The sequence below is a fragment of the Giraffa tippelskirchi genome, chromosome 13, assembly GCF_054371585.1.
Source record: "Giraffa tippelskirchi isolate mGirTip1 chromosome 13, T2T-mGirTip1v1.2.pri, whole genome shotgun sequence".
Classification (NCBI taxonomy): Eukaryota; Metazoa; Chordata; class Mammalia; order Artiodactyla; family Giraffidae; genus Giraffa; species Giraffa tippelskirchi.
This window is the reverse complement of record NC_137287.1, coordinates 117,866,974-118,110,766: the sequence shown is the minus strand read 5'-3', so window position 1 is coordinate 118,110,766 and position 243,793 is coordinate 117,866,974. Positions and strand designations below refer to the sequence as shown.

The window sequence follows — 243,793 nt, the reverse complement described above, 5'->3', positions numbered from 1 at the left end:
ACCACAGTTCGAAAGCATCGATTCTTCAGTGTTCAGCCTTCTTTATGGTCCAGCTCTCACATCTGTACATGACTACTGGAAAAACCACAACTTTGACTATATGGACCTTTGTCAGGAAAGGGATGAATCTGCTTTTTAATATGCTATCTAGTTTTGTCATAGCTTTCCTTCCAAGGAGCAAGTGTCTTTTAATTTCCATGCCTTTACTCTCTTATTTTTCTTCATGACATCTCTTGACACTTGGCATTAGATGATCTCTTTACTTGTTTATTGTCTGTCTCCTCTTCCAAAAGGCCAGCTCCATGAGATGGGGATTTTTCATGCCATCTCCCTAGTCCCCAGCAGGCGCCTGGAACAGCCCAAATACTTACTAAATAATTGTTGAATTAGTCTCCAAGTGTTCATAGAAATGGAAGTGATCTTGAAAAAATTTCATCTGTCCCCCAGCCACCAGGCTGGACTTGCCCTCCCATATCAGTTTCTCTTCTGTGACAATCTCTTGGCAGAAATCAAGATTCTTGACGTCTTTTAAAAAAAGTGGGTTAGACCCAGATTTGCAAACTTTCTCTTGCTAACGCTATCTTGCTTTCATACAGGGGTTGACAGGAACAGGAAAAGAGGCAAGATATTTAGGTTACTTGTAGATGAATGATATGAACAAATTGCTAAAAAGAGAGATTTGATTCCTTCTTGCACAGGACTGGGTTGTTTTTTTGTTTTTTTTTAATACCCCATTCAATTGTACTGGATAAGATTAGGCATGATAATCTTATTAACAATGATGATTTTTCAGAAGAGTTGATATCAGGTGAAAGGTCTTGCCTGCAGGACTTTCGATATCTTATCGCTGAACCTGAAAACACCCTGAAAGGTGGGTATTGCTACGATGATCCTCATTTACAGGTGAGGAAAATGACACTGTGTAACACAAAGCACAGTGTTAATTTGCCCACGGTTACACTGCCAGATGCCCACATAAGGGACACCTGAGAAACCCCTTCTAAGAATGAAATTGCCTGTGGCTGAGAGATTCAGAGTTGGGGCTCTGGGGTAAGCTGTCTTGGGCCTCAGTCTCCTCATCTGGAAAGTGGGGATGATGACAATGATGTTGCCAGTATCACCAAAGATTCACTGAGTTAATTCATTTAAAAAATTTATTTATTTGGCTATGCTGGGTCTTAGTAGCAGCACGTGAGATCTTTAATTGTAGCACATGAACTCTTAGTTGTGGCAGGTGAGATCTAATTTCCTGACCAGGGATCAAAACCAGGCCCCATGAGTTGGGAGCGTGGAGTCTTAGCCACTGGACCACCAGGGAAGTCCCAATAGGACAGAAATTGGCACACAGCAAGTGGTCAATATTTCTTAGCTGCATGTGCGTGCATGCACGCTTGCACGCACGCGCGCACACACACACACACACACACACACACACACACGGTGGGCTTCCTGGAGGAGGAGTTCTGCCAGACAGCCAGACGACCAGTTGAGTTCAGGACCTAAGGTCAAGCTTAGATCTCCTCGGGTAGGAAATTTCCCACTGAGAGGGGAGTGGCAGCCTCATGCTGCTTTTGCCGTCCTCCCCCAGCCACTGCTCTCAGAAGAGTCCCACACACAGGTCATGTGCTGTCCCTTGCCCCGAGTGAGTCAGCCTGGCAGCTGGACCAGAGGGTGGGCGGAGAGTTGGAGATTACACCACCAGGGCTTGCTCAGAGCAGCTGTGGCCTGACTGCAAAGGTCGTGGTGTTGGGTTTCCACCTTGCACGGTGCCCCCGGGAGGTTAAGCATGAGACCCCATGAGGCCCGGCTGGGGCTGCCCCAGCCCCGGCCCACCATCAGGGTTCTTGGTATAATAAGTCTTTTCATGTGGACACTTGACAGCTTTTGAAGCATTTTCCCACCATCCCAGGTCTGTAGGGCAGCCAGTGTTATTTTGATTGTCCCCATGAAATGGGGCTCATTGAGGCGGCATGTCTTGCCCTATACCACTCAGCTGGTGGAACTGAGATCCAACGGAGGTTTGCCGTGTTTAATCCCAGTCTCCTTGCCAACACCCTGCACAGACTGTCCTCAGAGCTGTATGCAAATATGTGTGTGTGCACGTACATAGTATGTGATGTACCAAGGGAGGGGATGACCCACCCTGGAACTGCCTTTCTAATGGTCCAAATTCATGTGTGAGCATTAGAAACACATAGTGATTCTTTTTTATTTGGGCATCATTATGATTTAAATTTTATTTTTTTGAAAAGGTATTATATTCACATAGTTCAAAATTCAAATGGTACAGAAAAATGTCACCCTCTCTCCCCCGTCATCTATCCATTCAGTCCCTCTCTCCAGAGGCACTTAGTTATCAGTTTCTTCTGACAGGCTGTTCTGAGCTTCTACAAGTCAATATGAATAAGAATATTCCAACCCAACACTTTATACACAAAATGTACACATTCTACTTACTGTTATGCTCCTTAATTTGTTTGTTTAGTAATCCTTCCTGGAGAGAATTGCATGCCAGTTCATAAAGAGCTGCCTTGATATTTTTCAAGGCCATGTAATATTCTTTTGTAGGGATGCGCCTCTTTGATTGATCCCCTGTTGATGCACGGGCTTCCTTGGAGGCTCAGATGGTAAAGAATCTGCCTGGAGTGCAGGAGACTTTGGTTTGATCCCTGGGTCGGGAAGATCCCCTGGAGAAAGGAATGGCTACCCACTCCAGTATTCTTGCCTGGAAAATTCCATGGACAGAGGAGCTTGGCGGGCTACAGTCCATGGGATCAAAAAGAGGCGGACATGACTGAGCAACTAACAGTTCACACTTCACTGTGGATGGAGATTCAGAATATTTCCAATACTTTCAATGACAGACTAGGGAACAAGGAGAGCCTTTGCATCTACATCACTGGGTATATATGTAGGGAGATGCAGACCCTTGCTTCTTAAACTGTTCCAGGGCTAGCAGCTATGCATCAGCTGAGAGCTTGGTTAGAACTGCAGCATCACAGGCCCCACCCTGGACCTGCTGGATCAGGATCCGAGTCTTAAAAAGATGCCCAGGGGATTTGTATGCGTATTAAAGTTTAAGAAGCACTGGTTGGAAAGACAGATTCCCAAAAGTGAAGTTGCTGGGTCAAGACATAGGTAAATTTGTAAGACAGGTATAGACAAATTGACATCTGCAGAGTTTGATTTGATACATAATTCCTCTCACCTGCAATGCATAAGCATCTGGGGAGAATAAAAATAATCCATATCCAGCTGTGCAAAATATGGGGAGTAGGATTCAGTGGGTCTGGTGTGAGCCTGGAATCTGCACTGTGTACACTGTCTGGGTGCTTGACATCTTTCCCGGCTTGGGGAAAACTGGCCTGATTACATGCCCAACTTTGACTCTAGAGGCTTCTTTAGGGTTCTTGGACTTTCTAACCAGAAGGATCTTTTAACTCTCCATCCAGTGACAGCAAACTCAAATGCCCACAAGAGCTGGATGGATAGTGCTCATGACTAAAATGTGCCAGTTGACAGTAGGTCTGGTTTTTACTGACATTGAAGTAACAAAAAAATTAGAAAGCATGCACACCAAGCCAAACAAATTTGGGCTGAAGTCAGGTCCACAGTCCATGAGTCTGTGACCTTTGGCATTCTCGCAATGCACTTTTTCACAAAAATAAAAATAAAAAGAATCTGTTTTGGACTTCCATGGCGGTCCAGTGGATAAGAATCTGCCTGCCAACATGGGGGACAAAGGTTCGATCCCTGGTCCAGGAAGATTCCATGTGCTGTTGAGCAACTAAGCCCCTGCGCCACAACTACTGCGCCTGCGCTCTAGAGCCTGAGAACTGCACCTACTGAAACTCGCGCTGCTAGAGCCTGTGCTCTGAAACATGAAAACCCACCCCAAGGAGAAACTGCAAACTTCAACTGCTGAAGAGTAGCCCCTGCTTGCCACAACTAGAGAAAGACTCCAGACAACCACTAAGACCCAGTGCAACGCACCCCCGTCAAAAGTCTTTAAAAATGGTGCACATTAAAAAAAATCTTTAGACAAAAAGAATCTGGGGACTTCCCTGGTGGTTCAGTGGCTAAGGGTTTGCACTCCCAATGCAGGGGGCCCGGGTTCAATCCCTGGTCAGGGAACTAGGTCCCACATGCCTCAACAAAGACACAGTGCAGCAAAATACATAAAAATAAGTATTAAAAAAAAATCTGTTTTCGCAAATAGTCTCATATAACCTGGCAAGGACTCAGACAGGCTCTCTCCAAGTGTTGAAAATCTTAGGAATCAAGGCTCCCGCTATACAGATGACAAAACTAAGCCCAGAGTATGGAAGGGGTGGCCCTGAGTCCTCAGAAAAGCTTAACCAGCATTTACTGACTACCAGGCAACGTGTTCTGTGCTGGGGGATTTCAGCCTGCAGGTCCCAGTACTCAAGGAGGGAGGGGATAAACACAGAGTAAACAAGTGGTGGCCAGTGAGTGTGGGCTGTCCAGTGAGGTGACTTGATTCCTGGGGCCATAGGGAGTCCCCAGGAACAAAGGAGGTTTTCAGAGAGGAGGTAAGCCTGAGAAAGACGTTGGTGGTTTTTGATTTTTGTTCATCTCAAGAAGGGATTTAGAACAGGGTTGGCAAACATTTCCTGTAAAGGACCAGATAAAATATTTTAGGCTTTGCAGGCCACACCGTCTCTGCCGTTCTGTTGCTCTGTCCGTTGCAGCGCAAAAGCAGGCCCAGATGACAGGTAAACGGCTGGGTGCTGCCGGGCGCCAATACAAGTTTATTTAGGGACTGTGAAATGTGAATTTCATGTAATTTTCACATGTCAGGAAGTAGTCTTCTTCTTTCTTCGCTCCAGCCGTTTCAAAATGCAAAAACCATTCTTAGCTCACAAGTGGCAGAAAACAGGCAGGGGGCTGGAATCGGCTGGTGTCTGGATTTTGTTGACCCCTGATTTAGTAGATGGAGAGCAGCTTTGCCAGGCCAATGGGAGAAGGGTGTTCCAGGCAGTGAGGGTGGCAGGTGCAGGGACAGGGAGGAAAAGACTGAGTAGAAAAGTGGGGCTCAAAATGCCGTCTCTTGGGAATTCCCTGGTGGTCCAGGGATTACAACTCTGCACGTCCCCTGCAGCGGGCGTGGGTTGGATCCCTGGTTGGGGAACTAAGGTCCTTCGTGCCTTGGAGCAGTACGACGAAAAATAAATAAATAAATATATATATAAAAAAAGAAAAAGTAGTGTAGATAGCACCTCCCTATCTAATCCATTGTTGCCAAATTCTTCTGCTTGTTGAGAGAAGTTGGGAATGCACATATTGCACACATGTTACTATGTCCTGGGATGGTTCTGGGCGCTGGAGAATCCATGGAGGGCGAGACAGCCAGAAGACACTGCTTGCAAACGCACGGAGGCCTGATGTGAGCAAAATAGCAGGTTTGATGGTGGGAAGTGCTATAGAGAAACATATCACAGGGAAGGGGGCAGAAGTGTTGGGGAGATGTGGACTTTTAGGCAGGGTATCAGGGAGACCTCTGAAATTTGAGTAAAGGCTGGAAAGATTCCCAGAAGGAGCTGAACGGTATCCTCCCCTCCCAGGAGAAGAGCTGCCCAGGTAGAGAGAGAAGCAAATACAAAGTCCTAAAGAGGGAGCCAGGCTGGAATGTTATAGAAACAGTGAGAGGTAAGCTGTGTAGCTGGAGCAGAGGGAGTGAGGGGGAGAGTCAAAGTCGTTGAGGGCAGAGAGGTCACGGGACAGACCATGAGGGACTTTACAGCCACTGTGAGGACTTCAGCTTTAGCTCTGAGTAGGTGGGAGCCATGGAAGACTCTAAGCAGAGGAGAGAGAGGACCAGACTTAGGTCTTCACTGTATCCCTCGGGATTCCTGTAGAGAATGGACAGGATGTGGTGGGAATGGAGGTGGAGAGAAGTCACTGGACTCTGGAGATTTGCATTTTGAAGGTGAAACTGTAGAATTTGCTAGTGTTCAGGATGCAGGGTGTGAGAAATTTAGATCTTCCTGTGAAAACTTTCTAGATGTAATTGATGGCAACCAAGTCAAAACTGAAAATATCTCCCGCTTGGCCACTAAACCCTTGTGTAGGCTGCTAACTTGCCGTCTTTCTTCTGCACCAGGTCTGCCTCCCATGTTTTGAATCTTTCATTATGATTTTACGTTTTTCATGTTCCTGTGTCCTTTTCCAAACTAGATCAGGATCCACCCTTAATCAGGGGTGGGGACTGTACTTTTTCTTTTTATGTTTCATGATGAGATTAGCGAATGTGGGGGTGGGGCACCTGTTCCCTCCCCCTGTTTATCCGTTCAGCAGACATTGGTGGAACATCTAACCACAGCAGGAACTTTCTGAGAGGGTCAGACCCTGAGCATGGCAGCCCTGACTCTGTTCCTTTCAGACTCTGCAGTCAGGACTCCTGAAATAATTTTTTCCCCTTAAATCTGCTCAGATCTTCTACCCTGAAAGATCAAAACACGTTTCTCCCCTTCTAGATACAGCCCTGTCTGGCCGGATTTCTCCGAAGGGCACTGCTGCTCCGGACCAGCTCCTTCCGCCCGAGCACAGGCCCTGGCCGTCTGATGCTGGCTTCTACTTTAACGTCCCCCACCCCCAGAGGTCACTGCCAAGTTTCCCTGGTTGCCTGGCTGCGACGGCTGCTTCTACGTCTTCCCTGAACTCACCTCTGTTCAGGGGCTTTTGTTGCCACTGAACAAACAGCCCTTGCTTCTGGAAACTCCACCGGTTCCTCTAAAGCTTCTCCTCCCTGGGTCCCCTCCCCCTTGGACCGCCCCTCCCCTGCCTCTTCTTCTTCCTCTGGAATAAATGTCCTGAGTCAGTGGATGGAATAACCGAGGCCTACAGCCCAGGAAGGGCTCATAGCTCATAGCTCAGTCGGTAAAGGATCTGCCTGCAATGCAGGAGGCCTGGGTTTGATCCCTGGGTTGGGAAGATCCCCTGGAGAAGGAAATGGCCACCCACTTCAGTATTCTTGCCTGGAGAATCCCATGGACAGAGGAGCCTGGTGGGCTACAGTCTGTGGGGTCGCAAGAGTCGGACATGGTTAGCGACTAAACCACCACCACTCCCACAGGCCAGGAAGGTGAAAGCACTGACTGAAGTGAACTGCAGGTGTTCTTTTAAGTATAAACTTGAGTTGGTTATTAAATACTAACAGTGGAGCACACTTACTGAATATTTAACAAGTGTCCATCCCTCCTCTAAGCACTTTAGATATGTGTTGATTCTCATAACAACTCTTGGAGGTGGCTATGATTGTTATTCCCATTTTTCACACTGGAAACTGAGGCACAGAGAGGTTGAGTAACTTGCTTGAGGCCATACAACTTGTTGGTGCCAGAGCTATAATTTGAACCCAGGGCGTCTGACTCCAGGGCATAGAAACATAATCACCCTCTACTACAACTCTGCTGCTATCAATACCTTCTCTCTACCACCCCTAAATTGCCAAATAAAAGAAATTCTATCTATTTACTGTTAATTCACCCATCCCATTTCTCAAGTGGACAATTTATTGATCTCAGAATACCTGGTGGTAGAGATCCTGCCCCTTTGGCCGATTTCACTAAAATTTACATTCCATAGATTCTGAAGAGACACTTGCTCCTTGGAAGGAAAGCTGTGACAAACCTAGACAGCTTATTGAAAAGCAGAGACATCGCTTTGCCAAGAAAGGTCCATATAGTCAAAGTTATGGTTTTTCCAGTAGTCGTGTATGGATGTGAGAGTTGGACCATAAAGAAGGCTGAGCACTGAAGAATTGATGCTTTCAAATTGTGGTGCTGCTTTCAAATTGTGGTGCTGGAGAAGATTCTTGAGTCCCTTGGACAGCAAGGAGATCAAACAAGTCAGTCCTAAAGGAAATTAACTCTGAATATTCATTGGAAGGACTGATGCTGAAGCTGAAGCTCTAATACTTTTTCTACCTGATGCGATGAACCAACTCATTGAAAAAGACCCCGATGCTTGGAAAGGTTGAAGGCAAAAGGAAAAGGGGGTAGCAGAGGATAGATGGTTAGATAGCATCACTGACTCAATGGACATGAATTTGAGCAAACTCTGGGAGACAGCAGAGGACAGAGGAACCTGGCGTGCTATAGTCCACGGGGGTTGCAAAAAGTCGGATACAACTTAGCAACTGAACAACAAGGCACTCACTCGGACCCCGCTATTTCCTCTGAGCTACTGTTCTAGAGAAATACTATGGCAGGTGGGGCAAGCCCAGGATGTTGAAGGCAGCAATGTTCCTAATAATGAAAACTCAGAAGCAACCTAAGAGTCCATCCATAGGGGAATGATAAAGAAAATTTGCATATTCCTATCACAGCATATATGCAGCCGGTTAAGGAAGGAAATAGAATGTAAGTGTTGACTTAGAAAACTCTATGACTTACAGAGGGGGAAAAAAGGGAGTTCCAGAACAATGCTGACACGATCCTGGCATTCCATAGATGTTTATGGAGCATCAGCTCTCTGTCTGACACTCTTCAAGGCACTGAGAATACAGCAGGGGACAAAACAAACAGCTTACGGTAGCTGAGCTAACATTCTACCTAGGTGGAGGAGAGAGGCTGGGAATAAGTTTGTGTTGGGTGTGGTAAACTCAATGAACAAATGTAATAGGAGAAGGTGTCCCATTTTTGTAGAAAGACTCACCACAAAATAATCCTTGTGTTTTCTAGGGGTATTTACTTATGTATGTAAATGCCCAGGAAAAAGTCTGCAAGGAAACACCCCAAACTGCCGACAGTGCGATTCTGGGGGAAACGGCAGACGCCTGGTGGTCCTCCGAAGGTGCTCTAGCTTTGTGGAAGAATGTACCCATGTATCTCATCTGTGTAACGAAAAATGAGTAATAGTTAGCAACTGGAACCCACATGCCATGCTGGTGGAAATATAAAATGGTACAACCACTTTGGAAAGCCATTGGCAATTTCTAATAAAAGTAAAGCGTGTGACTCAGCAATTCCCCTCCTAAATGTTAGCTTAAAAGAAGTGAAAACCTATGTCCACACAGAGGTGTGTGCACCAGCGTTTAGAGTGGCTTTATACGTAACAGCCTCAAAGCGGAGACAACACAAAAGACCATCACAGGGTGGCTAGACCAACACACTGTACGTCCACACACTGGAACATTACTCCGAAATCAAAAGGAGCAAGCTACTGATATGTGAACAGATTTAAAAGCATTATACTGAGTGAAAGAAGCCAGGCAAAAAAGGCACATACCATGTGATAACAATTATATGACAGGCAAAACTAGTCTATGGTGATAGGAATCAAAAGGATGGTTGCCTGTGGGGTTTGTGGGTTGACAGGAAGAGGACCCGAGGGAACTTTCTGGAATGACAGGAATGTTCTAGATCTTGACTGGGAGGTGTACCTGGTGTAGGGATTTGTCAAAATTCATTGAATCATTCACTTTAATCTGTACACTTCACTGTAACAAATTTCACATTAATATTAGTAATAGAATAACCACCAAAGCCTGGAGAGGAATATTCTGACGTGTTGAGTGTTTATTTCTAAATGGTAAAAATGTAGGTGATTTTCATTGCCATCATATGCACATCTGGGGTTTTCCAAAGTTCCAGCAATACACATATAATCCTTTAGTGATCAGAAAAAAGAGTAAAGAAAAGGACATGGCCTACACACTTACATAAAAAAAAGAACATATGCCTCTTTTGTGCATATTTTATTTGTTTAGTCATTTTGAGGGGGTATGTTTTTTAAGAAGAAGGAAGGGAAGAGAGAGGAGGGTGAGAACAGGAAACCTTTCTGTCCTTTTATTTTCAACAAAGATTAACTGGAAAGAAGCAATATTCAGTGTAAGAGTGTTGTGAATAAATGAAAATAATTCAGAGTCATAGATCTGTTAGTCAAGAAACTTGTAATTGTACTGAGCATGTGGGGGATCCTATCTGCCTCTAAAAGAGCGGTTGAAAAAGGCCCCCTCATCCACGAAGCCTTCCTTGATTTTTCCTTCAAACCTCTGCCTCTGCACAACTCATCTTTCCACTGTGCCCCAGGAAGACAGAGTGCTTTCCTATTTTCTAAATCCCCAGAGCCTAGTGCTGTGCTTTGCACCAAGTGGGTCCTCTGCCTAGGCTCTGCATTTCATTTTTAAGAAAGCCCCAGAGCAGGTCCCAGGCGTGGGTAGGTCCCTAGCTTTTCACACTTTCACCCTACACTGAACCCATCCCCGGCTGAGGAGGAACCGAGAGGTTGACCTTCTATTCCCTTGGGGCTGGGAACAGATACTTAGGGGTTTCCCAGACACGCTGTAGAAACTCCTGCCTTGCCTTGAAAGGTCACACTGGTCACCTCTGGCCTGCTTTCTCCCTCCCCCATTCTGGTTTCCTTGAGATGTATAGGTGGGTAGAGGCCGAGACAGCAGTGCCAACCTCATGTCTTGCTCCCCTTCTGCTCCTCTGGTCTCCGGGAGCGGGACTGGGACCAAGTTTGTTTGCCGTCTTTGGCCAACAAGCCATTGGGCCACTGGCATTGTTTTCTGCTTCCCACAACACAATAAAAACTTTGCTGAGGCCCAGGGAGCGTCTACAAAGTGCTCCTCTAGCTTTTTGGCGGCATTTTATCTTTGGATCCAGGCAAAGCTGTGGAGGGGCAGGGCAAGACCGAGGCCTGAGTCAGTTGCAGCAGCGGGCTGCGCTGCGGGATAACGGGGTTTGGGATGGAATGGAGGCTTCCATCCATAAAGTCGGCAGGGAGGACTCGAAGAGCCCGTGACCTGTCTTGCTGCGGCAGCTGCTGAAAAGTCCTGCTGGAGAAGGGAATCAGAAGGTACAGACAGGATACTGCGTACACCACCAGAAAGTTCTTTCCTTTTAATCTTGACATTATAGTCTTGATCCATCCTCTTCCAAGCCAGGCAACCCCCTCTCACCATACACACCATAGCCTCTAGCTAGGCTCCCTGTTTCATGTAAAACAGGCTCCTCTAATTTGCTCACTGTGTGATCCTGGGCAAGTCACCTTACCTCTCTTTGCCTCAGTTTCTTCATCTGTAAAATGGCATCATAATCATTCCCATTGTTATGAAGAGGTAATGAATTAATATATGGAAATTGCTTAGAACAGTACTTGGCATGCAGTAGGTATTATAAAAGGATTGGTTATGATCTCTTATTATTATTTTTTATTATTGCAAGCTATTCTCCATCCAACAGTGTGACCATTTAAAAACCTGAATCAGAATCAGGTCATGGATTTAAACACCCTTGTTTAAATCCCTCCCAGGGCTGCCCACTGTGCTTAGCATTAAATCCACACATGGACCATCTCCACATCACTAATCTGACTTCATCACCTACTACTCTTCTCATTATCATTGTTCCCACCTCACCAGCCTCCTTGCTGTCCCGGAATGTTCCAAGTGTGGTTCAACCTCAGGGACTTTGCACTTGCATTTTTTCTGCCTAGGAAACTATTCTCACACTTTATAGAGTTGGTTCTGGCTCAGCATTCAGATCTCAGCCTAACCATTACTTCCTTCAGAGATTCTTCCCAAATCACCCTATCTGGCTACATGCCTTCCTGTATTTCTCTATGAAAATACCTTGTTTATTTCTTAGCTATTATGGGCTATGTGTTTATTTGTTTACTATTTCTCTCCCCAGACTAGAATATAAACGTCAAGAGGTGAAACTTTGTCTTATTCACTGTTTTCCCCCCTACATTTAGCATAATGATTAGTACACAGTAGGTGCTCAATACATATGATTTGGTTAAAGGAATGGCTGCAGAAATGAGAAGAGGGCTCTAGGATTTAGAGTCTCCTGGGAGAGACTATTGATGGAGATGCCATCCATCTAGGAGAGAATGGATAAGGTTTTTGGGGACTATGGCAGATAATTGGTTCAAGTGGGACATATTTTTGAGGTGCCTGTAGGATTGCTTGGAAAGATGTTCCCTAAACACCTCACACATGGGTCTGGAGTGACCTAGACTTTTTTCTACAACTGAATGAAGACCCAACTCAAGGTGGTTTAAACAACGTTTCCTTATGTAGGGCAGTCTCAAGGTTGGTTAATTCAGTGGCTTAACAGCAGTATTAAGGGTCCCGGTCGTTTCCATCCACTGTGATGGCACAGTCTCTTCTCACGGGCCCAGTATGGCTGCCAGAGCTCCAGACATGGAGTCTTCATGCAACATCCACAAGTCAGAAGGACAGAGAGATCCTTTTTCTTTTCCTGAGTCCTGTTTTAAGAGAGAAGAAAACGTGAAGCCCTCAGTCTTGTTGCATCAAGTCTTATTGGCTGATGTGTCATATGTCTGTTCCTCATGATTGATTAAGACTCCTTAAGATTTACCTGTTGTAGGTGAGAAGGGGTTCATTGTCTCCAGAGGTGGCCAAACTTGGAGTTTTGATAGGGAGAAAGGGAGACAGTTGTTATTCTCTACAAAAATGGTATCGTCCGTCTTCAGAAGGTGAGGTTTGAACATATAGTCTTGTTACCAAAGAAAGCCAGTAGGAAGCGGCAGTGCAAGAGAATGAGGGAGGCGAGGGGAAGGTGGGCAGGGCACCCCTTGCATTTACCGTAAAGAAAATGTTTTAAAAAGGAGGGAGATGTCACTGTGCTGAGTGCTACTGAGTCATCGAGTGAAATAAGGATGGAGAAATAGCCACTAGGGTTGGACTTGGAGGTCCAAATTGCGGCTCTGATGAGAGCAGTGGAATGATGGATGTTTCTGGAATTTACGCCTGCATTCCCCCCTGCTGCTACCCAACTCCATGCTTTACCACTGCTTTTCTGGATTCTTAAAATAGCTTCCTTACTGATTCCTCAGACTGGTATCATATTACAGAGGTCTTTCCACGTCAAGCTGAGCAAGTCATAATTACATCAGTCAGCAGTAGGGAGCCACTGGAGGTGCTTGAGCCAGGGAATAACTGGGTCATGGCTGCCCTTTATGGAGGTTAACCTGAAAGAGTGGTAGAGGGTGGAATGGAGGCTGGTGAGACTGGAGGCAGGAGAAGTCTCCCTAGACCTTTGTTTTTGCCTTTGTTCTTTCTAGTGCTAGGGCCCTGTTTGACCTTTGGAAACATTCCCTCCCCGCTTTCAGTCCATAAGGTTCAAGTAGGACCCGCTCTCCTATCCTCTCTAGTGGAAGAAGACATGAGACCCAGACCTGGCTGTTGAGAGTCAGTGATTGGCCATAGGACCCAATTCTAATCAGACAGCCTTTCAAGCTGGACTTTAGGGAAACAGTCTTTTTCTTTTAGCCCCTAGATCCACCTGTACCTGAAGTTACTGCAGACTTTTTAACTTACATGAGCCAATATGTTCCCTGTTTTGCTTGAACTGTTTTTTGAGTTGGATTTCTGCCCCTTGCATCTTAAGAAACCTTAAATAATACAGTAACTAGGGGATCTAGGAGATGAGAGTTCTGGATATGGAAGGAGAGAGTCAAGGTTGACATGGATCTTCCTGGGAGGATAGTACAGGCAAGTATGGGAAACCATTTATTAATTTATTCCATACATCTTTGGTGAGAACCTATGTAGTTCCTGGCTCTGTTACAGACACTGGAGATACAGCAGTGAGCAAACCAGATAAAAAACTTATTTGTATTGAACACATAGTGTAGTGGCTCAGGAAATAGCAATATTTATTCTGGAGAAGGAAATGGCAACCCACTCCAGTATTCTTGCCTGGAGAATCCCAGGGACGGTGGATCCTGGTGGGCTGCCGTCTATGGGGTCGCACAGAGTCAGACATGACTGAAGCGACTTAGCAGCAGCAGCAGCAGCATTCTGCTATCATGATTATCAACATCATCCCTGTTCATAGTTGTGGAAAATGAGGCTTCAAGAGGTGAAGTCACACAGCCAGTGAGGAGCTGAGTGGAAATCTGACTTCATCTCTCTATGATTTCCAAATCAGCTGTGTCCACCCCACCAGCCTGGAGAGAGAGAGTACACCCACATGGAAGTGACTTCACACTTCAGAAAGAATGCTACACATTGGTTGAAAGGAGTAGAACAGGAATTTTCTACACTGAAGGCTGGAGGAATCTACTGCAGGACAGAAATGTGATCAGAAGATGGGGAGATTTGTCACAAATCATACTGGTTTTAGAGCTGGGAAAAGGTCATTGAGATAAGATTAATCAAGCAGTCTTTCTGAAAGGAATGGGTGCTGTGGCCAGGTGTTGTTTTTTTAAAGCTTTTTATTTTATATTGGAGTATAGCCGATTAACAATGTTGTGAGAGCCGCAGGTGGACAGCAAAGGGCCTTAGCCATACATATACATGTATCCATTCTCCCCCAAACTCCCCTCCCATCCAGGCTGCCACATAACATTGAGCAGTGTTCCCTGTGCTGTACAGCAGGACCGTGTTGGTTATCTATTTTAAATATAGCAATGTGTATTAATACCTGTCAATCCCAAACTCAGCAGGGTCTTAAAAGAAGGGAAAGGTATTGGTAAGAGAATGTGTAAGTCTGCAGCTGCCTCAGTACTCCATGGGTCACATCTTCAATTGGATGCTGAATCAATTATTTTTTTTCTTTCTTTTTTTTTTTAATTTGTTGGATGCTGATGACAGTGGGGAGAAGGAGTCCTGGTTACTGTGACTTGACAGCTTTTGTTGTTGCTGCAGAAATCATTAGTCCCCTGCCAACAGGACCCAGATCTTGCAGGTCTGCAGGCTGGAGATACACATACAATAATGCATTAAAAAAAAAAATCTCCAACAGGAACTGTGACTCATACACATTTCTGCAGGGATGAATAAAAATATCGAGAATGAAAGATGGATTAGCCACTGGAACACAGTTTGCTTTGGAGAACTGAGCCCCCCATAGTTGCCCCTGTTCCTTATTAGCTTCTGAAATTTGGAAACTGGACCCCTAACCTGGTGCCTACCAGGGACGTGGGGTGAAGTCTGGCTGGGTGGGTGTGGGTTTTGGGGGGCAGAGGGTGGGCTCAAAGCAGCAGGATTGGATGCTGCTGGTGCAGTACTTTGGTCCTACAGGTGGTCTTCACTTGGCTGCTGTTCTGATGGGCCTTTGCCTGGGTTGTTCAGTAGGACCACCTTGAAACCAACGTTGTCTGTTTTTCATACATTCACATTCAAAACTATTCATGAATATTTTTCATATATTCATTCCATCAGTCCATTGTAAGCAAGGCGATGTGTTAGACTCCATGTGGGACCCCAAAATGGATTGAAGAGAGGAGCTTACCAAGGAGCCAAGGCCATTTCAAGAAAAAAAAAATAAAGACTTCCCAGATGGTCCAGTGGTTAAGACTCCACGCTCCCAATGCAGGGGTGGGGGTTTGGTCCCGGGTGCTGCAGTGAGATCCCACATGCTGCACCGAGAAGATGCTGCATGCTGCAGGTAAAGATCCCGTGTCCCAACTAAGACCTGGCACAGCTAAATAAATAAATATTAAACAAACAAACAAAACCCCAAAGAGCCAAGGCCAGGAAACATGATATAAATGTCTACATTTGGGAGAGAATGTGTAAGTCTGCAGCTTACACAGAGAAAGAGAAAGAGAAAGTTGAGAAAGTTGAGATCTTGTTTTTTTTCAGTCTAGCCCAAGGATTGGCAAACTGCAGCCTGCAGGTTACTGTTTGTATAAATAAAGTTTTATTGGAACACAGCCACACTCATTCATTTACATAGTGTCTCTTGCTGCTGTTAGCACTCCAATGGCAGAATCGTGTATTTGTGACACAGACTGTACAACCCTGAAAGCCTAAGAAATTTACTAACTGGCCTTTTACCAAAAAAGTTTGCTAGCTCCTAATTTAGTGTCGGTCACAGTTGTAAACAATAGACACTGCGTTAGAATTTTATGAATGGTTATAAGGAGCTCACAGAATCTCAAGGGTGCCCAGGATGTCAGTCTTGGCAATCAGACCCTAAAGAATGGTGTCCAAACCACTCTGTGGGGTGGCTCCAGGAATGGCCCTGCTGAGCTTAGATACCCCAAGTGGCAATGCTGACTCTGGGTGACTGAAAACCAAAACTTCTGCTGTCACTGTGCCCCAAAGCCAGATGCTTCTGCCATCGCTTTGGTCAAGGGTAAACAAAAGACATACAGAACTGATGGCGCAGCAATTCCATTTCTGATTGACAACCTCAAAAATACTTGCTCACAGATACAAACGGAAATACATATGAAGATGTTTGTGACACGTTGCTTCAAAGAGTTTGCATTGGTTTCTAGGACTAGGAAATGGAGAAGTAGAACATGGTTTTATTGGTTAGGGTTAATATTAGCTGTAATAAACAGACCATAAAGTATGTGAAGTATCAGACCCCATGGACATTTCATTATTTGCTCAGTAAGGTGTTCCGAGATGAATGTTACCAATGGGTGGTCTGTCTCCTCTCCATGCAGGCATTCAGATTCAGGCTGAGGGGTCACTCTGGGGTCATCATCCCAGTCAATTTAGAAGGGAAAAAAGCATGGAGGAGAGGGCATTAGAGGTTCTAAGGGCCAGGACTGGAGGCAATATGCATGGCATGTCCTGGCATCTATGGGCTAAAGCTTTTATGTGACTCTGGCTCCCTGCAAGGGAAACTGGGAAATGTAGTCCTTCCGTGTGTCCTGGACAAGGAGAAAACCATATTTGGGGAACAGCCAGCAATCTACCACCGTGATACATTCACATAATGGAATCCTAAGCAATTTAGGATTTCCAGTCGGAAGTAATGAGTTATATTTACAAAGAGCAACTAGGGATGATCTCAAAAAAAAAATAAGGTTGAGTGAAAAAAGTAACATAGCTTGGGATGCATAACCCTGTACCATTTATGCAAAAATTTATTAACAACCATTGGGCTTCCTTGGTGACTTAGATGGTAAAGAGTCTGCCTGCAAGGCTTCAGAGACCTGGGTTCAATGCCTGGGTCAGGGAGATCCCCTGGAGAAGGAAATGGCAATCCACGCTGGTATTCTTGCCTGGAAAACTCCATGGATGGAGGAGCCTGGCGGGCTACACAATCCATGGGGTCACAAAGAGTCAAATACGACTGATCAACTAACTTTAACTTTAAACAAGCAACCACAAAACAACATTTTATCTCTTTATATATATTTTTACTATGTCTATCTGGATATACTTATATCCAAATAAATGTATGGCAGATGGGCAGAAAAAACACACTTTAAATATACCCAAGTGGGTGTCCATGGGAGGGCGGGGAGGGGGGAAGGAGGAGGAAAAATGGGTGATGAAGGGAAAAATGAATGAAAATAAAACAAAATAGAGGCCATACTCTGATGTCATTGATGGTGCGCCATGGCCTAAAGAGTGTTATTAACTAACTGTGTGCATCGGAGGTCCAAATTAAAAAAGAAACAAAAACAGAAAGGGGATCAATGTATTAAAGAATAAAAGTAATATATTCAATATACCCATTGTAGAACATTTGGGAAATGTAAGTGTAAAGAAGAAAACAAATATCCATAATCCCACTGCCCACATGTAACTACTCTTGTTATTTTTGTACATTTCCTTTCTGTCTTTTATTGGTATGAATATGTAAGACATATTGACAATATTGGGATCACAGTCTATATGTAATTTACACCACTCTTTTCTTCCCCGTTTATCCATGTATCTTGACCATGCTTCTATTTCATTAAATATACTTTGACAGCAGACTTCTAAATGGCTAAATAATTTTCCACATTGTGGATATACTATAAAGTATTTAAGTATTTACCTATAAGTGAGAATTTGTTGTTGTTGCTGTTGTTGAGTCACTAGGTTGTGTCTGACTCTTTGCAACTCCATGGACTGGAGGACGCCAGGCTTCCCTGTCCTCCACTATCTCCCGGAGTTTGGTCAAGTTCATGCCCATCGAGTCGGTGATGCTATCTAACCAAGTGGGAATTTAGGTCTTTTCAAATATGAGTTATTATAAGTAACACTTCAGTGAACATCTTTGTGAATCAACGTTTGTGTGAGTGTGTGATTATTTCTGTGGTTCAGATTCCTTGAATGAGAATAACTAGGTCAAAGGGTATGAACATAGATGTGTATCCAACTTTTAAGGTGTTTGGTGCATTTTTAAGTGGTGAAATGGAGAACACAGAGAGAAAAGTATAGAAGACACACATGTAAATCATAATAACTTATTAAAAAGTGAACCTTTGTAAAATCATCACCAAGGGTAAGAAATACAACACTGCCAGATCCCTCATGCCTCAGTATGGCTCATCTGAATCCCAGACCCCTATTCCCTGGTCTGGGAGGAAACCACTGACTTGATATGTACAGCAAATGTTACACTCTTTTCTTTATAGCTTTGTCATCCAAATGTGCACCTCTCAGTACTGTGGTTTAATATGCTTTTGAGCACTATGTAAACGGAATCAGACGTCATGTGCTTTTGTATATCTGGCCTTGCTGGCTCCATATTACACTTTAAAACTTCATCCATACGTTACATGGGGCTGTATGTAGTTCTTTCTCTGCCACAATTTCTCTTTTCTTTTCTCTGGGTCTGTGTACATTTCACATTGCTGAGGACCTACAATTGCGTGGTAGGGGAAGAAAGTCCTTTCTTTTGTAGAGGGATATTTTTTCTTTTTTTCAAGATTTCTGGGGGCTGTAAGATCTCACTGTGCCCTCATATTCCCTTGTAGAGCTGGCAGAGCAGGATTCTTAATGTCCACATTTAACAGATGAGGAAACTGAGGCTCAGAAAAAGGAACAAAGTTCCAGTTCCCAGTCTCTGCTGCCATACATTTATTTGGATATATGTGTATCCAGATAGACATAGCAAAAAACAGTGCCTGATATATAGTGAGGGCTCAAAAAATAAATGGCAACAGTTGGTATCAGAACTTTCTCCCTTTCAACAGAGGTTCCAGGAATGGAATTTGCCCAGGATATCTGGAAGGCAGGCTAGAGTATAAATGGCACTTGGAGAGGGTGTGGCTGTTTGTGTTTCTGCTGGCTAAAGAGGAAACCATCAGTTTTCAGTAAAAGTTACCACTGAGATTGCCAGGTGTCTGGATTTGGACTGTGAAGCCCTATTTTTTGAGCATTGAGTCCAGGAAACAAACCAAAAAACCCCAAAAAACCCAGACGTATAAATGTGTGTCCAGTATGTCTGTTGAAACCATCTGGCATCCCTTGCTACAGAATTTCAAGATACACCATCCAGGTCAGTCTCCGGGCTTGACTAAGTTGCAGAATTTACCTTTTATGCACCAGTCTATTTCTGAATCTTTTTCTTCACTGTTACCTCCAATCTCGGCTTCATGTTAGGAACCTTAGATATCTGCTTCATTGGAAAAGCATTATGGCAGGGTATCTGCCTTTTGAGAGAGAAGCAGGAAGTGGGAAATACTTATTTTAAAGAATTAGGTGACCATAATACAAGAAGTACAGATGTCAGATGGCTCTACAGTTGGTTAATTTAGGAGTTCAGTGACATCAAATATCTAGGTTCTTTCGATCTATCATTTCCACCATCTTCAAATGCTCAACAATGTCCTCCTTCATGGTGTCAAGATGGCTGCCACACCTCCTAGCATCATGGCTTCACTCAGTTATAATAACTAACAATCAATCGAGTATCAGCAGCATCCCATGCACTTTCAAGTTATTAAGTATTTTCATCTGCAAAACAACCCTGTGAGGTAGGAACTCTTATTGGTCCCATTTTACAGATAGATACATCAAAGCTGGAAGAGATAGTCACTGCACGGAGTTACACAATAGGAGGTTGTGGGGCTGGAATTTGAACCCAGGCAGCTGGTCTCTAGGGCTACAATGTCCAAAGTCTAGAGAAAAAGGAAGGGACCAGGTCAGCAGCCAAGCTAGGATCGGAACTGGAGGTCCTGAGCATTTCCTTCTCACTTTCCTCCAGGCTATATTTCCAAAGCTTTCTGGAAGGAATATGACTTGGCAAAGTGCTGGAACCGTGAATCAATCTGATATCTACTATGTTCAGATCAGACCTTAAGCCAGAGCCTTCTGGAAATATCTGCTTCTAAAAGCAAGGGTTTCTTTGGAGAAGTTTTGACTTGGGGAGTTGTGGGTGGCTCCACTAAGAGTAGCGGGAAGAGAATTGTGTTTTGGTCTGAAGAACTGAACCCTGGCCTGCACGTGCAGCCTTGGCGCGGGGTGTCCAGCTGTTCTGTCCAGTGCCGAGGGTGGAGACATCTCTCTCCTCGTCTCAGAAGGCTGCTCTTGGTGCTTAGAATGGGAAAAGCCTCTCTGGGCAGCTGGCCTGACTTACTGAGACCTCATTTGAATCTGGGAAATGATTGGCAAGCTGGGACAGTCCGATAGAGCGATTCTCACCTGGCTTGTTCCACTTGGGATGGGAAAAAAACCACCCCTTGGGGCTTCCCTGGTGACTCAGTGGTAAAGAGTCCGCCTGCCAAGGCAGGAGACACGGGTTCAATCCCTGAGCTGGGAAGATCCCACACACCGAGGAGCAACTAAGGCCATGCGCCACAACCACTGAGTCAGTGCTCCAGAGCCCAGGAGCCGCAACTGCTGAAGTCCACGTGCTCTAGAGAGAGCCCGCGCTCCGCAACAAGAGAAGCCACTGCAGCGAGAAGTCCGTGCACCACAAGGAAGAGAGGGCCCTGCCCGCCACAGCTAGAGGAAAGCCCGTGCAGTGACCAAGACCCAGCACAGCCAGAAAGAAAGCAATGAATAAATAAAACTAAAATAACCACCCCTCGCTTTCTCTTAATTATTATCATTTTAAAAAGCAGAGCTTGGGAAGTGGGTGGGGGCGCCTTCAAATCCTGTTGTTGTTTAGTCACTCAGTCGTGTCCGACCCTTGGACCCCATGGACTGTATCCCGCCAGCTTCCTCTGTCCATGGGATTCTCCAGGCAAGAATACAGGAGTGGGTTGCCATTTCCTTCTCCAGGGGATCTTCCTGACCCAGGAATTGTACCGGGTCTCCTGCATTGAAGGCACATTCTTTACCAACTGAGCTACAAGGGAAGCCCAAATCCTGAGCCCACAGAATCTGAAAGCGTCTCATTAGGGAATAAGGAACTCTCTGTGTAATATTTCCAAGCAGCATTCACTTCTTCCGCACAACCGTGAAACTTATGCAACAGGAACAAAATGGTATTTCCCACTATTTGCGAAGTACATGGTGACAGAAATTCTAGAGTTGTCCCTGCAGGAGAGAATTTCCCTATTATTACCGTCGCTTTTTTTTTCTTGCTAAACTGCAAGTTTTTCTTCTTCCTCCTTTCTCTCCGTTCTTCTGGTGAATGTTTCCCAGCTAGAGCTGATGTCAGGCCCTGCCCTGGAGACAGACAGGGATCTAAGGGGCTTCCAGCTGAACATCCTGGATGGGAGGGGTGAAGTGATGAGGAAGAAGGGAGGAGAGATCAGGCTGAAACAGGGAGAGAAAAAGGAAGCCTCCCCTCGCTAGTGATTCCTTAGTCACCTTCGGTTCAGCAAGCTGCTCCGTGCCAGGATTAGCTGGGAGGCGGCCAGCCCTGGACTAAGGGAGTCCCCATTGATCACACGAGCGCCACACGAGCGCCGAGCTCTCTATCTGAGTAAGGAGACCTGGGCAGGCAGTGACCTGAGGCAGAGGCCTGGAGGTGCCACCAAACAACTCTGGAAAAGTTGAAAGGATTCTGTTGATTTGTTTCCTTGTTTATTGATGGATTGCTAATCTGGTTATTGCTTTTCTCCTCTTGCTCTGATCTGGAAACACCAGGAGGGCGGGAACCTTATCCATTGTGGTCACTGCTGTAGCCCAGCCTGGTACATAGTAGGTCTTCAATAAACACTTGAACGAATGACAGAGGGAACTTGCTGTCTTTCTTTGTTGAATGCGTTACTGTCTGCCCCCCTTGCTGGAGCAAGGTCAGCTTCAGGAGGGCCTGAATGGTGCTGTCTTGCTGACTTCTGTGGTCCCAGTACCTCCTTCTATGTGTGGAACTTCATAGGTGCTTGTGGCGGACACATCACTTCCTCTTTTTTTTTTGGGTGCACCATGCGGGATCTTAGTTCCCCAAACAGGGATCGAACCCGTGCCCCCTGAACGGGGAGCGTGGAGTCTTAACCACTAGACTGCCAGGGAAGTCCCAGATGCTTCTCTCTTAATAACAGAACCCCAAGCTGTTCAGGCAGCCATGTCCCAGGAGATGGAGCAGGACTGTTTTAAGTTGATGGTTACAACCTCACTGTTGGCCAAGGACTATTTAAAGGTGGCCACGTGTCCCAGTCTGGCCTGTGAGGTATAAGGGAGAGCCTGCTTGCTGCGGGCTTTGGAGAAACTTTTCTCTGATAAGAGAGAGGCCCTTTATCCTCTTCTTTCCTTTCCTGCTTTGGAGTGGTGTTAGCAGGTGATGTGGTGGATACAGCAGCCATGTTGTAACTGTGAGGCTCCAAATGCTGGAAGAAAAGCCACTATGATGAGGACTGCAGGGTTGCAGGTGCCTTGGTCCTTGATGACGTCACCAAGTCCTGAACCAGCCTGAGGAGCCAATCTCTCCTTGGGACCTCTCATTAAATATTAACAACGTCTTATGGGTCGCAAAGAGTTGGACACGACTGAGCGACTAACACTGTAACACTATGATTTAACCCATTAGTAGCCCATTTCCTCCTCTGTGAGCTGAATGCATCCGAATGGATTCAGTACTCAATGCAAGGATTGAATAAATAAAAGCCTTCACTTCTGGAGTGCTTCCCTGGTAGCTCAGATAGTAAAGAACCCGCCTGCGATGCAGGAGACCCTGGTTCGATTCCTGGGTCAGGAAGATCCTCTGGGGAAGGGATAGGCTACCGACTCCAGTATTCTTGGGCTTCCCTTGTGGCTCAGCTGGTAAAGAATCCGCCTGCAATGTGGGAGACCTGGGCTTGATCCCTAGGTTGGAAAGATCCCCTGGAGAAGGGAAAGGCTACCTACTCCAGTTTTCTGGCCTGGAGGACTTCATGGACTGTATAGTCCATGGGATCACAGAGTTGGAGATGACTGAGCAACTTTCACTTCACTTCACTGGAGTGCTTACTATCTGCTCTTAGCACTTTCCATGTATTAACTCAGGAAATCTTTGTAACAACCTCACAATGTTGGTACAATTATGATCCTCTGCACAGATGATGAAAACAGGGCACAGAGAGCTTAATTAATCTATTGAGTTGTAGTATCTCACTAGGGGATGGGATGGTGGAGGAGAAACATCCCAGAGGAACCTGAGGGAGTAAAAGATTATAATGAGCTGGGCCCCATGCACAAATGCAGAAACGTTTGGATGGTCTTTTGGGCAGTACGGGCTAATTCTTGGGTGAAGCATGGGATCCATGTATATGCGCGCACGTGTGAAACTATCTCTGAAGCTGAAGCCGATCTTCCTTGGTCAAAGCTGGGACGGGGACTAACATATGTTGAACACCTACTATGTGCCAGCTATCTGTATCAGGTACTTTGAATTAGTGGTTCTCAATGGGGAGCAACTTCGTCCCTGCTGGTTAGGGACATGTGGCAATGTCTGGAGACATTTCTGGTTGTCACTGGGGAGGGAGTGCTGCTGGCAAGCGGTGGGTACATCATGCCTCTGCATGCCCTACAGTGTATGGGACAGTCCCCCACAACCAAGAATTATCTGGCCCCAAATGTCACTTTTCTGAGGTTGAGAAAACATGGCTTTCCATGTGTGTTTTTTTTTCTTTTTCTTACAATGACTCCCGTTTTATAGAACAGGCAACTGAGGTTCAGAGAGGTGAAACGTCTTGACCGAGGTCACCTAGTCAATTAGATCTGGAGCTGGGAAGCCAATGCAAGTCAGTTTCATTCCAAAGCCAGGGTGTTCCCACTATGCTCTCTCCTTGGGGCTTGAAGGATTAAAGGCAAGGCAACTGAGGATCAGAGAGGTGCTGTGACCAGCTGAAGGTCACACAGCAGTTACTCCTGAGACCTCTTTCCAAGGGAGCTAGTCACCTTTTGGACACAACTGACTCCACTCCCCAAACCTGGCAGGCTCATCTACCTCATACCCTTGACTCTGTGTCCAGGGGAACTTAACTCACTCAAGGCCCAGATAGAATGTCACCTTGTCCAAGATCAAAAAGAAACGCTCAGAGAGGGCAGAAGCCACCCTACTTTCTCCCTGTGTCCTTAGGCACCTGCAGTACTTACCCAGAGGCCACTGGGAGAATAATCCTGGGTGTTTGGAATAGCCTAAAGGACGATTACAGCCTACAGGGGGATATTATTGACACCTGAATCAGCCAATCTACCACACAGACAATACAATCTCTGGGTCCAGAAGAGGGGCAGGTCAGGAACTGTGAGGACAGTTCAGAGAGTGGGGCCGGGCTAAGAGGGCTGTTCATACCTACAATATTAATTAAGAAACATTAATAGACAACTTTGATGTGCGGGTCATTGTTTCAAGTAGCCCCTATGGATTAACACATAACCTTGTGTAGAACCCCATGAGCTACGTACCACAGTCAATCCCATTGTCCAGATGAGAATATTGAGGCTCTTGAGGCAAGTAAACCAGGGCAAGGTCACCCAAGGAAACTAGCAAGGGTGGGAGCTGGGATTTTAACGTGAACAGGCCCCAGGGGGATCGTCCCTTTGCATCTTCCTGTGAGGAAGGTGAGGACATTTGTCGAGCACTTCGCTGATGATCAAGGTCACCGAGAGCAGCCTAGGCTGGCAGCAGGGTTTCCCAAGGCATTATCGGGGCGTGGGGGGCGCGAGGGAATTGGGGGGGGCAGAGAACTGGAGGGGGCGGGGACAGAATCGGGCAGAGCAGCTGTCACTTGATTGGTGTCTCGAGAGCAGATAATAATTTCCTCTGGGAAAGGTTGGAAAGGGAAAGGTTGGAAAGGGTAGGCTCATCTCTGGGGGTCGGGGAGGGGCACAGAAGTTATAAAGAAAGAGAAAAAGAAAAGGCAGGAAAAAGAAAAAGGAAGGGGAAAGAGAGAAGAGGGGATAAGAGAGAGGAGAGAGCCGAGCCGTGCGTCTTCCTCCCCAAGGTCGTGGGAGCGCCCGAGGGCACCCAGCTGGGCGCCCCAAAGGCAGGAGGCAAGGTTGGCCGCCTTCTTCGGGGGCCGCTAGGGGTGCGCGCGGCAAGGCGAGGCGAGGCGAGGCGGGATTGCTCCCGAGCGGCCCCGCCGCCAGCTTCCCCGGTCGGTTGTTGACTCAGCCCGAGCGGCGGCCGGCCCTGCGCGCGCGTGCTGCGCGCGGCGGGGGTCGCGTGTGTCGGGGTGGGAGTGGCGTAGCCCGCGGCGGGCGGGGAGCCGGGCGCCACGCGTCCGGGCGCGGAGCTGGTGAGCCGGCCGCGTTGCTTCGGCGCCTCAAGGCTCCGCGGGGCCCCGAGCGGAAGCCGCTTGCCCGAGAAGCCCGGTCGTCCGGCTCGGGCCGAGCCGAGCTTCCGACGTAGCCGCGCCCGCGTCTCCAGGGGGCCCGGGGCGCGCGCGGAGCGCCTGTACGGCCGCGGCGCGGCGTGGCACTTGGCCGACGCTCCCTGGGCGGCGGGGCCAGCCGTCCCGGAGCCCCGAGGGCCGGCCCCCTCCCGCCCCTCGTCCGGCCTCCGCGCGCTGCCTCCGCCCCCAGGCCCGCCCGCCGCGCCATGCGCCGGGCCCGCCGCTGAGCCCGGCCAGCCGGCGCGCCCCGTCCGGGATGGGGCGCCTGGACGCCTGAGTCGCCTCTCTGCGCGATCTCCGCGCCGGGGGAAGGAGCTGGTGCCGCGCGGCCGCGCTAGGATGGAGGTGTCCGGGGGCCGCGATCCCGGCGGCGACGGGGCTGGGGACAGTGCCCCGCCGGACCCCCTGGCTCACGGCGCCGCTGCGCCCAACTCCGGCCCCTGTGCAGCCGCCCGGGAGTCGGAGCGCCAGCTGCGCCTCCGCCTCTGTGTCCTCAACGAGATCTTGGGCACCGAGAGGGACTACGTGGGCACCTTGCGCTTCTTGCAGTCGGTGAGTGTCGCCCCCGGGGGGAGCGCGGGGACAGTCTCCGCTCCGGCCGCCAGCCCCGCTGCGGAGCTCGGGGTGGGGGGGGGCCTCCGGCGTGGGTCCCCACAACCTGTGGCCGCGGTCCCTGGGGGCGTCGCGAGGATCGCCTCAGAGGCATCCCGCGGGGCGCGCAGAGCCATGGGGGCGATCGGGCTGCTCCAGAGCTGGGCTGTCGCCTCTCTTGCCGGCCCGCGGTCCAGCCCCAACCCGGGATCGCCTGCACTCCACCCCCCCCCCCACTCTGCCCTTTTGTCCTTTTCAACCCCCCCTGCTTTCAAATAGTTTTAAAATTAGTTACATTCGTGAGGCAGGGTCTCTGGGACCCAGGCGCTGAGAGCTCGGGCTCCTGCATTCCCCACCCCCCACACCCGGGGATTTCTTTGCCACCTAGTGCACCACGGACTACTCCTCTAGGACGGACCCTGGAAATCCTCGAGCCCAGCATCCCTACGCGCCCCGCAGAGTAGAATAAAACCCAAAGACCGGTGTAGAAACACAGGTCGACAAAGCCCCCCGGGTAGGACCCCTCTTTCCCACGCACACGCAGTTGCTGGGGCTTGGGGACAGTGGGTTTCGAACTCGCCACTCGCCGGTTCCATCCCATCCCCCTCCACCCCCAGCTCCAAGTTGCCAAACCACTGGCATCAGATTCTGTAAAATAACTGAGCGCTTATTATGTGCCAGGCGCCTACGTGTGTCGTGAGAAGGTAGGACCTTCCCAAGTGGCCCACGAAGTAAGGACGAATACCTCCCTCATTTTTCAAATGAGAGAATTTAGCTCCAGAGGGTCTGATTAACTTGCCCGGAATCAAACAGCTGTTTAACTGGGGATACTGGATTTTGAACCGGGGCAGTCTCCGTCAGTGCTCCAACCCCCTGCTCTGTACTGCATTTCTTTTTTTTTGTTTGTTTGTTTCTTCTCTTTCTTCTTCTTCTTCTTTTTTTTTTTGTCTGTGAGAGGGAGGAAGGGGCCACTTCCCTACCGTCCTAGGAAGTGAGAAAAGTGGCTAGGGGGTGGAGGGGGTGGGTCTGGGGTAGCCTGGCTGAAAGTTAGGAGACTGGCAGGGCTTTAATCTCCTAACCTCCTGCTGGGACCTCATTTACTCCCTTCTCTGCTCTAGGAAGTCTTTTAATCCTGGTGCAGGAAGGGCTGGGGGGCAGCGGGCAGCGGGGGCAGTGGTGGTTCCTTCAGAAACCCCAGAGCCAGGCCCTGCAGTTCCCAGTCTCCCCGGGAAAGAGGGAGGCTCTGGCATCCTCTGGGATCCCCTGTGGCTTAGGGGTGCAGCCGAGGCTGTGTGAGGTCTGAGTTTTAACTCCAGGAGGATGGAGCCCTTCTCTCTGTGAAAGGAGGTGTGTGTGTGTGTGTGTGTGTGTGTGAGTGTGTGTGTTGAGGGGGTGGTGGTGGAGAGTTGTGCGGAGGCATTGAAAACCTTTTGGCTAAAGGACCCTTCTAGAAAGGCCTGTGAGAATGAAGCAGGATTGGCATTTCTTTCCCATCCCTCCCTCTCTCCCAGAAAAAAGAAAAAAAAAAAAAGAATCTGCTCAGTTTGAAGCTGGCAGTTTCTGAATTAAAGATGTAGGCAGCCCTGGTGTCTCTGAGCAATGTCAGCTTCCAGGGAACTCCTCACTTCTCCTTCTGAGCCACTCCCTGCTTCTTAGTCTGGAAGGGAAACAGCAAAGACAAGCCAGTTTTTACATTAATGGGGAAGAAAAGATACCTCGTACTCCCATATCCTTGCCCTGGATGGTGTGGTGCCTTTCAGAACAGATAGGAGATGGTGTTTGGGTTCACTGTGGTTTTAAATTATCCACGTGTAGAGTCCGAGGAAGCTGAAATGATGGAAATTGATTAGAATCAACCATTCTTCTTATTAAAAAAGAACAGGGAAAAGATAAAAGACTTCTACACTTCCATATCCTCCCCTTGACACTTTGAATCTGTGAATTCATCCTTTTTCTTTCTTTTGGACTGCCCCGTCCGTTCTGAGATGAGCTGGTTCTGATTCTGACATCTTGGATCACTCTTGCACCTGTCCTGGCCTCAGTTTCTCCACTTGTCAAAGGTGGGGAGGGGAAGCCAGGCTTTCTTTCTGCCTTGTCCTTTTGGGTGTCCCCAAGCTTGTGCCAGCAACGGACTGATTGTGTAACTTAACCAGCCGTACCTCAGTTGTGAGCTGCAGGAGACCTCTCTTGTTTTGCCTTATCAGAAATGTTCCCTAAACAACCCAAGGTCTTTCAGTTTTGAAAACCCAGGGCTTGGAGCTTCAAGAACTGCTAATTACCAAGGCTTTCCATGGCAGCCAGGCTGGCAGCCTGCAGGTTGTGAATCTCGCTTGTCTTCCTACTCCCTCCTTCCAGCCTTTATGTTATACTTACTGAGGGACTGTTCCTGCTTGGAAGAAATGTTGGGTAATCCCTCCTTGCTTTTAATTCCATGTGGCAGAGCCAGGTCTCTAAGTGCTGCCCCGGTCTCCTTGTGTCCCTCGTTTTAAGGTCCCCTTGCCAGTAGAAATGAAGCCTCTGTGGTAGACTGAGCATTGTGGAAAATGCAGAAAAACCAGGTCTAAGTTCCTGTGCTAGAGGAGGGCATGTTCTAGCCAAGGGTGGCAATATGAGTGTTTCCAGAAATCCCAAGTATGAGGCTGAGCTCTGGAGCCAGACTGCTGGGGGTCAGGTCCTTGGGCTGTGTGACCTTAGGCAAGTGGCTTGACCTTTCTGAACCTCACTTTCCTCATTTGTAAATGGAGATAGGGTTTTGAAGAGGATAAGTGAATTATATTAATATATATAAAGCACTTAGAACAGTGCCTAACAGCTTGTAAGGCAATTCCAAATATGAGTTATTATAATTAACTGTTATATGATACTTAAAGATTACAGGTGATTAGGATTGTAGGATTCTAGTAGCCAGCAAGCAGGAGTAGTCAGGGAGGGCTGCCTGGAAGAAGTGAGATCTGAGTCATTACTGAAAGGAGGACAGGAACTCTGGGTGAATTTCCTTTTGACCGTCTACATTCCAGAGCTAGTGGTTTTGGGTTTGGGGGCTCTCAGTTTCCTCCAGAATTTCCCCATCTTTCCTTACCTCCTGGATTGCACTTCCTCCCCTATCTTCAGTGGGGCCTGGTGACTTTGGTGCTATATTCCATGTGTGTTTGTTGAAGAGTCATGGGAAGCGAAGGACAGCCTTCTCGTATTGATGCTGGATCTCTCTTGGAGGACCCCCTAGAGGTGGCAGGAGATGCCTTGGGTTTTGAGAACCTTGGATCTCAACCTTTAGAAGCCCTGGCTGTGCTAGGTGCACCGTGTATACTCTTGGGCTGTGTTAATAATGATAATGACAATGATATTACTGCCTGTCATTACTGTAGGGGCTGACACTGATTCATTGCTTACCCTTCTATCCATTCATTTGATCTTTCCAGCACCCCTGTGAAGGAAGTGCTGTCTTATCCCCATTGGCAGATGAGGAAGCCGAGGCAAAGATCGTTTAAGTGAGCTGTCTGGTTCATGTGGACAGCTGCCTACTCTGGAACTCATGTCTGCAGCCACTTCACAGACTGCCTCTGGCTTATAAAGGGCTTGACTCATGACTTATGGAGGTGGCAGAACTGGGATTTGAACCCAGGTCTGTGTGACCCTTACCCTCTGCCTGGGCTTCCTCTGGTTACTTCCCCCCTGTGACTCCTGTCTCTTCCGCAGAACGGGCACAGCTTAGAAGACTGGAAATGTCAGGCTGCTGGGTTCCTCCTCTGTACTCCATGTCTCTTCATGGCGTGAGGGTTGAGGGTGGGGCTCTGGAGCCAGGCTGCTGGTGTTCAAACCTTGGCTTTACTCCACACTGACTGTAGGTGGCCCTGGGCAGGTCACCAGCCTGCTCTGTGTCTCAGTTTCCCCATCTGCATAATGGGCACAGTATAGCAGCTGCTGCATCATAGAGGAAAGGTTGCATTTCCAGTGAGCCTGAGGTTATTGCTGTTACCACTGTACCAGGCACACAGTAGGTGCCTAGAATACTCTGGTAGCTTTTTGAGGGGATGTGCAGCATTGGGGAGCAGAAGAGTTGGTCTTTTTGGGGCTCAAAGTCTTCCCCCTTAAAGAAAGGCCGGGTGATCCTTGAACCCACTTGCCTCATGTTTAGATTGGTTTGGGGTCTCCACCTACAAGTCAAGGAGTCTGCCTTTGGGGACAGCTGCCAATGGGTTCCCTGAATGGATGTGCCATCCAGCCTGGGTGGATGGGCAAAGAGACTCCTTGTTGGGGGGTGGTCAGCAGACCCCTGAAGGGCTCCCCTTGGCTCTCTGATGAGAGAAAGGGCTCCCCATTCCTCTATGATGCAGCAGCTACTATACTGTGCCCATTATACAGAGGGGGAAACTGAGGCACAGAGCAGACTGGTGACCTGCCCAGGGCCACCTACAGTCAGTGTGGAGTAAAGCCAGGATTTGAACACCAGGACAGGACAAAGACCAGTCACTCTCAGACACCCACAGGGTCTGCCTGAACTGGCTGGGCTGGGGTCCTTGAGGAACGATAGGCAGGGAGCTGGTTCTGCTTTTTGGGGGTAGGAGACGAAAGCTTTTCTTCTCATTTGAGCTCTGCTTGCCAAAACAAGAAACTGTGGTTTTGTGTTGTCACTATTTTTTTTTTAAGATTTTTGTGCTCTTAGTCTGACACTAGGGAGCGATGCTGGCGAGTGGGGGCGGGGGGTGCATTTTAAATTCTACAGTCACAGAATGACCTGCCCGGTGACGTGGGGGAATGGTTTCACAAGGTTGTGTTGTGCAAAGGAGGATGCTCAGAAGTTCCGCCTTGGGAATATAAGCAATAACCATAATATGATATACATTGTATGTATGACATGACAGGAATTTGGAGAAAAGGATGGATAGATGTGTATCTTGTGAAGAAAGGCAAGCAGAAAGATAAAAAGAGGAAAAAACGTTCTAAGAAATGCTATTTGAAATGCCCTTTCCATGTAAAATTATGCATATGTTTGAGAATATATTTTTTACAACTTGCCCTCAGAAAGAATTATTGTATTTTCAGCCTGATTATTAGTTGAACGCACAGCAATAGTAAGAATAATTTTGCTAAGACTTACATAGTGCTAGATGTTTGTAAGCCCCAGGTAAAGCATTCTCTGTGTATCAGCTCCAAAGTTCCAGGTGTTATTGTGCTTCCTGTTCCACAAATGAAACAAAGGCACAGAGAGGTCAAGTCGGTTTCCCAGGGTCACACAGTTTGATGGAACTGGGATTCAAACCCAGGTAGTCTGACTGCACAGCCCACGTTCTTTAACACTACCCTGAACTGCCCCAACAGGGTGCTGTGCTCACGACCCACATTCCTGCCTTTGTGAGACCTCTGGGCTGCCCAAGTGGGCAAGAATTAAGCCCAGCGATCCGAATGATCTGAGCTTTAGGATGCGAGGGAGCCACTACCAGCCCACTTTGTATTGGGCTGAACGTCATCAGGAAGGTGGTGAAAATTTTGTGATGATAAAAACCTTAGCATCAGCAGGAGTTAGATGGGGCCCCTCTTTTGTGTATGGCAGACACAGCTACGTACAGGTAAAGCCATAAAGAAATTAGACTGTTTTTTTCAGATGTAGACGGAGCATCTGCTGTGTATTCCAGTCCGTGTTCCAGGCCACGAGGATGCCGCCGCCAACGGGGCAAACGTGGTCCTTGTCCTTATGAGAAAGATGAGTCAACAGGGATGCTCGAGCTCATGCATTTGAATGAGTGTGTTCTTCAAATAAACATCCCAGACGCCCACTCACTATTATTCTGATGTTTGCTCTTGTAACTGTTGCTCTGTCACTTTAAGAAGAGATGGATGGGTTTGGTGTCCCTGGCTTTTGGAGGCTTCAAGGGCACTACTTTCTTCGAGAGTGTCCCTTTTATCAGGCCAGTGAGCAGAAGAGCTGTTGGACTCAGGGCCACACCCTCAGATTAAGAAACCCACATCCTCTCTGCTTTACAGCCAGCCCTCTCTTAAAGCTTTTGTAAAAGTTGAGTCTTTGAAGTATACCATGCCTCACTGCAGAACTTTACCTCCCAGAGTTTTGTGCTTTCTCTTCTCTAGATGCAGGTTTTCTGGCTGGAACCCAGAAAGTGGGAAGTGGGTAACCAGAGTTTGCTGTCCCACTGGCTTTGTTTCGAGAGCACCAGGTGAGGTCAGAGCTGGTTCTTGCCCCAGAATTTAGGAGACATAGAACTTGTGAGCAAGCTAGGGGTGGAGGGAGGGTCTGAATCTCCTTGTTTTGCAGGTGAGGCCCCCAGAGGGACCCCCTGCAGAAGTTGCGACCCCCAGAGGGAGGTGAGCCCCGGTCAAGGGTGGTGACTGTGGCTGGTCGGGGTTCCATCCTGAGATTTCTGGGGAGAGAAGGCTTGGGAGCCTTCTCTGGGGACTTGTGTTTTAGCCCGGATCCAGTGTCCCCCTTAAACAGGTTCTACAAGGGGCATTTCCAGCCCTAGCAACTGGTTTGGGGTTAATCCCTTCATCTTTCAACCTTTGGCATTATTGACACATTGGGCAGGATCAGTCTTTGTGGGCTGTCCTGTGTGTTGCAGGATTTCAGAAGCATCCTTGGCCGCCATCTGCTAGACTCCAGTAGCGTCTCCTTCCCCCAGTTGGGACAATCAGAAGTGTCTCCAGACATTGTCATGTGTCCCCTGGGGGCAAAAATAGCCCCTGGCTGGGAATCACTGGTTGAAACCTCCTTTGATCACCAGCTCTGCTTTTGGACCATTTGAAGGCAATTACACGCGTATAGCGTTGATATGTGTGTGTGTGTAAATGTGTGTGTATTTACATAAATGGCATGGTACGGTTTGTCTTTTTCACTCTGCAACGTGTCTTGGGTTCATGGTTAAGGGCCCAGACTGGAGACAAACAGCCTGGGTTTGAAACACAGCTCTGCCCCCGTGTGACCTTGGATGAGTCGTTTTGCTTCTGTGAGCCCTGGTTTCCTCATCTGTAAGATGATTGTAGCCCTCTGAGGGTGGCTGCAAGGATCGAGTGTAGTCACTTACCTGCTGCAGCTGGGTCCTGGGGCAAGATCAGTCTCCCTGAAGTACCTGCCACAGAAGGGAGCCCTGAGGAAGGAGGGAAGCCCTCCAGACTCCCAGACGAGTCTGCATTTTTAGTTTTTTTTTAATTTTCTCGACTCTTTGAGGGCCAGCAGGGGATCTGCCTGTCGGCCCCTCTTCTGTCCTGTGGTCAGACACACAATCTGTGTTTACCCGCCTGGTTCCTTCCCCAGGGTGGAGCTGGCAACTGATCCCTTGATTCTGGGCCAGGAGAGGTGAGGCTATTTCAGGCTGGCTGGCCTAGGGCCACTGAAGTTTGGTAGAGGCAGGTGGCCAGTTGCCACCAGGATCTGAAGTCTTTCATCCCCTTGCTGGGGAGGGTGGGTAGCTTCTTCAAGGAGCTGCTCAGGCCAGGGTCACCGTGGGGTATAGGCAGTCAATGCTTTCATTCACAAATTCACTTCTTAAACAAACAGATGTTAAGCACCTACTAAGTGTCAGACATATGGGCTAGATGTTGGCACATGGCCAGTACAAGATGGACAAGGTTCTTGCCCTTGTGGAATCTTCACACAGTACAAAAAGAGATCGCTTGAGAAAGTGACGAGAGGTGTAATGATAATAAGATAATCCATTGAGGCCCTGCTGGGTGCCAGGTACTGTATGAATTCTCTCTTTGAGCCCTTGCAGCAACCCTTTGGAGTAGAGACTGTCATTATATCTATTTTGCTCCTGGGGAAACCACGGCCCGGAGAGGCTGAGGAAATTGCTCAAGTCCACACGGTTTGGAGTGGGTGCACGAGGAGAAAGGAACATGGAGATACACTGGTGACAGAGGTGGTGGCATCTGTCGAGATGAGGTGGTCAAGGGAGGCCTTTCTGAAGAGGCGGCCGAGAAGGAGCCTGCCGAGGAAAGAGCTGCGAGAAGCGTGCTCCAGGTGGCGGGAACAGCGTGTGCAAAGGCCCTGAGGCAGGGCCCGGTTCAGCTTGCTGAAGAGGAGGTGAGGTTGGCATGCACAGCAGGGATTCTGGAGGTGTGAACCTCACGTGCACGGTGAGCAGTTTGGGCTTGAGTCTTAGTGGGATGAGGAGGCCCTGGGGTGTGGCATGGTCTGACTGATGACCTGAAACTCAGGACCGCACGGTGCCCTTCCTAAGGTCCAGCAAACACCTCCTGCTTCCTGCCTGGGCACCCACCTAGGAGGGACGACCACATCTTCCCTTCCCACAGACTGTGCCCCGGCTGTCTAGTGACCTGGGCCATTTCTGCCCTCTGTCTGGGTGGGTACTGTGAGCCGACCACACGTGGAGAGGAGTTTGGGCTCCTCTTTGTGGCCTGGGTGTGGACAGGCTGCACCGGGAGGGCTGTGGAGGTGAGACGGGTCTCTGCTTCTGGTGAGGGAGGGGCCACCTCATGTTTTCTGTTCAGGAAACTGATTTGCATGATTAAAAACTGTTTGGTGGCACCTCTGACTCCACCCTCCACTCACAGCCATCACGACAGCACTTAACCTGGTGTCAGCTCACCTGTCTTTTTCATACCCACTTCACAGATGAGGAAAATGGAGGCCCTGAGGGTAGCTCGCCTGGGGACCCACCCTGGGGAACTGGCCATTGCCTCCGCTGCTCTCATCCTTGTCTCCCGTGGTCTGCTCTCCATGCACAGCCTGGGGAACCTAGTTAGACTTGTTAGGTCGTGCTGCCGCCCTGTTCAAAGCCCTGCTATGGCTGCCAGCGCCCTCAGTCAAAGCCAGGTCCTCAGGGTGGCCTAGCAGGTCCCGCACCACTTACCCAGTCACTTCTCCCCTCCGTCTCCTAGTCATCTTTTTTCTTCATACGGTTTTTTTAACACCGAGCTATGATTCAGACACCGTGCATTCTACCCCCTCAAGAGTACGACTCCGTGGTTTGGGGTATATTCACAAAGTTGTGCAGTCGTCACCGCCGCCTAATTCCAGAGTGTCCCGTTGCCTTCCCTTGCTCCGCTGCAGCCACAGGGGCCCTTTCCCAGGGCCGCAGGCGTGCTCCTGCATCAGGGTCTTCTCGTGCTCTGTCTGGACTGCACTTCCTCCAGTATCCCCGTGGCTCACTCCTTCAGGCCTCTGCTGGAACCTCGTGGTCTTCGGAAGGTCTTCCCTGACTACCCCACCACCACTTCGCCTTTGAAGTTGTACTCTGCACCCACTTACTGCTTCCTGTCTCCTTTTCTCTGGGTGGTCTTTTATTTACTCTCTCTCCAGCACCATAAACAGCACCTGGCACATAGTAGGTGCTCATGAAATATTTGTTGAGCGAAGAAAAAAAAATCTCCTCTGTACACACACACACACACACACACACACACACACACATTTATTTGTTTATTTTTTGACTGCACTACACAGACTGTGGGATCTTCGTTCCCCCACCAGGGATTGAACCCACATCCTTGGCAGTGGAAGCATGTAGTCCTAATCACTGGACTACCAGGGAATTCCCATATTTTTAAAATAATGTGATGGTCTTGATTTATATAAATGCTCAGTGTTTTTGTGTGGATTTTTGGGCCCCTGGGTCTGGCCCAGACTGTCTGGGTCTGAACTGTGTCTCTGTCCCTCAGTGGCTCTGAGATCCTTGGCAAGGAGTTTCCCCTTTCTGGGCCTCAGTTTCCTCATCTGTAAAATGGGTTGGGACACTTTGTTCAGTGTTGGCATATGGCCAGGCTCCAGTCAATGGTAGCTGTTCTTTTAGTAAAATTATTATTAGGTTTTAGAATCTCAGTATTTCCCTTCTTTTTTTTTTTTTTTTTTTTCAAGAACAGTTATGGGGTCTTGTCTTGAAAAATGTGCCTCAGATCATTCTTGGGGCTTGAAATAAGCAACTGAATTCATTTTGGCCAGGTGGCCCCTTGCCCTGAACTCCTGGTCTCTGTACTCCTGTCTCTGAAGGCAGTTGGGAGCAAAGACATCTCTGGGATGAATGGCATTTGGGACTAGACGAGATTATTCATCTCCTTCCCCGAGGAACCCACCCAAAGATAGAAAAAAAAAAATGGTCATCTTCTCAGAAATACATGAAGGCCCCTCCCATTCTCCCACTCTGAAATCTTTCCACAGACTTGAGTGGACACAGAATAAGCCATTTTCCACTTCCCGGGCGAGGCTGTTGTACATTCTCCTTCCTTTGCATCCTCACAGTTGTGCAGATGAGGAAACTGAGGCCCAGAAATGTGAGGCCATTTGCCCAAGATCACAAGAGAGGGTGTATCCGTTGTCTACTGCTGTGTAACAAACGACCCCGCATTTAGTGTTTTGAAGCAGCCCTATTGATAACCACCCTGCAGTTTCTGTGGTTAGAATTCTGGGCGCTACGTAATTGAGTTTTCGTCTCTGGGTCTCACACTGCTGCTGTTGTGGTATTGGCTGGACTACCGTCTCGTCTGAATCTTGGGGACCTCTATTTAGCTTCTTGGTTGAATTTAGTTCTTGCGACCGCAGGACTGAGGTCCCCATGCTCTTTCTGGTTGTTTGCTGTGATGACTCTCACCTCCTCAGATCCTTGTCATGTGCTTTTTAAAAAATCCGTTCTGACAGTCTCTGCCTTTTAATTAGACTATTTAGCTCATATACATTAATGCAATTATTGACAGCGTTGGGTTTAGGTCTAACATTCTGCCATTTCATTGCATCTCCTTCCTCTCCTGTCCCCATTGTGCTGGAGGAAAGGGGAGCAGGAAATGCAGGTTGATCGAATCCAGACTCCTTGCTTACGTGGCTTACATGGCCTCTGAGGTCTGGACTCGGCTCACCACACCAGCTTCATCTCCCCCTGCATTCATTATTTCCTGGGCCCGTCCGCTGGCTTTCTGTTCTTGAACTTGCTAGGCTGGTTCCCCCTTCTCAACCTTTTCATTTGCTGTTCCTCTTGCCTGTAGCACCTCTAACTGTGCCATGCATGGGGCCCTTCCCTCTCATTTAGCTGCATAATTCCAGTGTCACTTCCTCGGGGAGCCTTCGAGTCCTGGTCTCTGTACCACCACACCCATTTTCTTCTTGGTACCTGTCACTCCCTGAAATAGTCTTGTCTGTTTACTTGATTAGCGTCTGTCTCTCCCACTAGGATGTAAGTCATACGAGGTCAGCGCCCCCGTCTGCTGTGTTCACTGACAGCCCCACAGCACCTAGCACATAATGGGCACTCTGTTAATGTGGGTCTAGGGAGTGAGTGTGTGAGCGAAAGGGATTGGATGCCGTGCACTGTGTGGTGGAGGCTCCCCCGGTTCCTGCCACCAGGCCTTCTGATTCCTTGACTTTGGCGAGCTTGGACCTCAGCATGGGGAGTGCCTGCAGGCTGGCGTCCTTGGCCTCTTGCCCTTACCGCACTGGGAGGGCCGAGGGAGCTCTGTGTGGTCCCAGCCACTAGCTGATGGCAGGCTAGGCTGATGATTAGGTGTTTTTGTTTTTTTTTAATTTTTAAAGTTTATTAATTAAAAAAAAATTAAAAAAACTTTTTTTGTCTGTGCTGGGTCTTTGTTGCTGCATGCGGGCTTTCTTTAGTGGCGGTGAGCGGGGGAGGCTTCTCATTTCAGTGGCTTCTCTTGTTGCGGAGCATGGGCCCTAGACACAGGGGCTCTGGGCGCGTGGGCGTCCGTCCTTGCAGCACGAGGCTTCAGTGGTCGTGGCGTGCAGGCTCAGGAGTTGCGGTTCGAGGGCTTAGGTGCCCCGGGGCATGTGGCGTCTTCCTGGAGGAGGGATCGAACCCGTGTCCCCTGCATTGTCAGGCAGACTCTTATCCACTGTACCACCAGGGAAGTCCAGTTGGGTGGTTTTTTAAGATTTATTTCCCCTTGATCAAAAAGGTCATAAATATAGTGGGCGTGTATGTGTCAAAAACACATTCTCTTATGTCTTATGTATTCTCTTATTACAGACTCTCTCATATGGAACCAAGTATTGTAAAATGATGTTTTATGTATGTACCTGGCTGTACATTTTATGTATGCACCTGGCTACACGTTTCTGCACATGTTCAGAGGTTTAGATGTAAAACCCCAGTGTGCTGTATTTGTGGACATTTTAATTCATTTTTTCAAAGTTAATTTTTTGGTAACTTTTTATGTTGACATTTCAAGAATAGAGAGCACCCCATAGATCTTTCACCTAGGTTCACCAGTTTGTTTTATAATTCTCCCCTCTTCTTTCCCCTCCCCATCTCCCCCACCTCCTACACACACATGCATGTACACACACACACACAGGAGTTTTTATTACTTTGATCCATTTGAGAACAATGGCAGACATGATGCCCCTAAGAACACAGACATTCTCTGCTATAACCACAGTACACTGAACAAAATCAGGAAATGTAACATTGATAGTGAATTATACAATCCACAATCTATATTCAAATTTCACCTATTTTCCCAAAAATGTTCTTTATACTTCCCCTCCCCTCTTTCCTCATCTCCAGGATCCAGTCCTGAATCATGCATCATGTTGAGTTGACTTCACTGGCGATTTTGACTGTGTGAGACTTTTACCCCTTGTGTGGGTGGTAGGAACTCTCTGCTGAGATGTAGTTCTTTCACTGCTTGTCCCCAGGCAACCACTTACCAGCTCTGTGACCTTGGGCAGATGGCTCTTGGGCCTCAGTTTCTTTGGCTGTGAAATGGGGAGATCTCTTTTTCTCCCTTGCACACATTTTATTGAGTGTCTGCTGTGTTCCTGGGTGTGTTGACACTGGGGATTCAGCAGTCACAGGGTAGGCAGGCATCTGGGTCCTTGGGCTGGCAGCTGAGAGGAGAGGATTTGGAGTGAAATACAATAGTAGGTGCTGGGCACAGAGCTGGCTCCCAGGGACACCCTCTACGCATGGGCCATTTTTGCTGTCACTTTGCTCGTTGTAGAACATTTGGAAAATAAAGACAAGCAAAAAGATCTCACCCTTCCAAATAGTTGTTTCACCTCTCAGTACATTTCCTGCTTGTTCTTTGTGTGTTGTTTCAGCCGAGGTGTGATCACACCACACACGCGATGTTATGTCTTCTCTTGCCTCTTCTGTGCAGCTCCTGTGTCACTACTAAGCACACTTCATCGCTAAGCTTTTGATGGCTTCGTAATGAAACATGGGGCTCTGGGTCCGCACTGTCCAGGTTGAGTTGTTAGGAAACCGTTGACCGAAACCACCCACCTTGGCCAGGCCCACTTGCCCCAGTTGTCTCACAACAGGAGGTCCTGATAAGGAACATGATGCTGCTGCTGAAAACTGACTGGGAACATTCGGGAGGGATTGGAAGAGGGAGGAGGGAGATGGCCAACCTCCCAGAATCCTTTGTGTTGGCCTCCATCTTGGCTGAGTGATGCACGTGCCACCAGGAAGGACCCTGAATCAGACTATGGGCCGAACAAGATGATTGGCCAGAGACAAGCCAGAAAATAACCTTGTTCCCCTAAAACCCGATACTGTGAGCCATGTGGCAGAGCAGTTCTCCTGGGCTCCCTTACCCTGCTGCTCTCTGCCTGGGCACCCCCTTCCAATAAAGTCTCTTGCTTTATCAGCGCGTGTGTCTCCTCCGACAGTTCATTTCTGAGTGATAGACAAGAGCCTACGCTCAGGCCCTGGAAGGGGCTTCCCCTTCCTGCATCAGCGTCCTGGTTACTTACCAGCTGTGTAATGGTGGGCAAATTGCTTTACCTGGGCAGGCTTCATTCTGGAACTAGCCCTTAGACTGATGGGGAATTAGATGAGTTAAGACCTGTCATGCTTTCAGAGCAATGCCTGGCACATGGTAAATGCTTGGTATATATTAGCTATAGTTATAATAATTATTACAATAACATAATGTAATAATATAGTATATTATAATAACATAATGTAATAATATACTAATAAAATTATTATTATCATTTAACCATCCCTGTTATATTGGGTATTTACATAGATTTCAGCTTTTCACAATTACAGACCATATGTGTCTTTGTTCAAGCTGCCAGTTCAGTAACTGGGGGCTGAAGAAACTTTGGTTTAGGGCTTTGTGGTCTTTACCAACCCAAAGAAATCACCAACACCTAGAATCATAGAATTGAGTTGTCAGAGCTAGGAGAGACCATGACAGTATCTCAGTGTCATTTTTCCAGATGGGGAAACAGGCCCCAAACCGTTCAGTGAGTTAGTTGGTTCAGGCTTACCAAGTGAGTTTGTGGCTGAGATGGAACTTGCTCTGCTTTTGTCCAACAGCTCAGATGCTTGGAAGACAGAGAGGGAGGGTTTAAGTTGTGTCCAGATGAGCTGGAGGAATCCTGTGTGCCCAGAGGTTTCCTGTGTCTTTGGGAAACTTCATTTTCAAATCCTTTAACTTTAGTGGCCATAAATGATGTGTGTGTGTGTGTGTGTGTCTGTCTGTCTGTCTTTCTGTCTTTCATTGGTCATGGGTCCATAGCACCACAAGTTCCAAACTGGGGGTTCTCAGGCCAGTGCAGGCCTGTGCAGTGTTTTAAAATTTTTTTTAATGGTTGCCAACATTTCTTGAAAAGTTAAGAAATTTCATATAAAAATGTTTATTTCTGAGTTCTTAAATAATTGGAAGATCTGTCCACATTAAGCTTGTGGGCCTATAGGCAAACACTTGCCTGGAGCTGAACGGCAGCTGCCTTCTTTAGACAGGACAATCTTCCGTTTGCCACAGTCCCTACCCTTCCCTAATGTCCCCAACATCGAAACCCAGCGTTGGCTGCCATTTACCATTGTGCTTGCTCTGCTGGACTTAAAAAAAAAAAAAAATAGACTCGAGGACATTGTAATAATTCTTCTAACCCTTGTTTCAATCAGAGAGAAAACAGACCAGGAGAGTTTCATGTTCTTTTCTGCTTGTTGTTTTGAGATTTTACTGGCTTCTTGGTTTTCGGTTGTGTTGGGTTTTCGGCACTGCATGTGCTTTCTCTCATTGTGGTGAGTGGGGCTGCTCTCTAGTTGCAGTGAGCAGACTTCCCATGTGGTGGCTTCTCTTGTTGTGGAGCCCAGGCTCTAGAGCACAGGCTTCAGTAGTTGCGGTGCACCGGCTTAGTTGCCTCACCGCACATGGGATCTTCCGGGACCAGGGATCGAACCCGTGTCTCCTGCATTGGCAGGCAGATTCTTAACCCCTGAGCCGCCGGGGAGGTGTGAGAGTTACATGTTTTAAGAAACAAAGGCGGCCAGCTTTCCCTTTGGAAGGAGGATGGATTCCCTTTGGAAGGATTACTGACACATTTAGTAAGCAAAAAAAGTGCTTTTTTGTTCAAAGGTTGTGACTCTCATCTCATCACGGAGGACACCCATCCAGCCCCAGGCCCATCCCCTTTCATTCAGGCAGCTGAGTTTGAGATGCATCTTGCAGTTTGTGGGTGGTCCCTCTATCCTCTGAGGTGAGAGGAGGGGGAGAAGGTGGTTGTCTCTTGGAGAGGGTGATTCTCCTACCCGAGCTTCCACTTCCTGTGGCCTGTGGGCAGTCACTCTCCTTTCTTTTTTGCAACCTCAGCTGTTGAACTGGAGGTTCCCACATTCATCTGTCCTGCTTCCTGAATCTTGTTCTGTACTTGGGCTCCTTTGGCAGATTCCGGGTTGCAGATCCCAGAGAGGATGCAGTGGGCTCCTCTGTGGGTGTTTGGGGGTCCCTCAGTTGCCATCGGGGGCCCCCGCTTGGACTTGAGGACCCTGATACCTTCCCAGTCAGGCTTGGCGTCCCCTCTTCTTGTACGGCCCCGTGGAGTTTCTCTCCCCTGCTTTGTTTCTCCAAAATCTAGAAGGTTTTGAAACAGCAACAATAAGAGAGCAGCAACTGCTGGTTCTCAGGCTTCTTTGGTCACAAGAGACAGAAAACCCAGCTTAAACTGCCTTCAGCACAGACTGGACTTGCTTGGTTTGTGTTAGGGGAGGGTCTGTCTGCTCTCGTGGGGTGAGTGGCTCTGATTGGCTGTCTTGAGTCGCGGGCCCAGCCCTGACCCCGTCACTGAGGCTGACTGGCCAGGTCTGGGTGAGGGGCCCTCCTGCACCCCTTGCCCGTGGAGGAGCCGTGGTTCCCGGAAGGCAGACTCCAGGGCCCTGGGACCGGGAGAAGGGGAGGGATGCCAGCTGAGAGCATCTCTTCTCCTCTGTGCTGGTACCATCATCCCAGATTGGAAGCCTTTGCCTTCCCCCAAGTCTTGGGTCCCAGGGAAGCTCTGTTGTCACTGGGGCTGCCCACACTGCCCAGTGGCTTTTCCACATCCTACCTTCAAAGCCTTGCTCATATCCTGCTTCCTCAAAAGACCTTCCCTGACCGTTCTGGCTCTTTCCATGGGTCTAATAATAGCACCAGCATCCACATGGTGTGAGATATCCTCAGTGGACAAATCTCAAGCAACATAGCCTCCCAGGAATCTCATGGAGAAGCCGTTTTGGTGTTACCTATTTTATCCATGAGGAAACAGAGGCTCAGAGAGGTTCAGCACCCGGAAAGACTTCAGGGTCATACAGCATCTGTCTCTCTCGTTGGGGGTTCCCACGAGTGTGTTTTGTTTTCTCTGAGGCCACACAACCTGGATTTGAATCCCTGGTGGCTCAGTGGTAAAGAATCTGCCTGCAATGCAGGAGTCCCAGGTTCGATCCCTGGGTTGGGAAGATCCCCTGGAGGAGGGCATGACAACCCACTTTAGTATTCTTGCCTGGAGAATCCCATGGACAGAGGAGGCTGGCGGGCTACAGTCCATGGGATCGCAAAGAGTCGGACACGACTGAATGGCTAACACTTTCACACTTTTCTGCCTGTTTAGGAAAATGGCTTAACCTCTGTATCTGGGGAAGAACATTCTAGGCACAGGGAATAGCAAGTGCAAAGGCCCTGTGACAGGAGTGTGTTTCAGGAACAGAAAGGAGGCAGTGAGCCAGGTGAAAAATGAATCGGAGGTGAAGTCAGGGAGGTAACAGTATGAGTGGAGAGGCTGGTGGGCAGATTGTGGGCTATTGTAAGGACTTTGCATTTGACTTGGAGAGAGGGGAAAGCCCTTGGAGCTTTTGAACAAAGGAGGGACAGAATCTCGCGTAGTTGTCCCAGGATCCCTTTGGTTGCCAGGGGAGAATGGACTGTAGGGGGGCAGCAGGGAGGCAGAGGGGGGAGGCTGCATGGTAGTAGCCCAGGGGGAACAACACGACAGCCGGGGTCTGGGGTGTTCTGTGGGTGGTTAGAAGTTAGTTATTTGCTGCTCCTTTGTATTCCTGTGTTGTTCATTAGCTGTGTGACCTTGGGTCCTGGCTTTAATCTCATTGAGCCTCAGTTTTCTCATCTGTAAAATGGGATTGATGGTGTTACTTCTCTCATCAGGCTGTGGGTATGAATTGCATGCAATGATAAATGTAAAGGGCTTTCTGGAATGCCTGACAAACACTCAGCAAATATTTGTGGAATAAACCAGTGAGTGAACGACATGGAGTTTGGGGCTGCTCCAGCTCTGCCCAAGGCAGCATCTACTCCTGAGGTTAGCCCCAGAGCGGGAAGCATCCCACCTCACCACTCTCAACTCTACCCTCCTCCTCCCGACACATGGAGATTTGAATGAACAAAACCCAGAATGTTCTGGCAACAGTCGTTCCCTCTTTCCTAGTGACAAAAAACATCTTGTGAAGTCCATCTCAGAAATGAGGATGGTGCAGGCAGGCTCAGGGGGCAGCTTGCAAGGATGGGGAGGGACTTGGGAGGAAGACATCTCAGGGCCCCATAGAGGGACAGCCTGCTCCCCCACAATCGTGTAGCCTCATGCGGGTCAGAATCCTCTTGAATTGGTAGTGTTTTGTGGAATGAGAACTATGTGGAGCCACGTTTTTGCTCAGTAACCACATCAATCAACATTACCTTCTGTAGCATTACCATTATCTGTCTCCCACACACAGAAAAAGTGATAATACCCAGTGCCGGTGTGCTTGTTTGGACATGACAGTTCCATGATTCCTGTCAAGAGTATTAATGCTGCTGTCTTTTGGGAAGAATAGTCTGGCCATGTTTTCTAATTTGTTCATTTATTTTCCTTTTCAACTTCATTGAGATATAATTCAATGAAATTGAAAGGAAAATAAATCAGAAGACGAGATGGTTGGATGGCATCACCAGCTCAATGAACATGAGTTTGAGTAGGCTCTGGGAGATGGTAAAGGACAGGGAAGCCTAGCGTGCTGCAGCCCGTGGGTTTGCAAAGGGTCGGACACGACTGAGCGACTGAACAACAACAAAATAATTCACATACAGTGCTGTATAAGTTTACGGCATACGGCATAATGATTTGACATACATTGTGCAATGATGATCCCAGTAAGTTTAGTTGACTATCCATCAGCTCGTATAGCTACAACATAAAAGAAAAAGATTTTTTTCTCTGTGATGTGAACTCTTAGGATTTAATCTCTTAACCATTTTCACATATAACATACAGCAATTTAATGATATTATCATGTCATAAGTCTGGCAATGTTTTTAAAAGTCAAAAACCATGATAACCTTTGACTCAGTTTCTTTGGGACTCTCTCCTATAGAATCGAGAAGAAGCAGTATGTAGAGATGTAAGTTAGAAAGTTGTTTGTTCCCGTTTTATGACAGCCCTCTCCCGCAGAACGGAAACCACTTGGATATTTGTTCACAGAGAGAAGGCAAAGGTTATCGCTTATCCATGGTTGGGGTGTCAGGCAGCTGTTTAAAGGAATGAAATTGATCTCTTCACTTGACGTGAAGGGCTGAACATGCTATACTGTTAAGCAAGAAAGGTTAAGGTCAAGCGTAGAGAGTGATCCCAGTTTTGTAGGAAAAAAACCCAACAGCCAAAAAAGACCCTCTGGATGGGTATTTACGAATGTTGAGAAGGGCACTGTAGGATGCAGCCCAGGTGGCCTTGGGCTGAGAATGGGGAGGGTTTTAGGGAAAGATATTTCATCTTTGTATTTTTTGCATTGTTTCACTAGTTATAATTAATGCATTATTTTTCAAATTAAGATAAACCAATGATTAAAAAAAGACAGTTGCTGGCTTCTCACCCGTGGGTGGTAGACCTGTATATAATATTGGTTCATATAAAGCCTCTCATAGTCCTTTGAGAATCAGAATAATGGGATGGGGGAATAAGATTCTGAATCCAGACCCATTAAGTTAAATCTGGGCCCCAGACTTGACCAGTGGACAAAGATCTTTGGCCTTGAGGAGCTGACATCCTGGTCAGCATAGAACTGTGCCTAGAACAGCGGTTCCCAAACGAGGGCACTTTTTGCCCTCCCCGCCCCCCCCACCCCAGCCCGGGACATTTGGCAAAGCTGCAGATGTTTTTAGTTGTCATAAGAAGTGCAGAGGAAGGATGCTGCTGGCATGTGGTGGGTGGAAGCCAAGGATGTTGCTAAATATCCTATAATGCCTTAGAACCGCCCCCATGACATGAATGATCTGGTCCCAAATATCAGTAGTGCCGAGGCTGAGAACTGGGGGCTAGATCAGTGACACACAGTAAGAGCTCAACAAATATTAGCTGCTGTGATGAAAAGATGGCATGAACATGTCTTTGCTTGCCGCCCATCTTAGAGACAAGGAAGTCAGGGCTTGGAGAGGTGTCGAGGTGGGAGCGGGATGCCCCGTCCCTGGGAGGAGGCTGTGGGCTCAGGACTGGCCTGTATGTCCGAGCAGTGGGGAGACCCTGACGCTGGGGAGACTCTGGAGACCCTGGCCTGAATTTGGTGCTGGCCACCCCTCCTGGCTCCCCAGCTCGGTGCCAGCCCTGTCGTCTGCCAGTCACCACGATGCCTCTGGCCAAGATATGTTCTCAGCCCCCTCCCATGTGTCACGTCCTCTGTGCCGGCAGCCCCGGAAGGCAGGGTGAGGGGGGCGTCCTCTTTATTTCTGCTCATGAAAAGCTGTGTTTGGCAGCAGCACGTGGTGGTGTCAACAGCCAGGGGCCCACTTCGGGTGGCTCCGCCAGCTGACAGCCTTTGGATTCCCTGGCGAGCCTTGTCCCTCTCCGAGCCTCATTGTCACCTGGGTGATGGAGTGGGCATGGGGGTGGATGCAGGTGAGATGCTGTATGTGCAGCTCCTTTGTCCACTCCAGGTCTTTCCAGAAGGAGGAGCTGACGTCACTATTCCTCTTTATTACGGCTTTCGCCCAGCATGAAGTTGAGAAGACTGCGGGGGATGGGAGCCCAGAGGCAAGCGGGTGGAGGTGGCTCCTTCCGTCTCTCCCTCTGTCATTTCTTCATCATTCTGTGATTGAGTTTGTCTTTTCAGTCACCTTCCTGCCATCCCTTTGCTGACATTTCCCAAATTTTTCCTAGTCTGCCCTCTGCCCTGACCTCCCAGCATCTGTATCCAATGACGATGGCAACTCTCCTTGGGCATCTAGTGGGCATTGCCAACTCCCCGTCTGTACCAGCTCACTCTGCTCATGACCCCTCTTGTCTAAGTAATGGTGTCTCCATCCTTCCGCCTGCTCAGACACATCCCTGTGACCATCTTGATTCTGCTCTTCCTCTTATATCCTGCATCTAAACGATCAGAAAATCCTGTAGACTTCACTTTTAATGAGCATCCAGAATGTGGCCACTCGTTACCCCTCTGTGGCTGCCAGCATGTTGTTAGTCACCATCGTTTCTCCCTGGGACTGTTGTGGTCACCTCCTCCCTGCTCCCTTGCTTCTGCCCTTGCCCCTGACAGGTGGGTCTCCACACACACCCTCTAAGTCAGGTCACCTTCCTCCTCTGCCTAAAGCCCGCCTTTACTTGTCAGTGTCAAGACCCTGATGATGACCTAGGAGGCCCTTCAGCGTCTGGTTTGCCTGTTCCTTGTGTCCGTCTCTCTGACTTCATCTCCAAACATAGCTGACATATTCCTGCCTCAGGGCCTTTGTACTTACTGTCTGCTTGTTCTAGAACACTCCCCAGGTATCCATGTGGCCTGGTACCTCTTCAGATCTCTGCTCCAATACTGTGCTTCCTCAGTGCATCCTTCCCAGACCTTCCCATCTGGAAGCACTCCTCCTCTCCAGGCTCCCTCTCCCCCTTCTCCATTGCAGTTAGATCTTACTCACTTGTTTAATACTTGTCTGCCCTCCCCTCACTAGAGTTTAAACTCCTGGAGGGCAGGGATTTTTGTCTCTCCTGTTCCCTACTGCTTCCAGACCTAGAACAATTTCTGGCACCCATTGGGTGCTCAGTGAATATTTGTAGAGTGAAGAAAGAGCCATCCATTCATTGTCCTGTATCTCTTGAGAGTATATTGTATGTTAGGCTTTCTTCTAGGCATCAGGGACAGAATTAAATCAAACAATGGTTTGTGTCCTCAAGGAGTTCCAGTCCAGGCAAGAGAATGGGCACACAAGTAATGACGCTACTGGGTGTTAAGTGCTTTAGCAGATATGTTAGTCAGGACTCTTTGGGTTGTGAATGACAGAGACTTCAAGTAGTGTCTTAAGGATAAAAAAGGCTATTATGGGCTCAGTTGACTCAGGATTAATGGCTTCGGGCATAGCTGGATCCAGGTGTTCCCCAGCCTGACCCCTGGGACATGTTCCCCTCTGTAAACGAAGTATTGTCTATCTAGGAGCCCAGAACTCTGATTGCTTGGCTTGGGTCACATGTTCTTCCTTATCAATGGAGATGAAGGATCAACTCTTCCACAGGTGCATGCACCCAAAGGTTCAGGGTTGACTTTCAGGAGGTCACATCTCCGGGAGCTACTGAAAGAGTGGATTTCATGTAGATTCTAAGTGGTTTTGGGGGTGTGTGGCCCTGTCTGTTGCAGGCGGCTGGGAGACAGAGATGGGGTGCTGGGAGACAGAGATGGGGTGCCATCCCGGTGGCGGGGCCCCTGCCTCTCCCGCACTCAGCTCCTTTGCCTGCTTGGCCTGTGCATTATAAATCCTCCCAGCTCTCCGCCTCTCTGTTGTCCTCCCCTCCCTATATCACAAAGGGGCTCCAGATGGTGCGACTCTCGGGGAGTCTGCCACACAAATCTGTTGGGTTCGTATCCCCCTTCTCCCTCCCCACCTACATATGCCGATCTGGGCGTCTTGGATCCTGTTTCAGGCCCGAGGGAGGAAGGATGCTCAGGGACCCTGGATGAGCCAGTGGCTCTTTCTGGCCAGTGGCACCAGGAGGCTACTTTTTGTGTTTGAGTGGCTTCACAGGCCTGCCCTGGGCCTTTCAGTTTCCAGGGCCACCCTGAACCAGACATGCCTACTATTGCCTGCTTATCCTGGGGTCTAAACCAGGATGTGTCAAGGTTTACTATACATAGGAACTGCCTGGGGTGGATCTAATTAGAATGCAGAAACAGCAGGCCCTGGGGGTGGGGCCTGCGATGCTGCATTTGTAACAGGCTCCTAGGAGATGAGATGCTCATGCTGCTGGTCGGGGACCACCACTCTGAGGGGCAAGGTTCTAACGCACTTTCTTGTCCTTGGGTCATCCCTCCTTCTACCCCAGCAGGGTCGCTTCCTCCATTGCTCTCTGCACCATATGTCTTCTCATGGAGCCCTTGTCGCATAGGGAATGGGTGATCTGCTGTGACAGATGCACTTTAAGCTCCAGGACTCTTGTTCTCTGATGTCTTTATACTGTCAGCAAATATTGGTTAAGGTCCTGCTAGGTTCTAGACATTGGAGAAGCAGCAGTGAACAAAACAAACAAAAACCCTACTCTAAGATCTGATATTTGAATAAGAGGACTTGGAAAATAAATAAACAAAAAATCCTGCAAGTGACAAGTGCTGTGAATACCATTAAGTCAGGGATATGAGTTAGATAATGTTGGGGGCTGTTTTGGATCTGATGATCAGAGAAAGGCTGTCTGATGAGATGAGTTTTGAACTGGGACCTGTATGCCAAGAAAGCCAGCCATGAGAAGAAGGGCAGGAGGAGTTGTGTTTCAGGTAGAGGAAACAGCCTGTGCAAAGGCCCTGAGGCAGGGATGAGCTTGGCCAGTTTCTGTATCAGCAGGGAGGCCGTGTGGCTGGGGTGGAGTGAGTGAGGGGACAGCAGGTGGGGAGAGGAGGTCTGAGTACTGTTGTGGGGCCCAGGTGAGGTGCTGGGCTTTTATTCTAAGAGCAGTGGAGGTTTTCAGCCAGAGAGTCACAGTGAATGACTTATCTTAGAAGAATCTCTCTGGCTGCTGTGAAGAAAGTAGATAGATGGGGAGAAGGGAAAGGAGTGTCTGGGTTCAGGATTTGGGCTGATTTCTGAGCAAAAAGTCAGTTTCCATGTGGTGGAAGCTATTGCCTTGACGGTCACCTACTGAAGGATCATGCTTTGGCCAAAACAGAGCCTATTAAAGGAAGGTTCTAGGAGCCTTCTGGGTTCTGCTGTGTGGTTGGTTGGTCTGGATTTGCTTTTTGCAGAGATGGCTAGCGCTGGGTGTGTGGCTGGGGAGGGTCTCATCTCAATGCTTGTCTGCAAGGGGGAGGGCCTGGCTGATCCTAGCCTCTCACAGTGTGACGTCTTTTATCTGCATGGACATGGAGAGTTGCTGAAAGAGGGGATGTGCCATATCTTGCTTATATGGTTTTCATGAAACTAGGCTGCTTGCGTGATAGCAATAGACATTGATACCAATACTACTACAACCATTAATAGTAATAGCTGATTTTTACAGTGTTTCCTTTGTAGATCATGTTCTAAGTGTGAGCTCATGGGATGCTCACTGTGATCTATGAGAGGACTTACTATCCCTGTTTTACAGATGAGAAAACTGAGGCCCAGAGAAGAGCAGGAACTTATCCAAAGGTCACCCCATTCATAAGTGGCACATGCTAATAATTTTAGAAATCCCATGACTGTTTGCAGCCCCAACAGTTTGGTTGCATGTCTTGTATGTTAAACTATTTCTGAGTTGGTGCAGTGGTAAGGAATCTGCCTGCCAATGCAGGAGATGCAAGAGATGAGGGTTCAATCCCTGGGTTGGGAAGATCCTCTGGAGTAGGGAAATGGCAACCCGCTCCAGTATTCTTGCCTGGAAAACTCCATTGACAGAGAAGCCTGGTGGGCTACAGTCCATAGGGTTGCGAAGAGTCAGATACCACCGAGCACACATGTGCACGCGTGTGCACACACACACATGTATGTTAAAGGCATCCATCTCATAAAGGTTGATATTGAAAGCAGGCCATGACTCCTGGCTTCTGAGAACCTCAGGACACGGCATGAGGGGCGCTCCTGCCATCTGGGAGGCCGTGTGCCCTCTACTTGGTGCTGACCATGGACAAGTTCTGCAGCCTCCCTGGTCCTCCGTTTCCTCATCTATGAAGTGGGGGAAGAGGGGAGGCGAACAAAAGCCCCATCTCCAGGCCTGTGTGGTGAGGAGTCAAGGGAAAACCTGCCCTAGGGGTTTGGACAGAGCCCGACACATGTAAGTCCTCAGTGGTTGTCAGCTGCTGATACTTTTAATGTTATTGTTATCTTTATTTTTATTGATAACTAGAGTGGTAAATACCCACTCCAGTGTTCTTGCCTGGAGAATCCCAGGGATGGGGGAGCCTGGTGGGCTGCCGTCTATGGGGTCGCACAGAGTTGGACACGACTGAAGCGACTTAGCAGCAGCAACAGCAGCAGAGTGGTAAATGGGACTTCCCTGGTGGCTCAGTGGTAAAGATGCAGGAGATGCGGGTTTGATCCCTGGGTCAGGAAGATCCCCTGGAGGACGAAATGGCAACCCACTCCAGTATTGCCTGGAAAATCCCATGGATAGAGGAGCCTGGCGGACTGCAGCCCATGGGGTCGCAAAGAGTCAGACACGACTTAGGGACGAAACACACACACACACACACACACACACACACACACATACACACTCATACACATACACAGTGGTAAATAGAGTGACCAGCTGCCTTGGTTTGCTTGAGACTGTCCTGGTTTTAAAACTAAAGTCCTGCATCCTGGGAAAGCCCCTCAGTCCTAGATAAACCAGGATGACTGCTCATCCTCTGCCTAAAGTGCTTATCAATAAGTTTGGGCCCTGCTGTCAGCTGAGCCTAGATGTGAATCCAGCTTGGACGCTGAAGCAGGTCACTTAGCCTCTCTGTGCCTCAGTTTCTCCACCTCCACAATGGGAGGCGATTGTCGTACCTACTTCAAAGGGTTTTTGTGAGGTTTAATTGGAGATTAGGAGTACAGGGGGTTTGGTGAAATAGTTGCATTCAGATTGTCTAGGGGAGAGCTTCCCTGATGGCTCAGTGGTAAAGAATCCGCCTACCAGTGCAGGAGACGCGGGCTCCATCCCTGGTCCAGGAAGCCTGTGCTCTAGAGCCTGGGGACCGCATCTACGGAGCCTACGCTCTGCAACTCCCGAAGCCCGTGCGCCATAGAGCCGGTGTTCCGAAACGAGGGAAGGCACCGCGATGAGAAGCCCACGTACCGCTATGAAGAATAGCCCCCGCTCGCTGCAACTAGAGAAACACCCGTGCAGCAGCGAAGACCCATGGCAGACAAAATTAAATACATGCATAAATAAAATACTTGGTTTCAAAAAAAAAAATTGGCTGGGGAGGGGGGCTCAAGTGGACTGGAGAGGGGCTGAGACCGTGGGGCTCCATGGGTCTTTCCCGCCCCCGCGGCTGGCCCCGGCTCCGGAGTCAGGCTGGCTCCGTCCTCCACCACATCAAAGTTCTCTTGGGGCCCCTTTATGGTGGGGGCTGCTGGGCCCCTGGTCCAGAGGCTGATTAGAGCGAGATCCTATCTGCGTGGTCAGAGGTGCCCGGCGGAGGGGAGGTCCTGCACCAGCAGTCCCTGCCCCTCCCACACAGCTGGTCCTCCCGGGGTGGACAGATGCCTGCAGGCCCGTGGGACCCCGCACAAGCTGGTCAGCCCTCTGCGCCTCCTTCTCCTCTTCTCTAAATGAGGCTGCAGGTGTCTCCTCGTGGGGTGCACGGGAGCACCCCTCCAGTCTTGGGCCTTTGTTCACAAAATGCATGCTGGACCAAGCTGGGTCCCTGGGGGTGGTATTTGAAATATTTTACTGTGAACCAACCACCACTGCTTTGAACACACACCAGCTCCAGGGCGGTGGTAGGACTGTGCAGCTCACAGAAGGGTTGCGGGGTTTTTGGACTTCCCCAGGGGCTCAGTGGTAAAGAATCTGCCCGCAGTGCAGGAGCCGCAAGAAATAAGAGTTTGATCCCTGGGTCCGGAAGGTCCCCTGGAGGAGGAAATGGCAACCCACTCCAGTATTCTTGCCTGGAGAATCCCATGGACAGAGGAGGCTGAGGGGCTACAGCCCATAGCGTGGCAAAGAACTGGACATGATTGAAGCGACTTAAATGCCCAGGGCTTATAGAAGTTGCTCTTTATTCTCTTTATTCTTAGGATGCTCCAGACAGGATGATTCCCTAGCTGCCATTTGAGAGGAGTCCCTGTGGCTGTTATTTCCTCCTTCAGTCCCTACGACTACCCTGTGAGGTAGAGCTCCTTAAAAAGGGGGAAACTGAGGCACAGAGAGGCTCAGTAACCTGCCCAGCTTACGCCAGCAGAGTCCCTAAGAGTCTATGACAAGAGGCAGACCTAGGATTCACAAAGTCAGGCTGCCGCACCCCAGAACCCTGCTCCTTACCGTCATGTGGTACCACTCAGCGGTGCACCAGCTGAGGACGTCGGAAGGGAGTGGGGGATTGTCTCGGGGGCAGGATTGGCCTCTGGGGCACCCTGATGGAATTGGACTTTCAGAGAGGGGGAGGCCTCGGCCAGCAGAGCGGGGGACTTGGTTGGTCCCCAGAGGGAGCCTTCATTGGCCGCCCCTGCCCAGCACCTGGTGGGAGGGCCCGCGTCTCTTTTCTTTGCTCCAGCTTCGGAGCTATATGGGAACCCCGAAACGCCAACCCTCCTCTTACTGCAGGGAGGTCCCAGTTGGTCCAGTTAAATAGCCCAAGAGCTGGTCAATAGCAATTGGTTAGTAGCTCCTGCTTATTGTAACAGTATGCACCAGCTCTTGAATTAGATGCAGTTGAAGAAAAATAGGAACCATCTTTTATTAATGAATCAAATCCCCTATCTTTACTGAGCACCTCCTGTGTGCCAGGTGCTGTACTGGAGGACACAGGAATGACCATAACAGAGTCCCTGCCCTGGAGAAGCTGATGTTCGAATGGGGGTGACAGAGAAATACCAAGTGCGAAGGAGTAGGACCATTCCAAGTGTGAACACCCTCACACTGGGATGGGAACGAGGCAGGGAGGGTGGCGGGGGTGATGAAGAGTGACCGGGAGGAGGGTCTGCCTTTATCTGGGTGCTTGGGAAAGGCCTGACCTAAAAGCGAAGCCAGAAGCCATGAATGATAACCCGTGAGACAGGTATGTGACCCTTTGGAGGGAAGAGGGTCCCGGGAGGAAATGGCAAAGTGCAGAGGCTTGGAGGTGGGAAGGAATGTGGTGAGTCTGCAGTGTGGCAGGTGCTGGAGTGCAGGGAGGGGGGACGATGAGAGGAGGGAGGTAGCAGGCACCTACGCAGAGCCAGGAGGTAAAGGTGAGCCCGGGGCTGCTTCTTCGTGCAGCAGGTAGACCTGGAGGGCTGGAAGTAGGGCAGGAATATGTTTTCAGAGGGGCTGCTCATGTCAGAGTGTGGAGGCTGGGCTGTAGGAGCAGCAGGACCGGTTGGGTGTAACTTCCCTGGTGGTCCAGTGGTTAAGACTCCACATTTGCAATGCCGGGGACCTAGGTTCGAACCCTGATTGGGGAACTAGATCCCACACACTGCAACTAAGAGCCTGCATGCCGCAACGAAGACATAGAACAGCAAAAAAAAAAAAAGTTGGGTGGCAAACGATGGTGGCCGCTTGGACCAGGAGGTGACACGGAGAGAGGGCGACAGATTTAGAATGGTGCTAGAGCTGGCTCAGACGTGAAATGATGGCAGAGGAATGTGGAGGTGAGACTCTTCATCAGAGGGAAAGGGAGACCTTGATTGGTGTAACCTGGAAGGCTTCCTGGAGGAGGTGTAAGCAGTCAGGATGGGCATGATAGGCTGGGGGTTACTCCTGCAGTGGGAATCCCATGAGCACGGGCCAATGTGGGTTCATGTGAAGGGCAGGGGATTGGCTTATGTGACCTCCTTCCAATGCTTAAAGGTCATCAATGAGCTCAGAGTTGTCCCTGGGGTTTTGAAGCTAAAGAAGGGATTAAAGGTCAAAGGTTTGGGTCACCCCCTTGAGTGGGGGCAAGAAGACAGCTAACGGAAAGTCAAGACACACAGGTGGGGGAGTCTCAAGGCTCTTAGCCCTGGCCCTGGACCACCCGCCCTGGGCTTCTGCTTCCTCAAATATCAGGTGGGGTTCCAGGGAGGTGCAAAGCCAGCGTGCCGGTAGCCTGGCAGGTTGGAACAGAGGGTGTCGATCCAGGGCCCGCCGCCCCCATGCTGGAGTCCAGAGCAGCTTGGTTTGCAAGGCGGCACTTTCTGGGTGAGAACAGAGTTGTTTGAGGAAGGGGTGGAGGGGGGAGGAGGGGGGCTCTCTCTTTTGTCTCTCTGGGCAGATCACCGAGGAGGCGCGGGCACACAGAGGGGCAGGGAACAGAGACAGCGCTGTGGGCCTCTCTTTTGGGGGGTGAGGAGGGGAGGGGGAGCTAGGTCAGCTGTATGGGCCACTTAATACCCATGAACTTGCAATTAAATGCGGAAGTGGGAGACAAGGGGGTGGAAAAAGGGGACATTGTTCCCGCTCCGGAGAGGAGGACGGCTGGAGCCCTGGGGAGATGGCCAGCCTCCAACATGAATGGGCTTCAGTGTCCCCCGGGGCGGGGGGCGCTGGGGGGGCAGGGGGCTGTCATTTGGCCTTTATCCCGCTCTGCTGGACCCAGCCACAAAGGCCAGTTTGATTCCCGTTCGGCTTCTTTTGGGGGGTGAAGCGGCAGGGGGTGGGGGGGTGAGGGGGCTCAACCCCATTGAGGCCCCCTCCCAGGGCCCTAAGCAAAGAGCTCCCTTTGGTCGCGGGGGCCGTCTAGAAATCCCCCTCACCATGCTAGAGCTTTGTTTTATCCTGAAAGTTTTTTCATTTTAATTTTTAAGTCATGTCTTCCATGCAAAATGTATAATAGTAAGCGCATGGCTTGATGAATTTTTACATGTAACTTAGCTATAATCTTCACCCACATCAGCTAGTAAATATTGCCAGCACCCCAGAGGGGGTTCCCTCTCAAGTCAGTGTCCCCTAAAGTAACTATTGTTCTGATTTCTCTCATCACAGATTACTTTTGCCTGCTTTTGAAATTTTATATAAAATGGAATCATGTAGTATATGTTCCTTTGTGCCTTTAAATTTTTAAGATATTGTAACATACATGTATATATAACTGTATATGTATATATGTGTGTACCTAATAAATTGTGTGTATGTATCTGTTGAATATGTATTATTTTTTGTATATATTGTGTGTAATCATTTCCGTGGTTCTTATTAAAAAGGCATAAATAATGCATATTAAGTCAGCCTCCCGTGGGACTTCCCTGGTGGTCTTGGTGCAAGGGGCCCTAGTTCAGTCCCTGGTCAGGGAACTAGATCCCACATGCCGCCATTAAGATCCCGAATGCCACAGCTAAAAAGATCCTGTATGCCTCAATGAGGATGGATGATCCCGTGTGCCTCAACTTAGACCTGGCACAACTAAATAAATAAGTAAAGAATTACATTCTTGGGGGGAAAAAACCCTCAGACTGAGAGGCCTTGGAGCAAGTGTGTAAAGCTGTGGGCTCTGGACCCAGGCTCTTGGTTTAAATTCTAGGTCCTTCCCTTTACCTGCTCCCCCAGGGTCACCTGTTGTGATCACCCCACATCCCACAGCCTTGTTCACAGACTGTGTTTGTCTGGGCAGTCTCTTTTTGTTGTTGTTGTACACATTCCCAGCTCATTCCTTCTAACTTCTGCCTACTGTTTCACAGAACAGTTGTACTGGAGCTTATATATCCCCTCCCCTCTTAATAGGTGTCTAGGTGGTTCTTTTTCTTCTGCATCAGAAGTTCTCAACCTTTGCACAGCTGACAGTGTGGGCTGTGTAACTGTTTGGTGTGGGGGCCTGTCCTGCATTGTAGGATGTTCTCCCTCGCCCCCAGTTGTGACAACCAAAAATGTTGCCAGATGTTGCCGAACGTGGTGCTGAGAAGTGCTCTAGGGAGCATCCTTCTCCCAGCCTCCCGTACGCACTGGCAAGGGCATCTTTATTGTGTTCTTCTTCCATAGGTAGGGCTTCCCTGGTGGCTCGGTGGTAAAGAATCTGCCTGTCCATGCAGGAGACTCTGGTTGGATCCCTAGGTCAGGAAGATCCTCTGGAGGAGGAAATGGCAACCCACTCCAGTATTCTTGCCTGGGAAATCCCATGGATAAAGGGACCTGGCGTGTTACAGTCCAGGGGACCGAAAATGACAACCTTCCGTAGATAAGGAAATGGAGGCCCAGAGACATCAAGTCATTTGCCCAAGGTCACACAGTGAATACATGGCAGAACCAGGATTTGCGCTTACACTTCTTCCCATTTGGGGGCCCCCACCAAGTGCCAGGCACGGGTCTAGGATGAGCTGGATGTTTCATGGGTAAGAGGACTGACCCAAGCCCCTGCCATCACAGAGCTAGCATTCTTGTGGGAATGGCAAACAGTAAGCCAGTCATCTAGTAGATACCTGACTCATCCAGTGGTGGTTGGTGGGTGAGGGAAAGGAGATAGTCAGTCACAATAATAATGTCACCTGACGTTTGATGACAGTAATAACTAATGTGTAGTGAGGGTTTCAATATGTCAGTTACTGTTCTAAGGAGTTTCACAAGATGAACTCATTGAATCCCCACCAAAACCCCCTATGAGATACCATTAGTCTTATTCCCATATTGCAGATGGGGAAACTGAGGCATGGGGGTGTTGAAGTCCTTTGCCAGGAGGTGGCAGGGCTGATCCAAAAACCTGGGCTGCTGGAACTCTTAACCAGTGTGCAATCCCCACCCCGCCCCCCTGTCATGCCCACACTAGGACCTAGTTCCTGGGTGGTCCTGGGAGTCACCTAAAAGTGCAACTCAGTGTGGTTTGTATGGAGATAGGACAGAAACTGAGAGTGAATGTTTAAAGCTTTATAGCAATTTGGCAGAGTGATTTTATGCCAGTATAGTCCAGTACTAGAAAAATTATGCTTGTAATTTGCCTTTTTACTTTGTTTTTCTAATAATTCACTTTCATTGAAGTTTACAAAAATATTAGTCTCAAACAAATGAGAAATTAAAGACAAAAATGTTTCTTCCCAGGGATAGCCTGGTGGTCCAGTGGCTAAGACTCTGTGTTCCCAGTGCAGGGGACGCAGGTTCTATATCTGGTCAGGGAACTAGATGCCACATGCCATAGCTAAGAGTTCGCATGCTCAACCAAAGACCTTATATTGCCGCAGTGAAGATCATCGATTCCACATGTTGCAGCTAAGACCTGGCGCAGCCAAATAAACTAAATAATAATAAAAATAAATATAAAAAATAGTTCTTCCCAACAGATAGTTGGAAGAATGCTGTGTTAGGATGGGGAAAGGGCTGAGAGTAGGCCCTGGCTTATTGTGTGACCTCGGTAAACGTGAGGTTTATCATTAATCTGTTATTCTGACATTTGGTTCCCTCCATATAACCTCTTAGAAGAACTAGAAGAAGCTGAGAGATCTTCCTCCTCTTTAATGTTTAATGCATGAGGAAATAGAGACCCAGGCAGGTTAGGTATTTAGGATTGGCTGGCAGGGTCTAGATGCTTGGGGGCCTTTTCTCTGCTGACCTTGCCTGGGCTATGATTTTTCATGCCTCCTCCAACTTCCCAGGTGCCTCAGTGGTAATCGAATCTGCCTACCAATGCAGGAGATGCAGGAGATTTGGGTTTGACCCCTGGGTCAGGAAGATGCCCTGGAGGAGGAGACGGCAACCCATGCCAGTACTCTTGCCTGGAGAATCCCATGGACGGAGGAGCCTGGCATCACAGAGGCGGACACGACTGAGTGACCACGCACAGCTACAGCACACCAACTCAGGCAGCTGGATAGGCCCCTACCTGCAGGCCTCCCCACGGAGCTGCGGTTGGTCAGCCGCCTAGCGCCCTGGTTAAGCAGGCCCCAGGAGAGACTGGGCTTCCCTTGGGACTGGAGGCGGCTGGGGCCCCTCTTGGGGAACCATCCCAGGCCTCTCCTCAGCCCCTCTCTTTGTCTCCGTGGCCATGGCAACCTGACTAGATGCTTGGCACATCCAAGCCCAGCCCCCAGCCTGACCCGCCGGCTTCCTCCTTGGCTGAGGCCTCCCTGGCAGGCTCCTGCCTGACTGGGGAAGCCACCCGCCCCCCACCTCCTTTCCCATCTCCCGCTGATGGGTTCTCCTGAACAGGGTTGATGCTGTCCCTCCACGTGGGAAGGACCCCCAAATGCAGGCCTCAGAGGGGTCTTTCGTCTGCATCCAGGCCTCTTTGCTGCTGGCTCTGATCACACTTGTGTTCATTCTGCCCATTTGGTCTCTGTCTCCAGCCCTACCTCTGACTTCCTCCTGGCTTCTCTGCCAACCCGGGTCTGTCCCTTCCCTTCCCCCTGCTTTTCCATCTTGGTCATATTCTCTGCTTCTTTTCCGATGTCTCTCCCTCTCTCTGTCTGGCTTCTAACACATCATTGTTTGCAGGTTGGTCCCTGCGTCCGAGAATGGTCTCAGAATCGCCCAATGCAGGGCACCCTTGCAGACCCTTCTGTGCTCAGAGAGGGGACCGCACTTGACAGTGGCTTATTTGCAGAAAAACTGCAACCCCAGGTCCCACCAGGCCTGTGAGATCCTGCTGCCCCAATGGGGTGAGGATAGTCCTCCCATCTCTCGAGGGAAGAGTTTCTGTTGTCCCATGAGGTGAGGACGAGGGAGGGGTGGTCCTCCCACCCTGTGAGCCAGAGGCTCCCCTTGTCTCGTGGGGTTTCCTCTTGCTGAGGGAGGGGGTCCTCCAGCCCCATGAGGTGGTCTTCCTTCCTGGTGAGTAAGGCATCGTCCTCTCCTAGGACGGTCCTCCTGGTCAGACCCTCTTGGGAGGAGGTGAGCCTCCTTGCTGTGACCTTTGAGCCAGCCATATGAAGGGCCTGGACTCGGAAAACCCAGAATGTTTTCTTCCCTTGCGCCTGGGAGAAGGCCATATCCCACCATGGGTCATTAAACTCATCATTTATTAATGGCCACAGCTGTCCCTATAGATATGAATAAATAATGCTCCACTATGGTCCCCTAGTCTTGTAGGATCCTTGAGCACCTTAGAGGGATCTAGCTAAGAGTCATCTCAGTCTGGAGCTCAGAGAGAGGAGGTGATTTGCTGGGGTGGGGTTTCAAACCCAGACGCCCATGGGTTGACAGGTGAAGGAGCCAGGCGTAAGAAGCGTTACATCACCCTCACCATCTGTCTTTGTTTTTCCACTTTTAACATCAGCCTGGATATCTTTAATCTCTTTGTGCCTTGGTTTTTTCATGTATAAAACAGAGATAAGACTATTTGTCTCGTAGATGTTTCTTTAAAAATGAAAAACAAATTGAGATATATTCACACACTGCAAAATTGACCCTGTTACCAGTGTCCACACTACTGCCTTTCATATAGTTGCAAGGTTATGCACTGTCATTGCTTTGTAATTCTAGAGCATTCCATCACTCTGTAAAGAAACCCCAAACCCATTAGCAGTCCCTCTCCATTCTTTCCCTCCCCCAGCCCTGGCAACCACCAGTCTACTTTCTGTCCCTGCTGTTGTTTAGTCGCTAAGTCATGTTCGACTCTTTGTGACCCCATGGACTGCAGCATGCCAGGCTCCTTTGAGTTGGTGATACTCTCTAACCATCTCATCCTCTGCCACCCGCTTCTCCTTTTGCCCTCAGCCTTTCCCAGCGTCAGGGTCTTTTCCAGTGAGTCAGCTCTTCGCATCAAGTGGCCAAAGTATTGGCGCTTCATAACATTGTATGGAAAAAAAACTGAATGAACTTCTTGGCCAACCCAATAGAATGTGTGGCCTTTTGTATCTTTCACATCGGGTGACTTTGTAAAGGTTCATCCTTGTTGTAGTTATGTTGGGATTTCCTTTTTTATGGCTGAATAATTTTCCATTACCTGGATATAGCACCTTAGTTTATTCATTCATCTGTCAATGGACATTTGGGTTGTTTCCACTGTGTGGCTATTATGAATAATACTGCTGTGAACATTCAGGTACAAGTATTTGTGCAGAGAGAGGTTTTTTATTTCTCTTGGGTATATACCTTGGAGCGGCCTCTAGGTTTCTGGGGAAGATGAAATGAGTCCTTAAGAGTTCAAGTCTTAGGACAGGTCCAGGCAATAGCAGACACTACATGTGTGCTAGCTCTTACTATTACAAAGCAATACCTCAAGCCTTTGGCCTTGACATGGGAGAGACAGCGATGCTATTTAACACTCACTGAGTGTTTCCTGGGTACCAGGCACCGCATCCTATGGGGTGGCTGCTCTTTTACAGATGAGGAAACTGAGGCCTGGGAGCAGTAATTGGCCCAAGATCACACCGTGAGGATGTGGCACAGCTCAGATAGTAGCGAGCCTGGTGGGCCGGCTCCGGAACCCACGCTGTGACCCCACGCCTCCTGGAGAACCGGAGGTCACATGTCCTGTGTCCCGTGTAAGGGGGGGCAGCTGCTCCTCACCCCCGCGCAGCGGTCCCTGTGCGGGAACACGAGCCCAGCGTTGCCAAATCTCCTGCCTTTTTAAAGATGTTTTCCAACAGCCGGAAATGGTGGAGTTTGGGGTATGAAATCACTCGATTTTTAAAAGTTGGCAACTCAATCATATTTTTAACAAACATTTCGTTGGCCAAACAAAACAAATCTGCGGGCCAAGGCCGTGGGTTGCCAGTTTGCACACTCTGCCCCTGGGGCGACTTGTTGGTGGGGGAGGAGCGTCGCTGAGCACCGACCTTGACTGCGGGCATTTCCGGACTGTGGGCTCCCGCCTTCCCTGGGGTTTTTGGGCTCATGTCTGTGCCATTTGTGATTAAATCTGGCCCCTCACTGGTATGGTGGGCTTGGTGAGGGCCCCAGTGCCGTTTGATTGCTTGGGATCCTTGCTTCTCACCACCAGGGTCACGAAACTGGCCTGCTCATAATGGGTGCTCACTGTACAGCACCTGCCTTTTTAAAAAATTTGTAATTTTATATTGGAGTATAACCGATGAACAATGATTTGATAGTTTCAAGTGGGTGGCCAAGGGACTCAGCCATACATATACATGTATCCATTCTCCCCCAAACTCCTCTCCCATCTAGGGGGCCACATAACATTGAGCAGAGTTCCCTGCACTTTGAAGTAGGTTCTTGTTGGTTATCCGTTTGAAATATAGCAATGTTTACATGTCGATCCCAAATTCCCCAACCGTCCCTTCCCCCTAGGAACCATAAGTTCGTTCTCTAAGTCTTGTTAGTCTGTCTCTGTTTGGTCAATAAGTTCATTTGCAAGTGTCCATCAATGGTGGTGGTGGTGTTTAGTTGCTAAGTTGTGTCCCTTTCTTTGTGACCTCATCGACTGTAGTCCTTCAGGCTCCTCTGTCCATGAGATTTCCCAGGCAAGGATACTGGAGTGTATTGGCATTTTCTTCTCCAGGGGAATTTCCCGACCCAGGGATCGAACCTGTGTCTCCTCTGTTGGCAGGAGGATTAGGAGGATTCTTTACTTCTGAGCCACCAGGGAAGCTGATTCATCGACAGAGAAATGGATAAAGAAGTTATGGTACATGTACATACATACATATACAGTGGAATATTACTCAGTCATTAAAAAGAATGAAATAATGCCATCTGCCGCAACATGGATGGAATTAGAGATTGTCATACTGAGTAAAGTAAATCAGACAGAGAAGGAGAAATAGCGTATGACTTCCCTAATATTCAGAATCTACAGCTCCTGTCTTGGACTTTAGGCATTAACTGTCTTCCTATAGCTGGAAGCTGCTTGGCACATCAGGGTCTGAGATCTAGAGGCCATCCCTGGTTCAAACTCCAGCCCTGCCCCTTCCCAGCTGTGACCGTGGGCAAGTTGTTTAACCTCTTGGTGCTTTCATTTTCTCAACTATACATCTGCAAAATGGAGCTCATCCATTATTTCTGGACCGGATATGTAAATGGTGATCAGCGTGCACCTGGAGCCTAGCTGGTTGCAGCAGCATACAGTGGTGACGTGAGGGCAGGCTGGGGAACCGGACTCCCCGGGTTCGAATCCCAGCTCTGCCACTCACTAGCAGTGTGACCCTGGGGCAAGTGACCTGACATTTGTGTTTGAGTTTCCTCATCTGTCAAGTAGGGGTAACATTACAATAGTACCTCCGTCCTGGGGGGGATGTAGCAAGTAGAGCAGCACCTGACTCATGGTAGGAACCCATAACAGCAGCTATTGTTACTATTACACACAAACAAACACAGGCAGATGTGCAGACAGACGTGGTAACCACCAGGGCTCTGCCATCTGGCAGAAGTAGCACGAGGGTGACTGTTTCCTCATGCCTGTCTCTGTATGTTTGCTGCGGGAGTGACGTTAGCGTGCGTGTGTGTGTGTGCGCGCGCGCGTGAATCTGCGTGGGTCTGAGCCAGCTAGCGGGGATGCTATTTTCTGCACACGCACCCCCATGCATTAATAGAGCGTGTACCTTATGTGTGTGTGTGCTTACACTCTCCCCGGCATGTTCCCAGAAATAAACTCACGCTCGGGTTCTCAGTGAACGCAGCCCCCTGAGCAGCCAGTGGTGTTTGAACTGATGGGGGGTGGTGGGAGCTGATTGGGCCGGTGGGGCAGGGTCGGGTGGACGGAGGACGGGTTCGCTGCTCCCGAGGTCAGGGTGTGGCAGGGAGCGGGGTGGGGTGCTGAGCGCCGAGCTGTGGGCCGTGGGTCTGAGCCTGCTGGCCGTGGCCTGGAGAAAAGGCCCCGGGGTCTGACGTTCATTCTCCTGATGTTCAGCGCAGGTGTGGCACGTCCCGCCGTCCCTGCGCCTTTTTCTGCCTCTGCTCACCTTCCCTTTCTTCTCCGCGGCATATTGCAGGCACTAATTTAGGCAAAAGCTCCTTGGAGGCTAAGAAGAGCTGAAGCACACAGAATTAACACAACAGAATTTAACTATCAGGAGAGGCCGAGTGGGCTACTGAAGCTAGCCTCCCTCCCCCAGCTCATGTTTTTTTTTTTTTCCCCTCTTCAACTTCTCAGATTACCTTGCTGCCTACTGCCCTCCTTTTCCCTTCAAGCCTGTGGGGTGTGGAGCCCTTTGTTCCCATCTTTTCTCTTTCTTTCCTGGAAAAATTTCTGGGGAGCCCAGTGGGACGTCAGGCTGTGTCTGAAAGGGTGAAGTGGTGAGATTTTGGGTTCTTTTCCTGTCCTGATTCTAGGATGGATTCACTATCCATCCTAATAGTTAGAGTCCCTTTCTTACTGTTGTTGCTGGTGTTTAGTTGCTAACTCGTGTCTGAGTCTCTGCTATTCCATGGACTGTAGCCCACCAGGCTCCTCTGTCCATGGGATTCTCCAGGCAAGAATACTGGAGTGGGTTGCTATGCCCTCCTTCAGGGGATCTTCCTGACTCAGGGATTGAACCCCGCCTCTTGCATCTCCTGCAGGTGGGTTCTTTACCACTGAGCCACCTAGGAAGCCCAGCGGACACCTGTCAAGCACTTAAGATCTGTTACACTGTGTCCTTGGCATCCTCCACCCACGGCACGCATGCTTTCATTCTTTCACTCACAGCCCTGCCCCTCACCTTAGGTACTATGGTCTCTAGGTGCTATGGTAGTGGACAAGGCTGAGAGTCCTTACCCTCATGAAGCTTGCGTTTGGGTGGGGGTATAGACAGTGAACAAATAAACAAATGAATACAGAGAGTATCAGCTGGTGATAAATGCTAGTGAGAAAAGGAAGACAGAGATGGAGATGGGGTGCAGGGGTGGGAGTGAAGTAGGTTGAGTCGGAATGGCTTCACAGAGGTGGTGATGTTTGAAGAGAGGGCTCTAAGTGTTAGCCGTGGTAGCATCTGGGAGGAACAGTAAGTGCAAAGGCCCTGGGGCAGGGGGCGGTCATGCTGGCATGGTGAAGGTTGGGATGGCTGGAGAAGGAGAGTGGTAGGAAGTGAGGTCTGGGGTCGTTTGGTGAGAATGTTGGGCTTGATTCTCAGCGGGGTGGAAGCCACCCTGGGAACGGAAGAGGGATGTGATCTGATTCAAGGCTCCGAGAGGCTGAGGCTGCTTGACTGGACAGCAGAGAAGAAACTGCTAAGGACAGAGTGAAAGTGCAGAGGAGCCCTGAGTTGTTGAGGGCTGGAGTCTGGGAAAGGGGAGAGGTGGGCAGTTCCTGGCAGTAGACAGGTCAGCGTTGTGGGTGACCGGGTGGGGACTGACTGGAGCCTGGGCCTGCCACGGACAGGCTGTGTGACCCTGGCAAGTGACTTAGCCCTCTGCGGCTTGGTTTCCTTATCTGGTGCACGAGGGTGATACCGGTGCGGACCTCTGAGGGTTTGGTGAGGATTAAATGAGATCCTGCATCAAAGTGCTTATGCCTTGTGCGCTGCCTGCTCAGCTCATCCTGGACTCTCAGGAAGAGCTTCCTGTTGATACTCCCCTCTTCACCACTCCCCTCCTCCCTTACTTCACCTTCCCTCTGCCTCCTCCCCCGGCTTCCTTCCCCATCCCCCTCCTCTTCCAGAGAAGCACTATGATGAGGACCAGGGTCAGGGCCTGAGGCTCAGCATGATGTCCTGGCAATGAAGGTGGATGAAGATGTTGAGGAAGTTGTTGCCAGATTTCACTGTGAGGTGACACCTGAAGGAATTTTTTCAGTCTGAATTTGTGGTTGTTTGGAAGGAGTGCCCATAGCTGGACTTCTAAGTTCCTAGCTAGGGTCAGGGTTTTATTTAATCCTTAGTGGTGGACTTTCTGTGTAAGTGACTGAAAACTCAAACCAAACTGATTTAAATAAGAGATTAAATGTAATAGTCTGTGCAGCTGGGAGATCAGCTTCAGGTATGGTTTGATCTAGGTGCTCAACGTGTGTCTCTGCCCCACTGCCCTTTCAATTACCTTCATTCTTGTGTCCTGTGTGGCTCAGGTGGAGGTTATGTATGACACCCTTCAGCTGCATTAGGGTGCTTTGCTACAAAAAGGGGAAACAAAAGCTGATGGCAAAAGGTGAGGTGCCCGCAGAGCTTATTTGAAAGAGGGGAGAATCCTGTGTGAGGTGGCAGTGGGTGGGTCTTTGGGTCTGAGCCCAGTGTTCCGCAACTGAGATTTCTGAAGGACATTTGAGGGCTGCTTTCGTGACTCATTCTTGGATGAATTCACTTTACCCAGGTTACATCATATCCTCAAACATCTGCCCTCCGTCCTGCAAAAGGCTCTAGGACACTGCCTGCCTGGTCCTTGGGTGGTGGAGGGCAGGGTTCTATGGTGGATGTGGACTTAACAGTAAAATTCTCTCCACTTATGAAACACTTCCCATGGGCCCTTTAAACACGTCAAGTGAATTGCATGTTACATTTGGGTTTGCGCATGACCTCTCTGTGGTCCCCTCTTAGCGTTAGAGGTTTGGGTCTGGGTGCGTTCACTGTGAAGCCTCTGGCAGTCCTCACATTGGGTTTAGTCACCACATCGGCAGTTTTCCGAGTTTTTCCTTTTTCCTGGGAATTTGTGACTTCCCTAATTTTTAGGTTTCTTAAAAACAAAGAAAATAAAACAAACCACAGTCATATTTCCAGACCCCAGCATCTGGTGGCCACTTGTAATTTGGGATGTTTGGGGAAAAAAAGTGTTTTGATCATTTTTCAAAATTAGACTTTGAAAATGTTTCATTGGGTATTTCTATGTTAAAAGTTTTTTTTTTTTTCTTTTTAAAAACATTTTGCAACCAGGCTTCTATCGAGTTTTTCTTAGTCTTTCTCTTACCCTCCAGTTCTGCTAATAGAATTCCTTATAAAAATGAGTTTTTCTTTTTTCCAAGAGGGTTTTTAAAAAACATTTATATAAATCTACAATATTGTGAGGAGCGTGAAGGGGAAATGAGCTAGAAAAATGCTCTGGTCTTTGAAAGAGTCTCTCGTGGACCCTGGTTGACCAGAGACTCTACTGCCAATGGGCATTCAGGCATCTGTTGCCCCTTCAAACATTTATCATCAATACATGTGATGTTTTGAAATCAGCCTTTTTTTTTTTTTTTTAATAAAGGACCTTTTTGATGCCTTTTAATAGAACTCACTGGACAGTTGGAATCAATTTCCACCTGATCGTGAGAATGGTGTTTCCAGAGGTGATGTGCAGTCCTTTGGCCGGGGCAAATCGACTCAGGTGTCAGTCTGCAGGGTGAAAGCAATTCCCTCTGTCCTTCTTGAGGCACTGCCCACCCACCAGGTGGGGAAGGGAGGGGTCCCGAATGGCTTTCCACCCAGCTTTGCTAGACTTGCCCGCCACTAGGGAGGCCCAAGGAGTGAGTCCCCAGAGGGTCATCAGCTTGTGGTGCTCAGGCGGGCTTCTGAGAGGTTCTCCGAGTGTGGGGTGGGAAGGGGAGCTGGGAGGGTCATGGGTCATTGGCCAGAGGTGCTCTGACCCATCCCAGCGACCTTGGGCCTTTCCTACCCCTCCCCCACCCCTTTCCCTCTCTTTCTTCTCCACTTTTCCTCCCCACCCCCATCTCCCCCGCACTCTGCCTTCAGAATCGGAGCTCTTCACCACTTAGCTCTCTGCCTCCTTTGCACGGAATGGTCACAGGTGCTGGTGTCTCTGCAGGATTGATTCCAGAAGGGGCTTGGTTTGCTTCTTCTGAGGACACACGTGCACTTTTGATTTTGGTAGTTGCTGCTCATTTGTCCTGCAAGGGGTTCTCCCCACCCGCCCTCCCCTCTTCCACCGAGGCACCGGGGCCCTTTCCCAGGAAACTTGGTACAAACCTAGATTCCTGGGTGTACCGAGTGGTGTTTCGCTCCCCCACCCTCCCCACCTTCCCTGGTGCTTGGTCTGACACGCGCCGCTCCCCCCCACCCCCCCCATATCTGTGCTCCGGATCACTCTGGCGCAGCCCTCTCTTCCTGCTGCAGGACACCCTCCCCCAGGATCCACTGAACCCGCCCCCCCAACCCCAATAGGCCTCTCTCCCCTCTAATACCCTTCACAGAGACCCTCCCTGCCCACCTGTCTGAGAAGTCCCACCTTCCCCAGCTTTCTCCTTTCTCTTAACACCGCTCCTCTGGGTCCCTGGGGATGTTTGTCTGCTGGTTGATCACGTGTCTCCTTTTACTAGAAGTCAGGCTCTGGGTTTCTCTCGATCCTGCACCTCCATTGCCTGACCCTGTGGTAGGGGGCTGATAAATATTTGTGGACCAAATTTGGGGAAATGAGCTCAGTTTTCTTTCTCCTGCTGGGGCCTTGGGGGATCTAAAACCTCAGAGGTGAACAGGCTTAAAGGGGGAAAGAAGAGGGGCCACTGGCTAGGGCCTGATTATCGGGGGGAGGTAAAGTCTTGAAAGCTGACCTTAAAAGCCCAGAGAGGCTGGCCAGTGGCAGTGAGTCCTTGCTGCTGCCCAGGGCCCGGGGGTCACCTCCATGGGGTGAGAGGAGGGGCCCCAGAATTTGCATCTCAGCAGTGATACCTGAGCTGCAAACTGGCTGGGTGGTGCTCTGGTGCTGGGCCTACTGGAAGGGGTTTGGGGAGCCCTGGGAGGCCCAGTGCCTGCAGCTAAGCCCGAGCACCACCAGGGGCGGTGCCCCAAAGCCAGCTTCTTGGGACAGAGTGGACAGCGGTGGGGCACCAGTGGCTCTTAGCATCCTTTGCAGTTTTGATGAATGAGTCCTTTTTAAACATTTTATTTCCTTTTAATTGAAGGGTAATTGTTTTGCAGTATTGTGTTGGTTTCTGCCATCCATCAGCGTAAATCAGCCATAGGTATACATATGTCCCCTCCCTCCTGAACCTCCCTCCCACCCCATCCCACCCCCTGGGTTGTTACAGAGCCCCCGGTTTGAGTTCCCTGAGTCACACAGCAAGTTCCCATTAGCTCTCAGTTTTACGCATGGTCGAGTATATGTGTCCATGTCACTCTCTCCATTCGTCCCACCCTCTCCTTCCTCCCCCAGCCCCCGTGTCCGTAAGTCTGTTCTCTTTGTCTGCACCTCCATTGCTGCCTTGCAGACAGGCTGATGACTGAGCCTGAAGGGTGCTCCCTAGCACTGCTAGCCCTCACCTGTATGTGGCGGGGGCTGGGCAGCCTGCTGCCGGCTGCCCTCCAGCTGGCCTGTTACAGGAGACCCCAGACATGGTACCCTGCACAGGCAAACCAACTCTTATTAAATATCTAAACCTTACTGAGGTAAAATTTACATAAAATGAGAGGTACCCATTTAAAGGCATGCCTTATCGAATTTCACCGGGCTGGGCCCACTGGCTAAAGGTAGGGGAGCCGGCAGGGCAGGAAGGGACTGCTGTGGGGTCAGGTGGGTTCAGGAGAGGTGCTGGATACTTGTCACCCGAGGCCTCACACCCAGAGGTCCACTGGACTTTCTCTTCTGGTGGGTTTTCGGTTCCTGTGGGCCAGTTTCTTGCCCCCAGTGATGAGGTTTCTCCAGGAAGGCGGGGAGGCCTTTAAGTTCTGGGGGGCTCAGCAATCTGCAGATCTGACGACCTCACTGCCACAGATTGGTACCAGAAAGCGGACCGTGAATCCATTGGAAATGCACCCTAACAGGACAATATTGAGAGTGGACGGAGGGACTGGATGAGGACTTTACCTTGTGGAACAGAAAACCATATATCCTAAAAATAAGTTGAATTGTATCTTTTCATTAATTAGGATATGGGATTTAGGACGCAGGAGCAACTTGGCATGCATTCTTCAATCAGTAAAGAGTGAATCTAGTGTTGATTTTTTTTCCACTGGGGGATGCATAATTTTTCTGATAAAATTAAATGATTACATGATGTGATGTCATTTCACATAAAGATGCCCTTTACAGCGTGATGATAAAGAGTATGATGATAGAGTCATTTTGCGAAAACCTTAGAGCTGGTTTTCAGTGCTCACGCCTACCTCCCTTGGATGGTCCCGTCATCTCCTGGAACTCTGTTGTCTTGTCTTCTTTCTGTGTGAAGCGGTCTACCCACCAGGTCCTTATGTGTTTATAGCTTTGTCCCGCATTAGCTGCTTGCTGTTTGCCAGCATCACTTTCGTCAATGTCGTGAAATCCAGCATCTTTTGCAAAGCTAGCAGTATCACTTTGCAACTGATTTGCTTTCACTTTGCCCCGTATTTTGACTGTGGTATATCCAGGAGAACAGGAGCTGGAAAGATACAGAAAGGAGGTTAAGTAGAGTATTTGGGGGATAATTTTAGAAGTGGTCAGCTTGTTTGGAATATTTTGAAGACAGGATGGCCTTTCTCCCTGGAAGGACTGGGATAATGAGTGGACCCTGGAGGAGTGTCTTTGTTCTGGAGAAGCTGCAGAGTGGTCCAGGGGACTGTGTGATTTTCCAGCCTCATCTTGTCTTTCCTCTGTCTTAGCCCTGGAAATAACTACTATCCAAGGAGCTCTGGTTCTTTTTATTGGAAGGTAGTATTTAGAAACCTAGGTCTGGGGGTGAGGTGTACTTGTTGCTGCTGTGACTGCTTGTCACTACTTCTGGGCCCTCTTGGTGGATAGAGCTGGGAAATACATGTGTATGTACTATTCACACCTGCACACACATCTATATTTCTATAGCATTCTACCTGTATATGGTCATTCCTTGTATCCATGGGGCAGTGACTCCAGGATGCCCACAGATACCAAAATCTGAGGATGCTCGAGTCCCTTATATGAAATGTCATAGTATTTGTGTGTAACCTGTGCAAATCCTCCTATATACTTTAAATCATTTCTAGGTTACTTATGGGCTTCCCTTGTGGCTCAGCTGGTAAAGAATCCACCTGCAATGTGGGAGACCTGGGTTCAATCCCTGGGTTGGGACGATCCCCTGGAGAAGGGAAAGGGTACCCCACTCCAGTATTCTGGCCTGGAGAATTCTATGGACTGTATAGTCAGTCCATGGGGTCTCGAAGAGTTGGACACGACTGAATGACTTTCACTCACTCACTCACTCAGGTTACTTATAATGCCTAATACAATGTAATGCCATGTAAATAGTTTTTAGTACGTGGCAAATTCAAGTTTTGCTCTTTAGAATTTTCTGGAATTTGGGGGGAATATTTTTGATCCATAGTTGGTTGAATCCCCAGATACAGAACCTGTAGATATGGAGGGGCAACTGTACATTAAAGAAAATAACTCCAAGTTCATATTGATACCCAAAGCAAGAGTTTTAAAGGTTTAATTTTTAAAATGTTTTCATCCCCCCCCCCAGAGGTCTTATCTTCCCTGGGTCACGCCCTTCCCAACCGGTAGCCCTTGAAAAACAGTCTGTTTTAGTCCCTATAGTTTTGGTTTCTGTCCCTATCAGTTCAGTTCAGTCGCTCAGTCGTGTCCGACTCTTTGCGACCCCATGAATTGCAGCACGCCAGGCTTCTCTGTCCATCACCAACTTCCGGAGTCTACCCAAACCCATGTCCATCGAGTCGGTGATGCCATCCAACCATCTCATCCTCTGTCGTCCCCTTCTCCTCCTGCCCCCAATCCTACCCAGCATTAGGGTCTTTTCCAATGAGTCAACTCTTCGCATGAGGTGGCCAAAGTATTGGAGTTTCAGCTTCAACATCAGTCCTTCCAGTGAACACCCAGGACTGATCTCCTTTAGGATGGATTGATTGGATCTCCTTGCAGTCCAAGGGACTCTCAAGAGTCTTCTCCAACACCACAGTTCAAAAGCATCAATTCTGCAGCGCTCAGCTTTCTTCACCATCCAACTCTCTGTCCCTATAGTTTTGCTGTTTCCAGAATGTATAGATTCCAGGAATCACACTGCGCGCAGAGTTTTGAGACTGCCTTCTTTCATTTAACATAAGGCCTTTGAGCTCCATCCACGGGGCTGTGTGTATCCACAGTTTGTTCCTTTTCATTGCCGCGTCATCGCTGCGTCTTCTTCCATATGTTCCACAGTTTGCTTATCCATTCACCTGTTGAAGAGCATATTGTTTCCAGTTTTTGGCGTTTATAAATAGAGCTGTTATAAACATTTGTGTACAGGTTTTAGTGTGAACGTGTGTCTTCATTTCTCTAGAATGAGTGCCCAGGAGTGGGACCATATGGTAAGTGGGTGTTTAACTTTAGGAGAAATTGCCGAGCTGTTTCCCAAAGTTGCTGTGCTGTTTGACATTCCCACCAGCAGTGTCTGAGAGACCCTGTGGTTTTACGTCCTTGTCAGCACTTGGTATTGTCAGGTTTTTTAAAAAGCCATTCCGATAGAAAATAGTAGGATCTCATTGCAGTTTTCGTCTGCATGTCCTTAACGGCTAATGATGTGGAGCATCTTTTCATGTGCTTATTTACCATCCATATATCCTCTTTGGGGGACGTGTATGTTCAAGTCTTATATCTGCTTTTTTTGATTGGGTTGTTTGTTTTCTTACTGTAGAATTTAGAGTTATATTCTGGATACAGATCTTTTGCCAGCCATGTCATTTGCAAATATTTTCTGCTAGTCTGTAGCTTGTTTTTTCATTCTCTTAACAGTATCTTTGGCATAGCAAATGTTTTAAATTTTAATGTATCCCTTATTTTCTTTTGTGGATCGGCCTTTAATGTCATGTCTGAGAACTTTTTGCTTGACCTTGGGGCACGAAGATTCTCTCCCATGTCTTCTGAGTTGTGTAGTTTTACATTTTGATGCCCATGATCCATTTTGAGATAACTTCCATACAAAGTGTGTAGTTTAGGTTGAGATTAATTAATTTGCATATGATGTCAATTATCCCAGCACCATCTGTTAAAAAGACCATCCCTTATGCATTGAATTGCCTTTGCACATTTGTCAAAAATCAAATGGCTTTATTTGTGTGGGTCTGTTTTTGGACTCTATTCTGTTCCTTTGATCTATGTGTCTGACCTTTTACCAGTACCGTACAGTCTTGAGGACTGTAACTTTATCGTAATTCTTAAAATTAGATAGTGCAGGGACTTTCCTGGCGGTCTAGTGGTTAAGACTCCGTGCTGCCGATGCAGGGGGCCTGGGTTCAATCCCTGGTTGGGGAACTGGGGTTCCACGACTAAATTCCCCTTCATGCGGCAAAAAGATGAAAAAAAATTGGATAGTGTGAACCCTCCAATACTGTTCTTTTCTAAAATTGTTTTGATATGCTAGTTTCTTTGCCTTTCCACGTCCATTTTAGATTTAGCTAGCACAGGGTTTTAAAAGTTGGAAAAATCGTGATAAATGTCTAGATTTCTAATTTCTCTTGGAAAACAGAGAGCTCTGGCTCTATTTCTGCCTGGTGACAGCTGATTGGAGCAGAGTAGCGGCCACCCCTTGAGATGAACATCTGCTGTCCAGTTTGCCACAGTCTACACTGTCTCCCTTTTGTCCTGCACCTCGCCAGCTTCACTATGCATGCGCCCGGCATGGCTTCTGTAGGCACTGGTATTTGTCGTCTCTGGTGTAGACTTCTTGGGCACCTCTGACTGTGGGATCTGACTTACTGATCATCCTGATGATGATAATGATGACGGAGCAGTAGAAATTCCACTTGGAGCTTTGTCTTTGGCACTGTTCTGAGGCCTTGGTCTGTGGTCTCTTTTCAGTTCTTTGCCACTATAGGGCACTGCTCTCATGATGCCCATTTTACAGATGTGGAAACTGAATCTCAGAGAGGTAGGTGAGGCTACTGGCCCCAGGCTATCACAGCTTGGCTTTGCTGTGACCTAAAGCCTATGCTATGTCAGAGTCACTGTAGGTGCTTCTGGCTGCCTGGAGGCTGAGGGCGGAGGCCTCGTGAGCATCTCAGGCTCTCAGCTCCTCTCCGGCTCTGCCTCTGGTGTCAGAGTTTGCACTCAGATGTTTGTAACGTGACCTTATGAGGCCATTCATTTCCTTCTAGGATCTATCTGTAGATAATTCTGGGTGGCAGGAGGGGGATGAATATCCAGCCTAGTGGCCAGCCCCGAGGGACACTGGGGTTAGCAGCCTTCTGCGTGGGTGCCTGAGGTTGAGGTCCGCTGCAAATATAATGGTGGGCTGTGGCCAGGGCCCTGGGGCCTCAGGCTGCAGTTTGGAGAGTCCGAGAACTGGGGACTTGGAGGCTCTTCCAGAGTCAGACCCAGGTCATGATCATCAAACGCCTGTGAAGTGCCTAGGGTCATGCAGTGGGTTTTGGTGCCAGAAAACCTGCATTTTTGCTGCAGTTTCACTGCTTCCTAGTGAACCTTCTTAGGCACGTTCTTTGCCTCCCTCGGCCTCCCTCTGTAAAAAGGGCTCTTCCTAGACAGCTGCCTTGCAAGGTTGTGAGGATGAAGCCAGTGCAGTTGGGTGTTTAAAAGAGTGCGTGTCTTGTACAGCACGCTCCATAAGCATTAGCAACTGTTATTATGTCCTTATTAATGCTATAGAAGTTGCTGACCGGACCAGCGGGTGAGAGAAGAACCCTGGGCCCTTACACACCGGAGACGGGATGGTGGCATGGGTGAGAGGCCTGGCGTGGAGGTCAGCCTCTCTGATGCTGCCCCTTGCTGTCTGAGGGTGGTGTTCTCACTCTCAGCACCTCAGTTTTCTCACCTGTGAAATGGGATTAATTGGAATACCACCTGCATTAGGAGAATTACATGAGATAGCAGCATATAAAATACATAGCCAGGGGACTTCCCTGCTAGTCCAGTGGCTAAAGTTCCACGCTTCCAATGCAGAGGGCCTGGGTTCCATCCCTTGTCGGGAAATTAGATCCCACATGCTGCAACTAAAGATCCTACATACTACAATGAAGATCAAAGATCCCATGCAACTAAGACCCGACGCAGCCAAATAAATAAATAAACGATAAAAAAAAAACACAGGCTGGAGCCTGGCACATAGGCAATGCTCCATATAAATGCTTGCTGTTCTTATTTGTATTTATTAATGCTGAATTCTCACATTGGTCTTCCTTCTGGAGAGAAGCAGAGTGAACCACTCAAGAGACCCAGTCCTAGGCAGAGGAGGGAAACCTGGGCCTCCAGTCCTGCAAGTGGTGCCTGCTGGCTTTTCTGAGGGCCCGTGAGTCACGCTGCTTTAGAGGGAAGCCTGGGAACCCTCCATTCCCCATTGACTCTCCCTCCAAAGCAGTGCCCAGCCTCAGGCCCCAGCTGCTGGTTGCCATGGAGTCCGGCTGCCATCCCAGCCCTCCGTTGCTAGGCAGGCGTTTGGTTGCCAGGCACCACCTCCTTGGACACCTTAGCTCTCAGAGAGCCTGTTTCAGGCTGTCTGAGGGGGGTCAGGTCCCTGGGAGCCCAGCGTTTGTGTTACGCTGGAACCTGGGAGGTTCGTTCTCGGGGGCAAAGGGGTCTGAAGAAACGTGAGGCTGGGACACCCCAGCCTCCAGCTTCAGTGTGTCAGCATGTTCCTCGTTGGACCCCCAGAGGCAGCTGGGCAGGGCTCATATCTGTTTTGCAGACGGGGACAAATGCAGCTTGTGGAGGGGAGGGGAACCCCAAGGGGGCCCTGGAGTCCTGTCCTGACCCTGCAGCACTGAGAACTAGGGTCCTTCCCCGGCTTGTCCAAGGTGCTAAGTGACCTTCTTCCTCAGGGCCTTGCCCTTCATGCTTAGCACACGGTCCGTCTCCTCAGGCTGTGTGGTCAGGCACCCGCGTACCTTGCTGCCTGAGGTGGTGACCCATCCCTGCCTGGGTCACCTTGCCTGGTCCTTCTGCTTAGCTGTTGGCTCTGCTCTGGCCACAGTGGTCGCCCTGCCATTCCTCAGACACACCAAGCAGGCCCCGGCCCCAGGGCCTTTGCACTTGCTCTCAGGTGCCATGCTCTCCCCTGCTATCCCCCGGCTCATTCCCTCATCTCCTCAGGGTGTCACCTGAACGTCCTCTGATCAGGGAGGCCTTCCTTGGTCACGGCATTTACAATCCCAGCCCCCTGGCCCCCAGCTTCATATCTCCCTTTCCACCGGAGTTTTCTTCAGAACCTTAGCGTTGGGTTGGCCACAAAGTTCATTCGGATTTTGCCGTGCACTCTTGTGGGGACGTCAGCGCGAACTTTTTGGCCCAGCCGGCGTCTTGTTTGTTTATTGCCTGTGCCTCCCGGCTCAGCTCTCTGGGGGCAGGCGCATCCCCTCGTTTGTTCATTATTCTGCGCCCAGGGCCTCGAACCGGGCCTGGCCCTTAGTAGTGTGTTCTTTGCTGAGTGAGCGCGTGAGTGACGTGGTGGAGCCGTCAAGGAGGCAGAAGCTCTGTGTTCCGGGTCGGGCGGTGGGTGTGAGCGAGAGCGTGGCGACGGACACAGGCCGCCCGTGTCCCCAGAGCTGAGGCGATGTCGGGTGCTTGTTGCCCGCTGACCAGGGTCCTCTCCCTCCCTTTCAGAGGCAGGTGACCCCTGCCGCCCTGCATGGCACTTGAAGACTAAATTCAGCTTCAATGGAAAAACACCCCTGCCCCAAGAAAGCCCTAGCATTTATCAGAGAGTCCCATTTTGAAGAGGTGGAAAATCCCAGCAGGACTGGCCAGGGCCGGGGGAAGTGGGAGGCTCTCCTGGAGCCGCTGCTCTGGGCAGTGGTTTTAGCCCTGCGGGTCCCGCCACTCCCCGTCCTCCCAGTCGGTCTTGGTCCAGCCTCCCCGACAAAGCAGCTTTCTCTGAGGTCTGGGGAGTGCCCGTCAGGTCTGGGGAGGGCCCGTCAGTGGCGGGGGATGGCATTCCTCGCTGGGTCTCCGGAGCTTCACACCGTGCCGCCGAAGTTGGCACTGTCATTCCTTTTTAGAGATGAGGAAACTGAACCGTCGAGGGGTGGAGTTGCCAGCCCAAGGCCACACAGCAAGACAGAGGTCAGTCTGGGATCGGAACCCACTCTGACCCCGCAGCTCGACCGTACGAGCCGTGCTGCCTTCATTCTTGGACCCTGTTGGCACCGGCTGTGAAGTGGGAGGTGAAGTGAAGGGGAAAGGGGTAGCAGAGGAAGCAGCTTTCACCGCCTCCCTTGAATCCTTGGCTCCTTGACCTTCTTGTCTGTCTGCTCCCTTGTGCTTCCTCCAGGCAGCCTTCCCTGAACGCCCCTGCCTGTGTCACCTTGCCCAGTCCGGCTTTCTGGCACTCAGCATGGCTGAGTCCACGTTGTGCAATGATTGGCCCATGATCTGACTCTCTTGCCACACAGGCTTGCATGACAGAGACCTAAAATGTCCCCAATTGAACTCTCGCTCTACATGCTCCCCCTACCCCCAAACCACAGTATTTCCTGTCTCAGTAAAAGTGACCTCCATCCTGCCAATGTCTTGGGCCAAATACCAAAGAGTCGACCTCCACTCCCTTCTCTAACCCCCAACATCCCATCCACCCGCAAATCCTGTGGGCTGTGCCTTCAAAGTCCATTTAGAATCTGACCGTTTCTCCCACCCCCACATCACCACCCTGATTGAGTCCACCATCATCTCCCACCTGGACTCATTCAGGCAACCCCTCCCTGGGCTCTCTTCATCCCTCCCCAGTTCAGTCGCTCAGTTGTGTCCAAATCTTTGTGACCCCATGGACTGTAGCATGCCAGGCCTCCCTGTCCGTCACCAACTCCCGAAGTTTACCCAAACTCATGTCCATTGAGTCGGTGATGCCATCCAACCTCTGTCGTCCCCTTCTCCTCCCGCCTTCAATCTTTCCCAACATCAGGGTCTTTTCCAATGAGTCAGCTCTTCACATCAGGTGCCCAAAGTATTGGAGTTTCAGCTTCAGCATCAGTCTTTTCAATGAACACTCAGGCCTGATCTCCTTTAGGATGGACTGGTTGTATCTCCTTGCAGTCCAAGGGACTCTCAAGAGTCTTCTCCAACACCACAGTTCAAAAGCATCAATTCTTCGGCGCTCAGCTTTCTTTATAGTCCAACTCTCACATCCATACGTGACTACTGGAAAAACCATAGCCTTGACTAGATGGAACAACTCCAGTCCGCCCAGATGGAAAGCCTGAACTTAGTCATTGTTAGGGGCATTTATGGAGTACATACTGTATGCTGGGCCCTGGGCCAGTAAGGCCTTTACAGGTATTCTCTTGTTTAAATCATTCTAGTAGCTCTTCGGTAGGCACCATTTGACCCGTTTTACAGATGAGTAAAACTGAGGTCACTGCAGGTAGTGGGTGATTTGCCTGTGGACACAGTTTCTGAGTAGACTTGTTCGATTTCTCCAGACAGCTTCTCCATCTGCCCTGGCACGCAGCCGGGAGGCCAGCCCTGGCTGGTTGGCAGTGGGCGGATGAGCCCTAGGCCTGTCGGAGCAGCCTCTTCCTCTTTCCTCAGCAGACATGAAATGATTTGTGTGGCTGTCACCATTCCTCCCGCTGGGATGCTGACTTCCTTTTTAGCCTGATGTGGTGGGAAGTTCTGCAAAGAGAAAAGGGGAACTGGGGCATTTGTGTGGAGCTGAGTACAGGATTCTAGGTCTGCATCGCGTGTCTTGTGGCTGGTGGCCTGGGGCGAGAATCGGGGCAACGGGGCACTGCCTCGCCTGCTGGTGTCTTAGCAGACTCCTGCCTTCCTTCAGTCATTCATTCTCTGACATCTGTATTCCCGAGGACTTGGCCCCAGGCCCTGGCCCATGGGTTGGGGCATCGCTTCAGCAGGCAGAATCCAGCCCTGCCCATGGATGCCTGGCATCCAGTGTCGCAGGGACCAGGGCTGGCTCATCACCGGGAATGGTTCTGCCACAGAGTGTAGATGACCTCTCGTCCCTTCCTGGGAGTGTGGGTGCCCTGCCGGGCTATCCCTCGTGCTACCTGAGAAACCCAGGCCTTCTGGAACTCTGACTTTGCTCAGTGATGTGGTTGGAGAAGTCATTTTTTAAGATTTTCATTTTTAATTGGAGGATAATGGCTTTACGGCATTGTGTTGGTTTCTCCTGTACAAACGTGAATCAGCTCTAAGTATACATACATCCCCTCCCTCTTGAGCCTCCTTCCTGCACTGCATCCTAGTCCTCTAGGTCATCACAGAGCTCTGAGTAGAGCTCCCCACAGTATACAGCAGGTTCCGCCAGCAATCTGTTTTACACATGGTAGTTAGTGCTGCTCTCTCAATTTGTCCCACCCTCTCCTTCCCCAGCTGTGTCCACAAATCATTTTTCATAGGAAAATTGAACACAGGTGATGGTGATGATGATCGAACATGCACTCGCTGCATGGTCATCTCCCAGCACACAGGGTCGTGGTGAGGGTCAGAGGAATTCATGTTGGTGAATCACTCAGGACAGCATCTAGCAACGAAGTCAGTTTCCAGTGAGCGTCCGCCACAGATGCTTTGCTGTCCGGGCTTCTACTTCTCCTCTGTCATGCGATGGGACTTCACCTCTGATAAGACTCTACCTCGTGGCTGTTGACATCATTTGGGGGCAATCGGTTGGTGCAGATGCTTTGGTGGAACATTTAGCAGAGTGTTCATGAGGCTCCCGAACACGATATCCTGGGACCCCTGGATCCCACACTGATAATGGAGACTGAGAAAAAAGTCCTAAACATGGGGGGGGAAGCCCCAGATACTTAAGTACCATGATGTTCATCAAAGCACTGTGGGTAAGAACTCAATGCTGGAAACAACCTAAAGGTCCCCAAATGGGGAAATGGTAAGGTGATCAGGCACACCCCCTTCTCCAACTGCTGCAGACAAAGAAGGTGACATGCCTGATTATGTACAGCTTGTGATGGCATTTGTGCCTTCAAAAGGACGCAGAGAAAAACCATTGAAGGTGACATACCAAAGTATTAATGGAATGTGCAGTTAGAATGTGTGATTTCCAATTTTCTTATCATGCTTTTATCAAGTTTTGCCTTGAAAGGCCACTGTACACATTCAAACCATAAGATTAGATTCAACTAGCACTTCTAGGGCTTCCCTGGTGGCTCAGACAATAAAGAATCTTCCTGCAATGTGGGAGACCTGGGTTCCATCCCTGGGTTGGAAGATCCCCTGGAGAATTCCATGCACAGAGGAGCCTGGTGGGCTCCAGTCTGTGGGGTCGCAAAGAGTGAGACACGATTGAACGACTTCCACTTCGCTTGTGCTTTCTAAACTTCAGAGCCTGCCTCAGGCACCTGGGAAAGTGTATGACAAAGGCAGATAGATGCCCAGGCTCCACCCATCCCACTACACTGGAGACTCTGAGGAGCAGCGCCCAGGAATTGGCTTAGTCCGATCTTGGCTGTTTGTTAGGATTCTCTCTGTCCTCCTCTTCCGAGCAGCCCTCCTTGTCTACCTGCCTGCTCCTGAGTTCCCATGCCCTGGAGAGTATCTGGGAGCTTCTACAAAGGCACAAGTTCCCTGACTTTCCCATACCTCTTGAATCAGATTAGCACTTCCTGGTGCACCTCTTGGGCACATGTGTCTTTTGAAAAGCTCCATGGGTCATTTTTATGCCACCCTTTGGACATCAGACCCCCTAAACTAGGGATTGCCCCCACTTGGCTTTAAAAATCAGACTTCTAGTTGTACCTTAATACTCTTTTCTTTTCTTTTTTTTCCTTTTTAGCTGCATTGGGTCTTCATTGCAGTGTGCAGACTTTTTCTAGTTGTGGTGTGCGCGGGCTTCCCTAGCTGTGGCTTGTGGGCTTAGTTGCCCCTCAGCATGTGGGATCTTAGTTCCCTGAGCAGGGATCGGACTCATGACCCCTGCATTGGAAGGTGGATTCTTAACCACTCGGACCCCGCCAGGGAAGTCCCATGTGCCTTAGTTTTAAATTGTAAAGACCACATGTGCTCATAACATTGAAAAGGACTGAAATAATGCAGAAAATTATAAGAAAGTCAGTCCTGTGATCAGCGTATGGTTTGTACCCGCAAGCAATTTATTGAGCACCTGCTGTGTACCAGGTGCTGGGGTGCAGCAGTGCACGAGACAGACGAGACCCTCATCCTCACTGGGTTTACAGTGAGGCTAGTCAACAAAGACATTACTTCAGAAAGTTTGACAGGGCTGGTAGGTGATAGTGAAAGTGAAGTTGCCGCGTCCGACTCTTCGTGACCCCATGGACTGCAGCCTACCAGGCACCTCCGTCCATGGGGTTTTCCAGTAGGTGATAAATGCTATGCAAAAAAAAAAGAGTGAAGCAAAGTAAGGGGGTGGGGTACTGGGCAGCTATGGCAGTTTTACGTAGCGTGGTCAGGGTGGGCCTCCCTCAGAGGAGCTGTGTGGGCAGAGACCTGAAGGAGGGGAGGGCATGATTTGTGCGGCTCCCTGGGGACAGATGTTCCAGGCAGAGGGGATGGTCTGTGCAAAGGCCCTGTGGCGAGAGCCTGTGCACGGGAGGAGGGGAGGGAGAAGGGAGGCAGAGGGGTTGGGGAGCAGAGTTGTGTCAGGCCCCCGAGGAGTTTGGTTTTATTCTGAGAGCGGTAGGCGCCACGGGAGGGTTTTAAACAGGGACAAACACCAGGCAGCGGCCCGTGAACACGTGGGGTGTGCCCAGTGCTGGGGCTCCTGGAGGTGCCCCCTCAGCAACGACAGAGCAAGTGTTTGAGGATGTCTCGGTGCCCGTGGTGGGGGGTGGGGGGCGCCTGTCAAACACCAGGGGAAGATCCCCCTCTAGTGTCGGAGGCGCTTCTCCATTCAGTGGGGCGCCCCCCTGCCTCCCTCCCCAGCACTGCCACTCTGACCTTTTCGCTTCAGAACCTCCGAGAAGTCTTCCTGTTCTTGCATCTTCTCCGAAGCGGGGCCGTGGGGGCAGTGAGGGTGTGTGAGTGTGTGCGTGTGTGTGTGTGTGTGTGGCGGCTTGTCTCTTTGGTAACAGGCCTCACCGAAGCAAGGGCCGCGTGGGAGGGGGGACTCGGTCTGCCTGAAGTGAGGCGGATGTGTTGGCTGCCGGCACCTGGGAGACCCATGTGTGGGCAGGTGGATGAACCTGGGTGGAAGGGAACCATCTTCTTTCCGTCACTTTGCTGAAAAAAAAAAGTTTGGAATAATTTTTAGAGCAGTATAACTACACCCATTTAAGTACACAGGTCTTACGTGCACATCTCCATGACTGTTGACTTGTTCATCACCACCAGGCCAAGATCTAGAACTAGCTGACCCCAGAGGTCACTTCACGCCCCTTGCCAGTCAGCACCTGGAGAGAAAAAGGAACCTGTTTGGTGTTCTGCTAAGAAAAGTAACCATCTTGGTAATCTCTGTCATCAAAGATGCACTTTGCCAGTTTGCTAGCTTTTGTAGAAGGGCAGTCCCATGGGATCCAGCCTTTTGTGTCTGGCTTCTTTGGCTCAGTTGGTGTTTTTAGGACACACCCGTGTTGTCCTGTGTGCCAGCGGTTTTTCTTTTGATTGCGGAGTTGCATTCCATCTTGTGAATACGCTACAATTTGTGCATCCACTCGCCTGTTGGCGGACATCTGTGCTTTTTTAAAATATGAGTTTTTATTGTGTTCCTTTCCCAGTGCTAAGCACTTTCTATGTAATGTTTCCTTTAATCTTCCAAAGAACCCTAAGAGATAGAAGCTCTAATTTACCCTGTATTACAGATGTAGAAACAGAGGCTCAGAGGCTTATGTAACTTCCCTTCCTTTCTTCTCTTAATAATTATTTTTTGAGCATCGTATATCTGCCTTGCACCAGTCTAAGTTCTGTGGAGACAGCAGTGAACCAGATACACGGAAATCCATTCCACTGATGAGAAAGGACCACTCATCCATGTATAAAATAATATGTAGACTGTGATAACTGCTTCATAAAGAATGAAAACAAGGTGTGGAAGGGGAGAGTGTCTTGTTCTGTGATAACCTGGGGGAAGAGCCTTCCAGGCTGAGGGAACAGCACGTGCAAAGGCCCTGAGGTGGGAACAAGCCTGGAGTGTCACAGGAAAAGGCAGATTAGCTGGTATGGTTGAAGTGTAGTGAGACACCCAGTTTTGGGGGAAGTATGAGGAAAATACATTGTAGTCTGTGTGTTGGGGGTGGGGGCTTTCTTCTCTCATCAGAGATTGACAGATAAAAATAGTATCAGTGATGGGAATGTATGCGCTGGCATTTCATGAGGCCTCACCCTTGTGTGATGCTGAAGCTGAGGTTCATTATCTGTGTCATCTTCTAGAGGTAGGTGTTTGAATCTCTGGTTACAGAAGAGGAAGCCGAGGTTAACACGTAGGTACCTTCTCCTGCTGGTAGGCGGGATCTTGAACCAGAGAACCAGAGCCTCCCCTTGCCCTCCTCTCTCCTCCCTCACGGGGTCCCTGGGCGGTGGGTGAGTCCCTCAGAGAAGGACCTGTCAGAAGGCTTCCTTGGGGAAATCTTGGTGACCTGTCAGTCTGTGGGCCCAGGGAGGACCAGTTAGTCTCCCCAGATCACCTCGCTAGCGTGCATCATTTCTTATAATCCTCATAGTGATCCTTGAGGCCCTCTGACTGACCCTCTTTTTTTTTGGCCATTGTTGTGCAGTATGCAGAATCTTAGTTCCCTGACCAGGGATCAAACCTGTGCCCCTTGCAGTGGGAAGGGTGGAGTCCTAACCACTGGACTGCCAGAGAATTCCCATGCTGTTGCTGTTTTCTAGACGAGGAAACAGCCCCAGAGAAAGGACCATCTCTCTCTCTCTCTCATCCATTCATTTACTTATTTTCACTTATTTATTCACCAGAAATACATTAAATGCCAGGTGCTAAGTGCTGGGGCGGTGACCATGAATAAAACGGAGTGAATGAAACAGGAATAAAGCTGTGATTCAGCAAGACTTCTTGGAGCTCTGGTGAGGGAGACAGGCATTATCTGAATCATCTCACAGGTTACATGGTAGTTGTGGTGGCTCTGAGAAGGGTTTGTGGAGCTGCTGGAGCCTGTACGTGGGCTCTGACCTGGTTGGGAAGGCAGGCAAGGTGAATCGATATTACCTGGGTTAAGGGAGGGCCATGAGCATTGTGGTTGGCGGGAACAGCATGTGCAAAGGCCCAGGGGCAGGAGCAAGCTTGATGTCTTTTCGGACATCCTGAAGAGCCTGAAGGCTTGGTGGCAGTGGTGAGGAGGGGTCCTGCATGGCCGTTTTGGTTGTCGTCCTCAGCATGGTGGGTAGCCATTGGTAGGCCTGGCAGGACCTTGGGTGACCACATTTGCATTTTGTAAAGATCTCCCTTGTGACTTGCCTGTGGTCACTCCAGCCAGAGTGCCTCACTGACCTCTGCCTCCCGACTCCTGGTCATCCCACCGGGCCACACCACTCCCCGACCTCCAGCTAAATTCTCCCACCTTTTGAACCCAAGCGGCAATCTAGTTCCATGGGAAAGAGTCTGGACTCTGGAGCTCCAGGGGCCTGGGCTCAGTCCTGGCTCTGTCCTTTCTTCCCTGCATGACCTTGACAAATGCCCTGACTTCTCCCAGGTTCCATTTCCTTGTCTGTGAACAGGGCTACCGCAGTCACCTCCTCATAGACTCTCGGCGTTGGCATACAGCAAGCACTTTAATTCATGTTGCAGCTGGTTCTGGTGTTCTTACTCCATTGGAAGCACAAACATGGTATAGTTCAGATAACTCGGTGTCTGAGGTTTCCAGCATCTGATCTCACTAAATGGCTTCTTGCTTTCTAAACTTGGAAACTGAATAGAGCCTGGCAGTTAAGGAGAGTTGATATTATTATAATTACTTTGATAACTTTTGTTATCAGACCACCTTGTCCTCAATGAATTTGTTAATAGAGACCATCGGTTGTGGGGAAAGAGGACATATCACAGCTTACTAATTAGAAGACTAAATAGAAATGTGTGAAATGTGTAGCTATGCTATATAATAGTATCTATTAATATTATATATTCATAGGGCTGGGCTCCCCAGGTGGCGCTAGTGGTAAAGAACCTGCCTGCCAGGGCAGGAGATGTAATAGACTCGGGTTTGATTCCTGGATTGGGACAATCCCCTGGAGGAGGGCATGGCAACCCACTCCAGTATTCTTGCCTGGATAATCCCACGGACAGAGGAGGCTGATGGGCTACAGGCCATAGGGTCGCAGAGAGTGAGACACAACTAAAGTGACTTATCATGCATGCACACATTCATAGGGCTTCCCAGGTGGCTCAGCAGTAAAGAAGCGCTTGCCAATGCAGGAGACTTGGGTTCGATCCTTAGGTGGGAAAGATCCCCTGGAGGAGAAGATGGCAACCTAATCCAGTATTCTTGCTTGTAAAATTCCATGGACAGAGGAGTCTGGTGGGGCTTCAGTGGGGTTGCAAAAGAGGTTGGACACGAGTTAATGCAGCTGAGCACACGCACACATTATGTATTCATAATAATTAACAGTAGAGTATTAGGATTGTGCTAGGCTATTGATGGAGATACCTGTGTCTCCAGGTAGGTGGTTGTATCAGTTTCCCTTTGCTGCTGTAACAAATTGCTATAAAATTGGTGACGTAAAACAACCCAGATTTATTATCTTAGGTTTCTGGAGGTCAGATGTCTGAAATGGGATTTACAGGGCTAAAATCAAGTTGTTGCCAGGGCTGTTTTCCCTCTGGCAGTTCTAGGGGATCATGCCCTGACTTGCTTTTCCAGTTTCTAGGGGTTGCCTGCTCTCCTTGGCTCCTGGCCCCATCCATCTTCACAGCCAGGGGTGGCTGGTCTTTCTCACACTGCATCATCCTGCCACTCACTCTCCTGCCTCCTTCTTTCTCTTTAAGGACCGTGTGTCCTCAAAGAGTCCAGCTGGATAATCTGGGATAATTTCCCCATCTCAAGATCCTTAGCCAGATCACATCTGCAGAGTCCTTTTTTGCCATGTAAGATCACATATTCACAGGTTTGGGAATTAGGATGTGGACATCTCTGGGGAGTCCTGATTCAGCTGACCTCAGTGGTCGGGGGCAGCAGGGGCCTGTCTGTCTCCCAGTGTCAGCAGGCTCCCCTTGCAACATCTCCCTCCCTTCGTCTCTTGGACCTGGAAGGCCAGAGGCAGTGCTGGACCACGGGGACCTAGGCGAAACTAAAGGGGAGAGGACTTCAATGAAGTGGCCCCATTGCGAGTTGAATGTGGGTGGGTCATTGGTCAGGGAAGCTGAGAGCACAAGACTAGGTCCGAGGAAACACAGCAGAAGGCCAGTGTCCAGACCGATGGCCAGTGGTCAGATTCCAGCTCTGTCTGCTTAGCGTGCGCTCTGGAACTGGCCCTTCATCCATTGAGAACCTCAGTCTCCTTTTCTTTTCTTAAAAATTTTTTCTTTTTAAAAAAATAATATATATTTTATTTAATTATTTTTTAAAGATTTTTTTTTTTTTTTGGTGTGGACTATTATTAAAGTCTTTATTGGACTTGTTACAGTGTTGTTTCTATTTTATGTTTTGGTTTTTTGGCCAAGAAGCATATGGGGTCTTAGCTCCCCAACCAGGGATCGAACCCATACCCTCTGCATTGGCAGTGAGGAGTCTTAGCCACTGCACTGCCAGGGAAGTTCCTATTTTTTTCTTTCTTTTTTTTTTTTGCCGCACCATGTAGCTTGCAGAATCCTAGGTCCCTGATCAGAGATTGAATCCACATACCCTGTAATGGAAGTGAGGGGTCTTAACCACTGGACCGCCAGGGAAGTCCCATCTGTCTCCTTTTCCAAAAGACAGGGCTGAGGTTGTCTGGGATAAGGCAGTGTGTGGGAAGCAGTGGGAACCTTGCTGACACGCCCTAAATTTAAAACCCCAGACTCCCGTCTGAGCAGTAAAGGTCTGTGCTCTGGAGTCTGCACTGCTGTCAGCAGCCTCTTTGAGCCCCTGGATTCCTTCCCCGGGGCCTGAGCAGGCTCTGGGAAAAACAAACCGGAGGAAAACTCCACGCTGAGACCCCCGCCCTGGCCGGTCCCGAGTGCCACTATTTTTACATTCTCTCACTTTTGTGTATTGTTTCCTGACTTTCCAAAGACAATTCTTCACAAGCCAAGGAGTGGTGGGGGGAAACTGCTCCCCCCACCAGCCCAAGTCACAATTGTTTGGGGAGATGGAAAAAAAAGCTGGGCGGAGGAAAAAACAAAACCTCTTGAAAGTCATTGTCCTCAGATGTCAAGTGTCAGCCCCGTGGAGAGGAGAGCGCATTCCACCCATTGTCCTTCCACAGACAGGCACAGGGACCCCAGGACGTCCAGCCACCCCGCCCTGCATCCTGGGGCCCCCGAGTGACTTGGTTTGCTTTGTCTGGGACATTCCGGCGGGAAATACCACCCAGAGTGGAGCCCGTTCCCAGCCACCGCTGTCTCGGTCACTGCGGGCTTTTCCTCGAAGCCGCCCGCCCATCTGTGTCTCCAGATGAGTGTGGGCTGATGCTGATAATACGGGCTAGGGCTCATTTTCTGCTTTCCAAAGGCACTTTATCCTAACTCGTCAAGGTCTCACCATGCTCCTGTGAGCCAGGCACCGTGTGTGTACATGAGCAACAGCTTGTTGAAATATAATTCACATACCATACAGTTTACCCACTTAAAGTATATGTTTCAGTGGTTTTTAGTATATTCACAGAATTGTGCTGCCACCAGCTACCTAAGAACATTTTCATTACCCCCCGCCAAAGAAACTCCATACCCCTTAGCAGTCAGGTACCATTTTTGTATCTGCATTTTGCAGAGAAAGAAACTGAGAGAGGCTGCCCAGTGTCACGTGGTCAGTAAATGCCAGGATTTGTACCCAGAATACTTGGCTCTGGACACATGTTATTAACGATGATGTAATCGGTGGTTCTTGACGGGGCTGCATGGGGCAAGGGGGTAGGTTTTGCCTCCTCCCCTCTGCAGGAGGTATTGGGCAATATTTGGAAACATTTCTGGTTGTCACAATGGAGGGTGGGGTTTGCTACTGGTGTCTGGAGGACAGAGGCCAGGGATGCCGCTAAACGTCCTGTAATACAGAAGACAGCCCCCTGCACCGAAGGATTATCTGCTCAAATGTCAGTGGTTCAGAGGTTGAGATGCCCTGCTCTTAATCCCATTCTGATGAGCCCATTCCTTAGGAAAAAAGACGGGGCTCATAGAAGTGGGGAAGAAGTTGGCGTTGGAATAGAAAGGATCTCAGATCATGTTATGGGTGGGGGTGATAACAGCAAGACATTCTCCACAGTGTGGAGAGTACTCAGCAGGAAAGAAGTCTGTGCTCCATTAGTGATGTCTGCCCCGGTTGCTGGTACGGGGAGCATCCGTAGGCTGCACCTTTGCCAGGTCTAGGACTCTGGTCTCACACTTAAATGCCCATACGGCCAGGTAGGAGGAAGATGAGTGTAGCAGCAGGCTGGGTAGTGGAAAAGAGAGCAGCACCTGCCCGGAGTAAATTTGGCAGCTGCCGCTCTCTTACAGCTGGCTGTGGCCCTTAGGACTTTGGAGACCTGTGGTCAGCTTTTTCAAGAGAAGCTCAGACCTAAGATTTTAATGGGAAATCTGATATTCAAACCCAAACCTGGATTTCCTCAAAGCCCATTGCTGGTCAAACTAGGCATGCCTGTGGGCCACCAGTTTGAGACCCTTGAGAGGGAATTGTATCTCGGTAGCGTGTTGCAGGCACTGCGTGAATCATGGTTGAAAGAATGACATGTTGAGGGTGAGTTCAGGGAGATTGCAGGCTAGGCTCCAGCCCCGGAGGTGGAGTCTGTGTGGGGAAGAGTGTTGGTTTCTCCTCTGTGGCCCCCACTGCCCCCCCTTCCCCAACTATTGCATCAGCCCTGTTCACAACAGGTTGTAGCAACTCAGTTTTTGCTTGAACTTCCTTCATGGTGGGGGATGTGATGGGGCTGGGTGAAAACTGGGCACCTTTTCTTGGGGCCTGGAAGCTGGGTAGTGGGTTGTTGTTGTTTGGTTGGTAAGTCGTGTTTGACTCTTTTGTGACCTTGGGATTTCCCAGCTAAAAGTACTGGAGTGGGTTGGCATTTCCTTCTCCAGGGGATCTTCCTGACCCAGGGATCAAACCCAAGTCTCCTGTATTGGCAAGTGGGTTCTTTACCACTGAACCACCAGGGAAGCCCCTGGGTGGTGAGTATCGGGGGTCTTTTCCAGATGACTAATTGATTTGTCAATGCAACTTTTATTTGTCAAGGATCTTCTGTGCTGGGTCAAGTCCCAGTCTCTCTGAGGGTACAACAGTGATCTAGATGGATCATCAGAGTGTTTCTGGAACTCATATTCCAGTGGACTAAAGAGACAGTAGACATAATGTGCAGTGACAGGTGCTGTGAAGAAAACAGGCCAGGAGGAGGGTCAGGTATTGTTTTTAGAATGGTCTCAGACAGACTGAATGTGCCTCAAGGCCTTTGCACTGACTGTTCCCACTACTCAGAATGCCCTTCCCTGGGATACCTGCAAAGCTGCTTCTTCACCTGTCTCCAGGTATCTGCTCAGATGCCATCTCCTCAAAGAGGCTTTCCCTGAGCATCTGTCAAATATTCCCTCATTCCATCTCTCTCTGGTCCCTTATCTTGCTTTATTTTTCTTCATAATGCTCGTCCCCACTTGCCATGTTATTTAAAAATCTGAGAGCTGAAGAATTGATGCTTTTGAATTGTGGTGTTGGAGAAGACTTTTGAGAGTCCCTTGGACTGCAAGGACATCAAACCAGTCCATCCTAAAGGAGATCAGTCCTGAATATTCATTGGAAGGACTGATGCTGAAGCTGAAACTCTAATACTTTGGCCACCTGATGCGAAGAACTGACTCATTGGAAAAGACCCTGATGCTGGGAATGATTGAAGGCTGCAGGAGAAGGGGAGGACAGAGGATGAGATGGTTGGTTGGCATCACTGACTCAATGGACATGAGTTTGAGCAAGCTCTGGGAGTTGCTGACAGACAGGGAAGCCTGGTGTACTGCAGTCCATGGGGTCGCAAACAGTCGGACACGACTGAACAACTGTGCTAATAGTCAGTCTTGTCACTGCTCCATGAGGGCAGATTCGGTCTGGTTTGTTCGTTTACTGATGTTTCATTGGCTCCTAGCACAGTGCCTGGCACTTGGTAGGTGGGCAGTGAGGGTTGAGTAAATAGGTGAGGGCGGGAGTGACTCGATCCCCCCACGGAGAGGTCGTGTCTGCGTCTCCAGCACCCAGTTCCATGTTGGGTGCACAGTAGGTCTGGGGTCACGCTTGTTGGCGAGGGTGGCATGACAGCCTTCCTCCGAGAATGCAATCATAAGCAAGTTCCTGTTTCCTCGCACAGTCCAGCGCACTTCTTTCCGCCAGCCTCTGTGCCACTTCTTCCAGGAAGTCTTCATAGTTAGTTTTTACCTGCATCATCTTGCTTATGCCTCAGCAACTGCCTCTTTTTTTTTTTTTTTCGGATGAAGAAATAGACTCCGAGGAAGCAGTTCAGTGACTCTGAGGTCACGCGGTTGGCAGGCGGATGGAGCAGGGTGGCGAGTGCGGGGGAAGGCAGTGGCTGGCTTTGCATGGCAGTGAGAAGGATGTGGTGACACCATACACTCTGTAAAGTGCCCCCCCCATTTCACTGCACTCTGGAGATGGAGACGCAATTGATAGAAAGACTGTTTTTAGGATGAAAAGACAAAAAACAAATCAACAAAACATAGGATAAATACAAGGAGATCTGTAAGTCGGATTGATCCAATTCCAGAAGTTTCCTTAGGAAACACAGTGGGTTCATGTCTATCTCCCTATCAGCTCAAGGTGGGGCTGGGGAGGTTATACCAGCAGATGCTCGACTGAGCCCTCGCTGTGTACCAGGCACCACTCAAAGTGCCTGATGTCTGTGTTAGCACCCATAATCCTCGCTGGATTCCTGTGTACCCATTTTACAGAGGACGAAACTGAGGCAGAGAGAGGTGAAGTCAGTTGTTCAAGGTCACATAGTTTGTCGGTGGCTCTGTGCTCCTGGAACAGGCCTGATGAAAGAGGGTGCTTTCAGAGAAGAGAGTACAGAGGTTTTCGATTTCAGCCTGAGTGGTGGTGGTGGCTGTGGGTGGAGGATGCTCTCATGTTCCGCCCTAGGCTATGGAAGTACCAGGCTGGCTCCTGAGGGGCCTGGCCAGGAGGAGCACCTTCCTGGGGGCCCTGGTGGTTTCCAGAGTCAACACAGAGAAGGAGGGGTGGGCAGCTCAGAGGCCCCGCTGCAGAAGGACAGCCTGGTTTTGTCTCTGCCAGTGGGAACTACTTGCTCTGCATGGGGATATCTGCCCTCTAGGAGGAGAATGCAGACTAGCCTCCTTGGTGCCGCAGAAGTGATAATCGGGGTGGGCAGGGGAGAGCCTGGAATGTGGAATAACCTCTCCTATCCAATTTTTTTTTTAAAGCATGTATTTATGTTACAAAATAACTTTTGATTTCAAAGTCGAAATTTGGGAAAAAACAGAAATGAAGGAGAAAATTGAAATTACTTATCATTCCACTCTCAGTTAGCTTCCATGGCTAGTGATAAAACCCACACATTAGTGCCTTAAATGATATGGAATTTTCCTTCTTACTGAATTATAGGCTTCCCAGGATAGATGTGTTGGCTCCACTGTAATTAGGGACATAAGCTCTTTCTGTATTGCTGCTCCATTTTCTTTAATCCCTGGCTTTTACCTCATGGTATAAGAGGGTTGCTTGACCTCCAGGCATCACATTTGCTATCCAGTCAGCAGGAAAGAGGAATAACAAGAGAATCCCGGCCCGTTCCTCCCCTCATCCCCAAGGATACTGCTGCTTCTAGTGTATGTAATCCACTCCTGCCTCGCTAGCCCATACTTAGTCGTGGGACCACATCTAGTTGCAAAGGAAACTGCAAAATATAGTCTTTATTCTAAGATCTGGAAAAGGAGAGACCAGACATTAGGGAACAGTTAGTAATCTTGGCCTTATTCTCACACAGTTTAGGGTATTTCGTTCCACACTTTTTCTTTTCTGTGCCTATGTAGAAATTATTTAACCAAAAAGGAGATTATATTTTATGCACTCTTCTTAGCGTTTTTTTCCTAAGATACATTCACACTCTTTTTTCTGTATCACTCTGCAAACCATTTTTAGTATGATGATCCTTTTGCCAAGATGGACAGTTTATTTAACTAAACCCCAAGTGTTAGAATTTAAAATCAGGTACTAAAGTTAAATCTTGATGCCACATGTGAGATTTAGCTATTCCTATAGGATAAATGCTAGAGTGGATTTGTTTGGGCTTTGCTGGAGTCACTGTGCTTTTGGGGGTCTTCCCAAACTCTGGCCTTTGTGGGGCTGCTTAGTGCAGGCTGTACAAAGGCTCTTTCTGTTGTTGTTATTATTATTATTTTTTAAAAATTATTTTCATTTGCAGGATAATTGCTTTACAGTGTTATGTTGGTTTCTGCCATACAACAGTGTGGATCAGCCCTAAGTATGCTGTTGCTGTTACTCAGTCGTGTCCGACTCGGCGACCCCATGGACTGCAGCGTGCCAGGCTTCTTCGTCCATCACCAAGTCCCGGAGCTTGTTCAAACTCATGTCCGTCGAGTCAGTGATGCCATTCAGTCATCTCATTCTGTCGTCCCCTTCTCCTCCTGCCCTCAATCTTTCCCAGCATCAGGGTCTTTTCTAATGAATTGGCTGTTCTCATCAGGTGACCAAAGTATTGGAGCTTCAGCTTCAGCATCAGTCCTTGTAATGAATATTCAGGGCTGATTTCCTTTAGGATTGACTGGTTTGGTCTCCTTGCTGTCCAAGGGACTCTCAAGAGTCTTCTCCAACACCACAGTTCAAAAGCATCAATTCTTTGGCGCTCAGCCTCCTTTAGGATCCAGCTCTCACATCTGTACACAACTACTGGAAAAACCATAGCTTTGACTAGATGAATGTGTGTTGGCAAAGTGATATCTCTGGTTTTTAATATGCTATCTAGTTTTGTCATAGCTTTTCTTCCAAGGAGCAAGCGTCTTTTAATAAAGTAAAATGCTGTTGTTAGTATTACTTTATTATTGTTACTTGGATTCATGGCTGTTCTGTGACACTCTGCTTCCCTGGACCCTGGGTACCCAGATCACCTAGGGATTTGGGGTCCTCAGAGCACCCCCTTTCCTATGTCTTTGTTATGGTCTGGGGGCTACCCCACCCCACCTCCCCTACTTCTTGCCATTCCCCTGGGCCTCTCAGGTTTCGCCATGTGTCTGGTGAGGTCACCCCCGTCAAGGCAGGGATGTCCTTGGGGGCAGGCGGGCCGCCTCCCCTTAGTGATCAGGTTGCTGGTGGCTGTCTCAGAGAGCAACTTTGAGGCCTCCTTCTCTCCGTTTTCATCTCCAGGGAGAGAATTTTCTTCCCAAGGCTGCGGCCACAGGTTCCGGACAGATGGCGGCTCCCCAGTAGCACCCCAGAGGGCAGCTGCTACCTGTCTGCTGCTTGTGTGGTTTGTCCTGTTCAGTTACTGAGTGCTGTTGTGTGTTGGAAATGGGTTGGAGACTCATTACAGGGCCAGACTGCCTGGGTTTGAGGCCTAGCTTTGCCACCTCCTAGCTGCACGGCTTTGGGTAAGCTGTTTACTACACTGGGCCTCAGTGTTCTCCTCTGTAAAATGGGCACAGTCATAGTAGGAGTGAACTCCTAGCATTGTTTGAGGACGAAAAACACTTAGAGTAACACCTGTCATGTAATAAGGCCCAAAGGTGTAAGGTAGGATAATAATTGCAAAAGAATAGTAGATCTATCATTGTTATTATTATACTTTTCAATGCTGCACCTGCTACTTCTGGAACCTGTTCTGGGCCCCTTCCCAAGAACAGTGTGTCATCAAGCAGGTGCCTGGTGTGGGGTCCACGTGCCTCAGTTTCCTTGTTTGTCTTTGCGGCCTGCTCTGCCTGTGAGAGAGGGGCCTCAGACCCAGCGATGTGGGTGCTGGTGGCTGAGGTGGTGTAGGGGTGCACCCCAGGGATCAGAACCAAGGGGTGTGGGTGGAGTTTGGATGGCAGGTGTTGCCAAGAGCACGTGTCGATGTGGGCCAAAGGTGGAAGGTGTGATGTGGAGTGAGGAAAGCAAGTTGCTGAAAGCACATCACTTGTAGAAGTGTTGTAAACTTGCCAAACAGTGTTCTTTATTGCTTCTCAGTATGCATGTGCCCAGTGAGCGGGCACAGGCGTGTGTGGGGGCGAGGAGCACGCATCCAGGGCAGTCGGTGCCTTGCAGGATGGGCGGGCACCCAGGTAGCTCACCTCTCTCTGTAATGATTCCTTTCTTTCTGCGTCTGCATTGAGGGCTTGATATTCACGGGGCTCGTGGATAAAGTGCCCTGATCTCAGGTGCCCGCGGATAAGGCTTTGAATATGCATTCACCTCTGTAACTGCCACTCAGATCAAGAAGTAGAATATTTCCAGCTCCTCCCAGCCCAGTCCCACCCACAGCTCTCCCTTGTGTCCCTTCCCAGTCTGCATCTCCTCTGGACTTGATGAATTTCTTTTAAAAAATGGTTTAAAGCAAATTTGTTGTTGTTCAGTCGCTCAGTCATGTCCGACTCTGTGCGACCCCATGGACTGCAGCACCCCAGGCCTCCCTGTCCATCACCAAGTCCCGGAGTTTACTCAAACACATGTCCATTGAGTCGGTGATGCCATCCAACCATCTCATCCTCTGTTGTCTCCTTCACCTCCTGCCTTCAATCTTTCCCACCATTGACATGGTTTGACACAATGCTGATAAGATTTTCCAAAACTGGGTAGTGATGTGTTTGTGGGTGTTAAATTTTTCTCTAACCGTTCTGGGATCCTTGACGTATTTCATCATAATCATCATCATCATCATCATAAAAGAGAAGAGGAGGACTTGCCAAGAGGCAGGGAAGCGACCCAGGCAGGGGTGCCGCATGGACATGGCATGGACAAAGATGCCCAGGCCAGAGGGAAGTTGCAAGCGGCCCTGGGACTCCTGAGAGCGGGCCCGTCTCTAAGGGAGGTTTCCAAGATGAGAGATGCTTTTGGCCAAGTGTTCTAAACTGTCAAGATTTGGACATGGAGTCGCCCTGGAGGGTGCCTTTCACCACCCCGCCCGCACAGAGGGCATCGGCGCCCGCCTGGAAAAGCCAGTCGTGACTTGGGCAGCACGCAGGCTGGACTCAGAGCCCCTGCCTGCGCATTCTTTCTGGGCCATGAGCCATGATTGTGCCCAGCACATCAGCCTGTTTGTGGCTCCTCTGTGGGTGGCCCGAGCCTCGCGTTGTCCCAGCACAATCGCGGTGGCCGTGCGCTTGTGGGGAAAGTGGGGCAGGAAGCCCCAATCTAGGCCAGCCGTGCCGCGCTCCCAGCTTCCTGCTCTGCCCGATGTGCTGGGTGAGGCTGCCTTGTTCTCCCTCCTGTCTGGGGAGGCTGGAGGCTGGACTTCCCGGCAACATCACAGGCCCTGGGAAAACATACTCTGGGAACTCCTGTGTGCTGACCCCCTCTACCCATTGTCTTTTAAAAAGAAGGATTATCAGTCTTCCATGTGGCCCGAGCTGAGGTTCCTGCCATGTGTCAGGTACTGTGCCAGGCAGATTTTAGCCCTTCCTTTGATTCCTGAGGGCTTATTGTGTGCCAGGCGCAGGTCTAGGCCCTGAGGGTCCAGCTGGGAAGAAGACTGTCAAGGGCCCTGCCCTCATGGAGCTCCCATTCACGTTATCTTAATGCATTCTGAAAGCCGGGATGATATGACTATGATCTACGTGTGTGGGAAGAGTAAACTGAGACTCGGGGCTTCCCAGGTGGCGCTAGTGGTAAAGAACCCCCCTGCCAATGCAGGAGACGTAAGAGACGCACGTTCTATCCCTGGATCAGGAAGGTCCCCTGGAGGAGGAAATGGCCACTCACTCCAGTATTCATGCCTGGAGAATCCTGTTGACAGAGGAGACTGGTGGGCTATGGTCCATAAGTTTGCAAAGAGTCAGACACAACTGAAGCGAATTAGCACGCACACATGCACACATGCACGCACGCAAACTGAGACACAGAGAGACGGATGCACTTTCCCGAGGTCACACAGCAGGAAGGAGGAGGAATGCAGTTTAAAGCCACATCATCGGTTTCCAAGAATGACCTTTGCTCTTGGATTGGGGTAAAGGTTTCATTCCAACCATGCTGCCTTATTTTTGCCTTTCCTCTAGGAGCTGGTGTAGATTGCTTAATCTCAGTCTTTTTGTCTGACAAATGGGCTCTTAATGCAAGATGAGAAGGTGATAAGTGCATGAAGACAAGGAGGGCATCCTGGAGGAGGTGACATTTGAGCTAAGGTGTGATGAACGATAAGGAGCTGGCCCAGAACAGATGGGAGAACATATCCTGCCAGTAGGAGCAGCATGTGCAAAGATCCTGAGGCAGGGGTGTGCCTGGCAGGTGGAAGGAATAGAGAGATTGAAGATGTGGCTGAAGATTATTGAGGTGTGAGGTGGGAATGGAGGGCTGGAAGGTGAGTTCAGAGAGATTAACTGGTGCATGGGGACCTTATGGACTGTGGGAAAATGTGTTTTGTTTTTTTTTAAGTGTATTGAGTAGCCATGGAAAGTTTTAAGCCATGGATTGGTAGGATCTGATTCACATACTTAAAATGATCCCTCAGGCTGTGTGTGGAAAAAGGAATAGGGAGGAGGGGATTGCAGTCCAGGCAGAAGGTGATGGTGACTTGGACCAGGCAGGTGACTGAGGAAGTAGGGAGAAGTGGTCCAATTTAAAAAACACATTGAAAGTGAAGCTGTGATAGCATTTGCTGATGGATGGAAATGAAGTGTCAGAGAAAGAGGAGGTGGAAGATGACTGGGGGGTTTTGGTTGGACATCCTGAATGGCAGAGGTGCCATTTGTCAGGCTGGGAAGGGCTTGGTGGTGTGTGGGTTTGGAGGGAAGTTCAGGAACTAGGTTTGGGATGCGTTAAGTTTGAGATGGCCCTTGGACATCTGGCCTTCCCTGGTGGCTCAGATGGTAAAGAATCCATCTGCCAGTGCAGGAAAACCTGAGTTCTATCCCTGGGTTGGGAAGGTCCCCTGGAGGAGGGCATGGCAACCCAGTCCAGTATTCTGGCCTGGAGAATCCCCATGGACAGAGGAGCCTGATGGGCTACAGTCCATGGGGGTCGCACAGAGTCGGACACGACTGAGCGACTGACACTGACCCGGACATCTAGGTGGAGTTGTCCAGTTGTCAGGAATCCAGCCGAGTCCAGGTGGGGGATGTACACTTGGGCTGCAGGGACTGGTCGTGAATGCATTGCAGTGAGTGTGGACAGAGAGGCAAGGGCACTTTGCTGTTCCCAACCTTCCTCTCCGAGACCTGCCCAGTGGAGCGCCAGTGTGCGTCTTCCTGGGAGAGCAGAGTCGGCAGGTGCCCAGGCTCCCGTGACATCCGTGGATGTCCTTTTGGGTGACGGGAAAGGATCCGACAGCTGCTTCTCTGCCCGCCTGCCCCTGCTTCGCTCCGTCCTGGGCCGTCCCCTCCAGCTTCCCCACTCAGAGGTTTCCCCTGTGTTCCAGCCACCCGCAGTGGCGAGGGTGACCGGCAGGCCACCATGCCACCTGCTGATCTGTGGACCGTGACATTGTCTTCACAGGGGGCTCCTTGTGGCTGTTACCAGGTCAGCCTGGGGCAAGTCCTGGAGTCGGGGCAAACCTCAGTCTCCCTCAGGGGCTGGGTTTCACCGCCCCCCCACCACCCCCACGTCCATTCCCCTGGCCCCAAGGGACTTCTCAGAGGCACGTCCGTCCCACCCAACCAGGGCCAGGCCACTGTCATTGCTCATCAGCGTAGCTGCACCCCTCCACTCTGGTCCCCAGCTTTCGTGCTCAACCCCTGTAATCTAGTTCCTTGCAAAAACAGATGGCTTTTCTGCCACCATTTAAAAGCTGGGAGGGACTTCTCTGGTGGTCTAGCAATTAGGACTCTGTGCTTCCTCTGCAGGGGCATGAGTTTGACCCCTGGTCAGGGAACTAATACCCTATATGCTGTGCAGCATGGCCAAAAAGTAAAACAACAACAAAAACCCCAAACGCTATAAAAATAATAATAATAATAAAAGCTGGGAGACTTTGCTTTAAAAAAAAAAATCTTAATTTCTGGCTTCTCTTGGGAAAAAAAAAAAAACCTCCCCCAGAACATCTAGCGATCCTGGGTCTGCTGCCCTCCCACGTGGCTGCGCTTCGAGGGGTGAATGGCCGCCCCCCTCCAATGGTCGTGTGTTCACCTGTTCCCCACAACGACCCCTGCTAGGCCCCGCCTTTATTATCTGTCACATCACAGAAGGGGGAAATGATTTCTCTGTTCCAAGCCCTTGAAAAAAGTGGCAGAATGACTGAGGTTCATGCCCACAGTAGCATCCTGGGCAGCCATAAAAGGAGAATGAGGATGTTGCCTGGGTTATGCTATGGAGGGATCTTTAAGCTACATTAAGTGGAAAAAGTAGGTCCAGGGCAACCTGTGTATGCTGCTATCTTTTGGTACGTATAAAGAGGAAAATAGAAATATATGTATGTGTGTGTTTGCATAAATTTATATGTGTGTTTATTGTTTCCTAGCTTTATCGGGGTATAATTGACATATAACATTGTGTAAATTTAAGATGTACCGCTTGCTTCAGTACATTTATATATTGCAAAATGATTGCCATCATAGTGCAGCTTTAAGTATATAATACAGTTTTATTGCCCATAATTGCTCATCTGTACAGTAGAGTCCCAGAATTAATTTTTCTAGTAATGGAAACTTGGTATTTTTTGACCAACATGTGTGTGTTTATTTGGAAGGATTCACAAGGCACAAGGAGCTGTGGTTCCTGTGGGGGAGGGAGGGACTAGATGGATGGGGGCTGGGGTGTAGGAAACCCACTTTTCATATTTTTGACTTGATATATACATATTTTTCTAATATTAACAAATTTAAAAAATTGGGGGATTTGGTATCTTAGTTCCTCAACCAGGGATTGAACCCACGTCCCCTGCAGTGGAGGCTTGGAATCCTAATCACCAGGCTACCAGGGACGTTCCTATAGTTTTGACTTTTGAGCCCTGCGAATGGTTGTTATTTAGAAGTTAAGTTTTTAAACAAGAAAAATAACGGGAAGACGAATTGCAGTCCACGAAGGACCCCTGGGCGATGAAGCAGGTGTGAGCACAGGTCCTTGGCTCAGGGTTTGTGTTGGTCTCTGCAGAGCCTGGCCAGGTAGGTGCTCCATAAACACATGTTGTCTGAACGGCCTGCTGAGTAGGTTTTTGCTTCTTTCCCGCCTGGGTCCAGGGCCGCGCTGGCGCTTGACCTTCCTTTTGTGCCGCCTCCAGGGGACTGGCAGCGTGGATGCTCACCTCTCCCTGCTTCTTTCTTCCAGGCATTCCTGCATCGCATCCGGCAGAACGCGGCGGACTCGGTGGAGAAGGGCCTGACGGAGGAGAATGTCAAGGTGGGGGCCCGGGGCCCCTGCTGTCCCTGCTGCTGTGCACAGAGCTGCCTTCCTCCCCCTGGGTGACGCTCAGAGTGGGCGCGGGGGTGGGGGTGGGTGTGTCCACCTCGCGGGCAGCTGGCTCTGCCCTCCCTGCTGCTTGCTCCCTGTGGCCCCTGGAGGCCTCTGGGTCCCATGAGCAGGCCGTGCTGGGGGTCTGTGAGGAGGACTCGGCCTCAGGCCCCCACTTCCCAGCTTAGGAGTTTTCTCCCCTTGCTCAGTACAACCATCCTGTCTCCCAGCCTCCTTGCACGGGGGCCCCTGGCTTGGTGCCAGTGGAAAATCCCTTCCCAAGCGCCCCTGGGAGCCTGGCACCTCCAGCTGCCCTCCTGGCAGCCCAGGCCCCTGCCCTGCACTGGGCGTTGAGTGCGAGGCAGAGCAGATGAGTAACGGTCCAGGCTTCGTCTTGGCTGTGGCTCTGGGGAGTTTTGGGAGGAATTCAATAGGCCTCTGTGTGCTCAGTATGGGCCCCAGAGGTCCCCAGTCCTGGCTTTCCAGTGTGATCTCACTCTCTGAGAAGCCGCCTCCATTCCTCTGGGGCTCTGGGGTCCTGGTGCCTTGAGAGAGGGGGAGTTGGGGCAGGGTGGGAGTCAGCTGTGCCCAGCACGTACAGCTCATAAAGGGCTTGGTCACGCCAGACATCCCCCTGCATACGTCCTGGTTGATAAGAATAGCCACCTTGTACATTGTACATTGATAATTCTGAGTCCAGTATTTTGCATAAGAAAGCTGAGACTCAGAGATGCAAAGAGACCTACGCAGGGTCAGTGCATGGCTGGTTCCTGGTAGGGCTGGCATTGAACCTTTTATGCATTTATTCAGAAAACAAATATTTACTGAGTCCCTACTGTTCATTAGTCTATTTATTACAGTCTATTTATTTATTGGCTTCCCTGGTGGCTCAGCGGGTAAAGAATCCACCTGCAATGCAGGAGATGCAGGAGACTCAGGTTCAATCCGTGGGTCCCTGGAGGAGGGCATGGCTACCCACTCCCGTATTCTTGCCTGGAGAGTCCTATGGACTGAGGAACCTGGCAGGCTACAGTCCACAGCATCACATCACATCAGTCATGTGAAATGACTGAGCACATTTATTTATTGCATCTTAACACTATGCATTATAATTAAGAATTGTAATTTATTGCAGTTTGAAAAAATTACCTTTTGTATGAGGTGTAATTCATATAAAGTAAAGGGTCCAATCCTAAGTGCAGCTCCTCAGTACATGCCTCCTCCCCAAAGATAAGCACTGACTTCTAGCGGTGTTGATTGGCTTTGCCTCTTCCTGACCTGTGTGTAAAAATGACCCCTTTGTCGTGTCTGGCATCTTTTGTTCACTGTTATGTCTGTGAGACTTGCCCTTTTGTTTGGTGTAGCTGGGAGTCATTCCCGTTCATTGCTGTGTAGTAATCCATAGTACGAATGTACCACTGTTGACTCATCCATTCTCCTTTCGGTGGATATGTGTGCAATTTACAGTTTTTGACTGTGATGACTGTTCTCATCTGTCTTTGGGGGGACATAGGCTCTCATTTCTTTGGGGTGTATGCTCAGGAGACAGATACTTTTTTTGAAATTCTGCAGCCATTCCTTGACGTGAGTGTAAGAATGGGATGTATCCTATGGGTCTTCAAGCACATTCAACCATGTGAGCTGGACAGAACAAGAAAGAGAAAAATAACCCAACAGTGCGGGTGATTCTTCCAGCCACTTCATGTGGCTATTTTCCCCCAGGATAAGGCCGAGGAGGAAGAGGGTCTCTGGCCCTCTGGGACTTCGGCGTGTGGTCTCCTGCCCCTCGGCCTCCCTGCCCACCCTCAGGCCTCTACAGACTGGTGCCTTTGCAGGGTCTGTGGGGTTGGTCTTCATTCCTCAGGGCCTTGACTCCAGTGTCACCTTTTCAGAGCGGCTGTCCTCGGCCCTCTGTGTTTAAACGTGCAAACTCCTCCTCCTGCCCCACCCTGGGATTCCCTTCCTGATTTACGTTGGTCTTGAGTGCCTGGCTCCCAGGCATTTGTTGCCTGGTTGTCCCCTTCCATTTGAACGTCAGCTGCAGGGAGGCAGGTATGTGGCTGCTCTCTTCTGTCTGCCAAGGGCCCGGCACACAGTAGGGGCTCAGTTAGTACTCGCTGGATGAATGGCTGTGTGAGAAACCGGAGAAGGAGCTGAAACCGCAGTGACTCTGGTGACCCGGGCTGCGAGCTGCTGTGGGTGGGAAGTGGGGGGTTGGGTGAGAGAGGGACTCCACATTGTATTTACTGAGTTGCTCAGAAGGAGCTTTTTGTTCCTATGATGTTTTGATTTTTGAACCCTGTGAATGCCTTCTTCAAAATTAAGTGAAAAATGCACCTGTTTTAAAAAAAAAGGCAGAAAAAGGAATTTCACAGTTCAAATGGCCTAGAGTCAATGGAAATTCTCCCTTAGTTGTTCTTAGAGGCCTTGATGGTTACCAGTTGGTGTTATTGTCCAGGATCTCTGCTTCTTCCAGTGCAGAGAAGAGTGGCCTTTGCGTGTGTGTTACTTTACACAGATGGATCCATATTGGAATTCCAAGTGGTGCCATTATTCCCCCCAGCCCCGGCCCCCACTTATCAAGGATCATTCCAGGGCTCCAGATCCATATATACAAACCTGCAGATTCTTTTCACAGGCTCAGAGTATTTCAGAATATGGGATGTATTTAAATATAACTAGTCCAATTTGTTTAACTATTTGACAGGTCCCCATCAATGCATGTTTAACTTTCCTCTGGTCTTCTGCTACTGCAAATAAAACTGCAGTATATGGTCTCGGCCATCCACCCAGTTGTCAACCTTGGTGCAATGAACATGTTGGGCTGGACAGTTCTTTGCCATTGAGGGGGCTGTCCTGTGTCTTATAGAAGGTTCAGCAGTGTCTCTGATCTCTACCTATCAGAACACCAGGAGCGTCCTGATTTGTTACAGCTGAGTTTGTTACAATCGAAAATGCCCCCATACATTGGCAAAGGTCCCCTGGGAAACAAACCTGTCCCTGCTTGGAAATGACCGATCAAAAGTTTCATTTCTAAAGTACAGATTTGCTGGGCCAGACTGTGCATTTCAAACTTTATGGGTTCTTCTGGGGGAAACAAACACTCTTGTATGGTTTGTGAGGGTTTAAACGGCATTTTGATCTTCCTTCCCTATAGTATTTTCTTTTATCACATCATTTTAATTGGTGTCTGGAACTACCTTCACCATTTAACAAGTCAGTCCTATGGTTGGACATACCAGGTGCGTGTCTTAGACTGTGATGAATGTCACAGTATATGATCTTCCGCATGCCGAGTGTGAAGTTCACGTCTGTCGGCTGCTTCACTGGACTGCGTGACCTTGGGAAAGTTAATAATTTTCTCTGAGCCTCCGTTCTTCATCTGTGAACTGGGGATGAGAACAGTTCCTGCCTCATGGAGTTATACTGAGGATTAGATGCCATAAATGCACATAAAGTTCTTAGCGCAGGATTAGGCGTTAATCCTGTTTGGTGAATGTTGGCAGTATTTTTGTTATTATCGTGATTTCTGTGAGCCCGTTTCCCTGTGCCCTCCTTGCCTGCACCGGGGGGTTATGTATTTTTTAAAGCTTCATTTTGCTCTCCCTCTGAGCCTGGATTGATGCTGTCCTTGGGCCTCGTGTTCCCCTCGCAGATCCTGTTCTCGAACATCGAAGACATCCTGGAGGTTCATAAGGATTTCCTGGAGGCCTTGGAGTTTTGCTTACATCCGGAGCCTCAGTCTCAGCACGAACTTGGGAATGTGTTCTTAAAATTCGTGAGTACAGTGCCCCAGCCCCTGTCGGAGCCTGTAACTTTTAGGGAATGGGCTTCTCCCTGGGTGCCCTTGACCAGTTTCACCTGCAGGCCTGTCTGGGTGATGGAGAGGCCCGTGGGCAGGCGGGCCCAACCTCTATCCCCGCAACAACGGGCAGAGTGTCGAACCCAGCGGACCAAGGGTCTTTTTATTAGCTGGCTCCCCCCCTTCAGTGTCATCTGGAGTGTGGTCCCCCTTCCCTCGGAGCTCTTGGCTGAATGACTGCATTCGGGGGTTCCTGTGGCCTTCTGGCTTGGCGGGGCCCCGGGGTGGACTTGGGTCAGACACACCGGCGTTTGAGTCCCAGCTGGTCCACCCGCTGGCCGGTGAGGCTGTCTGACCCCTGGGCGCCCACTGGGACTGCCGGACAGGGAGGCTGAGTCTGGTTGTCATGGCCGCTGTCTTCCCAAGTCACTTAGAATTGTGTGTGTGTGTGTGGGTGGGGGGGGGGGTGGCGGCTGGAGGAAGGGGACGGAGCTTAGCCTTCAGGAGGCACTTGCTTTTCCACACCTGCTCGTCCTGTGCCACCCGGGACCCTCCCCGCTGGGAGGAAACCCACCCTGGACTCGTGGGCAGGAGGTCTGGGCCAAACTCTTCTGCTCCCCTAGTCTCAGCTTCCCCCTCTGATTGAGAAGTAGGGATAATGATGCCTCCTCCTTGGGTTGATGGAAGGACTCAAAGAGGTAAAGCAATCAAACGTGTAGCCTAGGGCAGCGGTTCTCAACCAGGGAGTGATTTTGCCCCCACGGGGATGTTTGGTCACATCTGGGGACACTTCTGGTTGTCCCAGCTCTGGGAGGGGGCCCATGCTACTGGCTTCTAGTGCGGGGAGGCCAGCCATGCCACTGATTAGCCCATAACCCACAGGACGGCCCCCACAACAGAGGCTTATCCCACCTTGAGTGTCAACAGAAATGAGATGAGAGACCTTGGCCTGGAGCAGTGGCTTGGTCCATGCTGGTGCTTACTTCCATTGCCACTGTCATCGTCACTAACTCCCTTCTCCAGGGTGTCACATCCAGATGGCCTGAGACAGGAGGGCGGAGCTGGGCTGCTCAGGGGCGACGTTAGCCTCTGCAGGTTGTTTTAACTTGTCTGTGCCTCAGTGTCCTCACCTGTAGAATGGGTATAAAACTAGACCTGACCCATGTTGTTGCTGAGGATCAGGTTTGTTAATATAAGGAAGGAGAGGGCTCAGAACAGCACACAGGAAGTGCTCACTAAATGTTGGATGTTAGCTGTCCACATGGCCACCATTCTTCACTGTTTGAAATAGGATGAACATGAGAGAGAGACGGGGCACAGGTGAGCTGGGCACTCATGGAGGGCGAGGAACAGGGCAGGGACGTGATCTGCTCTTGGGGCTGCTGCAAGGGAGAGGCCTGGAGGGGCAGGGGAGGCGGGGAGACCGGGAGAAGGTCACTGCACGTGTGAGATGCTGGTGTCTTTGCGTGGAGTGGCATCCGTACGGGTGGTGAGAGGGGCAAGCGGCAGTACTGGTCAGGACACATATCTTTTACTTGTTTATTTATTTTTTTATCTTATTTTATTTTTGGCTGCTCCTTGTGGCTTGTAGGATCTTAGTTCCTTGACCAGGGATCAAACCCCGGCCCCAACAGTGAAAGCATAGAATCCTAAACATTGAACTGCCAGGGAACTCCCCAGGACATGTATCTTGAATAGGAAAATAAAAAGGATGGGAGGGGCAGCCTTCCAGGTGGATTCAGAGGAAGGAGTGAACCCCCATTTCTCCGGAGCCAGACTGCTTCGGTTTGATTCCCTGTTCTACCACTGAAAAGCTGAGTGGCTTTGGGCAAGTCACTTCACCTCTCTGGGCCTCAGTCTCTGACTCTGTAAAATGGGGGTGATGATAGTACTTGCCGTGGGGTACCGTCATGAGGGTGAAGTGAGTTAATTCGAGTGAAGCACTGAAATCTGGCCTGGTGTGAGTGTCAGCTGTGGGTGTTACTCCAGCTGAGGGACCAGGGAAGGCTTCTGGGAGGCAGTGGCATTGTTGGAACGGCCTGTGAAGGATGGCATCTGAGCTGGAAGTGGAACAGTCCGTACTTGAACTGAGGGCAGGGGTAGGGGTCCTCAAGGTGCATTATCCAGCTTGCCGCTAACCCCAGGCTCCCTGGGTCCCCCAACTTCTCTGCCTGAGCTGCAGAGGTGTGGTAAGCAGGTTTAATGGACCAGCCAGCGAGGTCTCTGGATCATCTGTCCCCACCGGGGCTAATTTGCTCAGAGATGCAGGGGATGGCTGAAGGAAGGAAGGTGGGGAGTTTAGAGACCAGGAGGCAGCCCTCTTCTCTGTACCCTCCCGTGTGCAGCCTGGAACCCTCCTCACGTGGCCTCAGCAAACTGGACAATCGTGATGGCAGTGTTTATCCTCAGATTCTTGATGTGTTGACAGTGGAGGTTCAGGCCTTTGTGGGGAGCCAAACAAACTTATTTGAGAGGGAAATTAGCATCATTACTGGGTTTGGAAAGTGAGTGTCTCTTGCTATTAAAAATAAATGCAGTAGAAGCCAAGCTGTGTTATGGCATTCCTTCCAGAAACTTCTGCCCACCTGCGTCTCTGAGCTGACGCCTGCTCAGGTGCACGGCATCAGACTGGCTTTGGTGTCACAGCACAGCTTGCTGAGACCCTCCCTTGAGGTTACTGAAACAGCTGAAAGCAGAGTCCGCTTTCTCAGTGGGTGACTCGTCTTTTACACTCATCTTTTTCATTAAAAAATTGCCGTCATCACCCCCCGCCCCCCACGCTCACGGAGCATGCCGCTGAATTCTTTTCAAAAGGGGCCACTGCTGTAGGTTGAGTTTCCAGAAGCCCGAGGCCTGGGTGCAAATGGCCTTGTTGGAAGCAGTTCCAGAAGAAGGTTACAGTCTCCACTCGATCTGACCCCCACTCGGAGTTGGGGGAAAGCTGGAGCTGGGGGTGCCTCTTCCTTCAGGTTACCCCAAATTGCCATGAGGGAATGGGGCTTCTGCACCCCTCTTGGATGGGGGCTGTCCTGGGGAGTGGGTGGATAGCCTCAGGAAGGCCAGGTGGCTGTCTCAGACTGAGGGTGGTCCCTGGGGAGGGATGCATGGATGGGACACGTTCATCACCACATCCCTGAGGGCCCAAAGGGAGGGAGCGCCCAGGCCAGCAAGACCGCACCAGGGTGGTGTGGGGTGGCGATTGGGAACAGAGCTCTGTGGTCAAGGAAGGGGCATCTCAGACCCTGTAAGGGGCCCTGGCTTACAGGCCAGCCCACCTCTGCTGCCCAGTCAGTGGATGGTGGGAAACTCCCTCACCCCCTCACCCATAAGCCCAACCCCCAACTACTGAGATGATCACAAACTAGCATTCAGTCAATTTTCTCTTTGTCCCAGGTGTTGTTCTGAGTACTTTATGTATATTAATGCATTACAACATCACAACAACCTTTAACTGTGGGTGCTATTATTATACCCACTTTACAGACGCAGAAACTGAGGCCCAGAAAGGATAAGTCCGTGTACAAGCTTACCCAGCCAGTGAATGTTGGAGCTGGGATTTGAGCCAAGATCGTCTGATTCTGGGTCTTGTGTTTTTCACCGTTCTACATGATAAAGTCTCTTAATAGTATCATTAAGCACCTACTATGTGCCAGTCACTGTTCTTGGCCCTGAAGTTGGTGCCCTAAATAAGACAGACTTGCCTTTTGCTGCCATGAGGCTCTTAGGCCGAAGACATGGAGGGTCCATCAGTTGAGAGAGGATGTCGTTGTAGATGGGGACGTGGATTTGTGAGGAATACATGATGCGTGTGTAAGGAGTAACTCTCCTTGAGGTTGTATGAAACTTGGAAGTCAGGAATAGGGTTGCTAAATTGGGCAAATAAAAACACCTAGGATGGGTGAGATAAATTTGGATTTCAGGTAAACAGCAGATTATATTTTAATGTAAGTATGTTTCATATGGGCTTCCCAGGTAGCTCAGTGGTGAAGAATCTGCCTGCTAATGCAGGAGACGTGGCTTTGATCCCTGGGTTGGGAAGATCCCCTGGAGAAGAAAATGGCAACCCAATCCAGTATCCTTGCCTGGAAAATCCCATGGACAGAGGAGCCTGGTGGGCTACAGTCCGTGGGGTTGTAAAGAGTTGCACACGACTGAGCAGCTAAGCACCCACGCAGCACGAGTTTCATACAATGTTTGGGACATACTTATCCTGGAACATGATTCATGGTTTATCTGAGGGCACTCAGCTCAGTGTCTTGTGTTTTATCTGGCCATCTCGGTCAGGGAAGGCCTCCGTGAGGTGGTGAAGTGGGGGATCTTGGGGGAGGATATTTCACATGGAGAGGAAGCTGGGACTGGGGGCCTTGGCTGGAGTGGGTTTGGTCCACAGGGAGCAGGCAGAGAGGCCAGCGTGTCTGGAGCAGAGTGAGTGATGGAGGCAGACCAAGGATGTCATGGAGGGGGCGGGCGATCCTGCAGGGACTGCATTCCAAGAGTTGGAGGGTTTAGCAGGAGGTGGTGTGGTCAGCTCTGTGGACAGGTGGATGATCGGCTGGGGAAAGTGACCTGAATCTCACACTCCTCTTCCCACCAGAGGTGTCTGCACGGCCAGCTCCTTCCCTTCTCCGAGTCTCAGTCTTTGCGGGTGTGAAGTGTGGTTGGGAGCAGATTGTCTCCGTGGAGCTAGTGACACCCCTCCCCCCCCCGGTACTGTGGACAGCGGCCACTGCTGCTGATGACCCTTGAGCCCTCCCTGGGGGCTCGACTCTCTCCCCCAGCTGTCCCCAGCTGGCAGCCGTCCCCTTCTCTTCCTTCACAGCCCAAACCCACAGCCACATGCTCCCCACCTCCCACATCTGTGTGTGCACAACTGTGTGTCCATTTCCTCCTGGCCAAACAATCAGAGCCCCATGTGGGGCCCCTAGGAGGAAACGGAACACTTGGCCTCTTCATTGTCAAAGACGGCATTTTCACATTTGCTGCATCTTGGGCCTGAGATGCAGCTGGGATTGGGCTCTGTGAATGGAGATGGGAGTGATGAAACTCGGCATGGTTATGAAGAGGGGATGTTGTCAGTTGCTAAATTTAACTTCTCCGAGCCTCAGACCTTGGTCCCCTGCCCTTTTCACTACGGAAGGAGAGGATGAGAGTGTGTCAGAGAAGGGGCTCAGGAAATGACGAACGACAAACCCGTGGAGATCTTCCCACTTAGTCCCCTTTCATGCATCCGTGGCAGACATCACTAATCAACTACAGCATTCTCCATGGGGCTCCAGAGTTCTTCTCATTAGGGTTTCAGCCAGCATTACTTACTGATTGGGGTTGGCATGTGAAAATGAACAGATTTGGGCTGTGCTTTTTGCCCCAGGCCCTTCATGGTGCAGATAGAGATGAACAGGAAGACTGTGTCATCTCACCAGGCTTGGATCCATTTTTTTCATTTTCTTCCCCTTTTAGAATGTGCGTATATTAGGACTGTCTTCACTGCAAGTGACAAAAACAACTCAAATAGGCTTAAACAACAACAACAACAACAAAAGGACTTAATTGGCTCATACAAATGAATCAGTGTCGGTTGACATCAGGTATAGCTGGATTCAGGATCCCATGTGATGGTTTCAGAACGTGGTCTTTATCTTTAGGCTCCGCTTGCCTCTGCTTTGGTTTTATTTCTTGGAGTGGTGGCAGAGATGGTCCTCAGCAGTTTCGGGGGTGACAGTCTGCTCACTTAGAAACAAAAGTTCAAAGAGAGCTTCTCTTCGCAATAATTCCAGCGTGAGTCCTTGAGGGCTCTCCGGGACTTGGGTCACATGACCACTGCTGCCAGGACTGGGAGCTCTTTGACTGGTTTGGCCTGGGCCCCATGCTCACCCCTGGAGCCTGGGGGTGGAGTCGAGTCCGTGGGGTCAGAGTGTAGGAGGCAGGAGCCTGGGGGAAACAGTGGGGGCTGAGACCAGAGCCAGGGGCCGTGGGTGCTGGGCGGGTGAACCGTGAGGCTGCGTGTGGTGGACGAGAAGCAGAGTGAGGCTGGGGTGAGGGTCTCGGGCACACACAGCTCCCCCGGCTGCTCCCTCGCTTCATTCGTCAGGTAGCTGCCTCTTCTCCGTCTGGGACTTCCGTCCTCCCTGGCATCGCAGCCGTGACCTCAGCAGGTGCAAAAGCTGCCTCCAAGGAGATCCTAGTCCAGGACGTGGTTGTGGGGAGATGGACAGTGCAAAAATGAGACATCAAACATGCTGGGGGGCGAGAGTCACCCTATTTCACAAAATCCGCCTGGTGCCTTCCTTGGCGCCCTTCCCCAGACCTACGAGTCCACTTCGCTCTCTTCCTCCTGACTCTGCCCGTCTCTTTTTTGCCACAAAAACCTACCCATCCACTGCTCCGTCTGTCATATTATAGATGGATTCACCAGTGGGATAGTGAATTTGTGGAAATAATAGCGATAGTCATCATAGCAACGTCAACAATAGCAACGATAGTAGTGGTTGATAGTCAAGGAGCCCTTACTGGGCCCTCTTTTACCCATTTACTATAAATTCACCTGACGACCCTCACAACAACCTTATGACTGGGAAGTCATCACTGTCGATAATTTATAGGCATGAATGCAGAGGCTCTGAAATTTTACTAGGTCACAGGGCTGGGAAGCTGGGCTATGAACCTGGGTGGTCTGGTTGTAGAACCTGGGCTTGCACATAGGAGGCTGATGCTGATGGTGGTCACTGGGGCTTTGCTGTCTTACCTTGGAGCTGTACTAATAGCAGAACCTGTAGTCTCTTGGCTGTAGAGCCCGACATCAGTATGGGGGTTTAGAGAGGTTGAATCCTGTTCTGCCGCTTCGCCAGGGGTGAGGCCCTGGAAACCAGCCTTTCCTTGGTTTCCCACATGTGAGGGGTCGAATACAGTCGTCTGCGTGTCAGGGGATTGTGAGATGTGAGTGAGTCTGCCCGCATTCCAGGAGAGTGCAGGGTGGCCGGTCCTGAGCCCTCAGCGCACATTCCGTGTTGGCTGTGGGCTCCATCTGTAGGCTTTCTGCAGCTCAGACGGTGCACACGGAGCCCCAAAGGGAGCTTACTGATTCCGAAACCTCCGCCCACCGGCAGGATGACTGGGGGCTTATTTAGAAACAAGACGAGCTGCTTACCTTGCAGACCCACCTCTTCCTTCCTAAGCTTCTTGGGGTCTCCTGGCCACCCCCCCAGCCCGAGGTCAAGACCTGTCAGCCCTTCCTGTCCTGTGGCCTTCCCCAGGACATCCTTGTTTGGGGTTTGGCGGGATGGGAGGAGGTATCCTTTAAGCCTTTGGGAACTGAGACTACTCGGTGGGGAGCTTCCTGCGAAGACGGCTCCTGGCCCCTCCAGTCCCGGAAACCTGACTGATGGTTACAAACCTGGTGACCCACAGGTGACCTCTAGCCTGTAAAGAATCTAGCTTTGGGCTCAGGGATTTCTGGAGGTCAAGAGAGCTATCCCCCGTTTCAGCAATGCTGCTGCTACATGGCAGTGACCAGAGATCTACGTGTTCGCCCAAATTCCTGCGTCTTATTTAGACTCTTGTGGTTCATATACCTAGGGCATTGTGCATAGCAAGTGTGTGAGTTCATTCATTAAGTGTTCACTGCAGGCCTACTGTGTGCCAGACACTGTGCTGGGACCTGGGGACCCCTCTGAACTAGAGGACGTGGTCACTGCCTTCAGGGAGCCGATTGCCAAGAGGGAAAGGACAGATGATGAACAGATAATCTAGATAATTCCAGATGGTGGGAATGCTATAAAGAAAAGGAAGATGGCGGTGGGAGAGTGATAGAGAACACTTGGGTGGCCACTTTAGCTAGGATGGTCCAGGTGTCATTTGAGTTGAGACCCCAATGGCGCAGAGTAGCCAGGCTTTGGGCAAGAGTGTTCCAGGCAGAAAAAAGACAAGAGCAAAGGCCGAGAGGTAGGAACAGCCTTGGCAAATCTAAGGAGCAGGTAGCAGGCCAGTGAGAAAGGCAGGGTCACATTGGCTGACCCTTGAAGGCTATAATGAAGTGTTGGATTTCATTCCTAGTGTAGCAGGACACCACTGCAGGGTTTTAAGCCGTGGTGTGACACAATCTTATTTGCGTTTTGACTGCAAAGACAGTTATTGAGCACTTACTGTATGGTGAAACTGTACCTATTAAATCATTTAATTAAGAACTCCATGAGCTACGGACTGTAATTAATTCCACCTTAACAAATGAGGAAACCAAGGCACAGAGAGGTCAGCTAGCTTGCCCCAGTTCACAACTGGAAATGCAGAGCCAGGGTTCAAGTCCAGCCTGCCTGGCTTGAGCCCCTATCCTTGACCCTGAGCCATGCTGCTCCCTGGGAGGTGGCTGGGTGCAGAACTGGGGCGAGAGTGGAGGTGGGAGGTCAGTGGGAGCTCCTTCAGCTGAAATCCCACCTGCTGAGTATCTCTCAGGGTCTGGGGTCGTTCTTTCCTCCTGGGCCCCGCTGGCCCAGCCGTCCAGCACATCTCAGCACGTCTCACATCTGCCTTCCTGCTGTGAGCTGTCTCCCACAGACTCTGTCCTTGTCTTGCAGAAGGACAAGTTCTGCGTGTACGAGGAATACTGCAGCAACCATGAGAAGGCCCTGCGGCTGCTTGTGGAGCTGAACAAGATCCCCACCGCGCGCGCTTTCCTTTTGGTAAGTCAGCCTTCGCCCCAGCCCTCCCGTCCTCTCTGCCTCAGCCTTGCAGGTCCACACAGACCCATGCCGCCTGACCCCTCCTCGGCCAGGGCGGTCTGTGTGCAGCAGGGACGTTCTCTGTGAAGGCCTAATGGAGAATCACTTTTGCCTTTGTGCATCATACAGCCGCTGTTGCAACAACTCTACCCTGCTGCTATAGGGTGAAAGCAGCCATTAGTAATATGTAAGAAATGAGCTGTGTTCCAACCAAACTTTATTTATAGAGAGAGATACAGAGGGCTGGATTGGCTGTAGGGCCAAATTGACCAAGACGTAATGATCCTGATAAAACCGATAACAATAGTAGTAGTAATTATATTACTGTGTGTGTGTGTGTGTGTGTGTGTGTGTGTGTGTGTGTGTGTGTGTGTGTGTGTGTGTGTGTGTGTTTGTGTGTGTGTGTGAGTTGCTCAGTCGTGTCCGACTCTTCGCCACCCTATGGACTGTAGCCCACCTGTCTCCTCTGTCCCTGGGATTCCCCAGGCGAGAATACTGGAGGAGGCTGCTATTTCCTTCTTCAGGGGATCTTCCCAACCCAGAGATCGAACCCAGGTCTCCTGCGTTGCAGGCAGATTCTTTACCATCTGAGCTATCAGGAAAGCCCCAATTGTATTATTAGGATTATTAATTGTAAGTGGAAGAAAATCTGGTTAAAATTGGCTTAAGGAAAAAAAATTACTAGTTCACTCCTCTAGGAAGTTTAAGACCTGAGAGAGCTTCAGGTACAGCAGACCTGACACCACTGGGAGTGTCTCTTGGTTCTGCTTTTCTCACCTTGGCTCCATTGTCAGGCAGGCTCTCCTCATCAGGTGGCAATGAGGCCTCCAGCAGCTCCATGCCTGTACCTCTCATAGCTGAGCAACTCCAGGATGAAGAGGGCTCGGTTGTGTCCAACTCTTTGCGACCCTGTGGACTTTAGCCCGCCAGGCTCTTCAGTCCATGGGGATTCTCCAAGCAAGAATACGGGAATGGGTTGCCACCAGGGAAGCCCAGGAATACTGGAATGGGTAGCCTAGCCCTTCTTCAGGAGATCTTCCCAACCCAGGAACTGAACCGGGGTCTCCTGCATTGCAGGTGGATTCTTTACCAACTGAGCTACCATGGAGGCCCCAAAGAGGGGTTCTCTCTTCTAATAGTAACTACAAAAATCCTGGGTCTGTTTCTCATTGGCTCAGCTTGGCTCCAGACCAAATCTCTGAACCAATTGCTGTAGACGGGGATTGGCTGGTGCTCATATTGGTCACATCTGGACCCGGAGGGTGGGAACAACTCCACTCACACTGCAGGCCCTAAGGATGGGGTGCATCCCTAAAGGACAGTTGGTTTGCACTTGTGGAGGTAAGTTGGGAATAGATATTGGTCAGCAAAACTATAGACACCCATGATGGTCTTCCTGATAATTGGACAATTCACTTGTGTATAAAACAAGTTCTCATTTATCTCCTTGGAGCTTTGTGAAAAGTGAAAGTGTTAGTCGCTTAGTTGTGTTGGACTCTTTGTGACCCAGTGAACTGTAGCCTGCCAGACTCCTATCCATGGGATTCTCCAGGCAAGACTACTGGAGTGGGTAGCCATTCCCTTCTTCAGGGGATCTTTCCGACCCAGGGATCGAACCCTGGTCTCCTGCATTAGGCAGATTCTTTACCATCTGAGCCACCAGGGAAGCCCCCTTGGAACTTTATCAGCTGCTCTCTGTTGTGTATGAGTTGAGATATAGATTTGTTTGCCTTGCATACATCCCAAATTGTACTTTAAACAAGGTGGTGGTGGTGGTGGTTTAGTCGCTAAGTCGTGTCCGACTCTTGCGACCCCACAGACTTTAGCCCACCAGGCTCCTCTGTCCATGGGATTCTCCAGGCAAGAATACTGGAGTGGGTTGCCATTTCCTTCTCCAGGGGATCTTCCCAACCCAGGGATCGAACCTGTGTCTCCTGCATTGCAGGCAGATTCTTTACCAACTGAGCTACAAGGGAAGCCCCTTTAAACAAGGTAGACATTGTATTTCTCTCCTAGTGTGGAAATAGACAATCTAGGGCTATTATAGGGGCCCCAGTGTCAGGGGTCAGTGTCCTAGTGTATGCTCTCATCATCGACATGGTCTAAGATGACATCACACCACTTCTACACTGCAGGTAGTAAGATGCAGGAAGGATGGGAAGAAGGGCCTGCTCCTCTCCTTCTATGGGCACCGTAGGAAGCTGCACATAGCTCTTCTTCTCACATCCCATTGGCCAGAACTTAGTCACATGGCCACACCTAGCTGCCAGGGAGGCTGGGAAATCTAAGCTTTGTTCTGGGCACCCCGGTGCCTAGCTGAAAATTCCTTTGCTATGGAAGAAGAATACATTCAGGGACACCACCTAGACTTTGCCACAAGTCTTGATGACTCCAAAATACTCAATGACTTTCTGAGAGTACATACTTGAAAAGTGATTGTGCTTCTCATGGGTTCGGCTCTTTATTTTTTGACTCTGAATTCCCTGCTCATTCAATCACAGACCACCCCAGCCCCCACCAAGCCCCCATACTATTTTATTGCCTGAAAGCACACACAGGATTCAGCACTAAAGTAGCACAGTCAACTGACCTGGCATAAAGCGTCTTAACCACGTGCCCAGAGAGCTAAACTATGTAATACAATTCTTAATTGCACTTTGCCCTAGTGCACAGTCTCCAACAATGTATTTCCAGGATTTGAGTCACGGCGTATGTTTCCTTCACTAGTGAGTTGGTGTTGCTTGGCCCAGTTCCAGTGAGCATCTGAGGCAGGACAGATTGATCGACTGATTTCCGCTTTTGTCCCAAGCATCTTAAGCATTCAGGACTGATGATGCTTTTTGTTGCTGGTATCTGCATCTTTCCGTTTCCAGTTTTCCACTCATATTCAGAAGCAACTGGGCACAAAGCAAAATCAAGTCAGGCTGTGTAAGATCATACACGTGGCTATGTTTCTTTGATTGGCCCAAGACTCAGTAGTGGTCCAGTTGCCCAGGCTCTGGACTCCCCGAGTCCCACCTTCTGGGCTCAGCTCTGTCTTGGGAAGCAGGAAGATACCAGGAAGTTGTTTGCAGGGGCTTGGGATAAAAGGGCCTCCCTTCTTTTCCCCTTCCTCTCTCTCTTGCAGTCTTCCTGGTGGCCGGGCTGCCCTTTTCCTAGCAGCAGCCGGGCGGGCTGGGTTCGGCAGGGGGAGGAGGTGTGGGGTGCCAGCACACACACCATCTGTCTCCCTCCTTGCTGGCATCTCCCAGCTTCTGGCCACCTGCAGAAGAGCCGTCTCGAGCCTATTATGGGATGTTAAGGCACTGGGAACAGACACCATCTGCTTTCCATTCATGATGTGCTGTGCACTGGTGGAGAGATGGGGCAGGGAGTTCATCTTTCTGTGCCTCAGTTTCTTGTCTGTAATATGGGGATGATGGATTCACTTATTGATTCACCAGTTTCATTTTGAGTTGCCTGACATGTGGTTGGGGATCATTCTAAGTCCTGGGGATACAACAGTGACCAAGGGAAGAAGAGTCCCTGCTCTCATGGAATGGCCATTCTCATAGGGGAGCGTTCCATGGTATGTCACGTGGCATTAAGTCCTCTGCAGGAAATAAAGTAAGTTAAGGACAACAGGATGTTTTTGGGTGGCGGCTGCTATTTTAGATGGTTCTTTGGATAAACAGCATCTTAGGTGACATTTAAGCAGAGACCTGGATAAAGTTAACAGTGAGAGACAAGTAGTATCTGGAGGGAAAGTATTCTAGGTAGAGGATTGCAAGTGCAAAGGTCCTGAGGCCCACGTGTGTTTGAGGAGTAGCGAGAAGGGCACAGTGGCTGCATTGGAGAGTTTGAGAGGAAAAGTAGAAGGACGCGGGGTAGGAGAAAGATTGAAAGAGACCAAATAACGAAGGAGCATCTAGACAATGGAATGAATCTGAGATTTTTAGAAAGCTTTTTTTATTGCCATGTAGCATACGTGCAGTGAATGTACTCACAGCATAATGAATTCTCCCATATGTGTGCACCCATGGAGCCACCCCCGAGATCAAGATTTAGAACACTTCCGTTACTCCAGAAAGTGCCCTCCACCGTCCCCTTTCCCAGTCGTGCCCCTCTCTGCAGCCAGAGGTAACCTCTGTGCCAGATTCTTTCACTAAAGGTTAGTCTTGCCTGTTCTAGAATGTTCCACGAATGGAGTTACAAGGAGGCTTTTGTGTCTGCCTTCTTTCGCTCCACAGAACGTCTGTGAGATTCATCCAGGTTGGAGCATGTGGCAGTACTTTCAATAGAATATTCAATTTTAGTCTGAGTGGGATGCAAACCATGGGATGGTTTTGAGCCGAGGAATGACGTGCACTCATCTGCATTTTGAATGGCTCTCCTTGGCCCTGTGACGGTGGAAGCTAGGAGGAGACCAGGCTGGGGGCTTGTGTGGGTTTCCCAGGGCTGCTGTTACAATGATCACAAGCTGGGTGGCTTAAAACAAAATGATTCTCTCATACTTCTGCAGCCCGAAGCCTCAAATGAAGGCAGGGCTTTGCTCCCTTCGAAGGCCCCCGAGCAGGACCTTGCCTTTGCCCTTTAGCTTCTGCTGGCCTCACGTGTTTCTGCCGTGTGAACCAGACCTTCAGTCTCTGGCTCCCTCTTCACTTGGCTGCCTTCTCTGTGTCCTGTCCTCTTCTTTTAAGGGCATGGAGCTTGTTGACTTCCGGCCCATCCTAATCCAGAATGAGGATGACCTCATCTTAATTTAACTAATTATATCTGTGAAGACCTTATTTCAAAAGAAGGTCATATTTTGAGCTTCCAGGTGCGCGGGGCACTGGGGGGACATGATTCAATCCCCTTCGAGGGCTGCTGCAACCATCCAGGCAAGAGATGACGGTGGTGAAGATGGGGGGATAGTGGTTTGAGAGCTCCGTCATTCAGTCATGTCCGACTTTGTGACCCTATGGCCTGTAGCCCGCCAGGCTCCTCTCTCTGCGGAATATTCCAGGGAAGAATACTGGAGTAGGTTGCCATTTCCTTCTCCAGGGAATCTTCCCCACCCAGGGATTGAACCCATATCTCCTGCGTCTACAGCATTGGCAGGCAGATTCTTTACTACTAAGCCACCTGGGAAGCCCATATTATACATTAACATACTATATATCACCAAGATATATAAGTAATATTGGCTATCAAAAAGTTTTACCACTCTTTAAAAAAAACCCTGAGTTTGAGAGGTAGTTGGATTCATATAGAGTCCGACAGTCCAGCTGACAGCATTTGCTGTGTGCTTGGCTTTGGTGTATTAATGAACGAGAGGAATCAAAGATGACTGCAGGGTTTGGAGCCCAAACAGCTGGAAGAGTGGAGGTACGATTTCCTGAAATGGTGAAGGCTGGGTAGGAGCCAGGATGAGAGGTAAATAGAAAAAAATTTCCTTTTGGATATATATGAGGTTTATGATGCCTGTTGGATTTCCAGCTGGGAATTTGGGCCAGAATCCGAGATTTGAGTCTGGGGTGTAGGGAACCGAGGGGCCAGGCTGGAGATAGAAAGCTGAGTGTTTCTTCATAAAGGATGGGTAAAGAGGTGAGAGTGATGGGTCTGGATGAGGTAAGGTGGGGATAAGTGTGGGTGGAAAGGGGGACCCGGGACCATGCTGGGCACGGCTGCCACTAGAAGGCTGGGAAGAGGGTGAGGGTGACACGTCACCTGGATCAGTTCTGTGGATTAGGACGGTTTAAAGAGAGGATTCTCAAAAGTTCTATCCCATACTGCCCGGGGCATCATCTTATTAGAATAGTGAATAGCTCTCTGTGTGCTTGCTTTTTTTTTTTTTAAATGAAAATAAAGTGAAACAATAATCTAGGATGTTTGGGGTGAAGAGGAGGTGGTGGCCGTGACAGTGCTGTGAAAACTTCTTGGTCCTGAACAAAGAGCCAGGCCTTTCTCCCGCCAAGCCCTGGGGGCGTCTGGAAAGCAGCCCCCACTCCCGGTCCCCCTCTCTCTGCCCAGAGCTGACATCACCAGGGCGGCCTGTGGGGAACGCTGGCTCGGAGGACAAAGGCCCGAGTGTGAACGGCGTGGGGCCTGGCGTATCCCAGCTGCTGCAGCCCCGATCCCCCGTCTGTGCCAGGCGTAGATGTGGGGCCGGGAGCCATGCAGCTCATGCCAGAGCAGGGCCCCAGGGTCCCTGGGACTCTGCTTCTCCAAGGAGTGTGTCCGCAAAGGTCCCCGGGAAGCAGTGGATGCAGGTCTGAGACTTGGGCCAGTGCTTCTGGCTCTTGAGTGCCAGTTTGCCCATCTGGAATGGGGATCTGGTTCATTCTAGGGCTGTGAGCATAAACTTTACTTGTGGGTGAAGCCAAGGCACAGAACCTTAAGCATGGTAACCGCATGGTAAACGTTCTCTAGTCTTATTTGCCCTTGACTGTAAGCAGGGAATTTGTCTGCTTTCTGAGCAGTACGCCAGTACTTGGAACCGTGTCCAGCACATAGTAAGCATGCATTGTGTATCTGTAGAATGAATGAGTGATTGATAGGATGGGAATCCCTTTTCCCAAGAGTCCTGTTCCATTTTCACTCTGCTAGCATTCTGTTGAGGAGGAAGGCTGAGACCCTTTCATTGCTGGATGTGCTGGCAGTTTGTTCATTCACTCATTTGTTCATTCATTCATTCACTGGGCCATGGTGAGCCTTAGCAACTGGACTAGGAACTGTGACTTGGCTAGGGACAGCCCCTCATTAGGGATGGTGAGGGTTGTGGTGAGAGATCGTGGGCATGTAACTTGGTACATTTCTTTCCCATGCATGACTTTCTGCTTTTGTACCCATACTGTCTCTGTACAGAATGCCTAGTTTTGTTTTGTGTGTCATTCAAAGCTTTATATAAATGAATTCACACCATACGTACTCTTTTGTTTCCTTTTTTTGCTCAAGAGCATGTTTTTGAGGCTCACCCACATTGCTATGGAGAGCTTTAGTTCTCCCATTTTCACGAGTGTGTAGTGTACCATTGTAGACATCTGCAAACATTTTTCAGATTGCTTTCCGTTGTTTGCTGTTACAAACAAGGCAGTTTTGAGTGTCCATGTTCCTGTGTCCTGGTGTGTGTGTGTGAAGTTTCTGTAGATCAGGGGTTGGCGGACTTTTCTCTAAAAGGCCAGAGAGTGAATATTTTAGGTTTTGTAATTACAAGGTCTCTATTACAGTTACTCAGCTCTGCCATTATAGCTTGGATGCAGTCATGGACAGTATGTAAACAAATGAATATAGCTGTGTTCCAATAAAAAATTTAATTGCCAAACAGGATTTGGCCCCTGGGCTATCGTCTGTCAACTTCTGATCTAGGGTTTGTGCTGGATTGTAGACCTTACAAATTTCTTCCTGCGCTCGGTGTTGTTAAGTTGCTTCCAAAGTGTTTGCATATAGCTCCGTTTTGCAAGTGCTTCCCACGATTATTTGAGGGTGACCAGACTCCTTGGCTGTCCTTGGTGAGTTCTGATGAAGGTCTCCTATCCCTTTGCAGAGCTGCATGCTTCTCGGAGGCCGGAAGACCACGGACATCCCTCTGGAGGGCTACCTGTTGTCTCCCATTCAGAGGATCTGCAAGTACCCCCTCCTCCTCAAGGTGAGTCGTTCCCCCTATTCCTTTGGCTAATTTTTTTTTTTTTTTAATTCTACTGGAGTATAGTTGCTTTACAGTGTAGTGTCTTTCCCTGATTTTGAACCGACAGAAAATTCAGGTCTGTCTGGCTTAAGCAAAAAATAAAACTTGCTGGTTTAGGTAGCTGAGAAGCTTAGGGGCAGCATTGGTTTTGGGCGGGGCTGCATCCAAGCCAGGGCCCTGCCACTTTCTTTCTGGCTCAGTTCTGCTTCCCACCTTTCAGCTTTCTTTTCAGCGTGGTAGCAAGTGGGTGTATTTGCTGCGGCCTTGCACCCTATCAAGTTCAAAGACAATGGGAAAGAGAGAGCCTCATTTCCAGCAGCTCTGACAAAAGTCCTGAGAGTCATTCAGGTTTTAGCCATCTGTGGCCAGCAGAATGCGACATTAGGAATGCCTTGGGCCTGAGTCACAGTGCTTGAATTTGAACCAATTACAGTAAGTCTTTGCTTGTGCTATTTATCCACCTCTTATTTGCCTGGATTTGGGGCTATACCCGTGACCCAATCATGATGAGCCCTGATTGGCTGAGATATGGTCCAATGACAGTGAGCAGGGCAGTGTCATGTTCTGATTGGCTGAGACCAGAGTCAGGCGCTCCACCCCTGAACCGTTCACCCAGAGCAAGTGAGCTCTGATTGGCACAGACTTGTGTCATGTGCTCCAACCAATCCCTGGATTGCACGGGCTGCAAGTCCATCTGATGGAGAGAGAGGGAGCCTCTCACCAAAGTCTGAGTTCTCTGTGGATGAGGGGTTGGGGCCGGGAGTTCTCTGTGGATGAGGGGTTGGGGCCGGGAGATGCTGGGTGGGCAAACCAGAGCCATCCACGCGTCGGCTGTCTCCTTCCCTGCCCACCCACATTTGACTTAGTCTTGGAGGGGCAGGCCAGGGGAAGATATGCTGCTTGCGTGGGGGCCCGAGAAGCCTTGACTGTCAGCTTCGGAGTTGGCTTCTGGGCAGATCCCCGGCTTGGGTGGATGGCTCTGCCACCATCCACTGCTTTCAGCCCAGGGTTTTCAGCCCTTAGACATGGTGGCTGTTGGCCCGGGCCCACCCTGGCTCCATCCTAAAGGCCTTGCATCTGACAGCTGTTCTCTGGGGTCCCTGCTGGTGGCTTAAGTTGGCTGGTGGTGCCTCATTCACACACCTGCTCACTGGGGCTGCACGCGTCTTGGCTCCATGAGCTGAAAGGGCAAGGGGAGGGGGAATGTACTGAGATGGCCAAAGAGTTTGTTCAGGTTTTCCCATGATATGTGATGGAAAAATCCAAATGAATTTTTGCCCAGCCCGACACTAGGGTATTCTTGAACATACCCTATACGCCTCCTTTCTGCTGGAGGCGATGCGTGACCCTTGAGCCTCTGAGTTGGACCAGACCCTTTCGAGGGCCGTCCACTCTGCCTGTGAACACAGACCTTTACCATGTATAGCTGTGGGTGGTGGGACTCTGCTCTCCCCGTGCTTCCTCTTGCCTGCTGCTGTTTGCCTGTCCCAGGGATCTGAAAGAACCGTTTGCAGTTGTTGCAGCTGCTTTGCTCCCCAAACAGATGTTGGAAATGCCATACGAGGCCCACCTCTTCACCTTGGTGCTGAAGAAGCTCCAGGTGGAACTTGTAAACTGGTAACCTGTAGACTGCAGTGAACCGGCAGATGGACTTCGTTTGATGTCTTTGGTGTGTTTGACAAACTTGAATCAGTTGCCGGTGTCCAAGAGTTAGCGTTCCGCAGTGGTTTAGGCCAGGGGCCTGCAAAACTGTGGCCTGTGAGCCAAAATCCCGCTCATGGTCTGTTTTTGTACAATCCGTGGGCTAAGAATGGTGTTTGCATTTTTTTTAAAGGTTGTTAAAAAAGCCCCGAAGACAAACAAAGAAGAATATGTGACAGAGACCGGATGTGGCCAGAAAAGCCTAAAATATTTACAATCTGGCCCTTTATAGAGAAAATTTGCTGACCCCTGGATGAGAGCCAGCAACTGCAGTCGCAGGCTGTCTGGGTTTGAATCCTGGCTCTGCCATTTACTGGCTGCGTATCCTTGGGGCTTCCCCGTGCCTCAGTTTCCCATCTGTAACACAGTGTTTGTATTAATACAAACGGGTAGGGTTGATATCGTGATCAAACATTTATTTACTTAATTCTTAACCCAGTGAGGTAGGCACTAGGATCAGCCTCATTTTTGAGATGAGGCCCAGTGGCAGAGAAAGGAAGTGGCCCATTTAAGGCCACACATCAGGTAAGCAGCAGGGGCTATGATTGGAACCCGGGCAGTCCAAGGCTAGAGTTCTGCCCCCTAACCATCAGGCTACACGGCCTATTGAGAAGCACTTTGGAGAGTCTAAACTGCCAAAGTGCTGGTGTGTCGAGGGTGCTGACCTTCTCAGTTCCCTAGGTGAGGTCTGGGGAAGGTTGGTAGCCTTGTGTTTTGTGGCTCAGTGGCTGGTCTGCTCCTTTCCTGGATTTCAAATCCTTGAATATGTGACCCATTAGAAGAATCACCAGCTATAGCCCCAGACCCCAGCCAAGGTTCCTTAGGTATTAACATTTTGGTTTCTGGATCTTGGGAAAGTCTAGGATCCCAGTGGCCACTTGGAGAGGCAGTTTCTGTCTTTTAACAAGCCGGGGGGCCGGACCTGTGTCTCCCCAGGGCTTCTAAGCTCGTGATGTGAAGCCCGGGTGTGTCTGGGACCTGCTCAGCCCCAGGGGCTGCCGTCTGGTCTGGTGGAGTTGCTGGGCTCTGGTTTCCCTGAGCAGGTAGAGAGACAGAACCCACTGGCAACTGATGCAGGAATAACTGCCCACAGGAAGCAGTGAGGAAGCAGGGCTGTGGGTTTCCCTCCAGACCAAATGGCTGTTTACACTCCCTGTTTCCTCCATCTCCAGCTGTGTTTATCCGGGGCTCAGAGAGCACTGGGGACCAGCCAGCAGGGCCTGAGATTCCTGTGGGGACATGCCATGCTCCCCGCCCGGCACAGTTGCTCAGAGTGTCCTGGCCTTTGGCACCCGCAGCTGGAATGTTTGCATCAGAAAACAGCTGGGGTGGAGGGGAACTCTTCGTACCCCTCCTGAGTTCCTCCGTCCTGTCACATTTTCCAGCGGATTTCCAAAGATGATCCCACGAGCGTGGGGCAGCTGAGCCCCAACCCTCTGTCCTACCCCCACCCTCTCCTACTCTGACGCCCTTGCAGCTGTCCCCATGGCCTTCTGTCTGAGCCCCCTTGTTTGAGCTGAACTTTGAATTGAGGAGGCAAACAGGGTTGAGGAGCCTGAGTGGGAAGGGGGAAGAAGCGAGAATGAAAACCTCTTTTGGGAACTGCCCCAAAAAGCTGAACTTGAATGTTGCCTAAGAATAGCCGGAACATTCTATTTCAGCCTGCAGCCCAGGCCTGGGATAGACAGTTGGCATTTTCAGGCTTTGTTGAGTTTTCCATCAGCGTTTCCAGGAAAATGATTCAGGCTTGGGGTGGTGCCCCTGGGACTCAGATGGCAGGTGCCCGAGGGGAGACCCACTGACACTGACCCTTGTAACTGTCGCCTGATGACATGTGTATCTTACGTTGCTCACTGTGCACCAGCTCCTGCCACAGTTCAGGACCGCAGGGATGAGCAAGACAGACCCAGGGCCTGCCCCTTGGAGCTCTCAGTCTGGGACTGGACCCATGTCCGTAATGGAAATGGGTTGAGGCCAGCAGGGGGCAAAGTGAAAGTGCCCATCTGCGTCAAGGGGACAGCTGCCCCTCCAGTCCCCTCTTTCCTTTGTCTCCTGCCTCTCTGACCCCTCCCTCTCAGTCTCCTTTGCTGCTTCCTCGCCTTCTAGGCCTCCAAGCGTAGGTGGGCCCCGGCCTCTGTCTATGGGCCTTTCTCCAGTTACACTTGTGTCTGCAGTAGCCTCAACCATTCTGTGCCCCTCCTTCTTGAAGTAGATTCAACAGTTGTGCAACCATCACCAACACAGTCATTTTAGAACATTTTTATCACTCCTGAGAGAAACTCTGGATCCACGAGCAGCCACTTCCCTCTCCCTTCCTCCCCGCCAGGCCCCCAGCAAGCGCTCATTTACTTTCTGCTCCTGCGATTTTGCCTACTCTGGACATTTCATGTGAGTGCAGTCATATAATGTGTAGTTTCTCATGTCTGGCTCCTTTCACTTAGCAGAGTGTTTTCAAGGCTCATCCACGTAGTCATGTTCGTCACATCTTTATTCCTTTTTATGACGGAATGATATTCCCTTGTGTGGGGATACGGCGTTCTGTGTATCTGTTCATCAGTTGATGGGTGCTGGGGTTGTTTCCACTTTCTGGTGATTGTGAATAGTGCTGCTGTGAACATCCACGTAGAAGTTTTGAGGTGGACGTTCCCATGGCTTTAGACCCCATCTCTGTCCAATGACTTCCAGCCTGCACCTCTCGCCTAAACTCTGGGCTTGTTCATCTTGCCACTGGCATCTCCACCGAACGTCTCACAGGCATCTTCTGCCTACCATGTCTAAAACCAAAGGCTGGACTCTCCCCTTCCTCCAGACCTGTCTCCCTTCCTACCTACCGCCTTGTCCTCATGTCTGTAAGTGGTCTGATCAGACATATCGGGCCCAAACAGGGAGCTGTCTTCAGGGACCACTGCTGCAGGGCTGTTGTGTCAGGGATGCTCTTCAGAGTCTCTGCTCAAGGTACAGCCTTGGGGCCCTGCACAGACTCTGGTGTCTTCCGCTCCTCCCACGCCTGTCGGCGGGTGACAGAGCTGTCACCCACACACAGCCTGAGGACCTCGCTATTTGGTTGACACCTCTGTGTACTTGGCCGTCAGGGGTACGGTGGCCCTGGGGATGGCCCGTGGTGCATCACTAAGGCAGTGTTGGCATCAGTTCTTGGTGCCGGGGGATGACTGGGGAGGGGTGTGTTTCTCAGAGCATGGGCCATGTGCCACTTGCAGCTCGCCAAAGTGTTTTAGGTGGCACAGGAGAAAACTATGTTGAGGTGGGTGGTGGGGGAGGGGAGAAGACAACACCAAACAAGTGAATCACACAGTGAAGATGGAACTTTCTTAGCAAATCCCTCCTGTCTTCCCGATTACCTCCAGGAAGCCACAGTTGGTGCTGCAGTGTTGCTGGTTTTTGGAGCTGTTCATTCATTTCAGTTCAGTCAGGTCAGTTGCTCAGTGTCCGACTCTTTGCGACCCCATAGACTGCAGCATGCCAGGCCTCCCTGTCCATCACCAGCTCCCAGAGTTTACCCAAACTCATGTCCATCAAGTCGGTGATGCCATCCAGCCTTCTCATCCTCTGTCGTCCCCTTCTCCTCCTGCCCTCAATCTTTCCCAGCATCAGGGTCTTTTCCAATGAGTCAGTTCGTCACGTCAGGTGGCCAAAGTATTGGAGTTTCAACTTCAGCATCAGTCCTTCCAATGAACATTAAGGACTGATTTCCTTTAGGAAGGACTGGTTGGATCTCCTTGCAGTCCAAGGAGACTCCCAAGAGTTTTCTCCAACACCACAGTTCAAAAGTATCAATTCTTCGCCACTCAGCTTTCTTTATAGTCCAACTCTCACGTCCATACATGATGTGATGTTCATTCATTTACCAATCATTTATTGAGCAACTGTTATGCATCAGGCATGATACTAAGTGCTGGAGACAGAGTGAACAAAAACTGCCCAAACCCTTTCCTCTGTGTTCTGACATTCTGTGGGGTGGGGTGAGGGGATGGAGTGGGAGGGGAAGAGACTGACAACAAATGAATGAATAGGGAATGTATGCGTGTTTAGATGGAATGATTGCAGTGGGGATTAGTAAGGTTCAGGAGTGATAGACGGAGAAAGTGACATTTGTGCAAAGACCTCAAGGAGGTGAGGAAGGGGGCTCTACAGGCACCTGGGGGAACAGTCTTTCAGAGAGAGGAGCCAGTGCAAAGGCCCTGAGGCAGGAGTGCATCTGAAGAACAGCAAGGAGGCCTGTGTGAGCAGAGGGGAGGACTTGAGGGGGAGGGCGGGGGAGTGAGGTTAGAGAGGTGATGGGCCCAGGCTGTGCGGGGCCTTGTGGGGTCTTTGTCTGCTCTGAGTGAGGTGGGCATCACGGGAAGGTTTTGAGCAGAGACAGGATCTTAGTTCTCATGGGATCCCTCAGGCTGCGTATGGAGGATGGATGATGGGGTGATGAAGGTGGAGGTGGTGGGGGCACTGATGTGAGTGGTCCTGGGAGGGCGGTGGCAGAGGAGATGGATGCGTTTAATGACAGCTGCCTTTGCACATCATTTGCCCATTTTCTATTGGATAGTTACCTTTTGTATCAATTTGCCAGAGTTCTGTCTCTCCATTCTGGCTACCTCGGGTCATCTCTGTGGAATTCTTCTCTGAGCCTGAGGTTATGAAATGAGTTCCTCATCTGCTGGGGTTCTGGCGTTGTCACCAACTTGCCAAGAAGACACAGGAAGTCACAGGTCTCTTTGCTGGGGCCCCCGTTGCCCCAGCTCCCCGAACCGTGGTGCCCACCCTGGACCCTGCCTCTTGGGCTGAGCACCGACACCTTGCCCACAGATGCTTCAGCACCTCCGGCTGCACGTGCTCTTTCCGGTGTGCTGAACAATGATAGCCCGGGGCGGCTCGACTCTGGGTGGGACGCCTGCTCTCACCCGCTCCTTTCAAAGCCAGGCTGATTCTTGATCTTGCTAGGGGCGCTCCCAGATCACTCTTCCCGGGAGTGCTGCCCCGTCCTGCTTCCTGCCACACTCTGCATAGTGGTTAAGGGTCTGAGTTTGGGGACTTCCCTGGTGGTTTGGCAGTTAAGAATCCACCTTCCGATGCAGGGGTCACAGGTTTGATCCCTGGTTCGGGAACTAAGATTCCATACACCATGGGGCAACTAAGCCTGGACGCCTCAACTAGAGAGCCTCCGTGCTGCCAACTACAGAGTCTGCACATGCTGGAGCCCGTGTGCAACTGAGACTGGATGCAGCCAAAAATAAATAAATATTAAAAAAAAGAATTTGAGTTTGGAAATCCAGCTCCACCTCTTCTTAGCTGTGTGACTGAGGGTAAGTTGCTGAACCTCTCTGTGCCCCCATTACCCAATCTGTAAAATGGGCATGGTCCCATCTAAGGGGGTGGCCACCACTGAGGTCAGCCAATTTTTGTTATCCGGTGGAAACGCAGACCCAAGGTGACCAGAACTTCTGCTTTGCTGAGAGAGCCCGGCAACATCATTCGGCCTGCTGAGTCAGGATGGTGACCCCGGCTCTGATATAGCCCTGCCCTGCGCAGCTAGGAGACCAAGGCTCAGAAAGGGGAGGCGACTTGCCCAAGGTCACATAGCATGTCCTGGTCAAAGCCAGAACGGGAACTCCCAGACCTGAGCCCTTTTCCTGCTGTCGTCTCCGCTATCTCCCCAAGTGGAAGGAAGGTGTTTAAAAGACCCACATGCATTATTTCTTTTCTCCCATTAATTCCTCATCCAAGGGGGCTACAGTTTACAAACATGCAGCAGGGGCTGGAACTGGTAACATCGGAAACACATTGGCATGAAATATATTTTATACAGTTGCCGCACATGGAGCTTTTGTTGTTTTATGCCAGACAGCTTTTTCAGTTCTGGGTTTTCTTGGACTACACATGTGTTTTGTCTCTTGTTTTCTTTTTCTTGTGAGGGGTGGTGGGTCTTGTCACTGCCTATTCATTTGCAACCTGCTGTCGCCCTAGATAGGGCATGTGGGGACCCAGAACTGAAATACAGGAAAAGACTTAATAAAAAAGATCAGAGCTTGGCTTGCTGAGCTTTCGATGGGGGTGCCTCAGGTGGGGGTCTGTGGACACAGCCACAGTCGGGTGCAAGATCAGCCCCTCCTGGAGCCGGCTGAAGTATTCACAGAGAGTGGGGGTGCTCCACAGGATCCAGGCCCCATTGGTGACTGTCCCAACCTCTGGGCTGCCCTATTCTCTTTGTAGAGGAGACAGCATGCCTTTCACCTCTCATGTCTCCTCTGGAGCCTCCATCAAGCTCACGTCACAGTGAGCAGTGGATATTGCCCCTTCTTCAGGTGACAGATCCATCTGTTTTCACACCGTGATTTTATGGATCTGTCTTCTCATGGCTGTATCCAGGGGCTCCAGTGATGGTCATACTCATCCCGTCTCCTGGCTCGGTTTTCCTCTGTGTCCGCCTTGTCCTGGGAGGTTCCCGTCTCATGGTGGCCGCACTGGCCTCCAGCAGCACACCTCCTCAGACCTGCATCTGATTGGCGTGGCCAAGAGGGAGAAGAGAGTGTGTCTTTCCTGCCTGTGTCGTGTAAAGTCCCAGACCCAGGGCTCGTTGGGTCGACTCTGGTCCTCCAGGGATCAAACTCGTGGCCTCAGCAGTGAAAGTGGGGAGGCCTAACCACTGGGGAATCCCCCGCTTTCTCATGCTCTCCTTGAGCTGGGAGCTGCGGCCCGGAGATGTAAGGTTCTCGAACATGCCCTGGGAGCTGGCCTGGAGCGGCCTCGCTTGGACTCCGTGATGAGGGAGAGCACGGGAAAATGGGGGCCCGTCTCCTCCCTGCCACCCCCTCGCCCCTTTCTTCCTCTGCCGCCTCGCCCCATGTTGTGAATCTTGAGCCAAGCTGAGCCAGAAAGGAGGAGTTGGCTGCAGTCACATTTCCTTGATGCCGCGATGTGGCCTGGAGTTGGAGGCCCTGTGCCCACACCTCTGGGGACACTACGTGGCCACCCAGAGTGGACACCAGCAGGCGTCCTTTTGGTAAATGTGATGGGAGGGGAGGGGCTGACGGGGCCTCTGGCGGAAGTGGCGACTCCTCTGCTCTGACATCCTCTCTTCTAGGAAGCCCTCACCTCGGGCCCCGCTTCTGAAACCACATGGGGCTGGCTGGACGGATGCTGGGGAGAGGTCACCTGGCCTGGGCCTGGAGAGGCTTCCGCCTGGGGAGGGGTCACCCGGCCTGGGCCTGAGGGGCTTCCGCTGCTGATTTGCTGGGTGCCCGTGGCACAGCCCCCCTCCCTTCTCTGCCCTTAGTTTTTCTAAGGAGTCCCCAGGGCCTGACTCTGCTCAGACATTGCATGTTTGGTCTAAGAGCCTGCTTTTGGAAGTGTTCATTTACGACTGGTACTGTTTCTGGGGGGCCCATCGATGGGGTTGGGTGTCCACCAGGTCCTGCCTTCTGGCTCTGTGACCTTGTACAAGAGACCTTGCCTCTCTGTCCCTTAGTCTGTTTCCCTGTAGCCTGAAGATAAACAGGGTACTATCTCATGGGCTTGCCTGGTGGCTCAGACAGTGAAGAATCTGCCTTTGATGCAGGAGACCTGGGTTCCATCCCTGGGTCGGGAAGATCCTCTGGAGAAGGGAATGGCAACCCACTCCAGTATTCTTGCCTGGAGAATTCCATGGACAGAGGAGCCTGGCAGGCTACTGTCCATGGGGTCGCAAAAGAGTTGGACATGACTGAGCAACTAACACACCTCGTTGAGATGATTTGAGGATAAAATGACTTAAGAAATTGAAGTTTAGAACAGTACTTGGCATACTTAGTAAATACTCAAATGCTAGATATTATGATTACTACTATGACTACAACTTTCACTGTTATTATTACTACATAGGAATAATAATAAATGTAAGAGCTATTATTAGGATGGAGATAACCATGATAAATAAATAGTTCATGTCCTTACTCACTACTGACACTTTTACATTCATCATTCCGTTTGATCCTGGCCACAACCTTCAGATATGTTTGTGATCCCATTTTATTCATATGTACACTCAGTCCACTTGAGGACCCTCTGAGGTCTTACAGATGCAGAGAGTTTCTTCTTGGTCATGTAGTTCTCCCAAGATGCTTGTGTGTGTGTGTGTGTGTGTGTGTGTGTGTGCGCGCGCTAAGTCCCTTCAGCCGTGTCTGACTCTGTGTGACCCCATGGACCGTAGCTCGCCAGGTTCCTCTGTCCATGGGATTCTCCGGGCAAGAATACTGGAGTGGGTTGCCATGCCCTCCTCCAGGGGATCTTCCCAACCCAGGAATTGAACCTATGTCTCTCATGTCTCCTGCATCGGCAGGTGGGTTCTTTACCACTAACACCACCTGGGAGACCTTCTCCCCACCCTCCACCCCCCAACACCCCCCCTGCCCAAGATGCTTAACAAGCAGCTTTTGAGTTCTTTCCAGAAATACTCTTCTCTGGGCCAAGCAAGCCCTGTATGTTCATAAAGCTGTTCTACCTTGGATGTGGATGGCAGGGTTTTCAACACTGTAGTCTGTCTATTTTGAACGTGACTCTGTTGTAGCTCACTAAGACAGTGTGTTCTGAATTGGGCAGGAGCCTTCTCACCTCCCTCCTTTTGCATGTAAGACCTTTGTTAGAGCAGCTCACACTTCCATTAATTTTGAAGATACCCATATTTTATGCTTGTCTAGGATTGACTGGGACATCTTTGGGATTCCAGATCCTTGCAGTCTCTCTGGGATTATGAAGGAGTAGGGACTCTTTCAGATACAAGGGATGGAAAAACTAGCTCAAGCAGGCTTAATTAAAAAAAAAATGGGCCCTACACTTTCACTGCCAGGGCCTGGTTTGATCTCTGATCTGGGAACTGATATCCTGCAAGCTACATGATGTGGCCAAAAAAAAAGGGGCTCACGTAACTGAAACATATATGGATACATGGTTTGAGGTATGGCCAGGTCCAGTTGTCATTAGGGAATTGCCAAACTCTTTTCCAAAGCTGCTGCACAATTTTATAGTTCTTCTTGCAATGTATGAGGATTCTAATTTCTCTCCATCCTCACCAACACTAGTTATTGTCTTTTTGATTATAGCCATTCTAGGGGGTGTGAAGTGTTACCTCATTGTGGTTTTGTTTTGGATTTCTGTAATGACTAATGATACTGATCTTTTCACAAGTTTATTGGCCATTGGTGTATTGTCTTTGAGAGATGTCTATTTAAACCTTTTGCTTTTTTAAAAAAAGAATTGAGTTATTTGTCTTTTTATTAAGTTGTAAGAGTTTTTTGTATATACTGGAAACGAGTCCCTTGTTAGATATATATTAATAATTTACACATTCTGTAGATTGTCTTTTCTCTTTCTTTATAGTCTTTGGAGCACAATGTTTTTAACTTTGCTAAAGTCCAGTTAATCTAATTTGTTTAGTTGCCTATACATCTGGTATCATATCTAATAATGCTTTGCCTACCCCAAGGTCACAAAGATTTACACCTATGTTTTCTTCTAACAGTTTTATAGTTTCAGCTCTTACTTTTAGGTCTGTGATCCACTTTGAGTTAATCTTTGTATACAGTGTGAGAAGGAGTCCAACTTAATTTTTTTTGTATGTGGATACTCAGTTTTCCCACTAGCATTTGTTGAAAAGACTGTTCTTTCCCCATTTAATTGTCTTAACACTTTGTTAAAAATTTACTGACCATAAATGTAAGGATTTATTTCTGTACTCTCAGTCCTTTTCCATGGATCTGTATACCTGTCCATATGCCAGTGCAGTACCACTTCTTACAGTTTGGAGATAGAGTGCAAGTAACGGGCAAAGCATGTGCAAAGGCCCAGGGGCAGAAACAGGCTTGGGTTTGTAGCTGGGCAGAGTGGAGCCCACACTCCCTTGTGAACCAAGAAAACAAAACTAACCCTTTTCCTTCAGTTTTGGTCCAGCGAGGATCCTGGTCAGAACACCCTGCTGAGTTTCAGTTCTCTATGCCTAGCACTGATCTCAGGCAGGACAGACAGACAGAAAAGGGAACTAACCTTTCTTTCATTTTTACTAGCTACTGGGTGTTGGCAGCCCCTCAGGGAACCCATCAGAGGAGGACCCCTGAGTTTCCTGGTTCATGTCTTGAGCATCTCTTGCCTTGACCAGTAGCCACTAGCCAGTTCTCTGGCTTTTATGTTCATTTTATGTTCTCGCCAGTGCATCTTCCCCTTGGCAGTCAGACGGATTCTGTAAAGGCTGAATAAATGGGATGTTGTTAGGCCTCAGCTCATAACCACCCCCATGGCTTCCCCGAGGCTCTTGGGATGAACCTGAAGAGCACACCCTGGTCTTCCCTAATCTGTGTTTAGCTCGTGCCTCCAACCTCATCACACGTGGTTTTCTTTCTCACTCTGCTGCAGCCTCTCTGGCCTCCTTGCTGTTTCTTGCAGCCTCAGGGCCTTTGCTTGTGCTCCTCTCTTGCCTGGGATGTCATTCCCACACGTTTTTGTATGGCCCATGCCCTCACTTCATTCAGGTCTCCATCTGGAGGCCCAGCTCCTCAAAGACAGGCCATGGCACCTCCCTCACTCTCTGTCCTCATTTGTCACCTATCACTTATCCGTCATATAACTTATATTTATTAGAGAGGAAAGTATTCTTATCTAACTCTCAGAAACAGTATAGCAGTATAGCAGTTCAGAGCACTGACCCCAGAGCCAGACTGGTTAGGGGTCTGGGGTCTGCTGTGTGACCTCAGGCAGATGACCTGACCTCTCTGGGCTTCAGTCCTCACATGTGTCAGATGAGGGTAAAAACAGGAACCATCTCATGGGGCTGATGTGAGGGTTCCGGGAGCCTGACGAGAACGTACGCCCTCCCGGAGTATTAGCTCTTGTTGTTACTGTCAGTGGTTAAGGCTCAGCTTGTGGACTCTTCTCCCTTTGACCGTGAGCTCCCTGAGGGCTGACTTGGGCTCAGTCTGTCCCTATTGAGTTTGGGAGACAATGGAAATACGTCCCTTATGTACTGGGTTGGCTGAAAAGTTTGTTCGGGTTTTCCTGCATGCTATTAAAACCCGAACAAACATTTTGGCCAACCCAGTGCGACGAGCTCGATACTCAGTGACCGGCCTGCCTCTGCTTCACTTCCTCCTTGAAGCCTTTCCGGCCCACACTGTCCTTCCCCTTCTCTGATTTATCACGAGCCCTTTCACCACTTGGCGCTGTTGTCTGGGCCCCTTCCTCCCTTCCCCCTCCAGTATTCTGGCCTGGAGAATTCCATGGACTGTGTAGTCCATGGGTTCTCAAAGAGTCAGGCACGACTGAGAAACTTCCACTCACTCACTCACTCACTCGTGATAGACTCAATGGACATGAGTTTGAGCAAACTCCAGGAGATAGTGAAGGACAGGGAGCCCGGCATGCTGCAGTCCGTGGGGGTCATGAAGAGTCGGACACGAATGAGCGAGCAACTGAACAATGATAACAAATGACTGTGAGCAGAACTGGATGGCCAGGTTCAGATCCAGGTTCCTCCTCTTACTTCTCAGAGGCCTTGGTCCATCCCACTGAGCCTCCGTCTCCTCATCTGTTAAATGGGATAATAACAGAACCTACCTCCCAGGCACAGGGTGGAGGCTCAGTAGGCATTGACTGCTGCCTGCAGTCCTTGTCACCATCTTCCTTCTCATCACTGGTTTTCTTTTCTTTTTTTTTCTTTAAATTTATTTATTTAGCTGTGTCGGGCCTTAGTTGTGGCCCGTGGTATCTTCGATCTTTGTTGTGGCAGATGAGATCTTAGTTAGAGGCACGTGGGATCTAGTTCCCTGACCAGGGCTCAAACCTGGGCCCCCAGTGTTGGGAGCATGGAGTCTTAACCGCTGGACCACAGGGAAGTCCCATCACTGGTTTTCAGATGATAAACCTGCAGCTCAGGATGGAGGGCATCTGGGCCAAGGTCACCCAGCTGCCTGGAAGTGGAAACAGCCCTGGAACCCATGTATGGCTGTGCTGGGAACCAGCCGGCCAGAGTGTCATATCTGTGATTTTTGAGAGTGGAGAGATGGAGAGATACTCAAACATTCGGGCATGCTGAGGCCAGCTGATTAGAGCAAATTATCTGTGCCAGCCTGGTCCTGTTGGTTAAGCAGTGCGGCCTGAAAATCTCCCCTGATATCTCGAGGCCTGGCTAGTCTCTGCGTCTCAGTTCCTTATCACACTTCCTATGGGGCTGGAACCCTTGGATTAAGACCCGCCTGTCCTCTGGAATGGCTCGGCCTGTGCTGTGGTGAGAAATGATGGGGAGGGGCTGGCAGATTCAGGCTCCTGACTGGCCTCTTTACGTCTTTTCTCCATGTCCCTGTGAAGGCCAGCAGTTCTGTTTTTTTTTTTTTAAAGATTTCTTTCTTTCTTTTTTTTTTTTTTGAGGTGCACCATTTTTAAACTCTTTATTGAATTTGTTACAGTATTACTTCTGTTGTTTATGTTCTGGTTTGGCCAGGAGGCATGTGGAAACTTAGCTCCCAGACTAGGGATCAAACCTGTACCCCTTGCCCTGGAGGGCTCAACTGCTGGACTGCCAGGGAAGTCCCCAAAGTGTTCTTTATACCCATTTTACAGAAAGAAAGCTGGGAGTCGGGAAGGGGCAGTGTCTGTGACCACCTCTGTGATCTACCAGACTCTCTCTCTTTCTCCTTCTCTCTCTCGTTTTCTCTCCTCCAGCCACACTGCCCCTGGGATGTTTCCCTTTTACACCCATTTTACAGATGAGAAAGCTGGGGGCTGGGGAGGGGCAGTGTCTGTGACCACTGTGTGATCTACCAGACTCTGCCTCTGACTCTCTCTCTTTCTCCTTCTCTCTCTCTTGTTTTCTCTCCTCCAGCCACACTGCCTCCGGGATATTTCCCTTTCACACCCCATGCCCTCCCACTCTGCTCCTTTGCATTTGCTGTTCCTGCTGCCAGACATGCTCTTCCCCCAGATTTTTACAGGAGTCCCTCCTTGGCTTTGTCCACACTCTCTGTTCAGATGTCAACCCCCTTGGAGGGACCTTCCCTGCCCTCCTTTTTTGAAAGAACACTTCCTTGCCCAAGACCTTGTAGCCCCTTGTTCTGATGTGTCTTCATAATATTTGTCTGATCTTGTGTAATATACTTTTCTTTTTTTAAGCCCATCTTCTTTATTAGAAAGTAATATCCTCCAGGGGCTTCCCAGGTGGCTCAGTGGGTAAAGAATCCTCCTGCAGTGCAGGAGACGTAGGAGACACTGGTTTGAGCCCTGGGTCGGGAAGATCCCCAGAGGAGGGCATGGCAACCCACTCCGGTATTCTTGCCTGGAGAATCCTGTGGACAGAGGAGCCTGGTGGGCTACAGTCCATAGGGTCGCAGAGTCTGACACGATTGAAACGACTGAGTATGCATACATGCAGTATCCACCAGATGAAGAATTTTTCTAGTTTATTAACAAATGTATCCCCTAGAATGCTGCCTGTTTTGGAGATGCTGCTCAGGGGACATTTGTTGAATGTGTGAATGAATGAATGAGGTTCCCCAGCTCCAGGTCCCAGTTTGTTCAGAGCAGAGCTGGGACTTGGCTCAGACCTGGGCGATCTGGAGGCCGTTTGGTGCCCTCTGGGTTGATTTTGCTCATCCTTGCCCTCTCCTCTAACCTAGGAGCTGGCCAAGAGGACCCCCGGCAAGCACCCCGACCACCCCGCAGTCCAGAGCGCTCTGCAGGCCATGAAGACCGTCTGCTCCAATATCAATGAGACCAAGCGGCAGATGGAGAAGCTCGAGGCCCTGGAGCAGCTGCAGTCGCACATCGAAGGCTGGGAGGTGTGTCTGGGGCAGAAAGAACCTTCTGGGCTGGAGACAGACCCAGGCTGGGGGAGTGCACAGCTGTGGGTTCACACTGCCGTCTAGGCACCAGCTTTGACCTGCGGCATATTTTGTTTGGCCTGCATGTTGTTTGCCAAAAAAAAGTTTAATTATTTTTCAGTGAGGTCCACATAAAAGTATAGATTTCAAGTTTCTCTTAAAAAATTGGTAACCCTTGGCCCCCATTTTTCATGGCATCAGCCTTTGAAGCCTCTAGTTTTTCTCCCTACCCCACCCCCAATCACTCTCCTTCACGTGTTTCCTGACCTGCCTGGTGTCCTTTGAATGCCAAGGTCAAGGGTAGTGTATAAGGGTTCACTCCAGGACAGAATTCTGGCTTTAACACTCTTTTACGGTGGCTTTAGGCAAATGTCTTAACTTCTCTGAACCATGCTTTCCTTATCTATACCTGTACATAGTAGGTACTCAATGAATGGTAGGTATGGCTATTACTGGGCTTCCCTGGTGGCTCAGCGGTAAAGAATCTGCCTGCAATGCAGAAGATGCAGGCGACACAGGTTCAGTCTCTGGATGGGGACAATGACTTGGAGGAGGGCGTGGCAACCCATTCCAGTATTCTTGCCTAGAGAGTCCCGTGGGCAGAGAAGCCCGGTGGGCTGCAGTCCGGGGGTCGCTAAGAGTCAGACACGACGGAAAGCGACTTAGCACAAGCACATGGATATTACTGTGGTCATGATTATTCAGGGATGGGGTTCTTGATCTCTTCTGTTGTGGCTTCCTTAAATTATTAGAGCTTCCTGAAAATCTGTAGAAGGAAATGAGAAAATCTGAATAAATAAAAAAGTTAATATCCAAGTAAGTACAGCTGGAATGGGAGATTGAGACTAAAGAGGGAAGACTCTTGGACATAGATTTTTCTCTGAATCATCGGCCTTAGACCGTTTGGGTTTTCTGGCACGTGCTTCGTTTGGGATTTCTACTTCATCTTCCTGTGTTGTGTGTGTGTGTGTTCTGTCGCTCAGTCGTATCCGACTCTTTGTGACCCCATGGACTGCAGCCTGCCAGGTTCCTCTGTCCATGGAATTTTTCAGTCAAGTATATTGGAGTGGGTTGCCATTGCCTCCTCCAGGGAACCTTCCCAACCCAGGGACTGAACCCACACCTCTTGTGTTTCCTGCATTAGCAGGCAGATTCTTTACCACTTTCGCCTCCTGGAACACTTTCCCTGTGTTGGGGAGTCCTAAATGAGACTGTATCGCTGGGAGGTCGAGGGTGTGGCTGCAGAGGGGAGAGGCCTGTGTTCAGGAAGGAGGTGGGTGGTTGTGCATTAGTGTTTATCATGTGCCCACTCTCCTTCCTGCCCAGCTGAGGCTGGAGAACAAATAATTGCATTTCTCAGACTCCCTGAGATGGGATGGGATCGGCCAAGATCAGATCCAGCTGCATGAGATTTGGAAGGCAGGGTTGGGACAGAAGTCACCCTTTTGCTCTTGCAGCAAACCACAGCCGTGGTTGTGTTGGCTCCCTGTGACAGCATTTGCAGAAGGCCCAGCTTCCAGCTTCTGGGTGTCAAGGGGGCCTCTACTGTGCTGTTGTCGGTGTGTATATGGCAGGACAGGGTGGCTTTGTAGCTGATAGTTAAGGCTACATCACCTGAGGCCTGGCAGCAGCAGCTTGGGCAGCATTTCCTCAGAGTACCAGCTTGGGCGGGCTTTCCCACTGGCTCGACAGTGAAGAATCCACCTGCAATGTAGGAGACGTGGGTTCGATCGCTGGGTTGAGACGATCCCCTGAAGGAGGGCATGGCAACCCACTCCAGTGTTCTTAACTGGAAACTCCCATGGACAGAGAAGCCTGGCGGGCTATACAGTCTATGGGGTTGCGAAGAGTCAGACACAACTGAAGCCACTGAGCACGCACACACCAGCTTGGGCAGGCGGGGGTCTGATTGTCCCTTTCCCCAGTTAGGGCAGGGGCAGTGGCTCTCCTGGAGGGCCAGTTCTTCAGTGTTCTTGGTTTTCTGACAGCTGTGATTCTAGGCTGCTCTAGCTCCTCCAAGAATTGAGTAAGGCCCTCATTTTTTTTTCTGTTTAACATGCTTAGCTTGGTTTCTGTTCCTGCAACTGAAAATTGTGTCAGTTAGGGTGTTTCCTCTAAGGAATCTCGTTTCACCTTCATGATGCCAGAGCTCTGATTTGGTTTCTTGTGACCCTCTGTGGTTCCATGATGGCGCAGCTCCAAGTATCATCTGATACAAATCAGGAGGAGATGGGACACAGTTCTCCTCCCTCATAGAGGAAAACATTTCCCAGAAGCTCCAGAGGGAATTCCTTTTCCATCTCACTGGCCAGAAATCGGTCACTTGGCTACTTTCACCAAATATGCTAACCTGAAGTGTATATACAGTGGATATGTTTAAGTATCTGTCTGTTTAGGCTTTGAGCTTCCTGGCAGCCAAGGTAAAAAGAGCAGGACACATAAGTTACTTAGTATTCATTTGTCAAAAAAGGAAGAAGCTGGGCAATTCTTCTGGGAGACAGAGTTCTTGACATCCAGCTAGAAAGAAGATTTCTCATGTGGGCCCTTGTGAGGAGAGCATTAAGCAAGCATTTTGGCAGCCAGACCAGAAGTGATTTCCAGATGCCTTCTGGTAAATGCCTAGGGAAATAGGAACTAAGGGTCTCTGAGGCTCTTTTGACCCTGAAAAATCTGCAATTTGAGAATGGCCCTTATTTTGATCAGTGTTGCTGGGTGCAGTAGGAAATAAAGTGACCTAGAGTAAGAGTTGCTGGCAATTATTGAGCACATGTTACACATTATTCCAACACTGTAAGAGAGGGCTGTTGCTATCCCCATTTTACAGAGTAGAAAACTGAGGTGCAGGCTCTTGACTTTGGGTCCAGCCTTTTAACTTACAGGTGATCCTGCCTTAAGCAAGTCTGTCTTATTCTCCTGGACTCATTTCCCCCTACTTGTCTAATTTCGGACTTCCCTTGTGGTTCAGTCAGTAAAGAATCTGCCCTCAGTGTAGGAGACCCAGGTTCGATCCCTGGGTCAGGAAAATTCCTTGGAGAAGGAAATGGGAATCCACTCCAGTATTCTTGCCTAGAGAATTTCATGAACAGAGGAGCCTGGTGGACTGTAGTCCATAGGGTCACAAAGAGTCAGACACGACTGAGCAACCACACTTTCACTTTTACTTGTCTAATTTCAGAAATAGTATCTCTAAAGTTGTCTCCTGGTGTCATTTTGTCAATAAAGTGAAGCATAGAACACAGATGATTTTAGGAAAATGTGACATAGTTTTCTGTATAGTAGAAAGGTTTTCAAGTTTGATCCTCAGAGTGGACTTGGGAAAATAATGTGTTCCAGCTAGAACAAATAAACAAAAAAAACAGTTGGTGGCTCAGACTGTAAAGCGTCTGCCTACAGTTCGGGAGACCTGGGTTCAATCCTTGGGTCAGGAAGATCCCCTGGAGAAGGAAATGGCAACCCACTCTAGTACTCTTGCCTGGAAAATCCCGTGGATGGAGGATCCTGGTAGGCTACAGTCCATGGGGTAGCAGAGTCGGACACGACTGAGCGACTTCACTTCACTTAAGGACAAATAATGTTTAACTGTGAAGCTGCTTGCAATAACTTCATGCCATCAGCAGTTAGCACCTCAGGGGACAGGATGACTTAGGGCGGCGTTCACAGTGAACACAGGTGGTTGCAGGTCCTCATTTCTGATTCTCTTCATGATACTTTCTAGTCTGCTTGACCTCTTGCCAATCTGATTAGATAGCTGTTGTCTCTCTTGGAATATGGCTGGCAAGGGACTTGTTTCCGGGGGAGGTTGATCTTGTCTTGGCCACCCTCTTGCTGTGTGCTCAGGCTTGCATCATTAGTTTGATCTCTGATCTGTGGGTTTTTTTTGGCTTGATCCTCTATAAGCCAATTGTCCTTTTTAGTTGTGGGACTGGTTTAGCTAAAACTAGATAAGGTAATCTATAAATCCATTTTATTGAGCACCAGGAAATGGGAATATGTCACAAGAGTGTGGAAGTAAGTGTATGGGCCTACCCCCTCTGCTTGGAGGGGTGCCTTTGCCTCGGTTTTCTTATCTGATAAGTTTGGATAGTGGCAGGAGGCCACACGGGTCACTTGAGGATTCGGGGATTAGATGAATGCAAAGTGCTCAGAACAGTGGGTTTTTTTTTTTTTTTTTATTGGTTCAGAGTAAATACTCCATAAATGTCAGGAAGAGCCGTGGCTGCGAAGCAGGATTTCTTGTTTGATTTTTTTAGATGAGAAAGCATCATGCAACTTTGGCAGGGCTTGTACCAGTGTGGGCTGACCTTCCTGCAAAGGGATGCTCCACAGACTTCCGTGAGAAGCTCACAGTCATAAAAAGACATGCATGTTCTTAATAAGAAAAAGAGAGAACACACCACTCTTGCTGGCTCTGGAAGCCCTGGTTTAAGAGACTGTCCACTGCTCATTCCCTGAAAGAGGCACAGCAGGAAAGAAGCATGAGGAAAACATAAAGTCGTTAAAAAGAGGGACCATAAATAGAAGTTCTTGTATGTTCTTCCCACCCTCTCTGGGATGCCTTGTGCTCTTGTCCCTCTGAAGACCCCTGCTCTAGGCTGACAAATGCATCAGAAACGCTTCGGGTCCCCGTCTACGAGGAGCACAGGTGGCAGAGGGGAGTGGGTAGGACGATAGGGCCACCTGTCTGGGTTCAGGTCTCAGCTCACCCACTGACTAGCTGTATCGTCGTCATGAAAGTCTCTCAGTCGTGTCCAACTCTTTGCGACCCCATGGACTATACAGTCCATGGAATTCTCCAGGCCAGAATACTGGAGTGGGTAGCCTTTCCCTTCTCCAGGGGATCTTCCCAACCCAGGGATTGAACCCAGGTCTCCTGCAATGCAGGCAGATTCTTTACCATCTGAGCCACCAGGGAAGCCCAAGAATACTGGAGTGTGTAGCCTATCACTTCTCCAGGGGATCTTCCAGACCCAGGAATCGAACCGGGGTCTCCTGCTTTGCAGACAGATTCTTTACCAACTGAGCTACCAGGGAAGCCCAGACTAGCTGTATGACCTTGAACAAGTCAGTTCACTGTTCTGTGCCTTTGTTTCCTAAAGTGAAACTCCGTTTCTGTAAAAGAAGAGCTGTAAGGATTAATGGAGTTCTGTGAGATGCTTAGAACCGGAGTCAGCGGGTGGTAAGCCCTGCGCCTGCATCACCTTTCGGCTTCTTCTCTGCGCGTCTCTGCTTCACTTCCGCACTGTCTGAGGGAGGGCTGCAGCCCTGACCGGCGGACACTGTCGTGTTCAGCCTCTTCATGTGTATTTGGTCCCTAGAGCCACCCCTGATCTGGGTTCAGGGGTTCCAGGGAGACTGTCGGCTGGGCTTCTTTCTTAGCAGGCCTGGGATGGAAGGGGCCTCCCTCTGCAGTGTCCTGGGCACTTCAGAGGCAGTTTTCCAGGTGGCCCTCGGCCGAGGCCAAGGAGGCAACTTCCTAGGCTGGGTGTGCTTTCCCTCTGCGGTCCCCTGGCCTTCGTCTAGTCTGCATGACCTCTGGGCTCTTGGTCCCTCCAGCCAGGCCAGGTGGTAGGGTGCTATACAAGCAGCCTTCTACCCTGGAGGGCAATGGGCATGACAGCATTTTGGTTCCCTTCATTTTGGTGTCAGCTGGTGCTCTGTATCTTACAAATCTGGGTATTCCCTTTACTCTGAGTGTAGTTATTCTACAATACTATACATTGGAATGCTTTCCTGGTGGCTCAGACGGTTAAGAATCCTCCTGCGATGTGGGAGACCTGGGTTCAATTCCTGGGTCGAGAAGATCCCCTGGAGAAGGAAATGGGCACCCACTCCAGTATTCTTGCCTGGAGAATCCCATGGACAGAGGAGCCTGGTGAGCTACAGTCCATGGGGTTGCAAAGAGTCGGACACGACTGAGCAACTAAGCACAGCACATGCAAGCACCCCAAATCCCCTTTGGAGCCTGGAAGGACTGGTAGGTGGGCACGAGTGAGGTGGGCGGGGGAGACAGAAGCACATGGTCTCAAAGGAACTGTCACGTTGCTGTCTGAGCTCCCCTGTGGGCCACGGATGGCGTCTCATCACCGGGGAGTCGCGCTCTCCCTGTTTGCACAGATGCTGAGGCTCCAAGCGGCCCTTTTGCCCCCACACCCTTAGAGTAGCAGGCACACTACCTTGCTGGGTCGCTGTGCTGTGGGCGTCACGTATCTGCCGGTGGCACACAAGCGTCCAGGCTGGGATTTGTTAACAGGTATATGCTTGTGTCCTGGGCTGCACATCCCTTGATTGCAAAGAAGCTGGTTTCCCAAGACCCAGAGGGGGCTCTCTGGCACCACTGGGTGAATGGATTTGTTGCTTCCAGTTGGTCCATGGGCACCAAGCAAACCAACTCTGACAGCAACAGAGGGAATTGCAGTGGGCAGTTAGCAGACAGTCTCATTTCTGAGTTGCCAAAACCAGTTCCCCATGCTGGGTCTCAGAAATAATCGAGATGGCAGGCCTCTCTGGGGTATGAACACCTTGTCGTTCCTGGGTGCTGAGTGTCTGGGGAAGGAGATTCTGTGAAGAATTCCCCCACTTTCTTCCCTCAGTTCATTTCCAGGCAGAGACAGCATCTTGTCTCTTGCTTTCTTCCTACTCTGTGATCTGCAGGTTCATAATGAATTTCCGCTAAAATAAACACTTTTGTGTCATATCCCCTGGGCCTCAGTGTCAGAGGCCCCACCTGTGGATGGGGCCTCCATCCTTATCTTGATGTATTTAAAGTACATCAAGCACTTAAAGGTGGAGGCTCTACGAAAGAGAGACTGTAATGGTCTAAGTGAGATAAAAGTTTATGTCTCGGGATTTCCCTGGTAGTCCAGTGGTTCGGGCTCTGCACTTCCACTGCAGGGGCACAGGTTCGATCCCTGGTCAGGGAACTAAAATCCGGCATGCCATGCAATGCAGCCAAAACAAAAACAGCAAGAAAAACAAACAACCCAGTGGTTTATTTCTCAGTAGCGATGCAGGCTGGGGGTGGGGCGGCTCTGCTGCATTCAGACCCTGGCCCCTTCCAGTGCTGTCCTCTGCCGTCTGCTACAGCGGGTCCTGCCGCTGTGGCCACCTTCCAGCCTAGACAAGAGGGGATAATGGAGGAACGGGAGGGAGGCGGTTTTCTCTCAAGAAAAGGATGTTGAAGTGGGGCACGGTGGCCAGAATATCGTCACAGGACCACGCCTGGCGCGAGGGATGCTGAGACGTGGAGTCTGTGGTTGGGCAGTCACGTGCCAGCTGAAACCGCCTTTCTAGGACGGAAGAGGAGCATGGGTCTGGGACCCCTTCTCCCCAGGGGCCCATGCCCTCCCAGGTCACTTTCCCGTTTCCTCTCTCTTATCACTGTAAAATCTCTCTGCCCCGGCCCTGGTCCCCTCAGAGCTCCAGATGGACCTGTGTGGTTCCTGGCTCTGGGGTCTCCTTCCAGCAGGGACGTCGTCCCATCCGTGTTCTCAGCCTCTTTATCTTCGCCATCCTCCCAGGCCTCCCCACACGGCCTGAGCCCCACGGAGGTTCAGTGCATGCTGCGCACACCTAGCATCACAGATGACCAGGTAGAATTCAGGAACCGTTCCCATCTCCTCTCACATCCCCAGCTAGAGGGAGTACGCTCAGAATCCTTCCCCTGGTAGTGTTCATGTGGGGTTGGTCATTGTTCTGCAAGCGTTTGTTGAGCACCTACTGTGCCACAGTGTGTGGGAGGTGCTAGAAATACAGTGGCAAATGCTTATGCTTGATAATACTTCCTGTCCTTATGAAAGTGGCATTCTTTATATATATATATATATATAATGAATTCTGCCAGTATTTAAACAATGTTTATGTGTTTATTTGGCTGTTCTCGGTCTTAGTTGCAGCATGCAGGAGCTTTAGGTGTGGTAGGCGAACTCTTGGTTGTGGCATGTGGAATCTAGTTCCCCGACCAGGGCTTGTACCTGGGCCCTCTGCCTCGGGAGCTTGGTGTCTGAGTCACTGGACCACCAGAGAAGTTCCAGAGGTGGCATTCTCGTGGAGGAGATAAAATAACAAGTCAAGACACAAATAAATAAGGGGGGAGGGAACTGGCAAAAAAACCAACCAAACAAAATGCAACAAAACCTGTAACAAAGCATAGCCTGGGGCATGTGGGCTGAATGAGTCCTTCCACCTCACCGGGTCCCAGGTCCCTTCTCTGAGCAGTGATCAACTCTGCATGCTCCTGCCAGCATTATTCTGGCATACGCACCAGAGGGAAGCCATCGATTGGGTTGTACTGGGTTTCTGTCTGCTCGCTTCCAGTGGGGCACTGAGCTTTTGGGGGTGTGAGGGAGGCAGCAGCAGGTCTGTCTCTGGGAACAAAGAGGGCTATTCCCAAGGGCTCTCCTGGATTCACCAGCTCATGCACTGCATCCTCCCCACCCCGTTGCTCTCCTAGGGCTCCAACCTCACGGACATCTGCACCCAGCTCCTCCTGCAAGGGACTTTGTTAAAAATCTCTGCGGGCAACATCCAGGAGAGAGCTTTCTTCCTCTTCGACAACCTGCTTGTCTATTGCAAGCGGAAATCCAGGTGAGTGGCTAGAGGCGGGGACAGGGCTGCCCCAGGGAGTCCGGAGGCTGGGATCGGGTTGCACTGTTGACAGTTTCTCCCCAGGCCTCCCTTTTCTCCTCTGAGTTGAGGGATTTGTTCTCTATTAGCAATCTCCAGGAATATAGGTTACTTAAAATTTTCTAGTAGTCGTATTTAGAGAAGCAAAAAGAGGTAGGTGGAATGAATTTAAATAATACATTTTATTTACCCCAGTATATCCCCAAATATTATTATTCGACCTAACAGTTTAAAAAATTGATTGAATAGGTATTTTGCATTCTTTTAAAAAATGTACACTAAAGCTTCAAAATCTAGTGTGTCTGTTACAGCACATCTCAGTTTGTGCTGGGGACCTTTTAAGTGCTCAGTAGTCACATGTGGCTTGTGGCCGCTATAGTGGACAGTGTAGGTCGAGACAGTCATGGGAGTTTGGAGATTTTTTCGTGGCACTCACATCCTGTGATTCTAAGATCCAAAGATAGATGGTTTGAGGGGAGGGGATCCTTCTCCTGTGACATTTTATGAGGGAAAGATGCCTTTGTCATTTTTGTGTCTTTCATTGGAGGTTCTTAAACTTTGCAGAGTGAGTGGACGGGTGGATGAGCGGGAGACCGATGGGGATGGATGTGTGGTAGGATGTGTGGGCGAATGAGAGGAGGGCTAGATTCGTAGGTGGGAGTTTGGGAGATTAATGGGTATAGGTGAAGGGAGGCCGGGAGGCAGTGCTTGTGGATGCGTGTATGAATTGACTGGTGACGGATGAGTGAGTAGATGAATGAGTGAGTGGTTGGCGTTTAGGAGCTGGCTGGATCGAGGGATAGATAGTAGGTTGGGGGAATCTATGTTTAGGTCGTTGGAGAATGGATATGAAGACATGATGGGCTGGCAGAGGTGTGTTTAGATGAAAGGTGAGTTGGGGCCTTTATAAGTAAATGGGTAGACGGATGGATGGTTGGATGCTCATAAAATTGGGAGGCTGGGTGGATGGTGGAGGTTTAGAGATTAGTGGATAGATGGTCTATTGGATGGGTGTGCTGAGGAGTGGTTGGTTGGTAGTTGCCAGAGTGGCTAGTCCCTGGTGTGGGAGGTTGGGTGATGGGATGGTTGAGTCGATGGAGAGATGAGTGACTGAGTGGAGAGAGGGAAAGTTAGGAGACGGAGGGGTGGGGGCGTGAGTGGATGGTTGGATGGACGAGTGGGTGGGTAGGTTGGTGGGCCGAGAGAATTCCTGTCTTTCAGTTTTCTCGCTGAGGAGGTGGAGGACAGTGGCAACTGACCAGTGCAGCCCTTTTTGAATGAAACTTCTTCCGCTATGTTGTTTCAGGGAGTGACTTGCCAGAGGCTTCTTTATTCTTTTATCTAGCAAAAGCTAGGGCTGAGGGGAGGTCCAGATCTGGGCCCTACTCTCAGCATCACCTCTGCTTTCCTTTGTGGTTCTGGGCTTGTCACTTACTGTCTCCCTGAGCCTCATTTTCCTCATCTGATTCCACTGGCCTCCGAAGGTTGTGGTGAGGAACCGTTCCACAGGATGAGTGAGGAGTGTTCAGTGTGGGCGTGGGGAAGCTTCTCATTGTCCTCCTTCAGCAGTCTGACCCCTCTGAGCCTCAGTTATCTCTTCTGTAAAATGGGGTTCGTAAAACCCCCTTTTTACAGTAGTGTTTGGTTAAGAGCCGAGTTCTTTATTATTTCTCTAGCTCCGTGACTTTGCCTCTCTGCTTCAATTTCCTCATCTGTGGAATAAGTTGAATTATCCTGTGCCCTATAGACTCATTTTGAAGGACAAACATCTTGTTTGCTTGGCGCATAGTAAATACCCAGAACGAGTAGCTGCTATTGCTGTTAACCTCCAGAGGTGACAAGTTCCTATTCAGTGTGATCCCGTGAGTGCAGCATTAGCACAGAGTAGGAACTTCAGCCACAGGCCCCTCCCTCTGCCCCCTTCCGCCCTTGTTCCAGGACTTGCTCCTTCTGGTCAGAGGCCTCCATGTCCTTCCCCACCGTCTCTGCGTGGCTGGGTCAGTGTCTCTTTCTCACGTGGCATTTTCTTCCCGCTCACTCCCTTAGTCTGTGTGCGACTCTCTCGTGTCCTCCTGTCCCTCAATCAACGCTGCCTTCTTCTCGCGCCTCGCGTCCTGCCTGTCCTCACTGGGGCTGTCCTGAGAGTCCTCCTTCGGCCATGCCAAGGCCGCTGCCAGCATCCATCCAGAGCCCTGCCCGCAGCACCTCCCCAGGCCGTCTGAAGCAGGCCCTTTTCCCAGGACACGGGGGTTTAGAAAACAGAACGTCCCTTCAGGCCCCCGTGGCCCCCCCAGCCTAGGCTGTTTGCTCAGGCTTCAGCCACCCCCGCACGGGCCCTTCCTCCGCTGGAGCGACAGCAGCTGATGCTGGTGGACCTGGACCCTTAGAGGGGCCTCCTGGGACCAGCCCTGAGGCTGCACAAGCTCTTGGAACACCGTTTCTGGCCTCAGGCTTGCGAGTAAGTGGGGCTGGCTGGAGGCAGAGGGCACATGTCACCCTGGAGAAGCTGGCAGGCTGCCACCTTTCCTGCACTGGATCAGGAGCCTGAGGGCTGGGCTCTGAGTGGTCTTGGAGGGATGGGGCAGTCAGTGAGCTCCCGGCCTGACTCTGATGTGGTCTCAGGAAACGCGCGACGCTGGTAGGTGTCTGCCTCCGGTTATGTCTTCGCCAGGCACCACCAGTCTGGGTCATGGGTCAGGAGAGGTCTCTGACTCAAGAGTGCTTCTGGTCTGATTCAAAACTGGAGGCTGTTCAGGACTTCCCTGGTGGTCCAGTGCTTAGGAATCTGCCTTTCAATTCAGCGGACGCAGGTTCCATCCCTGGTTGGGGAGCTAAGATCCCCCATGCAGAGGGGCAACTAACCTTGCGTGGCTCAGCTACTGAGTCCACAAGCTGCAATGAAAGATTCCCCAAGATACAGCGAAGATCCTGCCTGCTGCAACTAGGACCCGGGTGGCCAAAGAAATACATATTAAAAAAATAAAAATAGAGGCTTCTTGGGTGTCAGAAGTGGAAGGGAGAGTTTTAAAAACCCACCTCCTCATTCTTCAGAAGAGGAGACTGGACACAGAAGAGCTAAGTCTCATGTATCTCAACTGCTTGTTTCAGATCATGGAGGCGTCAGCAGTGTGTAGTGGTTAAAAATGCAGAGACGCTGCCATCTGCTAGCTGTGTCAACCCTTAGTGCCTCTGTTTTTCTATCTGTTTAGTGGGGGTGAAAGCGCTCTTCATCTCATGAGGTTGTTTTTATGGATTAAGATAAAATGCATAAGGTGGTTAGAATGATGCCTGGTACAGGATGTGTAAAGTAGGAGAAATTTAAAACTGGGTCTCCCCTTGGTTTTGTCACACACAGCTCACACTTCACTTGGGTCTAAAACAAGATTCTTCATTTTATTTAGGCCGCACCATGCGGCATGTGGGATCTTAGTTCCCCGACCAGGGATCAAACCTGTGCCCTCTGCGTTGGGAGCGTGGAATCTTAACCACTGGACCACCAGGGAAGTTCCAAGACTCTTCCTATTCATTGCAACTTCTGCTCCAGACCTTTTTCTCCTTGAGTCTTCTTCATTCCTAATAAAGGGCACCACCATTTACTCAGGCTCTGAGGCCAGAGTCTTAGTTGTCCTTCATTCTGACCTGCCTCACCCCCTCATCACCAGCAAGTGCTTTGCATTCTCTCATCAGACATTGGCTAGAACATCAATGTGATTCTGATAAAAATTGCAGGTGGGAGGTTGTGTGTCTGTGTATGTAAATGATTTTTAAAGTTTACATGGAAACACAAACAAAGACAGCTAAGACAGTTTTGAAGGAGGACAAAGATAGAGGACTTTGATTACTGACACCAAGTCTTGCTGTAAAGCTGCTGTAATTAAGATAGTGTAGTTTTGGTGTAAATCAGACAGATTAATGGAGTGCAGTAGTGAGTCCAGAAATTGACCTACGTGAAAGCAGTCATTTAAATTTCAACACAAGTACCAATACAGTTCAGTATATGGTGCTGGGTCAGTTTGATATCCAGTGGGAAAAAGATGAGTCTTGAGCCTTCATACAGTATACAAAAGACAACTTCAGATGGATCATTGATTTAAATGTGAAAAATAAAACAATAAAGCTTCTAGAAGAAGGCATAGGAGTCTGTCTTCATGATATGGGGGGTAAGCAAAGATTTTTTAAATTGTACAGAAAGTATAATTATAAAGGAAAAATAGATTTATCAGACTACATTAAAATTAAGTTTTGTTCCTTGAAAGACAACAAGAAGAGAATAAAAAGCCAGGCCACAGAGGAGGAGAAGGTCTTTGCAATCACTTTGCAAAGGACTCCTATCCATAATATATAGGCCAACTTTGGCCCTCTGCCTATTTTTATAAATAAAGTTTTATTGGCAAATAGCCATGCCCATTCATTTTTGTGTTGTCTGTGGATGCACTCCTGCCTTAAGGGCTGAGTTCAGTAGTTGTAACAGAGACCATATGGCCCACCCAGTTGAAAATATTTACACTCTGGTTCCTTTTCAGAAGAAATCTGCTGAGCCTTGTTATAAATCATTGTGAAAAACACAGCCCAACAGAAAAATGGTCAAGGGACAGTCATTTCACAAATGGAAGACACCAGATGGCCAATAAACATGAAAAAGTGCTCAGCCTTATTACTCACCAGGGAAATACAGATGAAATCTTCATTAGAGGCACTCCTCTCTGCCACCAGAAGGGCCAGAATGAAACATTCAGTACCAGTTATGGAGACTGTGGAGCAACTGGAATGTCTGTACACTGCTGGGGGTGGGATAATTGTTATAGCTTGGCAGTATCTACCAAAGCCAGTTGTGTGCGTTCCTTATAACTGAGCAATTCAACTCCTAGGTAGATAACCCCAAGAAATGCACACGTATGTTCTTCATAAGACACATGCCAGGCCCTAAGGCACAGCACCAAACTGAAGGCAACCCAAATGTCCATCACCATCACCCCATGTGATTCCATGAATGTGAAGTTCCAAAACAGGAAGGTGAATCCAAGAGGTTAGACATCAGGATAGTGGTTAATCTTGCAGGGGGTAGGAACCGGAAGGGGGCATGATGGAGAGCTTTGGGGGTGCCTCCTGCCCTCCCGTATTGAAAGATGTAGTCTCAGAGACTATGTTTCATTCCCTGCTGCAGCCCTAGCACCGGGAATAGTGCCCAGCAGGTATTCTCTTGATCACCTGTTGAATGCGTGGGTGAGTGACTCCCCTGATCCCACCTTGGTAGCCTTCCTGGAGGAAGTGCTGGTCAGATGGTTTGTCAAGTGACTAAGTGGGTGTGTGAGAATTCACTTGAGCGAGCGAATCAGTGGTGGGCAGGTGCAGATTCCTCCATGTAGAAATGGAGTTCCTTTCCATTCTGGTTTTATTTCAGGAAGTTCCTGTTTGTTAGACACCCTGAGAGCCTCTACCCATTTTCTAGCCTTAGAAGAGTGGGGTTTCTATTGCTTCTTATTGGTTTCACATCCACATCTCCTGTTGGCTCAAAAATAGCTCTGGGAGGTCAGCAAGGTTATTAGCCCATTTTCCAGATGAGGAAGCTGTGGCTGAGAGTGGAAAAGAGACTTGCTCGTCACCCCAGCACCAGCCAAAACGCCACGCTTCTGGGCCAGTTCCTGCCCTCCCCCTGCCCCCAGCTGTCCTCCTCTGTTACTGTCGTGCTCCCGTTTACTCTGCTGAAGACGACTGAGGCCCGGGGAGGGGACGTGTAGGGGACGCTGGCTTCCTGCTGTCTTTCAGGGTCACTGGGGGCAAGAAATCCACCAAGAGGACCAAATCCATCAACGGCTCCTTGTACATCTTCCGGGGTCGAATCAACACTGAGGTCATGGAGGTGGAGAACGTGGAGGACGGGACAGGTAGGCCCCACCCCTGCCCTGCCTGAGCCCAGCGCCCCCTCGTTGTGCCACGTGGGTTTCTCACTGTGGTGGCTCCTCCTGTTGTGGAGCACGGGCTTCAGGAGTTGCAGCTTGTGGGCTCAGTAGTTGCGGCTCCCGGCCTTGGAGCACAGGCTCAGTAGTTACGGCACACACCAGCTCAGGTGCCCCATGGCATGTGAAATCGTCCCGGACCAGGGATCCAAACCACGTCCCCTACATTGACAGCGGGTTCTTAACCCCTGGACCATCAGGGAAACCCCTGCACTAGGGTTTTAAGCAAGCTAAAGTGCACGAAGGAGACGAGCAAGCAGGCAGGGAAGCACCAGCTGTCTCTCATGGAGTCGTTCCTGCGTGAAGCCCCTGTAATTGAGAGCTTGGGAGACTTCTTTACAGACAAGTCTTCCTTGCCCACCAGAGAAGAGATAGGAGAGGGAGCATTTGAAGTGTGGTAAGTTCAGCTCCCAAACCCGATCCCATTGATGTCTCCACCGCCCTGTCTTTCTGGAGCAGGCAGGGCTGGTCCCACGACCTCACTCATAAGTGTATAATGATGAATGTGGAGTTGTATGGCTGAGTCCTTGCTGACCCCCTCCCTTTGCCTCCTGCCTGCTAGCGGATTATCACAGCAATGGCTACACTGTCACCAACGGCTGGAAGATCCACAACACGGCCAAGAACAAGTGGTTTGTCTGCATGGCCAAGACGGCGGAGGAGAAGCAAAAGTGGCTTGATGCCATCATCCGCGAGCGGGAGCAGCGCGAGAGTACGTGGCCGGGGGCTTTCCCGCATCCGGGAGTGTATATGGCTTCCCCCAGTCTGATCCCTCCTGTCGAGTGAGAGCTGTGTCTGGGGACAGGGCGTAGGGTCTTTTCCAGAGAGATCAGGGCCACCTACCAAAAAGCAGGTCTTTGAAGGGGTAGGAGCTCTGGGACTGTGATAACTTGGTGGGATCTCAGCTTATCTGGTTTAGCCCACTAGACAGATGAGAAGACTGAGGCTAACGGAGGAGACTTGCCCAAGGTCATGCCAATGTGGTTGGTTGTCTTGGGATTCTTGGCGGTAGTGGGGGGTCAGCTGGAGACAGTTTTTTGGGATCTGTAGGCCTGTCCCCTTGGCTCCCCAGCACTTGGTGCTGACCGTGCTTCCTCCGTAGGCCTGAAGCTGGGCATGGAGCGTGACGCCTACGTCATGATCGCGGAGAAGGGGGAGAAGCTGTACCACATGATGATGAACAAGAAGGTGAACCTGATCAAGGACCGTCGGAGAAAGCTGAGCACCGTCCCCAAGTGCTTCCTCGGCAAGTGAGTGGCTCCACCCTGCCCTCCCCTGGGTCCTGGGCCTCGGCTGGAAGTGGGCAGACTGTCTGCACTCACGTGGCTTTTCCCAGCTCTACCCCTTCCCCCAGAAGCCCCCCTGGGCAGAGCCACTAAAGCACCCTAAATCCTTATGGAACAGCCCTTGGAGGTCAGGCATAGTGAGGTCCCCATATCAAGTCTTTCAAATGTTCTTGACCACAGCTCACTGCAAAATTTAAGGTTGATATTGTGACTGGGTACACACATCCATTAATTGTATGATTGAAGCCAAAGTTTCACAAAATTTACTGTGCTTGATACACTCTACGAGTATTTGTGTCTATTCTGTTCTACTCATTTCTTCATTTCAAAAATACTGCTGAGTGAGACCCATAAAATTGCTTTCACAAACTACGAGTGGGTTGCCCACCATGGATTGAAAAACGCTGCTCTAGCATTTAAGCAAAGAGAAGCCCGTGCAGCTATGTCAAGCAAAGAGGTATTTAATGCAGAGAGTTGATTTCAAAGGTTTTGGGAGGGCCGGAAGAGCAAATGTAGACCTTTGAATTAGTCTGTTCAGATGCGCTAACAAAGTCCCAGACTCTGGGCAGCTGAAACAACAGAGATGTATTTTCTGACAGTTTTAGAGGCTGGAAGGCTGAGATCGAGGTGTTGGCTGGGTGAATGTCTGGTAAGGCCTCCCTTCCGGAGATACATAAGGGGAGGGAGGTCTCCTATGGCTTTCAGTAGTTAGGGCCTCCAATTTCTCTGTTTGGGAACTACATTATTTCCTAATAATAAAATGTTATTGCCCCTGCCCCTATTTTATAACCGAGGATCAAAGGGCCAGAACGCAGGTGAGTTGGGATTGGATCCTAAACCCAGGTTTAAATCTCATTCACCTAGGGGAGCGGGCTGGGGATTGGGGGAAGCGGAAGAAGAATCGCAGTCCCTGTAAAACCATCCAGTTGTTCCCAGGCCCCACTGTGTGTTAGACCGGGTGGTCGCACTCGGGAGAGGGTAGGAGAATGCCTGCGGCCTTACAGAGCTTGTGGGGAGAGAGGTTTGCCTGTGAGGCTGGGGTTCTGTTTAGAATTCATTAACTTACACCCTACTTGCTTCCCCAAAGCTTTTTGGGAGGCCTGGGATAAAAGCCACTGGAATTATTCTATTGTCATAGACCAGGGGAGAGGTGACTTGGTTTAGGGTGGTCACCGTGAAGAAGGGGGAAAGGGTCACATTCTGGGTCATCTTGAAGGTGACGGCATTTGCTGATGGGATGAGGGAAAAAGGGAATTAAGGATTATGAGCGCCTGGAAGGACGGATGGCTGCTTGCTGAGAAGTTGGGGGGGAGATGCAGGGAGGTTTCAGGGGGCGGGATATAGCCCAGGGGATGTTTGGATGCTTATATAGAGACCGGCCCCCAGATGGAGATGTCGACCTGTTAGGTGGCTGTGAAATCTTAACTCAGGGAGAAAAGTCTGGATTAGAGACATAAGTTCAGGGCATGTGGGTGTTTAGATGGTTTTCAAAGTCATGAAACTGAATGAAGTCTGCAAGGGGATGAGTAGAAAGAGGGCAGGAAAGAAATGAGGTGGGGACTGGCTGAGCCCTGGTGGGGAGGGGCAACTATCAAAGGAGACAAAGCTGGCAGAGAGGTGGGAGGCACACAGGTGAGTGCGGTGACCTGGAAGCCAGGTAGGGAAAGGTGCGGAGACTTGGAACCCCAGTTTAGACATGTTAATAAGGTTGAGACGCCCCATAGATATTTGCATATTGAAAGATATTGAAAGGTTGTTGGATGGGCAGTTGGAGACAGAGTGTGAAGCTGGGGAAGGAGGAGGGGTAGAGGTCATGGCCTGAAGCTTATGATTGGCCTGGCAGCAGCCAGGGGGTCTTAGGGATCGTGGGGACCCTGAGAGGTGGCGGGGATGCCTTTGAGTCGGGATTTGCCCTCAGGTCAGTGACCCCACTCCACGTTCCCTGGGAGGCTCTGTGGAGGGGCGAGTGTGGGCCCCAGGCCTGCAGGAAGCCAGGACGGGGCAGCCTGGCTGGTCTCCATCAGCTAATCCCCTAATCCCTGGGCAGAAAGGAGGTTTTTCTCTTAGGAGAGGTGTGTTTCCGGCCCCCCAGGGTCAGAGGCCCTCCCCGCCCCTTGCCGAACCCATTGGAGAGCTTAGGCCAGCCGGATGGGATAACCTGTCTGTGATTAGAACTTCAGCAGTGTTCTGTCTCCTCCGGAAGGCTTAGGGAGATTTCTTTCATTGCCCATTTGAAACAGGGCCAGGACTGAAGCTTGTTTATCATCGTGCTAATGAAACTCACCTCCCTGCACGGCTTTGCTCTGCCCCCAGCCCGGGGCTGTGGTCCTCCTTCTTCCCGGCCGGGACCCAGGTCCCCTCAGGTGGAAGGAACCAGGAGCCCTAGAGACACAGTCAGGCAGCCTTTCTCCGCTGTAGGTGCGGCCGCGTGGCTGTGCCTTTTAATCTTCACGTGACACTGTGAGGCAGTTTACTGCCACTGTCAGTGCACGATTGCTGTTAGTTGCTAAGGCATGTCCAACTCTTTTACAATCTCCTGGACTGTAGCCCGCCAGGCTCCTCTGTCCATACGATTTCCCAGGCAGGAATACTGGAATGGGTTGCCATTTCCTTCTCCAGGGGATCTTCTCAGCCCAGGGGTCAAGATACCCGTGTCTCCTGTGTTGGCAGGCGAATTCTTTACCCCTGAGCCACCAGGGAAGCCTCGTCAGCATGTAGTAGGTGATAAATAATGATTTGGCAGGCATTGCTGCAGACACCCCCCGGAAGCATTTCAGACCATGGAGTCACAGGGGTGAGCATAACCCACCACCCCCCAACCCCCAGTTCCTGCCCTCATGGAGCTCAAGGCCATGGAGGAGATGAGCAAGAGAAATGAGATTCTTGTACTGAGAGTGAGTGGACACTGGGTCTCAGCTCAGGGACTTTCCTGGGAAGATCGCCAAGGCGTCCCTGTGTATCCCCTGTGCCCAGCCTTGGACTTGACATACAGTAGGTGAAATCCATGTTTACTGGGTGCATGATATAGTGGGGCAGGAAGAAAGAGCGATGAAGGCTGGCACATGCTAACTCGCAGCTAGGCCCCCATTCCGCGAATCTCCAGCTCCTGCCCAAGTAGGCTGATCTGCTGCCTGCGTCCCCAGCGCCCCCCACCCTGCACCCAGTTTCATCTTTCTGGAAGACTGGATCTTGCTGCTCCTCATGTTCTTGCCCCCACTAACTGGCGGGCCACTGGCTTCCGAACCTTACTTCTCACTCAGAGGCTGATCCTCCTGCCTGCACTCTCTTCCCTGCACCCCCATGGTGGCAGACGATGCCCCGCTGACCCAGTGCGGTTTGCAGACATGTTTGCCATAAAACTTGGTATTCAGTATCCACATTTAACAGTTGGGAGATTTCACAGGAAACGCTGGATTTCTGGCTTCTCTTGAAAAGTCATAAGATGCTTTAGTCTTCCCATGTGGCCACGGTTGGCCGCCCTGAGTGGCTGCTGTCTCCGGAAGTGCTGGCTGGCTCAGCAGTTTCCACCTGGCCCTTTTTACACGTTTACGAGAGGTCAGGGTCCCTGCAGTAGAGGTGAATGACGTCTGGTTTTGAACCCTGGATCCCAGCTCAAGATTCAGTGTGATTTGAAAATTACTGACAAAATCCAGAAGGTCCCTGAATGAACCACTTGCCAGATGGACCCTTTGGAGGCGCAGAGAGGGACAGCAGTTTGCCCAAATGTGCCCAGCAAATTGATCCTCAAAAAAGCTCGAGACTCAACTCGGGGCAGAAAGCTGGGTCTCAGCTGCTCTGTCCTCTGCGCTGCCTTTTTCTGCCCTAGCAGCTGCTGCGGGGAGCTTCCTGTCTCTCCCCCACCCTGGCCGCAGGGCTGCTGGTCTGGGCCAGAGGTGGCCCCCGAGGGGACAGCTGGTGGGCAGCTGGCGGCCAAGTCTCAGCTTCCAACAGTGGGCACGCCACATCTGTTCGCCTCCCCCAGCTGCCGGCAGCTTTCTTTCTGCCGCTGATTTTGGGGACTTGGGGAATAGGGCTGGGGGAGGACAGGACCCAGAACAATCTCTTCCCCACTCGGGGCTCCCTCTCCGCAGAATAGATCTGTTTCGTCTACGCCCGCCTTGGCCTGCGCTGGGGCTCCCTGAGTGCCTCGGCACACCCCACTACCTACACACAAGGCAGGTCTTTGCTCCACCAAACGCTGGAAAGCTAAAAATAGTCCTGCTCCCCTCTGGCCCTGTAATTGGAGGCGGAACAGCTGGTTCCGATAAGCTCTGTGCTCTGGCCAACGGCCACCCGCTTTCATTGAGTACAGATGGCCTCGCGTCCCCAGCTCTCCCCTTTCCTGCTGACTTCCACTGGGCTGAGCTCTGCGTGGAGCCCCGAACATTCCTCCGAGAGCTGGGACCTGGGGTCTGCCTGAGTCCCTGCCCCGCTGGGTAGTCCTGTTGGATTTGCCTCATTTCCTCTGGGCTGGTGAGCACATCTTTCTTGCTGAGGCCTTCCTGCCTCCCCCAGAATGTTCCTTCTGGTTGAACGGCTCATCCCTTCAGTTGTTCACAAGGTTATTGCGCGCTGCTGTGCTTGGGCTCCTCTTCCAGGTGCCGGGGGCGTAGAGCTGTGAATTAGACAACAGCTCTCCGTCAGCATGGAGATGACATTCTGGTTCTGGGAGATGGCTGATAAACGCATCCACAAATCTGTAAAGAGTGCAACTCCAGTGATGAGTGCTAAACAGGAAGTAAAACTGAAAGATGGGATGGTTTGTGTGGGGGTGGGGTGTTTTGATGAGGTGGTCAGGGAAGACTTCCTCAAGGAGGTGATATTTGAGCTGAAAGCTAAAGATGAAAGAGAAGGGCTATGTGAAGAGGTGGGGAAGGGTGTGTCTTGGCAGCAGGAACAGCAAGTGCAAAGGCCCCGAGGCAAGCAGGAGTCTGGCATGTTTTGTAAGCGGGGGAAGGCGGTGGGTGCATTAAAGCAGAATGAGTGAAAAGAACAGAGATGAGGGGATAGTTCACGCAGGGCCTTGTCATCACGTGAGCAGGATTTGGATGTTTTTTGAGAGTAACTAGGCAGCTCATTGGAGGGTTTTCAGTGGGAGAATGACATGATTTGGTCATCATCATCTCTCCTGACTCCCTACAGTCATCTTTCTGGGGCCTTATTTCTTCCTGCTTATTGGTTTCTTCATTCCTTCTGTCTGTTCACCCGTCCAGCCATCATCCATCTCCCATCTCCCCCCCGCACCATCTACCGTAGTCTCTTCACTTATCATTCACCCATCCATTCGTGCTCCCCTCCACCCACCTACCCACTAAGCTCCCCAGCCACTTAGTCATTTATCTGTTGAATCAACTAGTTATCTACTCACTTTTCATTCATTTATCCACGCATGTGTCCATCCTCTCATCCATCCATCCATCCATCCATCCATCCATCCTTCCATCCTTCCATCCATCCTTCCATCCTCCCTCCCATCCATCCATCCATCCATCCATCCATCCATCCATCCATCCTTCCATCCATCCTTCCATCCTCCCTCCCATCCATCCATCCATCCATCCATCCATCCATCCATCCTTCCATCCATCCTTCCATCTTCCCTCCCATCCATCCATCCATCCATCCATCCATCCATCCTTCCATCCATCCTTCCATCCTCCCTCCCATCCATCCATCCATCCATCCATCCATCCTTCCATCCTCCCTCCCATCCATCCATCCATCCATCCTTCCATCCATCCTTCCATCCTCCCTCCCATCCATCCATCCATCCATCCTTCCATCCATCCTTCCATCCTTCCATCCATCCTTCCATCCGTCCGTCTATCCATCCATCCATCCATCCATCCATCCATCCATCCATCCTTCCATCCATCCTTCCATCCTCCCTCCCATCCATCCATCCGTCCATCCATCCATCCGTCCGTCCATCCATCCATCCATCCATCCATCCTTCCATACATCCTTCCATTCTCCCTCCCATCCATCCTTCCATCCTTCCATCCGTCCTTCCATCGTCCATCCATCCATCCATCCATCCTTCCATTCTCCCTCCCATCCATCCTTCCATCCTTCCATCCGTCCTTCCATCGTCCATCCATCCATCCATCCATCCATCCATCCATCCTTCCATCCATCCTTCCATTCTCCCTCCCATCCATCCTTCCATCCTTCCATCCGTCCTTCCATCGTCCATCCAGCCATCCATCCATCCATCCATCCATCCATCCATCCAGTTAGCCTGAGGCAGGGCCTGGGGTTTGCTCACGCCCACCTCTCTGCCATTGGTCTTGAGGAAAAGCATCAGGCCTCAGCAGGAAACCCTACTTCCTTGTGACTCAGCTGGTAAAGAATCCACCTGCAATGCAGGAGACCTGGGTTCAATCCCTGGGTTGGGAAGATCCCCTGGAGAAGGGAAAGGCTACCCACTCCAGTATTCTGGCCTGGAGAATTCCATGGGACCACAAAGAGTTGAACACGACTGAGCGACTTCCACTTTCACTTTCACTTTTCAGCAGGAACCCCAGGCCTGTGGGGTCCTGTGCTCTGCTTCCCCATAGGCAGTTCTGGCTGTCATTCCTGAGAGTGGGTGGGATCAAGCCAGTTCAGTGCTGGCAGCTATGGTCCCAGGATAGGGGTGGCCCTCTCAATTGCATCTTATATTTCTGGCAGTGAGTTTGTTGCCTGGCTCCTAGAAATTGGTGAAATCAGCAAGACGGAAGAAGGCGTGAACCTGGGCCAAGCCTTGTTGGAGAATGGTATTATCCACCATGGTGAGTGGGACCTGGGGGGCTGGGGGTAGGCAGGTCAGACCTCAGCAGCCACGTGCAGAACTAACCCTGAGGCCATTTCTGCTCTGCTGTGCGGCCGCCTGTTCCCTGGGCGCAGAGTGGCCCCAGGGATGTGGCTGTCCTCATAAAACTGCTCACAGGGCTAGAAGATCCAGCACTCACCTGGGGCACCCACAAAGCAAGGTGGCCTCGTAAAGTTATGGGCAGGAAGGAGAATTTTCTATCTGTTCCTGCAAAAAATAGCAAGAACCATTGAAGTTTTAGTTTCCAGTTAGAGAGTGGGCAGGGGAGTTGGTGAAACTGCACTTGGCCTAGAGCTTGGTTGAGTGGAGGGTGAGGATGGTGGTGTGGGTTGGGAGGGGCCGGGGGGCTGCACTCGGCCTCACCAGCCCTGGGTCCTTCCAGTCTCTGACAAGCACCAGTTCAAGAACGAGCAGGTGATGTACCGCTTCCGCTATGATGACGGCACCTACAAGGCCCGGAGCGAGCTGGAGGACATCATGTCCAAGGTGCAGACCCTCCGGCCCTGACCCACAGTCTGGACCCCACTGCCCCCACCGGCCCCCCTCTGCTCCCCACACCCTCTTATCGGCTGGGATTTGCAGGCCCCCGAAGAATGTGGCCTGATCCCAGACTCCCCCTTTTTCTCTTTCAGGGTGTGAGGCTTTACTGCCGTCTTCACAGCCTTTACACCCCTGTGATCAAGTAAGTTACTCTCTCCAGGCTTCACCTCTGCCTCTTCTCAGCTGTGTGGCCTTGGGCCAGTAACTTAACCTCTCTGAGCCTCGGTCTCCTTCTCCATCCAATGGGACTCATAGCTGCACCTACCCTGTAGGTTTGTCATGAGGGTCAAGTGAGTTAATCTGTTGGGAAACACTGCAGTGTGGTGGTGAAGGGTGTTAGTTCTGGGGTCAGACAGGCTGAGTTTGGATCTCAGCCTGCGAGTTGGTTAGCAGCTATTTCCCTCTGTGGAATGGGGATAATAATAGGATCCACCCCAGGGCCTTTGCACTTGCTGTCCTCTCTGCCTAGGATGTTCTTTCCCTAAGTATCTGCTCCCTTCCTTCCTTCAAATGTCCCCAAGTCAGAGGGGCCTTCCTGACCACCTTTCTAAAGTATCACATCTGGAACATACCACCCTCCTTACTTTGCTTTGGTTTTCTTCTTGAAGCTTGTCAGTGGCTGACATACTCTATATTTATTTCTTGGTCTGTATACTGTCTTGTCTTCCCCACTGAACTGTACACTCACCAGAGGCAGGGAATTTGCTCACCACTGTGTCCCCAAAGTGTCAGCAGCACCCAAAGAGGCACTGGCCAGTAGAACTTCCTGCACTGGTAGAAGTGCTCTGTACCTGTGCTGTCCAAGGGAATGGCCACTAGTCACACGTACTTTCACACTCTTGAGACTGAAGAGTGTAATCCGAACTCCGATGTAACATTAATTGATTGGTAAACAGCCACATACCTGGAGAGTACCGGTCCAGGGCAAAGGAGCCCTCAGTAAATGTTTGTTGAGTGGTGGTTGAAAGGTAACTAGTGTCTTTTGCCTCTGTGTCTGCATCTGTGGAATGGGCATAAGCATAGCTCACACCCCTGGGGTTGTCATGAGGAGTAAATCTGAGTGTTGCCCGGCACACAGGGAGGGCTGTATCAGTACCTGTGATTCGTGATTGTCTTTACTGTGAAGCTTATCCTTGTGGATGAAGGGCCGGGGAGGGTGATGTGATCCTTACCAGCTGCAGAGATCTCTGCCCCCTGTCCTGACAGCTCTTATCACCTCTCAGGAGTGGAGAGGAAGGGTCTTCTCCCCCTGGAGGTAAGGCCTAGGGAGCCCCTTTCTGCACGCCCAAAAGGCAGGTGGGGCCGGCCCGGTCCAGCCTTGGACCTCACAGGAGGGGCTCCTCTGTCCGCCCCTGGAGGAGGAAGTGGCCAGGCCAGCAGCACGTCCCGGTTACCACACACGTGCCCTGCCAGGCTCCCCAGCTCCCGAGAAGAACTCCCTGACCTGCCTTTCTCAGCCTCAACAGGGCTGGCCACAGAAACTCATTTGCGTTGGCTTCAGAAGCTGAGAAGTTGTTGTGGTTTGGCTGCAAGGTCCACACAACCCTTCGTACCACAACTTGGCAGGAATTAGATGCTACGAGAGGTCAGAGCGAAGAACCAGGACCGTCACAGACCCCTGCCCTCTGCTTGGTCCTGACTGCCCACTCCAGCCCCTGGAGAGATGTTTCCATGTCGACATAGTTTTGTTACCTTTAGATGCAAGGATGTCAATGACGAAATGAAAGAAAAAAGGGAAGAACTGGAAGTTTCTCTCACTACTCAGAGTAAATCAGGTCTCCACAGGCTCAGCGTTTTTGACATCTTGGGCTGGATTGTTCTTTGTTTGGGAGCTGTTCCAGGCAGTTTTGAGTGCTTAGCAGCATCTGGTCTCTACCTGCTAGATGCTGATCGTACCTCCGGTCCCCCCCCGACCCCGGTCAGATCATGACAGCCAAAAATGTCACCAGACACAGCCAAGCATTCCTTGGGGGGCATAGTCGTCCCTGCTGGAGAACCCTAGGCTGGGGAGAGTTTCCAGAGCCTTAGAGCCATCTGAGGATGGGGCCCTGGGTTGGGACAGACCTGCCCTAGGTGATGCTGTGAGTGAGGGGCGGGTCTGGCTGGACTCCCTGCCTGGTATTCACCCTGATCCCTTGGCCTTTGACCCATGGCTGGAGAATCTGGAAGTCCTTGGACCCCGAGCGCTTTGAGCAGGGACTTCGGGACTGTTTCCCCTCCCTCCTGCCCGATCGTTCACGGCCGGCTTCCTCTCCCCAGGGACCGCGATTACCACCTGAAGACTTACAAGTCCGTGCTGCCTGGGAGCAAGCTGGTGGACTGGCTGCTGGCCCAGGTGAGAGCTCCCCTGCACTGAGGGGCTGACCAGGACGTGGGCTTTTGAGGTTTAAAAAGCTTTTATTTTAAATTGTATTGATTGATTTGGCTGCATCGGGTCTTAGTTGAGACATGCAGGGTCTTTGGTTGCAGCCTGTGGGATCTAGTTCCCTGACCAGGGATCGAACTTGGGCCCCTGCATTGAGAGTGTAGAGTCTTAGCTACGGGATCACCTAGGAAGTCCCTAAAAATTTGTTTTAAAATTATTGTTATTTTTCTGTCAAATTATCTTTTTATTTAAAAAAAAATTAATCTATTTTAATTGGAGGCTAATTACAATATTGTGGCGGTTTGGGGCATACATCGACATGAATTAGCCACGGGTGTACATGTGTCCCCTCATCCTGAACCCCCCTTCCATAAAATTATTCTTTAAATTGTGGTAAAATACACATAATAAAGGCTTCCTACGTGGTGCAGTGGTAAAGAACCCGCCTGCCAATGCAGGAGACTCGGGTTTGATTCCTGGGTTGGGAAGATCCCCTGGAGGAGTAAATGGCAACCCGCTCCAGTATTCTTGCCTGGAAAATTCCATGGACAGAGGGGCCTGGTGGGCTACAGCCCATGGGGTCACAAAGAGTCAGACATGACTGAGGACGTCGGCAAACACGTGAGATAACATTTACCACCTTAACCGTTTTTAAGTGTACAGTCCGGTAGCCTTAAGTCCGTTATTACACAGCCATCACCACCGTCCACTTCCAGGGCTTTTTCCATATTGCAAAACTGAAACTGTGTCCACGTTAAACAGTAATGTCCTGTGACTCCCGCTGCCCGGCTCCTGGCAGCCGCCCTTCCGCTCTCTCTGAGTTGGCCTGTTCAGGAAAACCCGTGTAAGGGGGCCAGGCAGTGTCCGTGCTTCTGTGTCGGGCTCGTTTCACTCTGCATAAGGTCTTCAGGGTTCGTCCACATTGTAGCCCGTGTCAGAATTTCCTTCCTTTTAAAGGCTGAATAATATTCTGTTGGGTGGATAGAGCCCATTTTATCTGTCAGTCAAGGGACAGTGGGGTGACTGCCACCTTGAGGCTTTCTGTTTTGAACATGAGATGATTCCAGGGAAACTGGGACAAGTTGGGTCCACCCTGGGACCAAACCGGAGCCTCCAGGTGGGGCTTGCCAGGTTATTCGCTTCACACAGGTCCCCAGCGAGCAGGGGCTGGGCAGAGTCTTGGAATCTATGAGCCGCTTTTGCTGCAGCTTCCCCAAGGGGAAGTTGTTCTGTTGTGGGGCTATGAACTCTCCTACCTGCCTGCCTCTTAGAGTTGGTAGCTCCTGTTCACAGCATGCTTATTCTGGGCCAGGGCCCGTCTGGGCTTTTGTGCATTGTCTCACTGAGTCTTTCACCCCATTTACAGATGGGGAACTGGGGTCCAGAGAGGCCAAGTGCCTAGTCCAAGGGCACACAGCCTGGCAGCAGCATAGCTAGAACTCAGGTGGGCCCATCGTATCCCCTCATGCCTCGGTTCTGCAGACTTTTCAGGGAGCCTGCAAGAACTTTCATTCATAGTTTATAAGAAGAATGCGCTGGCTCCAAAGACAAGGAGATGACTATGAAATTGAAATGGATACATGTTTAAACTTTTATAGAGTGCAGCTCTATGGCAGCCTCATTAATTGTTAAGTTTCCCATTCATAGAAACTTCATTCCATTCGAAAACAATTTACTGCCTGGATTTTCTCTTGCCGAACAAATTCCTGATGATTGCCTAGAAGTCAGAGCCAATCTATGTGAAGTAAAGCCTTCTTGGCATCAAATAACTTCAAAAGCAAGCTTAGAAAACGCCTGGAAAAAACTTTTTCAAACCCCCCAAATGTGTTTAATGTAGGACATGGGTGCATTTTAAAATATGTTTGCTAGGATGCGGCGCCCTAAAACGTGGGAGGTCTTAAAATGACCTTGGATTTGAATTTATAGAGTTGCATGGCTCAGAAGCACAGAGCTGCTAACCATTGTACTACACCACCCCCTCCTTAGGATACCCTGAAGCCAGCCCAGAGCATGTGCTTTATCTAGCATTGCCTCTTGGGGGGGCTCGGGCCACTGCAGGGCTCTCAGCACAGATGGGACAGCAGCTGATTTTGGTGGGATAAGATCTTCAGGCTGTTGGGGGATGAGGCTGACAATAGACAGACCAGCGAGGAGGCAGATTCAGAACTACAGGCATGGGAACATGAGAACTCCCCTGAGAATGATGTGGCCTTGGGGGAGGCAGGAAACGTGGTCAGGTTTTAGATTTTTTGAAGGTAGACCTAACAGAGTCTGCTGTTGGATGGATGGATTGTGGGCAGGGGTTGAGAGAGGAGTCCTGAAGAACCCCATGGTCCTTGACCAAGCCAGGGAGGCTCAGGGCTGTGACCTGGAGCACTCCAGCCAGGAGGAGGACTAGCCAGAGCAACTGCCTCTGCTGGTTTCTCTTTGTGATTGATGTCAGGCACAGAGGGGATCTGCTCTTGGCCAGTGCTGTCAGATTAGCTGTGATCCCAGCTGAAGGTCCCCTGGAATAGCCTGGGTCATTGTCAGTGGGTCCTGAGAATGCCTCACCCCCAGCCCCCAGCATCCTGTCGCAGTGGAGGCAAGGGGAGGATGGTGGAGTAAAGTTTGCAGCTGACCCTCTGTCCACTTCAGCAGGCCTCCCATTGCTTGGCCTGGTCTGGGGACACAGGGAAGCTAATTGGAGTTGACATAGGATGGCTTCCACGAGATTGACCGAAAGACGGCTGGCATCTGGCTCCAGGTCAGGGGAAGAGGAGGACGGTATGCATATGGATCTCTCTGCGTGGGAGAGGTTGGTGATGAGGATATGACCTTGAAGACTGGTTATGGCAAGTCTTGATAAGAGTCATCCCCATCTTGTACCTTGGCAGGAAGGTCAAAAAGAAAACATATAATTGTGTAGTTCAGGAGGGTTATTTTGCTTTGAACACCTCTTCATTTCTAACTTCTAGGTCATTCTGCTCCTTGAAACAAAATGTTGGTTGAAACCTCCTTGATCAGCTAGAAATGCTTGTGGCTGCACATAATAAGAAACTTGACTTACACAGTAAAGGCATTTTGTTGTTGTTGTGCATGTAACTAGACTTCCGGAGCTCATGATCCTGGGGCTCAGCAATGCGCTCTACACCCAGGCTCTTTCCATCTTTTAGTTCCACCACCTTGCCTGCTGCCTCATGGTCATAAGATGGCTGCCACAGCTCCAGATATTGCATCCATGTAGACCTATGGCCAAAGGCAGGCAGCAGGGACAGGTGAAGAGAGCTTTCTCACTCTGTTTATTGGGGGAGGAAACTTCCTCCAGTCCTCTCCCTTCCCAAGTGGCCTTCGTCTTGGTCTCATGGCCAGGTGGGTCCCACGTATACCCCTAAACTACTCCCTGGGGAAGACAACAAGGATTGCTGAGGGTGGCTTAGAATTCCTCAGAATTCATTCCTTGAGGCTCCCTTCTAACTCTTTGGATGAATCAGAGTTTTTTTAGCTCTGAGAATGAGGGAGGTATTGGTCCTTTGATTGACAAGCTACATATTGCATCAGTTCTGATCTCTCTGTATTATCTCATTTAATCTTCAGAAAAACAGTTGTTATCCCCATTTTACTGATTAAGGAACTGAGGCTCAGGTTTTATAACTTGCCTCAGGACACACAGAAATGGGGTTCTCCTATAAGATTGTGTGTGTGTGTGACAGGGGCTTTCATGGTGCCTTGGTAGTCAATAATAATAATAGAGATAGTAGTAATACCCCTCTCTATTGATTATAGTCTGTATGTACTGTGGCATCTGAGCAGGGAACACCACTGAGGGGTGACAGAGGCCTTGGAAAGTCAAGGGTAAATCCAGGGGTTAAAAAAAATACAAATGCTCAGAGAGGTTAAGGAGTTGCCCACAGTCATGGCTTGGCTAAGCAGGGGTTTGAACGCGGGGACTCCAGCTCCAGGTTGCTCTCTTTACCTCTCTGCTCGCGGATTTTGGTCCGTGTTGCCTGGGCTCCAGGACGCCCTAGGCTGCGTCTGTCAAAAGGAGGGTGGGGGGCAGTGGGCTGTGGGGAGGCTGGCATCTGCTGGTTCCTGTGCCAGCTCTGCAGAAATGTGCCCAAGTGCCCGCCACGCTGACCCCATGGCCAGGCAGATGGTGATGCTGATGGTGGCGGCGGTTCCAGCACCCGGGGGTTGGGGCGGCGGGGCTTGGATGGGAGCAGGCGAAGGGCCGTCTGGCATCTCAAGGCACCAGCAGAGGAAACAGCATAAACAAGGACAGGGCGGGAGCCCTGGCCACAACCCTGGGCAGCTCTCTTCCCCTCTTGGAGCCTCAGTTTCCCTGTTTGTAACTTGGAGGGAAGGCCTGGCTGTAAGAGGATTTCATTCTCAAGCTCTGACCTTGGGCCAGTGCCACGTCTGTCTGTCCCTCAATGTCTTCATCTGCCAAACGAGGTTAATAAGAGCAGCTGCCCCTGGGTTGACCCTCAAGGCCGTTAGCATGGCTGGAGCCCCCAGCCAGGGGGCTGGTAGGCCATTCAGGGGGCAGGGGGACGCAGGTGGTGAGGTTGATCACACTGTGGGGAGAATATGGGGGCTTGTGACCTTCGATTTCCCCACGGCTGGCGGGATGTGGGTGGGGGGCTCACTCTTCAGGGATGGGGGTGCACCCAGGGTTGGTGTATTTCACTCCTGACCAGAGGATCCCGCTGCTGTTCTCACTTTGGGAGCTGCCCCGTGGGTCACCCCAGGGCCCTCCGGGGAGAAGAGGGGAGGGGACAGGCTGAGAGCCCAGGTTGTGAGAGCTTCAGAGAGCCAGGTGGGCTCCAGACATCTGCCCGGGCCCCTCACCGGGCCTGCCTGCCTTCTGGGCCCCTCACAGCGAGAGACTGTGGCTGTGGATGCGGCCTCTCAGATGGATGGCAGCCCCTCGCCCCTGGTGGGGCTCAGAGCCTGCCGGCCCTCTAACCGCTGCCCTGGGTCCCACAGGACAGGTTTGTCATCCCTGAGTCAGCCTGGGGCAGCAAAACACTGAGGCCAGCGGCTGCCCAGGCTCTGTTCTGCAGCCCAGGCTCTGTTCTGCAGCCCGCAGCTCTGAATGCATTTCTCCTTTAGCTGAGGATTCCCTGCCCGGCCACCCCTCTGCTGGCTGGGGGCTCCGAGGGTGGGTGGGATACACCCGAAGTGCAGGCCTCTGGCCTGGCTGTGTCAGGGGCCTCTTGGAATAAGTTCTCACTCAGGCAGTTGTTTGAATGGGAGGCTGTAGGCCCTGTGACCCTCTGAGTGGAGTCGGAGCTCGCTGACTTGGCTACACGCCCCTGCATGAGTTAGTCCTTGTTCACCGTGTCTTTATCCAACCAGCAGGTATTTACCAAGCACCTACGGTGTGCCAGGCTCTGTTCTAAGCCCTTCAGATTCAGCAGGGAACACAATAGAGCAAAGGCCCTTTCCTTGTGGAGCCGACCTCCACCCACACCCTGTCCTCGCTGGCCGTGCTATCTTCTGTGCTACAGACTCCGTCCACCTCTGGACCTTTGTCCCTGCTCTTCCCTTTGCCTGTCACTCCCCCCATGCATGCACAGTTCACATATTTTGCCTGGATATACTGAGATCGTTTGGGTTGCAAGAAGCAAAAATAGAATCTGGCTAACTTAAGGAATATAAAAAAGAGACAATGACTTACTGGGAAGGCCATGGAGCACCCACAGAGTCAGGAGAGACCCCAGAGCCAGGCCTTAAAAGGACCCGGCACCAGGAAACTCCCAGCTCCTCAGGAGCAGGCGCGGTGGGGCACTGTCTCCAGGGCACACTCTCAGGGAGGATTGGCTCCAGCTGCTCCCTGACCTTGGGATCCTCTGCTCAGGCATCGTGTTCTGGGCAGGGAGGCTTTGCACTGGCCTTGCCTGGACCCCGTGCCCTCAACCTGGCCAGGGGTTGGCAGCAGCAAGCCTAGAGGGATCTTCCCCTCATGGCAGCATTCCACAAGGGAGAGTTGGCCCTGAAAAGGCAGGCTCAGCAGGGGCCCAGCACACTGACCACACCCATTCATTCTTCAGTTTCAGATTGGATGTCACTTCCTCCAGGAAGTCTGAGATGAGCCAGACCCCCGATTTAGCAGTATTTTCAGTTGCAAGAACAGAAAACGCAACTGAACACTGGCCTAAACAAATAACATGTTGCACATCAGTAGCACCACATAGCAAGAACCTTCTGTCCTTCGCTCCACCTTCCTCAGCAGTCTGCCACCTTGATCATGACATGGCCCTGCAGTCCCTGCATCATTTCCTCATGTAACTTTATCCTAGGCAGGGAGGGGTGCTGTTGCTTTTCCCTTTTATTAGGGAGGAAGATATTTTCCAGGATTGCCTGGTAGGCTTCCCCAGATGTCTCATTGGCTAGAGCCAGGTCAGCTAGGAATTGAACTTGATTTCTTAATATCAGAGAGCCAACTACAGAGGCTGAAACCAATTAGGGGTTTGTTTTTCTTTAGTATGAGAGAAGGCTGGAGGTTGGTGAGACAGAGCTGCTGGGACAATCTCATGATATCTTTGAGGACCGCCCTCTCCCTTTCTTTTTGCTCTGCTCTGCTTAGAATGTTTCTGTTTTCCAGATCACATTGTGATATAAGATGGCTGCAGGAGCTCCAACCATCACATCTGTGTTCCAGGCAGGCAGGAGGAAGAGATACAAAGGGCCAGGGACAAAGTGTTTTTCCAGAGCTCCCTATCAGTGATTTCTGCTTGTTTCATTGGCCACCGCTGGCTATAGTGGAAGCTGGGATCTGAGGTTATCTAGATAGATGCACTGCCATCTATAACAGTGAGGGTTTCAGTACCAGGGCCGGATGGGGCGGGGGAGGGTTGTTGCTGGGCAACCAACAGTGTCTGCCACATAAAATCTCCATTTCTCTTTTTACGATGTTTATTGCATGATACTCCATGCATTTGTTACATTTAAATAATTGACATACAATTAAATATTTTTCTTGTTTGGGAGTTGTAAATAACAGTCACAGATATGGTTGGGGGTACCACGGTAAATAAGACAGAGGCACATCTCTGCCCTCGTGGAGTCTCCCTGGGGTGGCAGTGGGCTCTTTCTCCACCTGGCTCAGCCCCTTGGGCCAGGTCCACCTAACACCTTCCCTTCTTGTTCTGTTCCAGGGTGATTGCCAGACACGCGAGGAGGCGGTGGCGCTTGGCGTGGGCCTGTGTAACAATGGCTTCATGCATCACGGTAATCCAGCCCTCCCCTCAGCCCAGCCTCCCCAGGGGTGGGGTGGGGTGGGGGTCTGTCCTGAGACAGAATTGCTGGCAGGGACCCTGGTCCCTGGTGCATTTTTCAGTGAGGGGAAACAGGCCCAGAGACAGCAAGTGGTAGGCTTGCTGGCCGCCCAGCAAGGCAATGGGTGTGGATGCCGGGTCAGTGGGCCTATGGACTGCCCTGGCTTTGAGCCAACTCATGAATCCCCCTCCTCCTCCTCCATCCCCAGTTCTGCACTGATGGGGAGACCACTTCAGGTGTCCAGTGGGGACCGAGGTGGCTGGTAAAATCCATGGGCTTCCCAAGCCTTGACTCCTGGATGGGAGATGGCCTCCTAGGGTGGGCAGTGAGGCTGGGTGAGGTGGGCCTGGTCTGTGGGCTTCCTGGAAGGGGAGGAGAGGGGTCCGTGGGGACAGGCCGGGCTGTGAGCGCGAGAGGGAGGAAGCCAGACGGGACCTTGCCCCTCAGACACGTCCCTCCTCCTCCCACAGGGAGAAGCGTGTTGGAGGGGGGAGGGGTGGACAGTGTGAGATGGTCCTGGGGAGGGAGAGATGGTTCTACTGACACCGCTTTAAGATAACAGAGAGATTGTACCCCGGGCCCGGCCTCTCCTAAGGACTCTGCATGTAGTGATTAGTTTAATCCTTGTGCTGGTCCTTTGATGTTGGTATGGAAAACATGCCCGTGTATAAACGAGGACCAGAAGCCCAGGCAGCTAGTACACTTTGCCAAGGAGGGGCTGGGGTTTGGACCCCGGCAGGTTGGCGTTACAGGCCACCAGTGAGCTCTGTGGTCGGGGGAGCCCCGAAGTTCCTTCTGGTCCTGGGGGAGCCCCCAAGTTCCCACTTTTTTAGGATGAGTGGACTTTTAACCCCGCCCCCCCCACCCCCCAGCAAAGAGCCTTTCTCTGGTCTCCAGAACAACCTCAGGGCCTTGTCACATGCCGTGTCTCCTTCATCCAGGGGCCCCTCCCTCCCTGCCTCGTCCTCTGACTTATCAGTGTTTCTGCTCAGTTCTGGCCTCTCCAGCGAGGCCCCCCGACCAGCTTGGAGAGGTCCTCTCCTGCCTCCCGCTCTGGACCAGCTCAGATGCACTTTTCTTCCCGGGACTGCCCTGTCCCCATGAGGCTGAGTCCACACCTCCCCTCTGTCTTTGTTCATCCATAGCGTGTCTTTTGCCTGTGGGCACCATGCTAGGCTCTGGGGACCAGAGGTGAACAACAAATACAAGTCCTATCCTCGTGTATGTGCATGTGTGTGAGACAGTCACACAACCGTGAAATAAGCTGAAGCCATGCTGGGAGGAGGAGCGGCCAGAAATCCTCCCAGCGTCTGCTCTGTGCACCAGCTCAGAGGTCGGCAAACTGCCTATAGAGGGCCAGACAGTAAACGTCTTAGTTGCTGCAGGCCGCACGGTCTCTGCCACAGCCCAGCTCTGCCCCTGTAGTCTGAGAGCAGCTACAGGGGCTGCATAAACCAGTGGGCGTGACGTTTAGCCAATAAAACTTTATTTAGAAAAACAAACTGGGGACCACAGCTTTCTACACTTGGTCCAGGAGCTGGATTTGCTGTCCCTTTGCCCTGTGAGGTGAAAGGCCATCAGGTTTGCCCTCTGCCTTCAAGCCAGCAGGCCCAGTTCTGGGCCCGACTCAGCTTGCTGACAGCAAAGCCTTCTCCTCTCAGCCTCAGTTTCCCCATCTTTCCCTCCCCGTCTGAGCTCAGCATTCTGACAGCTCTGGGGCGTTGGGGCTCACTCCACAGCTGAGAGGAGCAGGTCAGGCCCAGCCAGGGCAGCCCAGGTCATTCCTGAAACCCAGTCTGTTCCCCGCAGGGATCTCTCAGAGCCCCATCCCTCCCTCCCGTCAGCTGGGCGGAACCTCTCATTTGTGGGTGAGAGTAATTAGGGGTCCACCCCAGCGGCTATTTTGGGAAGGCGGCTGTCTGAGGACCTTCTGCTGGGGGTGACCCCGGGCAGCACCGACACCCTCGGGGTTTCTCAGGGAGAGAAATTGCAGGGTGCTGCCCTCTGTCCCTCCTGCCTGCCACGAACTCCACACCAGGCTAAAAGAGGAAAGGGCCAATCCTAGGGTGGTGGCTGCTGCAAAATGCAGGTTAGGGTGCAGGGTGGAGGGGGCGGTGGGGCCTGCCTGGCGCCTCTCGGGTGTCTGACCTGGGCTCGTGGGACCCTGGGCTGTCCCCGGGGAGGGATGCAGAGGCAGTGGTCCATCCCCCTTGCTGTAGGTGCAGACAGGGAAACTGAGGCTCATGATTTCATCTCTGCAGCCGCTCGGGAACATTGGTTGTTATCCCTACAGATGAGGAAACTGAGGTTCAGAGAGGCTAAATGGCCTTGAGGTTGGGGGCAGGGGGAACTGACCAAGGCTTTCAGTGATGGTCTGTGCCCGGGTCTCACGAAGCCTGGCCAGTGGCCTTGACTGGAAGTTGGGAGTGGTCGGCTCTCACCTGGCCGAGCTCCTGGACTCCGGGATTCCAGCTGTTTCCCCACATATTTCAGCTGAGACATAAGACACAGCACGGTGCCTCCTCCTCCCTCTCCCGGAGTCTTGTAGCCTCGTGTTTACAGTGGAGGGGAAGCCAGCCAGCCTCCTGGGGCCTGGCTCCCAGCTCTGGGGAAAGCAGCAATTTGAGCGTCTGTTCTCTCCAAGGAGGTAATAGAGGTGGCCTGAGAGCCATGCTCACAAACAGCTAGCTGTCCCGGGAAGGGAAGGAGGCAGAAAGGAAGGCCTCTTGATGCTTTTCATGTCATCAGAGGCCTTCAGGGAAGCCTGAAGCTAAGGCAGCTGCTTGTCCTTCTTTCCAAGGCCCACTAACCTCAGACGACTGCCTCGACCTCTCCCCCTTATGGAATTTGTCCCTGTGTCCATCTGTCAGCCCAGGCTGGGCAGTATGATGAAGAAGAGGAGCCTGGGCTCTGTGACCTTGGGCAATTTATTTAGCTCCTCTGGGCCTTAGTCTTCCTGTCTTTAAAAGGGGTGCAGCAGGTCCTCCTTTGTCTGCGGAATAAATGAACTTAAGCCTATATCCCTGTGGTGCTCTGCACTAGAAGGTATTTAGTTAAATTGTAATCCATAGGGACCACATTACATGCTGATTGTTACCAGTTTTTTTGTGTTAACATTTTTTGGTCACACAACCTATGGGATCTTAGTTCCCTGACCAGGGATCAAACTCACATCCCCTGCAGTGGAAGCGCAGAGTTTTAACCACTGAACTGCCAGGGAAGTCCCTGTTACTGGTTCTTTTTACTCACTTTCCTGCCTAGTCTTAGAATAGAGGTCTGAAGACTTTTTCTGTAAAGACCCGGATAGTACATGTCTCAGGTTCTGTGGGCCGTACAGTCTTTTGCAATTATTTAACTTTGTCATTGTGACCCCAGCGCAGCCCCAGACAATGTATAAATAAATGGATGTGACTGTGTTCCAACAAAACTTTACTTATAAAACGCGGGAGTGAGCCACATTTGGCCCACAGAGGCTGAGTGCACCATTCCCTGGTCTGTAGTGTCTCACCGTGGTCTGATTATTAGTGAGGGTGAGTTCCTTTTCATGTACTTGGTGCTTGCCACTCTCTTAGGTTTTCCCATTTGTTAATTACCTATTTATATCCTTTACCCATTTATCTATGAGCTTCCCAGCTTTCTCTGGTTGATTTGTTGGCGTTTCCTGTATATTCTAGAGATTTCTCCTTTGTTGACTTTAGACCAGACGGTTAATTTTGAATCTGTGGCCTGCCTATGGCCTTGCTATTGAATGGAAGCCCTTAATTTTATCATACTGCTTTTTGGGGGGTCTTGTATATGAACTCCTTTTCTGTTTTAAGACAAAGACACTTGCCTGCATTTTGTTTGGTGAGCTTTAGTTTTCCTGTTCTTATTTAGGTCTTTGATTCAACAGGAGTTTATTGTTATATGTGGTGTGAGGTAGGGACCTGGATTTTATTTTTTTCCTGTAAGTGAATCAGTTTTCCCTGTACCATCAGTAGAATACTCCACGTGGTTGTTCGTCATCCATCATATGCTAAGTTCCCATAAAACAGTGTCCTCTTATGTGATAGCTGTTCTCTTCCACTGGTTCTTTATTTCTGCTGTGGTTCTGCACTGGTTTCGTTACCATGGCTTTGTAACATGCCTTTATAGAAGCAGGTGGGATGAGTTCAGAATTTTCACGAGTCAGAAAGCCAGGCTTTTATGTGAACTATCCTAATATGTTAGTTTTGGCACAGGACTTTAGTTACTAGAACACCATGCTGGCCAACCCAAGCTTGTCCACGGGCTGGTCCTGACCCGTGGCTGCCAGGCATAGATACCGCTGAAAGCTCCCCGTGTGAGCCTGACCCCGTGTCTGTGGGTTTGCAGTGCTAGAGAAGAGCGAGTTCAAGGACGAGTCCCAGTACTTCCGCTTCCACGCAGACGAGGAGATGGAGGGAACCAGCAGCAAGAACAAACAGCTTCGCAATGACTTCAAGCTGGTGGAGAACATCCTGGCCAAGCGCCTGCTGGTAGGAGCAGAGCTGAGCTCACTGCATCTTCCTTCCCAGACCTGCCTGCAGGCCTGGGAACTGGGCAACCTTCAGGTCGTGGCTGGAGAAGTTGGGCTCAACTTGGGGCGCCCAGAAGTAAGGGGGGATTTTAGGTGGTGCCTGGCAACACCTCCCAGATACCAGGTCACTTTACTGGCCAGACCACGCTCCTGACAGATGAGACTGGGTTCTCTTTCTTTTTCTTCCCCTCTCCTGTCCACCCCAACCCCAGCCTAGCCTTTGCAGGGAGGATGGTCTCCTGAAATGACCCCTCTCACACCAAAGCCTTGGGTCTTCTGGGCCAGCACCCTTGTTCAATTGCTGCAACTAGCCTTGCAGTTAAGGTAGAACATTTACCAGCCTGGTTAGGTATTTTACCAGCCTAGCCCATCCTGTTTCTGTGCCTCCTGGTGAGCCGCAGCCTCCACCTTGAGGCCTGGCCCACAGCAGGCAACCGGGAGAGAGGCTCGGAGAGGTTGGGTCTCTTGCCATAAGCCAGAGTTGGGGCTGAAGCCTGCCTAAGTGCAGGCGGCTGTGTTCACGTCTCTCCTATTGTACTTAAGGGGGCTGCTGTTCCAGCTCCCATTTCTCCCGCCACAGAGCCCTCAAGTGCTCACACCACACTCAGGACAAAACCTTCCTGCCTCTTTTTCTTCCTCTCCTGTGTTCCCCCCTTCCTCGCCCCACTCAGCCCAGCCACTCAGATCTTCTGTCTTACCCTCCAGTGCTCTGGGGCCTGACTCAGGGCCCTGGCACCTGCTGTGCCCTCTGCCGGGAGCACTTTTCTCCACTCTTTATAAACTTCTGTTCCTCATTTCATTCAGGTCTCAGCGCAGATATCCCCTTCCCCCGGCCCTGCTTTTGTGCCGCGTTTTATCCCTTTAAGTGCTTGATTTTAATTCAAAGTACATACACCCGCTGGGGCACCACATTCTGTATTTCTTTGTTTGCAGTCTGTCTCTCCTACTAGACAGAGAGCTCCATGAGGGCAGGAACTGTTTGTCTTGTTTGGTGCTGTCTCCAGAACAGTGAAGTACCTGGCGCATATTAACTGGCAGCAGCTCAGCAAAATATATACTGAGCGAATAAATGCATTTCCCTATATCTTCGCCACCATGGACCCCCGAAACCTCCCAACCTTCTTGTCGTCCTGTGATGGGGAGGGACAGCTCCTCCCTAAACCCCCTTCCTGTCCTTAAGTTCTTGGTGGCAGGACACTTTGGGGTCTGATATATTTCATTAAGCCAGTAAGTTGTTATTGAACACCTGCAGTATGACAGCAGATGGGGAGACAGTGGAGCATAATAAATAAGGAGGCTCTGTCCTCAGGTTGGGAGGAGGAAGGGGGAGACAGGCCAAGAAAGCTAAATGAATACATGGTCACCCCACTCCCAGCCCCACTCTGAGTATTTCTGGGACAGGAGGAGCTGGCCGGGTCCCGGTCCCCTCCAACCCACCCCTCGTGGGGGCCGAGGTGGGGCAGGCTCCAGGCCCCCCCTCCCCGTCTCACTACCTCTCCTGCCTCGAACCCCCAGATCCTGCCCCAGGAGGAAGACTACGGCTTTGACATCGAGGAGAAGAACAAGGCCGTGGTGGTGAAGTCGGTCCAGAGGGGCTCGCTGGCAGAGGTGAGGTGGCTCAGAGGGGCCACCCCGGTCCCCGGGCTGCGTGTGGACAGGAGAGCGGGGCATCCCTCCTCCAGCTCAGAAAGCCCTGGAATGGCAGTGGTTCCTCCTGGCTCCTTGCCCTCCTGGGGAATCTTAGTCCAGGTCTCTGGGAACTAGGATGGAGCCCCAGGCTCAGGGTTGCCCTCCCAGCGTGTACCACCAGCTCCCCCTGCTGGCCCTGCGGGGGCCAAATGCAAAAAAACCACCAGGGGCTCTGAATCAGCTGATTATAGAAAAACTGCCGCTCCGACAAGGATATGAGGTCTGGAGGAGGGAGGCCAAGGCTTCAGCCCCAGGGCCTCTCAGCTGTTGTCAGGGGTGTGCAGACGGCTGGGAGAGAGACGCTGGCCACTTTTTCCAGGGAGCTCTGCTTGCTTCCTTGTAGTGATCAGGAAGGTGTTTGGCTGCGTGTAGTAGCCACAGGCTGGGCTTGACAGTGGCTGGAGCCACGGGGCTTCCGTTTCCTTATGATGTAAGCTGTTTAGAAGGAGGTGGTTATAAGTCTTGGTTCAGGGTTGACATCTCTTCACCTTTGCTGGGCAAGGACTCATGGTCACAAGGCGGCCACCCCAGGTCGATGCCTCGTGTCCTTGAAGAGCGGAGCAGGAAGCAGGGGCGGACTGGACGCTTCTCCTCAGGGAAGATGTCTTTGCTGCTAGCGGCCCTCACAGCCCTCCCTTCACAGCTTGTTGGCCCGCATGGGTCTCGCCAGCCCGCCTCACAGCTTACCACAGAGGGCAGCGCGGTTGCCCTGGGGGGGAGTCTCACTCGGGTCCTGCTTGGTCCCTGGGGCTGGTGACTCTGTGCCCTTGAATCCTTAGTGAGGAGGAGAGGGGGTCAGTTACCTGATGTGCTCATCTCCCTCGCCACTCCCCTCGCCCAGATGGCCGGCCTGCAGGTGGGGAGGAAGATCTACTCCATCAACGAGGACCTGGTGTTCCTGCGGCCCTTGGCTGAGGTGGAGTCCATCCTCAACCAGTCTTTCTGCTCCCGCCGACCACTGCGCCTCCTGGTAGCCACCAAGGCCAAAGAGTGAGTGTCCCCAGGGGCGGGGTGTCTGGTGGCCTTCCTCTCAGGTTGAGGAGTTGCCCGGGTCCCAGGGGTGGTGGTGGGGGGGCGTGCCTGGCTGACCCGGTTCCCAGTGGCTGGGGGCGGGGGTCCTTCTGCAGGCACGTGACAAGGTGCTGCTGGCTCGGTCCAGTTGACAGGTGCTTACCGGGTGCCTGCTGTGTGCCCGCTGGTGTTTCAGGCTCTGGGGACGCAGCCCCGTCTGCGTAGATCCATTACTGCCCTCGCAGATCTCAGTCTGCTTGGAGGCTAGAGCAGGAGACAGACGAAATCAAAGCAGAAAAGGGAGAGACGTCCCAGGTGGTAGTGAGTGTGGACCAATATATTGGGTTGGCCATAAACCATTCGGGTTTTTGCATCACATCTGATAGAAAAATCCAGATGAACATTTTGCCCAACCCATTATAAAGCTGGGACAGGAGATGGGCTGTGTGGAGGAGTGCTGGTCAGAGAGATGCCCCTGAGAACGGAGGTGAAGACCTGGAGGGGGGTGAGGGAAGGGGTCGGGGGACATCTGGAGGAGGGGGGTTCCCGGCAGAGGAAACAGCGAGTGCAGAGGTCCCCCCGAGGGGCACTGGGGCTGGTGTGTTTGAGCAACAGTGAGGAGGCTGATGGGGCTGGAACAGAGTGGGCATGAGATCAGTCAGACAGTAGAGGCCAGGCCGTGTGGGACCTGTGCCCACAGTAAGGACCATGGAGCTACCGGAAGGTTCTGAGCAGAGGGGCGGCGTGATCTGACGTAGGGTCCAGCAGCATCTCTCTGGCTGCAGGCGGAGACTAGATTGTTAAGGGCCGGGTGGAAGCAGGAAGGGTAGAGAGGAGGCAGCGGGCCGGCCCCGCCCAGCCGCGGTGGGCATGGTGAGAAGTGGTCGGGTACCAGATATAGGCACCCAGAGGAGCGTTTTCTATTTTAAATCCTGCGCATTTGCTTTCCGCGTCTCCCTTCTATTTAAGGCAGATGCTCCTGGTTTTCTGTTGATGGGAGTGATAGAAAGTTTTAAATAGGATTCTTTCAGTTAAAAGGCTTGTCAGTTTCGGGGACATGATTGATGGTTGGGTTGGTATGTAGAAGTGGGAGAAATCACCATGGTGGAACATGCCTGCCTCAAGTTCCAGAAATGCCTGGGGTTTGAGAAAGGCTCCCAAGATGGCTTTTTACAGCAGGTAGGGACGATCCAAGCCTAATGTGGGGGACATGCCTTAGACAGGGAAGCCAATGGCTACGTTGAAGCCCCTGGATTAATAATGACCCTGGGCAAGGGCTGCCCACTCTGCCCTGGTGAACTACCCACAGAATGGCTGGGTCGTCTGGGCTTTCAAATCATGGTCTCGGGGGACACGTGGACATTTTTCTAGAGTCAGCACCCAGATGTGCTGGGGTCACTTGTCACCCTCCAAGTCAGTGATTCCAAGATGCTGGTCTGGTGGCCACAAGGCCTCTTCTCACCCAGAGAATGATAGAGAAGGGTTAGGAGGGTGCATGGACGGCCTTTCCGAGGGTCGGCTGGCTAGTTCCGAAGAATCACAGACCCTGCTCTGTGCTCTCGGGTTGAGCGAGGTTTCTCTGTGCATTTGGAAAGTCTGGTGCTGCTGCTGTCTGGGGCTGGATTTCCCAAAAGCCCGGGAAGCAGGGGGTCCCCCGGTGGCCCCCTGGGCTATCTTTCGGGGGTGACTGCTGTACCTTATGGCAGCTTCTGTTCGGTGCAGGATCGTCAAAGTCCCTGACCGGCCGGAGGAGCTGTGCTTCCAGATCCGTGGAGCAGCCCCGCCATACGTCTACGCGGTGGGGAGAGGTGAGTGGGAGCCCAACAGACGTGGAGTGAGCTTTGGGAGGCCGGTCTGTTGTGTGTGTGGAAGGAGTTCAGAGGCGCCCCAACAGTCACCTCCTGGCCTGTGCCTCTTAGCGCACGGTTAGCACTTACCATCTTTGCCGGAAGCCAAGGCTTGCAAATGCACATGCCTGTGGGTGTCGGGCAGCTACACACAGGCAACTGAAAGGAAGCACCAGGGAGTGGTGAGGACTGTGGCAAAGTGAGAAAAATGCACATTCATTCAAAACAGGGCAGTGTTTCTTCAGCTCAAGCTCCTTATTGCCAGGCAGGAATGTGGCAGTTTGAGAATCATGGGACAGCTGAGAAAACATGCCCTTGGAGTCGGGTAGACCTGGGTTTGAAACCTGGCTTCTCCTAGACACGTGACTTGAGAGAGCTGCTTTGCCTCTCTGAGCCTGTGTTTCTCTGTCCGCAAAACGGGGCTGATCCTGGCTCCAGTGTCATGGGGTTGTTGTGGGACTTAAAGGAGAAGAGGGCTTCCCTGGTGGCTCAGCGGTAAAGAATCCACCTGCAGTGCAGGAGCTGCAGGAGATGCGGGTTTGATCCCTGAGTCAGGAAGACCCCCTGGAGGAGGGCGTGGCTACCCACTCCAGGATTCTTGCCTGGGGAATCCCATGGACAGAGGAGCCTGGGGGGCTACAGTCCATAGAGTCGCAAAGAGTTGGACACGACTGAAGTGAGTAGCAAGCGCACAGGCGGAGGAGACGAAGCTCTGGAGTGAAATGTGCCTGGGTTCAAGGCCAGCCTCCCTTGTCATGTGACCATGGGCTCATTGCTACTTCCCTGAGCCTCAGTCTCTTCTTCTGCCAAATGGGAATGACAGTGCCTGTCTTGCCCACCAGCGTGGGGTGGAGAGTGGCTGCAAGGTGGGAGGATGGAGGTGGCATTTGGTGTGGGGTGGGGGACAGGTTCATCTGGTTACTTGCCCTTGCCTGATACCGCCCCAGCCTCTCATCGCCTGGCATCCGGCCTCAAGCACTCCTGTCCCGTTTAGGCTCCGAGGCTGCGGCTGCAGGGCTCTGTGCCGGCCAGTGCATCCTGAAGGTCAATGGCAACAATGTGATGAATGACGGAGCCTCAGAGGTCCTGGAGCACTTCCAGGCATTCCGGAGCCGCCAAGAAGAGGCCCTGGTGAGCCGCCTGGCAGCCAAGGGGATCAGGGAAGCCCTGCTCGGAGGCTGAGAGCACCCTTCCTTCTCTGGGGAAAAGCCTGCAGGCACCACAGGGTTTTGGGTGGGGTGGGGCTGCCGACCTGAGGGCTGAGCTGGGCTTGGGCTCTGGGACTCCTCTGCTTCCCTAAACCTCACAGCCCCAGTTTCTACAGTTGTGAAATGGGCGTGATAAGACCCTCTTTTCTTACCACATAGGCACGTTGGGCAACTAGTCACATTGATGATAAGAAATTGACGTTATACTTGGGTTGGGGACCCAGGGTTCTGTGGACCATGATTCATTGGTTTATTTAATAAGCGTTTCTTGAGCACCTGCTGTGTGCCTGGCGTGTTTCTAGACCCTGGGGCCACAGGAGAGACAAGCTTTCTGCTCCCATGAAGCTGACTTATGTTTTTGGTTGCTCCCCCTTCCCTGGCTTCTGTGGGGAGTGTAGACTGTGGACACTGAGGGCCGAGTGTGACTGGAGGTCCCTCAGGGAGTTTCCAGAGTGAAGTCTGGGAGGGCTCTCTGAAGGTGGTGTCACCGACAGGCTGAAACCCTGAGCTTTGGAATCGGGACAGTGTGCACCTGGGCTCTGGCATCGTGGCCGCCCCTCTTACTCTGCTCCCCACACAGGGCCTGTACCAGTGGATCTACCGCACCCATGAGGATGCGCAGGAAGCCCGGGAGGCTGCCGGCAAGGACCCCAGTGGCGACGGGGCCCTAGAGGAAGACCAGTTCAACTCGGGTAATGGGACAGGCAGGCCATGTGACAGAGACGCCCGTGGGGACTGGGTCCTCTGTGTCCACACTCCTCCCAGTCCCATCCAGTCCTTCTCGATGCTGTCAGTCCTGGATTAGTCTCTGATTGCTGCTATAAAAAAGTACTAGGAACCTGGTGGTTTAAAACCACACGCATTTACTGCGTTACAGTTCTGGAGGTCACAAGTCCGAAAGGTGTCTCCCTGGGCTCTAATCAAGGTGTCAGCAGGCCTGAGTTCCCTTCTGTGGCTCTTCACTTGCCTGTTTCAGGGAAACAGCTCCCCAGCCAACCCTGTAAACCCCGCTTCTTTGTTGACCCCAAAGTCACCAGCGAGGAGCCCAGAGCTGTCAGACACCAAGGCATTGAAAGCCTCTGGTCTTCCCACGTCTCCTCCTGCCCCCAGCCCAGCAGAGCACAGAAGCGACTGGAGAGGAGGAGCTATTAGTCAAACTCCAAGCATTTAGTCGGCACCTACTATGTGCCAGGCTCAGTTCTAGGTTTGGAGGATACAGTAAGGAATAAAACAAAAAAATCCCTGCCCTTGGGGAGCTGTATCCCTGCTGCTGAAACACCCACAGCCTGAAAGAGGGGTCCTAAAGGAGACAGGCTGATGGGAAGAGGGGGAGACCAGTGGCCAGCTCGGAGCTCAGTTTATGCCCCTCTGAGAGCAAAGGGCTGTGGGCCTCCTTCCCCAGAATGTGGGTGACCCCAGTGATGACGATGGTAGACCACACTGGGAAGAGCTGGTGGTTTTGAAACTTCCATTCAATACCTAGAAGCACCTACTATGTGCCAGGTCATGTTCAAGGAGCTGGGGAAACAGGAGTGAACAAGGCAAACAGAATCTCTGCCCTTAGGGCACTGACATGAGAGGAGCCAGACAGCGAACAAAAGAACAAAAAAATTGATAATTGATGATATAGCATGGAGGGTGAGGGGGGAAAGGGTGACAGTGTATGTGTTGAGAGGTACTCTTTGGAGCAGGTGGGAAGGAAACCACTTCACGCCATAAAGAGAGAACTTTCTTCCTAGATACATCACTACCTAGCTATGTGACCTCTAAGGAGTCACAGTCTCTCTGGGACCCTGTTAATCTGGACTGAAACTGGGCTCCATAAAAACATTGGCTCAGCAAACTAAAAAGGCTGAGTAGAGTTAATGAGCTTCAGGTCTGGCTCGATCCAGCATTTCATATACTCAGGAGGCCTTCATTTTCTCCATTTCTCAGCTCTGCTCCCTCTGTGTTGGTTTCCCTCTGTTTTCTCCACCTAGTAGCTCTGGTAACTTGAAATCCAGTTGAAAAAGAGGATGTCTCCCTCTCTTTGTAGATCCAAAGAGATCTCACTCTCATGGGCTCAGCTTGGGTCACATGCTTGTTCCTGAACCAGTCACTGTGGATAGAGGAGATCAAACATGCTGAATGGCCAGGCCTTTGCCTCTGGGGGAGGGTATGGATGGCAAATGAGTCTCGTTTTCTGAGCCACATAGACTGTGAATGAGATTCAAGGCTTGATTCTTAAAAGGAAAATCTTTTAGAATAAGAAGTGAGTGATAATGGGCTGGCAAAAGTGAAAAGAGTTGCGGTACAGGTTTCAGTCTCCCCGTCCGTGTAACACAGGCTGTCCGCAGTGCTGGGTCAGGGGGCTGCCTTGGTGTGGGGTGGTGCCCCCTCCTCAGGGTCACCTGTCCCTCTGGCTTCCAGCCTTCCCCCTGATGTCCCTGGGTCCCCAGCTGAGCCAGCATGAGGACAGCCCTTTGGTCAGCCTGACAGTGGACAACGTGTACCTGGAGCATGGCGTGGTGTATGAGTACGTGAGCACAGCGGGCATCAAATGCCACGTGCTGGAGAAGATCGTGGAGCCCCGTGGCTGCTTCGGCCTCACTGCCAAGGTCTTGCTGGGTGTGGCCCTGCCCTGGGCGGGGAGTGGAGCAGCCTGATTCCCTCCGAGTTAGCCTGGGGAAACTTGGTCCTAATCCCTGCCCCTCCACTTGGTAGCTGTGGGGCTTAGGAGACTGACTTCTTATCTCTTAGCCTCTGTTTACTCATCTGTTAAGTGGGCCAATAATAGACCTGACCTATATGGGTATTACAAGGCGTATAGTAGTCACCCAAGATAAACTCCCTTAAGACTCTCCCAGGTGCCCAGTGAGTACTCAGTAGCTGTTAATATTTCTGCAGATCCTTGAGGCCTTTGCTGCCGATGACAGTGTCTTCGTGCAGAACTGTGGGCGGCTCATGGCCCTAAGCAGCAACATGAGGACCATGTCCCACTTCGAGTTCCGCAACATCTGTGACACCAAGCTGGAGAGCATCGGCCAGAGGATCGCCTGCTACCAGGAGGTGCCTGCACTCTACAGGGTCTCACCTCAGGGTGTTTCAGTTGTAAATGTCAAATCCCAACCCAGCTTAGCTTAAACAAACAAGATAATTAACTGGTTTATATTACTGAAACGTCTATAGGTAAGCTTCAGGCATGGTCGTATCCAGCACTCAAACAGATACCACATTGTTACAAGAACAGGACCTCTCTCCTTCTCTTGACTTTTTTTCCTTATTGGCTTTGCTCTCAGGCAGGCCCTTTTCATGTGGTGATAAAATGGTCCTCAGTAGCTTTAGCCTTAGCAACCCCAGCAGAAATAGAACATGATGAGAGCTCTCGTTGGCTTGGCCTGGGTCCCCTGCCTAGGCCTGTAAAAGTTCTGCAGGAATGGGGAGGAAGCCTTCCTTGAACCTCACAGATACTGGGTCCAGGAGAGATGTTTCTCCAGGACTCCTCAGGTGCAGCTAAAATGGAGACATGTAAGTGGGTAGGTACTTGGAAGCCTCACATTCCTCCAGGACTTCCCTGAAATCTGGGTCCAGTGAAAGGCAGTGCAAGGGAATTTACTTTTCCATTTGGACTTACCGGCATTTTTTTCAATTTTGGAATGCTTAGCCTAGGCTAGGATAAAGTGAGTGCTGGAGGTGTGCCAGAATGCCCAGACCCCTAAGTAATAACCCCATGCCCCCCCCACCTTTCTCAGTTTGCAGCTCAGCTAAAGAGCAGGATCAGCCCACCCTTCAAACAAGCACCCCTGGAACCCCATCCACTCTGTGGCCTGGACTTTTGCCCTACCAATTGCCACGTCAACCTCATGGAAGTATCCTACCCCAAGACCACTCCCTCAGTTGGGAGGTCCTTCAGCATCCGGTTTGGTCGCAAACCCTCCCTCATCGGCCTTGACCCAGAGCAAGGTAACTGCATGTGTCCATCAAAAATGTGTTCAGATCTCACAGTACAATACTTAAACAGAAGCATGTCCAAAGGCCAACAGCCTAGAGCTGGAATGGTGGCTCTACGGTCATCACAGATCCAGATTCCTCCTATCTTTCTATGCCACCATCTCTAAATGTTGCTTTTATCCTGAAAGATGCTTCATGGTATAAAATGGCTGCTGGAGTACCAGCCATCATGTCTACATTCCAGGCAGGAAAATGATCATAGTAGTTAAGAGTGTATTGGCACCAAATTGAAACTTTCTTATTAAAGTGGTTTAATGTTTTAAAAGAATATTTTAAAGGGAAACTTTTTTCATTTACTGGGATCCTTAAAATGGGTTTGTGAACTTTTCCTCCCTACCATAGGTCACCTGAACCCCATGTCCTATACCCAACACTGCATCACCACCATGGCTGCCCCATCCTGGAAGTGCCTGCCTGCTGTGGATGGGGACCCACAATGTCAGAGTCCCAACGACAGCAGCTTTGGGCCAGCCAATGGAGCCCTTGGCCAGGAGGACCGAGGCCTGAGTTTCCTACTCAAGCAGGAGGACCGTGAGATCCAGGATGCCTACCTGCAGCTCTTTACCAAACTGGATGTGGCCCTGAAGGAGATGAAGCAATATGTCACTCAGATCAACAGGTGAGCCCTGTGTCAGGGTCAGGATTTCCCAACATCTGTGGCATCAACATTTTGAATAGGATTATTGTTTGGAGTGGGGGGTGTCCTGTCCAGTAGAGGTATCCCTGGTCTCTACCCACCAGATGCCAGTAGCACTCCCTTCCCTAGTTGTGACAGCCTAAGATGTCTTCAGATGTTGTCAGATGCCTTCTGGGGGCAGAATCATTCTGATTGAGAACCGCTGCACTAATGAAAGGATGGATGTAGGCAGCATCGTCAGTAGAGGCTGAAACTATCGGTGAAAGGTTTGGGGGGAACTTTATTATTTTAACACTGCAGAGAGAGAAGGACGACTGGACATGATGTCCCTTTTGGTGCCATGCAGCAGGACATACACACAGCACCACCTACAAAGCGCTCTCACCAACACAAGCCGTACAACTCTCTGATCGCAGTTCTAGGCTGGCTAGATGATGTGGGGTACAAACGAGGATGAAATGGTGCCTCAGGGATGAAGTTGGCTAAATCCAGAAGGTGGGCGATTCTGGGTTACATATGACCCGGTGGCCTGTGTCTTGAAGTTCAAAGTCTTTGCTCCCACAGGCTGCTGTCCACCATCACAGAGCCCACCTCCAGTGGGTCCTGCGATCCCGCCTTGGCCGAGGAGGCCTCCTCCCCACCGCTGGCCAACGAAGAGAGCGAGATGGACAAGACTGACCACGGGGGCAGCAAGAAAGTGTGCTTCAAGGTGTGCGAGGAGGATCAGGAGGACTCGGGTCACGACACCATGAGCTACCGGGACTCCTACAGGTGGGGGCAGTCCTGGCCTGGGGGGTCTCGTGGGGTTTGCTGTGGAGGCATAGTTGAGGCCCTGGCAGTGGGAAAGTCAGAATCAGAGGACGTTCCTTAGGAAGCAGTGGGACGGGGTGCTATTGCCCACCCGTGTGGTTTGTGGTTCTGGGGAGTTGTCTGAGTCCCACAGCACACCCTGGATACACTCTTCAGCCTCCCTCCCCCCAGACTAACGTTTCAGAGCCTGTCCCCTTGGGGACACCACTGATCCTTTCCACCTCGATTCCTGTCCCCATACGTTGATGGAATGTAGTCCAAGAAAAAGGCAAGATCTGTGTATTTTAAAATCAACCTCAGGCCTCTGGTTTTTGCAACAAACACTGTTTTTACTCGATCCAGGGAGTAGGACCATTTTTTTTTTCCCTCCTCGAGAATCTGAATTGTTTTCCCCTGGTTAATTATTAACAAGATTGGTGAAGTCTTAATTAGTGGGTTGAACAGACCGAAAACTCAGTTTCCTGTAATAAACCGTAGAGTGAATGGAATTGGGTACCACAAACAAACAAGCACTGTGGCCTCCAGTGAAAAGGTTCTCTAACGTCTGATGGTTGTGGTTAAACTAGAACCTTGGAGGGACACTTCATATGATTTTGGGCAAAAAGAGAACTGATAGAATTTGGCAAGGCCTTGGGCCCCGTCCTCCCGGCATTTGTAGCCTTTCAGTCTTCAAGGGGCCTGGTGTTTCTTGGTGTTTGTTTAATGAGATGGTCTGGCTGACTGGGTCTCGTGTGTTCTTGGAGCCTTGTGTCCACAGACCAAGATCTGATCTCTCTGTGTTTCCGTTCTGACATTTTTGAATCCTCCAGTGTTTCCTTTAATTGTCAGAAAAGTGAAGGAAAGAGTTTCAGGGTTGTGCTTTTGATTCCCCATACCTTCTGAGTTCTTGGGACACAAGCTAAGCACACATAGTCCTTGTTCTTAGGAGGTTTCCAGCCAGGCCGTGCAGTCAAGTGTGGGGGTACAGGTGTATCTAGGGACAAGACTGTCCCACGAGGGGAGTGTCGGTAACTACACCAGATGCAAAGGAGTCACTGTCCACCTACCATTTCTGTGTTTCTGTACCGAGGCCTAGAGATGTTTCTCCAGGGTGGGACCTAGGAAACCCCCCGGGACAACCGTTCCCATCTCTGGCACTGGTGGTTGGCCAACAGTGCTCTCTCTGGGCCAGTCATCTACCCGAGGGTTTTGTCTACACTCCAAAAAGTGGGTTCTGGATGCTGGGGCCAGAGGCTGTGAGCGGGCAGGCAGAGGGTTGACTCACACCTTCCTCTCTGCCACTCTACAGCGAGTGTAACAGCAATCGGGACTCTGTCCTGTCCTACACCAGCGTGAGAAGTAACAGCTCTTACCTGGGCAGCGACGAGATGGGCTCCGGTGAGTGCCAGGGCTGAGGGGTCCCCTGGCGAGATTATGCTTTGTTTGTTTTTATTTTGTTACACTTTCCTACACGTTGTGTTGTTTTCTGTTACTTTGCATGGTATGGTAATGGTTTTCCTTCACTCATTTTGCATGTGTTTATTGCACACCTGTTATGTGCTGGGACCACAGCCATGAATTTTGAAAGGACAGGCCCTTGTAGAGCCCACATTCTCTGTGAATGTCATGGACACAGAACAGATAAAAACACTCCTGATCCAGTTACCAGATGGGATGAGGGCTCCCACAGTGCTAAAATAGGGCGACCTGATGGTTTCCAGGAATGACACGTGCTCAAACCCAAAATTCACACAACACAAAAGAAGTACATGAAAATCAGTCAGAATCTCAACCTCTCCCACAGAAATGACCATTGAGGATACTTGGGGATCACTGGTAAACATGTATTTCTGCACAGAGGTGGATGGCTGAAGGGATAGACAGATGTGAATAAGAATTTATAAGTTAGGGTGGCTCAGTGATGAAGAATCTGCCTGCCAATGCAGGGGACAATCCCTGGGTTGGGAAGGAGGTTCAATCCCTGGGTTGGGAAGATCCCCTGGAGGAGGAATTGGCAAACCCACTCTGGTATTCTTGCCTGAAAGATCGCATGGACAGAGGAGCCTGGTGGGCTGCAGTCCATGGGGTTGCAAAAGAGTTGGACACAGCGAAGCAACTGAGCACATAAGTCAGATTATATGTTACTTGCAACTTTTACTGAAAGACTGAAACTTGTTTTAATTTTCATGGATTTCAGCCTTTAAAATTTTTATTTTGTGAATGGGATAGACAATCACATGGTTCATAATTCGAAAGGCGTGAGGGAGGGTGGGTGGTGACAAACTCCCTCCCACTCTTGTTACCCAGCCTCCTGGTTCCCAAGCTCCCACTGTCACTGCTGTCCTGTGTGTCCTTCTGGAGGTAGTCTGTGCATAAAAATTTAATTTTAATTATACTTCAGTTAAACAGAAGAAAAAGAAGCTCAGGAAATATCAGAGCTATTTCTGAACTTTGCATAAATATTTCATCACAGAAGATATTCAGCTGCAAAAACTATCCCTGGGGAGGTTTTAGGAAGGCGATTTAAATGAAACAGCTGAGGGATGAATGAGAGATGTGCGATCTGGTTCCTTCACTCGTTTTCAGAATGAAAATAGTAACAGTGACTTATAGTTGTGTAATGTTTTAGTTCCTGTTGCCCATTTTGCAGATAAACAAACTGAGGCTCAAAGAGGTCAAGTGATTTGTGCAGCGTCGCATAGCTGGGACCTGGATCTTTCGGGCTCCAAGTCCACTGTGGGTTTTGGAGCTCTGTAGCTACGTTGCATTCTTGTGAAAGAGGCGACGAAGGTGTGCGATGGGGCAGGAATAGTTGATGGCTGTGGTTTCTTCCTTCTGCCAGGGGATGAGTTGCCCTGTGACATGAGGATCCCATCGGACAAGCAGGACAAGCTTCACGGCTGCCTAGAGCATCTCTTTAACCAGGTAGGATCTTTGTCCCAACCCTGGCCTGACCTTGAGTTCTTCCCATCACCCCTGGTAAGAACCCATAAGCCAGGAGCCAGGGCAGGGGCCCGAGGTCACAGGTCCTAGCCACTTGGAGGGCATGAGGGCCAAACTAACCCGGGGCTTCCTGTCGCCCAGGTCGACTCCATCCACACACTCCTCAAGGGGCCAGTCATGAGCAGAGCTTTTGAAGAGACCAAGCATTTCCCCATGGACCACAGCTTACAAGGTGAGTGGAGAAGAGTCCTCAGGCAGGGTGGGGGATGGCAGCCCACATCCATCAGGGACATAGCCTCTGACGTGGCGCGTGTGCTGGACGGGGACAGGCTGCCTGGGCCATACGCTGCCCGCTTTGCCCCTCACCTGCCGAATGGCTGTGGGCCAGTCCAGGGGCAGTCAGCAAGCTTAGCCCGTGGGCTGAATCCAGCCCACGGCCTGTTTTTGTACAGACTATGAGCTGAGAATGATTTTTCATTTATAGTGAGTCATCAAAACAAAAGAAAACATGCGTGACAGGAACCAAATGCCCTGCAAAGCTTAAATCAGTTCCTATCTGACTCTTTACAGAAAAAGTGTGTGGACCCCTGGGCTGGTCCTTGAGCCCTTCCGGGCCTCTGTCTGCCCATTTATAACATAAGGGGAAGGACTGGAGCACAGTTTGCCAGACTGCAAAAACCCCTAATGCCCTTCATCATTTTAGACATATTCACAGACTCGACCGACATCTTTACGTTTTTTAAACTAGATTCATTTGCTGCCTGTATTGTTATTGATAGATCTTCTCTGAAAGTGTCTCCCTTTAAAAAATTTAATTTTGAAAAGAACTTATTAAGCTTCCTGTAAGTGGAAAATCATCATAATATGCCATAAAATAATAAGTCCAATGGAACCAACAATGAAAAGTGTCCTTGTACTATAGTTAGCAGAGAAGGCAATGGCAACCCACTCCAGTCCTCTTGCCTGGAAAATCCCATGGATGGAGGAGCCTGGTAGGCTGCAGTCCATGGGGTCGCTAGGAGTTGGACACGACTGAGTGACTTCACTTTCACTTTTCACTTTCATGCCTTGGAGAAGGAAATGGCAACCCATTCCAGTGTTCTTGCCTGGAGAATCCCAGGGACGGGGGAGCCTGGTGGGAGGCTGTTTCTGAGGTCACACAGAGTCGAACACGACTGAAGCGACTTAGCAGCAGCAGCAGCACTATAGTTAGGCACTGTTGTCTGTCCAGAGCTCTGTGTTGTTTATTCATGAGAGGGGTTAATGAGTTAAAGAAGTGTTAAGGACTTGACAGCACCAAATTGAGACTTTCTTCTTGAAATGATTGAGAGAAAAATAATCAACATTTCTGTCTTTCTACCTATCTTTCCTCTTGTTTACCATTGACTCACTTACCCACCCATTTATCTACCCATCCATCCATCCACTCTATCCACCCACTGACCCACTACCATCCACTTATCCATTCACCCACCCATCCATTCATCTATCCATCCACCACCCCCCACCAGCATCCATCCATCTGTCTGTGCATCCATGCATCCATGCATCCATACATCCAGTAAGTAATTTCCAAGGACCAACTTTTGCTCAGCCTTGTGGTGGGCTCTGGGGCTTGTGAGATAAATGAGACACTGCCTCTGACCTCCAGGAATTTCCAGTAGGGTGCAGGAGATAAAGGAACAGTTGTTTCTAAGTGACGGTCAGAAGTGGTGAGGGGTTGGGGTGCCCTAGCAGAGCCCCTCCGACTATCTCAGGGTCATCTCTGCCTGGGATGGACCTCTGAAAGAAGAAATGTCAAACTCAGAGGAGCCGAAACCATAAAATATCTCAGAAACTCGAGACTATGTAGCAGACACGAGGCCAAAGGAGCGGAGGCCTCCATCAGCCTGTCTGGGGTCAGATTTAAGTCCCATCTTGATCACTGCTTTGATGAGTCACTTTAGGCAAGTCACTTTCCCCGCTCTGTGCCTTGACTTCCTCCTCTGTGTAGGGAAAAGGTTACACTAGGTTATAGCTCGTGTGCCAGCTCGATTGGTTGTGGCTGTGAGGGGGTGGGGCCTAAGGATCCTTCTGTGACTGCATTCAGGCTCAGGAGAAGAAAACACCGAGATTCATTTGTGATCCTGCATTGGATTGGTTGTGCCTGTCAGGAGTCCCATCCTCAGACTAGCAGAAAGGAGTGCTGAGATTGAGTAGTCATGTCTGCCGTGGGTACAGTACTACCCATTAGCAGCACACTTATCATCTGTTTGCCTTCCCATGGACCAGATGATACCCAAGGCTCCTGCCAGCATCCTTGACCTAAGATTCTGAGCTTTGGAATCTAGTGATGGGACAGAGGCCTCTGTGGCACCAGTTCTCAAAGCTCCCTGTCTCCTTCCTGCTCCAGAGTTCAAACAGAAAGAGGAGTGTACAATCCGTGGCCGGAACCTGATCCAGATCAGCATTCAGGAGGACCCCTGGAACCTCCCCAATTCCATCAAGACCCTGGTGGACAACATTCAGAGATACGTGGAAGGTCAGTCAGGCAGGGAAGGCTGTCACGTGGCGGTCTTGTGGCCTCCGGTTCTTAATGTGGAACAGGGGAGGGTCAGCAGTGGGTCCACCTCTGTGCCCACGTCTCTCTAGGCCCAGAGAGAGGACAGGAAGAGCCACTACCCCTTTCTCAGGGCGCTAGGACAGTACACACGTGGTCAGGAAACTGCTCATCTGGGGTGCCTGGGGCTTCCTCACAGAATCAGGAGGCTGAGGAGGCTGAGCTTGTTCCTTCCTGGCTTCCAAAGCTGTGGATTTAGTTAGTTTCTTTTGTTTATGATCAAGGTTATAGGTGTGTGTTGAGGGGAGAGAGGGTCCTTATCAGACTTGGGCCTACAGGTAGGTTTGGATGCTCTAGCATTAAAAAACGTGAATCTGCTTCCAATATTTATAATCTGAAAGCCCACATAAAAGTCTAGATTTCTGTCTATTCAACAATCAGACGATCTGGCAGTAACAGGCTTGCAATCCTGCATTCACATTTGGTTGGAGGTGAATGGTGGCTTCCATCTTTAGGTTGGGGAGGGGAGCCTTCCAGTCCACGTGGACCCCACCATACCCTGTGGCTCAGGGTCTGCTTCATGCCCCTTATGTTACCTGCCTGGCCCTTGGCAGTATTTGAGCCTGAGGCTCCTGGGTTAGAAGGACCCCAGGCCGGGAGACATTTGATCAGGATAGCAGGAGGTGCTTGGCCCCAGGGTCATGACCCCAGGAACAGTCCCCTCTGAGTTGGAAGTCTGTGTTGGCCCTGAGCTGTCCTGTTTTCCAAAGCTGTCATTGGTTAAGAGTGTGGACTCTGGAGCCAGATGGCCAGGGCTTGAACCCCAGCTCTCCCACTTATTGGCTGTGAGATCTTGGCAAGTTTCTTGACGTCTCTGTGCCTCAGTCTCTCCACTGTAAAATGGGTTTCATAGGGCGCCTTCCCTTATGTGTTGTTGTAAGGAGTGAATGAGTCAGTACAAATAAGGCACTTGGTACAGTGCCTGGCACACAGTAGGTCCTCAATAAGCAGATGCTGGTGTTCCTGCCACACCCAGCCCTGCATCTTGGTGCCTCTCCAGGACAGCATGTATCACAAGAGCCCAGACCCAAAGGCCTTTCAGGTTTTTCTAAGCTCCTTCTGGGCCCAAGAGCCTTTATGTGAAGGAAAGAGACCAGGATATTAGTCTGTATCTGGAAGGTCTGAGCTTTGTCTGCACGTGGGCAGGGCTTGGCTATGTAGGGTGGCGTGAATAAATAACTTAGGATGCATGTGAACTTGTGTGAGCACCTATATGTATGTGCCCATGAGCAGGTACAAGGTGTGGGCTGGGGGCTCTGGCCCAGGAGTTGAAGGGGCTGATTTCAGTCTTTGTTCGGCAGGTGTGTATAAACAATTGGGGTGCAGATAACAGTCAGATATAAACAATTGGGGTGCAGCTAACAGTTGGGGTTTCACCCCCTGGATGTCCGAGGTTTCTGGAATCCACCCAACACTCATTCAATGCTTCCTGAGCCTGGCTGTGTGTACCCAGAGCTTCACTGCAAAGGGGGGCAGAGCACGTGGGCCCTGGGGTAGGCTTGGCTCTGCTGGCATCTTCTGCTTACTCCACTCAGCCCATCTCCCTTCTCGGTCCCTTCTCCTTCCAGATGGAAAGAACCAGCTGCTCCTGGCCTTGCTGAAGTGCACAGGTGAGGGCTTTGAAAGGGCAACTGTCTGCACTGTGCACATGCCAGGTATACCTGGGAGAGGCTGTCCCAGCAGCTGGTGCTCGTGACCGCAGCCCAGGGAAGGCCTATCCTGCCAACCAAAGTTGACTTTGGCAGGGTCCTCGGGGCCTGCCTGCGGGGGAGGTAGCCCTGTGGCCTCTAGCACCTTAAGAACTTCTCAGACCTCACTTCCTCCTCCTGTGTCCAGGGGACAAGTCTCAGGCCCTGGAGCTAGGAGCACTATCTCTTGTCACCTCCCAGGCCTGGGCTGATCTCAGTGAGGACCCAGCAGAGAGCACTGATGATTTCAGAGGCTTTCTGCCGGTGGAGCCCTCAGCCCCAGCCTAGGGCTTCCTGCCCCTGTAGATGGTGGGAAGGAAAAGGGGCTGATGGGCGCCCAGGGGAATCTTGGAGGTGTTTTCTGTCCCATCCTTCCAGAAATTCTCAGCCATGGGGCAGCTATAATAGGATCTAGGTCAAAATTGGTCACGGAAAACCTGTTGGCTGTTGCCAGACATCAAAAATAATCCCTTTCAGGGAATTCCCTGGTTCGGTGGTTAGGACACATCACTTTCACTGCAAGGGCCCAGGTTCAGCTTTTTTGGGAGAGCTAAGATCTCGTAAGCCGTGTGGTGCAGGCAAAAGCAAAACAAAAAATCCCTTCCTGAAGATTAAGGACCCTAGATGACCAGTTGCCCGAAATTGGCCGGTTCTGCAAATCACATCACAGGCAGGGGCCAAGGAATTGGAGGTGTGGGGGAGGGATGATAGGAAGAAGGTATTTCTTAAAAACAGAGAAAACAGTAAACTGCCTTTCTTCAAACATGGAGATTGTTGTCATAGTCATTCTCGGTCAAGGCTGAGACATTTCCTAATAAATAAAGGAACAGCTAAAGGTAGGGGTTTGGGGCAAGTGTTAGGGAAATCACAAGTTTGTTTTAAAAAAATTTTTTTTTTTAATGAGGATCAGCTTTTTTCTTAAGTCTTTACTGAATTTGTCACAACATTGCTTCTGTTTTATGTTTTGGTTTATTGGCCGTGAGGCATGTGGGATCTTAGCCCCCCAACCAGGGATTGAACCCCCACCTCCTGCATCGGAAAGTGAAGTCTTCACCACTGGACCAGGAGCCAGAGGAGCCCCTGTTTTATTTTATTGTTTTTAAATAGGCAGATGAGTCATTGAGAGAGTTGAGTTTTGCCACAGATCGGCCAGATCGGCTTGCTTTTGGAGACTCAGTTTTTAATGGGGTTGGCTTTTGGTGCCGGGGGATGAAGAGAATTTTGGCAAGTTGGGCCCAGATGGGTGGTCCGGTTAGGGGAGAGGGGGCTAGTTCTGGGCTTCGGGGTGCAAGCCTGCTGATGGCCCCGCGCGGCCCCGCCCCTCCGCCCGCAGACACGGAGCTGCAGCTGCGGCGGGACGGCATCTTCTGCCAGGCCCTGGTGGCCGCGGTGTGCACCTTCTCCGAGCAGCTGCTGGCGGCCCTGAGCTACCGCTACAACAACAACGGCGAGTATGAGGAGGGCAGCCGGGACGCCAGCCGCAAGTGGCTGGAGCAGGTGGCGGCCACCGGCGTCCTCCTGCACTGCCAGTCCCTGCTCTCGCCAGCCGTGGTGAGTGGGGGGCCGCGGGGGTGGGGGGAGGTCTCGCTCAGCCGCCATTCTCCTCGTTCATTCATTCAGCAGCGGCTTACTGAGAACCTGCAGGGTGCCCCTGTTCTAGGCACCAGGGACCCGGCGCTGGACATAGCACAGCGTTCTTGTACTCAGAAATCTTACATCCTGATTTTGGGGAGATCGAAATAAATAGCTAAGGACACGGATGGTATAGACCTCTGGTTCTCACCAGGGCAGTTTTGCCTTCAGGGGACACTCGGCAATGTCTGGAGACATTTTTGGTTGAAGGAGAGGAGGTACTGGTGTCTGATGCCTAGAGGCCAGGGGAGAAGGGGCTGCTCCTACAGGATGCTCAACCACCCCAACCCCCAGCCGAGAATTATCTAAACCCCAAGTGTCAGTCGTGCTGCAGTTGAGAAACCCTCATTTATAGCGATAAGGGTGAAGGAGGAAAACTAAGCAGAGAAGGGGGCAGGAAGGTCTGTGGGTAGTGGCAGTTGAAAGTGTGATAAGGTGGCCACTGGGGGCCTCACTAAGAAGGTGACCTCTGACCTGAGAACCAAAGGAGGGGAGGGGATGAGCCATCGGATCCTGGGGAGGAGCCCTCCAGGCAGAGAAGACAGCAGGTGCAAAGGCCCTGAGGCTGGAGCAGGCACACAGTGTTTGAGAAACAACAAGGTACCCAGTGTGGCTGGAACAGTGAGCCAGGGGAGGGGAGGCGAGTCCTGAGAACCCACTGAGGTCCGACTGTGCCGGTCTTGCAGGCTGTTGTAGGACTTTGGCTGTTCCTCCGAGTAGGTGGGAGCCAGGGGAGAGTTTTGAGCAGAGGAGGGACAGGATCTCACTTTGACACTTAAAGGATCACCCGGGCTGTGGAGGGGAGAAGAGTATGGAAGGGTAAGGGCAGAGACTGGGAGACCTGTGAGCAGACTTCTGTGATGACCCAGGAGAACTTCCTCTATGCAAATAGTTTCTGCTTTAGTCCTTGCAGTAGCCCCAAAGGCAGGTCCTTCATACCCGCTTTTTAAGGATGAGAACACTAATGCCCAGGGAGTGGGTATAAACTCTGGGAGTCCGATGCTAAGCCCAGTTCCCCCAGCTGATCTGCTTTCTCTGCATCTTCTCTTTGCCCTGTCTGTCCACTCTCAGGGCTCAGAATCAGGGTGGGTCCTTCTACCAGCCCCTGGGAGTGATGGCAGAGCCAGTGACTCAGCATTGTGGGGTACTGGTACTTAGAGCTGATGCCCCCCAGGAATAAAAACCTGCTCTGTGCTATTTGTCCCTCCACCTGCATGCCCAGGCCAGAGCTCGCCTAGCTTCTGCAGCTCTGAGCCTCCTAGACATTTTTCCAGGTGGGAGGAGAAGTCACAACTGCAGGCCGGTTGGGAAAGTATGGCCTTGGTGTTCCCTCTGCTGGTCGATGCTGCAGGCGGGCACCCGCCTGATGGCAGATCCCTTCTCAATTGATTGCTGGATGTGAACACCCAGCCCTCACTTCCCTCCTCTCAGATGAGGTCACCGGGACCCAGTGTGTTAATTCACCAATCGACGAGATATGCAGGCTCTGAACTGGGTGCTGGGTTGGAACGGTTCACTGGGATTGGTGGGACGGCTCAGGAAAGAGGGCCACCTGGCACGTTAGAGCAGAGGTGGGCTCTGACCTGGAAGAGGTGGGACAGCCTGGAGTAAACGTGATCTCCTGTCCAGCCCTGGAGAGCCCTGCACAGGACCTCCTGCCTGGAAGGGCCACAGCCTGGTGTGTCAACCGGAGTTGAATCGCAGCATCTTGAAATAAAACCCGGGGCAGGGGTGGGATCTGAAACTCCTCCACCCTGTCTTCCTCCTGCAGAAAGAGGAACGGACCATGCTGGAGGACATCTGGGTGACCCTCTCAGAGCTGGACAACGTCACCTTCTCCTTCAAGCAGTTGGACGAGAACTATGTGGCCAGTGAGTGATTCCTCCCAGCCCCACCGTGAGAGTCAGGGTTCTGGGGTGGAAGGGACTGCTCTGGGGTCACCCTGCCCCTCCCTCCGCCACCAGGCCAGCTGCCTAAGGTTGACCTGGGACCCAGTGCTTTCAAACCGCCTGCTGCCAACATATATGGAAGAAGAGAGTCTCGTTTCATATAAACGCAGCCATCTCCAACAGCACTTAGGAGGGAAAAACAGCCAGTACCCAGTTCTTAATGAAAACTCCCAGAGATACCCTTCTTTGGAATGAAGATGTGATGAAATTAAGATGTGATAAAATCTTTCTAAGAAACTTACACCATAATTTTCTTCTTTCCTTTCTTTTTCTTCTCTCCTCCCCTCTTTCTGCTCGCCCACCCACTCATCCATTCATTAATCTACTCATCCATCCATCCACACATCCATTCACCCACCCATCCCTCTACCCATTCACCCCATCCGTCCACCATCCGTCCACCATCCCATCCATCCACTCCCTCATCCATCTATCCATATCCCTGTAATTACGAGCACATCCTGTGTGTCAGGCTCAGTTTTAGGTTCTGGGGCTGCAGTGGAGAGAGACATGGCCATGGTTTCTGCCCTCCTGGAGCTCACAGTCTAGCCCAGTGTCAGTCCTGACTGCACTGGGATCACCCAGGGAGCTTTTCAGATACTGAGGCTTGGTCCCACTCCTGGCCCTGGCAATTTGGATTCAGTCTGTGGGATGAATCCTGGACATTGGGATTCTAGATAAGTTTTCCAGGAGACTTCAATGTACAGCCAGGACTGAGAACCACTGGGCTCAGTTCTAGAGCCATGGTTCTCTGTGATCCCTGGACCAGCACCTGGAGGATTGTTAGAAAAACTAATTCTGGGCCCCATCCAAGACTTCCTGAATCCAAAACTGGAAGCAGAGCCTAGAAATCTTTGTTAATAAGTTCTTCTGATGATTTTGAAGCATGCTAGTTTGGAGACCTGGACATGAATTTGAGCCAACTCTGGGAGCTAGTGGAGGACAGAGGAGCCTAGTGTGGGGTCACACAGAGTTGGACATGACTTAGCAACTGAACCCAGCAGCAAAGTTTGAGAACCACTGGTCCTTTTTATGTTGTTGTTGCTGTTTTTTATCACCTCCCTGATGAAGAGCCTATTTAGACAATTTTTTGCTGATCGCCACACACCCCCATGGGGCTTCCCTGGTGGCTCAGACAGTAAAGAGTCTGCCTGCAGTGCAGGAGACCCAGGTTTGATCCCTGGGTCGGGAAGATCCCCTGGAGAAGGAAATAGCAACCCACTCTAGTATTGTTGCCTGGAAAATCCCATGGATGGAGGAGCCTGGCAGGCTACAGTCCATGGAGTCGCAAAGAGTCAGACATGACTGAGCGACTTCACTCACACACCCCCATGAAATTTTAGTATGATGGATATACTATATATCCGTTTAGGTATTGTATGTATGTCTGTGCTTTATACATGAAAAGAGTAATGTTTTTTTGCCTTCCCCATAAGAACCAATTTTTACTTCCTTTGAGGCAATATCACCCTGTTGAGAATATGTGGACTGGAGTCTAGTTGGACAGTGGGTTTCGTTTTGGGTACCTATTGGAATTGGTTGACAGTGGCTGCCTGTCTAGAGCCAAGTTGGGCCCAGAGAGAATTACCAATCGATTAGTGATGTCTGTCATGGGCACTGGATGGGGCGTTAGTGCTCCCCCTGCCACGTGCTCTTCCCTATGGGTGTAAACAAGATGCAGGTGCTGTTTGAAGGCAGCTTTTGCCCGGTGGAGGCCCTGGGCTACCAGGAGAGGGTACAAGGAGCCTTGGTGAGGCTCTGAAGACAAATGTGGACAACCCCCTAACTGGACAGAATCAGTGTCAGGTCTAAGAATTAAGTGGTGGAAACAGACCTGTTGAGGGAGGGGAAAAGGAAGTTCAGAGGCTGCCCCTCTGAGTGTGGGGTGATGGGGCTGTCTCAGGCGCCCCTGGGCGGGAGGGCAGGGAGGCCTGTAGCTGCAGCTCTGGGGTCCTGGGACATCAGTGAGGTTTGAAGGAGGGTCTGAAGCTGCCCTCACAGCCGTGTCCTTGGCCCACCATGTCCCCCCACAGACACCAATGTCTTCTACCACATCGAGGGCAGCCGGCAGGCGCTGAAGGTCGTCCTCTACCTGGACAGCTACCACTTCTCCAAGCTGCCCTCCCGCCTGGAGAGTGGGGCCAGTCTGAGGCTGCACACTGTTCTCTTCACGAAAGGTGAGCTTGGAGACGGGCCGCGGGGGCCCCACGGGGGCCGGCTGTGCCCGCTGGGAGCCAAGCACCTGCCTCGCTTGTCTCCTCCCTTCACAGCTCTGGAGAACGTGGAGGGCTCGCCTCCTCCGGGCAGCCAGGCTGCGGAAGATTTGCAGCAGGAGATCAACACCCAGTCTCTGGAGAAGGTTCAGCAGTATTACCGCAAACTCAGGTACCTGCGTGGGCCTCACGTGGCGGCCAGGATCCTGGACGCTGTCACCAGGAGTGGGCCTTCGCGTGGAAGGCACTGGAGAGCCCCCAGTGGCCGAGCGGGCAAAGTGCCGTTGCTTGAGCACCTACTGTGTGTCAGTCCCTCTGCCTACACGAGCTCCTCAGAGTCTCACAATAGCTACCTTTCTAACCCATTTTACAGATGAGGGAAACTGAGGCCCAGGGAGCACACCCAGCTTGCCCAAGTGACGCAGCTAAGACAGTGGCTGAGCTGAGCTTTGAACTGGGTCTGCTTGGCTTCGTAGCAGGTCCTGCCAGCTGGGAGGAGATGCCTGTTTCATTCCGCATGGGGGAGGGAGCTGTGACGGGGGCCCTAGGATCCTTGAGCCTGTGAGTGTGGGGTGTGACCCCAGGGCCTTGGCCCTGCTCAGAGGAGACCCCCCAAGGAGAAGAGGGGAGTGGAGGTCACATTCACCAGGAGCAAGCCTTGGGCTCAAGGAAGGAGCCCCACTCCTGCCGCCCCCCCTCTGCCCCTTCCTCCTTCCGCCTCACCTCCTCCCTCCATGAAGAAGGTGGTCTGAGAAGTAGGAGACCAGGGTGTCAGGGCGTGGTAAGGGGGCCTAGCCCAGCTTGACCATTCGGAAATGGGAGAATGATACTTACATTTGTCTGTGCAGGGAGAACATCCACCTCTGTTACTACAACTGGCTTCTCTTTGGATTGAGCGATGCCATTGGTCTGTTCTCTGCCATTTGCTGAATATTTAAAATATGGTCTTTGTGATCTGCATTCATCCCTTCCTTCAGCACTTGTCAGTTGAAACCTTCCGTGTGCCGGGCTCTGTTCTGGGTGCTTGCTTAGGAGTCAGCACTGATTGAACAAAGCCTGTTCTTCATGGAGTGTAGATTCTAGAGCAGCCATGGCCCGTGGCCCCCACCACCCCGTTTTGTCAATAAAGTTTTATTAGCACACAGCCACGTTCATCCGTGTATGTATCATCTGTGGCTGCTTTTGTGCTGCAACAGCAGAGCTGCATAGCCTCTCTATAAAGACAGACTGGTCCACACAGCTTAAAATGTCAACTGTTTGGCCCCTTACAGAAAAAGTTGGCTGAGTGCTGTTCTAGAAGGGGAGATGAGCAGTGCATCAGTACACAGAGCAGTGTGACATGTCAAGTGATGGTGGTGTCAGAGGAGAGACACACCAGCACGGGAGAGAGAGTGGGGTGCTGATTCAGATGGGCAGTGGAGGGAGGTGGCATTTGGGGACTGCCTGGGAGGCCCCTTCCTGCTTCCTCCTGGGCTGTTGGAGGAACAGGTGGCTGTGGGCATGGAGAGCTGTGTTAGCCACTCTCCCTGATTCGTTTCCTTGAGTTGTTGGGAGGCAAAGAACCGGTGGGGCAAGGGCAGGAGAAGGGGATGGGATGGTGGGTGTGGCGACCCCACCCTCACACTTATCTTCTTTCAGGGCATTTTACCTGGAACGGTCTAACCTGCCCACAGATGCCAGCACCACTGCGGTGAAGATAGACCAGGTGTGTCCTCTCTCCCCTCACCTGCCATGGAACCTGGGCACGGCTGGGGGTTCCCTGGGTCGGACAGGGACGGGTCACATCCCAGCCAGAATCCTGGCCGGGACACTGCCTCTGCAGTCCCTTTTCCAGGAAGTCTCCTGGGATCTCCAGAACCCTCCCCATTCTAGAAATTCCAATTTCTCCCTGACCTGCTTTAGAATTCTTTAGATGATGAGTTCTCCCTGGCACCCACTCCTTGCAGCATCGCTCTGGGGCTGGAGCCCCACGCCGGATATGGCCATGCAATGTTCTTTTTGTTTGTTTCTAATTTGTTGCCAGCATTTAAAAGTCAAAAGATTTCTAATAAAACGGAGGTTTCTGGCTTAGCCTGAGTAATGGAAAGATCTGGCTGTCCCAGTCACATTCCTGTGTGTCACACTCGGCCTTCTAGGGGCTGTGCCCACCCCTCTTCCCCCGACCCACCCTGTCTCCTGCATGCTCCAGACCTTTCTCCCTCTGCCAGGCACTATCGGGCATCAATTTTGACGGTACTTTGGTGGCTCCTGGCCTCAGACTGTGAGGCTGGGGCTCCAGGAGCAGGGGTGGGCATGGCCCTTTGGGAGTTTGTAGTCTGCTGGCAGAGTCTTAAGACGACACGGAAAGCCCTGGCCAGAGCTCTGTGCCTATGTTGGCAATGCCCGAGCCAGGGTGGGGGTGGCAGCACGGACTGTCCCCGGGGAGGGGCTGCTGTTTAGAGAGGATGGGGTGGGGTGTTGGCTCTTGGCTTCACCCGTGCAGGTTAAGAGAATTAGATGGGAGGGTGAGGCCTGAAACATACTGTGAGTGCTGAATGCCGGCTTGTGGGGCAGCCGCAGGGGTCTGGAAGAGTCCTGGCTCTGTCACCCCGGTGACAGAGTGGGGAAGACAGCTGCTGTGATGGAGCTTGATCGGAGGTGAGGACTGGGGCGGAAGGCCGGGTTGGGGGGCATCCTCTGACCGTCGGGGCATGTACACCTTGCAGCTGATTCGCCCCATCAACGCCCTGGACGAGCTCTGCCGCCTCATGAAGTCCTTCGTCCACCCCAAGCCTGGTGCCACTGGGAGCCTGGGCGCCGGCCTCATTCCCATCTCCTCCGAGCTCTGCTACCGCCTGGGGGCCTGCCAGATTGCCATGTGTGGCACCGGCATGCAGAGGTGTGTGGAGCCCCAGCACGTGGCCGGGAGGGACTGGGCGGGCCTCTGGGGGGTGGGGCCCCAGGGTGGGGTGGAGGAGGGCGTGGCTGGGGCGTGACCGGGAGGGGGCTGGGCTGGCATCTGGGAGGGGCTGGGCGAGCCTGGTGGGCAGGCAGGGCCCCAGGATGGGAGACTGGAGGCCTGCTTCGAATCCTGGTTCTTCCGTGCCCTGTTGAGTTCCCAGACAAGGCCATGGCCCACTCTTGGCCTGTTTGCCCGCGGTGAGATGGGACCTCAGGAGAAGGTGGTCCTGGGAGAGCTGCTGAACTTCCCAGTCCCCTGACTCTGGTTGCCGTGACCGAGCGGCTCAGCCGCCTGGTTCTGCTGGAGCATCCTTAGAACACGGGCAGGAATGGGCGTGCGTCTTGGTTGGGGCTGGGCTGGACCACTCTCTCACTTCTGTCCATTGTCCCTTCTGCTCCGATCGGGGTCTTGGGGGCTGTGTGGGGGGCTGGACCTCGCCCGCGTCTCACCTGCCGCCCGCCCCCCCTTGCCGCCCCACTGCAGGAGCACCCTGAGCCTCTCCCTGGAGCAGGCGGCCATCCTGGCGCGGAGCCACGGGCTGCTGCCCAAGTGCATCATGCAGGCCACGGACATCATGCGGAAGCAGGTGGGGCATCCAGGCCCCAGGGCCCCCTCAGGCTGCAGGAGAGGCAGCCAGGCCTGGGCATGGTGGGCTCACAGCCCGGGTGGGATGAGGGGCCGTCTGGGGATGATGACCGTCTCCTCTCTGGAGGAGCTGCAAATCTTAGCTTCTGGGGATCTCCCAGTCACCCTCACCCCACCCAAACCCACACCCACACCCACACACCTCCTCAAGCGCCCTGCGCTCAACGAAGAGACAGCTGGGCCCTCACTCTTCTCTCTTCCCAGGGCCCCAGGGTGGAGATTTTGGCCAAAAACTTCCGGGTCAAGGACCAGTTGCCCCAGGACGCCCCGCGGTGAGTGGCCATCCCCCCCGCTTCTCCTCCCCTCTGCTCCCTTCCCTGGGGTCGGCCTCACCCCAGACAGACGGCCCGGCGTTCAGATGGGGCTTCCCCTCTCATTTATGGGGTCCCCTGCTTTGGGAAACAACAAATACCACTCAGTCTGTCACCTCCCAGGGCCCCCACTTCGGCTGGGAAAGTGAGGCCGGGCCGTAGAGTAAAGCACGGGGCAGGGATCTGTGTGCCCCCCTAACTTGCTCACCCACTGCTTCTTTTCTGCTGCCAGAGCCCTCAGCCCACCTGCTTCTTCCTGTCCTCACGGCCCCATCGTCTTGGAGTCAGTGTCAGACCTTCTCATAGCACTGTGCGCAGCCCCCTGTCCTAGGAATAATTCATTTCAGCACGTCTTCTCTCTCCATCCACACTGCTGTGATTTGCTATTGACATCAGCCCACACTTTTTAAATAACTTTTTATTTTGAAATAGTTTGACCGCAAGAAGTTAGAAAAATAGTACGGAGTTTTCAAGGGTGCTTCATGCAGCAACCCCCACCCCCCACCCCCCGGATAATGTCTCATGTAACCACAGGACATTGTCAAGACCCGGAAACGGTGTTGGAGCGATACAAGAACTCATTCAGATCTTACATGTGTTCCATTAGTTTTTGCCTACACTCTTGGCCTATGTTGCTTTTAAATACTCTTCAAAAATTTATTTCTTTATTTTTTACGTATTTGGCTGCCCCGGGTCTTAGTTGCAGCGTGCGGAATCCTCATCATGGTAGGCGGGAGCTTTAGTCTTGGTGTGCGAGATTCTTAGTTTGGCGTTCCTAGTTGTGGCGTGTGGGGTCTAGTTCCCCTACTAGGGACGGAACCTGGGCCTCCTGCATTGGAAGTGTGGAGTTCCAGCCACTGGATCACCAGGGAAGTCCCTTAAATGCTTTTCTATGTTGCTTCCCCTGCTCCAGGCACCATTCCCATCTCTTTACCTATATTGACTCATTTGCTTAAACAACTCTGTGAGCAAGGTACTTGTGTTACCTGCTATGGGCAGTGGGGACAGCGAGGCCCAGAGAGGTTAAGTGTCTTGTCCGAGGTCACACAGCTAACACAGAATCACAGAGCTGCCCTTCTGAACCCAGACCATCCCCTTCCTGACCCCTGCACCTTTCTGCTTCCCTGTCTTGTCTGTGTCTCTGCGGCCATCCTTCTCACACAGCATATATGCTGTCTCTCCTGCTTGAAACCTCTTAGTGACTCCTTCTTACTTGAAGGTGGAGCTCAGAATCCTCCCAGTGAAGAAAAAAACCCAAGGCAGGTCCGCACGTGCTGCAGAGAGAAGCCCCCAAGATATATTAAATGAAAAACTCCAGGGGCAGAGTGCTGGGTCTACTTGGCCACCATTAGTGTGGAAAAATGCACAGATACCCACACATGTAATCACACACCCACATGCGTATCTTGACACACAAATGGGTGCATGTGTTTGCGTCTGTATTTGTAAACCCCTTGCCAATCTGGAGGGAGCACGACTGCTGAGGGGCGGGGACTGGACTGCTGGAGGAGTGTGTGAGCGACCTCAATAATTTTTCACTCTGCATCTTTTTACACCTGCTGAGTTTTGCTTTCTGGGCATGATTGCACGTTCACATAAATCACATGTTGCGACGATAATAACAACGGGCCTTGGCTGCCCCTCATCCTCTTCACCTCCATCTACCAGGCTCTACCGCCTCTGCCAGCCGCCGGTGGACGGAGACCCCTAAACGCCGAGGTGCCTGATGCCCGGCTGCATCCTCTGGAGCTGGGGTTTGCGAGGACACGGGGCCACGTGGCCTTCTCCAGAGCTGGCCCGAGGCCTCTGCCCCGCCTGCCTCGAGATCTACCTGGCCTCGTCCGTCACGTCACCTCCTGGGAGGATAAATGGTGCCCCCACTCGCGGATGAGCTGGCGATTGGCCCTGGGCCGGCACGTTCTCCACACTTCTGCCAGAAGCTGAGGGGGTCCTGGGGACCCACAGAACTGATGGGTGCCTTCAGGGCCTGGGCTCCTGTCTGGAAGCCCCCAGGACACAGGGGAGACGTCAAGGGCACTGCAGCTGGAGGCCTGTGGCCCCAACTCCCTCGGGATAACTCAACCTGCACTTTGGAAACCCCTGGTTTCCTTCTAAGTCCACATTCCAGGTGACCACACGTGTCTGTTCCTCACCTTAGCTTCCAGACCCCATCTAATCCTGTACTAACCTCCCCAATGGACTCAGAAAAGCCAGACCTCTGCCAGGAAAGACAGAGGGACAGGGCACAACACTTATTACCAAGAGGACGGTTGAAAGCCACCCTGGCTTCCTCTGTTAACGCCGTTGGAACTGGAGCCATCAGCCCAGGGCACAAGATTTGCCCCAACTTTATTTATATGGCGTGAACTCTCTATGGTTTATTTTGGGATTTTTATGTTGTCGTTGGTTGTGTTGAGATTCCCGCCTCCCCACCTCCGCCCTCCAGGTTGTATGAGTATATATTTGGGTTTTAAATTTCAAAAAAAGCTATATTGTCTAACAGGGGACCAACATAAAGTAGTATTGACAACTTTTCCCAGTTCTACTAAAAAAAAGAAAAAAAAACTAAATTATTGAAAATTCAAGAAATGTCAGTATTTCATCTTTTTAAGTATTAGGGTCTTAAGATATTGCTTATAGGTATCGACTCGGGTTCCTTTCCCCACCCACCCTCAGCTCTCCAGCAGTTGATCTGTATTACTTTGTTCTTTGGGTGAATTACTTTGTTCTTTGAATGACTGGCTCCAAGGGTTTCAGAGGTGGCTGGGCCGGGCCTGGGGGCTGGAGGGAGTTGAACCATCCACTGGAGAGGCAGTCCCACACCAGTGTCTGTCCTCTGTGGTAGAGGGGCTGCTGGGATACCCTGAGTGGTGGCTTCTGTAATTTATTTTTTAATATTAATCCAGAGCAAGGCAGCAGCAGGGCATTTGGGACTTCTCAGCCAGCCAGAGAGACCGGAAGCTACCCTGCCCACCTGGGCACAGGAACCTACATAGGATCTATCCCTCTGCCCAGCCCCCTTCCCCCTGGAGTCTGTCCCCTCCAGCCCCTGTCGCCAGCAGGGAAATGTCTTTCCAGCCTTGGCTGATGGGTGCGATCAGATGTAGGTTTCCCTCTGCCCTGGTTTCCCTCTCGTGCAGGCTGGAAGCCGCATCAACATCTTCGCTCCCTGCACCTGCAGGAGTCGCCTTCCCTCTCTTGCCACCCTGCATCAGATTGCAGAAGGCGAGCTTGTTGCTGGACAGAGGTGGCCTGATACAAATGAGGACACCATGGCAGAAAGGGAGAGGGTTCCCTGCGGGCAAGGGCGTTGTGCACTGGTTTACTTCACAATGTACAGATCTTCTCATTCAATTCATGATAGAGTTTTTTATTATTATTAAAAGTTGGTTTATAATACAAAGATCCTGATCTGCGGTGGGTTCCTTTGGGGCTGACCCTGGTGGCACGGGGGTGGTTGGGCCTGCACGTGTCATAGGCGGAGTAAGCCGCCGCTGTGAAGATGGCGCAGAGGACGGCTCCATTGGTACCGTGAGTTACCACACTGAACCTCAGTTTCCTCCTCTGAAACGAGGGCAGTATGTATATATTCCCTGCAAGGGAGTGGTGAGGACTACCCGAGATCGCGCGGTGGGTCTGCACCTCAGATGCGCCAAGAAAATCACTGTCTGTGTATTTCGCCTTTGTTTTGGATTCTGAGTACTCATTTCAGCGTGATGGTGGAAAAATGTGGCTGTTTCTCCAGGCATTCCCTTGCCTCCTCCTGGTGTCATGCCAGGACTCCCTGTCTCACGTGTGCCCGAGGATCAGGGTGGTCTGAGGGATGGGCCATCCATCACCCCAATCTGCAAGGTCCACTGGGTCCGGAATCCCACGGGAGTGGAATTCCAAGTGCTCAACACGTGGTTGGCTGGTTCCTGGCCAATCAGGATTCACGCTGGCCACACACGGGCCAATCAGAACAGAGCCATGCAGACGTGGTGCCCGCACCCCGGGTCCCGTGGTCTAGGTCCCAAGGCTGCCCTTGGGTTCTCACAGGCCCAGAGCCATCTTTATGAAGCTGCCTGGGTCCGTCTGCCCCGGCAGGAAATCTAATCCTCAGGTCTGGATTGTCTGCCACATGCCTTTCTCCGTCTCTCCCGCTCCTCCCTGCCCTTTTCCTTCCCTCCCCATTCCTCTCTCTTCCCTCCTTTCCCACACTTTGGAAAACGCTGATCTCTATGAAAGGTTTCTTTGAGGGGGCCTTCCTCTTGAAGCCCTCTCATGGGTATGCTTGGGCCTTCCCTGAGTCCTGCCATTTTGGACCAGAGCCCTTTCTCTTTTCATCTCTTTTCCTTCCCAACTAGCTCTCAGAGCTTATTCTCTCCAGACCCAGGCTCTGGGTCCCTCCCAAAAAGAGAGCCTTGTGTCTTTCAATTAAAGTTTTCGAAAGACTCAGTAACATAATAGATGAGAACAGATCCTGGTGGGATTTGGGGCACAGTTACGGACTGATTACTTGAATTATCTGAAGGCTGTATTTGGATCCCGGGAAAATCACTCTACGGGGAGAGCCATCACCTCCATATATATTTGGGGTCAATAGGGAGGATTGGCTGCCTTCCTCCAGGCAGACACTTACAGGAAGCAGTTGTCTCCCTGTTCTGCACCCAGAGGGCCTTCAGTGGGATGAGTGAGTTCTCCTGCAGTGATGGACACGGGCAGCTTTGGTTTGAAACTGAGAATTAAGGTCTCTTCAGCCTTGAGCAAGTCACATCCCTTCTCAGACAACAGAGCTGCATCAGCAAACAGGGTGAAAGCCTGGGGCTGTTTCTTGCTCTGGAAGGCCTTTCTTGGTACAAAGTGGAGCATGAAGTCCTGCTTACAGAGAAGGGGTATTTTGTAAATGACCAGACGTCTTGAACTGGTGGTGAGCAAGCTGAAACTTGGAAACTGATGTGGTTTTGTTTTTGTTCTCCTGATATTTTGAATCAGACACTCAAGAACCAGCAGCTTTCACTTCTGAATCCTGAATCTGGGTTTCTTTTGAAAATTCAGATGCTGTGGTCCCAATGGCCCTTGTGGGACCACATGTCTGCCTGGTCACATATCCCCTGAAGCTGAGGCATGTCCGCTGCCTTTGAGCAAAGTTAGTTTTCCATCTCCCACCTGGCCTAACACACTCCTTTACCTGATTGCGCGTCTCTGGGATGGCCCTGCCTGGGCGAGCTTGGCCAGTGCTGGCCTCCTGAATCTCCAGATCTTCCGCTCTGGAGTTGCCATGGCGATGTTGGCTGAGGGAGGAACTGGTGACCAAGAGTGGCTGCGCTGAGCAACGGAGCATTGAGAGATGGGTGAATCCCTGCAGCTGGTGAGTCTCTCGACCCCTGGTTCTGTGCTCCCCCTGTATCTCAGTTTCTCCACCTGTCAAACGGAGCTGACTTGGATACCGTCCCTTGGTGTGGGCTGTGTCGGGGGCCACTCGGGAAGCCAAAGGTGGTATGGAGTGTATTGTCCACTTTGTGATTTTATCTAAATGGAACTGCGTTTATATTTACCATTCTCCACCATCAGTGAAGCACCCCGAGAGCAGGAGTGCTGTCTGCTCTGTCCCAGGTCTGGCCCAGGGCTGGGTGTCAGTGAACCACTGATAAACAAAAAAAGAGGAGGCTCATCACTGTCAGAACCAGGAACCCACACCCTAGCTGCGTGTGGCCAAAGCACGTGCCTCTAACCACATGCTCTGCACCTGGCCTTGTCCTCCGGCTGGGCTGGATTGTTGAGGAGAGGGAGGGCCTGGGCTGAGACCTTTGAGGTCAGATGTCTTCAGACATCTATTCCTGGCAGGCTACTGTACTTGGGAGTGACCATCTCTCAACAAGTCACCATCTCTCTTGGAGCCTCAAGTTTCCTTCTGTGAGAAATGGAGACGTTTACATCCAAATGAAAATGTTCATTCCAGGGGATGAACGTGGTACCCTGTCCGACCAGCAGGTGGCGCCAGGGACTGTGTCCTGTCCAGAGCGTGTGGTTCCCAGGGCTTGAGTGTTGCCAGCTCCTGCCTGCCTGGCTTCCCACCCAAACACTTGTTCTGGGTGCACACGTTTGGGACGGAGGCAGCAGTGGCTGAGACTGTCTGCAATATGGGTCCTGTCCTCTGCCCTTCTGATCTGGGCTTGGCCTGACTTGGTGTGGATATTATGTCTTTTTCTTGGTCAAACTTTTTTTTTCCCTTTATTTCTCTCTTTCTTGATTATTTTGGTCTCTTTCCCCTCCATTCTCTTTCCTTGCTAGCTTTTAAATTTTTTTCCTTTCTCCCATAGTACATGTCTGTGAGCTAGACTGTTTATTTTTATATTCTTTTCTCTTATGTTTTCCCTCCTCTCCCATCTTTCTTCCCTTGCAATTGGATGTATGAGAAGGATGTAAACTGTAAAGGAGATGCTCACGAGGGCTGTGACCAGGAACCTGAAATTATTAATATTAACACGCCCTCCTCCCTGGCGGGGGGCCCTGACCTGCGTGGCATCGCTGACCACCAGGCGGCGCTGCGGACCAGGCCGTCCTGGCCACACCTCTGAGAACAGCTGCGAAGTCTCCAGGGTTTGGGACTTGGAGGGGAGGTGAATCAGAAAGCCTCGCTGAAAGCTGGCCCTCTCTGGGCACTAGTACCATCACCCAGAGGACTGGGAGTGGACAGGAGAGGGCAGCAGGGCCCGAGTTAGGGCCCCCGGTGTGCTGTGCGACCTTGGACGGAGCCCTGTCCTCTGTGCCTCAGTTCTCTTCACCTATAATTGAGAGAACTCAGTTCCTCAGGAAGGACTTCTGACCGTCTAGTCAGCCTCTCCTAGGCTTCTCTGAAGGATCAATAGCAACGTTCAAAATCTCTCACGTGTTGGTCTCTCAGCACCTATTGGTCCCTTTTGCGTAAAGACATCGGCTCCTATAACTCACATACCAGCCCTTTAAGGTAGGTACTACTGAGGCCTGCTTTTACAGAAGAGGGGATGGACTCAGAGAGTTAAGTGACCTGCCTACGGTCACACAGCTCAGAAATACTGCTGAATCCAGGGTGGTGGTAGCCACATCATACGTTTAGTGAGTGGGAAGTACAGCGGTTGCTGGATTTCATAGACTCTCTGCCCAGGTGCACCAGGGGAGAATCTGGCAGGACCTGGCAGAAATGGGGGCAGGGGAGTGAAAGGTTGGCGAGGTCTTACTAAGGAAAGGATGGTTATTGTGGGCAAGTAGAAGGTGCTTTGCTGCCTCCCTGCCGTGGGGGAGCTCCCCCAGGTGGCCTCACGCTTTGCCCCCTCATCAGGCTGCTTGAATGTCACCACACCTTCCATTCTTTCCTCTTACCCTCTCCCCTCACCCTTTTAATTTTTCTCACCTGGCAGAAATCCGCCGTGTGTCTATTTGTTCCTTTTCTGTCTCCTGCCCGTCAAGGGCAGGGATTCTTGTCCGTCTCATCTAGTAGAGACCCCAGGGCACTGAAGTGTGGTGGGAAGGGCCTTCTAATGACAAAGCAGCCTCCCAAGTCTCCGACTGTCTCCCCCTCTGGACATAAAGCTCCAGAGGAGGGCATGATTTCAGTGCCGGCTCTGGACTGCCCCCACTGTGTGTCCCAAAGGCTGTGCCTGTCGCCAAGGCGGAGGGAGAGGGAATCCGCCTGAGGCCTGGCAGATTGGGAGCGGCCCTGCCTTGAGCACCTACTGTGTGCTGGGCGTATTAGCACAGGGCCCGGTGCACAGCACTTGTGGCAGGTGCTCAAGCTGTATATGTCGGCCTGACTGGAATGAATCAGTGAATGAGTGGCTGAGACCGGGAGGACAGCTCAGCCCCGTGGATAGGAATTCTGACCACTAAACCTCATCAGTTCTCATGGTGCCTGGGAGAAGAGGACAATTCTTATCCATCCAGTTTTACAGATGAGAAAACAGAGGCCAAGAGCTTGAAGTGCCCAGCTTGAGTTCATGTAGCCTTAGGGTTTGAACCCAGAGGGACTGACTCCAGTGCCCCCAGCTCCTGCAACACCACCAAGGCCTCCTGGGGGAGCTGAACAGGCAGCAGGGGTCTCTGACCTCTCCAGTCTTCCCCCGCCTCCCACCCCCGGCCTCACTGTAGCCTGCCAGGCTCCTCTGTCCATGGGATTCTCCAGGCAAGAATACTGGAGTAGGTTGCCATGCCCTCCTCCAGGGGATCTTCCCAACCCAGGGATCGAACCCAGGTTTCCTGCATTGCAGGGGATTTACACTATACTTTGGTCTACTAAGTGGGCAATAGCATTATGTCTTAAAAAAAAAATTCATGTGCCTTAATTGAAAAATGCTCTATTGCTAAAGAGTGCAAACCATCATCTGGCAATGTAGGGTTGCCACAGACCTTCCATTTGTGAAAAAACACAGTATCTGTGAAGTGCAATCAAGCAAAGCTCAGCGAAATGAGGCCTGGTTGTTTGGGTTTCTGCAAACCTCTTGTGTGCCAGAGGGCTGGGGGGGACACATTCTGGTGGGGGTCCTCAGCCCAAGGTGGCTTTGCATCATCTGTTATGCCCTCCTGCCAAACCAGACCCAGCACTCAGTGACTCAGACCCAGCCTGATGGAAGAACATTCCTGTGGGGACACTCAGCTCCATCCTGGTTTCCTGCAAGGGACCTGAGGTCCCAGTGACAGCACAGCTGTCAATCACCAGTGAGGGAAACAGAGCAGAGGGCTTCGAGGGAGGCTGGTCAGGCCTTGAACTGTCACAGGCAGTAGAAAGACACAACTGTGGACTTTGCAAAGCCTGAGGATTAAACTAGCGTCAACACCTCTCATGGGAGGGTGGGGGAGGTATGTTCATTGGAATCCTCCTCCATTCACTGACTCATTCTGCCAAAGTCAATAAGGATTGACAGAGCACCTAATATGTGCCAGCCACTATACTAGAAACTGCAGTACAGCTATGAGCAAGGCAGGCCCGACCCCAGCCCTCCTAGAACCTGCAGTCTAATTGGAGTAGACAGACAATTTGTTATTGTTGCAGTTGTTGTTTAGTTGCCAAGTCATGTCTGACTCTTTGCAACCCCATGGACTATAGCCCACCAGGCTCCTCTGTCCATGGGATTTCCCAGACAAGGATCCTGGAGTAGGTTGCCATTTCCCTTCTCCAGGGGATCTTCCTGACCCAGGGATAGAACCCAGGTCTCCTGCATTGGCAGGCAGATTCTTTACCGCTGAGCCACTACGGAAGCAGACAACACATGAGTTTAAAAATACAAAGGTAAATGAAATAAAGACTAGGATCTGTACCACAGCAGAAGGAAACAGTGTGCTGTGTTAGGGAGTCAATAAGCGATGCTATTTTTACTCAATCAGGAAGGTTTCTCAGAGGAGGTGGTTTCAACTGAGACCTCAATAGTGGAAAGGAAGCAGCTACGGAAGAGTCATGTGGGAAGAGGGTTCCAGGCAGAGAAATTAGCAAGTGCAAAGTTCCTGTGGTGAGAACAAGGAACAAGACCGGAGGGCTTGAGGAAGAGAAAGAAGGCCCTGGCTGGGAAAGACGCGGATCTCCTCCTTAGAGGTAAAGAAAATAGTAAGAGACACCGTTCTAAACTCTTGATATATGTCGCTCACATTTTCCCAGCAGCTCCCTTGGCCTTCACCCCGTTATAAGGGCCGTAACTCACGCACCCGGATCTCAGGCTGCTGAGACTGCAGCCCATCCTGGGGCCACCTCCCCACTGCCCTCCCTCCTGCAGTCTGTCTGGGGGCGCCCCATGCTCAGCTCAGGGGGTGAATTAAGGAGTCAGGGCTGTCTTCTGGGCTGTGTGACCTATGCAGATCCGTAGGGATCTGTGCTCAGAAGAGCTCGTAATTAGCTTAAGGCTCTGCTGTCACAGCCTTCAAATTCATAATAATTTAAAATAAAGGGCTCTCCAGTTTTATTCTGCAGTGGGCCCTACAGATTATGAAGGTGGTTTTGCCACCTTGCCATCATACTAGCCAACCTCAGGATCCATCCCTTTTGCTTTGATTGGTGGATGTTAACTCACGTCTGACCAATGAGATGCAAGCGTTGTGCTCTGGGGCCTTCTGGGAAAACCTTTTCTCCCTGGAAAGACATGGCGTCCTGCAGAGTGCTTATTTTCTCTCAGTGGCCCTTGCCTTCCTTTGAATTTTGAGCACTTGGATACTCCTGTGCACACCTCCTGCTACTACCCTGATCCAGATAATTATTGTTTACCGCCTATCTCCCGGGCTTCTCACTAGTCTCCCGCCTCCCACGCTCCCCTACCGCCCCTCCCCACAACTGTAGTCAGAGAAATTCTATCAGATCCGTCAGGTCCTGTCCCTCCTCTCTCAGACCCTCCAGGAACTTCCCACCCCTCTCTGAAAGCCCAAGACCCCACACCCCCTGCCCCTGCCACTCTGGCCTCAGTGCTCCTCAGGGAGGAATGAGCTGTTTGCAGGAGCTGGGCCTTCGCATGAGCTCTTCCCCAGGAATACCCGTGGCTCCCGCCCCTGCTCCTTCGGGTCCCCTTCCCGAGTCAGGCCGAGCCAAACGGGGAGCCTGGGTTGGGACCCCGATGACTCAGTGGAGGCCCTGCCAGCCATGGTCCTCTTGCTCCAGGATTCTCCTTGACTGGAGGTAAGGAAGTGCCGGGGGTCGGCACCTTCGCCAGTTTCGTCTCCTGTTATTGCAGCTTGATTCCTCGCACAGGGACAGAGGCTGGGATTTGAGTTCAGGGTCGCAGCTGGGGTGTGGTCCAGGGGCAGTAATGGGCTGTAATGGGGAGGGGAGGCCGGAGGCACCTCTCCCTGAGTCCCTGCCGCAGTGTTTGGCCCTTGTCCCTTCCCACCCAGAAGTCGTGAGGGGCTCCGGTGAGGGGTCCGGTCCCACAGGTCCGTCCCCTCCTGGGCAGGCTTCAGCCAGCCTCTGCCTAGCACGCAGCGAGGTCACTGCCCCGTCCTCCCTGCTGTTTCCTTTCAGCACGTTGCAGGCCCAGGTTCCCAGGGCAGAGCCGCCCCGGCGTCCCTCCCGTGGGGTCCATCCCTGCTGCCCTGGCTTCAGCCTCCAGGTCTTTCCAGACCCTTTAGCTGTGTCCCCCTGGTGGGCTGCCGTCTATGGGGTTGCACAGAGTTGGACATGACTAAAGCGACTTAGCAGCAGCAGCAGCAGCCTCTCTCCGTCAAAGCCTCCCCATCCTCTGCCCCCTCCTCTGGCCCTGCTGAGGGCCCCTGGGTAACGGGAGCTGCCCCAGTCAACTCTGTGCTTCCCCAGAGCCCCCCGGGACTGTGGGGGTGACACCATGACGGGGAGGGGTGGGCTGTCCTGGGGACAGGACCCCGCAGACCCGCCGTGGGGAGGACGGCCAGCCCGGTGGGGGCCGCACATACTGGCCGCTCTCCTTCCTGGCGTTTGGCCCAAACAGCTCTGAGGAAAAGAGCATGGGATGACCCTGGCGGGTGGGACTTGTTTCTGCTCTGACGCTGCAGGACGATGGAGCTGGAGGCTGCAGGGGACCAGCCCTTCCGGAGGCCGGGGTTGGGGGCTCAGATGCAGGTGGTAGGGCTGCCCCTCTATCTTTCCCGCCACCCGCTGGGAGGGAGCTGTCGGGGCTCCTGGTGCTGTCATCTGGGGGGCCAGTGGGAGGGGCTGCCAAGTCTGTGTCCGGTCCGCGGCCAAGCCAGACCAGCGTCCTGGTGTGCAAAGGGGCAGGACCACCCTGCCTCCTTCCCCCATGAACCCCTCCTCTGTTCCCCGGGTCTGACTCAATGGCAGCATCCAGGGTGTCTGACCCTGCCTGGTGGGCACGAAGGAAATCTAACCTCTCTCCTCCCAGGTAACAGAGGAGTGGGATCCCTGTCTGAGACTGAACAGTCAATGCGATATTCAGAGTTAATTGAACACCTAATAGGTGCTGGGCTCGGTGTTCCCACATGCATGTCACCTCCTTGACTCCTCCCAGCAGATCCATGAGGGGTGCTGTGATCACCGTCCCCCTGTTGTGGAGATGGACGGGGGTGCTGGAGGGTTCACTCAGGGTTGTGGGGTTCAGGGACATCAAGGGTGGGGTTTGGGTACATGGCATCCTCACTACCAACCCCCAGGCCTGCCTGCAGCTGGTGGAATGAGAGACGCTGCCCTTGAGCGTGGGATCTGTCAGAGGGGGGAGCCTCAGGGTGATTCCCTCCTGGGGGGGCTCCTGCTATATAAAAAATGAAGAAATGGCAAAACAGGGTTGTGAAAACCATGAGCTGGCTGAAATGTCTACATGAACAAATGAACAGCTTTCATATACTATTCACAAAATAAGAGCTGCATTGATTAAAAACCACCACACTGATTCCAGGTGCACTCAGGCATGAGGACCAGGACAGAGGGACAAGTGAAGGTGATTTAGTGCTTGAACTTAGTGGCCTGACTTCCTGGGTTCAAATTCCTGGACAAGTGATTTGGTTTCTGTGCCTCAGTCTCCCCATCTGCAGCATGGGCTCATGGCAGTGTGCTCCTCCCAGGGCTGGTGTGAGTCTTGGCTCACGAGCACAGGTAAAGTCTATGATCAGCCCCAGTCACAGAACTGCCCAGGAAGCCGTGATGGCTCTGGCAGCATAGCCCACAGTTTCTCTTTGAGTCAAGACACAGTCTCATTTGAGGCAACTCCAAGAGTCTAAGATTCAGGCCTTTTGTGGAGGTGAAGCCCAGGCCTGGGATAGGCTGGGGCCCAGGGGACTGGGGACGAAATGTGTTCATTAATTTTACAAAGAGGTGAGTTTATCTGCATTTTCCACCTGAATGCTCCAGGGAAACATTTGTGAGGATGCTGCTCCCAAAATAACCGGTGATTTCATTTGAGGAGCTAATTAGGCGGAATCAATGAGGTTTATTCAAAGGAGCGGTCCATTCCAGACCAAGAGGCATGGAGATTAGAGGAGGAAAACTGCTTGGCTGAATGCAAAGTGGGTGAAGGGTCGTGTGACCACACAGCCTCTACCCCTGGGTATCATCTCCCTCTAGCCTCCAGGAACTGAGGATGCAAGCCTGTGCTGCTCCGACATCAGCACTTCCGGTGGACACCCTCTTCCCGTGGCAGAGAGTCTAGAACACACAGCCCCTGGGTATCTGTACCCCACAGCCTGCCCCAGCCCTCAGGTCCCCTCCAGTGCCCCAAGGAACCAGAAATGAGTCAGAGGGGCCTTGGTTCAGATTCCAGCTTTGTCACTTACAGTCTCTGTGGTCCTGGGTATATGCATGACCACTCTGAGCCTCAGTTTTCTCATCCGTAAAATGGGAATAAATAAAAGCATTTCCCTCCCAGGGCTACTATGAGGCCTGAAGAAGTTCTGTTCAAGTGTGTACGTAACAAGTCCCCGCCACATCGTCCCTGCTCAGGGGATGTGGCTGTTACTGTTATTTCCTCCTTTGTAAAGTGAAGAAGAATAATTACCACACCGGTATTTGTCATACACTTTATATTCACTGTACGACTGAGCACAGTGCCTGGGCCATGGGGGCAGCTCAGTAAATGGGGACGGTTCTCCTCTTGGGTTCTGGATCTGTCTGAACACTTGATACGCAGTCAGGTGGGTTGGATTATGCTGCATAACAAGCAGTCTCCTGAGCTAAGAGGACTGAACCATCAAAGCTGATTTCTTGCTCAGACTGCAGGTCCCCACAGGGCGGCTGGGAGCTGGGCTCAGTCTCCTTCTTGTGACCCTGGGTGAAGTGGTCTGCCCTCTTTGATGTCACCACAGACCTGGCAGAAAGAAGAGGAGCTTGGGGAGGGGTCTTGTCCTGGCTATTAACTTCCCCAGCCTGTGGGTGACCTGATCACTGTGTTCACCGCTCATTGGCCAGGAGGAGTCACGTGGCCACAGCCACAGGGGACCAGAAGCATAGCCTTGTGTGTGCCTGGGGTGGGGATGGCACCGTTGACTTCCAGAACTTGGTAACCGCCTCCAAGAGTGTGACCTGGGGTAGACCGTCCTGCTCCATCGGGGTGCCCAGTGAAGGGAGGGGGGCCACTTCCTTCTCATTCATGACTCAGGTTTAACGATAGGCGCCTTGGTGGAGAACAGCATGGCCTGTAGCTAATTCTCCTTCAGATCTTCCCTCCTGGATAATCCCTTTGATACTGTAAAGCTAACCAGTGAGGAGGTAAAAACAGGATTTGTTTGATTCTGCAGGAATCGTGCTTCTGTCTCCATGTCAGTTCCCAAAGAGACGTGTTTGCTGCAGGAAGAGCTTAATTACAGCGATTAATAAATAGCAGCCTCACTTGTGGATGTGTGTGTGTGATGTGTGTGTGTGTGTGTAACTTTCACACGACTTCTAAGCTGGCACAACGCCCCCCACCCCCAACCCGATCGGTGCCCCCTACTCTCAGAGGCCCGATGAAACAAACAAGGTCCCCAAGAGCAGGCTTGGTGAGGGACGGTCCTCATTCCTCCTCCCTTTGGACAGTGAATCTCCAGCTCCACTCTGCACACTCGAGACGCTGCCAGCTTGGGTATAGCAAATTCCAGAGCAAAGACAGTTCAGCCTGGCTCTGGATTTCCCTGGTGCTCCTGCCTGGCCCCACAGTACTCCTGAATTTCAAGCCCCCTACAGAAGTGTAGATGAGGAGTGCTGTCTCTGGCCTCTTGCATCATCCTTTACATCCTGTGTCCTCCTCTGCTTGGCATCGCCCATTCCTCAGGCCAGGTGCCTGGGCCCAAGGGGCCATTCTCCAAGGCCCGTGTTGCCATGGGAAAGGGGCCCACCAAGCAGGTCTTAGCTCCTCCACCTGGGGCCTCCCTGACCACCTTGTCTAAGGAAGCTCCTGTCTCCTATGGAGTCTCTTCCTGTTCCATCACACTGGACTATTTTCTTCATGGGGTTTATTAGATCTGTGATCCTGCTCATGTGATTATTGACTATCTCCTCCCACTTGAAAGCCAGCTCTGTGAGGGCAGAACAGTAGCTGGCCCAAGGCTGGGATTCCAGGTCGTAGCACAGCCTCTACAATCTAGGATGCACTTAATATGTTTTCACTGAGTGCAGGAATGAATGAATGAATAAAAGAATGAAAAAATGAGTGAATAAAAGCTCATCCTGGTAGTATAAGTAGACTCAGCTCCAAACTTATCTGTCCCATGTCTCTTTTCTTTAAATGCTTGCCACATCTGAGACCTAATGAAGAACTCATTTGTGCTAATAAATACATATTAGTTCTTTCAAGATGAGATATGCATATTTTAATGAGGACTGTCTAGAGGCTCCGGTTTTTAATCCAGGGAAGTTACCCCACTAATGAGAATGTGAAGCGATGATGATGAGGGGATGTGGATATTTAGGGCACGGAGGCCTGGAAGACACATCAAATTACAGAATTGATCAGGCCTCCTATATGCAGTGTGGGATGGAGGGGGATCTCTGCAGTGGGATTTAGCACAGGACCGGAGCTAGTTTCCACTTAGCCTGTGGTCTGACTTCCTTGGTCCAAACATTCCTACATGTAAATGGGGATCGTAACCCACACTTCACAGGGTTGGTAGGAATGTAGTCCTGGTTCTTTGTGAATTGCAGACTTTGCTCACCAAATAGAAGGGATTATGGTAATGATCAGGAGTGACCCTACCTGTCACAGATGGAATATCTTTGGCTTCAAGGAACAGAAAACTCCCAAATGAGTAGCTCAATAGGAAGGACAGTTTATTATGTCATAAACCAAGGAAGCCAGGGGGCAGCTCTGGGTTTGACCAGCTCAGAGGCTATATCTCAAGGACCCAGGTTCCTTCCAGCTTCCCGCTGTGCTGTCTTCTTTCCATTGATTCGATTCCCAGCTGTTCCCCCTGATCTGTGCAGGAAGCTTCCACAGCTCCAAGTACCACAACCTCATGCCACAGAGCCCAGAAGCAGAAAGACAAGAAAAATGTGTCTTTATTCTTGCTGCTTCTTTATAAGACTCAGGATACCTTTTCCAGAAGCTCCCGGCAGGTTTTTTTCTCGTTACTTCAGCCAGACTTTCATCCTGTGCTTGTTCCTGGACCAGCTGCTGGCAAAAGAAATGGATTGGTTGTCATCGACCAGGGGTTTTCTTCTCATATTTATTTATTTGTCTGCGTCAGGTCTTGGTTGTTTCACAGGGGATCTTTTATTTGCAGCTTGCAAATAAAATTCTTAGTTGCAGCATGTGAGACGTGGTTCCCTGACCAGGGATAGAACCCAGGACCCCTGTGTTGAGAATGCAGAATCTTTAGCCACTGGACCAACATGGACGTCCTGGCTAGGGGTTTTCTACCAGAGAGGTATGCCCCCCAGAAGACATGTTGGAGATGGGGGTGTTTTGGCTTGTCTCAATGATTGGTGACTTTGCTGGCATTAAGGAGGGTGGGGCTAAGAAAGCTCGATGTTCTACAATGTGTTGGACAGTCTACTCAGGACAGACTGGCCTTTTGCATGTGTGAAGAGCCACTTTAATCATCTGAGGTTAGAACCTGTGTCAATTTCATATCCAAGCAAAATATTTTTGGAAGATTTTAATGTATACTGATTATGCTGTTTATATTCTAGTCTCTCTTTGTTTTTCCTGTCCTTCTGTTGTAGGGTGATTCCTGCTCTTATTCCCTTACATCCACACTTATTCTTCAGATGTTGGCAAGGATCTGACTATTCGTCATGTCTTTTCATGTGTCTATAGCTGTTCATTTGCATACTGAACTATGATTTATTTTATTTCAAATTATTTTCTTTTATTTCTTTTTTATAATCCACTTAGAGCATTATAATGGGTTTTTAAGTACTTGTGATGTCGTAGATTAATTATTTATGACTTTCATTTCAGGGCAGTAGAAAGGTCATTAAATACATTTCTTCTTTGGAGAGGTCACTGCGTCTGATGGATTGAGAGTCACTGGCCTGAGTCCATCAAGATTCACATTCTGGGGCTGAGAGGCGAGTTTATGTTCTGAAACTCGGACTTCCTGGTGCCTGAACCAAATCAGAACTGGGTTGAGATTGGAGCCTGAGAGTGGCTATTGGCTTGGCACCCATGGTGTCAGATGTTCCGTGTCTGGTTCTAACTGTTGCTTCTTGATGTGTATACAGGTTTCTCAGGAAGCAGGTCAGGTGGTCTGGTATTCCTATCTCTTTAAGAATTTTCCACAGTTTGTTGTGATCCTCACAGTCTAAGGCTTTAGTATAGTCAATGAAGCAGAAGTAGATGTTTTTATGGAACTCTCTTGCTTTTTCTATGATCCAGCGATGTTGGCAATTTGATCTCTGGTTCCTCTGCCTTTTCTAAATTCAGCTTGTACATCTGGAAGTTCCCAGTTCACATACTGTTGAAGCCTAGCTTGGAGGATTTTGAGCATTACCTTGCTAGCATGTGAAATGAGTGCAACTGCAGGGTAGTTAGTTGGTTTGTCAATAGAACGCACTGGTCATGGCAAACACCCTCTTCCAACAACACAAGAGAAGACTCTACACGTGGACATCACCAGATGGTCAACACCGAAATCAGATTGATTATATTCTTTGCAGTCAAAGATGGAGAAGCTCTATACAGTCAGCAAAAACAAGACCGGGAGCAGACTGTGGCTCAGATCATGAACTGCTTATTGCCAAATTCAGACTTAAATTGAAGAAAGTAGGAAAAACCACTAGTCCATTCAGGTATGACCTAGATCAAATCCCTTATGAGTATACAGTAGAAGTGACAAATAGATTTAAGGGACTACACCTGATAGACAGAGTGCCTGATGAGCTATGGACAGAGGTTCATGACATTGTACAGGAGACAGGGATCAAGACAATCCCCGTGGAAAAGAAATGCAAAAAAGCAAAATGGCTGTCTGAGGAGGCCTTACAGATAGCTGGGAAGAGAACAGAAGCAAAAAGCAAAGGAGAAAAGGAAAGATATTCCCATCTGAATGCAGAGTTCCAAAGAATAGCAAGGAGAGATAAGAAAGCCTTCCTCAGCGATCAGTGCAAAGAAATAGAGGAAAACAACAGATTGGGAAAGACTAGAGATCTCTTCAAGAAAATTAGAGATACGAAAGGAACATTTCATGCAAAGATAGGCTTGGTAAAGGACAGAAATGGTATGGACCTAACAGAAGCAGAAGATATTAAGAAGAGGTGGCAAGAATACACAGAAGAACTGTACAAAAAAGATCTTCATGACCCAGATAATCACGATGGTGTGATCACTCACCTAGAGCCAGACATCCTGGAATGCGAAGTCAAGTGGGCCTTAGAAAGCATCACTACGAACAAAGCTAGTGGAGGTGATGGAATTCCAGTTGAGCTATTTCAAACCCTGAAAGATGATGCTGTGAAAGTGCTGCACTCGATATGCCATCAAATTTGGAAAACTCAGCAGTGGCCACAGGATTGGAAAAGGTCAGTTTTCATTCCAATCCCAAAGAAAGGCAATGCCAAAGAATGCTCAAACTACCGCACAATTGCATTCATCTCACATGCTAGTAAAGTAATGCTCAAAATTCTCCAAGCCAGGCTTCAGCAATACACGAACCGTGAACTTCCAAATGTTCAAGCTGGTTTTAGAAAAGGCAGAGGAACCAGAGATCAAATTGCCAATATCCACTGGATCATCGAAAAAGCAAGAGAGTACCAGAAAAACATCTATTTCCGCTTTATTGACTATGCCAAAGCCTTTGACTATGTGGATCACAATAAACTGGAAAATTCTGAAAGAGATGGGAATACCAGACCATCTGACCTGTCTCTTGAGAAACCTGTATGCAGGTCAGGAAGCAACAGTTAGAACTGGACATGGAACAGCAGACTGGTTCCAAATAGGAAAAGGAGTATGTCAATGCTGTATACTGTCACCCTGCTTATTTAACTTATATGCAGAGTACATCATGAGAAACGCTGGGCTGGAAGAAACACAAGCTGGAATCAAGATTGCCAGGAGAAATATCAATAACCTCAGATATGCAGATGACACCACCCTTATGGCAGAAAGTGAAGAAGAACTAAAGAGCCTCTTGATGAAAGTGAAAGAGGAGAGTGAAAAAGTTGGCTTAAAGCTCAACGTTCAGAAAACTAAGACCATGGCATCTGGTCCCATCACTTCATGGAAATAGATGGGGAAACAGTGGAAACAGTATCAGACTTTATTTTTTGGGGCTCCAAAATCACTGCAGATGGTGATTGCAGCCATGAAATTAAAAGACGCTTACTCCTTGGAAGGAAGGTTATGGCCAACCTAGATAGCATATTTAAAAGCAGAGACATTACTTTGCCAAGAAAAGTCCGTCTAGTCAAGGCTATGGTTTTTCCAGTGGTCATGTATGGATGTGAGAGTTGGACGGTGAAGAAAGCTGAGTGCTGCAGAATTGGTGCTTTTGAACTGTGGTGTTGGAGAAGACTCTTGAGAGTCCCTTGGACTGCAAGGAGATCCAGTCAGTCCATCCTAAGGGAGATCAATCCTGGGTGTTCATTGGAAGGTCTGATGTTGAAGCTGAAACTCCAATACTTTGGCCACCTCATGCGAAGAGTTGGCTCATTGGAAGAGACCCTAATGCTGGGTAGGATTGGGGGCAGGAGGAGAAGGGGACGACAGAGGATGAGATGGTTGGATGGCATCACTGACTCGATGGACATGGGTTTGGGTAGACTCCGGGAGTTGGTGATGGACAGGGAGGCCTGGTGTGCTGCAATTCATGGGGTCGCAAAGAGTCGGACACGACTGAGCGACTGAACTGAACTAGTTGGGTTGTTACAAATTAAAAATAAAATAGAATTTCAAATGCTTGACCCTTATTCTTAAAATGTTATTAATCCATCCAAGAAATATTTATTGTGTATTTACTAAATGTCTGTCCTCGTAGTGAGCACTGGAAATCAAACAAACATTGAAAAAAAGGAACAGGGTCCGGGTAGAAGTAGAGGCAGCCTCCTCCTAGGTCTCCGTACAAGGCTGTACAAGGTTTCCTTGCAAGGAACTACCTACTCCCCTCAAGCTCCACCCTAACCACCCTTGTTGCTACTAAACTAGGGTCAGAAGTCAGCATGTTCTAAGGAGACAAGTGCAAAGTCTTACCTGAGAGGAAACAGCATATACACCAAAATCATTGCAAGGTTGACTGATTCATATTGGCAGAAACCTGGGGAGTGTGTTTAGGAATAGATTGTAAGACTTAAGACTAAGGAGGACAGCCAGTAACACTGGATCAAGGGGCATTTTTGACTTGGTACATTTAGTAGGGATTCTAAGTTTAACGGTTAGTTCATGAAGCTGAAAGTGGCTCTGTTTTGTTTTTAGTCACTGAGTCGTGTCTGACTCTTTGTGACTCCATGGACTGTAGCCCACCAGGCTCTTCTGTCCTTGGGATTCTCCAGGCAAGAATACTGGAGTGGGTTGCCATGTCCATCTCCAGGGGATCTTCCCAACCCAGGGATCAAACCCAAGTCTCCTTTTTTTTTTTTTTTAAACCACTGAGCCACCTGGGAAGCCTGGCTCTGTTAATTTGGTTGGTGACAAACCTTGGTTTCAGTGGTGGCTGTCATTTAATGAGGTTGGGATGACAGTGTTCTTTGCATGATGTAAATGAAGGAATCCAAAGGCTTAGGGATGCAAGGATGCTGGAGTAAGTTTATTGGGATTGGTAGGCACCACCAGTCCCCCAGGCCACTGCATGCCCCCTAGGGTCTGTCAGACACTCTGCTCACTGAGGCATTAAGGAATCTGTCAGTGAGGGGGCATCTGCATTCTCAAGAGCCTCCGTGCGGCTGTTCTCAGGAGGCCAAATGTAACGGTGGAGATGCCAGAGGGAGAGACCAGATGGGAGGTGTAGGGATGAGGACAAGTGACAGCATCGATCCCCCAAACACAAGATGGACACACTTACAGTATTTTCCAGAAGAAAAAGTGCTCGTTAGACAGTCTCGGGAAATCTTTTCATGGCATAGTCATCATGGTGTCGTTAGAAATGAAATAGCTGAGTGGTGAACTGATATATTATTTGAACTATGGAATAGGAAAAGATCTGGTGGCCAGAAACCGCTGCAATGGAGCGGGAAATTCTTGTCTGAATTTTTTTTTTTTGAGAGATCAATTTAAATTGAATTAAAATTATGTATTTAGTTTTGGCCACACTGGGTCTTCATTGCTGCTCATGGGATTTCTCAAGCTGCCGCGAGTGGGGGCTGCGCTGCAGTTGTGGTGCGCAGGCTTCTCGCTGCGGTGACTTCTCGGCACAGAGCACAGGCTCCAGGTGAGTAGGCTTCAGTAGCTGCAGCACATGGGCTTACTTTCCCGTGGCATGTGAGCTCTTCCTGGCCCAGGGATCGGGCTCTTGTCCTCTGCATTGGCAGCCAGGCTCTTAACCACTGGATCACTAGGGACATCCTAATATTTATAAGTTGAATTTTGACCCATATTCAATCCCAGTGGACCCAGTAGGTCTACAGATCCCCCCATGCCATTTCCCAAGATTCTTGGCAACTAGAAGGACTCATGAAGTCCATGATAGTAATCAGACCCAAGTGAGACCATTTGGTAATTTGCTTCCTAATCAGGATAGCATTTTGAACTGAATTGCCTTGATTACTACCACCCTCCAAGGCTTGAAAGATGCAGGGGTGGGGAATCCCATTGCGTCTCCATTTCATTTACCCGTTTGGTCTGTACAGAGGCAGATGGTCCTTGGAGAATGGCTGTGGATTACGGCAAACCCAGTCAGGTGGTGACTTCAGTTGCAGCTGCTGTTGCAGACATGTTATCTTTGTTTGAGTAGATCAACGACCCTCCCGACACCTCCTATGCAGCTATTGACCTGGCAGATGCTTCATTTTTTCTAGACCAATTTGCAAGAACTATAAGAAGCAGTTTGCTTTTATCACTCAGAGCTAACAGTCTGTATTCAAAATCTTGCCTCTGATCTCTGCCAGCTCTTCTGCTTTTTGCCACAATATCGTCTTCAGAGATTTTTTTTCATTGTACCAAATATCACAGTGTTCCTCTGCATTGTTGGCATTCTGCTGTTTGGACCCAACTGGGCCAAAAATAGCAAGCATGTTAAATGCCTTATTTAGTAAGTCCAATGTAAACCATGATCTTGGTTCCAATTTCTATAGGAGGAAGAGTCCATTCTGGAGTCAGAAACCATGCCAGTTATTTTTAACAACAATATTAATAGTGTATTTATGTAAATGTTAATGCGGTATTAAAGAACTGCAGTGCAAAGAGAGGGAGGGATCAGGAAACCACTGGCCGCAGGTGAGCTGTCTCTCCTTGTGAATAAAGTTTTATTAGCACACAGCCACACCCACATATTGCATATTGTTTGTGGCTGCTCTCACATGACAAGGGCAGAGTTGAGTAGTTGTGACAGAGGTCATGTAGCTTGCAAGCCTCAAGTATTTACTATATGGCTCTTAAATGCCATCCCTTCACTAAGGTGTCAGAGGTGGCAACTGCAGTAGTCAGATACCCCCCTTGTAAAAAAATCATTTGGCTGTGCTGGGTCTTTGCTGCTGCCTGCTGCCTTTCTCTAGTTGTGACAGGCAGGGGCTCCTCTGCGTGGCAGTGTGCGGGCTTCTCATTGCAGGGGCTTCTCTTGTTGCAGAGCGTGGGCTCCAGAAGCTGTGGAATCTTCCCAGGCTAGGGATCAAATCTGTGTCCCCTGCACTGGCAGGTGGATTCTTAACCACCAAGGAAGTCCAGCTACCCCTTTAAGGCTGGGAAACCGAGGGAAGGGTTGTAATGAGTGAAATAGAAGCTTGGGAGAAGGACCTTGCAGAACTGGAACCGTGGGGCTGAGAATCACCTAGCCCTGGCTGGTTGGTGCTGCTGTGTCTAAGGGCACTAAGGTGACATTAACAGGAACAATGAAACAGGAAGAAGCAGCAAAACAGGGACGGGTGGCAGATAGGAAAGAGCATATCCCTTCTTCCTGTCCAGTCTCTAGGTTTTCCTCTAGCCCTCCCTGCTGGAGCGCTAACAAAGCTTGCAGAGACAACCCCAGGATCACAGAGTTGCATGGAGAAGGGAGGGTTCTCAGCAGAAAGACAATAGCTTAAGATCTGGCAAAAGGTGCAAGGCATTCCTTTCCTTAGTCATCCAGGCAGATGAATTGAGAGATGGAAGATAGAGTGTGTATCAAATACGTATTTTTTTTTTAAGAGAAGTTTTGTTTTTTTTTTAATTTTATTTATTGGACTGTGCTGGGGGTTAGTTGCAGCACATGGGATCTTCAGTCTTCACTGAAGCATGCAAGATTGTTGGTTGTGACATGTGGGAACTAGTTCCCTGACCAGGGATAGAACCTAGGCCCCCTGCACTGGGAGCATGGAATCTTGGCCACTGGACCACCAGGGAAGTCCTCAAATAGGAATGTCTTGCTGGTTGTAGATTCCACAGTAGATCTCAGTTTCCTCATCTGTAAAATGGTAATGAAAATAGTAATAATAATAAATCTGTTAATGAATGTATTTGGTTGCATTTGGTCCTGACACTCAGTAACTGAACCCAGCATACCGATGGCTGGTGGCTGCTGGAGACCAGATCTGCCTGGGTTTGTGGTTCTAAGTGGCGCTGACGACCTAGGCCAGCATGTGAGAGGGCTGTTGTCGCCCACATTCACTGTCACAGTCTTGGGTCTGACATGTCCTCTGGCTATTGTTACTGTCCCTCTCCGTGGTCACTGTCACAGGCCCCATAGCACTCACTTCCTAGACCTTACCCTTGTCTGAGCTTCCCCGGGGAAGCAGGCTTCTTTCCTGGTCTGTTCTCTCCATGCACCCTGAGGTCAGGGGCCTTGTCCATCGTGGCCTCTCCTGTTTCCCCAGGGCATAGACCCAGGCCTGGCACAGAGAACGTGCCCAACAGAGATTCCATTCAGACTTGCATCTAACCCTCAACCACCTATTTTGGTAGGTTTCATTATTCCCAATGCCTGGTGAGGACATTCAAGCCCAGAGGGCTTAAGTCACCTGCCTGATGTCATGAAGCAACGAATATGCCCAGCGGGGCTAAAAAGCCATCTATCTTCATACTGTGTGCTCTTGCTACAACCCTGAGCATCCCTTCCTGCCTTACCTTCCAGGGGCCTTTCTTAGGCCAGATTGCCCCCCAGTTCACAGAAGGCCATCCCCACTCCAGACAGCACAGGAGTTTGCCCGAGACAGAAGTCCACTGTCCTTTTCAATTTGATAATTGAATGGAGGCCATAAATCCAGCCATATGTGTGTGGTCAGCTGCCCCATTTTTTTCCCTAAGAAGCAGATTTATGGAGCATCCACACTCATGAATGATTATTCCCCAATAGTTTATAGTATCAAGGCTCCTTTATTTCCCCCCAATAAATCTCATTTATATGGACTGGCAGATTAAGCAGTGCATTTCCTGGCATCAGAAGGTTGTGAATCATTCACAGTGTTTTCAGAAACTTGAGATTAAGGTTTTGCATAATGCAAATCGGGAAGAGAAGATGTTTGCTCTGCCCCACTGTGGATGCAATTAGAGCAATGAACACCAGGAGAAATTCATTTTCCGGGGACAGAGAGAGGTCTGCTTGGTATGCAAAAGAGCACAGTTGTTTGCAACACAGGAGCCTGGAACTTGGTTAGCAAAGCACCCAGTGACTGTTTGATTTGCAGTGTTAAAGAATTTAAGGATGAATAAAACATTGAATGAATTTTCAAAGAACCGTTGTCAGATAGCATAAGATCTAAGCATTTGAGGGGGGCAGAAAGGAAGTCTGTAGCTGTGATATCCCAGCTCTGGGCCTCGGGGAAACTGCATTTGGTTTTGAATCTGTTCTGCTACCTGGAATTTTCTCCCACCCAACTTTATGCCTTTCCTAATCCCATCCATCCCAGCTCACGTCCCTTCTTCCAGGAAGTCCTCTTGTTTACCAGCCCGCTCACCCCAGCTGCTTTGTCTGACCCCCGGTTTACTTGTTCATGCAGCAAGTTTTCTCTGACCATCTCCTATGTGCCAGGGACTCACTGTTCAAAGGACATGAGATAGATTAGCCCGTAAAACAAACAGAAGTCCCTTCGTTCTTGGAGCTGATGTTCCGGTGAGGAGTGAGAGACTGTAAACAAAACAGAGAAGTTATTAAACGTTAAGAGGATGCCAAGTGCTATGGAGAGAAGAAAGCCAAAGTGGAGGTGGGAGGATAGGAAATGCCAGGAGTTGGGATGCCATGCAGTTTTAGGCAAGGTGCTCAGAGAGGGCCGGAGATGATGCCACTTAAACAGACACCCGAAGGAGGTTAGGGGTGAGACATCCGTCTGGGGAAAAGTGTTCTGGGAGGAGGGAAAGCAGGGCTTCCTGGGCAGGCCTGAGCCTGGGGTAAGGAAGGAGGAGGAGAATGGCATGCGCTCTGCTCTGCACTGTGTTGGGGTGGGCGCCTTGCTCAAAATGGGGGCCCTGCACACACTCACCAGGCCCTGGACAGTCCAATCTGCTGGGCAGCCCATCCTGTGGCCTCAGAGGAGAGGCGGGGGTGGAGGAGGGGGACACAGGTGTCATTTTTCTGGGTTGAGGATGGACAGGGTTGGGGGAGCGAGGCCACCGGCGGGAGACGCGCCTGGCAGAGGCTGTTTGTCCAGGGGCCGCTCCAGGCACCTGGTGAGGACGTGGCCTCCGGTCCCCACTGCCCGGCCGGGCGGCTTGGTGGACATATGTCTGGCTGTCTCCCCCCATTTTCATGTGAAAGGCAGGCGGGACATGACCGGGGACTGGGGGCCACCATCTGCTCGGGGAGTGCATTGTGCCGAGACCGGGGTCCCACCGCAAGGATGGAGGGTGAAGGGTGGCGGGCAAGCCGACAGAAGGCGCTTTCAGGGTGAGGCGGCTCTGCGGGGCAGAGCTGCTCCGTCACCATCTGTGCCCGGCCCTCCCGGACGGCCTGGGCTCGGTCCCCTGAGGGGCTCCCTCCCTGCCCCGGGCCAGGCTGCGCTGATGCGGGGGCGCCCAGCCCTCCCCAGGGGCGGCCGTGGAGCCAGTGTCTGCCCAGCAGGCCGTCCTGCCTCAGTCACGGGGCGGCCAGCGCTGGGGACGGTCCCGGGAATCACCTATGGGTGACCAGGAGGCTGTCCTCCCGGGGGACTCCCGCCAGCACTGACCTGGCCTGGACGCCTGGACACCCCAGCCGGGGCGGCCCGGGTCTCCCCAGGAGCGGGGCAGGGGGGGCAGGAGGGGACGGGCAGCCTCTGCCGGCGCACGGCCGCCCACGTCTCCAGGAAGGGAGGTCTGCGGCCGCTCTCTGCAGGGACTCTGGGCACCCGGGTGGGCTCCGCGCTGGTTTCGGACGCCCCCGGGTCAGAACGCCTCCCTGAGCCTGAGCAGGTCTGACAGCGTGGACACAGAGCAATGCTTTTTCCGTTTCAGCTGAAACTTCTGGAGCCTCCGGCCGTGGGAGGAGGCGGCTGCAGGGAGTGCTGCCCGCGTGGGGCAGAGCCACGGGGAGACCCGAGGGGTCTGCCTGGCGATCAGGCAGGCAAGGGCACCTGGACCCACGCAGGACCTCCAGACGAGACCGAGGAGGGACCCTCGTCCCTGGGTCCCGCAGGGCACCCCGCGTGGGTTCTGATGTGCCGGGACCTGGACGGGAGACGCCAGTCCGGCCCTTCCTGCAGAGCTGTGTTCATTTCTCTTCCCTCCGCGCCCACCCGCGCCCACTCAGAGAGAATGCACACATATTCTGTTTGTAATTAAAAACTAATTTAATTATCTGCCGAAAATGAGGTTCCAGAATTAATATGGAAACGAATTCTAGCTGTGTTCTCATCGTCTTTCCTCTTTGCTTGTTAGATAATTGGTCGGGGTGGGGGGAGGGGAGACGAGGAGGTCCCAGGAGGAAGCGTGAGGGGTCCTCTGCTCCTTCCTTGGCAGCTGCCACAGCCGCCCCAGAGCTGGGGACGGGGAGACACAGCCTGGGACGCCCCCAGACCCAGAGCGCCCCGAGGGTCTGCGGGAGACGGGAGGAGCCGAGTTCCAGCCAGGCTGTGGGGGCTGGAACCGGCTCAGTCCCTCAGTGCTGTGTGGCTGTGGGCTAGTAACCGAGCCCCTCTGAGCCTCACTTTACTCCCGTGGAAAATAAAGATGGTGGTTCTGTCTCTCTCATAGGGTAGCTGGAAGGATCGAACAGCCTCCTTGAGGTCTTGATTCAGGTCACGTCTGCGTGAGACTGTCCCTGGCCACTGCATTTTAAAGTCCCAGCTCTGCCCCCTGATACTTCCTCCCTCCCACCTCAGTTCCCTCCAGGCCCTCACCACTGTTAGACACACTATGTGTTGTACTTCTCTCTCATACCTCTAGAACTCACAATAATTGCTGGCACATAGTAGATGCTCAGTAAAGACTTGTTTGGGTGAAATAAGAAATGAATGAATGAATAAGACGGAGAGCCCTGAGAGAGGTGCCCTCACATAAGAGACCTCATGGGAGTGTTACCCAGTGTCAGGCCGGCTGCTCCCTCCCTATTCGTTTTGGTCCCTTCGTGTATTCCACTATTGTTTGCCGACCTCCTACTAAGTGCCAGGTGCTGTTTCTAGATAATGTGTGAATATGGCCTTGGGAAAAAAGTCTCAAATGCCTGTCTCAGCAGCACAAGTCCCAGGACCTGTGAGTTACTGTCACTGGACCCTGGGCATCTGTGACTCACAGAGAGTAAAATTGCTGCTCCTATTAATTACTTATAATGAAGCTCGAAAAGTAAGAATGCCGACTTTCGGGGCTGAGATGGTGGCAGAGCAGAATCTCGGGTCTTGAGTCCCCCAGGTCCTCTTCTTCCTGTGCCCACCTGCTTCCTGCCACAGCCTCTGGGATGCTCCTCTGGCCCCGGGAGGGTGGGCTCCTGGAGCAGAGGGTCACGAGGTCCTGCAGGAAGCCGGGCAGTTCAAGACTCCCATCGACCAGTGCTCTGATCAATACTCTGTCAGCTGAAGCTTCCCGGCAGGGGACCGCTTCCCAGAACTGGGCACTTAGGGCCAGAGCTGTGACAGGAGGGACGCTGGGGACCTGGCTTCCTGGATGACTGGCAAGCGAGTGGACACAGGTCTCTGAAAGTGGCTCTGACAGGGGCCTCGCCGGTCACACCTGGAGGGTGCCAGGATCTGCAGGCAAATGAGGGCAGGACCACAGGGCACGGGGCAGGGCAGGGCCTTACACGACGGGCACCCGCTGGGCAGTGCTGCTCATTTAGGCCTGCTGTCCCGCCTGACTTCCCCGTGTCTGAGTGCGGAACACCCTCCTCCTCTGCTCACATGCAGGCTGGATCTGCCCTGGGGTGCCCAGCCGTGACCTGCGTCGGGCACGCGGTGAGGACTGGGGGGCTGCTGGTGAGGCCTGTCGAGTGCATCACAGGCCCCAGCTGCTGAAAGGGGGCTTTTCCGGGGCCTCCGAGCACTTTCTGTCTGCTTGTCTTCTCTTTCTCACCCCGCCCCTCCCCCACCTCCCTCTCTGATCAGGCACCACTGACACTTGAGCCCCCAGAGGTCAGGGATTGTGGAGTCGGGGCAGACACACGCCCACCCGGGGCTGAGGAACTGCCTGGCAGCTGCTGGGCCCCAGGCTGCGGAGGGGGCGATGGGGGGAGAGGTGGCCTGCAGACCCCTGACTGGGACGTGCCACGTGGAGGCAGTGTGGGTTCACCCCTGGTCTAGGGTTGTGCTGGGTGCTGGGGACGCAGGGAAGAAAGAGATCCTGTCCCCACCCTAGTGACATTCCTGCCCCACAGGTATGAGCAGAAGTCATACTCTGGGTTGAACGCAGGTCTATACAGCTGGGTGAGCAGAAAATCCATCCTCTTCCCTTCACCACCTCCATTTAATACCTTATTCTAAACCACCGTTCCAGTGGAAGTGAGAGAATTTTGTAGTTTTTTGTTTTACATTTGGATCTGTGATCCATTTTAAGTTAATTTTTATGCAGGATGTGAGGCTGACGTTGAGGTCTATTTTATTTTTTTCCCATGTGTACAGCTGGTTGTTCCAACACTCTTTGTGACGTGAACTCTCTGTTCTCCATTGATTGGTTTTTGTACTTTGTCAACTACAGTTGGTGATATTTTTGCAGGACTGATCTGGACTCTTACTCTCTTTTGTGAATCTGTGTGTCCATTCCTTCATCGACCCCACACTATCTTGATTGACATAGCTTTATATTTAGTCTTAAAATGGAATAATGCTTCTTTTGTTTTGGCTGTACTGTGTGGCATGAGAGACTTTTCTGACTAAGGATTCAACCTGTGCCCCCTGCAGTGTAAGCATGGAGTCTTAACCGCTGGACGATCAGGGAAGTCCGTAAGAGCAGAGATTCTTTTTTTTTTTTTTTTAATTACTCGTTTATTATTGGCTGAGCTGGGTCTTCATTGCTGTGCCCTGGCTTTCTCTAGTTCCAGTGAGCGGGGGCTACTCTTCTCTGCGGTGAGCGGGCTTCTCATTTCAGTGGCTTCTCTTGATGCGGAGCACGCGCTCGAGGCACATGAGCTCAGTGGTTGTGGTGCTTGAGCTTAGTTGCTTCTCAGCATGTGAGATCTTCCCTGACCAGGGATCAAACCTGAGTCCCCTGTATTACCAGGCAGATTCTTAACCCCTGGGCCACCAGGGAAGTCCCAAGAGTAGTGATTCTCCAAACCTTATTATTCCTTTGCCAGATTGATTGAGCTAGTCTAGTTCCTTTGCCCCTGCCTCTACATTTCCACAATTAGCTTATCTATGTGTATAAATACTCTGCTGGCATATTGATTGATATCATGTTAAATCTGTAAATAAATTTGGGAGAATTGACATTTGACTTTGTCAAGTCTTCCAGTTCATGAACATGGTGTATCTTTCCATGTATTTAGGCCTTCTTTGATTCTTTCATCAGGGTTTTATAATTTAAAGCATGAAATTGTATGTATGTTTGTTAGATTTATACTTAAATATTCCATTTTTGAAAAGCTTTTGTAAGTGGTACTTAAAATTATTTTTAATTGTACATTGCTATTGTATAGAAATAGGATTGATATTTGTATGCTGACCTCACCATCAACTTGTAGATGTTTGTGTATGTGTACATTTTTTTGGTATTGTTTATGTAAACAATCATATGAATGCAAATAAGGACAGTTTTAGCTTTCTTTTCCAATATGTACGTCATTTATTCTTGCCTTTGCGTGCTACTTTTTAAGATTGTATTTTAGCCAATATTTTAAAAAAAAGAAACTAGTTTATTTCACATCACGATTCCTGGCTTCATTCAAAAGCAGAGGAGTAAGCAGCACAGGGCCTGGCTTGCCTTATACAGCAACCTGGCGGAGTTGAGGAGTAGCCACCCCTGTACATGGGACGTGCCCTCCTGCAGTCCCTCAGTGGCCCATTCACTGGCTCATCCCTTCAGGCGTTTGCAGACTTTGCTCTGGTTTTCAGTCTGGTCCAACCAGTGGGGAGCCCCAGCAGGAGGTGTGCAGAACAGGGAGGGCAGTGCTGAGGTGGTGATTTCTCTGGCTGACTCCTTGGTCACCTTGGACTGGCTGCACCTGACCTCCTCTGTATTCCTCCACTCCAGGAAGATCTTGCTGGCCCCTGGGCCTTTGCACTTACTGCTCCCTCTATCTGGGATGCTTCTTCCCTGGCTCTTCCCACACCTTCCCTCTTCCTATCTTTTAGTAAATAGTGGGGCCACAGACAGAGCTGGGGAAGACTGAGGGAGGGAAGGGCAGGTTTGAGAGCAAGAGAAACAGGAACTTCCCTTTAGTCACATAGACTTGGAGTCAGAATGGGCCTCGGGGAAGATGTTGAGTTAGCATCTGGAGCTCAGAGCCTGGAGCTATGAGAAGGGTCTGAACTGGAGGCAGATGTCTAGGGGTGTGTGGGCTGATGTGTCTCCTTAAATGTCACCTCCTCAGGGACACCCTTCACAATCCTTCTGTCCTTATTGGATGCCCCTGTTTTCCCCACACTGTTGATTGTCTTTATCACACTAATGTTATTGTAATATTATTTTGTTTTATTGGTGAGCTTGGGTTTTGTCTGTCTCTTCCATTGGACTCTGGTTCCATGAAGGCAGGAACCTTGACTGCCATGTTAACTTGCTGGTTCATAAGTGTGCAGCACAGTCCATACATAATAAATGCTCAGTAAATATTAGCTGGATACTAAGTGAATTACTGAATACACACATATGCATGAACACACAAACTCATGCTTAACCCAACTGTTCACATACACATGCACATCTCCAAGACACTCATGGACCATCCTCATTCATTTGTTCATTCATTCATACAGCAGTATTTATGGAGTGGGGGCTTAATAACTTATAGTGAGTCTTGTTACAAACAAAGGTAGGTACACATCCACTCAATATACCTCGGGACCTAAACACTCAGGCACAGCATGGAAGAGACTGTTCCTCCAATGTTGTTTGCTCTTTCTTCCTTAGGGAAGAAAGACGATAGCTGGCACATTGCTGCCCAAAATAATGACTACATTTCTCAGCTTCCTTTGCAGTTAGATGTGGCTATGTAATTAAATCATTGCCAGTGGAATGACACCAGAAGTACCATATGTAATTTTCAGAAAATGTCTTAAAGGAAGAGGGACACACTTTTTTGTGCCTTCTTCCCTGCTGCTGACTGGAATGTGAGGGTGATATCTGGAGCTCAAACTGCCATCTTGGATCATGAGGTAGAAGCCATGTATTGTGGTTGACAGAATAATAATATAAAAGAAGCCTGAATCATTGATTAGAGTGAAGCCATCCCATTAACCCTGGCTGCTTATATGTGGGCTTTGTTAGCCAGAGATAATTTCCTTACACAGCACTTTAAAATGGGTTTACTGTTACTTACAGTTGAATCTACTGCTGGTACACACACACACACACACACACACACACACACACACACACACACACCCGTGGAAACCATTAGGAGGACCCGTTCTGTCCGATGACGTCACTCAGACCCCTTGGAAGGAGGTGCATACTGCACACAAACTCCCACTTTGTATCCAGTGGCCCCCACTAGCCCCACTGACAACCACGATTCCAGAACAAGGGCTTTACTTAGACTCTTCCTCCTCTAGACAAAGAGCATCGTCCTCCCTTCATGGATTTACGCTCTGTCCTTTCAGTCTCTAATCCAAGAATGTCTGAGGAAGATTTATGGAAGAAATAACACAGTGAAACCTGAGTTTCTTAGAGCCTAGAGACGTCAACCACAGCATCTTGGGAGGGAAGGAAACTTTTCCACGATGGCACCTGTCACGTGGATAATGTCACATGGTTCCCTTGGGGAGCTCTACCCCCAGCTCCTCCACCTCCTGAGACCCACTGGCCCCTCATGGTCTAGCCCAGGCCTGCCTCTTCCCTGAAGTCTGCTCTGTGGCCCCTGGCTCACAGGAATGGGGGTCTTCTCCGAGCCCCAAGGCAGCCCTGCTGGCCCACTCACTGGGGTTTATTTCAGCATAAATGTCCTCCCTTCTCCCCAGGCAGGCCCTGTTCTAGGACGCTGCCTCCCTCCAGGGTCATCAGAACACTACTTGCACCACCCAAAGGCCCAAGGTTCTTCTTTTTGGTTGTTTCCTAACCAAGGACTTAGCATCAAACAAGTCACAGATAAGACCACGTTACTTTACCATAGGTCATAAAACCAAAGCTACAATTTTGAACCTCTGTAAATATTTAAAAGTAATGAAATTGTACTCCAAGTTTTATAAAGATGGTCATAAATCAGGAGTCCATGTTGATTATACATGGGTCCCCCAGTGTAATAAAAATGTACACATCATATATTATAAATGTACCTCTCTAGGCCCATAAATTTGAAGTAAAACTAACCTATGAGTTATAACAGGATTTAAGCATTTCATTAACACTAGCTTTGCTTATGTTCTTAGAATTTAGGATGTCTATTTTGGAATAATTTGGGTGGCCCAAGACTGTGATAAAAAGCTGATGTGGAAAGGTGTTTGAGTTTAGCAAGCAGGGAGATACGAAATTCCTTTTGTCGACCTTGGTATGTTGTTGATTTGAAAAAATAGCCTGCGGCCCCCCCCCCTTTTTCTTCTTGCTGGCAAACTCATGTGTGAGCCCACCTGGGTGGTGGGAGGTGAGCACCAGATACGGAGGACCTACTGTGTGCACTCTGTTCTCACATTTAGTTATAACGTTCATCTATGAAGCCATTTGTCCATGAAGAACCATGGAGAATGCCACTTGCTTTTATAGCACTGTAATCTTTGTAGTAGACAGAGATTTTTTTGATTGAAAAGATGGAAGCCCAACTCACACACTTAAGCCAAAATGGGAAGGTATTGGCCTAGTCGTGGGCAAGTCCAGGGGTTTCAGGAGGGGCTGGATCCAGGAGCTTGACCATGACTATGAAATATTTGTCTCCATCTCTCATCTGTCATTCCCTGGAAGATTGTCCTCTCACAGTGGCAGAGATGGTCCCCATTAACTGTAGTATGCTATTCCACCAGCTTAGCAACCCCAAAGATACTTTCTTCTTTGTGAGAGTTCCAGCAATATTCCAGACTGACTGTCACTGGACTAGTGAGAAACACTCCGCCTAAAGAATCATCTGCTCTGACTGGCCAGGCTTAGGTCATGCCCATTCTTACACAGGATGTGGGAGTTGTCTCCTCCCAAAGCATGTAGACCAACTGGGGGGATGAGATATCCACTTGATTTCTTTGGTTTCCAATAACAAGCTGAATTCAGTTAACTGAGGCAGAATGGGAATTTACTGGATGCAAAAAGATTGTTCAGATGATCACAGATGGCTGAGAAATAGACTTAGAACAGGTGGAAATCAGGAGCACTCCAGAGCAACCGTGCAGCAGGAATACCCTAAGTAGATGACCTTGAGGCCAATACACAATGGAATGAGCCCAGTGAGTATTTGTTGGTTGAATGAAAGAATAATTAGTAAAAATTAGGGGACCTAGAAACTGCTCAGACAGAACCACAGATATCTATTTCTTTCCAAATTCTTTCCCCATCATTTATTTTGGACTGTTTTGCAGGATCCAACTCTGGTAATGACCTCCAACTTCCTAATGCCCATTAATCTCCTGGCTTCCAGGATCTCAGCGTCACTCATCTCTTGCTGCCTCCTGCTCCTCCTAACGTCTGCCTGTCCCAGAATTCTGCCCCCCCCCCACCTGCTCCCTTGGGCAGCTCCTCTGCTCATAGCTTCAGGTGTCACCTCATTTCTGGTCTCTCAAGTTCTAATCTTCGGTTTCTGCAAACGCAGATTCTGATTCTGTTTATTAGGCACTGACTATATGCTGAATTCTTTGCTCAGCTCATACAGTGTCTCATTTAATCCCCATGACAACTCAGAGAAAATAATTCTTGTGCCCATTTTACAGACGGGCAACAGGAGGCTCAGAGAGGTTAGGAGCCTTGCTGAAGGCTGCTCTGCCAAGTGGTCATAGATCCAGGATTCAAACCCCAACGTCGGTAACTTTAGCCGTGCATTAGTACTTTCAACTAAGTCAGCTGACGCTGAACTCTTCACTCAACTTCCTTAAGATGAGGCAACCATTCCTTTCAATGCCAGGGTCACAATTTGGGCACCTTCCTAATTGCCTCCTTTTGTCCACCGTGTCCAAGCAAATTCCTAGTCCCACTGTGTTAAGATTCACAGATCCCTTCTTCCTTAAATTAATAAATAAGGTGATGTTTTATGACTTTGTTAGTATAAAGATGAATGTATTTCAAGACGGATTATTTTCTTTTTTTTTTCATGATTTTTAAAGAAACTAAAATATTTGTGTGGTCTTTGAGGAGGATCATGAGCTTTCGGTGTGTTCCCACAGTGCCTTGTTCGCCTCTCCACTGGCCTATGCCAGTCACTGGCTTTTCAGCTGCAGCGCATCCTGAACACGCTGGCAGAGTGTTCCTTCAGCAGTGATCACCTGATGTAGGTGCCCCTCGGGCATTCATCCCTCCTTTGTCTTCTGGTGACATTGACCCACGTTTCCCTTGGAGAATCTCCGCTCCCCACTCTCAGGCCAGTTCTACTCTGGCTCAAGGAGAGGGTACTTGACCAAGGTCTAGCTAATCGGAGTGGTGCATTCCCCCGGCCTCAGTGATCGGCTCAGGAGGTGGAGCTCCTGGAACCAGCTGGAAAGAAACAGTCCCTTTCCTTGAGGGTACTGAGAGGATATGAAGGAGGCTGGGGGCTTCCTGCGCTACTCAGGGTGGGCTTGTGGGGAATAAAGTCAGCAGAAAGGAAGGCAGAGCCAAAGGGAGGGAGAGAGAGAGAGAGAGAAGAAGGAAAGGGAGAGGGAGAGGGAGGAGAGGAAGGAGGAGGAAGACCAGATTTGATGGCATCACTGGAGTCCCTGGATCCAGTTCTTGCACTCTTCGGTTCCATAAGCCAAAAATACCACTTTTGGTTTGGGTTCCTGTGACTTGTACCTGAATAATGGCGTGCTCCCTAACACAGCTTCCTGCACCCCAGTTGTCCCTTTGTTTAGACTCTGCTCTGACTGCACAGGTTGACAGCATCAAGCTTCTGTCCATCTTGACACTCTGGCTCCTTACAGTCAAGCCCATCTTTCTTTACCTCTGACAGAGCTCAAGCCATCAAATGAAAAAGACGCAACCCAGATGTCCTCCGGAGGTGAATGTTGAAACAAACGCTAGCGCCTCTATGTCATGGAACCACGGAAAACGACTGAGTCATACAACAGAGTGAATTATTGATATACGCAACAGCCCCGATGGATCTCAAGGGCATTATGCTGAATGAAAAAGACAATTGCAAAGGGTTACAAATTGTGTGATTCCATTACATGACACTCTGGAAATGACGAAACTGTAGAGACAGAATACCTTAGTAGTTGGCAGGTGGTAGAAATGGGAGTGGGGTTTTGAGTGGAGTGGGTATGAACTTTATAACGGGGCAGCACAAGGGCTTTCCTCTGTCATGAAGGGACAATCTTATATCTTGACGGCTGTCATAGGTACATGAACCTCCATGTGTGATAAAATTGCACAGGGCTGTATGCATGTGCATACGTGCATACATACATGGACACACAAATGAGTGCATGTAACTAATGACGAAACTGAATAAGGTCTGTAGTCTAGTTAACAGTTGTGTACCAAGGTCAGTTTCCTGCCTCTGATGTAGAATTACAACTATATAAAATGTTACTATGGGGAAGATGGGGACAGGATATCAGGACTCAGTGTAATGTTGTTTGCAGCTTCCTACGGAGAAGGCAATGGCACCCCACTCCAGTCCTCTTGCCTGGAAAATCCCATGGACGGAGGAGCCTGGTAGGCTACAGTCCGTGGGGTCACTAAGAGTCGGACACGACTGAGCGATTTCACTTTCACTTTTCCCTTTCATGCACTGGAGAAGGAAATGGCAACCCACTCCAGTATTCTTGCCTGGAGAATCCCGAGGATGGCGGAGCCTGGTGGGCTGCCGTCTCTGGGGTCGCACAGAGTCGGACACGACTGAAGCGACTTAGCAGCAGCAGCATGAGTCTATAATTTTAAAATTAAAAATTTAAAAATTCCAATAAAATATGGCTACTTTCCATTGCTCAAGCATTCCTGTCCCTTTCTGAGATTCATGGGTCTATATTTCCTGGGAAACCCCTGCCAGCCCTTTCTATACTTCCCCCCACCTCCCAAAAAAAGCCATTTACCTTTGTGGTTCAAAGTATGAGCATTGTTTTGGGTGACAAAAGTCCTGAGTTTTCTGGGGCTCAAGGAGTTTCCAGGATGTGGGACTTTCAGTTTTCAAGTTGGGACTGCTGCTGCTGCTGCTGCTAAGTCGCTTCAGTCGTGTCCGACTCTGTGCGACCCCATAGATGGCAGCCCACCACGCTCCGCCGTCCCTGGGATTCTCCAGGCAAGAATACTGGAGTGGGTTGCCGTTTCCTTCTCCAGTGTGTGAAAGTGAAAAGTGAAACTGAAGTCGCTCAATCGTCCGACTCTTAGCGACCCCGTGGACTGTAGCCTACCAGGCTCCTCCATCCATGAGATTTTCCAGGCAAGAGTACTGGAGTGGGGTGCCATCACCTTCTCCATCAAGTTGGGACAGCTCTGGGCAAACTGGGACGAGTTGATCACCCTAGCTTTGATAAGTCATGTGAATCTGGGTTTAAGTCCCAACTCTGCTGCTTAAGAGCTGTGTGACCTTGTCGAAAATGCTACTCTTCTGTTCCCTCATTTGTAAGTAATAATAACAAGACTTGGCAGAATGGGGTTGTCCTGAGAAGTCGACGAAATCACACATGTGATCACTGACATGGGACCTGGCATGTATGTGCTCATTTAATTGGAAGCCTTTGTTACTATTTGGCTACTCAGCAGACTTTCCCCCTGCCTCCAAGGGAGCACTCTCAGTACCCTGGGCTCTGCTGAATTCCCCAGGGGCAGGGGGTGGGGAGCAGAGACCCCACACTATACCTCCATCTCCATCAATAGTTTAAACAATCGACATATGCACCAGGACTTAAAACATATTGATTACACAAATTTACTTTATGTAATAAAACACAGCACTTTATAACTCTCTGGCTTATAAATTTGACCTACAGCTTGCACATGAGCTGGAGCAGACATCAAACGTTTCATTAACACTTGTTTGTTTGCCCTCTTAGAATTCCGAAGAATATCTGGTGACACCTGTCACTTTCTTCTGGGCGATTCAGTTCCCTGTAGACACCCCCTCTTTGATCTGCAGTTCTGGGACTTGGCATTTATACCAGTCACCTCTCCAGTTAACCCTGACCCTGACAAGGGGCTTTCTGTGTGCTCAGGACTCAGGGGATTCACCCATTTGATAGATTTTTTTTGGAGTACTTGCTGTTTTTCTTACCCACCCCATCCCCCGGGCCAGAATGTAGCTGTACCAGGTAGTGTTTCTGTCTGTCTTGTTTATTGCTGTATCTGCAAGGGCTAGAATGTGACCGGTGCTCATGTTCCACAGATATTTGTGGACTGAATGAATATGAATGAGATAAACAGCAGTGACATTAACCCTCAGGGTGTGGGGTGGGGGTGTCACATTTGAGCTGAGACAGGCAAGATAAGAAAAGACCATAGATAAAGATGTGGGGAAACAGCAGGTACGAAGAGCCTGGGATAGGGCTGAACTTGGTGAGTTGGAGGAACAGTGAAAAAGTTAGCAAGGCTGCAGTGCAATGAGCCGGGGGAGACTGGAAGGGGATGTGTTGGAGAGGTGGCCAGACCATGCAGGGCCTTGGAGGCCATGATCTGGAGTTTAGAGTTTATTCTAAGAGCAGTGGGGTGCCATTGAAGGTTTCAGAGCGGAGGGTGACATGATTTAATTTACATTTCTAAAGCTTGCTCTGACTGCAATATGTGTTAAATGACCAGAGTTTTGGATTGAAGGGCATTGAATGGAAGCTAGGAGACCAGGGAGGAGGCTGTTATAATCCAGGAAGGCCATGATGGGTGACGGAACTCAGCCCAGGGAGGCAATGGCCGTGGAGAAATGTTGGTGAGCGGAGGACACGCTTCGGAGATAGACTCAGCATTCCAGCTTGGCTGAGCTGAAATTTGGGAACAGTGAGGTGTGACTTTGCCTGGAAATTCTCTTGATTCCTGGACGTATTTACCTCGGCACATGGTGGGATGATGGGATGAGATGCAATTTTAATAGCACCCTCAAATCCCTGCTTCCTCCATGAGGCTCCAGAGGCCCTAATTCCTAGGCTTCCCTGCTGGGCTTCATGCTTCTGAGGTTGTTCTTTATTTTCAGTTTGCACAAAGCTCATGTTTATTTTTGCTAATTGATATAAATGACTTGCCTTTGCTGTCGTACTTCAGTGCTGTGCACTTTCATATTAATTGGTTTGAAGGAGGAAAATTAAGTGCTTGAATTTGCCATCTTTCCAGATGACAAAATGGGGAAGAAGAGAATTACTGGGCCGAAAGAGAGGAGCCGTGAGTACCTGAAATTCATTTTGGAGGAGGGGGCAGTGTCTGCCCTGGGGTGGGGTCTGGACTCCTGAAAGGGGCAACCTGGTGGGAAGAGGAGGGCTGGTGGGGATGAGGTCACAGTCTGCCAGCACCTTCAGGAGCCCTTCCGATATGAAGTGCCTAAAACAGACTAAGTGCTTTTCAAGGACTGGGTCTCATCTAGCTGCACAGTTGCCCTGCAGGGTATCCTTGCCCCTCCTCCTGCACCAGACAGATAGGTCTCCAGCAGATGTCAGTGACAGAAAATCCAGTGCTGATAGATGTGAAAGGAATGTATGGTTGTGCTTATAGAACTGAAAAGGCCCGAGGATACTTCTGGCCTCAAGTAGGGCTGGATCCAGGGGCTCTAGCAGTTTTTCCCTCCTCTCCCCTGTCTGGGGGAAGAAATCACTGTCAGTGCAGCAACCCTAGAAGGAAGATGTTCTCTTCCTTCCACCCCTGAGTCCATTCTGAACAAGGGTCCTCATGCCTTGTTTTGTTTAAGCCAATAGAGGGAGACAGAATTCAGTTCAGAAGCAAAGGAAAGCTTTATTTTTTGATTAAAGAATGAAGGGGTGTGCAGTCCCACTTGAAAGCCTATGCTCCACCCCCCACAGGCCATGGGCAAGCCTGCTTTATAGGGTCTTGTTAGTGGGGAGGACAGAGGTCCATATGGTCAAAGCTATGGATTTCCCAGTAGTCGTGTACAGGTGTGAGAGTTGGCCCATAAAGAAGGCTGAGGGCCGAAGTATTGATGCTCTACATTGTGGTGTCAGAGAAGACTCTTTAGAGGCTGTTGGACTGCATGGAGATCAAACCAGTCAATCCTAAAGGAAATCAACCCTGAACATTCATTGGAAAGACTGTTCCTGAAGCTGAAGCTCCAATACTTGGGCCGCCTGATGCAAAGAGCCAACTGATTGGAAAAGATGCTTTTGCTGGGAGAGATTGAAGGCAAAAGGAGAAGATGGTAGTGGAGGATGAGATGGTTAGATAGCATCACTGACTCAATGGACAAGGATTTGAGCAAACTTCAGGAGACAGTGGATGACAGAAGAGCCTGGCATGCTGCAGTCCATGGGGCCGCAGAGCATCTCTGCACACGGCCCACCGCCGCCATCTCGGATAGAGAATCATGGGTGGTGCTCCCGCACACCATGGGGCTGGGGTACCTACGCAGCCCTTTCCCACCAGGAGCTCTGGTCTGAAGGGCGAGGTGTAAGGCATCTGCATGAGGCACCCTGTGAGCAAGCCAAACCAGACCAAGCACCAAGGAAAAGAAAAAGGTTAGACTTTATTACCCAGATTTCTATTTCTAGTTTTATTTCCCAAGAATTGTTAATAGGCTTTGCCAGTAACAGTGGCACCTGCGGATTTCTAGGATTCACCTGGTTGGACCAGCCTGGTTACATGCCCATTTCTGACCCAAACACTGGGGTCAAGGTGATGAGATTTGTTCCTGGCCAGGGCTGCCCCCTGAGGTGCCTCTGTGTCAGTTAGGAAGGGTGCCCCTTTCTCTTGGGAGAAGCAAATCTTGTGCCAGGACTCAGGCTTGAGGGGCAGGGATTTCAGCCCCTTGTGTGGGTACCACCTGCCCAGGTGTAGCCAGTGGTCTTGGATATGCAGACTGCCAAGCCTGAGTCACGGGCCCCTGTGCAATGGATGTGGGGCTTCCCTCGTCAGCAGAGTGCAGGATGGAGGTTCTCCGAAGAACAATTGGGGGTGCTGTGCCCAGAAGGGAGACTTCGTTCCTTCAGTTAATGTATTTGTACAAAGCACCCACTGTGTGCCAGGGCTGTGCAGTGAGGACCATGAATGAAAATCCCTGCCCTCATGGAATGTCCAGCCTAGTTTGGGGGAAGAGACAAAACAGAAATGCATGAATTTATTAGTTATCTGTATTCATGACCACAGAGCTGTGGAAAAAAGGATGCAGGACGGAGGACGGTGTACAGCGTCAGATGGGGCAGCCGTTCATTTTACAAGCAGGCATGGGTCCCGTGGACCTCTCCTCCTTCCTCCCACTCAGATTCTGTCCTCCAGGAAGCCGCCTCTGACTGTCTTTGCCCAGTGCCACCCGACTGAGCCTGGCGCAGCCAACTTGGCAGGACCAGTGCGGCCCATGGAAAGAGGGCTGTGAGCTGGGTGCTTGGCTTCCTGTGGTCCCCTGGGCCCCAGGGCCATCCTGGGGTGGGTGAGGGGACTCAGCACCGCCCTGTCCTAAGCCCACCGGGTCCTCAGACACCAAGCACACAGCCTTCCTGAAGCAGCCCCCCTTCTGTGGGTCTGCCTGGACCCACCGCTTAGATGTCCCCAGGGCAAACTCTGGGCTCCAGTAGTAGGGGTTCTTCTGGTTGCAAGTGGCAGAACTCAATCCAAGCAGGCTTAAGTGAAAAAAGAGAATTTACTGTCTCAGGGAACTGAAGTCGGGTGTACTGGGTTTCTGACCCAGCTACACCCAGGGACTCCAGCAATCCAATCATGACTCAGTCTCTCTCTATGTCTGGGCTTCACTCTCAAGCAGGTTGTCTCCATGGGGGGTGGCCAAGATGACCACCAGCAGCACCCAGCTTCCATCCCACCGGCCCAGCAGCCCCCACATGGCACAGAGTCCCTTCCCACCAGTTCCAGCAAAAGCCCCAGCACAGGCCCTCATCGGCTCATTCCAGGTCACACGTCCATCCCACAGCCAATCATAGCATCCAAGAGGACAGGTGGGTCTGCTTGGCCACACCCAGGTCCCACCCCCACCCCCGTGTTGCCAGTTGGGGTCAGCCCCACACAGTGGCTCAGTGTGAGGGAGGCCTGGTCCACAGAGGGAAATCAGAGGTGGACATAGACATGGAAATCTTGGATGTCAGGGAGGTTCCTTAGCTCAGAGCAGGAGAATGAGTCTGAGAGATGGGACATGCCTCAGCCAAGGTCAAGATGGTCCAGCCATCCAGAGAAAGGTTTTCAGCCTTGGTTCTCCCATGCAGTGGTGCCTGGGGGAGTGATGTCATACTTTTCTATCCATGACCCCTCTGTGAATTTCCCAGGAGACACTGGGTCTCGGGTGGAAGCCTGTCTCTGGGACCACACCCCTTAATCATGAGCCAAGCCTCGTATGTGCACCCCAAAAAGCACCCTGTGACATAGGAGCAACCCCAGGAAGCCCGCCCTCCTCCCCAGGGGCTGCTGACTCCCTGCTGGTGCTCCACCCCCAGCCTGGGGAACACAAAGCAGCAGCATCTAATGCAGACTCAGCAGTCAGGCTGCCTCCCTCCTCCCCAGCTGAGAGGACCCGCAGGGACACAGCGGGAGGAGGGGGAGAAGCCTTCGGTGAGGAGTGTGGGGAGGAGGAGGGAGGGGAGAGGGAAGGGAGGCCATCAGCTTCCCTCAGAGCACCTCCAGGGCCCTGAGATCCCTCCACCACGCCTGAATGCAAATCCACACCTCGTCTCCAAATGAGTGTGTCTGCCTGAACACACACCCACAGGCATGCTGTGGATACACACGTTCGAGCGTGTATCCACGCTTGTACAAAGCTTGTCTATAGCACATGCATGTGTTTGCACACATGTACACTCCCCTGTACACGCACATCCATGGAACCATGTGTGTGCATGTACACACACATGCAGAGCATTTTCTCACAGTCTTACACACACTTGTGGACACAGTGCTTTTAATAGTGGTATGCACAGCGCCCTAGTGTGGATATACACCCTCACATATAGGGGATTGAATCACTGAGTCTGAGGCCAGGCTCTGCGTCCAGATCTCAGCACCAAACTGTGATCTGGGTCACACGATTAAACCCCTCTATGCCTCGGTTTCCTTACACCTAAGAACGTATCTCAGGTGAAGCTGTTGTGAGGCCTCCACGAGTCAGTGCATGGAAAGTGCTTAGAAGCATGTCTGGTGAAAAAGGGGGGCTCTTAACAGAGGCCAGGTGTAATCACAGCCCCATACACTTCCACATGTGCGCCCACAATGAGGGCCCGCCCGCAGGCACCTGCACGGACACAGGCCTGGGCAGCACATACGTGGAGACATGTTCACATGTACACAAACATAGCAAGCCGGCCTGCACACTCGCCTATTACTCCTGAAAATCAGCACCCACACACGGACCCTGTGCACCACGCATATGTTCATATGCATGCATATACCCATGCACACTGTATATACATGCATCTCCATGCATGCATGCATACCATAATCTGTCTCCCCCAAGCAAAAGACACATACTCCTATGTACTCATCACTCGCCACACACACACACACATATCCCTCTTCTCCGCTGCAGGGCAAGCCCCTCCACCCCCTCCCTCTTGGGCTCAACACAATGCCCTGCAGGTCTGAGTCTCACCGGGAGCCCCAGACGGAGGGAGGTCGTCATCTCTGAGAATGTCAGCTGTGTGTATCCCAGGACCTGCTAGTCCACCCTCAGTCACAGTCTGTCCTGGGGAAGTCTTACCCACGTGGGCCTGGAGATGCGTCTGAGGATGCTCATTGTGGTAGTGCTCATAATAGCAAAAAATTACAATTGACCTAAATGTCCTGCAACAGAAGAACAGCTAATAAATTTTATGATTTTCTCCAATCTAAATTACACAGAGACCTGACAAAAATTGTAGATCTTTATTACTGTCATGGTAACATCTTCAAGACATAGTGTTGAGTGAAAACGAGTTGAAGAGTGATAACACAGTTTGATACCACTTACATGAGATAAGGGGCTTCCCTGGTGGCTCAGAGGTTAAAGCGTCTGCCTGCAGTGCAGGAGACCTGGGTTCGATCCCTGGGTTGGGAAGATCCCCTGGAGAAGGAAATGGCAACCCACTCCAGTACTCTTGCCTGGAGAATCCCATGGATGGAGGAGCCTGGTAGGCTACAGTCCACGTGGTCGCAAAGAGTCGGACACAACTGAGCGACTTCACTTTCACTTTCTTTTCACATGAGATAAGATAAAAATATTATGTCCTTTGTGTGGGCCCATATTTATATGGGGAAAATATATGGAAAAAGGATCTAGAAAAATGTAACTTAACACATCACAGAGGTTACTCCGAAGGAGGGGACCAAGGCTGGACAACAGAGACATTTGTTCTAAAGAATCAGCAAAATAACTGACAAGAAGTAATAGGTGAATTTAGAAAGATCACAGGGTAGAAGATCAATAGAAAAAATCAATTTAAATGCTATATACCAGAAATGAGCAATTGGGAAAGGAAATTTTAAAGTGCCATTTGCAATACCATCAGAAAAGGTTAAAATACCTCGGGATATATTTAACCAAATATACATAAGACCTGTGTTGTAGAAATTACAAAAAAAGAAAAATTAAAACACTGAAAGAAATGCAAAGATATACCTAGTTCCT

The 243,793-nt window shown here is 50.6% G+C and overlaps 1 protein-coding gene, 1 long non-coding RNA gene and 2 other non-coding genes across 5 annotated transcripts; 3 read left to right on the top strand and 1 right to left on the bottom strand.

Annotated features, from left to right (window-relative positions):
* The first annotated feature begins 24,800 nt into the window (after nucleotides 1-24,800).
* PREX1 (phosphatidylinositol-3,4,5-trisphosphate dependent Rac exchange factor 1) lies at nucleotides 24,801-202,952 on the top strand. Of its 2 annotated transcripts, none has more exons than XM_081560854.1 (40): nucleotides 24,801-25,944; nucleotides 98,242-98,313; nucleotides 102,020-102,142; nucleotides 110,734-110,838; nucleotides 118,385-118,486; nucleotides 133,870-134,031; nucleotides 142,523-142,656; nucleotides 148,462-148,580; nucleotides 149,215-149,364; nucleotides 149,755-149,902; nucleotides 156,611-156,711; nucleotides 157,135-157,238; nucleotides 157,385-157,434; nucleotides 159,552-159,627; nucleotides 166,800-166,872; nucleotides 171,274-171,416; nucleotides 172,973-173,065; nucleotides 173,988-174,136; nucleotides 175,880-175,965; nucleotides 176,999-177,135; nucleotides 177,793-177,904; nucleotides 179,622-179,809; nucleotides 180,099-180,260; nucleotides 180,944-181,154; nucleotides 181,545-181,821; nucleotides 182,404-182,610; nucleotides 183,938-184,026; nucleotides 185,471-185,553; nucleotides 185,713-185,803; nucleotides 187,964-188,092; nucleotides 189,739-189,780; nucleotides 191,192-191,409; nucleotides 193,262-193,361; nucleotides 195,473-195,616; nucleotides 195,710-195,824; nucleotides 197,291-197,357; nucleotides 198,358-198,530; nucleotides 199,077-199,179; nucleotides 199,443-199,510; nucleotides 201,218-202,952. In XM_081560854.1, exons 1-40 carry the CDS (start codon nucleotides 25,732-25,734, stop codon nucleotides 201,258-201,260), a joined length of 4,962 nt encoding a protein of 1,653 aa, XP_081416980.1. In that variant the 5' UTR covers nucleotides 24,801-25,731; the 3' UTR covers nucleotides 201,261-202,952. The 2 variants fall into 2 exon arrangements, with proteins under 2 accessions (XP_081416980.1, XP_081416981.1); XM_081560855.1 differs by lacking the exon at nucleotides 24,801-25,944 and adding an exon at nucleotides 86,832-86,920.
* On the top strand, nucleotides 42,559-42,629 carry TRNAC-GCA (transfer RNA cysteine (anticodon GCA)). The gene has a single exon. It is a non-coding gene; the product is annotated as a tRNA-Cys (tRNA).
* Nucleotides 140,922-140,993, top strand: TRNAG-UCC (transfer RNA glycine (anticodon UCC)). The gene has a single exon. It is a non-coding gene; the product is annotated as a tRNA-Gly (tRNA).
* Nucleotides 159,881-165,625, bottom strand: LOC145533445 (uncharacterized). Its single transcript, XR_014074064.1, has 2 exons — nucleotides 165,320-165,625; nucleotides 159,881-162,525 (listed from the first exon to the last, which is right to left on the bottom strand). It is a non-coding gene; the product is annotated as an uncharacterized LOC145533445 (long non-coding RNA).
* Nucleotides 202,953-243,793: the final 40,841 nt, after the last annotated feature.

What these genes read in the sequence shown, in the direction of transcription:
- PREX1 (XM_081560854.1), top strand. Translation starts at nt 25,732, where the DNA reads ATGGAGGTGTCCGGGGGCCGCGATCCCGGCGGCGACGGGGCTGGGGAC. An exon ending in TAGAGCATCTCTTTAACCAG is followed by an intron (nt 185,554 to 185,712) that starts GTAGGATCTTTG and finishes CCTGTCGCCCAG; the next exon opens with GTCGACTCCATCCACACACT. An exon ending in CATTCAGAGATACGTGGAAG is followed by an intron (nt 188,093 to 189,738) that starts GTCAGTCAGGCA and finishes TTCTCCTTCCAG; the next exon opens with ATGGAAAGAACCAGCTGCTC.